Source organism: Passer domesticus, chromosome 8 (assembly GCF_036417665.1).
Source record: "Passer domesticus isolate bPasDom1 chromosome 8, bPasDom1.hap1, whole genome shotgun sequence".
Classification (NCBI taxonomy): Eukaryota; Metazoa; Chordata; class Aves; order Passeriformes; family Passeridae; genus Passer; species Passer domesticus.
This window is the reverse complement of record NC_087481.1, coordinates 26,596,594-26,881,100: the sequence shown is the minus strand read 5'-3', so window position 1 is coordinate 26,881,100 and position 284,507 is coordinate 26,596,594. Positions and strand designations below refer to the sequence as shown.

The 284,507-nt window shown below is 48.3% G+C and overlaps 5 protein-coding genes and 7 long non-coding RNA genes across 34 annotated transcripts in view; 6 read left to right on the top strand and 6 right to left on the bottom strand.

Annotated features, from left to right (window-relative positions):
- The window catches only part of LOC135306282 (uncharacterized), a 2,591-nt gene extending 2,081 nt beyond the window's left edge, over positions 1 to 510 (top strand). Inside the window, exon 2 of the long non-coding RNA XR_010367081.1 lies at positions 223 to 510. This is a non-coding gene — a long non-coding RNA (uncharacterized LOC135306282). The remainder of the gene's footprint in view (positions 1 to 222) is intronic.
- PRKG1 (protein kinase cGMP-dependent 1) overlaps positions 1 to 87,639 on the bottom strand; it is a 368,725-nt gene extending 281,086 nt beyond the window's left edge. Inside the window, exons 1-4 of one of the 10 annotated variants that reach the window (XM_064429928.1) lie at positions 34,880 to 34,933; positions 26,596 to 26,708; positions 26,444 to 26,490; positions 22,674 to 22,840 (exon numbers count right to left, since the gene is read on the bottom strand). In XM_064429928.1, coding sequence (XP_064285998.1) covers positions 22,674 to 22,840; positions 26,444 to 26,463 — 187 coding nt within the window. In that variant the 5' untranslated portion in view covers positions 26,464 to 26,490; positions 26,596 to 26,708; positions 34,880 to 34,933. The other 9 variants (XM_064429924.1, XM_064429923.1, XM_064429930.1 and 6 more) reach the window with 9 other exon arrangements.
- Positions 1,796 to 3,750, bottom strand: LOC135306283 (uncharacterized). Its single transcript, XR_010367082.1, has 2 exons — positions 3,271 to 3,750; positions 1,796 to 1,989 (listed from the first exon to the last, which is right to left on the bottom strand). It is a non-coding gene; the product is annotated as an uncharacterized LOC135306283 (long non-coding RNA).
- On the top strand, positions 47,403 to 48,376 carry LOC135306284 (uncharacterized). The gene is made up of 3 exons (XR_010367083.1): positions 47,403 to 47,461; positions 47,995 to 48,121; positions 48,236 to 48,376. It is a non-coding gene; the product is annotated as an uncharacterized LOC135306284 (long non-coding RNA).
- A 22,324-nt stretch (positions 87,640 to 109,963) lies between the features above and the next one.
- On the top strand, positions 109,964 to 139,260 carry A1CF (APOBEC1 complementation factor). 4 transcript variants are annotated; one of them, XM_064429920.1, is made up of 13 exons: positions 109,998 to 110,063; positions 111,741 to 111,812; positions 116,010 to 116,153; positions 118,554 to 118,688; positions 118,885 to 119,015; positions 120,340 to 120,578; positions 124,635 to 124,799; positions 127,979 to 128,076; positions 129,325 to 129,595; positions 131,018 to 131,226; positions 133,298 to 133,434; positions 134,442 to 134,575; positions 136,944 to 139,260. In XM_064429920.1, exons 3-13 carry the CDS (start codon positions 116,055 to 116,057, stop codon positions 137,093 to 137,095), a joined length of 1,770 nt encoding a protein of 589 aa, XP_064285990.1. In that variant the 5' UTR covers positions 109,998 to 110,063; positions 111,741 to 111,812; positions 116,010 to 116,054; the 3' UTR covers positions 137,096 to 139,260. The 4 variants fall into 4 exon arrangements, with proteins under 4 accessions (XP_064285991.1, XP_064285989.1, XP_064285992.1 ...); XM_064429921.1 differs by lacking the exon at positions 111,741 to 111,812 and having other exon boundaries at positions 109,964 to 110,063; positions 131,042 to 131,226; XM_064429919.1 differs by lacking the exon at positions 111,741 to 111,812 and having other exon boundaries at positions 109,964 to 110,063.
- Positions 128,011 to 129,329, bottom strand: LOC135306278 (uncharacterized). The gene is made up of 2 exons (XR_010367076.1): positions 129,011 to 129,329; positions 128,011 to 128,890 (listed from the first exon to the last, which is right to left on the bottom strand). It is a non-coding gene; the product is annotated as an uncharacterized LOC135306278 (long non-coding RNA).
- A 3,573-nt stretch (positions 139,261 to 142,833) lies between the features above and the next one.
- Positions 142,834 to 161,000, bottom strand: ASAH2 (N-acylsphingosine amidohydrolase 2). Of its 2 annotated transcripts, XM_064429917.1 has the most exons (22): positions 160,776 to 161,000; positions 159,932 to 160,002; positions 158,379 to 158,515; positions 156,896 to 156,984; positions 156,394 to 156,543; positions 155,324 to 155,500; positions 154,541 to 154,668; positions 154,067 to 154,144; positions 153,467 to 153,587; positions 152,681 to 152,806; positions 152,299 to 152,385; positions 150,685 to 150,789; positions 150,467 to 150,548; positions 150,051 to 150,166; positions 148,920 to 149,014; positions 148,066 to 148,105; positions 147,155 to 147,250; positions 146,627 to 146,722; positions 145,895 to 146,044; positions 145,060 to 145,119; positions 144,210 to 144,298; positions 142,834 to 143,354 (listed from the first exon to the last, which is right to left on the bottom strand). In XM_064429917.1, the coding sequence occupies exons 3-22, from the start codon at positions 158,503 to 158,505 to the stop codon at positions 143,165 to 143,167; spliced, it is 2,202 nt and encodes a 733-aa protein (XP_064285987.1). In that variant the 5' UTR covers positions 158,506 to 158,515; positions 159,932 to 160,002; positions 160,776 to 161,000; the 3' UTR covers positions 142,834 to 143,164. The 2 variants fall into 2 exon arrangements, with proteins under 2 accessions (XP_064285987.1, XP_064285988.1); XM_064429918.1 differs by lacking the exons at positions 159,932 to 160,002; positions 160,776 to 161,000 and adding an exon at positions 159,274 to 159,412.
- A 4,673-nt stretch (positions 161,001 to 165,673) lies between these two features.
- Positions 165,674 to 257,806, bottom strand: SGMS1 (sphingomyelin synthase 1). Of its 7 annotated transcripts, none has more exons than XM_064429910.1 (8): positions 257,650 to 257,806; positions 231,689 to 231,804; positions 200,920 to 201,153; positions 178,082 to 178,902; positions 174,225 to 174,342; positions 170,823 to 170,976; positions 169,998 to 170,164; positions 165,674 to 167,422 (listed from the first exon to the last, which is right to left on the bottom strand). In XM_064429910.1, exons 4-8 carry the CDS (start codon positions 178,696 to 178,698, stop codon positions 167,243 to 167,245), a joined length of 1,236 nt encoding a protein of 411 aa, XP_064285980.1. In that variant the 5' UTR covers positions 178,699 to 178,902; positions 200,920 to 201,153; positions 231,689 to 231,804; positions 257,650 to 257,806; the 3' UTR covers positions 165,674 to 167,242. The 7 variants fall into 7 exon arrangements, with proteins under 7 accessions (XP_064285980.1, XP_064285981.1, XP_064285985.1 ...); XM_064429911.1 differs by lacking the exon at positions 257,650 to 257,806 and adding an exon at positions 256,944 to 257,006; XM_064429915.1 differs by lacking the exon at positions 200,920 to 201,153.
- On the top strand, positions 182,380 to 183,721 carry LOC135306274 (uncharacterized). The gene is made up of 2 exons (XR_010367075.1): positions 182,380 to 182,530; positions 183,369 to 183,721. It is a non-coding gene; the product is annotated as an uncharacterized LOC135306274 (long non-coding RNA).
- Positions 257,807 to 262,827: 5,021 nt separating the features above from the next.
- Positions 262,828 to 279,360, bottom strand: LOC135306271 (uncharacterized). Of its 3 annotated transcripts, none has more exons than XR_010367069.1 (5): positions 279,067 to 279,360; positions 276,509 to 276,623; positions 268,218 to 268,297; positions 264,626 to 266,796; positions 262,828 to 263,828 (listed from the first exon to the last, which is right to left on the bottom strand). It is a non-coding gene; the product is annotated as an uncharacterized LOC135306271 (long non-coding RNA). The 3 variants fall into 3 exon arrangements; XR_010367070.1 differs by having other exon boundaries at positions 262,828 to 264,766; positions 266,513 to 266,796; positions 279,067 to 279,348; XR_010367071.1 differs by having other exon boundaries at positions 262,828 to 264,763; positions 266,513 to 266,796; positions 279,067 to 279,348.
- LOC135306272 (uncharacterized) lies at positions 264,373 to 269,984 on the top strand. Its single transcript, XR_010367072.1, has 3 exons — positions 264,373 to 264,452; positions 265,827 to 265,921; positions 269,385 to 269,984. It is a non-coding gene; the product is annotated as an uncharacterized LOC135306272 (long non-coding RNA).
- An 884-nt stretch (positions 279,361 to 280,244) lies between the features above and the next one.
- The window catches only part of MINPP1 (multiple inositol-polyphosphate phosphatase 1), a 16,216-nt gene continuing 11,953 nt past the window's right edge, over positions 280,245 to 284,507 (top strand). The window contains exons 1-4 of one of the 2 annotated variants that reach the window (XM_064429906.1): positions 280,245 to 280,820; positions 281,396 to 281,584; positions 282,442 to 282,539; positions 283,849 to 283,982. In XM_064429906.1, the coding sequence (XP_064285976.1) occupies positions 280,280 to 280,820; positions 281,396 to 281,584; positions 282,442 to 282,539; positions 283,849 to 283,982 (962 nt within the window). In that variant the 5' untranslated portion in view covers positions 280,245 to 280,279. The remainder of the gene's footprint in view (positions 280,821 to 281,395; positions 281,585 to 282,441; positions 282,540 to 283,848; positions 283,983 to 284,507) is intronic. The other variant, XM_064429905.1, reaches the window with a different exon arrangement.

The window sequence follows — 284,507 nt, the reverse complement described above, 5'->3', positions numbered from 1 at the left end:
GATCCCTGGCAGTGTCCAAGGCCAGGCTCTTGGAGCAGCCTGGGACAGTGGAAGGTGTCCCTGCCCATGGCAGGGGTGGCACTGGATGGGATTTAAGTCCCCTCCCACCCAAACCATTCTGGGATTCTGTGATCTGCACATCCCAACAGGATGGAGCTCTCTGGCTGCTGCCTGCATTCCAGAGTCAGTGACTCTCTCTCATGTGCCATTTCTTGTGCTCAGCACTCAGGAGGCAGCACAGAGACATCCTGAGGAGCAGAGAATTAGTCCAGCCAAAACTGAGTGCAAGGAAACCTTTCCAGAAAGGACTGATTCAATGAGATGATGAGAAGAGCAGTGCCTGATGACCTGGCACACACACCCCGGGCAAGCAAGAAACAAAAACAACTTTTCCTTTAGAGCTTGGAAACTTAAGGGGTTTTTTGTGCTTCAATATCAAAGACAACAAATTCACAATATGCCCCTGCACAAAGGATACTGGAAAACATTGATTTCAGGATTATTCAATAACCCTTCTCTTCCCTGTTGTTCTGATGAATGAGAATTTGAGCTAATTTGCTGGAGTTAATTATTTATTGTTATGGAACCTTACAGCTCACAGATGGTCACTGTTATTGTAAGAATTGCAGGGGACCTGCAGCATCTTGCTGGGGCCTATCCTGCTTTATTTAAATCCAGAAGAAAACACAACTCTCTGCCAATTCCCCAAAAAAGCCCATTTTCTCTGTATTACCACCGGAGCTATACCATCTTCCCACTGCTGGCTGCTTCCCTTTTTCCACTAAGAGGCATCAAGTGCAGACTGGTTTCAAAGAGAGAGAATTAAACTCCTTTCGTGGAGGAAAATGAACTCTCAGCAAGGAAACCCTGCCGTAACCAATATCACTCAAGGATTGTTCTTGCCTTTTCCAGCAACCATAACCCTCACTCCCAAGGACAGAGAATGTTGCACACTCCAACAAATAAATCTAACATAATAAAGGCATAATTCTGTGCCCCAGATTCCCCTAAAAATCTGAGCCATTGAGCTCATTGGCCCCATCCACCTCGGATTTGAGGCTTGGGCTTTGCCAGGAGGTGGGAAAAAAAAAAAAAAAAAAAAAAAAAAAAAAAAAAACCCACAGAAGGATGAGGAGCACAGCAAACACTGGAGGTCTGTGACCCCTTCCCCAAACAAAAATATCAGCTGCAGGAAAACAGCAGGGCTCTGGTTTCACCCTGCAAGAGGCCAAAGTGCTGTTCCTTCTGTTCCAGGAAGGGAAAAAATGAGTGAGGGAAAGAGCAGAGTTTCTTTGCGAGGTTTTGGAACATTAACCCTGCTAAGACAAGTGCTGGGATGGAGATTCAGGCAGCTGGCTGAGCTTCAGGGGAAGTGGAAATCACTCAGCTTCCCTTAAAACACTCAGTGATACAACATCATGGTGATACTCTTCTTTTAAATAAAACGATTTGGGGGTTTTATATAAAACATTCTGTTTCTTCACACGTAAATCTGATTATCAGCTATTCCAGCAGGAAAAAAAGGAGCAATTAGATTTGGAAAAGTGTAGCCAGCAGTGAATGTGCACACAGAGTGATCCTGGAGTGTAAACAAAGCTGGTTTAAACCATTCTGCTTTATTCTTTTTCATTAGTTTGCAGAGATTATATTCAACTATTTGCTTTTTAATCACATTTGAAAACATTAATTTCCTATCAACAGTCCTGATTTCAAGTGCAAACACTGCTTAATTAGAACTCGTGGGGAAATGATTTTAGGTCTTGTGGAAAATGAGCCTGCTTTCATTTCAGCAGCCCAAAGGTTATTCCATTTATTCCTGGGGAAAATCCAAATGCCAATCCAAAACCAAAAATGCAGGCACTGATTGATGTGCATCAGGGTTCCCTCCAGTTCTCCAGGACAAGGTAACTGGAGAGGTAAACAGGATGTTCCATCCATGGATGTTCCATCCATACTGCATGGAATCACACCTTTCACAAATTCCAGAGCCTAGAAAAAGCAAATCCCCCGCGTAAATAAAATTTACCTATAGGACACCAATCTTAAAGAGGAAAAAAACTGCAGCCACAATACCATAACCAGAACCTGAGGATCTGAAAGCTTTTTAAAAACTCAAGTAAGGATATAGAGTTTCTTTCTGTTCCTTCCTGTGCTTTCTTCTGGTTATGGAATCACAGAATATCCTGCACTGGAAGGGACTCCCAGTGATCATCCAATCCCACTCCTGCACAAACACCCCAACAGCCCCACCCTGGGCATCCATGGAGCAGAGTCCAAAGGTTCCTGGAGCTCTTGCAGCCTCAGGGCTGTGGCCATTCCCTAGGGAGCCTGGGCAGTGCCCATCACCCTCTGGGGGAAGAACTTTTCCCTAATTTCCAAATTAAATCTTCCATGAAAGGGAAAGAAGCTTCTAAGTTGTGAATTACTGAGCTTTGCTTCAGCAGAACCAAGTAGGATACACAGGCTCTAAAAAGAACTTAATAGGACTGTAACAGATAACCTCAGTTGGTGCAGAAGGTGGAGACAGGGAGGAGGTGATTAAATCAACCCACATTTACTTAAGGAAGTCAGATGAGAAGTTATTTAGAATGAAGGGTAACAATACAAGAAGTAATGGGAGCTTTGAGGGAGACATATCCATAAAGTTCCTTCACCAAACAGCCCCTCTGGCCATTGGAGACCCCATTAGTGCTCCTTAACCACCTCAATTACTGACTGCTGGGCTGGATTGCCTGGAAATTCCCAGAGCTGCCCAGCTGGCAAAGCCTGGCATTAACACAGTCACAGGATCCCGGGTGGCCGAGGCTGAGGGAGCTGAGTGGGCAGCTGGTGTCACCTCCCTGCTCCAGCAGGGCCATCCCAGAGCACAGGGCACAGCATGGTGTGCACACAGCTCTGCCACAGCCCCAGGGAGGAGAGCCGCGAGGCTGTGTGGGCAATGTGCTCAGGGCTGGGCACTGCCCAGGGAAGAAGCTGTGCCTCCTGGGCAGGGCAATTGCTGGGCTCAGGCCCTGCCCGTGGCTCTGGTGCCATTGCTGGGCCCCGGAGCAGAGCCTGGGCCCTGCTCTGCCCCTCCTGCAGCCAGGGACAGCCAGGCCTGAGGGCCCCTCTCAGCTGGGGCTCCTCTCCAGCCTGAGCAGCCCCGGCTCCCGCAGCCTTTCCTGGGCAGGGAAGGATGGCAGCAGAGCCTCTTTTGTCTCCCAGGATGTGTTGTAGTCTCGCTTCTCCAAGTAAACCAACATTTCTCCTACAGATTACCAAAATACCCACTTGGAGCATCCAGTGAAGCTTCACTCCTGAGTGAAGCTCTAAGCACCAAAGCAGTGTGGCACAAATGTTTTCACTCAGCACAACCAATATCTTCCCTTGGCTTTCCTCCTCCAAATCTGACAGGATCATAATGGAATGGAACAAAAGAGCTTGTGTCATTCAAACCCTCTGGAACTTAAGAGAAGCAGAGGCTGTTTGACTCAGGTTTGTGTGGGACACAACACTCCACAGACAGAAGAGTGATCCTTGCCCTCAAATTCCTGATTTTCCTTAGGTGGTCCCAGCTGTCCTCAGCACTGGCCATTACTTTGTGCCTTGTCCTGTCATTTCTGGACCCTGGGGTTGTTTGAAGAGCACAAATGAAGGTGCATGAGCACTGCTGACCTTTCTTTGAGTACTCAGAAATGCTGTATTTCTAAGGGTAGGAAACAGCCAGGAAATTTTTTATCTTTTATTCATCTGACTAGCTTTTACTGCAAAAGAATTGGGAAATTGAAAATTAGAAACTTTGGACAGACCTGGGAAAGCAATTCAAATGCAAATACCAGCGGGTTGATGCAAAGACAATGAATCTGAACACATGGACACCAAGTTACAACAAAAAGTTCATTAGAAGAGATGTCAGACCAGACAAAAAACTGAGTAACCTGGTTCAAATCATGATGGCAGAGATTTCAAAAGGCCTGCTTTACAAAATAATCAGGAACTAAATATTTAATGGAAAGCTTCACCAGACACCTGGTGTGAAGTGTAAGACTGGGGCCATGCCCTGGCTCTCCTGGCTTTTATCCCAGTTACAAAACTGTCTCTGTGCCCCACAGAGGGAATTTCTGTGCACCTTTCACTGGGAACACTTCACAGAATTCACCGAGTCACTGGATTGGGCTGGAAGAGACCTCCAAGATCGAGTCCAACCCAGCCCCAACACCTCAACTAAACCCTGGCACCCAGTGCCACATCCAGTCTGTTTTCAACACATCCAGGGATGGTGACTCCACCACCTCCCCAGGCAGACCATTCCAGTTCTTTATCACCCTTTCTGTAAAAAACTTTTTCCTAAAATCCAACGTGTATTTCCCTTGGCACAGCTTGAGACTGTGTCCCCTGGTTCTGTCAGTGCTGCCTGGAGAAGAGCCCAGCCCCAGCTGAGCACAGCCACCTTTCAGGAGCTGCACGGAGTGATAAGGTCACCCCTGAGTCTCCTTTTCTCCAGGCTGAGCACCCCCAGCTCCCTCGGTGTTTCCTCTCAGGGTTTGTGTTCCCAGCCCCTCTCCAGCCCCGTTGCCTCCTCTGGACGCGCTCCAGCGCCTCAACGTCCTTCCCAACCTGAGGGGCCAGAGCTGGACACAGCACTCCAGGTGTGGCCTCACCAGTGCCAGCCACAGGGGCAGAATGACCTCCCTGCTCCTGCTGGCCACACCATTCCTGATCCAGGCCAGGAGCCATTGGGCTTCTTGGCCACCAGGGCACTCTGCTGGCTCATGTTCAGTCACTGTGGACCAGCACCCCCAGGTCCTTTTCTGTCTGGGCACTGTCCAGCATACCTGGACTTCAGGCAGTTAGTAAAGCTCTAATTTCTCTCCAAGTAAGTCTGAATGGGTGAGACTTCCATCAGCACAAGCCTCTGCAGTGCAGCTCTCCAGCTGCTCGGCTCCCCGCTCTCCCCACTCCAGGGTTATCAGTTCCCAAGTGTCCTTGGGGATGAAGATGCTATTTTGGCCTCCATCTCTCCACACTGCCTCATCCATCCTCGCAGAGCTTGATGAGATCATTGCCTTGAGTGCTGTGAGGAGTGAAGAACACACCAATTTCCAGCCACGACTGCTGGCCCTGCATGTTAAGGGCTGGCTGGCTCAGGGGATGTCGGCTGATATGCCCAAGAGCCGCTAGGAACAGCAAGAAGGAAGGAGAAATTGCTCCTTGGATGCCTTGGCCACAAAGTTTGGAAACTCTGAGGTTTCACAAGTACAGTGTGAAATATGATTTAACACAGGAGGTGTTATTCACAGCAGTGAGAGGACGATCCAAAACCCACACTTGTCCCTGGGTGCAGCAAAGGCACCTGGCACAAGTGTCCCAGCACGACTTCGGGTGACAACGCCTGGTTCCATCAGCACTTGGGATAACTCAGAGGGAAGTTAAAATAGAAGTTGGCACAATCAGCATGATCAGAGAGCTCCCTGCTCTGCTCCTGTACAAAAGTGTGGATTTCATTCCTGGCAAAGCCAAGGTTTGCCAAGTGCCCAGCACTGCTAATGAACTCAGCACATTCTGACCGTACTCAGGCTGTTTGCCCCAGATGCATTCCTGACACCCCTCCTTCCAAATTCCAGTCACTTTTTACCAACCTGGTACAGAATGATACAATTAGGAGAAAATCCCAGAATGGTTTGGGTTGAAAGGGATTTCAAAGTCCATCCTGTCCCTAGCCCTGCCATAGGCAGGGACACCTTCCATTATCCCAGGTTACTCCAAGCCCTGTCCAACCTGGCCTTGGACACTTCCAGGGATCCAGAGGCAGTGAGTTCTCCATGTATGGGATGTGCAGCTGTGGTGCCCCAGCCCTTCCCCAGAGCCTAGAGATGCCCAGCACAGCCTGGAGACGCCATCAGGATCTCCAGACAGGACACACATCCAAAGTGCTGCAGGAAATGCCAGCTCCTCCCTTTTTGAGGGATGCTGGGAAGCTGTCTGGCAGGAATGCTGACCTTCTTGCCTCATGTCCAGCTCAGTAGCCAAGTATTTCTCCAAATGATGCTTCCAAAGTCATGGATATTTAAGAGTAATAAAGAAGAAAGGGGATAAGGATTTCACTGTACAAACATTATCTCAGCTTCATCTGCCCTCCTCAAGGACCTCCAGCCAAAGTGATCTCCACAAGGATGAGATGTTTGCCATCTCTCCCCCCAGGCCTGCAGGCAGCTCAGCAGCCTCCCTGCTGGCAGCAAAAATCCACTCAGTTTCAGTTGATACGCAAGACAGGAGCCCGTGGTTTCTGAGAAGCTGAAAATGAGCATCTTCCAGAAAAACAAACCCATAATAAACAGCCCAGAAATGCCTGACTGCTTTATCTCCATCACACACAAGCAAAGCACAGATTTTCTGCTAGATCACATTCAATACACAAATCTATTTAAAAACAACAGCTCATAAACACTCTTGCCACAAGTTTTGGGGGGTTGGTTTTGTTCAGGGCATTTTTTGTTGAAAGGACACAAACCCAGCAATCCTGAACGTCTGAAAGGCTGCAATTGCTGCCAAATCAGAACTGAATCAGCTATTAAACACCTCTACAAATTACCCTGATGTCGGGAAAACAAGCCATGCCCATGTTAGCCAGAAACATTGGAGGCTCTGGGATGAATCACAGCAGTGACGTGGCTGCCATGCTTGAAAGGACACAGTCATGACTTGGGGACGTCACCAGACGGCCCAAAACAATCACCCACCAAGACATTTTTTCTTAGGTGCTCTCCAGAGCTTTTCAGGTGCAAGGCTGGTGTGTGCTGTGATTTATTTTGGGCTGGGAAAGCAGCAGTCTCACCTTACCGGATATTTTATCGACCCATTAAGTAGCAAATTCCTCTTAAATCTTGCTTTTTCTTTGAAGTACCTTCCAAAAAGTAAACAAAGGCTCTTAAAAGGTCACAGACAGGTTTTCTTTCCTACACATGAAAGATGTAGGCATTTTTAAGCCTGCCAATATTTTCAAAGCCTGTATCGCCTCCAAATAGCTGGGAGAAGAGAAAATGTCTTTCTGCACCTGTATTTTCTCCCCCTAAATGAAAGGGTTGTTTCATGACCCACTGAAAATTATGAAACAGATCAAGAATGACAGAAATGTTTTCAGGCTGAGGGAAAAGGGACTCCTGTGGGCAAATGTAATTCATCTGAGGAGGGGATAGCAGACTGAGTCCGAAATAAATGAGGTTCTGAGCGATCTCCCTGAGCTTGGAGCAGCAATCATGTGAAATATTGGTGTATCCAAGCAGATGTTGGCATCTGCTTGTGTGCTGTGGAAAACCAGAAGCTGCATCTCCTCAGGAATTACACTGCAGGTGAGATCCAGCAGATGTAGAGCCATGAGGGAATGGATTGGGAAGGAAGGATGAAGGAGAAAAGCATGACACTGTCAGAGGGGCGTGCCAGCACCCAAATGTCCTACAAACACCACCTGGCCCACACTCCCTCACACAGAAAAGGAATCCAAGATGATGGAGTGCAAGTTCAGAGCAGAAAATGGGATTTCTTTCCAAGCAAATCAGACTTGGAAGTACAACAAAACCTTTAGCCACTGGTCCCTTCTGCCGGGTTCGGTCAGTAAAGGACACCAAACCAAACAGGATGGTTTTTCCTTGGATTACTGATGATTATGGAATTGGCCAATATGGATTCACTTAGGAATATTCAACAAAGGGAGCCACTGCCTAATTGTTGGTGTGCAACCTGCTGGGAACAGCTGCTTTGAATACTGATCACCTGAGCAGATTAATTCGTAATTAATGTCTCCATGGAACCTGAGGGCTTCTAAAAATAAATGTCTCTTCCCAGCCAGGACAATTGGGGTTTGTTTTGCTCCTTTGGAGGTGAAACCCAGCTCTTTAGGAATGTGCTGTGCTTTTCCAGGCTAAGAGTATTGGGGTGACCCACAAAAAAAAATAGAATCCCTCAGATTTCATCATTTTGCCGAATCCCGTCGGACCCTGCCTCGGAGACTCAGCCTCATCCTGCCTGCCAAGGTGATACTGGCTTGTTTACAGCACTGAGTGCTCCTCTTTCACCCTGCTCAGGGTTTACTCCATGGGTTGGGCAGGTTTACAACTCATCCCAAGGCTGGGCATCCACACGGAGCACAGACTCCATCCCCATGCTCCCTCTAAACAGGGAGTTCCTCCTCCTCCAAGCCCTGCCTTCATGTCTGCCCCAAGCAGGTAAAATGACTTTATTAGCATGACCAGTCTGCCGTTCCATTCCTGCCATCAATAAAATCCTTTCTGTCTGTCTGTGCTGCTTTTCCTCAATGGCTTTATCTGTTTGCTGATCGTTTTTCCCCATTCACTGAGACACAAATCCCACAAGCTGTTACTCCATTCCCCAGGTTCCCACAGTGCAGGAATCAATATCTTTTGAAAGACAAACCTAAACTGCCTTTTCCTGAGGCCAGCATTCCCTTCCTCTTCCCTCCCTGGGAGCCTTGGTGGTGTTGGCTGTGAAACAAAACCATTTTTGAGGTTATCAACCTGCACAGGGGAGCTGAGGGGAGAATTCCACACATCCTCTGAAACGGATTCCTCTGGATTGCACAGCAGCCCAAGGAGCTGTTCCCTGGCATGAATAATAGGCCAAACACACCGGGGGCTGTTTTCAACCCACATTTTAGGTTATGGAATTGCTTCTTGCTGAGGTTATTCTTGAAATTAGGAGAGTTTCAGACTGCCTGGGAATGCAAATTCTTAGGGCAGCTTAGCAACAACAGCTCAGGGGGTGACTTGTAACAATGACAGAAGGAAGAAAATTGGAAGGATTAGGAAAAAAAAGCCTCCTGCAAGACCTTTGTTAAAGCTTGTCAACAACAGAATCTGGCTGCTCTTCCCCTGTAAGAATTAGGTTTGACTTTGGTAAAGACCACAAAAAAAACCCTCATTTTGTCAGCTAAAATAATTTCATTTCCACATGCAGTACTTGGGTTATTGTACAGGGAAAGTCCTTAACAAAGCAACCCCTGATCACATAAAGAAATTTGGTATGTTATCTGGAGATCAAGACAAACCACACAGGAAGCGTGGCAAACTGTGATCAGGAAAGCTGCAGGGCAAAAATACAGATCTTTTCAAAGACACAGAGAGATCATTTAGCCAAAGAGAAGAAAGTGCCCAGTGATGGTCGGGCTGGAGGTGGTTCCACCCAGGCTTGCTCCAGGACAGCAGCCTGGCACATTTGGATTTCCAAATGCAGTTAGCCTTGCTAATGGCTCCATTATCAATATTTTTAACTGGCAGAGTCCCTCCACTTAACTTCCCACAGCAAAAACAAGCTGCAAGCACTTCTTATGCTTCAAGAAGTGGCCCCCAGCTCTGGAAAGCACAAAGCTTTAATCTCAAATCCTAAATAATGCACTGAAGGGGGAAAGTTCTGTTAAAAAAGAACACAGTGAACCATTTCTGTCCAAGAGTGTAACAGAAGCACAGTGTTTATATTCCCATTTACCAGGAAGATCCCTTGTGTCCCAGTTGTTTCCTTTTGGTTTTTTATGCTGCCATTAGTCAGCCACAGGGGTGTGGGGCCTGAGGGGTGCAAGTGTTCTCAGTACTCCATCAGCAACTCTCCAGACTCCCTGTGACTGGGACTTTTAGCCCTATCCAATGTGAGCTGGAAGAAAAATCACTCAGCCTCCCTTCTGGATGACTGGAGGCTTTCCCAGCCAGATGTTCTACCTGAACATCCCGTCCCAGCACAGAACAAGCAAGGAAAAAGCTGAGACACTGCTTTAATCACCTTCATTAACAAACCAATCGTTAAAGTTTAATTTCTTCACCAGATAATAAATGTAGGTGCTGTTTTCTCCCAGCACAGACCTGTTTTCAGGCTGCTTTTGTGATGGAAAGCCCTGAGGAAGAGCTGTGGTGTCCATTCCTCCAGGCAGCACCAAAGCACCCTGGCAAACCTTTGTGCCCAGCTCACCACTGGGAACAGGGAAAGGGCAATTCCCTGTTAAAGCACTCAGGGAATTGGACTGAACCACTGGAGCTGTGACACGAGGCAGCAGTGCCTGATTTGGGGAAAATTCAGTCATTTAACACACCAGTTCTCTTTTCTCTGCCTGACTTTGATGTCTTGAAGAACTTGAGCCTCACAAGGAGAAGCAGGGTGTGCTCCCAGCTCCCAGTGTGAGGGGATGATGTCAGAATTCCAAGCAGGCTGGAGGCAGCAGCAGCAGCAATATTCCAGCACATTAGCAATCATCTGCCATGGGGAGAGCTAATTTTTGCCTCATTAGAGCCTGATATGAATCTGTGATGTTGAACAGTTCCGTTTGCAGCTGCTCCCAACCTGTTCTGGCCAGGTTTTTGTGGTAATCACCAGGCTGAACCAGAGCAGGGACGTTGGGAAAGCATTTCTTTCCAAAGAAACATGGTAGCTGTTAATGCACACCAAGAGTGGATGAACCCTTCTGGTTCTTTAAAAGATACCTTTTCCATGCTTCAAATCTTTCCAGGGATCAGGAAGGACATCCAGGGATGAGCAAGCACAAGGTCTCACAGGCCACCAGGGACATATTCCAAATATCCTGCACATAGCAAAGCTGACAGAACAAATGCCATGGAAGGAAATAGCTAAGTCAAATTAACAAAATTACACATTCCCTTAGGAAGGGAATTGTGCTTGAAATGTAAAACTGTCTACATTTCCTAAGGAATTGTCAAATTCATATCCTGTCTTTTACCACTGGGGGGGGAAGGAAAAAAAAAAAAAAAGCTTTTTTTGCTCTTAGGACTTGTTGCCTGTTTGGGTCTGTGGGTGACTCCTAATTCCCAGATGGTGCAAACCCCCTCACCCCTGGCATGTTTCCATTCCCTATTCCCCTTCTCCACAGTACAGAGGAACCTGCTCTGGTGGAAGCTGTCCCTGCCCATGGCAGGAGGAGGAACTGGATGAGCTTTAAAGCCTTGTCCTGGCCTTGGACACTTCCAGGGACTGGTAATCCACAATTTCTCTGGCAACCTGTGCCAGTCAGGACCTCCCCATTATGGGGAAAAACATCCTGAATAAACCCAGGACAACCCAAATCAGGCTGACAGGACTCCGAGAAACCCTAACACTGAAGCTCGTCACTCCCACAGCACTGTCATTGCATTAACTTGTTTATTCTGAGCTTTTAAAAACCGTGATTCTTTCCACTCCTTGTGGAGCTCTTAAAATCACTAATTTGTAATATTGGAGTGAATACTCCCTGATTTCTATTCTGGCATCAGAGCCATTCCTAATGCAGATATCCCACAGTCTGACAGCTGATCTGCATAATGTGGTGAATGTACTTATAACTCATCTCCAGACAGGGAAATAAATCTCCAGCACCTCTTTTTGCTGTGTGCTACAGCACAATGCACAGCTCTGGAAACGCCTCCTGAGTGCCAATTCTGACTTGCAGGGTTCAGAAAATTAAAACTGTATTAGGAAACAGATCATTTTCATCGCTTACTCAGGGGGAACAAAAGCCCAGCAAGAGTTTTTAACCCTTAACCTGTTTAGACATCAGTAACCTTAAGGAATGGGATTTATCCATTCCATGGGGCCTGGAGCTGCTGGAGAGAGCCCAGGGAGGCACCAGGATGAGCAGAGGGATGGAGCAGCTCTGCTGGGAGGAAAGGCTGGGAGAGCTGGGGCTGTTCACCTGGAGAGGAGAAGCTTTGGGGTCACCAAACTGTGGCCTTGCAGGGCCTGAAGGAGATATAAGAGTCATGAAGAGAAACTCTGTACAAGGAATGGAGGGACAGGACACAGGGAATGGCTTCCTACTGCCAGAGGGCAGGGATGGATGGGATATTGGGAAGGAATTGTTCCCTGGCAGGGTGGGCAGGCCCTGGCACAGGGTGCCCAGAGCAGCTGTGGCTGCCCCTGGATCCCTGGCAGTGCCCAAGGCCAGGCTGGACAGGGCTGGGAGCAGCCTGGGACAGTGGAAGGTGGCCCTTTGAGGTCCCTTCCCACACTCCTTCCTGCCTTGGCCCGATCAGCTCTGAACAGTCCTCAGTGGAAGTCCCAAAATCCATATCCCATTCCACACTCCATTGCCTCCCATCAGCTTTCATTTACTGTGAGATTTTATGTGCTGCTTTGGCCCCAGCTCTCATCCTCTTTTTCAGCCTGCCTTGTTGGAGGCCAGAGCACGAAGGCAAGGTTTCACTTACTGCTCATCTTCCTCTGGCAAATAACAACATTAAACAGAGCATGGAGACAGCAGCTCGGTGACAGATGGGGCTGTGCTGGTTTGTGTCACCCAAGGACCTGGCTCGGAATGCTAACACATGGAAATCACCCAGCTGCGGAACTGGGAAGGAAATCTGGGGACAGGAACAGGGATAAAGAGCACCAACCTTGCTTTTTTTGTCAGCAAAATCAGAGGCTTCCCTGGAAGTGTTCAAGGGCAGGTTGGAGCAACCTGGGACAGTGAAGCTGTCTCTGCCCATGGCAGGGAATGAAATGTTCTTTAAGGTCCCTCCCAGCCCAAACCATTCTGGCATCTAGGATTTATTTTGCCAAAGTAAGACAGAAAACTGAGATTAATATTTAAAAGGGAAAGCAGCACAAGAAGCTGTTGGGATTTCTCAGCACTCCGCATTCCCTTGATCTTCCCAACTACCACCCAAAGCTCATGAGGAAACCCAAATGCTTTTTGTTCCAGTCGACACAGCACAAGAGCAGGAAATAAATGATCCTCCCAGCAGCAATGATGAGCAGAATTCTGCAGTGTTAAATATGTTCTGCAGTGTTAAATATGTTCTGCAGTGTTAAATATGTTCAGCCAAGTGGGGTCTGTGAAAAAGGCCTGGTTTTTCCAAGAAGGAAAGCAATGTCCTAGAGAGAGCTGACAAATGATAATAAGCAGAGGCTGCTGGTGGAAAGCAGAAAATAAACTTCCTTTCTTTTCATTCATCATGCAGCAGGTCCACTTGTTCCCTCCAGATGAACATTCCCAAGGACATCTCCTTCTCTTATCTTGTACCAACCAGGAACAAAAACATTCCTTGCTTTACAAAAAAAAAAAAAAAAAAAAGATCTTCCATGGGTTTATTCAGTCCAAATTTGAACACAGGAGCACAGTGTTAAATGGAGATCTCTGGAGCTGGTTCTCATTTCAGGCCACATTGACCAGTTTGCTCTAAAAAAAACTCTAGCCTGGGACCTGATACTTGGGGATTTTCCTCAGCCACTGTGGAATTTTTACCCCGTGGGTTACTACAAACCTCCAGGGATCACCGGAAAACTAAAATTTCAGCGGTGATGTCAGTTTTCCATCTTACTTCTGCCAAATAAATCCTAAACTTTGGGTTGGGAGGAACTTGAAAGCTCGACTCGTTCCACCCCCTGCCATGGGTTACAGGTTTAGGGGCACAAATGGTTCCATAACCCTTAGGAACATTTTTTGCAGGGAGTTCTGCAGTAAATTCCCAAGTTATTCACCATTTTCAGTGGACACAATCCTGTGCCAGGTGCTCTGGGATGACCCTGCTGGAGCAGGGATGTGGCACCAGATGTCCCTTCCACTCTGATTTGTCCCATGATCTTAAGGGCTTGGCCATAGCAGTTCCTCACTCCCCACTGCACATCTTTAATCCACATTACAACTGGACTTCCCTGTTCTGAGGGGAATAACTGCCACAAGAGAACAGGGCAGTAGAACATGGTGTTTTGGGCTGAAAACTCTGGTGGAAAAATACCCTGACTTCAGATTTCACATAGTTATCAACAAAAGCTCCTGCACCTCTCCATCCCCCCAAAAATGTAATGAGAAGAGCTGGGAGCAGAAGAACAACAAGCAACAAAAAATACAATTAACTTCTGGAAGCCTGTGAAGTTCCATGTCACTACCAGTAAAATTTTTTTTAAAAGCCTCACAATCCAGGCATAAAATGACTTCAAGTTACTTCCTACTCCAAGATAAGAGTTTACAGAGTTTCAGCAGTGATAAAGAGTCCCTTGTGGAGCTCCAGAACCACCCCAGAATTATTGCTTTTCCAGATCTGCAGCATCTCAAATCCCGGCTCTGCTGCTATTTAGAATATGAGAAAGCTCCCCCACTGTTATTTCATGTTCTGGTAGCTCCACAAAATAGCTTTTGCAGTCAGAACCGAGAGGCTATGAAAATATTTAGCACAAGGATGGCAAACATCTTATTTTTATTAGTTTTTCCATCTTAAATGCAACGTGTTCTGATTGCATTTAATTATCATCTGTGCCTGGATGTGCGAGGAGCAGCAGCTGCTGGGATACACTGTAATTTCCATTATTTTAGATAAATACAGTGCAAACATTGATCTGACATTTTGATTTGTTTCCTGAGAGCAGAATTCTCATTTTTTCCCCCAAACCCATCTGCCAGGGCTGCAAAGAAGTTGCAGATCAGGACCCCTGCACATCAAAGCACGGGAAAAATCAGAAAACTTTGCCAAATAATGCAATGCAAACATTTCCACCCCCCATCCCAGTTTTATCCTTTTGTTTGGATTTATTCTCAGACCTGTCTCTGTTAAAACTTCTGGGCTGCACAAAGCCTTGGCCAAAAATCCAAAATGCAGAAATCCATGGGAGGTTTTTCCCACCAAAAAAAAAAAGGAGAAGAAACCTCAGTGGAGAAGAAAATGCAGGAAATGTTCCCATGAGCTTTCCCTGAGGTGAAGAGATGTTCAACCAAGGTGAAGTGTTTAAGGAACATTGAAAAGCTCCCTGGAACCAAGAGGAATGGTTTCCCCCATTTCACCCATTCCCGCCTGGAATAGCAATGATGAACTCACTACTCAAAAGCCCTTTGGGATGAGCTCCTACAGGATTCCAGAAGAAGCAGGAGCTGATCCTGATTAGATCACCTCCAGCTCAGGCTATTCTGTATTTGTACAATTCTGACCCAGCCTCCCTCTCCTTCCCCTTCCCAAAATTAGTGATTTTGAGCTCTCTCCCCACAACCAAGAGTAGGAACAAAGGGCACTGAGCTCCCATGGTCTGATTATTTTTGGAGATGAGTTCTCCAAGCAAACAAGGAATCCAAAGCCAGTGGAGCCCACCCAAAGGGAGCCTTCCCTTTACTGGTCCTTTAACAATAGCTTGGATTCTAACGCTGGAATCTTTCTATCTGCACACACAGCCTGAGTTACTGAGCCCTGGAGTTGAAGGGGCACAGCCAAAGGTCAGAATCCAGGCTCTCCCATGTTCACTGCTGAGCTGAAAAATTCTTTTATTTCACATTTCACATGTGGGAGCCGCAACAAAAGGGAGTCATGGAACAGTGGGGGAGACAAGAACGACATTTGTGCCTCCCTTTCCAGCTGCTATTATTAATAAAATGAATGAGGCTTTATCTCCCCAATTTCTTTGGTAAATAAAACCCCCTTCACCACAAAGCAGCCTTCAAATAACTGCTGAGCAGTACAGAAATAAATGGCACATCAGCTATGATCTTATGTGGGGGAAAAATCCATTATAATTACATTTCTCATCCAGCAGGAACTCTTTTGGAAGAGGCTCCACCTATCCACTGTTTTCCCTGGAGAGGAGAAGATGGATATCTGGCTGCCTGGGGATGAAGCAGGTTGTAGGAAAGCATTTACAGAATGATTTATCTGTTTGATAAACTCCGAGTTCTCCTCCCCAGCGATGAATTCTTTCAGCTTTTGCCAAGGCTGCCCCAGTTTTGTGTCAGTACCACACTGCAGAAAGACTCAGAGAGGCTCAGTAATGATTAGAGGAATGGCAAGAGGAGTAAATCACTGTGAATAGGAGCAGATCCCAAAGAAAGCCGAGCATTCACTGGGAAAATGAAAGGAATTCTCAGGTCAGCTCAACACTCAAACTTTTACAGCCCTGCAGAAGAACCTGCCAGCAGGCCCCTCTCATCCAGTTCCAACAGGAATTTGTTCTGGCAGCAGGGCTTGGCTGAGGACAGAGACACCAGACTTCACTCTTTGGGGGATTTCTGTCTGTATAAATCATCAAATACCCTCCAGTCCCTCCTCTCCTCTGCTGGTCCGGCAACACCTTCACATATTTGGGAACTCTGAAGTCATCAGTCCCAGCTTGGATCCCATTTTCTTTTCCTCCCTACCAAATATTGGCTTAGTTAACCAAAGATTGGGTTTTCCTTGCTGAGAAGGGATGACTTCACCATTATTTATGATTGCATTTTAAGTGCTAAGGTTTATTTCTGCAGCTTTAAAAATAACTGCTCTATCCAGAATATCAAACCACATCTGTCACGAGCCCAATCATCCTTTCATATCCCATTTCATCTTACGATCGTTTCATGAAATAAGTACAAGAAATGTTTAATTCTCCATCACTAATATGGGTAAATAATACTCTTGGAAGAGTTAATTATTAAGACACCATAAAATTAAAATAATGAGCTGATAACAGTGGAAGATTTGCATTCCATTGCCTGGGGTATGACAGGAAAACCCAATTTCTCCAAAAGGCAGGAAAGCCATGAAGCCTGCAGAGGAAAAAACCCTGATTTGACTCCTGCCCAACCCTGCAATACCAGGATGATGGAAACAAAAATGAACAGAACAAAAGCAGATGAAAGCATGAAACAGGAGAGCAAAGAAGAAGCTGCTGCCAGAGGGCATTTTCCCAAACCCCATGGGAAGTCCTGGGAAAGGCAGGCCCCTTGGAGAACAATGATTTGTTGGCAGGCTGTGCAGAAATTCCCACATTGCCATAATTTCTAACTGATTCCTTGGCACATTTCTGTCTTGGGGGGAAATGGGGGAGTGTATGCTGTCCCCATTTGTCAGAGCTGGGAACAGTTCTCTTCTGTTCATTGGGCAGTTTTCTTTATCTCTCCCACAGCCAATCCTCCCTCCAGGAGATCTCTTCTGTTCACGGGCCATTAATTATTAATTGTCTTCTGTTCATGGCCAGTGAGTGTCCCTGCACGGCTGATAAAATTCCATCATCCCAGGGGGAGATGGCTCTGCCCAGGGCAGGAGCCAAGCATTCCTACCTGGATACAATCTGAGCCTGGAACAGCACAGCAGCCTTTGCCCCCTGCATTCCCAGAGGAGCAGCTTTCTCCTGCCCTGCATTCTCAGAGGAGCAGCTTTCTCCTGCCCTGCATTCCCACAGGAGCACCAGGCCCATCTCCAGCAGCCCTGGAGCTCCAGAGGAAAACTCCCCCCTTGTGCAGGGTCCCTGCTCCAGCAGAACCACAGCTGGCACTGCAGGAGGGCTGAGCCCCCATGGGACGGGACTGTGCCACCACCCTGACACACAGGGCTCAGCTCCTGCTCTGACTCTGTTTATCTTTTTGTACTATTGCATTTGTATTTTTAATTTTCCTGATAAAGAACTGTTATTCCATATGTTTGCCCGAGAGCCCCTTAATTTCAAAGTTATAATATTTGGGAGGGAGGGGGTTTACATTTTCCATTTCAAGGGAGGTTCCTGTCTTCCTTAGCAGACACCGGTCTTTCAAACCCAGACACTGAGCTCCCCTGGACACTGAGTGAATGCTCCCCAGTCTCCAGAGCCACCACCTGTGCAGTGAGATGCTGTCTTGGACATCTGTTTGGGACAGCATTTCCAGACCCCTCCAGAGGAGGTTTGGAGGCTCAGGCAGGGCCCAAAGCAGCTGCTCTGAGAGGCAGAACAAGTCCTGGAAGCAGAACAGCCTCAACTGTGTTGGAAAAGCCCTGACTGCAATGGATGCTGTTGTTATCACCTTCCACAGTGCCCCTGGGAGATGCAGAGAGGTGGGAAGTAGCAATGTTATCAGGAATATACTTGGAGAAAGCACTCAAAACTGCCTGGTCCCACACCAGAAAGGAAGGAATTTCCAAGAGGACGCCTAGCAAGGACAGGACAAACCATACTGTGAAAAATCCCACTGCAGGGGCTCATCTCCATCTCTCTAGGTGTGATCCCAGAGCATGACCCCAAACACCCCAAGCAGAGTTCAGCCAAATCTGTGCCAGAGCCTGCCCACCCTGCTAGGGAACAATTCCTTCCCAATGTCCCATCCATCCCTGCCCTCTGGCACTGGGAAGCCATTCCCTGTGTCCTGTCCCTCCGTCCCTTGTCCCCAGTCCCTCTCCAGCTCTCCTGGAGCCCCTTCAGGCACTGGAAGGGGCTCTGGGCTCTCCCTGGAGCATTTCCATTCTCCAGGCTGAACAATCTCAGCTCTCCCAACCTTTCCTCCCAGCAGAGCTGCTCCATCCCTCAGATCATTCATGCTCCTTAAATCCAAAACAAGTCCCTGTTCTCCACAATTTGTTCCTTTTAAAGTATCAATCCCACCAAGCCCTTTCCCTGAGAGGAGGAGGATCTGACTCGCGAGCCCCTCCAAGGGAATTAGTCCTGTTAAATCAGATCCACAAAAAGAGAGGAGAGAAGGGTCACAGGGAGGTGACACAAAGGCGTGACAAAGGGATGACTGCACAGAGCACCCCAGAGCCTGAAGTGACCCTGAGGGAAAGCAGGGAACTGCCCAGGTGGGCAAGCCAGCAGGAGGGAAAAGGGAGATGTGGGAAGTCAGTGCCTGAATCCTTGGGCCAGAGGCTGTGCGGGCACTGAGGTGATGCCTGGGGGAACACAGACAACACCCATGTGCCTGCTTTGCTTTAGATTCAACAGGAAAAACCCCAGAGCCTCCCAGAGCAGCATTTCACCCCATGGAAGGACTCCCATTTGTCTCTGTACTTCAAACAGCCCCACAGACCTTGTTTGTGTTCTCTTATCAACCCCCAGCTCCATGTCCCAGCACATCCCACAGTTTGTAGAAACACACTGCTTCCCAAGACTCCCAGAAACCCATATTCCCATGGGAAATCAAAGTTAGATCCTTCCTTTGGGGGAGCTACCAAGAGGGAAGCAAGAGACAAAGTCACCTTTAAAAATAAAATGCAAATCCCCACAGCTGAAGACACAAATAAAAGGAAATTTGAGAGGGAAAATTACTAAAACAGGGGATGGTTCTCAAAAAGCTGCTTCTTCCCTCTCCATGCCTGTAGAAGCAGGAGCACACAGGGGATTTTTCTTCCCTCAGGTTCTCCAGGGGTGTGCAGAGCTGCAGCCTCAGAACTCACATGCAGCACCCACTGAAAACACAAAACCATGAACCACAAAAGAGTTAATCCAAGGAATTCCCCTTTCCCCCTCTGTCACTGAATTATTTCTTCCATGCTTCATGGGAATGGCACCAACCTTAAAGGGAGGACTCTTTACACCTATGACTAAAGTGTCTAAAAAAACTATTATATTCTAAATTTTATTCTAAAAATATCCTTTTATTCACAGGAGAGCCTCAAACCTGGACACTGCCACCTGATTTCTCCACAGGATATTCCTGCCCTAATCCAACCTGACAGCCTGCAGCTGGGTGGCTCAGCCAGAGGAAACATTTGGGGTCAGAGGTGGGATATCACATTTATCCTCATCAGTGTGAGGCAGCACCCACGCACAGCTCCAGCCTGTCAACACCGCCCAGATCTGAGGTGGAGCTCTCTGAAAACACCTCTCCAGGCTGCCACATTTTAAAATGCTTTCAGCAAAATGTTAGGAATGTTGCAAAGTCAGCAAATGCAAACCTGCAAAAGCGCCACTTGGAAAATTCACAGAATCACAGGGTTGGAAGAGACCTCCAAAATCATCAAGTCCAACCCAGCCCCAACACTTCAACTAAACCCTGGCACCCAGTGCCACATCCAGTCTGGTTTTAAACACATCCTGGGAAATGTTTAGGGTTTTTTCCCTTAAAGAAAAAAAAAGGGAGGTAGCAGACTCATCTATGGTTAATTAACAATAACCTTTTTTGGCACTAAAAACCCTCAATTTGAAGACAAATAATCCATTGAGCCCCTCTCAGAGCAGCAAAATTTTCCCAGGAAAGGGAATATATCCAATAAATAAATTTATTTTCCTCTCACAACTGTTTTCCCTGCAGGGCCAAAAGTTCCAGTGCAGAGTAGTTTAAGGCAGAGCATCTCTCATCCCCCTTTTTTCATTCCCAGTCTCACAGCCTGGAGGAATATTTCTGCTGGAGGTGGGCACAGCAGGGATGTTTAATGCTGCCAGAAATTTCAGCCCCTGATGGGTACTTGTCACATCACATATACATTCACTCCCACCTTCAAAGCACAGCTGTAAGGGAAATTTTTTGGTGTTGCTCAAGGTTTAGGGCATCTCTTGACCCATTTCAGTTAATAAGGAAAAGTTGAGGGGGTTTCTTGCTACTTTTTGAACACAAGGGAATCAAGGGCTGTTCTCAGAGGGCTAAAGGAACAGAACAGAGAGGGTGAATCCAGGGAAATAAAGTGTTTTAAAAAATGGGATGTGGTGGGGCCAGCACCTGAAAGCCTGAACCAGAGACCCTCGTATCCCTAGAGGTGGGAATTTGGCCAGCAAGACACAGACTGTGGCTAAAGTCACTCCAGAATACAAACAAAAAACACAACACCAACAGCCTTATTAGACTTATTAAAAGCAAAGAAGCTCTAAATTCAGGATTCTGCTTGCTGAGAAATTTCAACTTCAGCTCCTGACTCAAAGCTCTGTTTTTTTGTCACTACCAGCTCAAAGAAGAGCAAGAGCCTAAGTGAGGAAGGGAAAAGGAATTAATGAAATGAGGGAAGAAGGACAGAATTTATTTGATTTCTGAGAAAACACCTCTCAGTAATACTGAAAGATGGGTCTCTCCAGTAGAGTTTTGCAAAGAACAGAGTTTTTATTTGGGTTGATTGTGTTAATAATTGACACAGAATGATGAACCAAAATGAGCTCTCATAACCTATTTGATAATGTCCTCTCCCATTTCCATGACTTCATCATCACTCATTGCATTATGTCTAAACACAGACTATAAACTCTCCATAATTGGGTTTGCAAAGCATTATGCATATTTAGGGAGCTATCTAAATAATCTTAAATTGAGTTACAAAGCCAAGGGAAGAGCCAAGTCGTGCCCTCACACACACAGGGCTGCCAGGAGAACATGGAAAACCTCAAGTGCCAAAAAACCACAAAATCTGGTTTTGATACACATTGGTTACACACTCATCACCACAAGGCTAAATAATGACCATAAAGATGATAAAATCTATCAGCAGTAAAGGGTGCTCATCCTCAATACCCCAAACCATGCTGGAAACAGTTCTGCCTCTAAATCCCCCCCAAAACCCTCTCCAGGGAGTGGGAAGAGGCTGAGCAGGAAATAAACACACCTTGATTCCAACATGTCCTGTTCTTTGAGGTTTTTTTTCAAGGGATAGCATTGAACACAACATCCCAAGAGCAGCCAGGCAGCAAAAACCCCATGAGCAAACCTCTGCGTGGGGGGAATTTGGGAAACAAGCACAGAACTGCACAGGGCAAATCCTCCACATTTCCACTAGGAAGAAAATACTATTCAAGGATTATTTTAAAGCAGTTTTTTTTTTATCATCAACAGAACAGATTGTTCACCTCAAAGTAGTCTCTGTATTCAGAGGACTGAAAAACTTAAATCTCTCCATGCAAACCTTAAATCTTTCCATGCAAACCTTAAATCTTCCCATGCAGTGCTGGGGGTGGAAACACATAATTCAAAGAAAAACCATTTCAATGTGCAAAATTCAAAACTATGAAAAACCAGAGGAATTAAACCTGTGCCTTGAGAAAGGACTTAACCTTAAAAGGACAGAAGCTTCAAGTTGTTTTGGGAAACCAGTGAGGAGTATTTGCAACTATACAGCATGAGGAATTTGGCAGGAAAGCTTGTTTAAAGGATGGCTTACTGCCTTGGAAAGATTTTTGTTTAAAAGAACAATTTAAGATATTAAAATATAGATGAGCAAGTGAAAAGGTGTTATCTGGCCAAAATGTTTGAGTCCACCAGATAGTTCTGGTGAGGAGCAAGAAGAATTTGATAAGCTTTTATCTATTGTGGCACCAAATCACAGCAGGAAGGAAAACAGGGATATTTCCCTGAGAACTCAAGATCAGCCACTCTGGATGCACACGAGCCTTGATCCAGCTCAGTAACTCTGACAGCTGACATGCACTTCCTTAGCAATAAAAAGCACAAATATACACAAAATATGTTCAGTTTGACACGTGGAGAGCGAGACAACCTGGAAAACAGACAAGACCAAACACAAGGAGCTGGGATTTTGGAAAGGCAGAGCATTGGCAACATCTGCTAGAAGATTTTTACAAAGCTGAATGAGAAACCCCAACACATCCTGGGACACAGCATATGTGCTGGAGCAGAGGTGCTGCTCTTCCTTTGTGCCCAGGATGCACCAAAACCATTTTCCATCCTCCCAAGCACAGCTCCTGTGGAGAACCCCATGTGCTGTGCCCACATTTCCACCTGGGAGGAGGCTGTGAGCACCTTCTCCCTGCTCCACAGCCACTTCCCATCTCCATTCCTTCTGTTAAAATCCTCATTTATCCAGCAAACTGTCACCTCCAAGCACCGAACTCTGCTTAGGGGAGATTTGTTCCAGTGCAGGGTTAACAGCTTTCACCTCCTTTCTTTAGCCAGGCAGGCACACAAATCCAGGCAGAATTTTCCAGGCAAAAGCAGTCCACACAGTTTTTAAGCAACCATATTTAGACAACCTCTTTCTCTGAAACCGTTTTTCCCACGAAAGGTTTTGTCTCCAAGTGTTGAAAAAAAAAAAAAAAAGAATAAATAAGATCTTTCCCAACCCTACCTTCCATGACATAGACCAGGGAACCCACATCTCCCTCCTTGATGATGCAGCTGTCCTTGCCATACTCCACGGGGTACATACAATCCACAATCTCCTGGATCTGGGACAATTCCAGGTTCTTCATGAAGTCATTGTCAAGGATCGCTTCCTTTATTAGCTCCTTGGACCTGGGGCACAAACGAAAAAAAAAAAAAATAAAATCAGAATTTTCCCTAAAAATGTGCAGAGATGTCAAAGAAAAAAAATTACAGAAATGTGAACTTGCAATTGTTTTTTGTAAATAAGCTTTAGACACGTCCAGCATTGCAATAAAAATAGATCTTGTGGAATTGCAAAATCCTCTTTTAGCTACAAGTTTCATGTCTACAGTAACACAGCTACTTAGAATATCGTCCATACACAAAACTGAAAGGAAGCACAAACAAGAAGGTAAGGGATTTATTACTTGGTTTATTACATTTTCTATTAATTACACAAACTGCAGCACACCAAAGGGTGACACTGCATGGATTCTCTGAGTATTTATATTATAATCACTACAAGAAGCATTTGGCACAAAATCCCTAAATCCACTTGTGCAGGTGGACAACTGAGAATGTTAAATCCTGATCTAGACCAAAAGTGAAGCTCCTAAAACACCTCCAGGCTGGACAGCAGCTCCTCAGCCCTTCACTCCTCACCCTGGGGGCTGAACTGTTCCCTGCAGAGCCTGAGCAACCAGGAGGGTTAAGCTGTTGGAAAGATGAATACAAAGCAAAGTTTTCAAAGAAAAACACTTTAATGGGCCGTGTCTTCTCGAAAAAGAGCCAAAGTGGGACTTGGGAGACCCAAACTGTGGGGAATGAATTTGTAGAGAATTCTCAAAGCCTGACAGGTTTACATAGTGTGTGTTTGTACATCTCTGTGCAAACTTTGAGATAAGAAATGCTGACTCAGAAATGCCATGGAATAGGACAGACATTGTTGAGAGAGAGAGAAATTGAACAATTTTCAAAGGAGGGCCTTACAAATAAGACTAGATACTTTGGAGAAATAGAACTATGAAAAATGTATTATAGTGTATTACAATTAAAAAATAGTTAGCTTCTGATTGTAATAACATTAACTATAACACCTGTATTGTCTCACCCTTCTCCTAAGACTGAAAACAGAATAAAAGTTTTTTTTAAAACAGCTCTCAGTTACCCCATCTCTAAATCCAAAAAGAGTTTAATCTGACACCAAACCACCACAGTGTCACGTTCACATTTTCTGAAAAATCCCTTCACCCAGGATTTTTCTCCTGGGAAGCTGAGAAGCCTCAGAGAAAAAGGAAAACAATATTATCTCATTTGCTTCTCCTGTGTTTTGCTTCTTTAGACTGTGGTTGGAGATTGTGAGTTGTTTTGATTCAATAGCCAATGAGTGCCAAGCTGTGTTGGACTCTGGAAAGAGTCACAAGTTTTCATTATTATCTCTTTTGCCTTCTCTAAGTATCCTTTCTGTATTATTTAGTATAGTACAGTTTAGTATTAATATAATATAGTATCATAAAATAATAAATTTGCCTTCTGAAAACATAGAATCAAATTCATCATCCGTTCCTTCCTACCATGAAAATCCCCACAAATAAAATACCAAAGTGCTTGCACAGGGTCAGAGCAGCTCAGGGTTCCACCCACCACGCTGCCGGCTCGGTGATATTTAAGATTCTTTTTATTCCTTTGATAGTTTGGAGGTTATTTCAACACAGCTCATTCCACTGGACACCAGAGGCCACCAGAAGTGACCCTACTGAAGGGCAGGAGGGGACAGGACCAGGCTGCCCAAGGATGTGGCAGTCTCAGGGTGCCACAAAATCATTCCTGGGAATCAGAATCTGCCCTCACACCCATCCCTGGCTGCCTCTCCAGCCCCTCCTGTGTGCAAATAAGGACCCCCAAGTAAACCTGCACCCAGGGCATGCCTTCCTTTCATCAAAGCTGGGGATTTGTGAGGCTGACCAGGCACTGCACAACCCCATTTCCTCCGTTTGCCAGATGCTGTGCTTGATTCAGCTCCTGACTGCTCTCCTGTCAGCCACCCCAAATCCTCCTAACAACGAACTCCTTATTGCTCTTGCCCAACTGGCCACCAGAGAAAGCCTAATTAGAGCTTTTGTGTTCATCATGTCAACCTGCATTCTAATTCCTGGCTTTTATTTCATTCCAAAGCTCCAAATTTATTTCATTTCTCCTTGATGGAGTCAGGATTTCAAGTGGAGTTGCTGCAAAAGTCAAAAGACCCAGAAAGACTGTGGGGAATTCCTGGCCCAAGTCAAACTTCTCTCTGGATGTAGAGATGCTCAGCACAAAACAATGCTCTCCTTGTTGGAACTGAACACAGGAAAGGATTTGAGGAGGAGTTGGGAAATTTGGTCCAAACAACAGCAAAGGAACAGGAAAACTCAGTTGGACTCAATGAGCATAAAGGTCTTTTTCAACCTTTATGATTCTAGTTGGGGGAGAAGCAGCAAAACAGACCCAATGTGAACAAATTTATGGAATTCAAGAGCTTAATATATTATCAATATTCTATTAATAATAATAGAATATTATTTCAGATGTGCAAGAGAACATCTGAACCACCTGATTCAGTCTCTGTCCTCAACACAGGAACAATCACAGCAAGCTCAGGGAGCCCCAGGTCATCCAAACCTTTTAACCACCCCACAAAATACATCATTGTGAAGGAAAACACGTTGGCTGTGCCATCAAGGAAACACAGCTTCATCTCTGCCACATCTGAGCATCCTAAAATTAAATACCCACAAGGAAAGGGCTGGGTAATAACTCAGTCATGCTTGAATGTGAGCAAAATAGGCTTTATTAGTAGGGATAATTGGTTAAGATGAGGCTTGGACTACAAAGCCTGTGAGAAAAGCACCTCCAGCTGCCCTTAAACAGTGCTGGCTGGAGGAACAAAACCACCTCGCAAGGCAGCTGCTTATTTATGAGAGGATTTCATAAAACCCCAGACTGCTTTGGGTTGGAAAAAACCTTAAAAATCATCTCCTTCCACCCCTGCCACCACAGACTAAACCATCCTCCATAGCCTGGGAGCTCCAAACCCTTCCAGCAGGAAATATTCCATCCATCTTTCAGAATAGAGTAAGAAAAAAAAGCAGAGTTTGACACACTTGAAAATAAGTTGGTCCTAAAAATACAACGTCAGAGCTACAAGCAGAGCTCCTCTATTGTTCCCTGTGAGAGAATTTTCATCACTCTTAATAATTCAGAAAAATTATTCATGCACTGTGGCTTGCCAGTCCCACACACTCACACATGCCAGGCTTTCAGCAACTTCCACGTTATTTTATTATTATTATTATTATCTTGGCTCTCCCTGTAATTCACAGGAGCCATTTCAAATAAACAGGCTTTTTTCTGTTGTGTTTATTCTTATGTCCAATCCCAGGTGGGACAAGCCCTCCCAGACCATCAAGTCCAGCCTGTGCCCAATCCCCAACTTGTCACCAGCCCAGAAACACATGAACCTCAGAGCACATGAATGAACCCCTAGTTCCCAATTATTCAAATAAAAATTTATAACAAATTATTCAAATAACAAATGCTTCTCCAAACAACACCATTCCTTAAGCATCACCATTATTTCGATACTGCAGCTATCCCACACATGTGAGTACAGGAATCTACCCAGTAATACAGACTAAAAAATATTTTAAATGGTTAAAAATCACACTCCTGCCACAGCAAGTAAGTGCTTTAAACAAGATACAGCTGTTCCATTACCTCTTATTTTCCAACAGCATTTCTTCTGTGCTTTCTGGTTCAGGTTTCTAATAGGAACAACACAAAACAAAATAACCCACAATATTTGTAAGGCAGCAGGACTGTTTCCAAATGAGCTTGTCTGAAGGAGGAGGATTTCCATGAATATTTACTTAGCCCTGGAGTGGATGTCTCTGCCTTCAGAGGGTCACTCAGAGTAGAAAGCAGTTATTGCCATCTTTCCTCTCCAGAGAAAGCAGCCTGGCACCAAGCCATCCCTGTTTTCCTGAAAGATTAATGACCAAATGTGCTGGAGACTTGATGAAGAGTTTAAAAAGAGGGCACAATCCTCTGTGATACATCCTGTCCCAAATCAGTTTAGGTCCATCACGGTAATTAATAAGGCAACAGGAGGAAGAAGCTAATTGCATTCGAATTTGCAGAAGTCATGCAAAAAGAACCTTAACAAGTTTGCTACAAATACATTTAATGCATAAAAACCTGGTTGTGCTGTCTCTTAGGAGCAAAGCACACAGGGGGTGTCCATCCACCCCTCCCAGTGCTGTACTGGGGTGCTCTGCTCCCCCAGCTCGACCAGAGCCAGTCACCAGCACACCCAACAAGCCAAGGAAATTCAGTTTTTTGTCCCTCTGCACAGAAGCTGTGTTGAGCTGTGGAAAGCCTTATGTTAAAAGGTTTGCAGTGGCCACAAAATGCTGAATTTCAAACCCTGCTATGAACATCCACTGGCACAAAGGCAGGAAATAAATAAAAATTCTGGTTTGTAACAGATGGGAAATAAAAACCCTGAGATGAGCCCCAGCAGGGTGGGGAGCTTAAGAGAGGGGGGATTCTGCCCCTGTGCCCAGCTGAGACCCCACCTGCAGAGCTGCCCCAGCCCTGGGGCCAGCACAGGAGGGACCTGGAGCTGCTGGAGAGAGCCCAGGGAGGCACCAGGATGAGCAGAGGGATGGAGCAGCTCTGCTGGAGGAAAGCCTGGCACAGCTGGGGGAGGAGAAGGCTCCAGGGAGAGCTCAGAGCCCCTGCCTGGGCCTGAAGGGGCTCCAGGAGAGCTGGAGAGAGACTGGGGACAAGGGATGGAGGGACAGGACACAGGGAATGGCTTCCACTGCCAGAGAGCAGGGATGGATGGGGTATTGGGAATTAGGAATTGTTCCCTGGCCAAGTGGGGAGGGGATGGAATTCCCAGAGCAGCTGTGGCTGCCCCTGGATCCCTGGCAGTGCCCAAGGCCAGGCTGGACAGGGCTTGGAGCAGCCTGGGACAGCGGAAGGTGTCCTGTGGCAGGGGTGGCACTGGATGGGATTTAAGGTCCCTTCCAGCCCAATCCTTTCTGGGATGCTTTGCAGTGCCTGCAGTAAAACAGCCAACCCTGCAGCACAGGCTGTTGTTATCCTGACAGCAATTCCCATTTTCCAAGGAACACAAGAAATGCTCGTCCCAGGCTCTTCCCTCAGAGCGAAAACAGCCATGGTCCCCACGCTGGGTTTGTACCTTCTGGCATGTACAATAAATATTAGAACACAAAGTTATTCTTCATCCCTAAAGGGCTCGTTTCAATGTGGAAAAGCCACTTGCTGGCTTTTAAGGAAGGGGAAAATTTAGGAGCAGATGGAAAAGCTTCTGACAGACCCCTCCAGGGATGCTTCCAGAAACAAAAGCCCTCCCACCAGACCCTGTACTGGTGCAGCCCCAGTTTGGAGCCTGCAGGAACCTGAGGGTCAAGGGGAGCTACCCAGGAATCACCTCCCAGGGAATCTGCTGCTGGCAAGAGCTGGTTAAACAGAGGTGGGTCCGGAAAAATATAAGAAATTAAGAGTTCAATTTAAAGACTAGAGACACAATTCTGAATTTTAGGGTGTTTAACACCACAGCTTTGAAGCAAAACCACTTGAAACTACCAGTAAGGAAAATGAAAAGCATGGTTGGACAGGCTGAAAGATGCCTGGAAAAAAAAAAAGGGAATAAAAACACACTTTGGAGTGACAAAATAAGCAAGAGAATTTCTTTAGCTGTTTCCATCTCAAAACTTTGAGCAAAACTTTTCAACATGCCAATACTAATGGGAGGAAGGAGTATTTTTTTCTGATGTTTCCCCCATCAGGAATTAACAACTACTACTAATAACCTAAATCTCCATATTTAGGAGGGAAACACCCACAGGAACTTGACCAAGCAGACAGAGAGAGTTCAAGTTTACAGAAGTAAAAACACAGGGTCCTGGGAGAGGAGAACTTCTTACTTACTCATACAATAAACCCTGCTCAAAGCTACCACAACCAGTGGCACCTTTTTTGGTTGGGTCATCACTGCTGTACAAATACAAATTATTTGTAGAAATTCATGCCCAAAAGCACTGGGTTTTCGGACCTTCCAAATCCCGGCCCAAGGAATTAAGTTGACTTCAGAGATGAAAATTGTGGAAGAAAATGTGCAGCCTCTGCCCCCGAATCTGAGAAGGGATATGAGAGTCCAGCCAATCCCAACAATTGTTTAAAATCCACACCGTGAAATGTTTAAAAGTGTTTACTTCTACAGAATGTGGCCATGGAAAAAGAATTAAAAAAAAAAAACCCTTCCTTAAAAAGGGATAACACAGCCAAGGATTGTGCCTGCTCCAGCTTTCCAGAGACCATACAGCAGGACAGCACAAAGTGTTAGATTTTTTTTTTTAAGCTGTCTCCAGCTGTGTCTCCCTTTCCAAAGGGGGTGCCCAAAAAGCAAAGTTTCCAGCAGGGATGGGGAAGCTTTTTGCTCAAAGCTCACCTTAGTGAGCTTCTAACTCTGTTTTAAGCCTTTGTGCAGTTCAAAGAGTAGGCAACACTAAAACACACACTCAGCTCTGCAATAGAACCCCAGAGTGGTTTGGGTTGGAAGGGACCTTAAAAATCACCTCCTTCCACCCCCTTTGGGCTGTCCCAGACACCTTCCACTGTTCCAGGCTGCTCCAAGCCCTGTCCAAACTGGCCTTGGACACTTTCAGGGATCCAGGGGCAGCCACAGCTTCTGTGCCAGGGCCTCACCACGTTCGCAGGGAAGAGTTTATTCTGTCTATGAAACCTGAATTCCCCCTCTGGCACTCTGAACCCATTCCCTGTGTCCTGGCACTCCAGTTACTGATGCAGGGTCCTTCTCCAGCTCCCCTGTGTCCCTTCAGGCCCTGGAAGGAGCTGTGAGGTCTCCACACACCCTTCCCTTCTCCAGGCTGAGCATTCCCAGCTCTCCCAGCCTGGCTCCACAGGGAAGGTGCTCCAGTCCCCTCAGCAATTTCAGGAGTTGCTCCAACAGTTCCAAACCCTCCTTACATTGAAGTATCTGCAGAACTCATCTCCTGTGGCCTGGCCACACATCCAGAGGTCCCAAACTGGCAGCTGAGGACCACAAAGCCTTCAGTGATACCAAAAAAAAGCATCATCAAGAGACAGCAGTCCAAACCTGTTCCCAGCACTCCTCCCTTCCCAGCATAACCCTTCCCAGGGTTGCTGTCAGCTCCTAGGTTCCCATCTAAGAACCAGAGGTAAGAAGCAGAACTTCCAGGATGATTATTCAATCCCTCAACCACCAGCCTGAAGCCCACACCCTTCAAAGCAGCTGCTTTTGCAAGCAAAGTGAAATTCTTGGTGGCAAGGCAAGGTGGAGGGTCCTCCCTGAGGGCCTCGAGTGCCAAAGCTCCCAGAGCAGGAACAAACCCCCAGCACAGGGCATTCCTGAAGGGTGAAACGCTGGACAATGCCTTCAAATCCCAAAACCTGCAAGGGAACAAATGGATCTCTTCATAACTCACTCTCAGGAGCAGAGCAGGAGAGAAAGCTCAGACCTTTGGGTAAGGTCTGGGGCTTGTTTGAGCTCCAGTACCATTAATAGCTGATAACTGTGCATTAGCTGTTTGTTTTGGCTCTGGATAAAGCCCACTCTGGATGTTCCTTCAAGGGAATTTTAAATATAACTCCAGAGAGCTATTCTTGTCTCAGTAACTGGGAATAGGAGTAGGATTCAAGTCTGGGACCGAGTAACATGAAGGCCTTTAAATACACTTGTGGATTTTCTTTACAAGGCTTCCCATTCCCACAACACACAACCCATCTTCAGCTTTTAGGGGAAATTTCTGAGCAGGATCTTAAGCATCTCCAGTGTAGCTGCTCCTGAAAAGCTGGATGGAAGAATGTTCCTCACAAGAGCCCACTCAAATTTTTAACCAAAATGCCGATTTAAAAAGAGGTTAAGCAACTCTGCCCTGATCTAAACCTGTAAGCCAGGAAAATAGCTTCCACATTTCCAGGTTTTCCTGCACTTCAGTACAACTTAGAGTTGCAGAACCGAGTTGCTCTGCAGAGAATGTTGCTCAGACAGCTCCACTTAGGATTTCTAAATATATCAGTACACTGCTGTTCATTATATCATATTTTGGCATTCGACATTTAAAAAGAAAAATCATTTCAGCAAAAAAAATATTCAAATCCCCTTTCACCTACGCTGAAAATTGTTGTTGGTACAAAAATACTGTAGGCAAGAGTTGGTTAACTTGCATTTTAACATGTCTCACCCCACAGATCTTAATTTACCGCCCTTTTTTAGGCTCCTATTTTCCATCCTACAAAACCCCAGGTTTAGATACCAGAAATGTTGGCAGGCTCAGGCAGGAGAAGAAGTTGGCTCTTGCCAACACAGTTTGCCTCCTCCTGCACTCTCTGACAGCTCTGAGGAACTCCCACATGAGCTGCATTTGGAGAAACCACTACCAAGCCCTCGGAGCAGGATTAAGCAGCTCCTTGATTACCTGAAGTAAACAGCAGAAGCTTTGGGCAGCTAATGAGAGGTGAAAACACAAAATCAGAGAAACATTTGGGCTGGAAAAGATCTCCAAGGCCATGGAGTGCCAGCTGTGCCCAATGCCCACCTTGTCCCCAGCCCAGAGCACTGAGTGCCACCTCCAGCCCTTCCTGGCACACCTCCAGGGATGGGCACTGCAAAGCTCCCTGGGCAAGGCCTGAGCACCCTTTCCATGCAGAAATTATTCCAGAATTTTTCCAGAACATGTAGCAAAGTCATGGTAGAGGGGGATGGGTGTCTCTCAGGGATGCCTGGCCAAAACCAAGCAGACTTCTGAGGGGTGTTAACCCGTGCATTTCTGAGTTTCAGCACTCACATCCAGCACAGCTGTGCCGGAGCCTTCTTGCACCTACAAAAATAGCAGAGAAAACACATGCCCCCATATGTCTCCACACCCAGGAACCCAGAAACAACCCAAATTCCTCCAGAAGGAGCTTGGTGAGCAAGACAGAGTCACAGAGACCCAGACAACACATCCTGAAGGTCATGATGATCCATCTTGGAAAGAACCATGGAGTTGAAAGGCAGGAATTTCTTCATCCATCAAACCATTGTCCATGTGGGCTTCCAGTCCTGGCAGCTCCAAGCAGCGACCCCTGACTGGAGGCAGGCATGAGGAGTGGAGCTAAATGGCAGCTCCAACAGTTGCCCCAAGTTTGTCAGTGCCTTTGGAGGCCTGTGTGGCTCCCTGGGGAAAAATGAAGGTGTGGGCAGTGAGCTGCACCCAGATTCCCTGGAGAAGGGATGTACTGATGGCCACCAGGGAGATGGCTTCACCCTGGTGCAACGGGCAGGAAATCTGCCAAGGGGATGATAACCTAATTTACACAGATGCAGAAATCCAATTAGAGATCCTCTGAGCAGAGACAGCTCACTCTGCTCTCCTGGATTAGAGGCTGAGAACACGTCAGGAGCTCCTCCAAGTGCACCGTGGGCCAGGAGAGATGGATGTGCTCTGCAAAAACACTTTGCTCCTCCCTGACAAAACACATCCACAGGGAATGCTGTCACAGCCAGGGAAATATAGAGCTGCTCCAGTGAAAGTTCAGGAGGGGGATTCACAGGAATTGTGATGGATGGGGAGGGGAGAACAGCGACAGAGATTTCACATCCCTCACTCTGATTCACCCAGCGCTCGTGATGGATGGGACTGTCACCAGGGAAGTTCCATCAGCTCTCTCCAGCCTGGAGAAGTCCCTGGCTGAAATGCCATAGGCGTGTGGCAGCGGAATGCAGACAGTGCTTGGAGCCTCAGTCTTCCAATAAATATTCCCGAGGATTTTAGGGAGAACTATTTCTTCCTACTTCACGAGTCAGCAGGAGGCCTGACATTTGCAGGGAAGCTTTGCGACATAAATATTTGCAAAATGTGTGGCATCATCCAAATAACTCCCCACTGACAAGCACCAAGGAGCAGACAGGGGAGACAGAAGGGCAAGATGTGCCTCCTCCCAGAAGGGTCACTCAGGGATACAGCCATGGGAGCACATCCTGCAGGCTCTGTCTAGCCTGCCAATAAACCAGATTAGAGCTGGACAGGCACCTTGTGGCGAGCAAGATGAACTCTGAGCAGCCACACAACTTGATAACATTTAACTGGAGAAAGAGCAGCAGCAGGAAGCTCAGGAGGTGTCTGAGGAAAAGCAGGGGGATGGGGCTGGGAGCAGGGCAGTGCTGCTGCTGCTTTCCTTCCGCCCAAAGGCAGGTGGGGGAGAGGTTGGCACATCCCAAATATTATTTTCTCATTCCTATTTCTACTGCATGAGCACTGACCGTGACAATGCCACTGAATTTTGAAGAATATGCCAACAACAACTGCTCTGCACAACTCCTAAATCCAGGGAACAACAGGGACAGGAGAAGGGGAAAGGGCCTCAGGCTGGGCCAGGGGAGGCTCAGCTTGGACAGCAGCAGGAATTTCTGCATGGAAAGGGTGCTCAGGCCTTGGCAGGGGCTGCCCAGGGAGCTTTGCAGTGCCCATCCCTGCAGGTGTGCCAGGAAGGGCTGGAGGTGGCACTCAGTGCTGTGGGCGGGGGGGATGCCTCAGGTTTTAGCTTGTGTATTTTTCAGATTCTGTGCTGCTTTAGTGTGTGGGGTTGGGCTTCATATTAGGGGATGGTGAGCTCTCTGCACAGAGCAGGGAGAAAAAACAATTCCTGCTCTAGCTGGGGACCAAGGACAACCAAATTTCAGGCCCAAGAGCACAAACAATGGTGGACTGAAAAGAGAAAAACAAAATTATGGGACTTCATAACCTAAAGCTATAATTGGACAATTAGCTCCAGTATGCAAATGGAGCAGAACTGATCACAGTGACAGACCCCGTCACCGGGTGTCCATTTTGTGACCATTTTGGTTCACCTTGGGTGCAGCCCTGGCTGGGCTCTTGTGCTGCCCAAGGTGGATCCATGGAGGAGATCCTTTCAATAAATCCCTGATTTGTTCTTTAATTCTGTCCACCCTCTGCTCTAGGTCAGCCTTCTCAAGGCATCAGGGGACAAGGTGGGGAACTCAATGACCCTGGAGATCTTTCTCAACCTTGACAACTCTGTGGTACTAAAACAAAACAGGGTTTTGTTCAGAAATGCTCTTGCTCCTCCTGTTGTAGGAGTTCCACTCAGAATCCCCTGGTTCTGATGTTGCCTTTGGCTGTAACCAAAAAAAACCCAAACTCTGAAGCAGGAGGACGCAGCCCTCAGCACTGTCCTCATGGAGGGGAGATCCCACAACCACAGAAGGATGTCCAGCACAGCAGGAATGAGAGCAGCACAAGGCAAACACCTCCAGAAAAACCTTCTTACAAAAAAAAAAAAAAAAAAAAAAAAAAAAAAGCACAACCCCAGGCATGGATAGCTCCAGTTTCAGGGCTTTCAAGGCTTCATAAAATCTTGGATTGTAAAGAACAATCTGTAGGGGGCAATGGGTGGTGGGTTGGGGATTCAGAGAAATTTTCCTAATTCCCATAAACCATATGAGACAAACTCCAGGGATACCTGCAATCATGCAGCCACATGTAAGCACAAGACAGAGAGAACTTAAAGGAAATGTTTTGAACAGTAATTGTGACAAATGTGCTAGGAAAAAGCAGGCACCAAACTCTGATGGAAGGCAAGGAAAAATTAAGAGCTTTGAATTTGAAGGACTTTAGGAAACAGCCCTTTTCTTTGATCAAAGTAACTATCCTCCAGAGGCACTGAATGTTTCCAGGAATTTCAGACTGGAAAGATACTGAAGGGCAACTGTCCTATTTGTGGGAAATGGGAAGATATTTTTGACCAAGTAGTAACCTCACACTGCATGGCATCACTTGTCCTCAGGGAATGCTAATGGGAATGGACATACAGAGGAAAAAGAAGGATGCAGCAACACGAAAGGTGCTGCCCAAGAAAAGCTAAGGAATGGCATGGAGAGTGTGAAATCACAGAACCAGTTGGGCTGGAAAAGCCGTCCAGGATCATCCAGTACAAGCTGTGCCCAATGCCCACCTCATCCCCAGCCCAGAGCACTGAGTGCCTGTCACAGCACATGTCACAGCTGAGACAGCCAGGACACACAGAATATCACAGACAGTATCAGAAAGCTTCACCCCACACACAGTAACATCTTACCGGGTCAGAAGGCTTCAGGGATCTGCTCACACACAGAAACACCATAACAGTTCAGAAGGCTGCAAGCATCTGCCCTTTTCTTCAGCCCAACCTTTTATCCCCTCACGCTGATGCAGCGCACCTGTGTGCCCTCTGCTCTGTGTGATTGGTCAGTGCCCTGGGCACCCCACGGCTCATTAATTGCAATATCAGTCACCTGTCCTGCACAGCTGCAGCCCACTGGGGATGAGGCTCAGCCCCAGCCCCACTCCCAATCACCACACACTCTGTGCCCACAGTGCCACCTCCAGCCCTTCCTGGCACACCTGCAGGGATGGGCACTGCAAAGCTCCCTGGGCAGCCCCTGCCAAGGCCTGAGCACCCTTTCCATGCAGAAATTCCTGCTGCTGTCCAAGCTGAGCCTCCCCTGGCCCAGCCTGAGGCCCTTTCCCCTTCTCCTGTCCCTGTTCCCTGCCAGCACAGCCCAACCCCCCCTGGCTGTCCCCTCCTGGCAGGGAGTTGTGCAGAGCCACAAGGTCCCCCCTGAGCCTCCTTTGCTCCAGGCTGAGCCCCTTCCCAGCTCCCTCACAGGGCTCATGTTCCAGACTCTGAGCAAGTTTTGGAGGTCACTCACTCTGGTCTTTAGGAGGCACTGTGACCTCCTGGAGCCTGGCAAGCCAGAATCCCAGTGTGGGATCTGCTGAGGTATTCCCAAGGGAAGGCTCTCCCCTTTACAAACATGGCCATTCCAAGGAGAATCAGGAGCAGCACTTGTTTCTGAGGACAGGCAGCAACAGGCATTAAGGCACACGGTTCTTCTGCCTCCCTCAGCAAGCCAGCAAAGTCCCAAAATTTACAGTTCAAATGTGCTGCCATGCTGCTGCCCAGGTCCTCAACAGAAAACATTTGGTTCACAGGAAAGCTTCACACAGGGCACCAGAGACAAGAACCAACCACATCTCAAGGCTGAAAACTGTGACAGAAAAAACAAGGCAGAGGAGGGCAGAGAATTAAGTTACCTTTATCTGCATCACATGAGCACATGAGAAAATGAAGTTTGCTCCCATAATGTACTGCTGGGACTGCTCTCCTTCCCTTGCACTACTATCCTGCACTTAACTCTCTCCTTTTCCACCTCCCTCGTGTCTCATCACCTTCCCACACCATCTCCCAACTCCAAAATTCTTGCTCCCATCGCAGCAACTCTGGCTCGTGTTCCTTTTTTCGTCTGAGTGCCTCATTTGACATTCCTAGTGCAGAGCACCATGGATTTCTCTTTCCCTTCCTTCCGCCATCCTCCCAAACGCTTTCTCCCCTCCTGCAGGTTCCTGCCCCTTGCTGCTTCACTGCTCTCATGGGGTAGCTGAGCAAATAGCAGCAAAACAAATGAGAAAGCTGAGCCCCAGGCCAGGAGAAACACTCAGGTAGGAATGGGGCTGCAAGGAGCCAGAAGGACCCCAAGGGTTTAATGTGGCAGAAGAGAAAAGGAAGAAGGAAACAGCAGATTTGCCCTGGATGAGATTTAGGTGGAATATCGGGAAGGAATTGTTCCCTGGCAGGGTGGGCAGGCCCTGGCACAGGGTGCCCAGAGCAGCTGTGGCTGCCTCTGGATCCCTGGCAGTGCCCAAGGCCAGGCTGGACAGGGCTTGGAGCAGCCTGAGACAGTGGAAGGTGTCCCTGCCATGGCAGGGGTGGCACTGGGTGGGCTTTAAGGTCCCTTCCAGCCCAAACCCTTCTGGGATTCCATGACAATGAAGAAAAAAAATCCCACAAAAAAAGCAGAACAGGACATCAGTGCCTCACAAAGAGACAGAAACGGCGTTTCTTCCAATACAGCACATGTGGGTTCCAGGGAAACAGCTCCTTTCCTCTGTCCCAAATGTTTCACAGGACTAGCAAAGAAACCTTGTTCACTTTCTGGAAAGCACTGCTCCAACTCTTCCTCATGTTCTGAGTCTGTTCCATGCTCCGCAGGCTGTGTTGAGGAAATATTTACATGAAGGAATACACAGAAAGAGCTAAAACGAGATGGAGAAAACGTGCCTGCCAAGGAGCAGAGTTATTTCTGTGGAGGAAACAGGAACTACTGGAGGGAACTGAAATAATTCAAATCCAGTTTAATCCCAACAGGCCCAAAAAGTGTCATTTAAAATTTAAGTGCATTTTAAAGATGACATTTATTAAAGTCAAAAGCAGGCACTAGCTGTTTGCATAAATGCTAATATCCCATATATTCAGGAGTGCAGGTGATTGGAAAGATTAGACCAAGCCTGTGTTAAATACTGGAAAATGAAATTAACTGGCACTGGAATTCTTGGAAAACACACCTTCCTTTAGTGAGTTTAAGGAAAAAAAAATCCAGCTTTTCAAGTCAGTGAGAAATCAGCACAACTTTGAGCATTCTTTTTCAAAATCTAAATGCAGCCTGCTCTTCCAAAGAGCAACAGCAGCCAGAGCTGAATGGAAGACTCAAACCCAAAGAAAAGCAGCCAAACCCGGTGTGGGTTGTGTTCACCCTGAGGCCTGCACTTGCACATCTCCTTGTACAGCAGGTTTGAAAGGTCCTTTCTTTTCACTGGAATTCAGTTTATTTACCCTATTGCACCCACAAAGATCCACCTTATCTGAAATGAAACACCTCTCCTCACCTAACAAAGCCTTTCAGCAGCTGTGTTGCACAGGCAGATTTTGGAAAAGTATTTTAACCATGTCCATACGAGACAGTTTCCCTCCAGCAATGAGAACTCTTGGGATTCTCCATTATGGAACACTAAGAACAGGAATCCACCTCTTCCAGCTCAGGGAACTGGGACATTCTGCTTGCTTGGACCCAATTTGTAATGCCAGGACTAGGGAGGATGGCTTCCCACTGCCAGAGGGCAGGGATGGATGGGATATTGGGAATTAGGAATTGTTCCCTGGCAGGGTGGGCAGGCCCTGGCACAGGGTGCCCAGAGCAGCTGTGGCTGCCCCTGGATCCCTGGCAGTGCCCAAGGCCAGGTTGGAGCAGCCTGGGACAGTGGGAGGTGTCCTGGTCCATGGCATGGGGAGGAATTGGATAAGCTTTCAGATCCCTTCCAACCTGAGGAATTCCATGATTTTCCCCATCTATTCCAAGAATAAAATTACCAGGAATTTGATAATCTGTAGCCCCGGTGTCCTTTAGGTGCAGCAGTTCCAAATGAGTGCTAAAAGCAACATTAAGGTTTAAATTTCCTTGTTTTTTCCCTCTCCAGCCTGTGATTCCAGCAGCTGGCAGCTTTCACTTCCCACCACAGCACCACTGAGGCTGGAAAAGCCCTCCAAGACTGAGTCCAACCATCAGCCCCACACACCACATTCACCCAATGTCCCCAAGTGCCACATCCACGCCTTCCTTGGACACCTCCAGGGACAGGGACTCCACCACACCCCCAAGCAGCCCCTTCCAATGCCTGACCACTGTTTCCATGGAGAAGTTTTTCCTTTATCCAATCTAAACCTCCCCCGGCACAGTTTGAGGCCAACTTCACAAGGTGCTCAACCATGCCAGCATTTCTTTCCTCCCAAACTGTAACTCTTGCAGGAGACCTCAGGAATACAAGATTTTCCACCTGCCACTTTCATAGATCTGCTTTTCATTATTTTTTTTTTGGCAGTCATCCCAAAAAGCTGGTATATGTGAAGCTATTCTCTCCAAATCCTACTTGGATAATTTGCCTTCCTGCTCAAGGAATAAAGTCTAACAATTCCTCTCTGTGCTGGTTAATAAATCTGCATGCTGCTTTCAGGGTTTTTTTTTTGTTTTCCAATAGAGAGACAAGGCTGTTCTATTTATAAAGGTCAAGTAAATTGTGTGCAGTCTGTGGAGCCTTAACATCTCTGTGTTATTAAAACAGAATATTTCATTTAAACAGCCCCTTTCAGAGAGAAAAAGAAATTTCTCCCACTAATATCTCTTCCCCCCTCCATTCTGAGTTAAGGTCTGTGCACTCAGAGGAAAATGCAAGTGTTTGTTTGTTCTTCACTTGAATTATTGAACTATTATTTTTTAAACACTCTACAACACTTTTACAGGTTGTTTGGATAAGGCACAGCCATAAATCCTGCTCGGCTGTCATGCTAGGAAAAAGCCTGGCAGAGAGAAAAGCTGCCAGGAACAGCAAAGGGGATTGGGGCTGAGGTGGGTTACACAAGGTTTAAGAGGCTTAACCTGGACAAAAGTGTTGCCTTTGGACAGATCTCTGCCATCTTCCTGTACTGGAATGATGTCCTGGGGCACTGGGACTTCCACATGAATTTCACATCAGGTCAGACAAGGATTCAAGAGCTGCCAGTGCTCAAATCTTCCTCAGTTCTGTGATTAAACCACACTGGTTTAATCTTTATCCGCTTAACAACAATTGCAAATAAACAGGTTTTTAGTGGTCAGAGTGGTGATTACGGTACAGCAAAATGGGGCAGACTGCTTAAATCCAAGGTAGCAGTACCTGTGGAGCTGCTGGCACTGCACAAAGGCCAGGCAGGCCCCCAGGAGCACAGCAAACCAAGGAGCAAACCCAGAAATCCCACCTAAGCTCATCCCAATCACAGCATTCCCAGCTGAACACTGTGCCTTGCACTGAAAGCACAGCACAGGAGACATTCCTCAGCTGGACCTGCACAGGAACCTGAATTCCTGATGGCATTTCGTGCTTGGTGATCTCCACCGTGGGCTGGTGGGTGGCTGAGAGCCGAGGGCTGTCCTGTGTCACCAACCCAACATCAAAGAACTCAGGCACAAACAAAACAGGGCTGAGCAAGGGACCTCCCCAGGCTGGTTATCGTATTCTCCCCCAGAGCAGCTCAGAGAAGTCTGTAAAGGCAGGACAAAGAAGTGCCAGGCAGAATTACTCCCTGTAGGTGCTCCAATTCCATTTTTCTGGACAGATATGCCCAGCACTGCCAGCTGGAAGCTCAGCAGCAGAAACCCCAGGTGACCAGCTCTGCCCCACGACAATCAAGCTGGGCTCCACAAAGATTAACTGCGCTCCCTTTAGATTAACAAAAGAAAAACAAACCCAAAAAACCCCCCACTTAAAGTTTCTAATCTGAACTTTAACTATTCCAAATTCTTCACATCATTAGCACATTTCTAATAGACATAAACCCAATTTTAAAGATTGCTGTGTGGTTTAGTCTCGGGTTACTAGGAAAAGAAAGCCTTAAACAAACCTGTAATTAACCTATAGCTGCATTAATGTTTGTTCTTTAGGTGGAAATTTGAGGAAAGCTTTTCTGCCTGTGAAAATCAATGTCCCTGAAATGAGAACACTGGAATTTTAAGTGTCCTGTTTTCGTTAAAGACCGTGCCTTGCTATTTAATCAGGAATGAAAAGTAATTTCTAATCACCAAGTGCCCGTGCTTATGAAGCAATTACAGTTAAGGCATTCTCTGGGATAGAAAAACTCATCAGCACTAAAAGCCGGACAGATGAAAGCCTGCAGTGATGGGCAGAGCAAACCTTGTGCTGACCACAACTCTCTCCTCCTCAGGTCCAACACCCCAAACTCCCAAACATATCATAAATTAGGAGACAAAAACACATGAACAGCATAAATACAACTGAAGAGGAGAAAATTAAGGAAAAAATGAACTTCCTACTGCTCTCTGGCCACCCCTGAGGCTGCAAGCAGCACTTGAAGCAGGCTGATGAAATCCTCCTTGTCAAAGGCAGCAGAGGAGTGTTGTGATCTGCACACTCCCTCTCCTAATCTGTTCTGGCAAGGCGATTACAGGAGCTGCTTCCTTTAAAAGAAGTCAAATTTATGCACACACGAATAAAGGGCTAACTGTACAATCAGTCCCAAGAGCAGTGCCAGGAAAAGAGCCTGCTGCAAGGGGAAAACGGGATGCAAAATGCAGCATGGAAGGGAAGATGCTGGTTTTTCAGCTCCTGATTTATCGGGATCAAAAAGGCCACAGTGATCATAGAATTCCAGAAGGGTTTGGGTTGGAAGGGACCCATTGGAAGGGTCCCATCCAGTGCCACCCCTGCCATGGGCAGGGACACCTTCCACTGTCCCAGGCTGCTCCGAGCCCCAATGTCCAGCCTGGCCTTGGGCACTTCCAGGGATCCAGGGGCAGCCACAGCTGCTCTGGGCACCCTGTGCCAGGGCCTGCCCACCCTGCCAGGGAACAATTCCTTCCCAATATCCCATCCATCCCTGCCCTCTGGCAGTAGGAAGCCATTCCCTGTGTCCTGTCCCTCCATCCCCTGTCCATAGTCTCTCTCCATCAGGCACTGCAAGGCCACAGTTTGGTCACCCCAAAGCTTCTCCTCTCCAGGTGAGCACCCCCAGCTGTCCCAGCCTTTCCTCCAGCAGAGCTGCTCCATCCCTCTGCTCATCCTGGTGCCTCCCTGGGCTCTCTCCAGCAGCTCCAGGTCCCTCCTGTGCTGGCCCCAGGGCTGGGGCAGCTCTGCAGGTGGGGTCTCAGCTGGGCACAGGGGCAGAATCCCCCCTGCCCTGCTGCCCAGGCTGGGGCTCAGCCCAGGGCACGGGGGGTTCTGGCTCCCAGCTCTCACCCCCAGCACCCCCAGGGCCTTCTCCAGGGCTTCTCCAGCTGCTCATCCCCAGCCTGGATTGATCCTGGGAGTTGCCCTGACCCAGGGGCAGCACCAGCACCTGGCCTGGTTGAACCCAGGGGATTCCCAAGGGCCCCCATGAGGAAGAGTTTGGGGGGTTCAGGGTTTTGTACCTGAGCCAGCCTGTGCAGACAGTGCTAAGGAAGGACAGAGGAGGGAACAAGGCTGGAGATGGGGACTGTGTGCCCAGCACTCACCTTTCCCATGTCCAGCAGGGACAGATGTCCCTCCCCTGCTGCTCCCCATCACTCTTCTTGCAGGGAACAGAAGCCACCAACAGCCAAGACATTTGCAGACAGCCCGAGAAGCAGTTTTGAGGGTGTGAGGGGGAGGGTCAAAAGCAGCAATCTGTTTATTTGGCACCTAAATATAGCCCAGTTAACTCAGCAAACATTTTCTCTCTACTACATTGCTATTTTGTCTGCGTGCAGAGGCTGCAAGGAACCAGCTGCAGCATCACCAGTTGATTACATTCTCTGATGAGGAATTTGCTTTTGTCCCTCAGCAGAAATTTCTGCCACGACGTGCCCCTGACCACTCTCCTGGGTCTTGGGTATGAAAATTCAGTTTTCTGCTAAAGCCCCAGCTTCAGCAGAAGGAGCTTTTCACCTCAGCCTTAGACAAAGGAGCTCAGCTCAGCCATGCCTGGCTGGGAATCAAGCTCCTGATAATCAAACAGGGCACATCAGGTGGCTGCTCTTCCAGGCTGGCCACAGGCTGATTAATTATTTCATTCTACACCAGGTTTATTAAGTTCTCTCATTCCACACCAGGTTAATTAATTCACTCCACACAACCCAGCTGCTGCTAAAAGAGAGGTTTCTCAACCAGCTGCATTCAGAGTGGAGCCTGTGCTCAGAAAAGCCTTCGTGGACAGTAACCAAAAATAAGATTGGGCATTTTGGGATTCTTGTTTAAAAAGCATTATAACCCTTCAGAGCATTTTCAGGGGTTATTTTGCCTTTGTTTTTTTTTTTTTTGTAATAGGACTGCACACCTGGACACCTGTAGCATGTAGAGGAAAACTTTTTCCATTATGAAAATTAGAATGAAATCATAGAACCCCAGAATGGTTTGGGTTGGAAGAGACCTTAAATCCCATCTCATTCCACCCCTGCCATGGCAGGGACACCTTCCACTGTCCCAGGATGCTCCAAGCCCCAATGTCCAGCCTGGCCTTGGGCACTGCCAGGGATCCAGGGGCAGCCACAGCTGCTCTGGGCACCCTGTGCCAGGGCCTGCCCACCCTGCCAGGAAACAATTCCTAATTCCCAATATCCCATCCCTCCCTGCCCTCTGGCAGTGGAAGCCATTCCCTGTGTCCTGTCCCTCCATCCCTTGTCCCCAGTCCCTCTCCAGCTGTTCTGGCACCCTCTGAGGCACTGGAAGGGGCTCTAAGGTCTACCCAGAGCCTCCTTCTCCAGGCTAAATCCCCAGCTCTCCCTGCCTTTCATCCAAGGAGAGGTTTCAAATGATCCATGACTGATTTTTTTTCCAGACTCACTTAAATCCAACCTTGCCTGAAGTTTTACCACACACACAGATCCCTGTCAATGCAGCATCTGATTTACTCTACAGATGAGTCCACAAACAGACAATTAATTTAACTTCTAAAAGCCGTCCCTGCACAACAGATGCTCCTTACAAAGCACAGGCCACGGGCAGAAGGAGAGATCTTCACTCTAAAATAAAGACCAAAACACCAAAATACACATCTACAATTCCTCTGCAGTGCTTTCACGCTAATTTGCTGAGGTGGCTGCCTTTTATCCTCAATGTTTGTATTGCAGCAAAGTGCACTTGAGTCAACAAAGCAATCCCAGAGAAAATGGTGTCAAGGCACCGAGTGGCTGTGGCTGAGCCATCTCAGGCTCCCCAGCCCAAACTGATTTAAAAAAAAAACAACAAAAAACCAGCTTTTAAGTCTTCTGAAACCACTGAGCACAAGATAGGTTTAAAATTAGCAGATATTGGTGGAAGGAAAAAAAAAACCCTGCTGTTGAGCAGTGAGAGATGGCCATGATGGGTCTGAAGCATCAGCAAGGGATGTTCAGGGTCTGCATCCTGCAGTCCTGCCCTGCCCGTCCCTCAGTGTCCAAGGGATTTGATGTCACCTGGTGGTTGCAAACATGTGGAATTTAAGGTGGGAAGGTCCCTCTCATCATTTTACTGGGAAGCCACACGGAGAGAGCCAAGGCAGCTCTAAAGGAGCCACAGAGCAAACAACCTGACAGCCAGGCAGCTTTTTTGTGCATCCTATTCTTCAGAGGAACTGATAAAAATTCCATTAAGAAGCTTGCAATAAGCATGGAATATTATCTCGCCGTGATAGATCAGTTCTTCAGCATGAGCAAAGGCACAAAATATTCCAGCTGCTGACCAAGGAAATCAGGATAGGTAACAGAGCTCAAGGCTCCCCAGGAAGCACCTAAGCCTCAGAAGGCTCCTCCAGCATATATTAAAACTCCAAATCCCTGTGAAGATCCCATTCTGGGTACATTCCACAAGCATCCATATTTTCCACAACGCTTCTGCTTTGCTCCAGTGCCCAAGGCAGCCGTCCCAAGTCACCCTTCCCAATCCTTCACCCTGCCAGCACAGCTTTGCTGAGCTTCACCATTTGGTTGCTACATATTCATGGATTTTCCATCAATAACAACTCTGCCACAATGCTCTGAACGTTGCTCAGCTGTATTTATTAAGCAGAAGCCTCCTTCAAAACCCTGCAGCCAAAATGTTTGTGCCCAGCCAGCTTAAACAAATAATTTGACTCCAGCTTACAACACTTGCCCATCACAGAGCACAGCAAGAATCTTTTGTGGTGAAAAACATGGAAAAAAATACGTGGCTATAGAGTAAGCCTGCCACTGAACAAGTCCTTTATAGCTCACAGCTGGACAAGGAGAAGGTGGAGAGCCACAGTGCTCCAGAGGTGACCTGTGACATGTCCCTGGCTCTGCCCCATCTCCACCAGGTCTCCCACGTGTTTGGCCTCACCAAACAGCCTCAATCCTTAGGGAAGCTTCTCCATCCAAGAATTATCCCAAACAGTGGGATAATTCTTAACCCAGATTTGTACAGCCCAAATGATGCCCTTAGCACCACACCAGTGGGTTCCCATTTGAGTTCTTTTTGGCTTTCAAGTTAAGAAACCATTACAGAAGATTCCCAACACCTGTTTTGTCTGTGCAAGAGTAACAGCACAAACCCAAGAGCTGAGATTTGATTGATGATCTCCCTTTTGGAGCAGCTGTGCCTACCTAGATCACACTAACATCATCCTTGCACAAAGTCCAAAGGGGAAAACTTGGGGATTTATGGGGGAAGGGATCATTTGTTCCCAGCCATGGACAAGGCATGAAGCACCTGGCAGGATGGTTGGGGAGAAAATAACAGTGGTGAAGGTGAACAGAGGGTGAAGCAGGCAGAGGTCAGGTCTGTCACTTCACAGAGCCCAGGTCTGTCACCCCACAGAGAGCCCAGGTCTGTCACCTCACAGAGAGCCCAGGTCTGTCACCTCACAGAGCCCAGGTCGGTCACCTCACAGAGAGCCCAGGTCGGTCACCTCACAGAGCCCAGGTCTGTCACCTCACAGAGAGCCCAGGTCTGTCACCCCCCAGAGAGCCCAGGTCTGTCACCTCACAGAGCCCAGGTCTGTCACCTCACAGAGCCCAGGTCTGTCACCCCACGGAGCCCAGGTCTGTCACCTCACAGAGAGCCCAGGTCTGTCACCTCACAGAGAGCCCAGGTCTGTCACCTCACAGAGCCCAGGTCTGTCACCCCCCAGAGAGCCCAGGTCTGTCACCTCACAGAGCCCAGGTCTGTCACCTCACAGAGTCCAGGTCTGTCACCCCACAGAGCCCAGGTCTGTCACCTCACAGAGCCCAGGTCTGTCACCCCACAGAGCCCAGGTCTGTCACCTCACAGAGCCCAGGTCTGTCACCCCACAGAGAGCCCAGGTCTGTCACCTCACAGAGCCCAGGTCTGTCACCTCACAGAGAGCCCAGGTCTGTCACCTCACAGAGAGCCCAGGTCTGTCACCTCACAGAGCCCAGGTCTGTCACCTCACAGAGCCCAGGTCTGTCACCCCACAGAGCCCAGGTCTGTCACCTCACAGAGCCCAGGTCTGTCACCCCACAGAGAGCCCAGGTCTGTCACCTCACAGAGCCCAGGTCTGTCACCTCACAGAGAGCCCAGGTCTGTCACCTCACAGAGAGCCCAGGTCTGTCACCTCACAGAGCCCAGGTCTGTCACCTCACAGAGAGCCCAGGTCTGTCACCTCACAGAGAGCCCAGGTCTGTCACCTCACAGAGCCCAGGTCTGTCACCTCACAGAGCCCAGGTCTGTCACCCCACAGAGAGCCCAGGTCTGTCACCTCACAGAGCCCAGGTCTGTCACCTCACAGAGAGCCCAGGTCTGTCACCTCACAGAGAGCCCAGGTCTGTCACCTCACAGAGCCCAGGTCTGTCACCTCACAGAGAGCCCAGGTCTGTCACCCCACAGAGAGCCCAGGTCTGTCACCTCACAGAGCCCAGGTCTGTCACCTCACAGAGCCCAGGTCGGTCACCTCACAGAGCCCAGGTCTGTCACCTCACAGAGAGCCCAGGTCGGTCACCTCACAGAGCCCAGGTCTGTCACCCCACGGAGCCCAGGTCTGTCACCTCACAGAGCCCAGGTCTGTCACCTCACAGAGAGCCCAGGTCTGTCACCTCACAGAGAGCCCAGGTCTGTCACCTCACAGAGCCCAGGTCTGTCACCTCACAGAGAGCCCAGGTCTGTCACCTCACAGAGAGCCCAGGTCTGTCACCTCACAGAGCCCAGGTCTGTCACCTCACAGAGCCCAGGTCTGTCACCCCACAGAGAGCCCAGGTCTGTCACCTCACAGAGCCCAGGTCTGTCACCTCACAGAGAGCCCAGGTCTGTCACCTCACAGAGAGCCCAGGTCTGTCACCTCACAGAGCCCAGGTCTGTCACCTCACAGAGAGCCCAGGTCTGTCACCCCACAGAGAGCCCAGGTCTGTCACCTCACAGAGAGCCCAGGTCGGTCACCTCACAGAGCCCAGGTCTGTGACCTCACAGAGCCCAGGTCTGTCACCTCACAGAGAGCCCAGGTCGGTCACCTCACAGAGCCCAGGTCGGTCACCTCACAGAGCCCAGGTCTGTCACCTCACAGAGAGCCCAGGTCGGTCACCTCACAGAGCCCAGGTCTGTCACCCCACGGAGCCCAGGTCTGTCACCTCACAGAGAGCCCAGGTCTGTCACCTCACAGAGAGCCCAGGTCTGTCACCTCACAGAGCCCAGGTCTGTCACCCCCCAGAGAGCCCAGGTCTGTCACCTCACAGAGAGCCCAGGTCTGTCACCTCACAGAGCCCAGGTGTGTCACCCCACAGAGCCCAGGTCTGTCACCTCACAGAGCCCAGGTCTGTCACCTCACAGAGTCCAGGTCTGTCACCCCACAGAGCCCAGGTCTGTCACCTCACAGAGCCCAGGTCTGTCACCCCACAGAGCCCAGGTCTGTCACCTCACAGAGCCCAGGTCTGTCACCTCACAGAGAGCCCAGGTCTGTCACCTCACAGAGCTCAGGTCTGTCACCTCACAGAGAGCCCAGGTCTGTCACCTCACAGAGCCCAGGTCTGTCACCTCACAGAGAGCCCAGGTCTGTCACCTCACAGAGCCCAGGTCTGTCACCTCACAGAGAGCCCAGGTCTGTCACACCACAGAGCCCAGGTCTGTCACCTCACAGAGAGCCCAGGTCTGTCACCCCACAGAGCCCAGGTCTGTCACCTCACAGAGAGCCCAGGTCTGTCACCTCACAGAGAGCCCAGGTCTGTCACCTCACAGAGAGCCCAGGTCTGTCACCTCACAGAGAGCCCAGGTCTGTCACACCACAGAGCCCAGATCTGTCACCTCACAGAGAGCCCAGGTCTGTCACCTCACAGAGAGCCCAGGTCTGTCACCTCACAGAGAGCCCAGGTGTGTCACCCCACAGAGAGCCCAGGTCTGTCACCTCACAGAGCCCCAGGTCACTTTTCCCAGTGCCAGATGCCAACACACAGCTCTGGCACACAGAACACTCCTGTGCTGGCAGTCACTGTGCCCAGGTGTCCCATCTTGCTGGAAACCCCCCTGCAGGCTCAGTAACAAAGCCAGCACGGGAATAGAGGGAGATGAGATGGATACATAACAAAATAAAAATTTTAAAACAAAAGCTAGTCCTCCTTCTTCAAAAATTTAAATAGTATTATATAATGTTAAAAAGATACGCATTCCAGACCACAAATAATTATTCAATTAAAATTAAAAATAATTTCAATATCATTTCTTAATTGAACAATTTATCCTTAACAAACATTATTAAAAAATACAACTTCATATTTAATTTATGAAAATAAAATATTATAAAACTATAATATAAATAAAAATGAATAAACATCTAAACCCAAGCACAAAAAAAGCTATCTCACACATTTAATCCCAACCTTAACAAAAAAACCCACAAAAACTCCACAGTTTCCCTCCTGTGCCTCACAGAGCTCAGATTCCACCAAGAGAACAGAAAGAAATCATGGATCTGATGGGCAAGAGATGTTCTCCCCTTTGTGCAGTCACTGTCTGAACAGTGATTAAATGTGCAAGGAGGTGTAAGGAGCAACAACAGGTACTACACATACATACCCAGTACAACAGGAATTACACACCCCCAGTACAACAGGTATTATACAAACCCCCTGGTTAGTTTGTAGGTATCTGCCCTATTTGTGTCCTTTTCCAGGACTCAGACACGAGCTGTGTACAGAGGCACACACCCAATCCCACATTTCTAATGGATTTATCCCTGGATATTCCCCAGCAGTGACACCTGGCTGTTGTCTGGTCCACGGGCAGGACTGTAATAAAGACAAGCAATGCCAAACACGGAGTCTCTGGAGCTGGGGCAGGGCACGGAGGTGCCCAGGATGCCATTGTGACAACAAAAACTGGTATTTGTGGACACCTGAACAACATGTCCAGATCTATCCAGACACCCTTAGGGATGTACCTGCTCCAGCTGGAAACTTACCCACCAGCCAGTGTCTCCAGGGGTTTACCTGCTGTGGTGTATTTATCCACAGCCACACTTACTCTGAGGTGCTCCTGTTCCTGCATGGCCTTCTCTAGGAGCCACAGGCTCTGCAGGAATGAATCTGCTCCAGGAAGGAACCTGCTCCAGGAAGGAACCTGCTCCAGCATGGATTTACCCACAGCCCCTGCAGGAATCAACCTGCTCCAGGAATCAACCTGCTCCAGCATGGATTTACCCACAGCCCCTGCAGGAATCAACCTGCTCCAGCATGGATTTACCCACAGCCCCTGCAGGAATCAACCTGCTCCAGGAATGAACCTGCTCCAGCATGGATTTGCCCACAGCCCCTGCAGGAATGAAACCCGCTCCAATATGGGTCTTACCCTGCTGTGCCATGAGCTTATCTATGGTCTCCTGATGCCTCAAGGTGTTCCTGCTCTGGGATCTCTCCTCAGGCCCCAATCCCTTTGGAGGTACAGACACTTTGAGATGTTCCTGCTGGAGGTGGAAGCCCAGCACCACCACCCACTCACAGCCCAGCTGGGATGGGGGAGACAGTCAGAAGGGCAAAAGGGAAAAAACTCATGGGTTGATATGAAGAAAGTTCAACAGGTAAAGCAAAAGCCACATTCTGTGTTTTCCATGGGCAGGGGGGTGTTCAGCCATTCCCAGGAATGTGGGGTTCCATCCTGTGCAATCCTCCTTGGGCAGTTGGGATCAGCTGGCTCTGTCCCCTCCCTATTTCTTGTGTAGCCCCTGCCTGCTGGCTGGTGGGGCAGGTGAGGAGCAGAAAAGCCCTTGGCACACCAGAAAAGCTGGACTGGCAGGAAAATCCAGCCTCCTGTGGGATCTTGTGCTGCAGTCACTGGAGGTTCTCTGCCTCCAGATGCGCACAGGAAACAAGGCTGGTTTTTGACAGAGATGCAAAGTCTGGACCCTGCTGGATAGCACAGCTGTGTAGAGGAAGAGCTTTGGGATTGTCGGGGAAGAGAATAAACAGCATCCATGGGAAGAGAGAAAAATCTTGGAATTTTTTGGAATGTCTTCTTGGAACAAGACATCCAGGGAAGTAACAAAGGTCTCAGGATGGTGCTCCACGCCACAGAACACAGGAGCTGCTGAAGGAGGTTCATCTCCCCCAGCTGACCATGCCCACCCTTAAGCTTCACACAACCCTCTACCTTTACTCATTTGGGCAATACTGCAATCTGAAGGCAAAGAGCTGGAGGCTAACTCTGCATTTCCAGAATGCCTGATCTTCCATTTCACCTGCAGGAATTTCTCAGGAGTTTAAGAGGCAGATTTGGAAAGCCTCTATAGCTGAAGCCAGGTATCATTCCCAACAAGCCTTAAGGTACAGCTGAGTGGCACTATTTGCATCACATTTGCTTTATCTACACTTTCCTGAAGTGCTTGGCCACTGCCCTGATGTGCTGCTGGCAGTCCCAGGGCCATTGATTTCCTCTATTCACCAGAAATATCACCCACCAAGAAGGTTATTTTCCTCATTTAGCCTGTGGACTCCAAGAGCAGTAATGAATTCCCCTCAGCCGCCGGATCTCTGCACACAAATGACATCAAATAGGCAGTTTAAATCCTAACAAGCACTGACACAGCCCAGGGACCCACTTCCACTGGGGGCAGGGAACACTGGCTCTCCATTTCCATCACACCCATGTTATTTACTCCTGAATCTCAATGATACTCTGCGGTCACAGAAACCAAAAGCTTTTCCACGTTTGGATTTGAAGGGACCTTAAAAATCACCTCGTTCATGGGCAGTGACACCTTCCACTAGACCAGGATGCCTTCCCACAGTCCTGCTGGTTCTGTACAAAATTGCCTCCTGTCCACTGACATTAAAGCCTGACTGTTTTCCCTCCTAATAAAAGTAAATTTGCATGAATGCAATACTCCCCTACACATGCTAAATACAAGAGTGCACATACATGTCATTACATATATATATATATTTCTATTCACATCCAACACAAAGTGTGTGTGCACTTACGAGACTGCAATTCAATTTTCCATCAAGCCAGGCAGCTCCACTATGATTTCTCCTCTTTGTTCACATCACCCACAGCCACCACCTCAGAGAACATTAAGTAAGCGAATAAAATGAGCTGGCCTGGCCTGGGCACCTTCTAAATTCATGTCAAGCCCAAGTCACAGAGCTGCTGTGCAGCTTTCCTGACACAGCTGGGGTGTTTGACAGGAAACACCTCCAATAAATGTGCTCACAAACCGAATCAAAGAAGAGAATTTGGGGAAAGAATCACTGCTCCAAGCAGGAACTGTTGCAGCCTGACAAGGAGCTTTTTTTCACTGATACCCTACTTCAAGTTTGCTCCTAATGAGCAAGGTCCAAACACAGCCCAAAGACCCCAGACTTCAGAAAGTCTGACAGCCCATTTTCGACTTGGAAAGCAGGCACTGCTGTTGAAGTTTGGCTCTCCCTGCTCAGGCTCTGGTTTCCAAGGAAACCAGTGGCTGCAAGAGCCTTGCAAAACGCCGGTCCTGTGCTCCTGCTCGGAGCACCCTGTGCTGGAGCTTCCCCTGACACCAGCCCTGCCAGGAGGGGCTTTAGCAGCGTTTCCAGAGCCCCTGGATGCAATTCCAGCCGTTCAGGATGTCAGGATGCACAGAACATACCTGAGTGGCTGCACACTTCAACCAAACCACTTTCTGTAGCTGCTGAGAGGAGAAAGGCATTATTGTCATGGTTCAGGCTCCAGTGTAGCAACAAATACTTTTGTTTTTTCCTGTTCTCTCTGCCCTTCAAAACAAAGGCAAGCAACACAAAAGGCGAATGTCAGGCACTTCTCTGCCTGCACGTACCCGCTAGAAACGGCAGAGCAGCAGATGAAAAACATTTACAGAAATATTTAGGCTTCTTCCTGATGCATGTGCAAGGATTTGGGCCCCACGAAAAGGCAAAAGCAAAGACCAGCAGCACGGGCAGCAAGGACTGTCACTGATGGCAGCGAGTGATGTTTAATCCACCTCCAGCTCAGCTTTCCTGGACCCCTTCCCTCAGGAAGATGTTTGTATTCTGTAACTCTTATCATCCTACAGCATCTAGCTCAAGCAGGATAACCACAGAAACTGATATGGAACAATTCACTGTATCCTTTTTAACTCTCGAAAGAAACAAATTTTCCCCTTGACTCCTATTTTCCATCTGGTGCTCAGCAAGTTCAGGACTCACTGAGTCCTCACTCCTTCCAGAGGCAGCTGGCAGGGCTAAATTCCATGCTACTATGTCCATTTCTGTTCAGTTTCAGAACTCTGACCCAGCTTTTTTATTATTATTGTTAATTTGAGAAACATAAGACACATCCTGTGTTTAGGAACATGGGATGCCAAAGTTCAGAAATGCTTTCACAGAGGAGTCTGGAGAGAAGGAATTCGTGTCCGTGGCCTGGGGACCTCATTTTGTGTTGAAGCACTTTAAAACTCTCCACCTACAGCATTCATACAGCTAAGGATGAATGTAAAACAGCTCAGACAAGTACAGGTAATTATTCCAGTGGTACAGATAAAAGGGAAAAAAAGTTAGTTCTGCAGAAAATGAAATTATGGAGCTGTATTACAATTTTAAAAAGAGTCTCTATGTTAATTACCAGCTGTTAGTGTGCTCAGAGCTTCTGTACTTGCTGAACAGTGTTGTTTTGCATACAACCACCGAGAAAATGTCACTGTAGTTTGTGAAAAGAACTACTTTGCTTTAAAACACAGTTTACTGACACCACACTGCTAAAATTAATCTCCAAAAGCAGCAGAAAAACCCAGGGAAGTCTGTGTTGCTTGTTGAACAGAACTAAGAATAAGTGACATTGCGGCGATGTTTTATCTTGCAATTAAACTCATCTCAGCAAGAACCAGTCAGAAGATGACAAAACAACTACGTGGCTTTAATAGCTTTATTGGGAGATTTGTTTTTTACCTTCCTTTGAGTCAAACCCCTCTGGAGCTTACACTCAGCGCAGACATCACCAGCCTGAACAAGCGTGTTGAAAAATGACCCAAAACATTGCTTCAGTAGAGAAAAATCATAGTTCTGTGCTTAACAGCCTAACACCACTCAGCCACCCCTTACTACTGCGAGTAACCCAAACCTCAGAGGGCTGTAATGTATTACACAAGGAGCTGAGCTGTCACAATGTCCCCTTGTCACTTGCCAAGGCATTAAAGCACTGGCAGCGTGAGTCACACGAGTGCACAGAGGGGAGCCCCATCACTGCCACCACCGCCGAGCCAGACCTGTCAAAACACGGCGACATCACGCTCGGCTGCCTCGCTCCACCACTCCCCTTCCCGTGCTCACAGCTCTGCCAGGGAGAGCATCACCCCTCACAGCACAGCCCCAAAATCCTGCCCCTAAACCCTGACCCTTCAGGTGCACCGAAAAACCCCAGTGACATTAATGGATTTTTGTCCATCGAGCATCAGCTTAAACCACGTTCAGATGGATTCGACATTGCAGCACACGAAAGCAACCACAGCATTTAACAGCTCTCACAACAAGTGGTAAATGCAGTTCAATTAATTGCTCGCTGGACACATCAGAGTGGACTGACGGAAAAAAAAAAAAAAAAAGAAGGTTGCAGCACTACACTCATCTCTGCTGACTGCTCGGGGCAAGATGCTTCACCAGAAAGTGACAGGACTCAAGAGGCCACCGCCATCCCAGCCCCTGCCCCACATTCCAGCAATCCATCACTGCAGGAGCGTGCCTCAGTGTCACTGTGGTATTTTATGAAAATCCTTTCACTAGGATTTTCTGCTGAGAAGCCTCAGAAAATAAATGTAGACAATAACTACCTGATGGCTGTGGAACGTGGTCTGGAGGTTGTTCACCAACAGGTGCATCTTGGATTGGTCTCATGTGGATTGTTTTGATTTAATGGCCAATTGCAGTCCAGCTGTATCAGACTGTCTGTCACGAGTTTTTATTATTCATTCCTTTCCTAGCCTTCTGATGTATTCCTTTCTCTATATAGTTTAGTATAGCATTTTTAATATAATATCATAATATAATAAATCAGCCTTCTAAGAAATACAGAGTCAGATTCATCTCTTCCCTTGTCCTGGGACCCATGAACACATCGACACCTCAGTTCCTCCCCCATCACCTCAATCACCAGTTCCCAGTGGTTTCACCATGTATCAACCACCCCCCCAAATTCCTGCAGGAAGAGGAGACAGTGAAGGGAGAGGAGTTTGGGTAATTTCAGGGGTTTTTAGATGAAACTGCAGCATACATAGCACTGATAAACACCAGAAGAGCATTTTGTACCAATATCCTTAATAGAAAGTGCTTTCAAGTATTTCTGGGGGTTTTATGACTATTATGATCACTTAAAATACACCTCTAGCCCCCAGAGGACGTGCACATTCTCCTTCAAAGAACCAATCTGGCCGTTGCAGGGATTTGTTAAACCTCTTGTACGGTTGTTGTACTTTCCCTAAGGCTATGCAACCAAGTATTTTATATTTCTTAAACCAGACCTCTTAAATACAACTCACAGGCTGCTCCTCCCCTCACAAACGAGTCTCTGGGATTTTGGCAGATTCCCCAAAAGTCTGCTAACTCCCCAAACCAAGTTATTTTTCGTTTTACTCAACATTTCTTACAAATGACACAGCACTTTGCTGCTGTCTCTGTTAAAAACAGAGCTCGTACCACCTCAGCCAAGAGATCAGGCCCTTCGCACTCACGAGCTCCACGCTTTATTCTGTGTTCTACTTCTACATTTCTTTTTTTCTCCCTTCTGGAAAGGAAAACATGCTGATTACAGAGCTTCCAAAAAGGCAAACAGCTGTTGCAGATCCCTGAACAAAGCAGCCTGTTAAAATTAAAGTCCTGGGTATTTTCCCATGGCAAGGAGGAGGCAGGGGAAGAGTTGCAGCTTTGCTGGTTGAAAAGGCTTCTCTTTGCTTGGCTGCTCTGTAGAGTTTTAACTGCAAAGGCAGTTGGTACAAACTCGGTCTCCCAGTATTCCCTCGGTGCTGACAGGCTGTTAGCAGCCAGGATATACCCTGCAAGAGGTCAGAGGTGTGGAAAAACAAACACGAGCAGCAACTTGGGAAGATGAAGAGGAGAGAACGATCTGTCACTGCATTTTTTTCTGCTGCGGAAAACCAGCCAGCTTCCTCCCCAGTCTGTGCCCTCTTACTCGGGCACTTCTGGCAAGTTATGTTCTTTGAGAGGGAGAGGGAAGAAAAAAGTCACTTATTTTAAATAACTGGCTTCTAGTTGCTTGAGCAAGGGGACTGATAAATATGCTAATGCCCCACTCCTCTCACTCATAACTCAGAAGAAAATGGCTGAATGGCTGGACGTGTTCCTCCATGGATTTTAGCTCCTCATGTCAGCCCACAAAGTCCTGTTTCACTTTTAAAAACATTGTAGAGGCAAAACAAGCCCAAGCCTCCAACAGCAACTCAAACTCTTACAGCTCTGAAAAAGCAATTTTATTTAACCATATGCATCCTTAACTGGAGGGAGGATGTGTGTGTAAAGGAAGATCCTGCAGATTTAATGGTATTTGTCCACACAAGGAAATTAAATTTGCTTTCACACCTTGAAAACCATTCATAGAATTCCAGAATGGTTTGGTTTGGGTTGGAAGAGATCTTAAAGCCCATCCAGTGCCACCCCTGCCATGGGCAGGGACACCTTCCACTGTCCCAGGCTGCTCCAAGCCCTGTCCAGCCTGGCCTTGGGCACTGCCAGGGATCCAGGGGCAGCCACAGCTGCTCTGGGCACCCTGTGCCAGGGCCTGCCCACCCTGCCAGGGAACAATTCCTTCCCAAAATCCCATCCATCCCTGCCCTCTGCCAGTAGGAAGCCATTCCCTGTGTCCTGTCCCAAGTCCCTCTCCAGCTCTCTTACACTCATTCAGTTTTCAGCCACTCTATAACCCAGACTCTTCTGTGTGCCATCACAGCAGCTTCCACCACCACAGACCCTCAACTATCTACGTGATCCTCATGACAATTCAATTACAACAGATTTTCTGCTGCTATTGATCCTACCAACCTCCAGCCACCTCTGCCAGATCAGGAGAGCAAATCCAGCACCACCTACCTACAAAAAACACCCCCAGAGGCTACTTTAGAGTCATCTTGGTTGGAAAACCCCTCTAAAATCATCGAGTCCAAGCACTGCCAAGGCTACCACTAACCAACATCCCCAAGTGCCACATCCACCTGTCTTTTGACAAAGCCTGGTGGCTTGACAAAACCAAAGGTTGGGTGCCATCATCTCAAGAGTCACTGAGGTTCAGCATGAACAGGGGGGAAAAAACAACCCTTTTGTGCAGATTTTTATTATTCCCAGGTCCTCACCACCTTAACTCTCAGCACCACCATGAGTTATCTTGGCCACTGGGCTTTTAGGGCTGACACAGAGCACTCAACTCCTCCCAGAGCCACGTACACTCCTGAAACCATTACCAAGGATCTTTTCCTGTAATCACAGACTGGTTTGGGTTGGAAGGAACCCTAAAGCTTCTCTCATTCCATCCTCCTGCCTTGGGCAGGGACACCTTCCACTATCCCACTGGAATGCACCACCTGAGCAATTACAACCTGCAGCCACGATCTGACTTCAATATTATAAATAATATTAGGAATATTTGCCACGGATGATCAATATGAAACAACCCCCCAGAGGAGCTGGGCATTACACCAGACTGCAGGGCGGCATTTACACAAGGAGCAATTAAAATTCCAGCTGGAAAACGTTCATCCAAGGCTTTGCCGGGCTTCCTGCATATTCCACTGGACGCGGCAGAGGCTGCGGACTCGCTCTGCTGGAACCTGTGGCTCTTCCCGGAGTTCTGGGAGCTCCACTCGCACTTCAGGAGCGCCGAGGGGGCACCGACACTGACAAGGAAAGTGACACTGACAAGGAAAGCGATACGTGTGGGGCTCTGCATTCCCAGAGGAAATTAACACCGCGGGATGCCTTATCCCACCTCGGATGGTTACCACGCACCCCAGGGATTTCACAGACCGGGCCTCAGCCACCCCCTGCGCCCTCAGCCCACTTTTTTTTGGGGGGTGTTTTACTCGTTTTGGGGCTGGAGGGGAGGCATTTCACGCGCCACCGCCGTTCCTCCCCTGACATCCCTCCGGAACGCGCGGCCAGACGCCTTAAAAGGACAAAATATCTGTGGCGGTGGGAATGGGGGGCGGGAACGGCGATGTGGGAATGGGAGCGTGGCGGGAATGGGGAGCGGCAGGAGGAGCACCCGCGGCCCGGCCCGGCCCGGCCCGGCGGGGTCCGGCCATGGCGGCCGCCCTGAGGGAGGGCAGTTGCCTGGAGACGGCGGGGCCCGCCATGGCGGCGGGAAAGGGCTGAGGCTGCGCGGGGAGCGGGCCGGCCCCGGCACGGCCCCTCAGGGGACACTCCGGCAGGGCCCCCGTGCCCCGGCAGGGCCGCCGTGCCCCGCCACCCCTCCCCGGGAACCATCCCCGTGCCCCGGCACCGCCGCCCGGGCACCGTCCGCGCCGTCCCCGCAGCCCGCCCGGCGCACACGCTGCCCGCTACCGGGATGGCTCCGGGCGTCCGCCAGTGCTCCCGGTTGTCATCCCGAGGAATTCCTCATAGGAGGAAGATGCCGGCCGCGGAGGGGAGGCGGGTTTGCCCATCGACGGGGAGGTTGCGCCCCGGCCCCGCGAGCATCCGCTCATCACCTCTTCCCTCCTCCGTTCTTATCCCTTGAGGAGCGCCGAACCGAAGGCACGGCGATGTACCGGCCGGGAAAAGGCACTGAGCGAGGCAGGGAGGGCTCCGTTTCCCCGTTAAGGCGCTCTAATTTCCCTAACCTGCGGCAGGTGTGAGAGCGGGGCAGCGCATCCCCCGGCGCGCCGGCACCTGAGGGTCCCCGCAACTTTCCCTGTCCCCCGCACGCCCTCGGGCGCACCAGGACACTGCAATAAGCTCCTGCTGCTGCCGAACCCCCTCCCCAAAACACAGCCCCCTCCCGGAGAGCCGGGCACCGCACCCCGCCGGGCTCCAAGTTTCCCAGCTGGGAATGTCTCCCTGCGGGGTCCCGCAGCGAGCCCCGGGGTTCTCCCGCTGCCTTCCCGCAGCGATGCCCAGGACGCCTCCGGTTCAACCCGCCGGCAGCAGCGTTCCCCGCGCTGTCCCCGTCCCCCGGAGGGATGGGGCGGCCGGGACGGGCTGTCCGGGACTCGGGCTCTGCTGGCACCTCGGCGCTCACTCCTGCCGCTCTTCCCCCACCAGCGCTCGCAACTTTCCCACCCCGCGGGGCCACCCGGGGAGGATGCGGGAATGCCGAGCTCCGAGCTCCGGTCCCTGCCCGGCGGGCGGCGGCGAGGCCGGGGATGGAGCGGGGCGAGGGAGAGAGGGGAGGCTGAGCGGCGGGGCGACCCCCTGCTTACTGCGGGCTCTTGGGGTAGAAGGGGAGGGTGACGTGGCTGAGATCCTGGATATCGAAAGCGGTGGGCTCGGCCGAGATCGCCTGGCGCTTGGTCCGCTGCTCGCCCTGCAAGGTGCCGGCGCTTTGCTGCTGCGCCTGCTGCGTGGCGGGCCGGATCACCGAGCGGTACTTGTCCAGCTCGTTCTGCAGCTTCTGGATCAGTTCGTCCTTCTGGTCCAACTCCAGCTCCAGCTCGTCGATGAGCGCATCCCGCTGCCGCAGCTCCTCGATCTTCTCCTGCAGCGCGTACTGTAAATCCCGCAAAGTGCCCATGGTCCTGCCGCCGCGCTCGCCCCTCGCCGCTCCGGGCAACTTTCCCCGCCCGGGGCCGCCTCGCCGCGCTCGGGCCACCCCGGCCCCCGCCGCCCCCCTGGGCTCGGCCCGGCCCCGCGGGGCCGCCGCCGCAGCCGGACCCCCGGCACGGCGCTCCGGAGCCGGGGTGTTGTCAGGGGCGATGTGGATCCGCCTGCGTCAGGCCGGGCTGGCGAGGCAGCCGAGACACACACACACACACATGCACCCGCGGCGGCGAGCGGGGAGGGAGGGGAGGCGGCGGCGGGAGGGAGGGAGGCAGGGGCGGCGGGGAGGATGCACATGCTCGCCCCGCTCCCTCCCGCCGGCCCCGCCGCGCCCCGCGCCGCCCACGCCCCGCGGGCTGCCCGGCAGGGAGGGGGCCGGCCCGGAGCAGCTCCCGGTGCCTGCCCTCCCAGCCTTTCTGCTGGGGGCCAGCACACGGGTCCGAGCCGTGCTGCTCGCCCTCCCTCCTTCTGCTCCGCTTCTCCTTGAAGAACTTGTGCCCCCTTTACTTTGCCTTTAAAGAGCTGGGTTTTGTTGTCTTCTCCGAGTGGAAGCACAAGCCAGCGTCTGGCATGGCTCCTCCTCAAGCCTCAGCAAGCTCCGGGCTCCAAAAACCCAGATTTTTCACGGGAATATCGGTCAAGTCTGTCTGCACTGGAAAAGCCTGGAGGCAGGGCATCTGGCTTTCAGAACACTGAAAAAAAAACCGCCTTAACTTAAAATCTGGGAGATTTTCTGCCTGGCCCAAATATCCATGTGAAAGCCCAAGTTTCTGCTGTACCAAACTGATCAGACTTCCCCAGAGTGCAGGGTTTTCTTTCATGCGCTCAGGTTTTCTGTGTGGCCCTACCTCTGCTATGCAGCCCACGGGGCTGCAGCACAGAAATAACAAAATCAAATAAATGTGTCACAGTGGCCAAGTCCTCGGTGCCAAATGATTCTGGGTTCTTCCATTTGCCAGGCGCTGAAGGGCCAGCAATGCCCACCCTGAGAGCACAGCTCCAGCCGTGGCTCTCTGGGGAAGAAACAAGGGGCTCTGGGCTCTTTTGGGGGCTCCTGGAAAAAATCATCCAGCCTGGAAGAGCCAGTGGTGAAAGCCTCAGAGCGCAGGAACCTCACCAAAGATTCTGCAGCACTGGGGCACTGGCAGGGTTTCATGCTCAGAGGTTTTCAGCAGCTGTTTCTGTTCCCTCTTGGAAGTTTGATTGGAGGAGGAGGAGGAGGATGCAGCCCTGAGTGTGTTTTTTGGAGGTGGGTGGCACCTACGTGTTTGTGTCTAGAACTCCCACACCAGGCATGAGCTGGGAGTGCCAGACATCCAGCCCCTAAGTATGGGGCTGAGCTTCTTTGGTCTTGCCTTTTTTTTTTCCCCTTGTTACACACTGGTTCCAGCTTTCAACCTGCAGCTGGTCTTTATAAAATAAATTTATAAAAGATGAGGAATTAGAACTGCTCCCTGCTCCACACTGTTGCTGGAAAGGGCCTGGCCTCTGCTCACAGACATTGAGGCTTTGCAGGTTTTTCATGCATTTGATCTGCATTTTTTGAGATGCATGTGAAAAGGGGGGAAAAAATCTGGGCAAAATTCTTTAGTTTTCAGTCCCCTTGATACATTTGTGCCAGGCACAAAGCAAAGTCCCCCAGTTGTTTCCACAGGTTTAAGTCCAGACAGCATTTTTTACTGTCTATTCCCCCTATTTCCATCTCACATAACTCACTGGGAACAAAAGTACCAGATATCTGCTGAACATTTCCATTTTAAAGACAACAGGCATTAAACAGATGCATTCCTGCTGCCTACAAACTGGGAATCAGTGATAAATAAAATATTTTAACAGCATTCAGCCAACACGCTGTAAGTTTTATTGCTTTTCTCCCTGCAGAAGTGAAATCTGCAGGAGGGAGAGGTGATACAGTTACCTGAAGCCCACCAGGATTCAAAAGAATCAAGGCCCTGGGGAAAATTGGTGCATAATTTCTCAGTGACAAGCAGTAAAATAACATGTGAAAGGGGCACGACCCAGGACTGAGACAACAGTGCCCCAGAACAGAAAGGATTCACAGAAAACCATGAGAAATTATGGCACATAAAGCTGTCAAGGAATTTAGCTGAGTGTACCTAAAATATATATTTATTTCCAGGTAGGAAGCAGATTTTCATTATGCCCCTGGGAGTCTCAATAGAGGTTTTTATGGCCCAGGTTTAGATTTGGGACCATAACCAGCAGCTGTCAAGCCCAAGGCCAGTGTTCCCTGGTTTAAAGATGAGGCCAAAGGAGCCCAAAGGGCTTCACAAGCCAACAGCAGAGCTCTGCCATGGGGAGACAGACTGCAGTTGCCTCTTCCTGGCTATTCCTGCTCTCCCAAAGAAACCAGAACACGGAAACCACGAGGCCAGCACAGATCTCAGGGATCCCATGGCACCACCCCGCTCCAATAAAAATAAATCCTCTGGTCCCATTCCTTTAAATTAAAGCTCCCAATAAAATAAATAAATAAATCTCAGGCTCAACAGAGCAGCTGCTTTGTCTGCTTGATCCAGGGAATGGAAAGAAACAGCTTTGGGGAGAAGAATGGCAGGAATGCACCGGCTGGCTTGGTGTTGGGTGAAGCTGCTCACAGCTTAAGGAAACCTTCGGCTATGAACTTCCCAGAGCTTTATCCTGCTCCCTCCACTGCCAGAATGTGCCTGGATGTCGAGTGGGAAGCCAAAAAAAGAGCATCTGCAGAGATCTGCCCCAGAGCATGGCACACCAGGGCTGGCTGGTGGGAATCACACGGAGCAGGGATGTTTCTCCTCTCTGCTGCACTCACAGTATTTCCTCTCTGCACAGCTCCGGGGTTTTGATACCTTCTGCTTCTGAACCTTTTCAGGGATCATCTGTCACCAAATGCACCCACTCAGCTGCCATTTTTCAAGCTGAGACTGTATTTGAACACTGCCTATCCTGCAAACACCTCCCGGATTCCCAAGACAAGGCTGAGGGAGCTGGCACGATCCCTGACAGGAAAATGTCACCTTGCTCCAGCCGGCCAGGACAGCAGGGACAGAGAGGCTGGACATGCACCACTGACCACATACATAAACATCTTCCTCCTCCTGGACGTGGTGTTTGTTCTCTGCCTAATCCACTCTACTCTTTTCCCAAAAGATCTGCAGGAGCAGATCAGCCCATGGCAGAAAGTTGAAACAGCTGGATTTTGTGCTGCTTTGTGCAGGTTTGGGAAGGTCTGTGACCTGCAGGGCTCTGCCCTGCACTGGCACATAACCAAATTCCTTCCCTAGCTGCACAGTCACAGCAGCACCTTTATGATGAGAAGGAAGTACAAAAATAGAGGAAAATGTCGAGGGAGGCAGCACAGCAGCTGAACCCTTGCAAAAAGCACCTCAAGGCGTGGTCACACCTGGGACTCGCCACATCTCATCCATGGGATGCCACCTGCTACTCCACCACATCCCCAAAATCCACGGAGTCCCCAAGGCAGAGGAAGGAGTGCCACCTACTGAAGCACAGGCACACCCGGCTCCTCCCTAAGGCACATCTGGCCATTCCTTTTGCCCTGAAGCACCTCTGGCAGCTCCTTCTGAGGTCACAGGGCCCTACAGATTTATAGGGGGCACCTGGGAACTAATTCAGCCCCCAGGAATGGGGATGTAGCTGAAATTACTGTGTCAAAGCAGCCTTGCCAAGATCAAGGAGAAGGAATTGAACATCTGGGGAGTGCTTCAGCCTCTTTTCTCTAGGAAAACAAGACCTATTTTTTCATGACACTGGATGTTCTTCCTCCCTATTTTGATCCTTTCCAGAGCCTCTAAAACAAAACGGAAAGCCATTTGTTCCTGCCCACAAAGGGGTGGAGGTGTCCAGCTCTGAGCACTGCCATTCAAACCCCATTGATTCCTGCATGGTGGAAGTCAAAGCAGCACCTGAACTGGATTATCCTGATGACTTTCCTTTAGGGCATCAGTTCTTTCCACGCTCAGTAAGAAACATTGAGAAGTGTGAAGAGCATGCAGCCATTCCAGGAAATCCTCTCAGGATGAATTTGGGGTAGAGAGCATGAGAAGGAAAAGAAAAATACCACAAGGCTTATTAATGGAACAAAAAATTGCTCGCTGCAGAAGAAGCTGAAGGAAAAAATAACAATGTGCTGTTCTGCAGTTATAATGCATTTAGCTTTTTATATCACATTAGGGACACACAGAACACCAAAATGAATGTTTGTGCCATGCAAAGCTGAAGGAGGAGACATTGGGAGCATGGAATAGCAGAGTATTCTCCAGGAACACAGTGGTTTCAAGCACATGTCTCATCACATGGAAGATTTAAATTCTCCTTTGTGGGCTCTTTGCCTGGAAGGAAGACATGGATGGCACAAGGCACCTCCTGTCAGTACAAGGTGAGAGATCTGCCTCCCCTCATTGTTTTTGCAGGCTGGAGCAAAGCCTGGGCTGTGCTTCCTGCTGGGTGGGCTGCAGAGCTGAAACAACACGAGAATCACCCATCTCATTACAAGCTCTACAGAAAAATGGCACCAGAAAATCATTCTCAGTAGCCACAAGTTCAACAAACCTTTCAAAGCTTGTTCCTTCCATCAGAACAACCAAAACCATCCCTCTGACTTCTTCTCCCCACTGACAAGACCCTATTGCCACCATCTCTGGCCACACATCTACAGAAACCTCTGGCCCCCAAAAGCAGGAAGATTTTCTCCCATGACCACACAGAAAATTGGATTTTCAGCAGCTCGCCCTTCCAGCTGGGTGCACATGGTGGCTGTGTGTCCCCTTCAGGGTTATGGGAATGCTGTGGGATTCCTGGGAGCATTTCTCACATCCTCAGCCACAATGACTTCCTTGGGGCCAGGCTTTCTCCAGGAAGGACCACACACATGATCCCAGCCCCTCCTGTAGGAACCAGTGCCACAATCCTGATCCCTGCTGGCCAGACACACCTCAAGTGACTGGTTCATTTTCCCCACATTCCAAAAAAGGCTGGACTGCCCAGCAAGATCAGACACGGGCAGAGCTTAAACACTTCTTCCTCTGGGCTGATTTAAGCCAGAAACCAGTTCTAAACAATTCAGCTGCCTTAAGAAGTCTCCTTAGGCTCGGATTAAGCAGAAATTTCTTCTGTAAGCTGCCAAAATAAACACTCAGTGCTCTTTGTAGTTACCACAATCAGACACTGGCCATGCCCTGCTTCTTCCAGCAGTCCCAGGGCACTGACTATGTAGAGCAAAAAGCAGTATTTAGACAAGGCAGACCCTGGAAATGCAGATTTCCATTTGCTTTCAGCCATAAGCAACCAGCAAATGAACCCAGGGACCAATTAAATGAAATACAGGGAAGCAGATTTAGTCGTGGAGCCACAGGATCCAGGATGCAACGGAGGTGAAGTCTGTAAAAAACATCAACTCAGTTGATGTTGCTGGGAAAACAGGTTCATTCTGCTCCCACACACATCTCTGCTGGACTGGGGGAAGCGGGAACAGTTGAAGGAAGGTGGGAGCCATGTGCTGGGTCTGGTTTCCACAGGGATAGCCAGGCCAGCTTCCTTCCACTTCTCATCAGCCAGAGCTGCACGGTGGGGACAGCCTGTGCTCAGTGACCCTGTGACATTCACTGCCCCCCACACATTCCTCCTTGGAGTGCATATTTTCTACACCTTCTCCATGTGAAATCACCTCTGGGCTTCCAAATCATCTGGGACTCCAACAAGCAACAACCACTCCCAGGGCACCCTTGGAACCACAGAAGGGTTTGGGGTCAAAGGGACCTTAAATCTCAGCTCATTCCACCCCCTGCCATGTCAGGGACACCTTCCCCTGTCCCAGGCTGCTCCAAGCCCTGTCCAGCCTGGCCTTGGGCACTGCCAGGGATCCAGGGGCAGCCCCAGCTGCTCTGGGCACCCTGTGCCAGGGCCTGCCCACCCTGCCAGGGAACAATTCCTAATTCCCAAAATCCCATCCATTCCTGCCCTCTGGCAGTGGAAGCCATTCCCTGTGTCCCTCTGTCCCTTGTACAGAGTCTCTCTCCGTGTTTCCTGTAGCTCCTTCAGGCACTGGAAGACCACAGTGAGGTCACCCCAAAGCTTCTCCTCTCCAGGCTCAACAATCCCAACTCTGCCAGAGCACTGGTCTTTGTCAGATGCTGCAAAAAACTTGGGCTCACCAAAAAAGAGATTTCTTCCATAAGACAGCTGCAATTCTTCTCTGTTTCCCTTTAAAACACAACACCACGACAGCTGAACTCCTCAGTTTCAGCTTTTCCCCTCTCTGACCTGCACCTCGCTCATTGTTTTAGTCACGGTGCTCTGGCTGCAAGAGGTGGAAAGCAAAACCCTCAGGAAGGTGAGAACAGCAAGAAGCTCATTCTCCACCCCCCTGCCCCAAATTATATTAATTGCTAGCAGCTCATTTCTCCAGCCTCATTTTGAGGCTGTTTGATGCCAGTCCTTCACTTTGGGGGTTTCACAGTGACAAACCTCTCAGCAGCCCTGAGCATTTGCAATTCTGGGTGCTCCCTCTGCTCACCCCTTCAGACCCTGCAGTTTTCTTATCTCTCCTCACCAGTAATGCTCCACTCACCTCCCATAATTGCCTTGGTCTGTTGGGTTGATTTATCCAGCCTTCAAAACAATTCATTTATATTTGAAATTGGATTAGAAATAAACACAAATTCCGCTCCCCCGATATGAAAGTAGCCAGTGTGTTGCCATTATTTCATGATGCACTGAGAACAAGTGCCCTGCCTCTTTACACAATCCGTTTAATTCCCCTGCTCATTAAAAAATATCATTTGGCTGTTTCAGGTATTTATAATAATAAACACAAACCACAGATTTTAAATCTGGGGTTTACATGCCTGGAGAGCAGGCTGGTGTTCCTTTAAGTTACACTGAGATTTGCCTTCCTTTTTAAAAACAGATTTGTGGCAGAAATTATCCTGAGGTCTTGGACATTTCCATGTCCTGAGCAACTAGAAATATTTCATTGGAGCACCAGACTTATTTAGGGATCTACAGGTGTTTATGGCCACAATTCCAGCCATGCTAAACCCTTTGTCTCTGAAAACATTTCCCAAAAGCTCTGCCCAGAGGAGCTGAGCCCTGTGATCATTTAAGGCTCAGAACCAATGGCTGCACCCCACAGAGGGCCAGGCTTGTTACAGCACCAAGGAAATATCCATGAATCACCCAGGCACAGTCTGCAAACAGGGCTCACATCAGGCCTCACAAAGGTTTTACAGCGCTCCACTGACTTCTGCAGCGATTTCTTATTTATGCTTGGGGGAACTCCATCAGGTTGGGCTCTCAGAGTGTGTAAAATGTTTATATTCACCGTTTTCTCTGTCAGTGTTTGCAGGGACTGATTGCTCTACTCATCAGAGCATTAGAGACCAGCACTCGCCTGATTTCCTCAGCACCGCCAACATCTCTCAGCTGAGTGCCCTGGGTGAGTCAGGGGTGGGCAGAGCTTTTATCCTCTCCTTTCTTCCACTGCTGGTGCAGATCAGCTGCCAAACCCCTGGCTGAGCTGCAGGGCTCCCTCCTGGCTGGTGCTGCTCCACCTCCTCACCTGCCCTGGTGTTCCTCACTCCAGTTCCATTCCCAGCTGCTTTTGCTCTGACTTTAACCCCTCTGCATGGCAGAGAATTCAAACATGCCAGCAAAGTTCACCCATGCACCTCTTCCCCCCAGCTCCCAGTCTTTGGTTTGCATGGAAAACAGCACAGTTGTCACTTCTGGGGAATTGTGATACCAACTACTGGGAGCTTCCTTAAAGCTAAGGGGAAAAATCTTCTGGAAGTGATGCTGCTGCAAAGGCAAAGTGTTCTGGGTCTGCTTCTCTGTGGTTGGGAAAGAGATTCCTGCTGGTATTGATCTTTTATATGACCACAGAAGGGTTTGGGTCCAAAGGGACCTGAAAGCTCATCCAGTGCAACCCTCTGCCATGGCAGGGACACCTTCCACCATCCCAGGCTGCTCCAAGCCCTGTCCAGCCTGGCCTTGGGCACTGCCAGGGATCCAGGGGCAGCCACAGCTGCTCTGGGCACCCTGTGCCAGGGCCTGCCCAACCTGCCAGGGAACAATTCCTTCCCAATATCCCATCCATCCTTCCAATGTCCAGGATTGGACCTGGCAGGCAGAGCTAAGCCCTGTCCCACCATGCCCAGTGGGAAGCCAGTCCTGTCCCTCCATCCCTTGTCCCAAGTCCCTCCCTCTCTTTCCTGTAGCCCCTTCAGGCCCTGCAAGGCCACAATTTGGTCACCCCAAAGCTTCTCCTCTCCAGGTGAACTCCCCCAGCTGTGCCAGCCTTTCCTCCAGCAGAGCTGCTCCATCCCTCTGCTCATCCTGGTGCCTCCCTGGGCTCTCTCCAGCAGCTCCAGGTCCCTCTTGTGCTGGCCCCAGGTGATTTCTCTGCAAGAACCCTTTGTGCTGCAGCTTTATCTCCCCTGCTTTCCTCGAGCAACCTGGCCCAGGCAACAGGGCCCTTTCCCTCATCCCAGGTTTCTGCAATCCCAACACACAAAGCCCCACGTCCAAATCCATCTCCAGAGTCCTTGGCAGAAGAGGAAGGATCAATATCAGGCACAAACCCTGCATAGGCAGCAGGAGAACAACACATTCCAGACCCCTGCAGCCTGAGCAGGAGAGCAGACTCACAGCCTGCTTCCAAACTTTGGGAAATGGATTTGGAGAAAAATTTTTAAAGCTTGACAGAAGGCTTACGTAGTGTGCATCTGTATGTAAACTTTGAGATAAGAAATGTTGACTTAGAAATGCCATGGAATAGAACAGGCATTGTTGAGAGAGAAATAGAACTAAAACAATGTTTTAAAAGGTAGCTTTGTAAAAAAAGACTAGATATTTTAGAGAAATAAAATTATGAAAGATGTAGTAATTTTTACAGGGGCAATTTTAGATGATTGGTTTTGAAGTTTATTATTATTTGTCCTATGGTGTGGTTAAAGTTGATAGGTTAAAAAACTATTATAATGTATTGTAATTAAGAACTAGTTGCCTTCTGATTGCTTCCAAACCACCCCTGCTCCTTTCCACACACACAAAATTCACTTTGTTTTTGCTTTGCACCCGCTGTTCCTTTTTTTCCTGTTGCTTCCCAGGCAGGGCAATCAGCAAAGAGAGTTGGCAGCTTTGGGCATGCCGCGGCTCCCGTGCCACCTCCGCTCCCTTACATGGCCCGCAGCTCGGGCAGGCACAGCATTCCCCGCATTCTTCCCTTTTTCCCTGCTTTTTATCCCCGTTTCCCTCGGCAGGAGACAACACAAACACAAGGAGTAAGGCCGCCCTCTGCTGCCCTGCGCCAAACATTGGGAAAGCGGCAACACAAGAAAAATCCCAACAAAACACAACAGCTACCGAGCAAAAAACATCCCCAAAGCGACCAAAATGCAACATAGAAATAAAAAAATAGTAATTTGATTTTTAAAAAATAGCAATACTATTGCTCAAGCCCAGCTTTAATACAGTAATTTATTGGGTTTCTCTGCAAGGGGCTACCACAAGTTTTTAATCAAGTTTTTTTGACTTACCCACTACAACTCTCCAAAAAGTGAACACGTGGCATCTTAAGGAGCTTATTTAGATAAAAATGGGCATTTATAAACCCACAGCACTGCCTTAGGTCCCTTACAGCAATCAAAGTCACAGCCTTATTTCTGGTTAATATTCATTTTGCCCAATAAACAAATGATTTCAGAGCTGTAACAGCTCTGCCTGCAGACACCACATTTTGGGTAGGTTTTCTTTTCCATTCCTGTGGTAGGGTAAATCATACCAGACTTAAATATTGCCATCTCTTTGCTCCCCCTTAAAGAGAGGCAAAAGATTGATCTGGTGTGAGCTGCAAGCAATGATTTGATGCAGTAATGGACATTAAAGCATTGATTTGCACCCACTCCTGGCTCAACTCCCAACCACTCTGAGTGTGCACACAAAATTCAGGACACACAGACCCAAACCATCCCTATTGTTTAGTATTAATGACCAATCTGAACAAAATGAAGGGTGTTTATTTCCTCTATACATGCCACAGCTTTGTCTCATTTCTTTGCATTTTAAATTATTCCATTTTCAGAAGTCTGGCTCTTTTTACTCTCCATTTATATTCTCTTGTAAACTCCCAGAAAAGTCAATTAAATTTAAATAGCTCATGCTAATACCACAAATATTTCACTGCAATTGCAGCTAATCCGTCACCTCCCCAGAACCTCACAACAAACCCTGACTTCCCAAACTGCTCAGATGTACAGATAAAATCAAGTTTTGCGAGCGAACTCTGATTTTAAAAACCATGAATGCAATTTCCAAGCAGGATCAGTATTGATTGGGCAGCAGAACAGCAAATGCTGAGCATGGAGGGGTAAATTATGGGAGAAAAATCAATCCAGGAGCCCTACCAGGATAGGGAATTTAGGTAAATGTGGTTTTTTTATCCCTCAAGCTTCTCTATATTTTTTGTAGGAGACACCCAGGACAGGTGGTAAATAAAGTTTGCAAAAGGCAAATCAAACCCAAGCAGATTAAGTGATTCAGGAAAATATATAAGTCCTCAAACCCAATAAATTCCAATATTCAATCCAATAAATCACTCAGGTGAAACCTCCCAGTACCCAATTCTTTATTAGCATAAAATCCCTACGAGGAGGTGAATTTGGAGGTGGGAACCCCAAATCCAAATTCCAGCCTATGGATAAACCACATTTTGCCAGCTCAACTCTTCCAAAAGAAGGTAAAACTATGGATTTTATCCCCTCACTCCTCCCATTTAAAGGTTTCACCAAATCTCCCACAGCTGGAGCAGGTTTGGAGCTCTTCAGTGGAGAATTCACCTCACCTGGGTAATTCCTTGATGAGAGGTAAAGCTCAGGTAAACCTGAGAGGTAAACCCATTCCATGTCAGCTTGGGAAAAATCTCAGGCATTCCTTAAACTTCTCTCCCATGAACGCAATTCCAGAAGGGTTATTCCAGTTCTTCACAGTGCAACCCTAAGTAATGTTTATTATCAACCCAAGATTTTTTTTACCAGAAAAGCCTTTGAACTTGAACTCAGGTTTTTCTGGCCACTGAATGGCAAGTGATGTGTTTGCAAAATTAAGCTTTCCACTTGTAGGGCATTATTAGGACTCATTTCATTATGTTAATGGGTTTTAAATTTTTGTTTCTTTAATTTTTCTTCCTCTTCAGCAACACACAGGAAATAAAAAGAAGAGACTGGCATATCACACTGCTAAGTCTGCAGAAACATCTTCAAGTTCTTGCAGAGAGCAGTGATTAAAGCTTTAAAAAATGTACCTGATCCCCCCTGAAGGAAAAGAGGGCTGCTGGAACATAAATCCACCTGAATTAGAGCACAGCTCGTCTGCTGATCATTGAAACCACATGGTTTAACCCATCTCTTGGATCTGCAGCTTTAGTTTGTTTCATTTTATCTCATTTCTGTGCCTGAAAAATCACAGCAGCCCGAAGGATGAACTTAATTGCACCTCCAGTGAGCTGCATGGGTTAATTACCATAATTACTCATTCCTAGCCTGGTCAGCTCCCTGCATTCATCTGCTGCACACCCAGGCTGAATAATTCAGCAGGTATTAATTATTTATGGCCTGGAGCTCTTCAGAAGGCAGTCGGTGCCAGGATTGGACCTGGCAGGCAGAGCCAAGCCCTGCCCCACCGTGCCCAGCTCAGCTTTATCCCGGGACTCACAGCAGGGAAAATGGGCTGGGGTTGCATTTAGCCACCAAAAAAATGATTTTAAACCTCCCCACGTCCAGTACTTGATTTATCAGGGATGACAGTGACAGCAAAGCAATCTGGGGAGGGGAAAAAATCACCTTTTCCTTTTGGATCCTTGATGGAATGTGCTGGAAAGGAGAACAGTGCCAGGCACAGGCATTGCTCCCCTACAATCTCTGCCATGATTTGCTCTCCTGCCTGGGTGGGTGCTTGGTTTAGGTAGGGAAGGACCCTACAGCCACAAAATGGGCATTGGGACCTCCAAAAAACAGGGGTGGCACCTGTGCCCAGCCCAGAAAAGCCAGGCTGGAGCTCTCCTCCTGCTGGGAAGAGCCTCTCCACCTCCATCCCCTGCTTTGGTGGGGCCTCAGGGAAGACAACACAAACCCAGAGGGTGGGTGGGAATGGATGTGTAAAGAACTTTTAATAGAAAGTTTATAGGGTTTCGTATATTTGTGTGTAAACACGGGGATGAGGTGTGTTGATTTAGGGAAGTTGTGGGATAGAGATAACATTGCTGAGAGAGATTGAGTGAGAAACAAGTTTAAAACTATAGTTTTGTAAGAAGATCAAATATTTTAGAAAATTTAAATTGTGAAAGATGTATTTTAGTACGATTATGTAAAAAAATAGAAGTCATTAGTGTTAGAAGTAATAGTGATATTTGTGGTAAAAGGTAATAAGCTAAAAATACTTATAAAGGAATAAGTTAGCTTTTGATAGAATGGTGTTAAGTTTTATACCTTTTTTGTTTTACCATTTTTTGAGAAATAATAGAAGAAAATCTTTTAAATCACCTCTCAGTTGCTTCATCTTTAGAATAGAATAGAGATAACATTGCTGAGAGATTGAGCTAGAAATAAATTTTAATAAGTTTTAAAATATAGTTTTGTAAGAAGAGTAAATATTTTAGAAATTTAAAATTGTGAAATATGTATTTAGTAAGATTATGTAAAAATAGAAGTGATTGGTGTTAGAAGTAATAGTGATATTGTGTGGTAAAAGTTAATAAGCTGAAGTATATTTATAAAGAAATAAGTCAGCTTTTAATAGAATGGAGTTAAGTTTTGTATCTTTTGTGTTTGACCTTTTATTGAGACAAATACTAGAATAAAATCCTTTAAAACACCTCAGTTCCTTCATCTTTAGAATAGAAGAGAGATAACATTGCTGAGAGAGAGATTGAGCTAGAAATGTTTTAATAAGTTTTAAAACAAAGTTTTGTAAAAAGATTAAAGATTTTAGAAAATTAAAACTGTGAAAGATGTATTTTAGCAAGATTATGTAAAAAAATAGAAGTGATTAGTGTTAGAATCAATAGTGGTTTTGTAAAGTACAAGTTAATAAGCAAAAAATATTTATAAAGTATTGGATATTTGTAACTAAGAAATAAGTTAGCTTTTGATAGAATGGTGTTAAGTTTTGTATCTTTTGTTTTACCATTCATTGACACTAATAATAAAAGAAAATCTTTTCAATCACCTCTCAGTTGCTTCATCTTTAGAATAGAATAGAGGTAACATTGTTGACAGAGAGACTGACTAGAAATAACTTTCAACGAGTTTCAAAACATAGCCTTGCAAAAAGACTAAGTATTTCAGAAAATTAACTTGAAAGATACATTGTAGCAAGGTCATGTTAAAAAAGTGTTAGAAGCAATAGCAACATTATGTAGCAAAAGTTAATGAGGTAAATAAACATTTGTAAAGTATTGTAACCAGGAAATGGGTTAGCTTCTGATGGAGCGGTGTTAAGTTTAACATCTCTGGTGTCTCGCTATTCATCCAGACCAGTAACAGAATAAAATCTTTTAAAACACCTCTCAGTTGCCCCATAAAAACCAAAAACCCAACAAGGGTGAAGTTTCCCCAGTGTGTGAGCAGGAAACCATGAACTCAAAGGACAAGATACAGCCAGAGGCCAAGGTAACTCCAAGAAGGAGTTACCACTGTAACTCCTGGTGGCTGAGGCTGAACTGCTTTTTTGGAGAGCTAAAATCCCCCCTGTGGCACAGGATGCGGCTGGAGAAGGTAAACAAATACCTGGGAGCTGATATTTGTCAAGGGCAGAGGGGCTTATAAAAAAAAACAGAATAAAAATCTTATTTTACATCATATTAACATTAGAATTTATTAAATGCTCAGTGTTAAGTGGCATTTTTGGAGGAGCAGCAAAAGGCTTTACAACAACTGGAAGATGGGTGAATCCATTTTTCCATGTGAAAAATGAGGCACCTATTTTGAACAAGGACAAATATCCAGGTGCACAAAATCCCTGGGAAAGGCTCACCCACGTCTCCACCTGCAGCAGTGCCCATCACCACCCCAGCTGAGCAGATTTATGCTCTAAAACCCCCAAACCACCCGGATTTTTCCTCCCCAAGCGTGTTTATCCTCAAATCTCCTCTGCAGCCTCTGCTGCCACCCCCTGTCCCCTCCATCCCCAAAGAGCTGTGCCAAAATATTTCCAGCGCCAAGCCCTGGACGCCAGCACACAGGAGTGGCTTCTCCCCACCTTCCCCCTGGGTTTGGGGGTTTGGCAGCCTCCCCCCAGGCACCCTTCGTGATCAAAAGCCCAGAGAGGGAACAGGGCAGCCTTTCAGGCTCCCCCAGGCGGGGCCAGCCCCGGCTCCATGGGCAGCTCCTGGAGGGTGCTGTGGTTACCCACAGGGCAGCAGCGCCGTGCACAGCCCTCATTCCAACCTTCTGCAGAGACATCTCTGCTCTGTGAGGCCCTTCACCGGGGCACAGGGTGGGGAGGCTGAGCTGAAAGCGTTTTTTCATTCCCAGGAAAGCCAGGGGGCTCTGCAGCTTTTCCCTCCCTCTATTCCCTGGCATCGGTTTTTTGGGAGCTTTATTTAATCACTTCCCAGAATTAAACTAAGGGCTGTCCCCCTGCTGGACTGTGCTTTTTTCTGACTCAGAGATGGGACAACTGAGAGGTGTTTTAAAAACTTTTATTCTGTTTTCAGTCTCATGAGAAGGGTAACACAATATAGATGTCATAATTCACGCTATCATGTTGTATTGGTGGGGAGGAATGATGAATCTGACTCCATGTTCTCAGAAGGCTAATTCATTATTTTATGATACTGTATTATATTAAAGAATACTATACTAAAGAATGCAGAAAGGATACTTACAGGAGGCTAAAGAGATAATAATGAAAACTCATTACACTCTCCAGAGTCCTGACACAGCTTGGCCAATAAGTCAAAACAATTCACAGCAGAAACCAGTGAAACAATCACCTGTTGGATAAACAATCTCCAACCACATTCCAAAGCAGCAAAACACAGGAGAAGCAATGAGATAATATTGTTTTCCTTTTTCTCTGAAGCTTCTCAGCTTCCCAGGAGAAAAATCCTGGGTGAAGGGATTTTTCAGAAAATATGAATGTGACACTGTCACAGTCAGAAGCCAACTATTTCCTAATTACAATACACTATAAGCATTTTTTAGCTTATTAGGTTTTGCCACACTACATTGTAAATGCTTTAAAACTAATAATCTAAAATTACACCTTGTGGGTCTTACTACAATACATTTTTCATAGTCCTATTTCTCCAAAATATCTACTCTTTTTTACAAAACTATCCTTTAAAACTTATTTCTAATTCTATTTCTCTCTTAACAACATCTATCTTATTCTGTAAGATTTCTAAGTCAATATTTCTTATCTCAAAATTTATATACAAATACACACTATGTGAACCTTCTGTCAAACCTTAAGAATTTTCTACAGATCTATTTCTCACAGTACCCTGCATTTTGTCAGGGTTTTACCCCAAGATATGGCTCTGTCACTGCCTTAAGCATCAAATATTTCCAGCCATGTGGAAGATAAAGCTGAAATAATCCAAGGGTTAAAACCACACTTTTCTCCCAGATCTCCTTTCCCTCCCAGAAGCCATGGGCAGGAAGGAGGTGGCAAAAATCCATCTATCAGCTCAGCCTTACACTGAATTTCCATTAATGCCCTGACCAGACCCAATCCAGCCCTGGTTCTCCCACATGGTATCAAACCCTTTCTTTTCTTGCACCACCAGCTCTTTTAAACTGAAAAATTAGGGAGAGGTTGGCATTGGGAAAAAAAAAAAGCAGGAGATATAGCCCAGGTTTGAGAGTTCTTTTACCTCCTCTTTAGGAGGAGCAGAAAAAGGCTTTACAAGAACTGGAAGATGGGTGAATCCATATGAAAAATGAAGCACCTATTTTGAACAAGGACAAATATCCAGGTGCACAAAATCTCTGGGAAAGGCTCACCCACATCTCCTGCATCAGGCTGGGGTTGGGGTTCATGATCCACAGAGAGTCCTGAAGGTTGGAAAACCCCTCTTTGATGAAGTCCAACCATTCCCCAGCACTGCCAAGGTCACATCTAACCCACATCCCCAGCTGCCACATCCACAGTCTTGGAACACTCACAGAATCACAGTCACTGGGATGGGCTGGAAGAGACCTCCAAGATCATTGAGTCCAACCCAGCCCCAACACCTCAACTGAACCCTGGCACCCAGTGCCACATCCAGTCTGTTTTAAACACAGCCAGGGATGGTGACTCCACCCTTCCCTGGGCAGGCCATTCCAGAATTTTATCAGCCTTTCTGTAAAAAACTTTTTTCTAATATCCAATCAATATTTCCCTTGGCACAGCTTGAGGCTGTGTCCCCTGGTTCTGTCAGTGCTGCCTGGAGAAGAGCCCAGCCCCAGCTGAGCACAGCCACCTTTCAGGAGCTGTACAGAGTGATAAGGTCACCCCTGAGTCTCCTTTTCTCCAGGCTGAGCACCCCCAGCTCCCTCAGGGGTTCCTCTCAGGGTTTGTGTTCCCAGCCCCTCTCCAGCCCCGTTGCCTCCTCTGGACGCGCTCCAGCGCCTCAACGTCCTTCCCAACCTGAGGGGCCAGAGCTGGACACAGCACTCCAGGTGTGGCCCCACCAGTGCCAGCCACAGGGGCAGAATGATCTGCTCCTGCTGGCCACACCATTCCTGACCCAGGCCAGGAGCCATTGGGCTTCTTGGCCACCAGGGCACACTCCCAGGGCTGTGACTCCCCCACTTCCCTGAGCAAGCCCCTTCCAAGGCCTGAGCACCCTTTTGGTGAAGGAATTTCCACTGATATCCCATTAAAACCCCCTCTGGAGCAACCTAAGGCCATTTCCTCATCCTGTCCCTGTTCCCCAGGAGCAGAGCCTGAACCCCCTGGCTGCCCCTCCTGTCAGGGGGTTGTGGAGAGCAATAAAATTCCACACAGGACTTGATCCTACAGGGAAGATGCCAAAGCTCCAAGTCCCAAAAAACCTGCGCCACTCCTCATTTCCAGCCTGATCTTTTCCCTGCGGTGCTCCTGAATGAGAAGCCCACTTAAAAAGACAAATCTGTGTTTAACCTCCTGGACACTTTTATTGGTTGGAGACCAGTAAATTCTCATTTCTTGGAGTCTCCAGGCCTGCTTTATCAGCCTGATAACCACAGTCACTACCCTGGGTATGGCTAGGGATGTGTACAAGCGGAAAGCAGATTTGGGAAGGTAAAAGTGAGCGAGGACCTCGAGGTTTTAAAGATCAGCCAGTAATGAGATGACATTTCCTGTGTCCAGGAACATTTGTCTGTAATGAAAGCGATGCCTGAGCACATCAAACTGGGCTGTAATTATCCCATTATCCTCGTGTCAGGTCTGAAGGCTAAACTGAGATAATGTCAGTGGAAAACGCTTCCCCCACACTGGGGAATCATTCCCTCCATGGTTTCATTAGGGGAGTACCAGGCTCAAGCAGCTTTTGCTGTGAGCAGGAGCAGCTTGAAACAGCATCTCAGCTTTTCCCTCAAATCCCGCTCCTTAAATCTGCCCCTTAGGATGAGGATTTGGGAGAGAAATGCTTGGGATGGGACCAGCAGAGAGAAAAGGGCAGAAGAAACCTCACCAGAACATCCTCAGCAAGAGACTTGGGGCAATCCTGGTGTTCTCCAGGCCAAAAACCATCCCTGTTCACAGGGCCAGGCAGCTCAGACTGAGAAAATAAAATAAAATAAAATAAAATAAAATAAAATAAAATAAAATAAAATAAAATAAAATAAAATAAAATAAAATAAATAATTTTGTATAATTAAATGGAAGTGTTAGCACAGCTTGGCCAAGGCAGCATGGGCTGGAAAGAGAAACCTCCAGAAAAATTAAAGCAGACAGCAATGCCAATCCATAGGACCCTATGGAAAACAGATCTCCTGGAATGAGCTTTATTAAAGCACCTCCAAAACTGGGCTGAAAAAAGCATTTGCAGCAGTGCAATGCAATTAAAAGGCTGCTGTGAAGAGGCTGAGTCACAAACTCGAGCTCCCTGGGAGCATCTCCAGCTCCGGGGGATTTTATCCTGGCACAGGAAGGGTTAAAAGTGAGGGAAAAGCGCTTGGGAGAAGCGTGGGAAGGACAGCAAACAGCCAGGGCAGGATGAGCAGCTGGGCCGGGAGGCTGAGACAGATCCAGGCTGGAAATGTGGAAGGGATACTGAAAGCAGAGCAATTAGCGCAATTAATCAACCCTGCAGCTCGCGGGGCAGGGCTTGGAGCCGGGATTTTATTAATGACAGAAATGCATCAGTGGAAAAAAAAACCTCCACGGAGGGCAAGGGAGCATCTGCAAACAGGGCTGGATAATCTCTGAGTTTGGGATTGAAGGAACTTGAGATGGTAGTTTGTGTTTGGATTTAGGTGTTTGCTGGTTTTTATTAGTGAAACAGCTTTATAACTGTGAGTTTGGTAGTCTTTCATTAGCAAGGCACAAAATGGCTAACTATTTCTTGTTATAAGGTCTTTTAAGACTAAACTATCTAATTGAGAAAGGACACTGATTATTTTCTTTTTTAGCTTAGTAACTGATCTTTTGAAGCTTGCAGTGTGGACTTTTCTGTCTAATTACAAAGCATCACTCAAACTTATGAAGAAGAAGGCAAAGAAGAATAACTTGCTTTTATCTTAAAATTTCTATCTTGCTTCATATTTATTTTTGTATTCTAAAACCTTAAACTCTAAGTTTTCTACTTTGTGATATTACACACTTCTAACTAACTCCACACTTGTAATCTCAGTGCTAATAATTAATTTTTGGAAGTCTTCTCTACAGCTTTAGGTCAGTTGTGGTGTTCTCTTGTGGGTCTGTGCCTTTAAGCACAGAAAGTTTAACATTTTTAGCGTCCAGGATTCCAACACTGGATGAGCAAAGCTGACTTCCTGAGATTCCCACTCAGGAGCTGGAGCACTTCCCATTCCTCCTCTGCCTCCCAGCATCCCCCAGCCCCACAAATGCAATTTTAAATCCCCTTCCCCAGTCAGGGTTACACAGCAGGCTGGAATAGGGATGCAGGGATTTATCAGCTCCCTGTTCTCCCTCACAATGTGAACACCACGAGCACAACACCCACGCAAGGAGCTGCTGCTTCCAGTTCCCAGGGAATCACAGGCTGGGAGCAGGGTCAGGAGAGGAGTCACTGTGGGGGAAACCAGCTCCAGGGGACTTTTCCATGTGCTGCCTGAGCTGGAGACATCACAGAAACGCTGGCTGGGGAGCTTTGTGACATCATTCCATAGGAAGTTTCCCATTTCGTTGAAAGCTTTTAAAAGAGAGTTGATTTTTAGCTGCTGGATGTCACTGCGGTATTTTCTGAAAAATCCCTTCGCCAGGATTTCTTCTCTTGGGAAGTTGAGAAACCTCAAAGAAAAATGTAAATAATAATTATTTGATTTGTTTCTCCTGTTTTGCTGCTTTGGAATGTGGTAGGTGATTGTTTGATTGGTTCCATGTGAATTGTTTTTGCTTAATGACCAATCACAGCCAGGTATGTCAGACTCTGAGGAGTTTTTATTATTCATTCTTTTCTACCTTTCTGATGTATCCTTTCTCTATAGTTTAGTATAGCATTCTTTTACTATAATATCATAATATAATAAATCAGTCTTCTGAGAAAATGCAGTCAGATTCATCTCTTCCCTCGTCCTGGGACCCTCACAAACACCACAACTGGATATTTGGCAGCAAAACAAAGGAGAAGGCTCCCAAACAGAAATCCACCAGCTCAACATAAAAGATGGGAATCAGCTGTACCTGTTTTTAATCTCAGAGTAGAAATTACAATTTAAGGGGTCAACCCAGTAAAAAAGGTGCAACGAGCAGCAGCAGCAGGAACTGGGAGTGTGAGACACAACTGTCCCAAAATCAAATGGTCCCTGCCACTGATGCTTTAGGATGGATTTGACTGCACAGACTTGGGAGAGATTAATCAGACCCCAAAAGTTCCCTAAAACCAGCCTTCAGCTGATCCACAGCACCACTTCCTTTTTTGCTTTTCTGCCTCCAAACATACGGAATAATGGAACAAAAAATTTAATATTCATAATACCCCACCAGCTCAACCTATATTTTTCCAGCATGTTCCCACAGAAGAACAAGTTCCTGGCTGAAGTTGCCACGAGCATTCTCCTATCAAAAGATAAAACACTTTGAAATTCTTTTTTTCAAGGTGATTATTTTAGAGGGAGGGATAAATTTCAATCCAGCTTCAAGTCTCTCTGCCCCAGCAGTGCTGAGGAATGTGGGGGAAAAGATTTAAAATGTCAGGGTTTCTGCAAGGGAGACCAACTGCTCTGGTGTGTGCTTCCCAAAAGGCATTGCAGCCTTTTCCCTGGATGGGACATGGGATAATAAACCTGCAGATCAAAGGGAGAAACGTGCTCCTGGCAGGGAGAGCCCAGCCTTGCACTGTGGGATCAAAGGGAAGGCAGAGATTTCACCCTTTACTTGACATGGATTTCATAAAGCAGAATGAAAATCAGTGGGGGGAGAAAGAAGAAAAACCAACCCACAACCACCACCTTTCATGCTGCTTTCAGTTTAGGATTTTATTTTTTTAAAATATTGAACAGCTCTTTTCTGAACTACAGAGCAGACAGAAATAAAGTAGCTGAGGAGGGGGCTGCTGTCTGCTGATAAAATACCCTCTCAGTGTCTTTCCATGAAAATTTTCCCTCTAAGAGCTGATTTGGTTTTTTTTTTTTTTTCCTGCCTCCATACAGGCTGAAATGGCCTCAGAAATGCCCCCAAGGCTTTGTGAAAAGGGTAAACATCAAATGCAGAAAAAGCAGAATCCCTGACTGGCTTGGGTGGGCTGGAAGATGGGAAGCAAAACCAGCTTGGAGATGCAGCCCTGGTATTTAAATAAATATAAAAAAATAATATTTTATATAAATTTTCCCAGATGAAGCAACTTCCTGGTGTTTTTCCCACCTTCCCAGAGAATTCCTTCCCAGATTTTCTCCACTATACCTTTCCAAACCTTCAGAACCTTTCTGTATTTCTACAAACACAGATTTATTTTCTTTTGAATGTCAAAAAAACCCCCATGGGCTGGAGCAAGAGGGGACACTGGATGTATTTATTCCTTCCAGCTTCTTGATTTTTTTTAAAGATCCATTTTTAGGAAGTGTAGCAACTCCCCAGGTGTCTCTCCCTGCTTCTTTCCCTGCCCCACAGTCACTCTGGGATTCCTTACAAACAGCCAAGCTGGAAGCCACCTTTGGGATGCATTTTGAAGGGACTGCTTCCTGCTACCCCCACCAATTCCAGGCTTTAAAAGCTGAATTTTGGCTTAATAATTGCAAGCACCAAAATTCTGTCTCACTCAGGGGATTTGGGTGTAGTTCTTTGGGGTCTCAAGGAATTATTCCTAGTTTTCCTTCCCACCTCCACACACCACAGGAAAAATAATACAGAGCACAGCTCATCAGAAATTGATGGATTAAAGAGTTTTGTTGACAATACAGTGCAGATACATAAATAGAAAGTGGAATTCCCAGATATAGGATCTGATCCCCTACTACGAACAGCTCAATATATTTTTTAAATTTTTTTTAAGCAGAATTATTATACTAATTGGTCACTTAAAATCCTGGTGATGATTTTTACCTGGGAGGATTTTGTAGAAACTCCCAAGAAAGATGCAAATGAAAACAACTCAAAATTCCAAATTTGCTGTGCTTGCTGCAATCAATCAATCAATCAACCACAGCCTCCTTTAGTGCAAACTTCATGCCAGAAACCCCAAATATTAAGATATTTCTCCTGAACCTGTTTATCACCTGCACAGTTTCCTTCTGGGTATTTTACGTTAAATAATTCTTTGTTTTCCCCCCCTGTAGCTGCTGTTTGAGTTTTCATCACCCCACTGGCCTGTCATTATTTTAGTGCCAAGAGGTGGATGTTTTCATTCCATTTTACACCTTAAAATGTATCAAAACCAGGAATCACCAAGAAAATCACAGCCAAATCTATTTACACTCCTTTGAGTCAAAGAGAAGAGATTTGATCCCATTACTGGAAAGCTTTTTCCCTCTCCTGTACCAATTCCCACAACGCTCAGGCTCAGCACCCAGCATGAATTAAATCCCAAAAATTGAATTTTGAATTTAAAATTATCTCAATCCTTTATCCTTGTGGATCCCCAGGATCATCCCAGCTCCTGCCGCCACCCGTGGGCCTGAGCTCTGCCTCCCTCCCTCCTTTTTTAGCATCTTCTGCCTCATTTGTGACTACAGGGTTTTATTACTAATGGAACAAAAATGCTCTGAGAACACCCATGAGCAGGACACAGAAAAAAAAATCTATTTGAAAAAAAAGCAATCCTCATCTTTTCCACTCAGGAGGTCACAGCAGAGGGGAAAGCCCTTCAGGAAGCCCCTTGCCAAAGCTCTGTCAGAGATTTTCCAGGACCTCCAGCAGCTCCACAACCAAGTGGAAACTTTGGGAAGGATTTTTCCTGAAGTTTCTCGTTAGGAAAGAGGCACTCAGGGTTTTATTTTTGTCCTTTCTATCCCATTTTCCTCTGATAAGATTTCATCATCCAGGGGGATTTTTTTTTTTTTTTTAATTTTTTTTTTTTTTTTTCTGGAGAATTACCTTTTCCATTCTGAGGGACGATTGTGATAAAAATGACAGAACAATTCTGACAAAAGTGACACAAAAATCCTGAAGAAAAGGATACAACAATTCTGAAGAAAGTCACTTTAAAAAGCCTGACAGAAATTATAAAGAAGCCAAATGAGTGAGGCCAAGCGTTTTTACACCACCACATCCACGTGCCACTTTTAAAACTGCAGCAGCAAGAGGGACACAGGACCCTTTTTCTCCTCCAAACCAAGAGATGTCCACAAGTAGAAAAACAACAAAATCCCAGCTCCCAGCCCCTTGTATTTTTATAAATCCACTCACACCAAAGATCCAGCAGGGAAAAGCAGTTTCTGGTGGCCTTGCCTGGGAGCACAGCTGAGGTTTAGAGCCCACATGCAACCAGGTTTTCAGGGATTGGGAAGCAGAGCTCCAGGCAGAGGGAAGGTGGGGGACATGGAGATCTGGCAGCTGCCCTGAAATCTCTGGGCCTGTGGTTTGGTGCCCCAAGGGAGGCTCCAAAAACCTCCCGACTTGAGGCATTTAAAAATAGGCTGAAGGAAGAATTTGGGATGACGCCGCTGGGACAGAGCCTGCGTCAGCCAGGGATGGGCACTGCCCCATTCCCTTGGCACGAGTGTGCCCTTCCTCAGGGCAGACCTCAGAAACACACTGCAAAGATTCCAAGTCTTCTTCCCAAACCGTGCAGAAAAATGATCATTTTTATAATTTAAAAAAAAAAAAATCCTGCCATCTTGCGCTTCCTTTCTTCACCAGGACCAGGGATCACGTCAAATAATCAATTTTTATTTTTTAAGTTTTGCATGTTTATATATAAATGAATCCTTTTTTTTTTTTTTTCATTTCAGATGTTTGCATATAAATGAATACCTGTTTTGTACTATTTTTGGAAGGGCAAGCTGAGTTTAGCTGCTCTTGCTGTGCTGCTCTGGCCCACGAGGAAGCACCAAAGGGATAGGATGGAAAAGGTGGATTGGGTGACCAGGGCTGCTGGTGACAGACAGACAGACAGACGCCAGGATGTACCCAGTGGAAAGGCACCATTTGATGCCTTTTGGGAGCCAAATTTCTCCCCATCCTGGCTCAATTTTCAGGTCTCCTGTAAACCAAAGGGAAGCGATGCCCAGGGAAAGGGGGGGAGCAGTGAGTTCAGCCCATTAAAAATTAAAAGACAGGAAATTATTTCCATTGATTAACCATAAACATTTGCTTCTCTCCCTCTCTAAAACCCTTCTGTGCTTATTTGTCTGACCTTGGGCTTCTCGGGGGGTTGATGTCACACCTCTGCCTGCAGTGACAACTCACTTTGTCCCCCCCCGTCTTCACTCCACTGCTTCATGCCACAAGTTGCTCCATCCTCATAAGCAGAGAGGACCAAGCAAAGAGTCCATCTCCCACTTTCATTGGGAATATTTTGGAATATTTTCCAGCTCTCCCCAGATTTAAGCAATCCTCTGTCAAACTTCCCTCTGTATTTCTCTCCCTTGAAGCAGCCACGCTCTCCCAACACAACGAGCAATGAGGTCAGTGTTAATTCCTCCTCTGCCAATATAATTCCAGCTAATAAAATCCTTCTGATCTTTGGTGAGGATCACCCAGGGATGAAGCATCCGAGGAATTTGCTGTTGCAGCACATGAGGAGCGGATGGGACCGGATTGGGGACGGGTAAATGAGGAAGAGAGGCGTTTTTAGAGTCGTAATTAATGGCAAAATCACTGCTGTCCTTCCTCTGAGCTTTGCAAAGCCATGCTGATCCTTACAGAGAGAAACCAGCAGCCACAGGCCCAGCAAAAGCTCCCTGTTTGAACGACTTCAGACCCAGCTGCTGAGTGGTGTCACACATTGCACGGGGACAGTCCCAAACTGCCCTTCCTCAGCTTAAAGGCTGAAGTGTCACACACAGGCAGCAGGTCACACACTGGTCTCCCACCAGTAAAAAAAAAAATGAGGCAAAAGCTCCTTTTCCAGGCTGGCCAGGCCCTGAGGGAGGGTGGTTCCAGGTAGTGGGGAAGCAGCTGGGTTGTTTTTCACGGGCAGGCTGAGCGCAGGATCGATATCGCTTTAGTGGCTGGCAGCTGATGAGATCATGGCTAAATTAACGCAGCTCACTTCCCAGAAAGGGGCTGAGAGGGGAAGGACACGGCTCCAGGGAGGGGGAAGCTCCCCCTTGCCATGCTCAGGGGATTGGAGACCATCCACAGAGCAGCTCCAGGGGTGGAGGAGATGTGAGACAGAAGTGTTACGGGGGGGAATAGTGATGGAGAATTACAGGGCTGTGCAGGACATCTCTGCTTCAGCCTGGGACAGCCCCAGTACAGCTTTGAAGGTGAGTTTTGGACTGGAGACCTCCCAGGCTGCCCAGTTTTTACCCCAGGCATGGCTGGTCCTGGTCTGAGCAATACCCAAACCCCAGAGATGGACTGATCCTGCCATGGCCATCAGCAAACATCAGCTTATCCCAATCATGAGCAATCCCTTTATGCTTTTGCAGCATCAAGTCAAGAGGGTCCACTCCAACCCTCCATCCCCAGTACCACCCAAAGCCTTTAATCCTGAGTTTAAACACCTTGGGTGAACACATGCCCTCAGCAAAATATCCCCCACCACCTCAGGGAAGGTGGAAGCAGGAGAAACAAGGATTCATGCCTGATTTTACCTGGAAAACCACAGGCAGGAGGACTGGTCCAGGACTGGGAGGCTGAAACCACAATATACCCCAATACCTCGCCTAAAATGTTAGACCCCACTGCCATCTTGTGGCAAATGCTTCCTGAAATAAAGTTTAAAAGGGGGAAAATCCACTAAAAAGTTGCAGAAAAAGTTAGGGAGCCAAGAAGGATGGGTAAATTACCAGGAGCAGAGTGGGGAAACTCATCTGTCTTAAATGATGAGCCTACAGCACTGTGTCAGACTGAAACAGGCATGGAAATACCCAGGAATGGCACTGTCTGAGCTGGATTTGGAGAGTTCAGGGTATAACCACACACCAAACGTGGAATTGCCTGCAGGGCCAGGGCTTCAGGAAAGATTCAGTCAGAGTTCCAAAAGTATTCCAGAGTTCCCAAAGTCATTTCACGCTGCCCTGGTTTGAAGGAGGCTTCTCACCCCAAATAAGCAGGATTTAGCTGGAATTAGACATTGCACCTCAGAATTAAGGCAGGCAGCAGCTGGAATTTCCTGGGAGGATGATCTGGAGATGGGCTCAGGGCTCAGGTGGATTGCTCCCAGGACACAGAGCACCTCTGCGTGCAGGGACAGGCAGGGCTGATCCAGCTCTTAGTCCTGGCTTTGCCACACCTCAGCATTTACTTTTTTGCATCATTGATCATCTGCAGTGCTTTTGCTTAGCAACTGGGCATCACTTTAGCAAAGTGCCTGGATTGCTGCATTATCCCTGGATGGCTCCCATCCTGCCAGGAAAAACAGGGACAAACAGGTTTTCCTTCTTTGTGTTGCCATAAGGGGCTGGCAGGTGCTGGATCAGACAGCCCCGAGGCCTTGTGTGATCCGAAACACTCACTGGCTGTGGGAGAAAGTGAATCAAAACTCACTGACCATAAATAAATTAAGGAATCATTTACAAGAAGTGCAGCTCCGCTCTCAACTCGAATCTCTGCTGGCAGGAACAGATCAAGGAATAAGAGGAAGGAATTATTTTGAAGACAGGCACAGAAAGCGGCTAGTTTGAAAGAAAATCTAATTTACAGATTGGATATAGATACATGGATAGCTCTATGCACCTGGCCAGCTACACAGCAATGCTTTCTGCCATTAAAATGTATATTTCCATGTTTTCAGAAGGAACAACAGCATAAAAACACACTTTCAGACCAAAGATAACACATCCTCACCACCTTTCTATTTACACATCCCTATTCTTTGGATCTCTGCAAGCCTTTTCAACTCTGCCATTGCTGCATGTGACAGGGGTGCATTACAAGAGGCACAGCATATTTAATCCAACTCCATTCTCCACTTTCAGCTGGGATTTATCCCTGTTTGAGTTCCTGTTGTCCCATAGTTTGCTGTTTTCAACTCCTTGACAGTTTTACGTGACGGTGTACGTTACAGATAATAAACAAATCCAATTATATTGTAAATAACTACATCTTCAGGGATGGAAAACTCCTTGGAGATTGATCCCAGGTAAAACGGTTTCTTTTTTGGCATTCAACTGAAAACAGGTGGGCCTGAACATCCCCCTGGGGGTTTTCTGCTCTGGAAGTTGTCTGTGGGTTTTGGAAAAGAGGTGTTCCCCATCCTCAGCCTGCCAGGGACGAGGGATGGAGAGCTGGGAGCTGCTGCTGTCGCTGGAGCACAGGCAGGAGGCTCTTGGAGGTGCATGAGCTCCCCATAAATAAATCAGCCAAGTGCTGTCAGCAGTGCTGAGATGCCAGAGGCAGAGAAAGCCCCGGGGACACCGAGGGGAGCTGGCACCAGAGCCATCCCTGCCTCCAGCCAGCAAGGGGAGCGGGGAGAGCTCGTCATGCCCTTGGCACTGCTCTGTGGCACAGCCCCGTGCTCCCTGACCCCAGCCCAGCACCCTGGAGCCGGATCAAGGACCCACACACTGCCCTTTGAAAAAGCACCTCCATCTAGCCCGTGGTGGGGAGGGATTTGGGGGGAAAACAGGGAGAAAAGGGAGGTTGTGGGTGCAGCGTGCTCAGCACACCACGGAGCCGCCCGCCGCTCTCCCAGCAACGAGACGGGAGAAGAATTAAGCAGAATTAAAGGAAGAATTAAGAATTAAAACCCAAAAGCAATCCCAGACCGGCTTGGTTACCATTGTCATGGCTACCACGAGCGAGGCTGAGGCATGGGGGATGCCAGGGGACGGAGTTCCAGCCTGGAACTGTCCGCAGGCCCCACCAGGAGTTTTTTCCTGCCTGCTGAAACATCATCTGAGGATGACGGGAATGATGCAGGATGGGCCAAACGACCTTCACTGCATCACATGGACACAGCTTTTCCTGCAGCTGGCCTGCCAGCCCAAACTGGGAAAAGCACGGGAAAGCCTCAGGCCAGGACTAAACCTCGCTGGAGCCGTGAGCAGGTTTAACAACTTCTCAATAAGTGATTACTCAGGGTGGGGACACTGGGTCCTGCCCTCACCACAGGTGCCAGGTCACTGTCACCTTCCCGAGGCTCAGGATGATCAGTGCCTCAAAAAAATCAACAGCAAAAGGAAAAGTTGGACGCGGTTTCTCCTCCATCCACAACACCTGGCCTCTGCCTTGGTGCACAGGGATGTGCTGCCCCAGGGAAGGACAAACGGACACGGTCAGCTCCCTGGGCACAGCAGTTTGCTTTATTAAATCACCAAAGGCAGGGAAAAGAATAACACTGAATTTAAAAAGCCCAAAGCCAAGTGCTCCCTGTTTGAGCAATAACAAGGGGCAGGGCACAGGAGAGGAGGAAAGGGCTGGAGTTAGGTCTGGGCACATTTGGGGAGAGCTCTGGATTCACACCCACACACAGATCCCCACAGGAATGGCTCTGCTGAAACAAATCACTTCTCACAGGGGACACGGGATTGTGCCCTGCTCGAGAAGCACCAGGCACAGCTTCTGCCCAAAGCAGGGTCACACTGTGGTCACACACAACTTCTCCACCACGTCAGCCTCCCCAGCAGCCAGCACAGCACCACGCTCCCCATTTTTCCCACATGTATGGAAGAAGGACAACCCCCGAGACCCCGGCTTGAGTGATGCAGACCCCATGCTCCCCCAAAAAAACCTCTTCGTGGGTGCCTGACAGCGGCATGGGGAAACAGAAACACGGAATTATTAATGTGGAAAAGCCCTTCATGACCAGCGAGTCCCACCGGGATAACGGGAGGCAAAGCACGGCTGGAGCTGCGTTTTTGGGGAGAATGGGGTGGGGAAATGGGGGGGATAGGGGCGAGGGGTACCACCTGCCCGCGGAACGAGGCTGCCGGGGGTGCTGGCGGCTCTCGAGCAGCCACCGAACAACTTCCCGGCCCCGCCGCAAACTTTTCCCAGCGCCGGGGAGGCACCGCCGCCCCCCCGCGCCCCGGCCGAGCATCCCCCGGGAGCCGCGGCGGGCAAGGGAACGGCGAAGCCAGGGAGGGAGGGAGCTCCGGGCTGTCCGATGCCCCGCAGGGCTCCTTCCCGGCGGCTCCGAGCCGCTCCACGCCCCGGGTGCGCTCCGTGCCGGCGATGCCAGGCGGGGGGACGCGGCGTCCCGGCTAACCCGCTGGGGAGCGGGTTTAAAAAAAGGGGTGCCATCCCTACCTCTCGGCCTTGGTGAACTTGCGGAAAGCCTGGCGGAGGTCGTGGAAGGAGCGGTAGGTCTGCGGCTCGGCCGAGATGCCCTGCGCCCGGGTGGTGCGGGGCCCGATGTGCGGGCTGGGGGCCGGCAGCACGGACTGGCATTTGTGCAGCCGCCGCCGCAGCTCCTGGATCTCCTCGTCCTTCTCCCCCAGGCGCCGCTCCAGCTCCTTGATCCGCTCCTCCTTCAGCAGCAGCAGCTTGGTGAAGTCCCCTTCCAGCTCGGTCATTTTGGGGCTGCCGGGCCGGTCCCGCTCGCATGGAGCGGCTCCCGGGGCAGGGGAGCGGCTGCGCCCGCCCGGCTCAGGGCAGCGGCCCCGGCATCGCCCCGCGCCCAGCCCAGCCGGCCCAGGGGCCGGCAGAAACCGCCCCGAAAACAGCGGCCAGCGAGGGAAAAGGCGGCGGGGGGAAAAGGACGAGAAAAGGGGAAAGAGCTCTTGTGCCACTCTGCGAGGCTGGGATCCTGGAAATAGCAACAATTACCATGTGATCGCAGGGTGACGCAGCTCCTTGTAACTGGAGCCGAAGACTTGGGATTCAAACAAGAGCACTTCATAAATATTGAATCGCCTCCCGCTAATGAGCCACGTGGAGCCGCCCCTCGGCCCGCCCGGCCCGGCCCCCGGCAGCTCAGCATCACCGGCAGCGGCTCAGCATCCCCGGCAGCTCCTCAGCATCCCCGGCAGCGCCTCAGCATCCCCGGCAGCGCCTCAGCATCCCCGGCAGCGCCTCAGCATCCCGGCCTGCACCCCCCGGGAGCTCTGCATCCCATTCCTCCCGCCTCGGGAACTCAGCATCCCACCTCTCTCCACGTTCCAGTTTGTGTTACCCTCAGCACTCCCGCGTTGGGTACCCCCACTTTGGCACCTTGCACGCCTCCCCTCCATCCTTCCCTGCCCAGATTGTCCCGTGTACCTCATGGCTGGGGCGCCGCACATCCCACCCAGCATCCCTCCCCGTGCAGGACTCTACACCCCTTCCCACCAGGTTTCCTGGCTCCCTGCCCTCCAGGCCAGCCCCCAGCACATGCCAGCCCATCCTGTGGGACACGCAGCTTTCCAGACAGCCGGTGTCCCTCACCCCAACCTGCACCCCACGCCCTGAGGGAGCAGAGCCCGTCCCCAGGCACAGACACCGGGGCCCTGGTGGCACCTGAGGGGGAGGCAGCCGGAGTGCTCTGCCAGCTTGTCCAGGGAGGGAGGAACTCATCCTTCCTGGACTTATTTGGAAGAGCCCATCACGCACATGAATTTTTAATGCCGGCTGGCAAAGGGCACCATCAGCTCCCCTATCACATTTCCCTCCCAAACCACTCTTGTTTCCAAGGAGGGATTTCAGCAGCCCCTTGCTGCAGGCAAAAAAAAGGGGAGGGGGTTTTTCTCAGCCCACACAGCCAGGCCTTGGGCACTCAGGGCACTCAGAAACCCCTCAGCATCCACATCCCAACCCATGGAATCTTGTGCCACGACTTTAGGGACAGACTCCCTGATCTGCTAGGGCAGGGCAAGGAGAAAGTAAAGCATCTGAGCCGGAGGACAAGATAGATCGGTAGATAGAGTATTAAATTAAGGGTTGAAAAATCAATTAGCAGCGTCTCTGTCTTTTAATGAGGTGGGGGTGGTGGGGTGATTTGCACCCCGTGTCTGTGCCTCCAGCCTTTCACGTGTGGCTGGAAACCTCCGGGCTCGGAGCTGTCCCATCCTCAGACTGGAAGCATCCCTGCGGCCAAGGGGCCAGGCAGTCCTTGCTGGGGTGGGGAGGGGGAACTAATTAACAATTATTAATAATAATTGCGCTTTATTGGCGGGCGGAGAGCGCCACCTCGTGGGCGGCACGGCCGAGCGGAGCCGGGCCGAGATTTCGGCCCTTTTCCTGGGAAAAGGAGAGGGACGGAGGGGGGACGCTCAAACAAAAGGGGACGCCGGGATCCCCACACGCTGCACTCAGGACAAACCCTCCGGGAGCTGCCCTTGCAGCCACAGCGGCACAGCGCGGGGCTGTGCCACAAAGGGGCCGGCTGTGACGCCGGGGCCCCGCGGTGCCACGGGGCCATTGTGACACTGCTGTCCCCAGGCCCGTGCGGCACCGCGGCTGCCGGGGCTGCGGAAGGAGCATGCCGGGCCGGGCCCTCCCGCAGCGCAGGGCACCGCGCTCCGGAGGCCGCAGCTCGCCGGGATAGCTGCCATGGAGATGCCCATGGAGAGGGGCCAGCTCGGCCCTCGGCCGTCCAAGAGGCACCTGCTGAAGGATGGGGCTGAATGGACAGGCGGGGATTGGGCCAGCACTCCATCCCACGCCTCCCGCGTCTCCTTCTCCTCTCGCCTCCAGGTGCAGCTGTCCCAGAGCCCGGCTCCAGCCGCCCGTGGGGACAAGCCCTCACGGCATTCCCGGCTGCGGCAGAGCTCCAGGAGCCGTCCCAGCTCGGCCAAAGCGGGGCGCGGACAGCGCTCCGCCGTGCCCAGCCCCGTGCCGCCGCCGGCCAACGCCGCGGCCCGCGGGCAGTGCCGGCGCCTGAGGAGCTGCGTGGCCTGCTCGGGCAAGGCCACGCCGGACACCGCCTCGACAGTGCCCTCCACGCCCTCCACCCCCGCCCCGATCGAGACAGAAGTGATCGTGGTCCACCAGTTCACCCAGACGGAGCCCGCGGCACCCGAGCTCCGGGGTGGCGTCGAACGCGTGGAGCGAGAGGCGCAGACCGAGAGCCCGGCCCGCGAGCGGCGCGTCTCCCAAGTGCGGCTGTTCATGGACCGCGAGACGCAGACGCAGCCGCCGGCGCTGCCCCCCAGGGCGGCCTCGGGCGAGCCGGAGCCGCCGCGCCGCCGGCAGCGGCTGTCCCTGTTCCGCAGGCTGCTGCGGGCCTGCCGCTGCTCCGGCAGCGCGGCGCGGCCCGGGCGCCTCGGGCCTAAAGCGGCCCAGCACGGCCAGGCCGCGGCGCAGGGACACGCGGCCGGCATCGGGGTGCTGATGGTGATCCAGGAGCACGCCGAGGGCGCCGAGTGGTCTCCGTACTCCTCGTGGCCGTGGCTTGCCGAGAGCAGTCTGTGATCGGCCACGGATCCCCAAATAAAGGATTCCTCGCATAGTGGTACTGCTCTGCTCGTAGGGTCCATCCCTCAGGAATGGCTCCCAACAAGCAGCTGGGAAGCGTGTGGGGGAACAGGGTCCCCCCAGCCTCGGGTCACACCCGAATGCTGGGGACCGACCCCCGCCAGTCACAGCTGGAGAAGACCAGAACCAAAATCATTGGCAAGACAGAGAAAATTCCAGCCCCAAACGGGAGTAACATCTCCCTTCAGCCAAAGGACGGAAGAAGTCATCAAGGAAGGAAAAGACAGTTCCCCTCGGGATCAAACACAGCTGGCTCCTGAGGAGGGATCTCTGCCTGCCTCCTCTAAACCTGCCACTGTAGAACCTGTCCCAGGGGCAGGAACTCAGCCTGGAAGGCAACTCCTGGATTCCTCCTGTCAAAGTGACGTGAATGAGTAAGAGAAAAGCATCAGTAGTGAGAATGAATGTCTGACAAGCAGCCGGATGGAAAGAGAAAGGCTCAGGGTGGAAAATGCCTGGATGGGGCACGTGTGGCTCAGGTAGAGACAGGAAAATGCAGGAACCACCCTCGATCCTCACCTGGTGTCTGCCCTGGGCCTCAGGAGGAGGAAAATGAGGATCCCCCACACCTGGCTGGGAATAGAGCAGAGCAGCTTCAGCTGGCTTTGAGGAAGAGGAGGATGAAGGTGGGCAAATCCCTTGAGGATGGGAAACCTTCATCCCACGCAGGTGTTCAGCACAGTTATTCATCCTGGCATGTTTTGCAGTTGAGGTTTGAATGAAGCTTTAAATTAAGTTAAACAAACACTGATGGTTCAAGATAACCAGGTCTTGGAGTCACAGAGTAGTTGGAGTTGTAGCTGCTTCCTCCGCACTGGAGAGTTCATGGCAGAGTGGCAACTCCCTAGTCTCTATTTTCAAGGCAAGTTAAGATTTTGGAGGTGAGGTTTTTTTAACCTCTCTGGTTAAAGGGAAGGAAGAAAAAGTCTCTTATCAATTCAGTTCCTGATTTTCTATTTGTGTATGTGATTATGGACTTGAGAACCCTTTGCTCTACAGAAAGGAGCAGCTTTAGGTAGTTTGTTCATTTCAAAGGCCAAGTGATCATTTCCTGGTGTGTTTTAGTTACTTTTGAGATGCTTCAAAGCTTCATTTTGGGATTTTTATTGTCATTGGGCAAGTTCTCAGCGTTTTCTTGGTCCTTTGTGTGTGTGTAAGGCAGTGGGCTGGTTATTATTTTTCATCACTGATTTTACAGACTTTATGTTTTTCCCAGGAGAATATTAACTTGTGTAGAAACAAAATTAGGGTGAAGAGTATCTCCATCGAGGGATAAAACAACTCCTCTGGGAATGAGACAGAATGAGTTTGTATTACTCATTTAACAATTTCAGCTGCACAACCATCACTTTCATCCAAGTTTTTTACGTGATAGAAGAACCCTCTTCTAGCAACGTGATTGTCTGTGGCAGTTTTGTGTTCTCTTATCCATGAAATTCTTTATTTTCTGTTTTTAGATGTAATTATGGATGTGAGAGTCCTCTGTCTATTTAAATATAAAGGCTTGTGGCCTTTCTGCCAGGATACCCAGTCAGGAAAGGAGGATCCCCTTTTCTCAGCACCTGAGGCAGTTTCAGATCCTTAGGGACACTCGTGTTTGCCAAGCTGCTGCCATTCCCTAACCTCTGGTTTTCCAGAATGAGGAAAGCAGAGGGATCTCCATCAAGCAGCAGCCACCTGACCACTCCAAAATGCAAGTTTTGTCCTACAAATGCAGCAGAAGAAGGATGCAACTTTTCCCAAAGAGGTTTTTTTAAACCGGCCAAACTTCTTTTAATTGGAACTGTGTAATTCCACATTTTTACCCCAGGAGCACCACTTTTGGTTTGAGTTGTTTCACAGCTCCAGGGGCCAGCAGCACAGAGAGGAAACTTCAAGGATGCTGTGAGTTAGGATAATTTTGTATTTTCTGTGGATTAAACCACCAGCTACGGCCTTGCCTTCAGCCCCCCACTCTGACAGTCTCTCCAGCCCTCACCACCTTACTAGACCCCAACTGGGGACACTGGGCTATGACTCCCTTTTGAGAAGAGCTTTCACTGAAAGGAGATCCAGTCTCTGGAGCAGAGAAGAGCAGAAACAGGTCCCAGGCTGCCTCTCCACCCTGGCACTCTGGGGTTGGAGTGTGTGAGCAACACATGGTCATTATTAATGTCCCAGCTGCCTTGGGCTGCTATGGAGGCACAGAAGGGGAAACACATCGGTAAAACATGCTCAATAATCTACTTTGGGTCTAGATTAAAGGCTACATCGATATATTTTTATATGAAATGTGTGGATGGCACTAAGAACAGCCAGCGACTCGGCTCCGTGAGCTCACTGACAGCTCAGCGAGTCACCAAGGAGCGTCACCATTTCACAACCAGCAACTGCTGCCACTTCAAGGTCAGCTCCTGGGAGGCCAGAATCGCAGAGCAAGAGGCTCTGGAATCCTGTGGGGTGACAGCGTCCCCCGTGTCCCCACACCGAGCCAAAGCCACGCTCCGCATCCATCGGCCCTTCCCGGAGCGCTGCCAGCGCACGGTCCGGCTTCAGCCCGGAGCAACTGCGGCTTCATCTGCAGATAAGCACCGAGATAAAACAGCCGCCAGCGAAGGGCCAGCATGGCCCTGAGGAACCTCTGCAAGGAGACCGAGAGAGCCAGGAGACAGCGGGATGAGGCTGTGTCCCCACCGCGTCCCGCATCCCTGTCCCAACTGGGAGCCTGCGTGCATCCCGCTGTCCTCAGGGCTGGCACACAGGCAGCGCCCGAGGGATGCCCCGGCAAGCAGGAGGGGCGGCTGGAAGCCCAGGGCCAGCAGGAGGGGCGGCTGGAAGCCCAGGGCCAGCAGGAGGGGCGGCTGGAAGCAGAGGCACAGGGACACTGCACACCCCCGAGGCACAGGAGCAGCGACATCCCGGTCCCCTCTGTGCCCACATCCCGCTCCTCCCTCTGTGTGCCCACATCCCGCTCCTCTGTGCCCACCGGGATGCCCGAGAGCCCGGCCAGGAGCAGGGAAACTCAGCAGCTGCTCGGGTCACGCAGTAGGAGATGCAGACTGAGCCCAGAGCAGGACAGCAGGGGAATTTGTGTCTCGCAGTGGATCAGGAGGCACACAGGGAGGTCCCGGAGCTGGCCCCGGCTGAGCTCCGGACAGTCCCGGTTTTCAGGGATAAACCCACCCCAGCGCTAACGCCGTGCTGTTAATTAGGCACTAATTGGTGAGGATGCGATGCTTGGAGCCCGGGCAGCTCCTCCAAGTGCTGGGAAGCGCTTTACAGCGCCCTCATTCTCGGTGCCTTTCATTAGAGCACGTTTTTAGCTTTAAAGTCTCCGCAGCGAGACCCCAGGAGTTTATCCAAGGAAAGGGCACGATTCTATTGTATTTGTGGGGTGCCCCGATGAAGGAAGGAATGATGAATCTGACTCCATGTTTTCAGAAGGCTAATTTATTATTTTATGATACTATATTAAAGAATACTATACTATACTAAAGAATACAGAAAGGATACTTACAGAAGGCTAAAGAGATAATAATGAAAACTCATTAATCTCTCCAGAGAGTAATTGGCCAAAGAGTCAAAATAATTCACATGAAACCAATGAAACAATCACCTGTTGGATAAACAATATCCAACCACATTCCAAAGCAGCAAAACACAGGAGAAGCAAATGAGATAATTATTGTTTTCCTTTTTCTCTGAGGCTTCTCAGCTTCCCAGGAGAAAAATCCTGGGTGAAGGGATTTTTCAGAAAATATGAATGTGACGTAATGCCATCCATAAGGAAGGGGTCCCAGAGTGTCCTGCAGGATTGAGCCCCTCCCAGCAGAGGGTGAACATCCCCAGGCACATTCAGAGGAGGCAAAACACAAAGTGCTGCTGGAAATAACCCTCAGCTTCAGCCAGAGCTCATTCTGCTGGCTCCCCGTGGCTTCTCCATTACGAGGCACTATAGAAAACAGTTTTCAGCCAGCAGATATGTAAAATATGCCAGCTATTGAAGCCAGGAAGGCTCAGCGCCTGCGTTTCTCGTGGCAGCTCGCAGACATTACTCAGGCTGGGGCCGTAATTATCCCGCTGGAAGCCGTGCCAGCTCTCCCCTGGTGTAACTTTAACAGAGTATCAAAGGTGATGCTGGATTTTTATAAAATCAATACCCTGCTTTTTACTCCACCTCTTCAACCCCCACCATTCTCTCTTTCAAGCTCGCTTTTGCAAGCAAAGAGCCTCTCCAGCAGCAGCAGAGTGGACTCGAGGTCACAGCCCTGCCTGAGTTGGAGGAGCTGGAGGAAGGCAGCAATCCCCACCGTGTTAAAAAAGAAATTATTCAGTTTTTGTGACTTACTTCAATAGTGGCAGAAGTCTGAAGCTATATTTCCCCCCCCCCAGTCTCTTAACATCAGCTGAAGTTTCATGGCAGCTTCCCAGGGGATGGAGCTGCCTTATGGACACAGAAGATTTCAGTGGGAAGGCATTTTAAGGCCACAAAAAGGATGGATTAATTTTGTGCTGTTTCCTTCTTCGGTGATCACTTTAGTCCCTATTTCACTGGGTAATTTAATAAACTGTGTCACCTCCTCAGTGTCTAATTTACTAACAGATATGAGCCTTCTCACCACTGAGTAACTTCCTAAATGGGAACAAAGATATTTGTATTAAAAAATCAGCCTTCCCAATCCCTTTGGAGGTGATGCCATTGGGCAGGCAGTGTGCTGAGCTCCTTCTGAGCTTGTCACAGGATTTTTTTGCTGCCACAGGATTTTGTGGGGTTGGCTTGGGGCACGAGCAGTGTGAGGATGTGTGAGCTGTGTGTCCTACACACCCTGCAGCTACTGAAGTGTGCAAGAATCCACTGCTCCTTTGGAGCACAGAAAGCTCCAGGTGATGCAGCTCAGGCATTTCCACAGAACCCCAGAATGGTTTGGGTTGGAAGGGAGACCTTAAAGATCATCCAGTTCTAACCCCACTGGGGAAACTGGGTTGAATTCCCCCTCTGCTGTTAATTATAATCCATCAAACCTTCAAGCACAGTGACACTGCACATGCAGTAAATCAGGGGAAATTATTCCAGTCGCCCAAATCTGGGATTTTTTGCTCCTGAAATTTCAAGAGTTCACAGAGCCCCTCTGCTCTGGAGCCAGCCTGGGAGAGGAGAAGGCTCCAGGGAGAGCTCAGAGCCCTGCCAGGGCCTGAAGGGGCTCCAGGAGAGCTGGAGAGGGACTGGGGACAAGGGATGGAGGGGCAGGACACAGGGAATGGCTTCCACTGCCAGAGGGAAGATGGATGGGATTTTGGGAATTAGGATTTGTTCCCTGGCAGGGTGGGCAGGCCCTGGCACAGGGTGCCCAGAGCAGCTGGGGCTGCCCCTGGATCCCTGGCAGTGCCCAAGGCCAGGCTGGACAGGGCTTGGAGCAGCCTGGGACAGTGGGAGGTGTCCCTGCCCATGGCATGGGATGAGCTTTAAGGTTCCTTCCAACTCAAACCATTCTAGGATTATATAAAATACTGTGATATCCCACATTAAATATTTTTCTTGAAGCAATAACCTGGAAATATCTCCATGTATCTTCCTCTTTCTTTTTGGCTTTTTTTTTTCCCTTCACTGCTGCTTATGACACTGCTCTGGAAATGGTCCCACAGCAATTCTTCCCCCATTAACATAAATTAAAATAATCCCCCGAATGTCGCAAGCAGGATGTCATTTTCCTTAAGGAAAACGAGGAAGCTAAAAATACTCCTTTGGCTACAAGGCTAGCATCACATCCATGCTCTCACCACAACTGCTCCACAGCATCAGAGACTGGTGGGAAAAAAAAAAATCCCCTCCAGTGACTCCCAGGATAGCAGGGATTTCATTCTGATTTTTCCAGCCCAATCCCCCAGACTCCACGTGAGCTCTGGCACGTTTTAAATAAATATTATTAACTCTCCCCTTTGGAGGCACTTCCACAACTGGACACTCCAACCACGGACTGCAAAGTGTTTTCTTTTTAATAAAGAGGGGGGAAAAAAATAAACTGCACAAGTGGGAGCTGTTGGGGCTGCAAAAATCCAGCATCCAAATTTAGACGCTCTCAACATCTACGCCTGAATTCCTGCTGGGTTTTTTCCCCCTGTCTGCTATCCCAGAAGAATTTCCCACTCTGCATTTGTGGTTCTTAAGGCTGTATCCTCCCTCCCACTCAGCACGGGGTGAGTTTTGAAAAATGGTGAATGTGAACAAAAACTGAGAGTTTTGTCACAACTCCATTAAGGAAAAAAAAGGTCACTTTCTGCCAGATTTGTAAGCAGATGATTGCATGTAAATACTTCTTTTTTTGTCATATCCTATCATTTGATCTTATTACAAATCTAAGCAAAGACTTTTCTGAACTTTCTTTGTTTTTTTTTTTTTAAATAGGCAATTATTATTATACATTCTTATACATTTCAATACATTTTATTATACATTTTATAATTATGCATTTATAAACATACAAATATAGTATATGTATATACATATATCTGTATATATAAATACATTTTAATATTACAATTATATTGAAATATAATATATTAAAACAATATGTATTAAAATTATCTTAGATGTATATATAAAATATTTTAAATTATAATTTATATATTATATATGTAATATAAATTATATATTCAAATTATATTAAATATATATTAAAATATAATATACATCTCTTTAAATATAATGTTTAAAATATATATTTAAAATATATATTTAAAATATATATTTAAAATATATCTTAAAAATTTAGGCAGTTGTAAATCAATAATAAAAATGCTTCCACCTTTCAGGAAAACTCATCCCCCAGAGCATTTCCCCTCTGCAGCCATGGAACAAAGCCCTGCCACCCCTTCTGCCCCTGATGGCAGTGGTGGCAGGGGTGACATCCAGCAGCACAGCACAGCTGTGGCAGCCACCTGGCCAGTCACAAATCCATTCAGCCTCCCACTGGCCATTCCCAGACAGAAATACTCTGGAAAATGCTCAGCATCTCATCTGGGACTGACCTAAAAAGCTTTCTGCTCCTCTCTGTCCTGTCCCGTGCCAAAATTGGGTGACAACTGATGGTTATCTTGGGAAGGTGATGTCACTAAAGGCTGCTCCTCCTCAGCACCCTCCAAATTTATTTTGGATCAGCTCCAAGAGCAGCTTGGATGTGATGGGGGTGTTTGGGGCAGTGGGATTTGAGGTAGAGCCCAATTTTCCATCCTTGTGCCTGCCTTTGGATGCAGAGCTTGGAGGTGACGAAACCATCAGCCAGAAACTCTTGATGTGACAAAAGCGGCTCTGGAAAATCAGGAGGGTGACAAAGCAGTGGGAAAAGTCAAATATTGAAAAAGCTCCCATTCCATTTTGCTGTAAAGGGAAGGTTGGGCAGGAGTTAATCCGGAGTGAGCTGGGGCTGGGCCAGCAGCGGCTCCACGGGATCCGTATGGGAATGTCAGCCCTGAGCGACCTCCCCGCTCAGCCGGGAGCTCCAGGGACATTTTCCCACAAGTGGCTCTTGCCCTGTGCTGTTCTGAGCCCACATTCCCCTCAGGAGCCGCGTTCCCAAAGTGGCAGCACGCGCGGTGACACCCCCCAGCAATCCCAGCTGGGAGCACTGGGAAAAAGCTCTGGGAGCACCAGGGCCACCCCCGGGGATGGGGATCCCCCCTGCTCAGGGCGGCTCTTCCAGGGCCCTTCTCACCCATCAGTGAGGTTATTTTTAAACCCCATTCCTCACTGTGCTGCTGCAGCCTGGCTCCTGCTCAGCCCTGTCAGTAACTCCATTATTTGGGTTGTTATTCCTTGGCTCACATCCTGCTTTTCTAGGACACCACACGAACTCCAACTGCTTCACAGGGACGGAGAATATTTGACTTTCCAAGCCTGCCCAGTGCCCTGGGACATCCCCATCACGTGCTAGTCTGTGAAGCCTCCTTGACTTTTACATCTTTATATCAATATTTAGGTGTTGGAGCTGAACTGTTTATTTCGTTTTCTTCCAGCAAAGCTTGCATCCTCCGAGAACATCCTGTAGCTTCCCAGCCTTTATTTGGATTTCCACAGCATTCTAACAACAATAATGTAATTTCCCAGCAGAGCCGTTAACGTCAGGCTCCGTGAGAAATGAATATACTGAATATCAATGTTCTTTTCCTTTGCAATTTTGCCTTGTTTGGCAGCTATTTTTACCTCAATTCCCTTGAGGACTCTCTTCTTTCTAAAAGGATTTTCAGTTTAAGATCCCAAGCAACATTGAGCTTCCATGACTTTTGCTTTTGGAAGCTACTGAGCAGAGAAACCATTCTGAGATGATCCTCAGCTCCAGCAAACTCAGATGTTCAGGTTTAGGTTCCTTTAAAATAGAATTTTCATTATTAAATCCTTCTTTACTAAGGAATGACACCATGTTCTGTTCAATACTGTCTTGGGGGGAGGAGAAATAATGAAAACCCCACAGATTTGCAAAGACACCATGAAAGTTACAGCTTAAAAGTTCAGTCAACATTAATTGCGGCAGTAAAACCTGAATTATTTCAGGTGAAAAATAATTAAATTCATCTCAGCAGGTACAAATCCATCAGGGCTACACACAGGAATTGGGGAATTGTTTGTAGTTTTATTTTTAATCTAGGAAATATTTACAGTGAAAAATGAAGAATTCTTGATGCTTCTGTACTGCTACTGAGACCTCTTGCATATATAGAGCATGAAATTGCTGCAAGCTGGGTTTAGAAACAGTTTTGTCTGTCTTTTGGGGGGGATTTTATTACTTTTTACCTGAAGTCAAAGCTGTATTTATGACCTTTTTTTATACCTTCTGTCACAGCTGAGAGCACCAGCTCCATCAGAAATCCCTGACACCACGGGAGCATCTGCATAACCCAGTGAGCAAAACCAACAAAACCAGCTGCCTTTTGGAGAAATCTAAATTAATATTTCTCCTCTGCTTGGTTTGTTCTGCACTGGAGCATTTTCTGCATCAGCTGCTGCCCATGTTGGAGCCTGGGAACAGCCAGGTAAGCACGCTCTGCTCCCAGGAACCCCCTTATGCACCAGCTCAGGGGCAATTCCAACCACTTTGGAAAGGGAAAGGAGGGAGAATTGCCCTTCAGAGTCCCTGTCTGCCACCCAGGTGAAGAAGAAAGGAAACACCAAGGTGACAGAGCCAGCTGTATTTTTTAGAGCTTTGTTTTCCTGCCTTCCCAAGCTCACTCCCATAGGCAGAGCTGCTCCCAGAGCCTGGTGTTCCTGGAAAAGCTGCTGGCAGCTCACCTGGAGGGGTTTTACAGCCAGCCTTGCTCAAGCTGGGGACAAAACCTCTCCCTGCCCCTCTGCACTGAGGTCAGGACCTGTGAAAAGCAATTTCCAAGATGCACAAAGCAGAGTCCAACCTGGCTTGAGGTCTGTGCCAGGCATTTTTCCTGTTCTAACTGGATTCTTGCCATTTCAAACAGATATTTTTATTTTCCTCCAGCATTAAAAGTTCTGTCACATCTCTCTCAGTTTGAAGCCTGGGAAGCAACACTGGGTTCATCCCATTCCATCTTTTCAGAGTTATTTGAGCAATGCCACAGGTACCAGCCATCCTGCTTGGGAACACAGCATCGCCGTCCAAAGGCGCAAAGCTTGGGCAGCAGGAATTCTCTTCCAAGGCTGGAGAAGCAGCTCTGATTCATCTGTGACCTTCTCACAACAGAATTGGCTTTTGCAGGCCATGAATGGGACAAAACCTTGAGTTTGCTCCATGCAAGTTGGCTCCTCTCCCTTCCAGAGGTCTCTTTGCATATTTTCAATTCTCAATTTTCATGGACACCAATATTAGGAGAGGCCAGCCCAGCTCAGGGAGCCCCATCCCACTCCAAAATCCCAGAGATATTCTGATTGCTTTCTAGTCCAGCTGAATGCATTCCCATTTAAACCTTGCTGCTTGATAAACTGCCAAAAAAAATCTGAGCTCCCAGGGAGCATATTTATTTACAATTCAGAATTTATACATAAATTGCACGGCATCTGAAGGGGTTTTTTTTCCTCCCAAACATACAAATCAGCAATTAAAATATTTAGAATGTGCCATTTCTAGCCAATGCCCAGGGCTGTGTGTTATCTCACAGTTGTAATTTGTTGCTGGGTGTTGGAGAGGCTTCAGCAATTTCCAGCTGCACGAAGCTTGGGGAGAAGTTTGGCTGCTTTCAGAGCAGGGGAAATAAAAGCAGAATATGACCTAAGTGTTGCTAGCAAGGTTTGCCAGGAAGAGTGGACATCTCCTTTGAGATAGCATCAGCAGAAAGCTGGGCTGGAGCTGCCTGACAAGCCACTTTTCCCAGGGGGAAATGACACCTGACACCTTGCCAGAGCTGGAACTTTCTCAAAGAACTGACAGAACATCAGGGCAAGCCCAGGATGGTGGCACTTCCCACAGCAGGGGAGGCCAGGGAGCCCTGGAGGGTGGATGGTGTTTTTGTAGAGTTTAGTTTGTCCAGCAGGACCATCCCAAGGCACCCCATCCACAGCAGGAATCTGATGGGATGGGAAGAGCACTCAGAAAGGAGAAGATGCCTCCAACATCACCCACACCAAGCTGATTTAAAAGAGGGAAGGAATTCCTCCCTGGCAGGGTGGGCAGGCCCTGGCACAGGGTGCCCAGAGCAGCTGTGGCTGCCCCTGGATCCCTGGCAGTGCCCAAGGCCAGGCTGGACAGGGCTTGGAGCAGCCTGGGACAGTGGGAGGTGTCCCTGTCCATGGCAGGGGTGGGATTTAATGTCCCTTCCCACCCAAACTCATCTGGGGTTCTGCTCTGGAGTGGTGGCGTGAGTTTTTATTTAAAGAAACACCATTTTCACCAGACATGGAAACAGTTGAAGGTTCAAGTCTGGCCACAGCTGGAAAGGGTTTGTTTAAAAACAGTCACTCAAAATGAGTGTATTCCCCATCCCTCACTCTGCAGGCAGCTCAGAGGATGGTGGTGGCAGAGCTCCCTTGGAGCAGCAAACTGCAACACACCAAAAAGTGCCAGGGTCCCAGGTTCATTTAAAAAATAATAAAAATAAAATAAACACTTGAAAGGACAAAAGATACCCCTCAGACCTATGCTGAAGTGACACAGGTCTGCTTAAAGTACTATTTTTACTATTTTTCCATTCTTTTCTATTAAATATTGACTCTGTTTGTGGTTAGCAGTCACACATCCCAAACCAAACACCACTGCCCTGCATCACAGACCCTTTTTTGTTCACATTTGGCCTCATGGGGGGAGCTCCAGCTCCACCACCCACCTGAATTTAGGACAGCTTGGCAGCCCCCCTGAACTCCAACAGCAGGATTTTGCTGCCTGGATCCAAACCCAAACCCTCAGGGAAGTTCACGTTTAGCCCAGGCAGAGGGGCCAAGCCTCATGATTTGAGTCTAAACTATTTGTAGCCTCCTGAAGGAGGAATGAGCCTCTGAGCTGGGCTCCAGCAAGCTCCCCTACCCCAAAACCCAGCTCTGCACCAGCCCCTGCCTCGACAACTCCGACCCTTCCAGCTCAAGGCCCCCCATGAGCAAACCCAAACCCAGCCAGCAGACCACCCACCAACCCCCTGGGCACAGGAGGCAGCAAAAAGAACAAGGCTTGGGGAAATATTTTCAGAAACCCAGCCCCTGGCCAGCACTATTTTGGGTTCTGAGCCCTTGGAGGCTGCTGGAGCAGAGGTGTGGAAGTCTCCACCAGGAGCTGTCTGTATTTAGGGTAGGAGGGGCACCTCTGCAATTTGTGTAGGTGAGGAATTCTTCCTGCACCTATGAACCGGAGGAGCTGGCCACCATTCCCAGCTCAGGACTTTCCCAGGAATGCTCAGCATCCTCTGGTTGTTTCTCGAGGTTCTTTGGGTCACAGGAGCCTTTTTAAATTCCTTTTGCAGTTTCCCACAGCCACCCTCCCACATTTCATCCCTAAGGTGGTTTGGGACAGGCCACACATTCCTGCTCTTCTCCAGGCACCTCTGCCTGAGCAAGAACAAAGTCAACCCTCACTTGCTTTTCTTGCCCCAGGGAAAGTCAGGGACAGGGACTTCTGCCAAGGGCATGGAGTGACAGGACAAGGAATGGCTTTAAAGTGACAGAGGGCAGGTCTGTATCAGATATTGGGAAGGAATTGTTCCCTGGCAGGGTGGGGGGCCCTGGCACAGGGTGCCCAGAGCAGCTGTGGCTGCCCCTGGATCCCTGGCAGTGCCCAAGGCCAGGCTGGACAGGGCTTGGAGCAGCCTGGGACAGTGGGAGGTGTCCCTGCCATGGCAGGGGTGGCACTGGGTGGGCTTTAAGATCCTTTCCAACCCAACCCATCCTGTGATTCAATTTCTTAATGAATCCATAAACCAGGGACTTACAAAGCCCACTCAGGACATCAAAGCCTATCCCAGCCACTATTTCTTCCCTGAATCCCTTGTAAAATTTCTGTGCCAGTTTTATCAACTTTGATGCCCAAATGACAGCATGATGTCCCAAGGGCTTTTCTGGCATCCCGCAAGATGATAAAACACACCTGAATCCAATGTGCTGCAGAACCACTTTTCAGAAGGAAGTTATTACACATCAGAAAGGTACAGTGAGTCATGAGCACACAGCCACCCTTAAGGAGTGAAGTGGGAAATATTCCACAGATGCCTGCATCCACCAGGCTGACACAGGAGGTATGAAATGGGCTTTGAATGAAAAGCACAAGTGGAAAAAAGCAAAAGCTACATGGAAGGAAACAAATCACAAACTGTTTGCTCTTACCTCCCCAGCTGGCTAAAGCTCAGAAGAGGTAAAAGACTCAGCTTAGTGGTTAGGACTGGCTTTACAAGTCCCAACCTGCTGCTTGGAAAAATCTCATTTTCCTCCCTGGTCTCCCAGCAGAGGAAAAATCTACAAGGCCCAACAACACCTTTTTAATTTTATTAAAAGCACATTTATAACTAAAAATAAAGCCTCATTACTGTCTGTCTCTCCTGCCCAGACTTGCCCAGTTCTCCATGCAAATTGTTCCCATTTCTCTTATCAGTGTCCTCATATCCCCAGATCAATACCACTTTTCCTACCTCCCCATCTGCCCCCACCCACAAACTGGAGCAGTGGCCTTGACCCCATTTTCTTCACACCTGCACCCAGCCACTGGGGTATTTCCTTCTCCCCAGCAGCTCTCCCTTTCCAGGTAGGATATATTAAATATATCTATTAGGAAATATTAGGATTTATGCTGTAGGCAGCCAGGCAGGCTGGGGCACTCAGAGTTCATGCCACCCTTGTGCAGGGTGTCCTTCCAAAGCAAACAAATACCTGTGAGAGTCCTTGCCTTTCCCATCCCATTTATTTGTACTGAAACAGAAAGAAAAAGGGAAAAAACACAAGGCTTTTCTCCTGCACACACAGAAACCACAAAAAGGTGCTGCAAAATAACCACATCTGGCCTTTAAGTGTAATTATTTGCCTTGGGAGCTTTGGTTTCAGCTCAGAGAGAGGTTTAAGTCTATTATTTTAAGGAGTCCTAACAGCATTAGAGGACTTACTGTCAGTGATTTGTACAGTAAATCCAATTACTGCTTTTCACTTCTGTTCAGTGTAAACCATTACTATCAGAACATTCTGGTTTTTTGATTGCACTTAAAGGAGAAATAAGAGCTGGAAGTGCCCAGGGCCAGGTTGGACAGGGCTTGGAGCAGCCTGGGAGAGTGGAAGGTGTCCCTGCCCATGGAAGAAGATGAGCTTTAGGGTCCTTTCCAACCCAAACCAGTCTGGGGTTCTGTAACATTTTGCAGAAAGGATTTTCGTTTTTTAAGCTGCACGACGGGAATCTTAACACCTGTGGCTTCAAGGTTTGCCTTCATACTTAATGGGAGGACTTTGTTTTATAAATTTACAACTTTATTTCAAAGTACCTGGTATTTTTAGGCCCGCAATGCCCCTGCTTTTCCCTAAGACCAGGTGGAGGTCACAGTCTCAGTATCAAGAAACTGCACGGACAGAAGTCAGGAAGCAGGTTGGGAAATTGCTCAGCAGAACTAAAATATTGGAATGTAACTTCCAATTAAACTTCCCAAGTGTTTGGGTCTGATGATGCCTTTTGAAGAATTTTTTTGCCAAAGGGGAGGCCACCCCAGCAGGGACAGGATTCAAACATTTCTCATGTCAAACACATTTGCAGGAGCACTGTTGCCACCAGCTCAAGTTTGAAATCTCTTTTTTGCAATTATTTTTGGACACGGATTTTAGGAGCCAGTGCTGAGCAGAGAAATGGGGAATGAGGGCATTTCCTGAGCTTGCTGGCTCCCACTTTCCTGTGTTCCTGTGCTGTGATTCTTCAGGCTGGCATTGCACACCCACTATTTATATTGCTGTTATCCAGAGGCATTGGAGAAACACCTGAGACAGAAGGAGCTGTAACCACAGCTTTACAAAAATCATTTCTGGAACAGCAGAGTGTCAATATTTGATCCATATGCCAACATCAGCCTTACACAAACACAGGTCATATCAAACTATCCTAAATCAAAGGAATACTCACAACCACAGATTTATCTTGAAGCCACAGGCACACAAAACTTTTCTAATTAATTCTGTTTTCTTTGGCAGCAGCAGGATCCAGCCCCCTTTGGGCACAACTGCTGCTTCTCTGTGGCACAAACAAACCCAAAATGTCTCAGCCACAACAAGGAAAAACTGGCAAATCTGGAGAGTGCCAATCTTGAGGGAAAGGGTGCAGAAACCCCATTTGTGCCCATTTTTAAAATTTTTTTTTTTGGTCTAGTATCAGTTTTGGAATTAGGACCAAGTGGTTTTCATTTCTCTAAATACCAACACACACAGGCTGTTTACTCCACTATAAATTCCTTTTCAGCCTAGCAGCAGCTCTCTAGCAGGTTATGAGTCAGGCTGCTGAAGCAAAGGATTGTTTTTGGAAAGCATTAAGACTTCAATTGAGTTGTTCCTAATTACAGAGCACAGCGGCATTGCAGCATGCAGATTTATTCAGGGGGAAAGGGAGAACTGTGATGTTTAGAGAGCTATAATGAGCTGCAGTGGTGTTTAACAACCTCTTTCTGTACACACACAAAACCCTCCCCAGTAAGTGACACACATCCCTCTAAATCTGTAGCTAACTTTGGAAAATTCAAAGTTTTCTGGCAACATCCCGTTTCTTGCCCAACTTCCAGCAGTCCCTGCAGTGGGAATGTCACCAAGCACACACCTGGATCACAGCAGGGTCTGTCTGACCAGGGTGTCTCCACCAAGCACAGCAAACACAGCACCCAGGAGACACTCTCAGCATCACCATTTTCATGTTTTTCCATGCCTGGGCTCTGATCCTGCTCCTCCTGACACCAAGGATATTTTTATTTACTTTATTGCTATGTTAAAGGACAGCTGCTGATCCCTAGCAGAGCTTGGCACAGCCAGAGATTTGCCATAAACCCCTTGCTGGACATCCTGGAAAACTTCCTGCAGCACTTCCAGGGAAAGCTGGAGGATCAGGCTCCCATTAGGGGGTTTGTGGCAGTAAATAAATAACACAAAGGGGTAACATCCCCTCAAGTGTCATTTTTCCTGAGCTGGAAGTGCTTTTCCCTAATCCCACTTGGCAGGCTGAGGCAAGCCCTGGAGGAGGCAGCTCACTGCTGCTGTGATTGTGGAGAAGGAAACAATCCTGATCTGCTGCTCTTGGGGCTGCTCCTCAAGAGGCTTTCAAGGAAACATGAGCACAAATCACATCTCCTCTCTTGATCACTTCTCCTCTTCTGAGCAAAATCTGTGGCAGAGAGGGGAAGACAGGGAAGGAAAGCATCACAGCTGCTCTTCCTGGACAACCTCAAAAAATGGTGCTGAAGTTCCAGCCCCTCTGGCATTAGAGGGGCTTTCCATGTCCATGTGTGTTGTCATGCTTCCCTCTGTGTTGGTTTGAAAGCCAGGTGTCTGGTCAGGAAGGCAGGAGCCTCCCTTGAAATTGAAAATGTAAACCCCCTCCCTCTGAATTGTTATAATTTTGAAATTAAGGGGCTCTCAGGCAAGGATATGGGAGTAGGAATAACAGTTCTTTACTAGGAAAATTAAAAATACAGATCCAATAGTACAAAAAGATAAACAGAGTCAGAGGAGGAGCTGAGCCCTGTGGGTCAGGGTGGTGGCACAGTCCCATCCCATGGTGGCTCAGCCTCCTGCAGTGCCAGCTGTGCTTCTGCTGGAGCAGGGATCCTGCACAAGGGGGGAGTTTTCCTCTGGAGCTCCAGGGCTGCTGGAGATGGGCCTGCTCTTCCTCTGGGAATGCAGGGCAGGAGAAAGCTGCTCCTCTGGGAATGCAGGGCAGGAGAAAGCTGCTCCTCTGGGAATGCAGGGCAGAAGAAAGCTGCTCCTCTGGGAATGCAGTGGGCAAAGGCTGCTGTGCTGTTCCGGGCTCAGATTGTATCCAGGTAGGAATGCTCGGCTCCTCCCCTGGGCAGAGCATCTCCCCATGGGATGATGGAATTTTCTCAGCCATGCAGGGACACTCACTGGCCGTGAACAGAAGAGAATTAATAATTAGTGGCCCATTAACAGAAGAGATCTCCTGGAGGGAGAATTGGCTGTGGAAGAGATAAGAAATCTGCCCAGTGAACAGAAGAGAACTGTTCCCAGCTCTGACACCTCCAACCTCAATGGTGATAGAACACACACCACCAGCCCAAGACACCCTCACACCTGTGGGTCAATCCACAGCTGGTTTCTACCCCAAAATGGGGCTTTCCATCCCAAACTGCTCTATTTCCATGCCATGGCCGCCTGCATTTCATCCCCTCTTGCTGACAGATCCTCAGGTCCCATTACCTGCACTCAGGTAACACCTGACATTTCCCCCAGAGAGACTTTTCGTTGCTCTTTTGAGTGCTGATGTGTCACACCTGGTTTTATGGAGCTGGTTTGCTCCTCCCACTGTCACAATTCCAGGGCAAAAACATTTAATTGGTCACAGAATGATTTCAGCTCATTTTCCTCTGCAGTCTGCAGTGCTCAGGGGCACACTGGGGCCTTCAGTCTGAAATCCAGTGTCCCAGTGATCAAACTCCAGCAGTCCCTTAGGACAGGACAGGATGGCGTGCTAAGACAGAAAAATCCCTTAGACAAGGAAAAATCCATTGCCACATCTTGCTAGAATTTGAAATATAGAGGATTCTTAGAAAAAATTTACAAACTTTTGGTTTGTAAATTAAAACATAGAATTAAACATTAAAAGATTTGATCTGAAATTTTAGAAAATACTTCTGAACTTAAGCATTAGAAATGAGAATGTAGATTTATAGTTCAAAATAAAAACATGTTAAACTAAATAGAAGAAAACTTAGAGTTGTAGAATACAGTATTGTAAGTTTGTGTATTATTACAGAATTAACTAAAAAAGTTTATATTGTAACATGAGTCTATAAGATGAAATATTTAAAGATTAAGTCGAAAATATAAATATTTTTGTTTATAGTGTTTTATTAGTTAATAAATTTTCAACGCGTTTTGTAACTAGAAGTCCTGTGACCTTCTGAATCATATAATTTATATTCATATAAAATCATATAACACAAGCTGAATTTTATATAATTCATATAAAATCATATAAGGTGAGTTGAACTCACCTTAAATCTTACCTAAAAGATTTAAAAAATAAATTACATTATCTAAAACAACTCAGAAGTCTCATCTCTAACTCATTCCAAATTCTTTCACAAATCCTCATGGCATCTGCCCCTCGCTCCCAAGCTCTGCCCTGGAGATCAGGAGAAGCAGCAAATCCCAAACTGTGCTCAGGGAGAGGAGCTCTTAACTTCTTGGGAAGGGCTTGTTTGGGGGTTTTATCTTCTCTGAATGTGCCCCAGGACCTGCCCTTGAACCCCTAAATGCTGCAGGAAGGTGGAGAGCAGAGGGCAGACGTTTCCTTGGGAGCAATCCCGTGTTTGGGCTGGGAAACGGGAGCTGCACCCTGGTGAGAAGGGAGGAAGGAGTGAGATGCTGCTCTCCAGGAGGGATCCAGGCCCTGCCACCTCCCCGCTCAGGGACACCTTGTGCTCGTAAAGCTGAGCAAACACAGGGACGGCGCTTTCCCAAACCTGAAGCGTCAGCAGCACCTCATTATAAATGCTTCATTTAACAGGGCTGAGAATGAAGCCCAGGACTGCATCCATGTGCTGGGGGTCAGCTCTGCGGTGGCAAAGCAGGGCTCCAGCTCTGAGCTCAGAGGCAGCCAGAGCAGGATGCAATTCCAGGGATGGATCCCCAGGCTGGGATCCTAAACCTGCACAGCGCACGAGAAAAATGGCTCAGTGGTGGTGCTGCTGGCTTGACTTGAGGAGCATAAAGGGCTTTTCCAAGCTTCACCATCCTATAATTCCATGAAATCTCCCTGCTAAAGTACCTGTGGTACTCCATTTCATCCCTGTGAGGGTCCAGAAGGATTTTAGAAAGAGCCAAACATTCAATTCAGCTGTTGCACCACCAGATGTGACACAAGCACCACTATATGTTGCTTTTTGGTTTGTTTTTATTTTTTTTGTTTTTGTTAAAGTTGGGATTGAAGTGTTTGAGATGACATTTTGTGTTTCGATTTAGGTGTTTATTATTTTTTTATTTATATTATACTTGTATAAGGCGTGAGTTTTTTAGTACTTTATTAATGAGGTATAAAATTGTTTACTATTTTTATAAGGATTTTTAAGGTTGAACTATTTAATTCAGAAATGATACTTGAACTATTTTTATTTTTAACTTATTTGAAGTTTGTAATTTGTACTTTTTTAGCTAATTATATGACATTACTTAAACTTATGAAGAAGGTGAAGAAGAATAATTATTGTTTTAAAACTTTTATTTTGTTTTACATATATTGTTATATTCTAAAACTTCAAACTTTAAGTTTTTTATTTTGTGATATTATATACTCTTATTTATGAGTATATATACTCTTAAATATGAATTTTAAGAATAACATGAAGATTTATCATAATCTCTTAACTTCATAAGATTTATCATAATCTTCATGATATTAATTAATTTTTGAAGCTTTTTCTATGGCCTCAGTCAAATATAGTATTGGGATGCTCAGAGGTTGGAAGCCATCCCTTGCAGGGATTCATGGCTTCTGGATTTATTCACAGATTCTGGATTTATTCTGGATTTTTCTGGGCACAGCAAGACCTCCTCAAAACCTGCCCTGGCTTTCTTTGCGTGGATAACATTTTTGCAGCAATTCCTGCCAACGCACAGCTTTGCTTAGGCCGCCAAGAGGAATTTCTCCACCAAAAGGGATTTCTCCCTCCCGCCATCACCCTCCAGCAAACCCAAACCTCCCGTAAAGCCCAAGAGCGTCACAAGGCTGGGGATGGATCAGGTGGGGAAGGTCTCAGCACGGAGCAAACCCCATCAGCATGACCCCAGCCCTCAAACTGGGATCTGCCTGTGGTGCCCTGCATTTATTTGGGGCAAGCTGGGCCCGGAGGGTGCTGTCTGAGGCAGCTATCTGGTCAAAGGCCTGCGGGGAGCTGGCAGATAGGGCAGGTTAACGTTTAACCCACGGGACTGTAAAGCAGCCCGGGGCTGCTGAACCTTTGGAGTTTGATATGATGATTAGGGAATAACCGCAGTGACACGTCGCAAACTCCCCACAAGCCAGGAGACCTCTTTCCCGGGGGGCCAAATCCAAAATCGCTCAGGTAGGCGGCTGCTCGGAGCTTTGGGGGTGTGGGAGGGAGTGGGTGTGCTGACGGGGGCTGCTGGTGGGGCTGGGAAGGAGCAGCTCCATCGGGAGCCTCCCTGCCCAGCAGTGCCCAGCATCGGACTCGCACCCCGGAGCTGCCCCGCTCCAGCAGGGCTGGGCTGGGGGCCGGGACCCCTGGCCAGCCCCACACAGCCCCACAGCACTGGTGTTGAGGTTGGCATGAGCAGGGTGGGCACAGAAAGGCCCTTGGTGGGGCTCAGTGTGGATTTTACCTGGCAAAGCTGTGGAAAGAGGGGGTTTTGTGCTTCTCCTCCGCGCCTGGAAAGCGAGGCCAGACAAGGCGGACGGGGAGGAGGGATTTTCCCTGCCATAATTCGCTCGGGATTTGTTAAAGCGCAACTTTCTGGGGCTTAATCATTAGAGATCTTTCCAGCCGACTTGGTGTCCCTCCTTCTCTTTGTCAGAGATCAGCCTCACTAGCCGAGGCAATCCCTGCTCCCAAAACCCCCTCAGTTTTCCCTAATCCAGGGCTAGTTTCTGCCCAGCACAGAATGCTCCTCCCAAGCTCTTTCCCTCAGTGGAACAGGAGTTTTGGGTGGGAGCAAGCAGGGAAGGAAGGATGGTTTCAAAGTAGGGATGCAAATAAACACTAGGGAAGGAGGCTGGGCTCAGCATCACTGAGTGGCTTTTGGGGGGCATTTTGTGTGCATTTGGTGGCAGAGCTGCAAAAGCTGTGCCCAGGAGAAAAGGGATTCCAAAGGGAGAAGCTGATGCCCGAGCAAAAGATCTGCTGGATTAGGCATGAAATATCTCCTCCGGGCTCATGTGCTGCAGCACCTTCCTGCTGCTCCAAATTTACCCTGTTTTCCTGCAAATGTCTGTGAGATCCCACTCTGTGTGGAGCCACCAGAGCTGGAAAACAACCCCCCACCCTGGGAAGCCAGGGCACGACAGCCTCATGCCGCGTTGCTCAATCGGACTCCGTCCCCCCGTGTGTCACCCCAGCGAGGAGCTGGGGCAGCTCACAAGGCTGCCCGTTTTGGGGGAGAAAATGAAGCATGCTTGGTGTTTGTGGGTGGATAGAAAGGAATATTTATTGCTTGGAGCCTGGAAGGAGGGGGGAAAATCCCCAAAACATTGATAACCTAGAGGAAAATATTTTCTCTATTGACCTATTTGGGTTATTAGGGCAAAGGGTGAATATCACTGTCCAGTCTTTCCAAAGGTTGTTATTCTTCAGGAGGAGCAGTTGCACTGAGGGGATACCAAACAAAATGGCCTTAATTAGAAGTGTCCAAGTGGCTCAGCACAGTCAGGTCCGTATTGATCCTGTGGGATAAACATGGGTTTGTTATCTCCTTCATGGAAATGGGAACCACTTGCCCTTAGCAAAAATCCTAGCATGGAACACATCCCTTGGCTGAGGAAAGGGACTCCTCCTTTTCCAAATAACCCAAAAGTGAAGCAAAATTTTCCACAATTTTTGGGGTAAAAGCTGCTGGATTCATCTTGCTCCTGGATAGATGGAGCAAAGGCAGAGGATGTGCTGCAGTAGGTGTGAGGGAGCCACGTGTAGAAGCAGTCATGGAGAGGTGGCATCATAAGAGGTTTTCTTCTTGTTGGTGTGGGCTTGCAAGGTATAAAAGGACATTTTCTTGCCTTGGCACTTCAGAATTCCAGCAGAAACCTAAAATAAATGAGAGTGGAGAGAGGAAAACCAGACCCAGTGATACTCTGATAGAAGGTAAAAGCAGAACCTTCCTTTTCTTGATGCTGTGATATAATATATATTAATAAGTTGGTGCTGTTGTCAAAATTTCATCACAAATGAGGATTAAATAGGAAATATGGACAGTTTGCACTTCCAAAGGTGTTAATTTCACTTTAAACTTCTGAACAAAATTCTACTTCCCTCTCTCCTTTTTTTTCCTTTTCTTTCTTGCATGGTGGCCCTTGTTAATGATAATCCATTTTAAGGGCAAATCCCCAAAATTGATTGAATTCCAGAACTATTATTTCTATTAAGTGTGGCTGGGTTGATTCTTTTTTAAAGCAGAGCTGAAAGCACTGCCTGAGTTTGCTGCAGTCATTCACATTTTACATCAACAGCCACGGAAGGGGGGTTTTCCCCTGTGAGGGTGGATTTGCTAATTGATTCCTGGCTCAGGGAACAAAGAAGGAGAGAAAGTAGTCGTGTTTCCTCTGGGTGACAGGAATTCTCCTCCCTTAAAGTAAAAAAAAAAAGTATGCCAGCACACTGGCACTGCTGCAAGGACTGGGGCTGGTGCCTACAATAAGGGGAGGGGGCTGGAATTCCACAAGTTTCAGAAATAAAACATCCCCCCGTGATTGGTATCCTGGAAATCATCTGGATACACTGATGGACGCATGGATGTGGCAGCTGGGGACGTGGTTTGGTGGTGGGTCAATGGTTGGGTTTTTGATGATCTGAGAGGGCTTTCCCAACTTAAATGATTCTGTGATTCCATGAGATGGACCCTTGGGTGGCAGAGGTGGAAAAGTGCCCTGTCCAAAAAAAGAGTTTAGATATTTAACTCAAGGGAGGCAGGAAGGGAGGAAGGAGGGAGAGAAGAAGTGCTTGGAAAACTGCAGGGTGGAAAGCCTGTTTTCCTGGGCTTGGGATTTGTTGGGTTGGGATTTATACCTCAAAGAAAAGAGAGAGAAACCCCACTGATGGGGAAAAGCTCTTCAGCTTATCAGTTACCTGTGAATAACATTGGGCTGGTAATTAGTAGGTGCGAACTGGCTGCTCAGAGCGGGGCTACCAAACCATGCCGGGGTTGTCCACAGCCCGGAGGGTGCAGTCCAGTCTTGGCCTCCTTTGGAATAGGGAGTGGGGCTTGCAGGCTCCTTTGGGATCGGGGTGGGGGCTTGCAGGTTCCTTTGGAACCAGGGGTGGGGGCTTGCAGGGGCTGGTGCTACCCTGGGGTGGGGGTCTCCAGCTGGACCCCACTCCCAGCAGGACCAGCTCCACAGCTCCAGGGGAGTCCATTCCTGAGGAAGGGCATCCTGCTCCTTCCACGGGGCAGGGTTGTTTCCTTGGGGCTTTCTCCAAAGGCAGGAATGTGTGGAAGCACCAGGCATAGATTAAAGCCAGATCTTTGTTAGGAACTCCCCCAGAGCCCGGGCTTGCAGCAGGCTGTGGTTAATACTTCATTGCAACCTTGAATGCTCTTGCTCCCTAATTCCAAGTGAATTGCTTCAGCATATCCTGGAGTGCACCAGTGTCTAGACATGCTGGTCTAGAGCTGAAATCTTTGCAGGATGCCTTACGAGAAGAGCCCAGAAGATCTCGGCTGTCTTATCTAATAAGGCAGAAGGCAGAGAGGGATATTGCTGCCGCTGGAAAGGCATCAGCCAGGGAGATGCTCTGTTCCCATCCATCCGCCAGCCCCGAGGCTTGTGCTCACTGCTCAGCGTGAAATCACCCCCGGGGGGAGAGAGACCTTCCTGGAAATGCCTCCTCCCTGCAGGAGAGGATGCGTGCCCTTAAAGGATCCACGTGCAAGTGCATCCAAAGCAGCAGCCCTGCAGGAATCCAGCCCGGCAGCGCTCAAGTCCAGCTCTCAGGGCTGAGAGAGACCCACCGAGAGCTGCAATTTGATCCCTCGATTCCCTGATGAAGCCAGGATGCTCCAAAAGCAGAATATAAGGGGCCAGATTGCAGTGTGACAGAGCTTTCCCCTACAGGGTGGATATGGGGTGTCTCTGCCCAGGCAGGGGAGGGTGCAAAACCAGTCTGGATTTTAGCTGGGGTTTGTGGGTTTTGGGGTTTTTTGGATTTTTTTTGAACGCTCACTTTCTGCAGCAGCCTGGGAAAGGCTCCAAGTGGTTTTTGCACAGCAGTGTGCTAATCCTGCCCCGTGCCTGCTGAACGCCAGCTCCGGAGGGGGCAGCAGGCACAGACACCACAAACATCAGCAGGGTTTTGTTGCTGCGCTCAGAAGGGCAAAACAAACCCATAACGGGGCTCCAGCTGCTGCAGAAAACACTCATTTGGGAATTAGAGACACGAGAGAGCTGTTGCACTGGATAATCCATGTCCCAGCCTCTGCACGTTGGTAATAATTAAAACACTGGAGAACCTGGGAGCACGGGGAAAATAAAAATAAAATCAGAAGAGCCTGACCAACCTCTGCATTAAATAGATCCAAAATCTGGCATTACAGAGGTGCCTCTGTTTGCAAATGTTGCAGTCACAGTCTCTGGATCGCAGTGTGGCAGAGCCCGAGTGCCACAAGACTGAGATCCTACAAATTACTGGGTTTGTTCCCCGTTTTTGATGCTGGGAATAATCCATTTTCAATTGAAAGCAGCTGTTGAAGACTTCCAGGGCACAAAGGCATAGGAGCACAGGGCAGGGAATGGCCAAAAACAAAGTGGGCTGCCCCAAATATTGGCTCCTCCCTCAGCGAACCGCAAAAGCAGCTGATAAAAAAGAGGTTGGTGCTAAAAGCTGGGGGGAAAAGGCTTTTTCTGTCATTTCTGCAGAATCCTGACACACTCAGAAAATCAGCTGTAACCAGATAGATTGCACTTCTTTACCTGCATTTCTTTACATGCAGTGCTCACCTTGTGTGCACAAAGGGACTGCTTGCAGGGGGATTGTTTAGGGTCTCCTCCCAAAGATCTGGCAGTAGCAGGGGAATTGTTTAGGGTCTCCTCCTGAAAATCTGGCAGTAGCAGGGGGATTGTTTAGGGTCTCCTCCCAAAGATCTGGCAGTAGCAGGGGCATTGTTTAGGGTCTCCTCTAGAAAATCTGGCAGTAGCAGGGGGATTTAGGGTCTCCTCCTGAAAATCTGGCAGTAGCAGGGGGTTTGTTTAGGGTCTCCTCCCAAAATCTGGTGGTAGCTCAGGGTGCAGGCACAGCAATCCACCTTCCTTCCACCTTCCTGCTGCTCTGGATTTCCCTTCTGCCCAGCATCCCCACCAGGGTGCCTCATCCCCCTCACCCCCTCCCAGCCCCTTTTGGCCCTGTTTGCTCTCCAGGCAAGCCTGGCAGCACCACCTTTCCTTGCCTCCACCTTTCTACGACAAAATGCAATTTTAGGCAATAACAACCATGCTGGATGACAAAATTTGGCATTTTCCTGCATGGAGTCCTTGGTGCCACTGGCCTCCAGCTCTGGCTACAAGAACCTGAGGAGGGAACTGGGTTTGTTCTGGCTGCTGTTCAGTGTCAGCCTGAGGCCTCAAGCTCAGCCTTGCACCTACAGATCCTGCTTTTATGCCTGGAGCACAAAAATGGATTTTGGACAAGCTCAAAGCTCAGTATTCAGGAAAAACAGGGAATCACCAGTAGTGAATCCATGTTGTTAATGTCCCTTTCCCAGGGTGTAGCCCAAGTCAGATTCAGATTCCAATTTTATCATGTTTTCAGCCCAAACCAAAAAAATCTTGAATCAGCCATGACCTAAAACTGCAGCTCTGAATCAAAATGTCTGAACCCAAAGTTGCTCCAGCCATGAGCTGAGCTAAGATCTGAAGTTCTCCTGTGGTCTTTATTTTCAAAAATAAGAATAGGCCAAATCTGGGGCTAGGTCCTGTTTCTCATGGAGTGCTGGACGTGGCTGGTACAAGGTTGCCTTCCCAGTGTCAGCACCACACAAGGCCTGAAGGACTCGTTGTTGCGTACTCAGTGCAGGATTAAGCACTTACATATTTTTTCCTCCTGAGGCACCACCAAAAGGCTACAAATTCATTTTGCATCTCTCCAGGATCTGACTGGGTTTAAATGCTGTTTATTTCCATTCAGCAAGGGGGACATTTCTGCTTTTTCCATGGTCTCTGCTGTTCTGTTTTGGTTTTATCTCTGAAATAACTGATTTAGGAAGAGCGACCCTGTAAACTTTCTCAAGAGGGTGGACTTTCTCCTCCCAGCTGTATTAATTGATTTAATTTATCTTAAATTTGATTGCAGTGAGCACCCCTAATTAACCTGATTTTTTGCTGATAATCACTCCCAATGGAATCAAATCACAAATCCGGGGATGGATTGACCGGCACACAGAAAGAAGCCGCCCTCCGTGCGTTAATTCAGCGAACGGGATATAATTTGATCCAGGTAGGAATTCACGGTCCCATCCTTTTGTGCTTCATCCTGAAGCTTCACTGGGGGCGTGAGCAGCCAATCCATGCTCCTGAATCACTCCTTTTTGCTCTGTTTCTCTCTCACATCAGTGCTGACCATCACTGCGTTGTTTTTCACAAAGCAGGGTCTTATTCCTCAAGGAATTCCTTGCTTGATGGGAAATTACAATGAAGGTGGGGGTAGGACAACACAGAGCACTGCTAAGTGTTGGAAAAGGTCAGGATTGGTGTCTCAAAACCAAAGAAAGCCCAGAGAGCAAAGTTTCAGAAGAGGGATGAGGTGGCAAGTCCAGCACGTCACCTTTTGTGCAGATCCTTGCACAGGTACATGGGAGACAGGTGCCTCACCTGCTCCAAGGTTTGTTCCCAGTTTAGGCTCCAAGGTCTCCAAGATCCAAACCTCCCGTGGTTAGGGCAGGTGGAGCCTGGGCATGACCTTCAAACCCACCTGAGAAAGCCTTCCTTGGCTACCATGACCCAAACAAGCTCAGCCTTGGAGAGCACTGGGCACTGCCATGGCCAGCCTGGCATCCTGGAAGAAGGAGCTGGAAACACTGGATTTTAAGCAGGTGGAGGCCGTGAGCCTCACCTTGTTTTGCATGGCACTAGAGGGCACAACAGCCCCAAGCACAACCTGAGATTCCTGGGGAAAAGCACATTCCAGGGCCAGGCCAGCAGCTGGGTTTGGTGCCCTTTCTGCTGTACCTGACCCATAAGATAAGGGACTCCTGTGTATCTTAGATTTGCTGTGGCTTTCTTAGAATCACAGGGGTTGGGAGGTTCCTTAAGCCCATCTCGTTCCTGCCCCGTGCCATGGGCAGGGACACCTTCCACTGGCCCAGGTTAATCCAAACCCTGTCCACCTTGACCTTGGAATTATCCTGGGGTTCAGTTTTTCAGTTTTCCCTACTGTCACATCTGGCAAAGCTCACTCCTACAGCACAGATTTCAGCTCCCAATCCCCCACACACTTCAGCATCTTCTTGCTCTTCTCTCTCCTTTCCTTTTCCATTCCAACCTTGCTATTTTATCTTTTTTCTCTTCCCCTCCTCTCCTAATTTCCCTGTACCTTAGGGATTTTTCTTCCAGCCTGTCTGTGGATGCAGCCAAACATCTTCTTCCTCAGTGCACACCTGGGTCGTTCATCTTTGGCAGGTGGCTGATGTCCACTTTCCCTCCAGCACCTTGTCAAGCAGGGTTTGTTGAGGTGCTGCCTTCCAGCCACAAATGAAGCCACTGCAAATTTAGAGAAGGGTTTATTTCTTGCTGTGCTCCCTCACACACCAGCTCAGACATAAAATCAAATGTCCCCAGGACTCTATCACTGCTGAAAACGTTGGAAAAACAGGAATGAGAGTGGATAATTCAGGTCCTGTTCTAGGCTTGAGAAAATGAAAAGGATTTGTAATATATTCTTGTTTTCTTGTAAGGATCTCTGTTTGTTTACGTTCCTCTTAAATCAGCTGTACAAGGCATTCGCTTTCCTGGAATAATCCCAGAATGGGAAGAGACTAAAGAAATGGTCAGGGAGCCAAAAATGGAAAAATTCCTGAAGCCCCAGCTCCTCTGGGAGTCGGAAATCACTGTAGGGAGAGACAGGAAGGAAGGAAGGAAGGAAGGAAGGAAGGAAGGAAGGAAGGAAGGAAGGAAGGAAGGAAGGAAGGAAGGAAGGAAGGAAGGAAGGAAGGAAGGAAGGAAGGAAGGAAGGAAGGAAGGAAGGAAGGAAGGAAGGAAGGAAGGAAGGAAGGAAGGAAGGAAGGAAGGAAGGAAGGAAGGAAGGAAGGAAGGAAGGAAGGAAGGAAGGAAGGAAGGAAGGAAGGAAGGAAGGAAGGAAGGAAGGAAGGAAGGAAGGAAGGAAGGAAGGAAGGAAGGAAGGAAGGAAGGAAGGAAGGAAGGAAGGAAGGAAGGAAGGAAGGAAGGAAGGAAGGAAGGTTAAAAATAGGGGAGGAGAACAGAGACACACTCATCTAGCAGAAAGAGAGAAAAAGGGAAATACTGACTGGCCTTCACATCTTTGAATATTATTTGGGGCCAAGATTTGCTCTCTGCCAGAAGGACCTCCTGGGTGGGCAGGTGTCATCCTCAGACTGGATGAAAATCAAGACAAGTTATAAATTTGCAAGTGCTCCATTGCCCAGCTCACAGAGATTCCCCTCCAGAGCCAGGAGGATTTCCATTTTCCAAGGAGTTACCTGAGTGTCTGCACTTGGACTTCTGAAGTATCCCAGCCTTGGCAGCAGGACACTGCTGAATTCATGAGGAGCTGAAGGGAAGGAGTGTGTCTGCCTCAAGGGCCATTCCCAGAGACAGGGCTGGTTTGATCCATGTTTAAATGTTGATAGCTGAACCTTTCTTTTCTTCTCCTCCACGGCAGGAAAATGGGCAGAGGAAATATGGGGGGCCACCACCGGGCTGGGATGGCCCTCCACCAGAGAGGGGCTGTGAGATCTTCATTGGGAAGCTGCCCCGAGACCTCTTTGAGGATGAACTTATCCCCCTCTGTGAAAAGGTGAGGCTTGGTGGCAGCTGATCAGTTACTGGTGGTCGGAGCTGCATTTCAGGGCTGAACTGAGCTGATTCCTGGCCAGGCTGGGCAGGACTTGGAGCAGTCTGGTCCATGGAAGGTGTCCCTGCCCATGGAACTTTAAAATTCCAGTCTTCTCTAAATACATCCACCTTGCTGACAAATCTCTCTCACTTGGCAGATTGGCAAAATCTATGAGATGAGGATGATGATGGACTTCAATGGCAACAACAGGGGCTATGCCTTTGTGACCTTCTCCAACAAACAGGAGGCCAAGAATGCAATAAAGACACTCAATAATTATGAAATCAGGTAAGCAGGGAAAAAACACCTTCAAAGAAACTTTAAATTATATGTATCAGTCTATTTTGGCATGTGAGTGATATTTTTCCTGGCAGTCCAGAGCAAAATTATTTAGATCCCTGTGTTTTGAGGGGAAATCTCCTCCTGTCTCCCTGTGCAGTCACTGCTCATTAAAACCAACATCTTTCACAGGAAATTTCTTCTTCGGAAAAAAAAAAAAAAAAAAAGAAAAGAAAACCAACAACAACAACAAAATCTATCAGAATATTGGAAAAAAATGTTCTGTTTTGGATCAAATTAACTTTCCCCTAACCAGCGCTGTTTATTATGTTCCCCTCAGGTTGTTGTTGATTTATTCTATTCACAGTCTCCCTCGTGACAGATTGTGCAGATATGTTCTGGTAGATGGAGCAATTGCAAAAAACGGTGAAATAGGATGGAAACCAATTGGCAAAATAGCGACATTTCCTATGAAGGAAAGGAACAGAAAAAGCCCTCATGTTTGAGGGAACAAAACACCCAGAAATCAACAACAGATGGGCCCAATAATACGTGTTGGTTGGATTTCAACCATACTAAATGTTTTTTGCCAGTTCAAAGTGGGATGAGTTGATGCCTTTGCTTAAAAACCTTTTGGGATAAACCATTCTAGCAATCGTATGGCTTTTCTAATAGAAAAGTGATGGGTTGTGAACTGCTTTGATCAGATCAAGGCACATGGAGGTCTTGGAGATGTCTTTTGTAGCAGAGGTTAGAAGGTCTTGGGGATCAGGCTTCAACCACCTCCACCTCCTCCACTTCCTACCTTGGTTCCAAGGACTCCTCTAAAGAAGTTTTGCACTTCTCCAGGCCTTTAAGAGATACTTGGACCCTGAAAAGGTGAACAAAGGAAGTTTTTATTTTGGGGTCTGCACAAAAGTTGGCATTGGTGAGTCCTCAAATGGTGCCTCTCAATGACAAGGGATTTTCTTCCCCAAAACCTCAGTCATGAGGTGAGTGGGAAGCTACAAGCTACTGGTGACAACACAAGGACCCGGGTTGGGGGAGTGCAGTTGCCTGGTGGCAGCAAGAAGGAGAACCTCAAGTAGGAAAAGCAAAATTTGGCTTTGGTTTCTCCCTGAAATCCTTCATTTCAGCGGTGCTGCGTGACTTTGATGTCAGATTTAGCAGAGTGGCAGCTTTTGCACCGAGCAAGGCCACTGGAATATCCCAAAGAGCAGCTGACACCGAAGCCTTGTGCTTGGCCTTGTGTTTAGGGACAGAAGAGGGGCTTTGCTGTAACCTTCCCCTCTCTTGGCTCCCGGCTCCTGACAAAGCAGCTCCGTCGTTCCAGGAACGGGAGGCTCCTGGGCGTGTGTGCCAGCGTGGACAACTGCCGCCTGTTCGTGGGGGGCATCCCCAAAACCAAGAAGAGGGAGGAGATCCTGGCGGAGATGAAGAAGGTCACGGACGGCGTCGTGGACGTCATCGTCTACCCCAGCGCAGCCGATAAAACCAAAAACAGGGGCTTTGCCTTCGTGGAGTACGAGAGCCACCGGGCAGCAGCCATGGCCAGGAGGAAGCTGCTCCCAGGTCAGCAGGGATGGGCAGGGGTGGCTTTGTCCCTTTTGCACAAGTGTAACAGGAACAGGAGGGAGGCAGTATTGTAGAAAGAGCAAAGAAGGTTTTATTCAAGAGAACCGCGCGGTTTTTATAGAGTGACACGATATTTTATTTGATTGGCTAACTAACAAAAACATCTTCCTCGCACACTGTGCTTGAGAAGAGCAGAAAGACAAAGTAGGAAAACACCACCTGCAGATTGTTTATAGTTAACAATTTATCACATCCTTACAACTCCTTAAAGCTGTTGTGAGGAATGCTTGCTGTTTCTCTCTCTCTTGTCCCATGGCATCCATGTGGCTTCACCTCAGGGGTGTGGTGACATCATCTCCAGGAATCCAAGGAAGTGGATGTGGCTAGGTTTTCTGCCCTCAGAGAGAAGTTTCCTGCTAGAGACACCCAGAGCAGGAGATGTCCCAACACACCATAGGGTGTGGGATTCTCTGCAGCTCCTGCTGCAGCACCGTGCTGATGATCCATGGTCATCCTTCAGGAGCTTGGGTTTATTGGAAATCCAGCCAGATGGGTTTGGCCGTGTGTATCCATGCAGCTCTGCTGTGGGACGTGCTTGGTCCTGTGCTTGTCTTGGGTTAAACAGAAAATAGAGACTCATCTTTGGCCTCTCAGGGAGTGTTGGTTTTTCCAGCTTTTACAGAGATGGGGCAACCGAGAGGGGTTTAAAAAGATTTTATTCCATTATTAGTCTTGATAAAAAGTGAGACATAAGAAATATAAAACCTAACACCATTCCATCAGAAACTAACCTATTTTCTAGTTGCAATACCTAATAAATATTTTTCAAACTATTAGCTGTTTATACACTACTACTAATACTTGTAACACCAATCACCTAATTTTTACCCCTAATAGTCTTACTACAATACGTCTTTCACAGTTCTAATTCTCTAAAATATCTAGTCTTTTTACATATTTTAAAACTTATTAAAACTTGTTTCTAGTTCAGTCTCTCAACAACATCATCTCTATTCCATGACCTTCCTAAGTCAACACACCTTATCTCAGTGTTTACATACAGATGTACAAAACTGTGTAAATGTTCTATCAAGTTTTTAAAATTCTTTACAAATCCATTTCTCACAAGGAGAATCACTCAGGAAATCATCCAAGAGCAGATTCAGGCTGGAGCATGGACTGGAAATAGATATTTGGGGGAAAAAAACAAAAAACAAAAAAAAACTGGAATGAGGAATTGCTCAATTTCATAGAGTACATCTATGAAATTCAGCACTGGGAGACAGCCAAAGACCGTTGTGAAGGAGAGAGAGGTTTAGCAGGTATTAGGTGAAGAAGTCAACATTGAGTGCTTTTGCAGGGATTTCACCAATTTTCTCTTGCTTTCTTATGCTCCTGCACTGCTTTGTTGAACACACTGGCTGCTGGAAGTATCCAGCAAACCTTGGGGTTTGAGATTTGTTCAGAACCACCTTCTTTCACCTGTTTTATACATTAAATACCCTGCGTCACTTCATTTTTTTTCTTATTATGTAAAAAAATGAGCATGATTTTGTCCACTGAATTTGCTTTTCTACAGGGAGATGTGTCACACAGACAATTTTGCCTTTTATTCTGCATTTTCTTCTTCAGTTTAAGCATCTCCCTGATGGTGAGAGCACATTCTGTTCTCCAGCACGACTTTCCCATGGTTTTTATGTGAAAAAGGAAGGCAGAAACAGGCAGAGCACTTGAAATCCTGAGCAAAGACAGCGAGACAGATGGAAGGAACTCAGAGTCCTGAGCAGACATGTGCAATGCATGAGGGGTTTCCAGTTCAGGGACATCTCAGTAAACAATTTAGTTTAATCGTTAAGAATTCCAAAGGCCTGAGAAGGAGCCAGAGTCTTCTGAAGCCTCAAGCATAAGGCAGGAACTGGAAAAAAGTTTCAAGCCAGAGCTGAATGTGTCTCCAGCAGATGTGAGATGGAATATCATTATCAGATGCTTCCTTCAAACTGAACCTCATTGCTTTTTTGAGGGAGCTCTGTAGAGAAAGTGCTCAAAAATTGAGAGTTTTCATTAAAAAATTTAAATTTTCTCCTGTCTCTGGCTAAACAAGAAGGTGGAGATAGACTCATTTTCAGCAAGAGGCACCAAGCTGAGCTCCTTGCTGCAAGTCAACCAGTTCATTATTTCCACCCTTGAACTGAAAACAGCAATTCAGAAAGGGGCACAGAACAGCCTCGCTCCACAAATCCCAGCTCATTCCCGAGGGATTCCAAGGGAACAGCACCTTCCTGTTTAGTTTGATCGTTTACATTGCCAATAAGCCTCCAAATTCTATCCTCACCCTCTCATTTCAGAGCTCCCACCCCCTCTTAAATGGGTTGTCCAAGCAGAGATGCCTTTATAGAGTGTTTTGCAGGATTTTCTTTGTCCTCTCAGCTGCAAATGTGTGGTTTAGGTCACTCAAAGAATCACCAGCAAGGTCTGGGCAAAAGCAGGTTTAATATAAATTTGTGACAGGGTTTGGTAGCAAGAAATATCAGATTAAAGCAATTAAAGAAATATCAGACAAATCAATCAGATTACTCTGATTAATATCAGATTGGGATGATTCATGTGGAGACCAGGGAGGCAAAAAGGTGAGGAGGGGAAAAGTGAAGGATTCCAAGGGTTGAGTCCCAACAGAATAAACCCCTTTGCCAATCTCAGCCTCAGACTGGCTCAACAATTTAGGTCTAAATGGTTTATAATCCATAACAATATCTAATCATGGTTTATTATTCATAGCAGTATCTAATCAACACTAGCAGTTCTTAATAAAGTGACCAATTTAGCACCTCTAAACCAATTCAATAGAATTTTCTGTGAGTTCAACAAAACCATAAATCAGAATTTACTAAAATTTAATGGCAAATCTAAAATGGCAGCCTTGGTAATACGCATGCATGCAGATAGACAGAAATATGGACTTCTGAAAATACCCTGGAGTTCAGTGAAAGTCTCACATCAGGTGCTTTTGAATCCTTTGAATCTGGAGCTGAGCCTCAAGGAGTGGGGACACCAACCCAACTGCAACATCAGCATTCAGCAAAGTGAATTATTTGCTTTTTTCCTTCCCTGCTCCTCATCAGCTCAGTCCAGTGTACACAGAGCCCCTGGGTTTGTCCTCCACACCTGTCACCATGATATTTTCTGAAACATCCCTTTGCCAGGATTTCTTCTCCTGGGAAGTTGAGAAGCCTCAGAGAAAAGTGTAAATAATAATTATCTGATTCTCTTCTCCTGTGTTTGGCTGCTTTGGAACGTGGTCTGGAGATTGTTTACCAACAGGTGCATGTTTCATTGGTTCCATGTGAATTGTTTTAACTTAATGGCCAATCACTGGCCAGCTGTGTCGAGGCTCTGAGGAGTCCCAAGTTATTATTATTCATTCTTGTTAAACCTTCTGATGTATCCTTTTCTCTATAGTTTAGTATAGTTTTAGTATAGCATTCTTTAATAGAATATAGTATCATAATGTAATAAAGCAGCCTTCTCAGAACATGGAGTCAAATTCCTCTCTTCCTCGTCCTGGGGACCCTCACAAAGACCACACACACCCACACCCTGTTTTATGCACCAGGACTTTTTGTGTCCTTCCTTTCTTCTGCTGCAGCTTCCCCCAAACGAATTCAAACATGCACAGAGACATCCTTGCTTTTGCTGTTTCATTCCATCCCACTGCAATGGCAGGATCCCTGTTCTGGTATCGAGGGAATGAAAGTTTGCCAGCCAAAAGGGATTTTTATAAGTGCATTAAAATATTTCCCTTTAGGGAGCGCTCCAGGAAATGCAGGCTTAAAGTGAATTATTCCATATTTTCACTTCTGTCAGTTCTGGAGGCTCCAAAGGTACTTGCAGGAGGCCGTTCCGAGTGTGACCATCTGCCTTTGGAAAGGCAGAGCTAGGAAGGCTTTTTTTGGGTCCTGTCGGTAGAGTTTGGCCTGTTCTGCTGTGAAATAGAGCGTGAGCAGGAGCGAGAGGAAGCAAAGCCCCCCAGCACTGACCATGCCCGTTCCTTTAAAGGAAGGATCCAGCTGTGGGGACACCCCATCGCCGTGGACTGGGCAGAGCCAGAGGTGGAGGTGGATGAGGACACCATGTCTTCAGTGAAGATCCTCTACGTGAGGAACCTCATGCTCTCCACCACCGAGGAGACCATAGAGAAGGAGTTCAACAGCATCAAACCAGGTAGGAGCCCGCTGGTGCTGTGCCTCCTAAACAACTGCTGCAAACGGAAATGTTTCTGCCTTCCTCAAATGCCACAAGGGATAAAAATAGCTGTGTTTTTCTGCTGCGAAATGTTTGTGTGAAATGCCACAAAAATTGTCGTGGGGCTGAAGGCTCCCACCCAAAATGCCATCCCATTAAGGGCTGCTTAATTCCCAGCTGCAGCCACCATGAAGAGGGTGATTGGCAACTGGAAGAAACCCAAAATGCTGCATGGGGTGGCCCTGTGTCATCAAAATGCTTTGGAATCATTTAGTCTTTCTTAAAAAGGGTTGGTGAAGCAACTGGGTGACTTCAGCATTCTTCTGTGGCAAGGGATGGTGATAAAAATAGAGTGATTTAATGCAACTCCTTTTTATCTGATCTATCTAAATTCTGAACTCATTTTCATACATCCCCTCAGTCCTCGTGTAAATTGGTGAATAATTAGTGCCTTCCATTTAATTTAATATTCCTTTGTGGCATATCTTACATGCACTTAGGGTGAGATTTTTCAAAAAAAGCGGGGAGATTAGTTGAGAATAAAAATCCTGCTGGCTTTCAAAGGAGATTTTACTTCTGAGTTGCTCCAGCTTTAGGAAATTCCACCCAAAACCAACAAAGTAAAAATAACCCGTTTCTGCAGCTCTGCAAGCCACACAGTCCATTAGGCATTAGGAACTGATGCTTGGCAATGTGAAATCTCCTTTCATCTCACTCCTGTTAGCTTCCTTCTATTAATTTTTTAAAATACGCTGCAGAGCTTCAGTTTTCTTCCTCTGACTTCTCATTTCATGCCTTTTTCTGGACTAGGCTGCAATGCAAAGGTCTTCATGAGTTTTCCTTGTATCCTTCCTGCATTTCTGGCTCACACTTTTAGCCACCATCGAGCTGTTGCAGAACCCATTTTGCTCCTGAGTTAAATTTATGTTATCCCACTCTCTGAACTGTTTCCTTCTTTTATTTACCCAGTTCTGCTCCCAAGCTTTGAACAAGCTCACACTCCCCAGAAACACATTTGTGGCCGTTTGACACTTTGGTAACAGTCATCTGTTTTGCTCCTAAGAAGTTTTCCACTATAACAACACAAGTTCTGCATCATCTTTCATTTTCCTTTTATCATTTCAGCGTTCAAGTTGGAAATATTTTTTTTAATGGACAGCTTTGATTTTGGTGGCTAAAATCAGGAATGGGTGCATTAAAGCAGCAAAACTTGCAGCTTTGGGGAGAGAAAATTCAGTTTATGTTATAGTGAGATCAAAAAAGGCAGCAAGGATGTGAAATGATTCGTTGCCCTGCTGTGGTTCTCTGCCTCACTCATTGAGCCACATTTCAGCACTACTTAGCTGAAATTACCTTGGATCCAGGGCATTAAGAAGCTGTTTTAACATCAACAAATCATCCAATAGAAAATGATCCAGAGCTTCCCATGACACAGCAATTGCCACATCCCTGAGGGCTCCACAGGCAGGCCCGGGAAGGCTGCTTGTGCTCCTCAAGTTGGGACACAGCACAAGTAGCACCCCTTAAATCTGTGCCAAATTCACAGCCTCATGTCTTTCTGCAGAGCTGTCTCTCTGAAAAGCCTCAGAATCCCAAGGAAATTCCTCCTGCCTGGTGGAGTTCCCAGCAGGAGGATTGTGCTGTCCCCATGTGCTGGAGGGACAATGCTCCCTCTCTAATGTCCCGTGGATGGGCTCTCCATGGAGCTGACCCAAGGGTGGGTATCACGTTGCTTGGCCCAGCAGAGGCAGAAGCAGGGGAGAGCAGAATTTTTGGCTCAGGATTGGTGTCCTGGAATGCTCTCCAGGAGGCAGAAGGGGGATATTCAAAACACAGCGAGTTCATTAAAGCTTCCACTTCTAAACAAAGCATCAGCATATAACTCCCATAAATTCAGGCTTGGAAAATCATCCCCTGTCCCAGAAGGACAGAAAGTGCCACTTTACCATCCCTGTGTCATTCCAAGACGTGCAGCCTGCTTGGGCTGTGGGCTGGGACAGGCTCATTTAGCCCTCTGCAGCTCCTAATGATTCCCCTGAACACCAAAGAAATTTGTTTCCTCCTGCATTTTTCTAAGTAAGTGTTTTTTGTGGCAATATGACATTTCCCTGTGCACCTGTTCAGCTTTAGGAGGTAAGAAGCCAACAGAAGAGTTGTTCAGCATCCCTTAGCCATGTTTCCAAAGGATATTTCTGGGGGTTTTACAGGCTGGCTGATGTGCTTCCCAAGCCACAGGAGCAGAGATGAGGAATTAAAGAAATGGCTGAAGGCTGTGGCCATGGGGGATAGGACTGGTGGGGTTATTTTGGAGACTCCTCAGTGCACAGTATGAGTTCCTGGCAGCAGAGCAGCTGACAAGGGGAAGCTGTTGGGGATGGACTTAGAAAAGAAGAACAAGAAGTCATTTACATTTGAATTACTTTGGATGAATTGGATGTAAGAAAGATTCAGGCTGAAAGAAAGATTTTCCAGCCCAAGCCCCATCCCAGGAGGGCCAACCCTCAGCTGCAGAGCCTGACTTGGGCCATGTCCAGGTGAATTGGGGCATCCAGGGAAGCCCCACTGCCACAGGAAAGGCAATTTCCTGGGTAGAGGATGTTTCTTAGGGAGAGACCTACTGCCTCATCAGGCCCAGCCCATCCCAGTGCCCAGGGCTGCTCTGTCCTGGGCAGGATTGGCTGTTCATTCTTCCTGAGCATCCTGAGCTGGTTGTCAAGGAGAAAAACCTCCTTGTTTTATGGCAAAAGCACCAACTTTCCCCAAGCTGCCTCCAATGCACATACAAAAGCAGGGAGATGGGGATCACATGGGGATGTTCCCACAGCTGGTGTGTGGTCTGTCACAGAAGGGAGACACAAGACCCAAGGTAGTGTCCAACAGAATGGTTTGGACAGGAGAAAACCACTCCAGTTTAATGGGAATCTTACTGGTGTCTGATCCCAAGCACTTCTAGTTTGCCTTGAAATGCTACAACCATTATATATTGATTTTCCTCTGGAATATACATCCAAAGAGGTGAGGGGACACTAACCTCTTGTTCTTCTACCCTTGCTCAGCCTTTGGTCTCCAGGGGCTCATAACCTGACAGAACCACTCTTTCAGATCTCTGTTTTCTGACGAATCCCCACTTCCCAGTAATATTCCAATGTTTTCCACAGGTGCAGTGGAGAGAGTAAAGAAAATTAGAGACTACGCCTTTGTGCACTTTAATAAAAGAGAACACGCAGTGGAGGCCATGAAAGCCTTGAATGGGAAGGTAAAGCTGCTGTAAATGTTAATTCCTGGAGCTTATGGTGCAGTATATTGTACAAAGCCACCTGCTTTATTAGCTCCAAAACCCTCCTGGAGGTGTTATCCCAATTTGCTCTTTGCTGGTTGCTTTTATACTCCTGAATCTGTTTTTCAGCAGCTCTGTTGTACACAAATGATTCATTTTGGCTCCTTGTATTTGTGCTAAGTGTTTGCCCGGCTCTAGCTCACTGCTCAGACAAAAAAAAAAAAAAAACCAACCAGGAAAAGCTGAAAGAAAAACTAGGAAAGGAGGGGTTAGGAACCCCCTGGCTCACACTCACATCCTTGTTCCAGACTGCCAACAAAAACACTGGCAGGGCAGCGTGTGAATGGCAAACTGGGACAAACGAGGTCAGCCCAAACATCTGCTCCGAGTTCAGATGCGGATTTGCAGGGAGGCTGCTGAATTTAGCCCTTCTTGCACTGCATGTAATTCACTGCAAAGCCGGAGCTGTTCCCAAAGAGGTGTTAACCCTGCTCCTATTTTTAGTGCCCCTGCTGTTCTCCACGGAGCACGTGGAATCTCGCTGCCTCACGAGCTGCTTTGCAGGGAAGTGAGGCCTTTTGAAGGCTTTGCTGAAGGAGCCTCTCCCAGCTGGAGCCAGGGCTGGGCACTTTCAGCTTAAGCCTCCACCCATGTGAAGGAGATCCAGGGCTTTTTTTCAGGTTTCCTCCATCTTCCCATCCCATTAGGACGTGGGGGCAGCTCCCCCATAGGTTGGATTTCCATCAAGCACTTTTAACCTCTTCCCCTACTGCCTAAACAGCTGGAACAAAGGCTAGACAGAGTTAAGAGGAATAAAAGGATATTAATTGAAGGGCCTTCACAGGCCACACCCTGGCAGTACCAGAGCCATGGATGGCTCCAAGATGGAAGCAAAAATAGCAAAAGATCTCACATTTTTATAAATTTTGGTTCATTAGCATATTGGAGCTAATTGTCCGATTATAGCCCCAGCCCATGAAGTCCCATCCTTCTTATTTTCTCTCTTTGGTCCACGTTGTTTACACTCTTGGGCCTGAGATCTGGATCTGGCAGTCCTTGGGTCCCCAGCTAGAGAAGGCATTGTTGTGTCTCTCTGTGAAGAGAGCTCACCACCCCCTTATATGAAACCCAGACCCACACACCAGAGCAGCGCAAAAATCAAAAAGAAGCAAAAAGAGAAAAAGAAAGCTAAAACCTCAAGGTATCGTCTCCCCCACGCTCTCCCAGGTGCTGGATGGCTCCCCGATCGAGGTGACCTTGGCCAAGCCGGTGGACAAGGACAGCTACGTGAGGTACACGCGCGGCACGGGCGGCAGGGCCCCAGTGCTGCAGGGGGACTACACCTACACCCTGGGCCACCTCTACGACCCCGCCACCGCCTACCTGGGCGCCCCGGTCTTCTACGCGCCCCAGGCCTACGCGGCCATCCCCAACCTGCACTTCCCCGCCGCCAAGGGGCTCGGCAACAGGAGCATCCTCCGGCCCCCCTCCGTCCGAGGTAATTCCCCACTGGAGTTTTGGATTACTGAAAAACAATTCCCCTCGAGCCCAACATCTCCTCCGGGGGTCGGGCAGCTGCTGCCCAGGCGGGTGTTGGTGACATAGGCTTTGCCCCAGCTCCTGGATGCCGTTTTGTGGTGGAAAACGCAGGGTTTAGGCTCTTGTCTTTCCCAAAAGCAATCTTCCAGCTGAAAAAAAAAAAAAAACCCAAACATTTTCCTGGAAGGAACTTCTAGATTGCCCTCAGTCCAGTGTAAATAACCCACGGATCCTCCTGGTTTTGCCCCAGCAGGGAAGACCAAATAAAGCACTTTTCCTTTCCTCCTTCAGAGCTGGCTCCCACAGCCAGCCACCACCTATGTTTCCTCTTGGCTTTGAAAGTTGCAGGGAAAATTTTGTCAGTCCTGGTGTTTTCTGACCCAAAGCCTTGGAGTTTTCCAAGGAAGTCACATTGCCCTGGTGGGGGGTAGGGAATCAAGCAAGCCGTTCTGTGTTTTGGGAGCTGCAGGCTTCCTTTTGGGGGATTGTTAACTTAGTAATAATTAATTCAACTAATTCAATCATGAATAAAAGAGAGTATTTCTGAAAACTCTTGGGTGACCCTGGCTGGAGCCAAATCAAATCCTCCCACTCATGCACCCCCAAATTAAATGTCAATACAGACATTGTTTGGTCAGTGCAGATGTAAGTTTGGGGCTAGCAAAGAAATAATTCTGTCATATTACCTTCCTTCCAAAGATGATGCCTTGTGTCCCCAAGCCAAGTCCCACAGCAGGCTGGGACTCTGTGTGGCACCCTGGTAGGCCTGGCAAGGACCATGATGGCCAATTTTTGTCCCTTCAGCAGGAAGGAGACAGGGCAGGAGGAACACCCCTTGTTCCTCAAGTTTTTCCCCACACAGGTGAACCAGCTCCTCTAAAGGTTACATTAGAAAAGGAGCAGATGATAACTCCCCACCCATCTCTTACCTCATGGTCTCCCCAGACTCCCAAGCAGGGCTCCCTGAGAAAAAATGGAAGTATAATAGGGCAAAACCAAAGAGGATTTTTTGTCCATATAGGGATGAAATTGTGTAAGCTGTGAATTCTTCAAGGTGAAATTACACTAGTGGGTAACAAAAGATGCCAGCTGTCCCCTCTATGGGTTCCAGCTACAAAGCTGGGTAAAAAGCTGTCATGAAATCAAAACTGACCAGAGATGATGAAAAATGGGCAGAGAGAAGTAGTTTTCCCCCAAACCCCTCACCTATCCAACAAAGGGTGTCAGTGTCGAGCCTGTGTTATCCCACCACTAGGCAGGATGTCCTGCCCACCTGCTTCCCAATCCTCCCAGCAAGTGGGGCTAACTTTTCCATTTCAGCAAGAATCAGGGTCCTTTTTCCCGTGATTTGATTCGGTTTAATGCCTTCTTACATTCCTAGAAATTTACATGAATGTACCTGTAGGGGCTGCGGGCGTCCGAGGCCTGGGAGGCCGCGGCTACCTGGCGTTCCCGGGGCTGGGCCGCGGATACCACCTCAAGGGAGACAAGAGGGGAGAGGAAAAGCTCTACGACCTCCTGCCGGGGATGGAGCTCACCCCCATGAACCACGTCACGCTAAAGCCCCAAGGGATCAAACTCGCCCCTCAGGTACGTGCCCCAAAAAGAGCGTCCATGTCCCAAGGGTTGCGTTGGGAAAACGGGCCCCTCGTTGGATCTGCGCCACGGCCTGGTAAATAAATCCAGTCTTGTGTCTCAAAAGAGATTGAAAAATGAGTGGTACCCATTGCATCTTGCAATATCCACCTGCCTTATGGAATCATGGAATGGTTGGGGTTGGAGAAGACATTTGAGATCACCATGAGTGTCAGGGGAGAGTTGTCATAAATGCCTTAATCCAGTTCTGGCTGTCGTGCCATAAAAGCACTGTGGGCTGAGGAATTCCCACCAACAATGGGTTTGATACATAAAATTCATCACCTAAGGCTTCACCAGGGAACAATGCACATGTGTAGAAAAATAATGCACATTTTCAAATTATTTATGGCAAAAGGACTTTTGACATAATCCAGCCTAGCACATAAACTCTGCCAGCTCAGGGGGGCTTTTGATTTGGTTGTGCATGTTGATGCAGATGGATGAAGAGGGTTGAGGAGAAATCCACAATAAATGCCCTGAGTTTCTCAATGTCCAGCTCAGTAACTCTTTTCCCCTTATATTGTGCAGAGCAACACGAGAAACCAACTTCACCCCGAATTTTAAAGCATGTCTTTGCCTTTTAACACTTCAATTGCCACAGCATCCAGTTTGCCAAAGTTTATGAAAACATGCTTGTTTTCTCCCAGAAAACTGGACAGTGGGGTTTTTCCCTCCTGCAAAAGTCCCCTTAGTCTGTTTTGCCAGCAAATCACAGAGTGACAGAATGGTTTGGCATGGAAGGGATCTTTAGGCTCACCTAGTACCAACTTGTGCCATGCGTAGAGGGCACTTTCCACTAGAGGTGTGAAATCCCTGCCATGGTTCTGCAGGGCCTTAGGGCCTTAGGGTGAAATTCATTTTTATAAAACCAACATATAAAGGAGTTGAAACAGCAGGGAACAAGTGTTGCCACAGTGAAAAAAATGAACTGTTGTAATTGAGAACTGAACTATGTAATGAGGCATTTTACACTGCGAGATGCTAAACTTCAGCTGGACGTGTGGTGGCGAAATTAAAAGCAGCAGTGAGGTTTAAATTTTTCTTTTTAGTTTTAAATCCATTTGAATGTAAGCTGTAAATGAGGTAGACCTCAGCAAGACTTCAGGGTGACCTAATTGTGGCCTTCCAGGCCTGAAGGGGCTGCAAGAAAGATGGAGAGAGACTTTACAATGGCCTGGAGTGCCAGGACACAGGGAATGGCTTCCCACTGCCAGGGGGCAGGGATAGATGGGATATTGGGAGGAAGTTCTTGGCTGTCATGGGGGTGAGGCTCTTTTGCCATAAAACCTCACAGGTTTTTCAGAGAAGCTGTGGCTGCCCCATCCCTGGAAATGCTCAAGGCCAGGTCAGAGCAACCTGGAAGGTGACCAATATCAGCTGGGGCAGCACACAGGCAGTGGGTTAAAAACCCTTGGAATCCCAAGCCAAAGCTGGAGTGTTTCTGGACAGCAATTCCCAATTACCAGGAGACCAGCTGTGCCAAGGCTGAGGGCAACGTGTTTCAGCATTTCAAAAGCTGCAATCGCCTGCTGAAGCCCGTGGAATTAATTGGATGGAAACACAACCTTTTTTCTTTTTAAAAAGAAGCCTATTTGGACTTCTCGTGCTCTGTAACCCACTAAGCCAGGGAGGCAGCAGAGCAGAGAAGATAAATGCAACCCGAGTTTCTTTAGTCCTCTGAAACAGACATCCATGAGACAGAGCTTCTGAGGAGGATTCAAAAAAATCCACACTGAAATAATTCTAATCAGCAATAGGACTCAGATGCCCAACTGAACAGGGAATAATTTCAAGAATTAAACAGATATTAAAGTGTAAAGCATTTAGATGAATCTTACGCTTCAAGGTGGGTGCAGTATTCTGTCTGCCATTTATATTGGATTTTTTGCTAAGCTTTGAGGAAGCTGCCAGGACTCCCTGAAAACCCTGTGCGGGAAGGCTCAGCACAGGGGCTGGAGCTGGGCAAGGAGGCTTCTGCACAGCAATTAACCCCAGCACAAATCCCTATTTTTTTTCCTTCTAGATCTTAGAAGAAATCTGCCAGAAAAACAACTGGGGACAGCCTGTGTACCAGCTTCATTCTGCCATTGGCCAGGATCAAAGACAGCTCTTCCTCTACAAAATCACCATCCCTGCCCTTGCCAGCCAGAACCCCACCATGTACGTCATTAGTGGAAGGTTTCTGAGGCTTAGGCTTTATTTTTTTAAATTATTTTTTACCTAAGAGCTGTCCTCAAAGTCCCAAGCACACAGGTCTCTGTTTCCTTTTATTGTAAAAACATTTACTAAATATATTTTAGAATATTTATTTCATCTATATTTATTAAATATTAATTTAATTTATAATTTTAGATATTTTCAATATTTATTTTATTTATTAAATCTATAATTATTTATAGCTATATGTATCTTTATTTATTAAATCTCTAAATGTTTATATAATTATATATACATATATATGTACAGATGTATATATAATTACGTATTATATATTTGTATTATATATTAATATAATCATATATTCATTTGTATTGTCTATATTAGTATATAATTATATATTAATTATGTATATTTGTATACTATCTATATACAGATATGTATATAATGTGTATATATATATACACATATATATAAAGTACTTTTAAAAAAAATACAGGGAGAAAAACATACACAGAGTGTAATTAACTACTGTGCTTGGTGCTCTCTCTGCTGGTGCAAACATTGCAGAAAGCCAGAGATAATCAGGCTAAAGGGTGATTTTTTTTGTGGGAAAAGAAAGCAAACGATAGCCCTTGTGGGGAAATGAGAGGAATTTGAAGCCACATGCTGATATTTCAGCTCCAAATATGATTGTAAACATTTCTGACCAAAACCACTGTAAAGAAAAACCCAGGCTGGGTATTGTAAAGAAAAAATGCAGTAGGGTTGCTTTTTCTGATGGAGAAAGCACAACAACCTCTGCAAGGTTGTTGTGTCCAGCATGGGAGCCAGGGTGGGATAACCCCAGCGAGGGAGCAGAGTGCTGGGAGGACAGCAGCTCTGGCACTGCAGCAGCCCAGGGAAGCCACGCTTCCATTTGCTGTGCGGGGTGGTGCCAGCTCTAAGTGGATCACAACATCTGGCAGGAGAGGAAAGCAAACCCAGCTAACTTTGTGCTGTGCTCGCAGACACCCCTTCACACCGCCCAAGCTCAGCGCCTACATCGACGAGGCCAAGACCTACGCGGCAGAGTACACCCTGCAGACCCTGGGCATCCCCGTGGAGGGGGCAGAGGTGCCTCCTGCAGCGCCAGCTTTCCCAGGTATGGGCATGTCTCGACAGCAAAAGGCTCCTGGAATGTCATTTCTCCAGGTGGCTCCTTGTGGGTGTGAAGAATGAAGCAGGTTTTGGTCACTGACGACTGGCCTGGTTGTGCTCTCCCACAGTGACTCATGTTGCTTGTGTGTCTGGCATCTTTAACAGAGAATTCCGGACTGCTTTGGGTTAGAAGGGACCCTAAAGATCACATAATTCCACCCCCTGCGATGGGCTGGGACACCTTTCACTTTCCCAGGGTGCTCCAAGCCCTGTCCAGCCTGGCCTTGGACATTTCCAGGGGCAGCCACAGCTGCTCTGGGCACCCTGTGCCAGTTTATTGCCTGTAAAGGATTTTATCTCTATCCCAGAATTGCCCAAATTTCTGTGTCCACACCCCAGAGCAACTCAAGCTGGGGGCACTGGGGTGGGGGCTCTGCTCCAACCCTGGAGCCCCTCAGGTCAGTGTCAAAGCTGGGATTATGTCCAGGGGGGTCAGAGCAGTGTCCAGGGGCAGAGAACCCCAACATCCAGAGGCCCATCCCAGCTCCACACATCCCTTCCACTCCTCCCAGTTTGTGAAAGCCTCCTTCAACTGGGAGCCCCAAAAACAACGCAGAATGCAAAGCTGGCATCCCCAGGGCCCCTCCCTGGCCCTGATGTCACCAGGATGGAGGATATCCTCCTCCCTGCAAGGACACATGGCTGATGAATTCATGGGCTCTCCGTCCTCCCCCAGCACCCCCAGCCCCTTGTGAACCAACACTTGGGATTTCATCTGCCAAAGAAATGACGCAGCCATGAAAACTTGGATCCAATCCCAGCTCTCACACCCCCACAGAAGGTTTTTCTCCCAGTTTCAGAATTCGTAGCTCTTGCAACTGGCCAAAACAGTTTGGAAAATCATGGAAAACACAGGAATTGCATTTGCCGTGCTCGCCAGCATGACAGTAGTTCTGATGGAGAGGCAGCACCAGGTGCCAAGCTGCACATGAGGAATGCATTAGTCAGTACTACTGAGTTGTTTGGAGTGTTTCAAGGATGGATTTAAAAAAAAAATAAAACATCTATCCGGCTTCCTGCCACAGGAGTCCGCAAAAGCCACAGAAAAATCAATTTGTCTGGGCTTGTGCAGCTTCCGCAGCGTGGAAACCAAATGGGCTCTTTATTGAATCCAGCCCCCACTTACTGCTTAATTAGTATCTCTCCTTTTCTTTCATCCACCCTTATTTATTTGTCTTGGGAGCTTGGCAAATGGACATGCACTAAAGCTGCTGCTTGCAGCATACACCGGTCCTTGGTCAGGCAGGGCTTGCTAAAGCTCAGCTCAGGCCATGCCCAGCTCACAGCTCATTTCTCTCCCAATGGTGGCACATGTGCCTTAAGTCCCAGATTTCTCAATTCCTGCTTGAGATGTTGTACCTGGTTTAGCTGGTGCAAAGAAAATACTCTGGAGAGCCACAACATTCAAATTGTAAGGAATTCCTCATGTTTTTCCCCAAAGTTACACCTCCAGTGAGGCAATGTGTGCTCCCTGTTGCCCAATATTTCCATTCCCCCACCAAAAGGACCTTGGCTCTTGCTGACCTGGAGTTGATCCCATTGCCCACGTGGTCAGACACGATCCTGGGAGATGTATTTTGGCAGCAGAGCCTGGGCCAGCAGATCCAGTGGATAACCCAGCTGCTCTTCCCAAGTTTAGGCTTTGTCTTAATTCCTGATTCTTTTATAACAAAACTCTGCGGTCTGCTTGACAAGCTGCTATGGCCTGCCTTCAGAGGAACATGCCCCAAATGATGCTGTTTTCCCAGTGATTCATTCTCAAATAGCAACGCTTACATCTTCCCATGGAAAATCTGGAAGTGTTGAAACCACATTTTCCATTAGAAACCGATGGGAAAAAGAACAAAAAAAAATCCTGTCTACTAAATATTTGCTCCCTGCCATTGCATTGAGAGGTTTCCCTACCATGGCTGTCCTGAACTGTCTGTATTTTGGCTATGAAGGGATCAGAGCTATATTTTCTCCAAGAATCCTGCCCAAATTTCCCCCATTCTGGGTTGTTTCCTTGCCCTCCTCCTGCCATATAGGGTAGACCCATCCAGAGCACCATTAGCTCAGAAATAATCAAAACCTGAGGGAAAAATATTCAACAGAGACTGTTTTTCCAGCACTGTGTTTAACAAATCATGAGTGAGGAAATGCTTTCATTTTTCCCATTAATTATTTAATTTATTTACATTATTCCCACTAACAAACTCACTGCTGCCCAAGCCGTTCCCACTTTAAGCCATCCCATCAAAACCTACTGGGCAATGGTGAGTTTTGGATGGATTCTCATTAATCCACGGGTTTTCCTTCTTTTTTTCCTTCAGGATATACCATTGCTAACGCAGCTGCCACTGTCACAGCCACTCAGCTCAAGCAAGCAGTGACACTGGGACAAGATTTGGCCACATATGCCACCTACGAAGCCTATCCTGCCTTTGCTGTCGCCGCGCGGAGCGACGGCTACGGAGCCTTTTAATTCCCAAATTCCCTCAAACCCAGCACAGGCAGAAAAGGCAAAGGAAAACAATCTCAGTCTGGTAATTCAACACCCTCATGATTTTAAGCTAATCTGTGGCCTAAGGGTCATTTTAGTCGGAGTTTCAGTCTTGTAGATCTTTAGTTTTGTAACGGGATGTTTTGTAGCCGTGGAGGGGAAGGAGAAATTTTTTAAAATGGTGCAAAATCAGATTTTCACACCAGAAAGCAAAAGATCAGCCCAGGAAATGAGAGGTTCTCAGGTGTATATATATATTTTTATATGTATATATATTTATACACCTATTGTGTGTGTGTTTACAAGCAACAACCTGTGCTGAAAACAGTTGGTCCCGTGGCTGTTGTGACAGGGACTGGGGAAGGATGGGGTGGCCCAGCAAACCCCTCCGTGCACCAGGAGTTCTCCTGCATCCACCCCAAAGTTTCCCAGGCCAGGCAGAGCAGAGGTGCCCCTTGGCCACATGAGTTTGCTCTCCCTGCCCCTGATCCCCCCATGCCACCAGCATGGGGCATCTCAAGGCTCTTTGAAATTCTTCTTTGCCAAGGCAAAAAACATTTATTCTAAACATTTTTGCCCAGCCCAAGAGGCTAATTTTTAACAGGTTTCTGTGCTAATTTTATTTTTAAAGCAGGGCACAAGAATTCAGCAGAGCTTTCCCTTTTGCTTTGCTCCCTCCCAGCCATATCCAAAAATCAGCAAATACTGGTGTATTTTTGTGTGCTTCCCACCAAATGGCACATTCACTGAAAAATAGGGAAACTTTTAAGCCTGAGGAGCAGAAAAGTGCTATTCATTAAGGCCAATTCCCTACTTAATTAGAGCACGAGATCTCACAGCCATGGCCCAGTAACAGCAGGCACCTCAACAGGAATATAATTATATCCCAAGAACATTTTCCCAGGTTGGACAGAGCCCTGCCTGGCTTACACATTAAATCAAGGTTGCTGCCTGCTCTGATTCCAGCAAAAATTAATTTAGTGGAAGAGGGATCACGCCAACAGGAAAGGCACCTCTTAATTTGGAGAGCACCAGAGTTGGTGTTGTGTTTGACCCCTTTGGGGATGCTGGGAGCATCCTTTGGTGTACATTTATTTTTGCCATGGAATCGAGGCAGGAGCAATGATGCTATGGAGATATAGGAGGAATCCAGTGCTGGATAACTACAGCAGACACATTAATCCTATATCATAAATCCTACGTGGTGAGGCACACTAAGAAAACTTGAATTTATTCAGTCTAGGACCTAAAGAACCTTTTGGGGAGGAGGAATTTACAGCTGGGTTGATGACACCCAGCAGCTCTGGCCTCAGATTTTTCAGCTGCTTTAGATGCTGTGATGTGGCAGAGTAGAAGCCATTCCAAGGGGAGCTTTTCCTGTGCATCCCCCAAGCTGTGCAAAGCACCAGGGTCTGTGACAAGATGCTGACTGCAGCAACCAAGTGTTTCTTTCCTCTTCTGACTCAATTTCCCCCGGAATGGAACAAACCCCATAAGCTGTACAGTCTGAGATCCCGTTAGACCCCTCCTATTTATGAAGTAGCTCGTTAGGGTGACTCTAAAGGTATTACAAGCCCTCTGTGGCTGCTGCTGGCCACGTTTGGCTTCACAGCAAAGGATAAACCTGGTCACAGAGGGCCAAATAACCGAGAGTGTTATGGATTTCGTGGCTTTTTTTTTTTTTTTCCACTTCTGTATATGTCTTTAAGTGGTGTTTGCCAACGAGGAGCATAGCCAGGAGAGTCTCTCAAACCGTTGGCAGCAAGTGTTTCTCACTTTCCACGTTCAGTAAGTTTAGTCTGCTTTTTCAGCTATTTATATAAAGTTCAGAAAGATGTCAAAGCAAAGGGCAAGAAGCAGTATTAAAAATGTGTGCATGAAGCACTTATTTTTGTACGAGTAGTACAAGGTTTGTATAGAGTTTTAACACTGTGAAGTGTAGTGAAAAATCACAATTTCCATTTACTGGAGGACAATCATGTATGTTTAAAGGGAATGAAGGGGAAAATGGCATCTCAATCATCCGTTACAAATTAGAACTGGGACTAAATTCTGTGAAGCAACTCTGTGATTTTAAAGTAATCCGAGGACATTCAGTGGACTTTGAAATATCATTAAAACTTTTTAAACACAAGCCTCAGTCCTTGTATACATCTGTGGTAAACAGGAGCACACTTTGCTCCAGAGGGATCGATCCCAGGTCACACTGGCCGGGTCACAAGCTGTTCAGGAGTGTTTTCCACTTTGGTGACCCTCACCAAACACACACAGGAGAAAATTGGCAGTTTTTGTACTTCTGCACTTCTAAGTGAAAAATCAAGGGGTTCTTGGCCTCTTTTCCCAGCACTACTTTGGTCAGTAATTATATACCTGCCAGTGCTACAGGAATTGGGTTTGCTGTGGTAATTGTTGCTTACCTGATCCCCGTGGAGATTTTTTGGGGGTTGTATCAATAGTGAGAATACACCAAGCAAAAATAAGGGGTAAATGTGGAGATCTGTAATTTAGGGCAGTGAGGGATTAGCCCCACCTTGAGAAGAGCCTGTTGCCAGGTCACTGATGGGTAAATCTTTTCTAAGATGAGGCCCTGCTCCTTGAAGACCACCATAGCTAAATGACTGAGAAACAGCAATTCCTGGGACAAGGCGTTCTGGGTTTGCACCTTTCCAGAGACATCCTGAACCCAAAAAATGGGAGAAGCTCTGGTACCTTGCTACTGATGACACAAGCCAAGGCCTCCCTGCCACTCCAAAAGAGATTTTGCCAAAACAGCTTGACACTGCTCTTCCAAAGAGGTCAGCTGTACTCCAGGCTCCAGAAGCTCTGCTAATTCTATTATTTTCCCTCATTAGCTTTTCCTGGTGTCCTGCTTTCATTTCCTCCAAAACCAGGGCAATGGAGAATTTGCTGTTGTGCTGTAACCTTTCCCTCCTGGCACAACTGAGATTCCTTCTTTGCTCAGCAGCAGCTGGCTGGTCAGTTTGGGAGAGCAAGGATGGTTTTCCAAGGAATCTCAAACCCCACAGCCCAACTTAAAGAAAACATTATTCCCCATTTGTAAAGATGGGGGTTCCCAGTGGAGAGCAAAACAAAGCCAAAAAACATATCCACCCCCCACCACCAATTCTAAGACAAGTTTGAGGTGAAAGTGATGAGATCAATGCCCAGAAAAACCAGCAGATGGCCTCATCTTTGGCTGCTGGCAAGGCAGGGGGTACAAAAATTGTATTTTCCATCTCCCTTCTCCCAGCCAGTGCTTTCCTGGAGGTCTGTACAACACAGAGCCTCTCATCTGAGGTGCAGAGTGAGAATAAAACATCTCTGAGGGTGGCACAGCTCTGTGTTTGGAGCTGGTCAGACCCTGGAACATTCCCACAGGGAAACTCCCATGCCCTACTGAAAACCCCGTCAGTCCATAGGATAATGTGGCTTTCAAAGGGATCTGCTTTACCTTGGACCTTGCATGGCTCCCTTTTCCCAGCTTGATCTCCCAGGGACCATCTCATCACTCCATCACATACCAACCTGGATTTCCCCTTTTTTGGGGAAATATTTCCCAAACCAAGTGACCTTTGAAGGTGACATCCCAGTGAGGGGTCACCAGTCCCTGCTGGTCACTGACTGTGGCCAGCCTGGCCCTGGTGCTACTCGTGGTGCTCTGATGGGATGGATGTTCCTTTCTTCTTCTTCGTGTGTCTCCCAAAATCTCAGTCTTGGATAAAACTCCATTTCTCAGCTGTCCTTTTCTAAGTGTTGGTGGGTGCTTAGACAGCCCCTGCCCACCAACCCCTGGCCTTTGGGGATGCTTGGGGTGGGCTGCTCTCTCCCTGGACACCTCAAACTCCTCTCCATGACTCGTCCTGACCTGGCTCCAGCTATCCACAAGATTGTGCCCATCCAGATTTGGGATTGCTTAAGGAATAAACATTGGAAGAGTGACATTCCTTGGCCCCCAGCCCCACCTCGTGTATATCTGACCCTGGTTGTGGAGATGTTCAAAACCAGAGAGCTGCAGATAGACTGCACACAAACACCCACTGTGGGATGCTGGAAAAAACCCCCGGACAGCCACAGGATCCAACAAATCCCAAATCCTGCAGAGGATTCTCCCCTGTCCCCCAGGGCCTGGGGTCAGATCCCAAATTAGCATCTCCTAATCCCGCTGGTGAATTGGGAAGGGACGGGATGTGCAGGAGGGAGCCGTGCACAGGAGCTCGGGCTGCCGACACAAGTTTCCCGAGTTGTGGTGGTTTATATCCCACGCCAACAAAAATAAAACAAAGGTGGAATTCTGTCCTTCTCCCGAGCACGTAGCAGGGCACAAATGGCTCCACGTCGAGGGACAGCAGCCCGGGAGAGGGACGAGCAACTGTGAGGAGTAGTGAGTGCTATATTTAACAGCTGGCGAGGTGCCCAAATTCCTGAAAAATTCTTTTTTTTTCTAGGCTTTGGCTCCAGCTTGTTCTCTCGTGTAAAACAGCACTGGCACCTAGTGGCTGCTGGATCCAGGCACAGCATCCCAAAAAAGCGTGTAGGGAAGCAGGGAAGGGCTGCTGATCACTGCCTGAGAACAGCCACCATGCTCTTACAGAGCAAATAAAAGACTCTCCCAGAGAGTTTTCTATGCACAAAATATTATGAAAATCCCCCAAAAATGCTCCCGAAATTCTGCCCACTGGTGACAGCCAAATAAACACGAGGTGTTTCACAAGGGTGCCTGCTCTGGGGCACGAGGGGCTCTCCAGATATCCTAATCCTGGCTTTCAACACTCCCTCTCCCCTGCTTCCTAAAAACTCTCTTTTGGGATCAGATATTCATGAAAATAAATAAATCTTTCAATAGGCAATTCAGCTTGGCTTGCTTAAACATGTCCTAAACATGTGGGGGAAAAAAAAATACTGAAAAAACACCCTGCTGTTAGTGGGGTGGCTGGGGGAGTTATTAGGACAGGACATCAGGAGCATCTCCAGGGATTTGATTCCCAGTGATGTTCTTTCAAAGCTCTCTCTTTTTCCTGACTCAGTATTGCAACTGCTTTGAGCTCCTTCATGTGGGGATCTCTGAGACTGATTGCAGCTGGTTAGAAATGAATAATTCATCCTCTCCTACTGATTTTGAAGAGAGGCAAAATTATCTGATTGATGATTCTCTGAAGAATTAAGGAGCTTGCATACAAAATTGGTACACATTATTGGAGCTTATTAAACATTTACAGTTGTTTAGCTGTCAGGCCCTACAAGAATCCTAAATCCAGACCTGAAATATGTTTTCTTCTCCCTGTGGCCACTTGTAGAGGGCAGAAGAGATTTAGGGACTGTGGAGCTGTCCCCACTTATGGCAGTGCTGGTGGGAGGCAGTTTAGGAGGGACCTGGCACCAGCACTGGGTCAGGGTGGTCATGGCTTTGTCCAGGCAGCTCTGAAACCCTCCTGGGAAGATCCTCTACATTCCTGGTGACTTTTTTATGATGAAACCCTTTCAGACAACAGGTTTGGGCACTGTCCTTGTACCCTGCAATGGTAACAATCCAATGAACTCTTGTGTGGGCTGGAGAGGAACCACAAACCCTTCTGGTGACTCTGAGTGACCTGCTGGCCTTGGGTCCTTCCTGATGCTCCAGCAAAGGAGGCTGAGGTCTGTTCAGGGCAGCCTCACCCACAGCTTGCACTCATAAATTCAGTTCTTACTGATTTCCATCTAATTCCCTCCAGGAGAGCCTATTCACCATCAGTAGGCACAAGTTTAATGAGTAAAGAAGAATTTACATCATCATTACAATAAAAATCAGCTGAAACCTGGCCTGGCCAGGACAGAAACCGCTTGACTGAGGACACATGAGGGAACTCAGCTGCAGGGAAAAGCCAAAACTTCCCAGGAAGTCGAGGTTTGCACATCAAATGAGCACCAGCAGCACCCAAGGGGCAGCAGTGATGTCCAGAACATCACGGAATCATCTGGAGGTGGAGAGAACCCACAAGAACCATCCAAGTCCAACCCCTGCATAGCCCAGACACCAAATCTCCTGCCTGTTCCTTTAGGGAACGGGGTCAGCTATGGAGCTGTGATTTGAAATGCTGAGGATGAGCCCTCAAAGGGGACGCTGATGACACGGAGGAGGGACACCCTCTTCTTGTAGTGCCCGAAGTAGCGGAGCCGGTACACGCCGGGCTCCGTGCCAGCCGGGATGTGCCACTCAATGGTCACGTTGCTCTGGCCACGGGATCCTTTGCTCCAGTAAAACCTGGAAAACAGGCCCAAAACTGCAGTCAGCAAGGAAATCCGCCTTTCATTGGAGCTCACTACATGCCACAAGATAAAATACACTTCTCTGGAGCATCTTTAAGTCCTCCTTGTGCGGGGGCAGAGCTAAACTGAGAAGGAGAATATTCACTTAGATAACAAAATCTATAATTATTGAGCTTCTGGCACCCATTTCCACATCAAAAACCCATTTCTTTTACAGAATCCTTGAGCAAAAGCCTTACTGTTCAACCCCTAAAACTGTACAGAGAATGCTCAGCCTCAAAACCCCACACATCACCTGGGCATGAGGGATTTTTCAGCTGGCTCTGAGGGAGCCCTTCTTGGGAAGCTGATGGAGATTCACCTACAGCCCTGAAAGGTGTGACCAGCCTTGCTGCTTTGTGGATATTTTTCCTAAAGGCTGACATCCCCACCTTTAACTTTTATTTCTTCCAAACTTTTAAAAAATTGTTGTCTGTTTATGCTGCACAACACATCTGGCCAGTTTTCCCTGTGAGTCTCTCCTGTTTTCTTTTTGGCATCTTATTCCTCCCCACATATCCATCCAGAGGGATGGATATAGGCTAGGAGCAAGCTGGACCACAAACCTTCTGTAATTGCTGTCCTTCCTCATCCCTTTCCCAAATTTGCAAGCCTCCATTCCAGACTCTGGAGCCAAGGGGAACACCAGTTTTGCCAAATTAACCCCCCAGTTATGAGCTGATCCTCCCTTGGACAGCATCACCTGCAGGACCAAGACTAAGCTGGGGCTGGGAGCTCTGGAATGAAGCCAGGTTAGACTGGGATGACTCCCTGGATTCTGTGGGACAGGGAGATTGCTCAGGGCACTCACCTGGTGTCCCAGGAGGCGTCGTTCAGCACCACGTGCCAGCTGCTGGAAATGTGGGAGTACCTCTCCACTGTCAGGAAGTTATGTTCAGTCTGGAATAAAAGCACCGGAGTCAGGCAGACACTGAGGGACAGGCAGGTCCCCTCCTTCTGTGGCACTTGAAACTGGATAGGGACTCTGCTTCCTCATGCTTTACTGGCAGATGTGGGAATTACTGGCACAAGTGTTTTATTTTACTGCCAAAGCACAATTTTTAAGCTGGTAAATTATGCAAAGAGCTTATCTGTAGGAAGAGAATGGGCAGTCACAATGTCCATGCAAGGTGAGTGATGGGATGAATTAAGTGCTTTTCTAATTTCCTTTGGTTTGTTAAAATAAAGCAGCAGGGTGGTAGGATAGAAATTAGAGACCAGGTTTGCCCTGGATACCAGCCTCGTCTAACACATACAACTTCAATAATATAAAGAGATCATAAACTCTCTTTATGAAGCCCAAAATTCACTTCAATGCCCCAAAAGCTTTCTGGTGGTGTGAATTCCCAAAGCACACACCTTCCCCTAGTCTCTCAGCAAAGAAAAAATCCTACCTAAATATCCACCAACCCCAAACACCCCAATGCCAGCATCATTCCATCAACCCCAAACACCCCAATTCCAGCATCATTCCACCAACCCCAAACACCCCAATTCCAGCATCATTCCATCAACTCCAAACACCCCAAATCCCAGCATCATTCCATCAACCCCAAACACCCCAATGCCAGCATCATTCCATCAACCCCAAACACCCCAATGCCAGCATCATTCCATCAACCCCAAACACCCCAATGCCAGCATCATTCCATTGCATTTACCGCATTCTCTGCTGAGTTCCTGGGGTTTGCACCCACAAAAGTCACTTTTGCAACTTCTCTCTGGGGGGAAAATTGAGATTTGTGTTAAAGGCTGAGCAGCACATTAAGAGCATCCTTTGAAGAGGCCATTTGATGTATTTAAGGGTGGGTTGGTTTTGGGGTGTTTTATTTTGCTTGGCTTGTTGTTGCTCTTGTTTTAAATCATTTATAATTTGACTTGTTGCAGCAGCAGCAGAGAATTTGTGCTTTGAATTGTTGCTCTGGGCCTTGCCATTCCACTTGTCCTGTTTGCTGGATAAACTCCACCATTGCACATAAAAAAGGGAGGAAATAAGGGAGATTCTTCAGAATGCCTCCCTGCCTTACTGCAGGGAGCAAGGAGACAGCAATGAGGTGAAAGCTTTTGCTCTGAACGTCTTATCTAAACACTGAGCATTGAAAACAGAACCATTTCTGACATTTTGATTTCATTTCATTTACATTCCACGGCAGAGGCATCAAAGGTGACCTGATTCCTGCTTGTAAAAGATCCCTGTAAAATATTTGCCTACTTAATCAACTGCTATTTTGTTTTGAAGCAGAAGGGCAAATCTGCTTTGTGCGGAGTGAAGGCTTTTATTGCTTTTATTTCCCCCTTTATCCACCCATTTTCTTCCCATCCAGCACAGTGGCATGGCCATGGAAATGCTCTGTCCCTGCCTTCTCAGCCGTGCCCACCAGAGAGACGAGACCTGTTTGGTCTGAGGGCACCACAACTCACAGGCTTGTGGGGCGAGGGGGAAGAATTTAAAGGCAATTTCTCCAGCAGGTTTTAGGCATTCCCTGAAGCTCTCACCTCTCGATATTGTGGTCTCACTTCCTCCAGCACATCCCCAAAGGTTTTGTTGGTCGGCGCGTTCTCGGCGCTGAGAGAAGGCAGCAGGGTCAGGTTGGTTACGTTGAAAAGTGGGGGCTCTGGGCCAGGGGAGAGCTCCTGAGTGGCATTCTGGGAGAGGGAAGATGTGCTTGTTAAACATCCACATGGACAGCCAGGATTCCCTGAGGAGCCACAGCTCTGCATCCCAGCCTCTGCTGGCACAGATTGTCGGAATAATAAAGTGAGTGGGAAAGCAAAGCAGAGGATCTCCAGCTGTGCTCTGCCTGCAGGAGCAATCCCTGCAGGACACTTGCTGCCCTGTTGCTGGGGTCTCCTAAACCCAGCCCCAGAACATCCCAGGACATTCCTGCCCATTGCTCCTGCCCGTTCACATGTCACAGTGATAAGGGCACTGCCAGGTACACCAAAAACACAGCAGATTTTTTTTTCCTTTTGGTAGAAAAGCAGCAACTTCAGGCCATGCTGAATGTTTAGAAGCACTGATTTCCTACACTTTGAGCTGCAAAACCCCCAGAATTTCTCAAGTGGTGTCAGGGCCCCATTACAGGAATTATTTTCATACCATTCCTCAAGGTGGATTCTGAAGAGAGAGCACAGCAGTCAGGTGGCCTTGGTGAGGAACAGCCACCACCACTGGCTTAAGATTCAGATGTCCCCAGCAGCCTGTGGCATGTAGGAAATGCTGCTTACCAGAGCAATAGCCTTGGCCAGGCCCCTGAACAGCTGGATGTAAGCAGAAAGGGTGTGTGGCCCATAAATAGTGGAGGCAGCCTCGTATCGTTGAACCTGGAAGGACAAATTTGGGAGAGGAGGGGTGGGAGGGCTCCCGAGTGGTTTGCACATCCCATCCCAGCCAGCTCAAGATGAGCTGTGGGTTATTTACTGCCTTTCTGATAAGGAGACAGCCCCAACAACTTGCCAAAGTATTTCTGCTGCAATTTCAGGCTACTCCTCATTCTCCGACCTGCTGCAAAGAGGGAGGGCCTGTTTGCTCTTCCAGTTTTTACCCTCTTTGCTCTTCCAGTTAGCACAGTTTTACCCTTTTTTAAAGGCTTATGATGCAACTTTCCTTCCCTCCAGCTTTTTGGGGTGGGATTCTTCCAACCTTCTTTCCCAGTTCTCCCTGCCCATTTTTGTGGCAAAGGAAGAGAACTCTAAACACACATCATTTCAAAAAGGTGAACTCAGAGAGATTCAATCCCCAGTTTTAATATTTACCTGGTATTCCTCATAGGTGGTGATGTAGTGGGTGTAGACATTGCACAGACCTGCAATCACAACGTTCATCCCTCGTGTCCCATGGGAATTAAATTCCTAAGGAAGGAAATAAAACCCTTACCTTGAAACAAGTGCTTTATGCACAACTATACTGTTTTTATTATTGTCATTATTATTATTATTATATCAATATTATTATTATTGTTATGTTGGTTTATTATTATTATTATTATTATTGTTGTTGTTGTTGTTGTTATTATTAATTCAGGACAGAATACAAAGTTATGGTGGGAAGGGGGCTGGATGCCCAGGAATGCAAACCTACAAGTGTAATTTACCTTTTTTAAGGTCTCATATTCACTCCCCAAAGTAAAAACAGACAAATGATCTCACATTCCAGTAAATCTAGGGGGGTTATTTTGGAAGCTGATGTCTGTATACTCCTAAAAAAATCAGGGATCTAAGTATGAGAAAGGCCCAGGGAATTGTGGAGACAGGATCTGGGACTGGGATTTTATTTAGGCTGCAGCCAGGATGTGTCAATCAAATGGAAAAAATACTTTTTCCTTTTTTTTCCCCTGCAGTTGTTCTCATGTTGCAGAATCCTGGTAGGGATTAAGGAGCTGAACCCCTCCATCCCAGAGCCAAACTCCTGCTGGCATCAGTTGTGCCTGGATCCCTGTGGAATTGGCTTAATGGACTGAAACCTGATCACTCGGTGTTTTGGGGAGGATATTCATTTCTCCTGCCTGTCAGGAAGCAGATGGAAAATCCATCTGAAGAAAATGGGAGCAGGAAACATCTGTGGGACACGAGCCCCGTGAGCCCAGCTGGGAGGAGAGGAGGGAAAATCCAGGAGGCTCAAGAGGAGTTCCAGATGTGCTGGGCTCCCGGGAACCTCAGCCACTCACCCTTTGAACAGCCTCCCTCAGCCTGCGTCCAGACATGGTCCTGGGGCATGGAGGGAACAAAGTCAGGCTCCAGAATCATGGAATCCCAGAGTCATTGAGGCTGGAAAATCCCTGCCAGCCCATGGAGTCCCAGCTGTGCCCAGTGCCCACCTTGTCCCCAGCCCAGAGCACTGAGTGCCACCTCCAGCCCTTCCTGGCACACCTGCAGGGATGGGCACTGCAAAGCTCCCTGGGCAGCCCCTGCCAAGGCCTGAGCACCCTTTCCATGCAGAAATTCCTGCTGCTGTCCAAGCTGAGCCTCCCCTGGCCCAGCCTGAGGCCCTTTCCCCTTGTCCTGTCCTGAAGTTGTGGAGAGCAGGGATCTAAAGCAGGAATTGCTGGCTGGACTTGCAGCACCCACCAGAAATTCCCACGGCAGCTCCAGCACTGCCCAACATCCCTTAAAAGCCTCTGTGCATAAGTTCAACCAAAACACCTCCAAAAATAAAAACACAACCAAAAATATTTCACACCCATCAGCACAGCCAGGGAGGGGCTGGAGGAGCCCCAGGGCAGGGTAGAAATAAAGGTACTAGAGATAAATCATTATCCTATTTAAATGTGCATCACTGCACCACCACCAGTCAGTGCAATTCATCATTGTGGTGCCAAAAACAGAATCAAAGTTTAAAAATTCCTCAAAACTCCTTTTTGTTACAACCAAAACGATTCATGTGTGCAACTCAGTTGTTCTCAGGGTGAGTCTGGGGACAATTTTGAGCCTACCCCCCTTTCTACCCGCAGGGAGAAGTGTTCCAGGAGGTTTGAGTGAAATCTGGCTGCAGTAAATGCAGCAAAACCCAAGGAATACACACGTGAACTCCCCGGGCACAGCAAGGATTGCCAGGGACCCGATGGCAGCAATCTGCACATCCACGATGTCCGGGTGCCAGGGGTGGGGCCAGTTCATCTGAGGGGGAGGGAAAAGTGCATAGAAATACTCTGGTTTAGCAGGAAAAAAAAAAAAACTGAGGTGTTTTCCTTCCTACAGTCATCAACCAGGCAGACAAATTAATTTTGTGCATTTATTTGTAAATTAAATTAAATTTATTTGTGAGACATGTAAGAAGGTGTTTTACCTTCTTATAATGTCTGACCATAAGAGTCACATAAGGCACAAGTAAATACTACAGGTAAGGCCAAAAAAGCCCTACATAAGGTGTTGCCAGAGGGGCAGCTTTGGCAAAGTGGGTAAAGAAGGTCAGGCTAGCACCTAGACACCCCTCACCTGCAAGAAAAAAGGATGGAATTGGGATTGATTGAGAAAAAAATCCCACTCCAGCAAGCCAAAAAAAGGGGTTTTTTCTGAGAAGCAATTTGCTGGGGGCAAAACATGAATGACAAAAGCTTGTGAAGCACATCAGAAGCAGGAGGCCTGCCAGAGCATCCCTAAAATGTGCAAAAGCCCTAAGAATAAAGTGTAATTTACTCTCAGTAACACCATCCTGCATGGAGGAGGAGGCTGGGAGGAGCTGGGGCCTCTTCTGGGGAGAGCTGAGGTGAGGAGCTGATAGAACACGAAGTGACAGCAGGGAAGCTTTTAACGAGGCTGGTGAAAGGAAGAACAATGAATTTCCTTACCCAGATGGCCTCGTTTAAGTGCTCTGAAAACCTTGGACATGATCCCTCTGCACGGCAGCAGCCTTTGTCTCAGTGCCAAGGGAGCACCAGGTGGAGAAAAGGGGCAGCAATTTCCATTTCGAGTGGTAAAGCAGGATTTGGGGAGTGCTCAGAAAAGGCCAAGCCATGCCCTGAGCATGGGGATGGGCTGGGGTCAGTGGAGCAGCAGCTCTGCAGGGCTGTGCTCCCTCCTCGTTCCTCAGCAATCACAGACACTGCCTGGAGCTCCTGACAAACCCACCAGGGATTGGGATCTGTGATCCCAGCCCAGCCCAGCCATCCCGGCACCCCCCAGGGCAGACACAGCTCTGTGTGTGTGTCCTCACCTCTCCCGTGTTGAAGAGGATGGGCTTGGGTTTGTGGCAGGCTATGGTCTCGTTCGATGGCACTCCCAGCAGCTGGTCCCGGATTTGATCCCAAAACGGGTCCCCTTCCACTGAGCCTTGAGGGGGAAACATCTTTAAACTCTGTTCCTCAGCTGCCCCAGCAGCTCTCAGACACTCCCTGCTCCCAGATAAGGAGGACAAGTGAGCAGGAGAGTCCCAAACCAGCTCTTCCTTCTCCCTATTCCCCATCCCACCCCCTTGCTCTCCTTCCTCCAGGGCATGGCCATATCCTTTTCCCAAATGGCCACAGACAAATCTGTGAGGGGGTTTCCTCCCCCTTCCCAAAAACCATCCCTTTTGGGTGCTGTGAAGTGACTCCAGGGCTGTCAGTCCATCTGGGATCTGCCCCAAATTACCTTGGGTGAAGTTGAAAGCCCCCACTCCATCAATAGTCCCCGCAGCAAAGCTGTGCCCCAGGGCTGGTTTGCAGGTTTTGACCTAAATCAGAAGGGGAGAAGAAAAGGGAAAAGAGACAAACCCCATTTTCCCTCACGGTAGCAGGTGCTGCTGGGGGGGAAAAATGGGACAAACCCCATTTTCCCTCAGGAACAGGGAGGGAAAATGCTGCTCTCACCGTGTGGGTGGCGTTGAGCTCCACGGACACGTTACTCATTTTCACCCACTGGTGGGCTGAGCTCAGGGGTCCTGTCACCTCCTGGGAGGCTTTTTCATACAGCTCCTAAGGTGGAAAAAAATCCTTGTGGGACAAGGGGTCAGGAACAGCCGTCTGGATATTTCCTCATTCCACCTTCCCGGAGCCTCTTCAGGCATAAATGCAAATCTCTAATTCCCAAGTCCCCTTGTTTCTGCCACCCCCGAGCCCTGCAAGCTCTCCCTGTCTCAGGGAGGGAGGACATTTCTCTTTTACAGCTCAAACATGCCCCTGTTTCAGCAGGATGGCAACTCCCTTCCCCTGGTTGCTGCCTCTTGGCATCTCTCACATCTTCGACCAAGCAGGAAAAAAATGTTTTCTGTGAGAAAGAAGCGTTTTGCTCTACTCACTGCCTCAAAGCACTGCTTGTATTTACTGCAGCCCTGACAGCTGAAGGTATTTACTACACACACTCAGCCCCTCAGGGGATGGTTTTCCAGCCTCAGGTTGGTCCATGGGAAGGGTTGCCAGAAGTTATTCTGGTTTAATGACATTCCTGGAAGGAGCTGAGGGCACAGCCAGGAGTCTGAGGTGCTAAAGACAACAGCAGTGGTTTTCCCCTGTGTTTGATGCACACACCAGCGTTCTTGGACTGGGGACAGGCACAGCCAGCCTGGAGTGACTTCAGGGCACAGCCTCGGCAGGGGTGACTAAAGGAAAAGCCACCACCAGCCTCCTGCTGCAGATCCTACAAGATCCTGCCCCTGAAATGCTGCCAAAACCTCTCCTTGCACTCACTGCTCACATCACACAGGAGGGGGACCAGCAAATTGGGTCCAGGGTGGCTTCAGAGCCCACGGGTGACAAAAGGGAGCCCTTAGGGCTGAGCAAATGCAGGGCCAAGCAGAGCAAGGGGAGCGTCCTCTGTGGGGGCTTCAGCCACACATTTCACCTCACATTTGTGTCACTTTGGGAATGTGATGCCAAACTGGCCCCCAAGTGGTGTGTGGTGGTGTCTCTGAGCTCTCCCAGGAGGATTTTTCCCATCATGATGCCTTTGAAATAAATGGGAGGGGGGGGGGGGGGAGGATAAGAGGGGACATCCTCATCATGTCCCAGTGAGGAATATTGAGATCAAAACCCCAAACCAGCATTTTCAAGTGACAACACCTGCAAGGATCTAAATATTGAAATGTGTTGTCCAGTCTAAATTCAGTCAGGTTTCTAATCAGATGAGTTCTACCTGAGGAAATTTTTCACTACCATTAAGATTTCCTACAATGTCTTGAGTAACAAATTCCAGGCTCTGAGTTCCTCTTGATTCCAGCAGACAGAGACATCACCAGCTGATTGCAGAGCTCATTTACCCATTGAAAACAAAATCAAGGAACTTTACCGTAATTTGAAAAAACATTTACCAAAAAACATTGACCAAAGCAGGTACAAGATAGATAGAATATGGAATATAGCAGCTAGAAGATGGAATATGGGTATCCAGAGGGAAGGGATCCACAAGGCTCATCAGGTTGCTCAAATGAGCATGAATTCCTGTCGTAGCAGCACTCACACACACTCAGAAAGCAGAATATCCCTTACCTTTGCTTTCAAGTAGAGGTTTTGCCCTATAATCCTGGTGCTCTCAAACATATCGTTGCCGGGCCCCTTGGCCATGCACATGGCTGCCTGTTGGGAAATTTGTTTGGTGATCAGTGATTATGGAGAGAGAGCATCTGGCACTGCCAGGTGGCTGTCAGGCCGTGGGAACTGAGGGCTTCTTGCAGGCCACATCAAAATTAGCCACGGGGTTACTACACTCAAGTCAAATTTGGGGTGAATGACCAGAAAATCGGGAGACAAAGCGCGGTTAATTCCTGGAAGGGGCACCCAGGAGGGTCCAAAAAGAGGTGATTTTTCACTTTCAGTGCCCTCCCCGTGCGCAGAGGCCCAGCAGAGGTGGGGACAGGCGGGACACACTCACCCCTCCGACGGGACAGCTGCTCTGGGGGTTGTCACACGACTCGCCCGTGTTGGCGCAGAAGGGGCCCCGCGTGTTGGGGGACACGTCTCCCAGGTTGGACGAGGCAAAGGCGGCCACGAAGGAGCCCTGCCAAGGCCGGAGGAGCGTTGCAGTGCCTCGCAGGGAAAGCTGCAAAGCCCCCGTGCAGCCCTCCCCGCAGCTGCTGTGCTCACCAAGCAGGACCCTGGTTCATTCCCAAAGTCGCTGGGAGCTCTGGGGTGGATGGGGTTTGGGCACATCCAAGGGGTAGGGCAGGAAGGGAATTGGATGCACACGATGCCATTTCAGGGGGAGCTTCACACCACCTTGGTGTGCAGACAGTGTTTCCTCCTCCCCCTCTTCCACCTCAGCTCTTGCCCTGCTTCTCAAGTTGCTGATCAGATGTTTATGGGTCATTGGAGCACCTTGCACAGGAGTTTTTTCCCTTGCAGGTGTTCACCATCACTGATTTATGGGGTGAGGACTATTGGAGCTGACTGCAGGGACACTTCCCAGGTTGTTCAAGGCCTGAACGCTTCCAGGGATGGGGCAACCACAACCTCCCCAGATTTTAATCAAAATAAATGTGACTTATTCCTCGAGTCTGAAGAACTGCCACCAATTACTAGTTTAGAAAGTCAAGAACTCACCTTCCAATCTCCCTTCTGAAAAAGGAAATAATTCACAGCATTCACCACAGTCCTTGTGTTCCTGTGTTTGCCCTCCCTGTCCCAGCCCTGTTTCCCCCATTCCTTGGGGTGCTCCCACCTCTCCCGGGAGCTTTCCCTTGTTCTTCTCCTGCTCAAACAGGTAGGAGGCATAGCCCACGTTGTCACTGTTCACCAGGTGGTTGGAGTTGTTCATGCTCACCGGGTGCACGGCAAACCAGCTGAGGAAGGGTTAAAAATTAAATTTAAAAAGTGAAATGGAAAAAGTGAAAATGCTCTGTTCACTCCATGCAGCAGCAATTGACCTGTTCAATCCTATTGAATTTCAATCCTACTGAATTGTCCTATTCCCACTTTGGGGGAATTTTCTTTAGGAGAATATACACAGAGACTTGTGGTGCTCAGGGATCCTAAGAAGATTCCCATCCTGTCCCTTCCTAAGCAGGAGGGCTCATGGCTGTAACAATCCAGGCCTTGAGACCACAAGAATTTGTCACTGTCTTTATCAGGGCCACCAAGAGCTCCTTCAGACCTGAACTGATTCTTGCAGTAACCCATAAACTATATTTTGCAGGGATTTTTATATTCAAAGGAACAAGGAAGAGTCAGTGATGTAAAAAAGGGGAAAAAAGGAACACCTTCATTCCTACAAAAAATAATGAGGGTAGGGAGAAAAACCTGCTGCTCTGGTGGTCAGTACCTGATGAGGCCCAGCTCGTGTCCATTCTCATCCACCATCTTCAGCAGCACCATTTCTTTATCCGTGTTGGATGAATACCTGGATGGAGCAAAGCAGGGAAATCCCATCAGAGTCAGGGCCGTGCTCTGGTGCTCTGGCAGGTTAAATCCCCACTAGGCTGAACAAGGATGTGAAAAGGTCATTCCAGGTACCACCAGCACACTGCAAGGCCTTAGAGGAGCACCTGGACCCAGCTGGGAAGGTGAGGGAAGAGCTGTGGCTGTCACTGCCCTCAGACACTGCTCCTCCAGGGAATGGAGGCAACACAAATTCGTGCACCAGGGACAGCTCTTCAATGCCCTCTGACTCCTTATTTGTTAAATAAATCACAAGGTCGCATCCTAGACTGATTCCTCATGCTTGGAGAGAGCAACTACAGCTTTCAAGCCCTTTTCAAGCAGTTAATTTTTTTTCTCCTGCCTGGGGAGATTTTACCTCTTCCGCTCGGACTCTGGGTTCGCGAGGTAGGAGAAAGGGCTGCGGTTGATCTGGCTGTTTTCTACTGTGCCTCTGTTTATAAAGAGCCTTCCTCTCTTCATGTTCTCATGGGCAATGTCTATGCTCTGCAAAGCAGCAAGACAGGCACTGTCAGTCTGTGAGGGACGTGGGAGGTTATCTGGAAAATCTCTTTCTTTCCCTCCCTGTCCATCCCCAAACCTTTACTGGAATCTGGGGGTGTTTGTTTGGGATTTTTTCCCTAAACTGATCTAAAATTCTCAAAAATTACAACACCATTTTTAAACTACCAACATCTGTCTCTGAAGAAAGGGTTCAAAGCTCCTGCTTTTTGAGCTGCAAACAAGCAAGCCCACTCCAAAACAGGCTGTGCCATGTGGAGTGCTGTAGATGCACTAAACATGCAATCATAGAATATCCTAAGTGGGAAGGGACTCACAAGAATCATCAAAGTCCAACTCTTGGCCCTGCAGATGAGCATCATTTATTCTAGAACTCCATTCAAACTATTACACAGAGATAAGGGGCTTTTTTCCTGGTTTCTTTGATCAATATTTCCAGTATATTTCTTGTTATCTCAAGCCTGTTTCCCACCCTCCATAAGGCTGCATTTCAATTTAAGCATAATTTGGGAAGCTGTTTATGATTATGGTGCTGGATGGATATCCAGTGATTTTTGCAGATACATTAACTTCTAGTACTTCTGGTATTGCCTCCCACAGCTGTGCTGGGCACCAAGACACTGAACTGGGCCACACCGACCTTCACAATGCCATTCACAATGGAGCTGAGGGCTGGCCGGATGAGCCCCTTGCTGGTGATCCAGAAGAGGGTGTACTGGAAGTACCCTGCAGGCCCCGAGTGCGTGTGGGTCCCGCTGAGGATGACGTTGTCCTGCCGGTACAGCTCGCCGTACTTGCTCCGCAGCTGCTTCAGCACCTGAGAGGAGGAGGTGCTCCCAAAAACCCCTTCTTGTGCCCAAAAATACCCCAACCATCCACCTCCTCGCTCTTTCTGCCTGGCACAACAAGGAGGTTGTAGCTGTTGGCTTGGCAGGAGGCTCAAAATAGGAATATCTGGTAAAAGACCTTTATATCCAACCCGAAGAGCATCTCAGATCATCCCAGGAGGATCCACAGCTCTCCAGCACCTCCCTATCATTGTCACTGCTAGAAATGAAGGGATGGGACTATTTTTGGGCTAAGAACCATTTATTGCTGAGACAAACATCAGTCTCAGAGGCTGTGAGATTTTAGAGGAGCGAGCAGTCAGCCATAGCTCAGAGCAGTCGCAAGTTCTTTGTTACAGGGCAATACAGAACTTTCTAACCCCATGGAGAGATCCCACAAGGTTCATTTTGCTTTTCTAACCTTTACTTCAGTGTGGATACTTTTACCTAATGGGCTTCTGTCACACTTAAACACATATGCTTCTGTTATAACTTCTATACAACCCCACCCCTACATTATAAACCCTTCACCATCTCATCAATGCAGTTTCTCACTTAAGGCATATTCTTACTTACAACTATGGAAACATAAGTTTATGGTTTTTCTGCTTAATGTCTGTGTGTTTTATTTTTACATCAATCCGAACTTCTCCCAAGGCTGCAGATCAAACCCTTTGGTGTCTGTGGAAGCTTCTGTTTTTCTGACTCCCACACCTCCTCTGCTGCACTAGAGGCACCGCGATAACGTATTTGTGATTCCAATGAACTCCTGGTAATTCTCCCACTAACAGAAGAGTGAGCAAAGCCCAGCCTCACTTGCTGAGGGGCCCAAAGCTCTTCTCCAGCCCAAGGAAATCCCAAAGGATTGCTTTGCAGCCCGTACCTCCAGCCTCACTCTCTGGGACACCATCCCGATGTCGGCGCTGACGAACACGACGCGCCGGGAGCCCTCGGGCTCTGCCACGATGAAGGCTCGGCTGTAGAGGCGTGAGAGGAGCCCCCCGCCCAGCTGGTCGGGGTTGGCATATCCCATCTGCAAGAGAGGAGCTCCATCATCAATACTGAGCCACTTATTCCTCTGCTTTTCCCAACTAGATTTGCCCGGGGGTCATTCAACAGCTCCGAGCTGCCGCTCTGTCTTGCCACGCATTCCATGGAATGGTTGGGCTTGGAAGGGGCCTTAAAGCCCATCTCATCCCAACCCCCCCTTCCAACTTCCCACCAGCCCACGTTGTTCCAAACCTCAGGGAAATTTCAGCTTATGTTTGAAGCAATGCACATTTGGCAAGGCAGAGGCTGTACACCGGAAATCCTGCCCAAAAACTACTCCCAAAGGATGAAAAATCAGTATTTCACCAACCCCAGGAGGAATTGCCCCAACTCACCAGAGGCACCTGTGCCACAGGCCCTGTGCAGTCAGCTCTGCCAACACCCACCAAGTACTTTGCCTCTTCTGCTGTGTTGCTGGTGCAATCTGTGACAACAACAAACAGCAGATCAGGGGACACAGCGAGCAGAACTGGGGACAACAGAGGCCAAAGGGCTCTGGCTGAGTGCTCTGAGGGGATTTCCAGTGAACTCTCAAGGTGCCGAGGCTGTGAAGACCTCTGGGGTGGCAAAGCAGGCATGAGGATCCACCCAGGGAGCTCTCAGAGGGTCACTGGACGCTGAGGTGGGTGGGGATGCACAGTGAGAGGAACCAGCCCAGCATTCCCAGTTAAACCCTCCAAGCCCACCAGTGCCACGCAGGGGCCAAATCCAAGTGCTGTTTGACACAATTCAGCTCAGCATTGATAAGGAAAAAGGGATGGTGGGTCAAGAGCTGTTGGAAAAGGACTAGGGAAGAGAGGAGGGCACATCCAACACATCCTGTGTCCAGTGCTGGTGTCCTGGTCTTCCCCCAAAAAATCACAGCAGAGCCAGCCGAAGCTCAGAGAAGGGAAAAGCAGTTCTGAGCAGTGATTTCCAGGCAAATGGTGAGGAAAAGGTCTCCCAAAGGAGATCACATCTCACCCCAGGCACCAGGAAGGTGCAGAAATCCTTCCAGGATGGGCAAACCCATGGAAGAAAAGCCACGGATGGCTATCAAATCATAATCAATCAGAAATGTTATCTGCATCTCAGGAAATCCCAGAGCCACAAATCACTGCAGGCTGAGATAACACTGTGGGAAAATATGAAATATTTCTGTGTGCTTGCCCTGTTCCCACAGCCCTCCCCAGGCAGCTGCTTTGGGATCAGGGGATGCTCCATGTTCCCAGCCTGGCCTTTTCTGGGCTGTCACTTAAAACACAGGAGAAGGGAAACACACTGGCCACAGACTGATGCCATTTCTGTCATTTAAAATGACACCAGCCAAACGGGCCACCCCTTTAGAACTACCCCTCCTCCTCCTCCTCCCCCAAGACCCCTGACAAGGATGAGAATCATTTGTGCAAAACTGTTATAGCCTAAAACCACAAAGTTTTGAGTTCCAGATGTGAACTACACCCAATCTGAGCCCAAAATCTGGAAGCTGGAAGGTGCCACTGGTGAGATGCTGGGTCCAGCTCCCAACACCCTCATTCCCTGTGCCTGGGGATGGAGTGAGGTTGTGAAACCCGAAATCCTGGGAGTGAGGGGCTCTCAGTGGGCACAGAGAGGGAAGGGAGCATGGAAGGAAGGGATGGATCCCTGCAGCCAGCCTGAGCCCATCCCTGGGGCTGTGCATCCATGCCCAGAGAGCTGCTCCGTGCCCGGGCGAAGGCACCACGTGCAGAGCTGGTGGTGACAGCTCAGCACTGACCCGAGACCTCCACCTGTCCCCCTCTGGTCTAAATCCTGCCCTGGGCACCCCCTGGAGCAGAGGGCTGGCAGAGCTCCACTTGCCATCGGTGTTTTTGGCGAGGAAGTGCAGCACCAGGAGCACCACGGTGAGGGAGATCATCAGCACCAGGCACACGATCAGGATCACCTCCAGCCGGGTGTAGGAGCACCTGGACCTCTTTCCAGGCATGGTGGGGGCACTGTGGGAGCAGAAAGGAGCCCGTGGGACATCCCAGTGTGGGGCACATCCCAGCCAGAGCTCACATCCCACCCTCGGGGAGTGTTTGTGTCCCCCAGCCCGGCACCAGAGACAGCAGCTGTAGTTATGATATTTTACAAAAAATCCTTTGCTGGAATTTTTCCCTCCTGAGGAGCTGGGAGCTCCAGGAAAGAAATTTAAACAATAACAATCTGCTGCTGTGGGATGCAACAGGTGCAGCTGTGATTGGTGCATGTTGGTTGTTTCCAATAAATGGCCAATCACAGATGCAGCTGCATCAGACTCTGAGAGTCACAAAATTTTGTTGTGCATTCTATTCTTGTTCTTTCCAACTTTCTAATAAATCTTTTCTCTCAATTCTTTTAGTATAGTTTTAATGTAGTATTTTAATATAATATATATCATAATATAATATAATATAATATAATATAATATAATATAATATAATATAATATAATATAATATAATATAATATAATATAATATAATATAATATAATATAATATAATATAATATAATATAATATAATATAATGGAGTCAAGCCTCACATCTCCACACATTAAATTCCAGACACAGCAAGCAGCAGCACAGAGAAGGGTAAGAAGTGGAGATTTATAGTTCAGCTTATGACAAAAATGTGTCTCCTGCTGGCAGCAAGCACTCCCTGACACCAGGCCTGACAGGACAGGGAGAGCACCCAAATTCCCAATCCTGTGTCTCCCAAGACACTTTGCTCACCCCTCTGAAGAGATCTGGGAACAAACCCCACAATATTCCACCAGGCTCTCTGAGTGGCTGTAGGAGATGCTGAAGCTCAGAGCGTGGCAGAAGACAGTACTGTCACCATAATAAACACCAATTCAGGGATCTCAGCTTCATGGTCCCTCCCAGCCCACACCAGTCTGTGATTATTCTGTGATTAGAGAGGGAAGAATGAGGCAGAGAATCTGATTTTCCTAGCTGTGACATTTGCCAGCTCTGGTGAAGCTCCTGCCATTCCCTCACAGGGAATGTGCCCTGGAAACAATGAACCTGCAGGAAACAACTGCTGGAATGAGCAGTTATGCTCCTGAAAAGGCTGCAGTGAGAAATGACATCAGCAGAGAGCCAAGTGGTCACTTAGTCTTGCTCCAGGTGACCTCTCTTATCAGCTTCTTTGGCTACAGCACTCGTGGTCAGGGCTGAATTTCACAGAACAAATATTTTAGTGACAACAAATCTGGAGTTCCAGGTTTCCCTCCTGCCCTCTTTGTTCCCTGAGCTGTCCAGAACTACCCCAGCACCAGCCTGAACCACACCAGCATCACACTCACTCACACCCCACTGATTAAACTGCCCCCAAACCACTGGAAGTTGCAAACCCCAATCCTGTGGGATCCCAGGGGAATCTCCTTACCTGGCTGAGTTCCCTGGCCTGTCCCAGCAGCTCCCAGCTCCAAGCTGGAAAGTTCAGGTGGAAAATTCTTGCTGAATAACCCCGTGAGTCAAGCGTGGCACAAGATAAGGAGAAACCAATCAATAATTGAATCCCACGGGAGGTGATGGAAGGCTTTTCCCTGGTGTGTTTCTGTTAAGCTGCAGACAGCATCTCCCCCTCCCAAAATAACCTTTCCAGGACTGCTCTGCTGCTCGAGGAATTTGGGAAGGGGATGTTTTTACTTCCTCTGTCCAGCCTGTGGAATGGTGGCTGGATGTGACTCCTGATTCTCATGGAAGTTCACTGCTCAGGGTCTCCATGCTTTACTAGAAGAGCTTGGAAACACAATTGTACTTTAAGTGTAAAATACTTTTCATTATCAATGCACTTGTATTTAAAAAAACAACTTTATTTGTTAAAACCCAGCTTTTTTTTTCCCACCTGTTTCAAGTCCCAGCTAGGCCTGGATAAATTCCCCAGCTGCTCAAATAGCTTTATCCAAAGGCTTTTGGCACTTTGCTCCTCCCCAAAGGGACGGACCCATCAAATGTTGGTGCAGCAGCAGGAAAGACCCAACCAGCCAAGCCCTTTCCCCTACTGCATTGTGATGGGAATTAAAAGCTGGGAGCACCTCTGGCATTTTGTCTCCCCTCTCAGGGAAGGGAAAAGAGCTTCCATCACCTTTCCCATGGTGCATCCCTGATCCAAGGGTTAACAGTGCAGGCAAGGGCTGCGTCAGCGCTTCAAGGTCACGTTCAGCTCTGCCCTTTGCCTCCAGTGGTTTTTGGACTGGCTGCTGGGGACAAATGACATTTCTTGATACCTTATCTCCTGGCTGTAATTCCCAAGGAACCTGCAGGCCCTGGAAACTGCCCTGTGGGCTGGCAGATCCTCCCAAACACCGCTGTGCTCCTGGGAATGCTGAGTGGGTCCCAAAGCCTTGGGGGGACCTGGAGGGGACAGACAAAACCATGGAGCAGCTGAGCTGCTGGCACAGGGATGAGCCAGGAACAGGCTGGGCAGGAGCAAGAGCTCTTCCTGCAGGTGGAGCATCAGGAAAAGCTGATTAAGAGGTTGAGTTTTAAGGAATTGTTCTTGTGATGGAGAGTGCTGCCAGCCTCACCCCACAAAATGCCAACAGCTGAGGAGCAGTTGTGACCACCTGTGGCTGGGGGTGGAGGGGGAAATGAAGATTGGTCCAAGGAAGAAAGCTCAACTCATGCCCTGGGGAATATTCCAGGTTGTTTTCCCGTTGAGGTTCTGGGGGCCCACAGCTCCCCACCTCCCCCAGGTGATGTGGCTGTGTCCAGGCCCAGAACTGCAGAAGCAAGGAGCTTTTTGGTGCAGAAAAGGCACTTTCTGGGCTGCAAAGACCTCAGCTTAAGAGCTAAGGGCCTGGTAAATCCCTCTGAATTGCCTGTGGCAATGTGAGGAAGGTGAAAATTCCCACAGACCATCCTCCTTCCCAAGACCAGGAGTCCTCCAGCTTCTCCCCCGGTGCCATTTTGTGCCAAAAGGAGTCTAAAGAAAGTGATGTTCTCTTTACAATCTTCATCCTGCTGGAAAAAAAAAAAGGTTCCTCCCCATCACTGCTACCACAGGACTGCTCTCTGTGACCTCCCCGGGGGCTGCAAACAGCCCAGGGCCTGCACCCTCAGCAGGAGGAGTGTGGGATCTCCAAACCCCCTGGGATGAAGGGATGCCCTGAAGGAGTCAGGCAAGGCTGACACAAGGGAAACCACTCGACACAGATGGCCAAATGTGCCTTTCTTCCCCCTAGGAACCTTCTGCTTCCAGATCATTAAGGAAGAGGTTTCAAACTACCTCTAGGCAGGAAAAATAAAATTAATTAAGAAAATTGGCTTTGAAGTATGAACCCATGAAGAATTTACTTCCCTTTCCTCATTTTTCAGTTCCTCATCCCTCCCAAGACCAGATCATTTCAGAGAAGTGGCACTTTCCTACAGCACCCAAATTTCACTTTAAAACCAGCATTTCCTGGTCCCTTGGAGAGCTCCCTTTCTGTAAACCATCCAAGCTGGGACTGGCTAAAACAAAAACGAAACTCTTCTCTTAAAAATGCTCAGGCCACAATGTCCTCTGTTAACTTTTTGAAACAAAAACTCTTCTGATGGGCAATGCAGACATTGAAAATTAATTTTAATTTTTTTTTTTTAATTAGAAGGCCTGGAAGTATTTCTAAAACTGGCTGCATCAAGCCCCCTTGTTCTAGGGGGGGAAAAAAAAATCCCTTTTTTCCTGAGAAACCACTGTGATGATGGGCAATTCCCCAGTGCCAGGGCTTCACCCTGCAGGACAGAAACCTCGATTCCAGCCTGTTTGCTACACCCTGGCCAGTCCTGAGCAGAAAATTGGAACAACCATCACCTCAGCTCGAGCAGGGGGCTGGTGCAGAGCTGAGATGTTCCCAGAGCCTGAGATGCTGGGTGTGAGAGCCCTCACAGCAATGAAGAGGCCTCTTACATAATGTTGTTTATTTAACAGAAAATGGCCAAAGTCCTTTCTGCTGGGGCTCAGGGTGGCAGGAGATAAAAGTGTTTGCACAGAGCTGGCAGCAAGAACCCTGCCAGGCTTTGGCCAGGACACACCAGGGCTGATTTATGTGAAAATCCAACACCAGGTGGATTTTCTTCCCTGGTCAAAACACACATCCCTACTCCAAGCAGCAGCTGGGAGTGCAGCACTTCTTTGTGGTGGCAAAAGGTGACTTTCCTGCTGGAAAACACAGACGTGGAGGGTTTAGGAAGGGCAGGTTCAATGGAAAGGTAGCAAAATTGGAGTTTGTGAACTCAAAATCCTGCACAGGTCACTGAGTGACAGCTGAGCTGAAGGGATACCTGGCAAATATAATTAAAATGTTGTCCTGGGGTGCCTTGCCTTGCCCCAAGAGCAAGAAATCTCCTGTCCTTCTGAAAACTAAGTCATTGTGGCTTTTTGCTGATAATAATTTATGGCCAGGCATGTAAACACCCCAAAATTCTCCAGATTATATGCCTTAAATCTATCCAGGGGTTAAAGCTTCACCACAAATAGAGAATATTTTGCCATCCCTCGTCAGAAGCTGCAGCAGCAGCCCCAGGGACAGGGCATTCCCAGGGATGTGGGAGAGCCCAGGGAAGCATCACTCCCAGGGAGAGCCAAGCAGCACATGCCAGGGCAAAAAGCTCTGGCACAAACCTGGGAAAACCTCAAAAACAGCAATGCAGACATGGGTAGATCCAAATTCAATCCCATGAAGGGATTTTTGGGAAAAAATTATCATAAAAAATGAGTAAGGTGGGCTGCTCTGTTTCCACCCATGCCAGCAGGGCTGAGCTGCTGCTGCTGCTGCAAGCCAAATTCTGGGAGTCCTGACTGCTCCCAAACTTTGCAACACCTCCTCCTTCCATCATCTTGGAATCACAGATCATCCTGATATGGGAGAGAACCCCAGGGACCATCAAAATCCAGCTCCTGGTCCTGCAGAGTGCCTGAGAGTGGTGTCCAAACGTTTATTGATTTAAACAAAGGGTGCCATGCCCAAATCCTGGCTCTCTCTGGCATTCCCTGCCCAACCTGCAGCACACGTGGGCAGCCAGGGGCAGGAGAAGCATGGAGAGGATGCAAAAACAAACCACAGATCCTTCTGGCAAACATTTGTGGCCAGCAGCTGATGAGCAGGATGGGAGAAGCTGCCACACCAGGAATTTGTGGCTTCTCTTTGGGCAGTGCTCTGATCCGCTGGCACCAGGAAGAGAGTGAGCACCAAGCTGTGTCCTGAGGGAAAGCAGGAGGGGGAAACTGATGGGATTGATCTTTCCAGAGCACAGGAAAGCAGAGGGATCACTGCCCTTGCTTTCATGCTCCTCCACCACCTCCCATCCCTGTATTTATGGGTGTCAAACCTTGCCCATGCTCCTGTATCCAGGAAGAGAGTGAGCACCAAGCTGTGTCCTGAGGAAAATCAGGAGGGGGAAACTGATGGGATTGCCTTTTCCAGGGCACAGGAAAGCAGAGGGATCACTGCCCTTGCTCTTGTGCTCCTCCACCACCTCCCATCCCTGTATTCATGGGTGTCAAACCTTCTCCAAGCTCCTGTATCCTGATGGATCTTGGCAACATCAGTGCCCACGCTCCTGGCAGAGATCCTGGTGTGTGCCCAGCTCCTTCTCTACCTTGCACCTTCCTTTTCCAGCCTTTTCTGGTGCAGACCCCTCCTCCCACTTTCAGCCTCCTGGCACCTGCACTGGCCTGCCCAGGTTTGCCCCTGCACACCCAAACCTGGCTCTGCCTGTCCTCAAAGACACCCTCAGTGCCCAGCTGGATGGTCCCAGCTGGGATATCCACAAGTTCTGTGGGATTGGGGCAGCACAACGCCAGATTCCAGCTTTTACAGCCTCTCAGTTTGCTGTGTTCACCTCTCTGATGGGCACCAAGCAGAGAGGAGCAGCAGGAGCTGGGAGGGAGAGGCAACAGTGCACCAGTGCCCAGGGCAGGGAATCCCTGAGGTGGTTCAGCCCCTAACTGGGACAAGATTGTCCCTGGAAGTCACCCCAGGAACACAAAGTGATGGCACAGGAGCCCCAGCAGCCCTGTCTGCCTTCCCCAGACAGCAGAGCTGAGGGATGGCTGCAGGTGGATCTTACCTGAGGTTTGGGGGGGAACACAGAGAAAATCTGGGATTCTGTCCATCAGCACCATGCCCTGACCCCGAGCCACGTCCCATCCCCCCAGCCAAGGCAGCACAAGCTCCACAGCCTGGACTGAGGCAATGCACAGCAGTTCTGCCCCAAACCCACCCCGGGCCCTCCTCCAGAGCCAGCAGCCCCATTCCCAGCTCCCTTCCCGAGGCAGCAGCAGGCCCTGCCCGAGCACAGATGGGGCCGTGAGGAGCCAGAGCCATGCAGAAAGTCAGACACCACAAGGCAGGATTGAGCAGATTCCATTTAATGTCATGTGCATATATATCCATACATTTACTTATGTCAATGGTTCGGATGTGCGTGATGCCAGGTCTTGAAAAATCTACTCGGGTTATGTCTGGGAGCACCAACTCTCTCAAAAATCAGCGCAAAAACCAGCTGGGCTGGGCTTGGGCTGTTGAAAAACCGACTTTTAGCCCCAAAAAGCCGTGGACTGAAGGCAGAGCAGGCAGAGCTGAGCCCTGAATTCCCACCCAGCTCTGCAAATGCTGTTGCAAAGGGCTTGGCAAAGCAATCCCTCCCTCCCAGGGAGACAGAACTGAGCTGCCCCTGGTCAGAGCAGCAGGAACAGCACCCCACCAGCTCTCCAGGGTTTTGGCCAAGGCTGAGGAACAGGACAGATAAAACATCCCCAACAAAAAAAAAGAAAAAAAAAAAAAAAAAAAAAAGAAAATAAGGAAAAAAATGTCACTTTCACCACCACGGACGCACAGAAATTGGCTTCTCTTCTCTTTTTCTCTTTTTTTTCTGGTGTCCAGGGGCCAGCACTGGCAGCTCCTGGGGGAAGGGATGCCCACCCTGCTCTGTGCTGCATCCCAGCAGGTGCAGGGTAGATTTTTCAAGGCCTGGAGATGGCTCCCAGGAAGGCTCCTCCCGCCCGCTCGGCATCGATTGCATAGCATTTATTTCACATAAGGCACTGTTTTGCCCAACAGCAATTCCACAGCAATGCAGTTTCCATACAGTCCTCATAGGATGGCCTACAGTGCAATAACATCAACTTAAAGGCAAGGTTTGGAAGAATAAACCCAGCTTTAAATTGCAACTGAATATTAAGAAGATAAGGGAAACTACATTTTTCAAAAGCCTTTTTTATTTTCCTTCACCATTGTTGTTTTACAATACAAATATCACCTTGTGAATACACAAAAAACCTACAGAAGATAACTCTGCTTCACGTAAAATACAGAATGGATATATATATATATATTTATATATATATTTTTCTCTTCTTCATTCTTTTCTTTTTTTTTTATAAAAACTATTTTTGTTCTGCACATTGGCAAGTTTAGGATAGGAGACTTCCCCAAACATACAGTATGTATGGTAGGAGTGGAAACTTAGAATTACATGCAGTTTCTGCACAAATATTTTAAAGAAATAGATTATCTTTGTTGTTTTTCAACAACACTCCGACAAGGGGATGGAGAAACCATTCATAGTTCACTCAGTGATCATTTGTAAAATTCTTAAAAAACAGGAATTCATGGCTGTTTTGCTTTTTAAAACCCAGCTACCAAGTAGACAATAAAGTGATACTTTTTTAGCTTGACCTGCCCACAATGTGTGAGCAAGGCCGGACCCTTTTTTATTTGGTGGGGTGGGAGGTTTTTCCCTACACGTGGCAATTTCAACATTATAAGCAAATTTCCAGTTTAATTTAGCTATAAATGCAAAAATTAGTAATTATACAGTATATATAATTCTGCTTTCATGGAATACTTTATTTTAAATAAAAACATTTAAGACTGCCTACTGACCATACAATCAAGACAAGAAAGGCACTAGAAACATAGACAAATCTCTCTCTCTCCCAAGAAGCATTTTCTTTAAATTTTTTTAACTCTCTATTCTCTGACATGTAAAAATCTTTTTAAATTTAATTTTTTTTTTCATACACATTTTGAAAAATAAAGTTAGGAAATACTTAGAAAATCACTTTACATTTTTTCTCTCTTTTTTTTTGTTTTTTTTTTCTTTTTTTTTTCTTTTTTTTTTCTTTTTTTTTGCACTTTTTTGACACAGTCAGTCACTGCAGAATCTACAAAATCAGGATTTACCAAACCTTTCTGTGTCTATCATCTTATTCGTAGCATGGTGCAACAGGTAGAAAGATTTCTTGATTTCACCCAAGGCAGATATTTAGAAACCTTCATATAGTCATTTGCTAGAAAATGGCTTACAGCCCAATCTTTGGGGCAAGAGATATGAAAAGTATGTTTTCCCAAGAAAATAATATGCTTTGTTCCCAGACGTGACTGGAAAGACCAGAACTTATGATATAAAAGCTTTTCATCTATGTTGTCGCATCATATACAAAGGAACATGGTGATGGGCAAATGCAAATCCCAACTCTATCAACAAGAAATGTATAACAGTGCATGATCAGTTAAATTCTCTTTATTGTTGTCCAACGCAGATCCTTTGGAGAGAAAAAAAGATCACAGTGCTTACCAGGTAACTGAACGGGTCAGGTCCAGGGAGCTGCTAAAGAAAGGGTTAGGGAGCGGTGGGTTTTTGTTTATGGCATCTTCTCTTGGAGTTGTGAGCACTTGGGACAGGTCCTTTCGGGGCTCTGGGGACACTGTTACGTGTCACTCACCAGGCGGCTGTACTTGACCTGCCGGCCCCGCGCCAGCGCCGGACACCGCAGGGGCCAGTGGTAGGAGCGAGGTACAATCCCTTGGACATTCTTCTCAAAGTACTGGAAGGGCTTGTACCACCACACCCTTGCAAGGAGGTTCGTTTGGGAAGCTTCTTTTAGCACCTGCAGGGGGAGGAGGGCAAAAAGAGGAGGTCCTTTATTCGCACCACTTCGCTCGCCACCGCTCCTCCGTGCTCTCCTGCTGCTCCCAAAATCTCACCTCCCCGACAGATCCCAGCCTCCCTGCACACACCAAACCTGCTCAGCCCTGCCTACAGGACCCCAGCTGTTTGATGGGCCCACAGGAAAGGAATGAGTGGCCCAAGGATGGGTGTCTGCTCTCCTTCGGGGATGAAAATGCCATCCCAAAGCAGGATGTTCTGTAAGGGTGTCCCAGGTTGCTCTGTAAGTGCCTCTGAAATCCCATGGGGCTCAGGAACCACTTTGGGGCCTGGCTGTGTGCCTGTGGAGCTGTGGGAATACATCACACAGGACTCCATTTTCTTCATGGAGGAAAAAGCCCATTCTTTATTCACATAACTCCTTTTTATAGTTTTACAGACCTCCTGTGTGACTCCAATTGGTCAGTAGCTTTCTTACTTATTTCTTAGTAACAAGTTGTTTTTCTGTATTGACTGGTCACTAAAACTCTCAGTGTGTATGTGCAGGAAAAGTTGTTTGTGAGAGATAGTTTCCATTTTTCTATCTGACTGTGTAAAAACAGTTTATACAGGTGCTGGTTGTTCTTTACCCAGTGATGGATTGTTATGTTAAGGAACTGCTCACCCCAGGATGCTTTCACGTGGGAACTTGCAAAGGGCTAGCTTGATTTTGAAGAAATGACAGGCCAGCCAGAGCAGGCTTGGTTTTATAAGGCTTTTCTTTATAATTTCTTTATCTTACTGCAACATGGAGCCATGAGCAGGGCACGTCCCAACCCATCTGGAGATCAGAACCCTGCCCTGCCCTCCACATGCTCCCAGACTGCTCCCACCTAGCTTTTGCTCCTCTCAGCCATGAGCAAGTCCCAGCCCACAGACCAACCACATCCAACCCCCCTGCTGCCCATTATCCATGCCAGAGCCAGGGATCCCAGTATCCACCCCCCAAAGAGAACACAGGGGCACAGGGCTTCTACACTGAGCTTCATCTCCATGTCAAGCTCAGCTGTCAAATAAATCCACTGTTGCTTTTAATTTTAAGGCCAGGCACAAGCCCCAGCATGAGGAAGGAGAGAGCAGCACACCAGTGTGTGCTCAGGGAAGGAGCCAGGGACTGGCATTTCCCAACATCCTGGCAGCTCAGGGCAGCAGAGCTGAGCCACCTCCCCAGGCACATCAGGCAGCAGAACAGGAACATTTCCACACCAAAGCTCTGCTGAAGCAATTCCTCAGCAGGACTGGGGGCACTCCTGACTCCAGCACTTCCAGCTTGGAAGTACCACTGCTCTGAGAGCCCAGGAGCAGAGTGAAAGTGTGGAATCCTCTGGATTGTGTGTAGAATCCTCAGCTCTCGTGTGACAAGAGCTGCAGAGCGTGAGCACAGAACACAGCACCTCCCAAGCTGACTGAACATCAAAGGGCACCCAATCTGCAATTAGGCACTTGGCTAGAAATGCACCACAAGGCCTGGCTGTGGTGTATTGCTCCAGGCAGCACCACACCAGTGGAATAATGAGGTGGGACCTACAAGGCCTTCAGGGGGCTGGAGCCAGATGACCTTTAAGGCCCCTTCCAGCCTATGATAATTCTGTGATCTGCACTGTCACAAAATAAACTCATCTTCTACCATTGTAGGAGGTCTTTAATACACACAATTAACAGCATTTGCCACAGATAAGCAAAATATCTTTGACCGTGAGCACAGAAAATATTTGGGCACCAATATGCTGCTATGGACATAAAAATGTCTCTTAACTCCCTCGTCCACTATCTGTGGCAAAAACTTGTGCATTTCCTCTCAGAGAATCATAGAATATCCTGAGCTGGAAGGGACCCACAGAGATCACTGATCCAGCCTCTGCTCCTGCCCAGACACCCCATCAATCCCACCCTGGGCATCCCTGGAGCAGTGTCCAAGCTCTCCTGCAGCTCTGGCAGCCTCAGGGCTGTGCCCATTCCCTGGGGAGCCTGGGCAGTGCCAGCACCCTCTGGGGCAAGAACCTTTCCTGATCTCCAGCCTGACCCTGCCCTGCACAGCAGAGGTTTCACTTCCCTCAGCACTGTCAGCTCCTCCCTGACTGTTCCAGTTCACCAGCCAGGAGAGCTCTCCACCCCCTGGAAACACTTTCAAACACCAGTTCCTTTTTAGCTGAGGCCTCCTCCTGTACCTCGAGAGACCTGTGGCACAAGCCACAGAACACAGGAAAACCCCAGCTGGCCTCAAGAACCAAACTAAACAAAATCAAGGCAAAAGAATCTAAATGGTTTGTTGTTCTGTCACAAACGTGACCACCTGGCCCAAATTCAGAAGACTTCAAAAAACTGAAGTTACCCAGGGGTGGGAGAGCCCTGCCTGCCTTTGGGAAGCCCTTCCCATATTTTTGTGGCCAAGAACCCAATGAATGATGCCTCTTTCTCCCCTGCAAACCCAACAGCTGGGAGGAAGAGAGGGACTCTCCACAGGACATGGGTGAGCCTGGATATTCTCACCCCCCCCAGGCTAGAGCAGGAGCATCCAAGGAGTGGGAGGAACTCACTTGCTGGTTGGCCATTGTGTGGTACCACCAGAATAGCCTTGTAGTGATGTAGTAAGCCACCACCACGTCCACAGTGTAGTGGTCATGAGCAAGGAGGATGCAGAACATCCCCACCATGCTGAGCGCCCAGCAGAGCCAGTGGTACCACCAGAGTCGCCGTGGGGAATCTGCAAGGAAGCACAAGCAGGGGTTACTCTCCCAAGGGGAAGCTTATCAGCACTACTGCTGTGATTAGCAGAGGTCATGGACTGCAATCCTGGCTGCCACAGAGATGCCCGTGCTGAGATTAAGAGCAGGAATGCTGAGATCACAAAATAAGTGTCACTCGCTTAAGGTGTAATTTAAAATTGTACTCAGGGGTAGTGAGATCCTTGGAAATGAGAAAGGTTAGGAGATCTTTCCTAATATAGGAAGATATAATATACCCTGGGCTGTCAAGTCAACCTGCTTGTGTTTAGATTGGATTTTGGGAAGGAATTGTTCCCTGGCAGCGTGGGGAGAGGCTGGAATGGAATTCCCAGAGCAGCTGTGGCTGCCCCTGGATCCCTGGCAGTGCCCAAGGCCAGGCTGGACAGGGCTTGGAGCAGCCTGGGACAGTGGAAGGTGTCCCTGCCTTGACAGGGGGTGGGAATGGCTTTTAGGTCCCTCCCAACCCAAACCCTTACAACCCCTCTGGTGAAGGATTTTCCCCTAATACCCAATGTGAGGCCATTTCCTCTCACCATGGACCACGCAGGCATTTTAACTGGAATTGTGCTCCTGAGCACAACAGAAACCCCTCAGGTGGGAAGGAAGCACCCAGCAGGAGGGCAGCAGGGCACTCACACTCTTTGATGAACAGGTAGGTGAGGGTGAGGATGACGGTGTGGCCGCTGTACAGGTAGTCCCCACACATGTTGTGGGAGCCCGTGATGGACAAGCCTCCGCCAGCAATCAACTTCATTATCCTTCGCAGGTGAGATTCCCAGTCTCCAAAGAGCTGGTGGGACAGCAAAACACAAAGCACAGTTAAATATCACAGCTCAAAGCAATGGTTTTAAGCAGCAATTTGGCCTTTCAGCTCTCTGTTGTATTTGCAGGGACTCCCGTGGCAGGGAGGAATGATGAATCTGACTCCATGTTTCAGAAGGATAATTTATTACTTTATGATACTATATTATATTAAAGAATACTATACTAACTATATTAAAGAATACAAAAAGGATACCTACTAACTGCTCAAAAGCTAATAATGAAAACTGGTGACTCTCTTCAGAGTCCTGACACAGCTTGGCCCCAACTGGCCAGAGAGTCAAACAACTCCCAGCAGAATCCAATGAAACAATCACCTGTGGGTAAACAATCTCCAAACACATTCCATGTGAGCACAACACAGGAGAAACAAATGAGATAAGAATTGTTTTCCTTTTTCTCTGAGGCTTCTCAGCTTCCCAGGAGGAAAATCCTGGGCAAAGGGATTTTTCAGAGAATGTGAATGCCACAGTTCTCCTCCCCTTCTGCTTTGATCCACAAGATCAATCAGCAGATAAATAAATCCTCAGCCTTTCCCAAAAGCTGGCAGCACATTTCCAGCAGGAAGAAGACTGGAAATGAGACACGAGTGTTTTGATGCTTGGCACCTCTTGTAGCTGGCGCTCAGGTGAGATTTTCCTTCTGTTCAGGAGGCAGCACACTCTAAAATAAATGAGGTTTTATTTAGTTCATGTTGCTGGTAACAGCACAGGCCCTACTGGTGATCATCCAACAGAAACCAGGAGGAACTGCCCAGACTGAACAGGCAGCTGCCAAAGCCAGGACCTGATGAACACAAGAGCATCTCAGTCCAAACCCCAAAGCCTTGGAAAAGTCTGCTAGATTGTTTCTTTCTGCTTCCCACTCCAACAGAAACGTGTGTGCTGTCTGTCAGAGCACAGGGCCAGACTTGTGCTTTGAATCCACAGCAGCCCAAACAGGGATCTCCCTCCACAATCTCCCAGTCTCCAGATTGGCTCTGACCCACCCCCAACCACTGGCTCACAGAGCATTCCTGGAAAAGCTTCAGCTTGCCCAAGGAAAGCCAAATCCAAGGAAACCAATTCCTTCCCCGAGGACACTCTGCTCCCTCTCCCAAGGTGGCACTGCCCAACACTTCTGCTGCTCTCAGCTCTTAGCCAAGGCCAAATATTAAACAAATCCACAAAAAATGTATGCCATGGGACAACCAGGATGTGTGGAGACCTCTGGCACCCATCAGGAAGCAGGGACTAATGGATCAATGCACACCTGTGCTGCATCCTCACCTCATTTTATGGTGTTTGAAAATCCGTGGAAAGCACTGAACTGTCAGAAGGAAACACAGACTCCCCCCCAGGCTGGCCATTATGTTTTTATTTTAAAGCTTGGCCCTGCTTTAAGAAGTGGAAATTAATAATTTCTGACAGACTGGAGCATGTTCTTTGCAGGAATTAAACATTTCCTGCTAACAGTTGCTCACAAACACTAAACTGCTCCCCAAAGCCCACTTTTCACAATCACATAGAACTCAGTAAGGTGTTGAGAGGTTATTCTTTTCCCACCAGTACATTTAGGGCTTTCAAGAAAACTCCTTAATCTTATCAGGGCCCTCAGCTTGTCTCTTCTTGAGTAATGAGAAGGATTTGCCAACACCATAAATTCTCCAAATTCCCCAAACAGGCAGATTTATTCACTTCAGCCCATAAATACCTGTGTTCTCTCTTTTTTAATTTCCTAGCAGCAGGCTGTTCAAGTACAGTGCTGAATCCTCTCCCACCCACTTCTCTTTCCAAAATCCCTCCAAAAACCACAAAGGTTCTGCCTTGGCTGGAATTCCCTGAGGAACCAAAGCTTTGTTTGGATGTGCCAATCCTCACCAAAACAACGACAGCACAGGTAAAGTCCAATCAGGATTTTACCACCTGTACCTCAGCACGTGGATCAAGTCCAATGAGGATTTTACTACCTGGACCTCAGTGGTTTTACAACCTGCCAGCTGATTTATGGCTGTGCTTCTGCCCTTTCTCCTGCTTCAGCTGCGTCACTGCACAACCAGCCCCAGGAATTGCAGAAAGGACCAGGATTCCAGCAATGCTGGAGTGACCAGGGCTGGATGCAACACCACCAGCTCTGTCCCATCTCCACCCTGAGCACGTGAATTACCCTGCCAGGCTGACCACAAGGGTCAACACCTCTGTCCCAGTAGCCTGGTTTCAGCCATGGCTTTCACAAGCCTGATTTATCTCTTGGGAGGAGGTGAGAAGTCCTTGTGCTAACAGAATTGCAAAAATATGTGCAGCAGACAGCCTTAGGAAAGTCCCTCTGGGCCATTTTCAACCACGAATCATTTCTGGTTTTGACACACTGAGGTGTGTATTTATTTAGAAATCAGTGACTCACACATGGCAAAGGTTGCACGTTGCTTCAACAGCTTCAGTGGGGACAGGAACATGCTGATCATGCAAATTAGTTGAAAATGCCACAGAATTTGGGTAGCTCAGTGCTTTGAAAAGGGTGGGAATCCCTGCATTGCCCCACAGCACCTCCACTGAGAGGGCAGCCAGTGACCTGCAGAAAGGTGTCCCTGTCACACCAAACCAGTGCTCTCAAATTAAAATTATAGAGGGGTTTGTGCTGGTTTGGGCTTGAAGTTCAGCTCATTCCACCCCTGCCATGGGCAGGGACACCTTCCTCTGTCCCAGGCTGCTCCAAGCCCTGTCCAGCCTGGCCTTGGGCACTGCCAGGGATCCAGGGGCAGCCACAGCTGCTCTGGGCACCCTGTGCCAGGGCCTGCCCACCCTCACAGGGAACAATTCCTTCCCAAAATCCCATCCATCCCTGCCCTCTGTTAGTTTGAACCCATTTCCCTGTGTCCTGTCCCTCCAGTTCCTGTTGCAGGGTCCCTCTCCAGCTCCTCTGTTTCCCTTCAGGCCCTGGAAGGAGCTGTGAGGTCTCCACACACCCTTCCCTTCTCCAGGCTGAGCATTCCCAGCTCTCCCACAGAGAGAAGATGCTCCAGGCCCCTCAGCATCTCCATGGCCTCCTCTGGACCTGCTCCAACAGTTCCATGCCCTCCTTATGCTGGGGGCACCAGAACTGTGCACAGAATTTCAGGTGGACTCTCACCTGAGCAGGGCACAGGGGCAGAATCCCCTCCCTTAGAAACACTTACTGAGAAAGCAGTTTTGGGAAGAGCAGGATGAGGGGGAAACAGGCAGATAAGGAGGAATTTACCTTTGGAGAACACTTGAAATGCATTCCAGGTACTGGGAGTGTAGTCACGTACATGGTAATACACCGGTACAGGTATAGTGTGCCAACAATACAGAAAAATCTTCTGCTAATTATAGACCTGGCAGGGAGAAAAAACAGGCACAAATAAGGAGGTGCTCAAGGCAAAAAAAATCCACAAAGGTAAATAAAACAAAGCAGCAGCTGGTTTCTCCTGATGCTTTGGAAACTCGTGACATTATTGGCTTACACCTGGGAATGCTGAACTGCTCCACAAATATTCCCACGCCTTCCAGGCCAGGAACAGGAGCAACACAACTCACGCTGCCTTTGAAGGTGAATATGGAAAATAAAAGGATTAGGATGCAAAAGCCTGTGCAGATTGGGTGCTAAAGACATTAAAGGGGATTTCACACCCCACCATTAGCTGTGGCCAGTCACTGATTTCCCATTCGAGGCAGGGGATAAAGTTACAGGATTTTCACTGTGAGATGAAAAGGAGTACGTTTATTTCAGCTGACACACAATTCAGTGATTACAAAGGATCTCCTGTATAACCCAGAGGAGTGAGAGAACACATCTTTCCTGAGCAGCATTATAAAGGAAGCAGTTCACATCAGCAAGGAAAGCTCCCAAATAAAAATGCAGAGCTGCCCTGGCTGCAGGACAGGCTGTTTGCAGGGAAGTCACAGCTGCAGAGACATGGATTAGTGAGGGCTGATGCTCACAGATGCAGATCTGGGGTACTGTGAGGTGCTTCTGCAAAACCAGCACGAGCACCTGGGGTAAAGGGTGGGCTCAGGAGGGACAGGCAGCCCCAGAACTGCCCCACTGGGGTAACACCTACAAACACCTCCAAAAAAAACAATTAAACCTCTCCTGGCACATCCACCAGGACAGGAGCAACCTCTGGATGGATCCTTCAGAGAGATCACTGCCAGGGTTACAGAGACTGGGGGTGAATCCAATTATAGCAGTCACCCTTTGTGTGCCAGGGCTACAGACCCTGTGGATTTGGTATTCACTTTAAATCACTGCTCTTTGCACTTATGGCCACTTCAAGCTGCAGGTTCTGGCATTCCCAGAATCCAAGAACAGTCTGGATTGGAAGAAACCTTCAAGATAATCTCATTCCACCCCCTGCCATGGCAGGGACACCTTCCACTGTCCCAGGCTGCTCCAAGCCCTGTCCAGCCTGGCCTTGGGCACTGCCAGGGATCCAGGGGCAGCCACAGCTGCTCTGGGCACCCTGTGCCAGGGCCTGCCCACCCTGCCAGGGAACAATTCCTTCCCAATATCCCATCCATTCCTGCCCTCTGGCAGTGGGAAGCCATTCCCTGTGTCCTGTCCCTCCAGGCCCTTCCAAAGAGTCTTTCTCCTTCTTTCTTGGAGGTTCCCTTCAGGCACTGGAATTCAGTTGTTACTATTTTGCTCACTTAAAAAAAATTAATATTCCTATCAAGCTGAGCTCTTTCAAATTCAACACTGGCCACCTTTTAAATTGTTCGGTGCTTTTGGCATGGTTACTAAACTGGAGTGCTCCACTCTTGGAGGAGTATGAGTCTGCAGTGCCACATCAGTAACACCTTGAGTGCCTTGATTTATCAGGAAAAATTCAACTCTTGCAGGCCAAACACATTTTGAAGTGGAGTACTCCCTGCTGTAACACAGTATTCCAGACTTTTTTCTTCGCTCTCCTGGTGTAAACATGGTCAAAGCTGTGAGTTAAGAATGATAATTATTAATCTTTTCCCACAAACTGAAATTTAAGTGTGGAGGGCACCACTCCAGTAGAGCAGGGGTTCTCCTCTGCAGAATTTTTCCTCTCATATCTCACCCTTGTGGCTTTTAGAACCAGACATGAACCTGCTTTTTTCTTTTTAACATAAAGGCAAACAGGGGGTTGGGGATTAAAGGCTGAGCAACACTGTATTCTGAGAGCCCAAAGAAGCATTTCTTTGAGCACTGAATTTATTTTTTTAATTAAAACTACCACTTGATTTTGCTGGATTTGGCATATTTTAACTTGGGAAAATCTGAGAGAGCTCTGCACTGTAATATAAAGTAAAACTAAATGTAAAAAGCCTCGTATTTGCCTTTCCCCAGGAGGATTTGTGTGAGTGTGAGACCCAGAGCCAGCCAGGAGGTACAACCTCCACACATATTCCTGGCCCAGAGAGCTCCATCCCAGCCCTGCAGACCTCAGCAGGGAGCACGCTGCTCCTTCAGCCCCGTGAGCCAAACACATGGCCAATCCTGGCACTGTGCTTCTCCCACAGCAGCTGGGAATGCTTCCCAGGGAAGTTCATCTGCCTCAGCAGCTTCCTTGGGCTCTGGAGTGCCCAGCCAGACCTGCTCCTGCCTTCTGGAGAGACATCAGCCCAATCCCATGCCATGGACAGCATCAGAACCATGGAATCACACAATGTTTGTCTTGGAAAGGACCTTAAAGCCCTTCCAGTTCTACCCCTGGACACCTTCCACTATCCCAGGTTGTTCCAAGCCTTGTCCAACCTGGCCCTGGACACCTCCAGGGATGAGGAAGCAGAAGTGAGGAAGGCCCACGTGGCCCAATGCCCTCTCTTTATTCCTGAATTAGGTTTCAAAGGGAGGGGATAACCCCACCACGAAAGGGATTCAGCTTTTCTGTAGCACTGAGTCACCACCCCTATGGTGTGCCCCATGCAAAACCACAAGAACAAGGTTCTCCAGACAAAGGCACCTCGCTGGGCTCCTGGTCCTGCCAGCACCTCTCCTGCTCTTCCCTTTCTGCTGCTCAGCCACAGCTTGGGCCTCTGGGACCTTGATCCCTCTGCTCAGGGACAGAAAAGAGGGATTTTGGTCCTTGAAACATTCCATGATCAGTGCACAGACTGACCAAGCTCTGGGACTCCCTGGCATCTTCCCCTAATACCAGAAAAGGCCCTTCAAAGGGGACTTCCATGGAAGAGGGTTGGAATGGGATGATCTTTATGGTCCCTTCCAGCCCCAAACATTCTGTGATTCTATAACATAAATAAAAACAAACACCCCAAAGCAAATGGGGACACAGCAGGGGGGGAGCCTTCACATCTCCCAGTGACACCAATACCTGTACGTGACCATAAACTCAACCCACATCTCACAGCTCCAAAATCTCCAAGGATTCTGCTGTTCCTCACCTACAGGCTCTGCTCAGCTCCACCACAGGGTGTCTGATCCCTGGAATGGCCCTATTAACCCCACATCTCCTTCTTGAGGGCAACCCCACAGCACCCTCCTCTAGCTGTTTCCCTTGGGTTTAAAATCATGGAATATGCAGAGCTGGAAGGGACCCACAAGAATCACTGACCCAGCTCCTGTCCCTGCACAGATACCCCAATAATCCCACCATGTTCATCCTGGGAGCACTGCACAAATGCTCCTGGAGCCCTGGCAGCCTTGGGGTCGTGCCCATTGCCTGGGGAGCCTGGGCAGTGCCCAGCACCTCTGGGGGAAGAACCTTTCCCTGATACCCAAGCCAAACCCCCACTGGCACAGCTCCAGCCATTCCCTTGGGTCCAGGTTCACAAGAGCATGAGTTGTGCTCCCTCAGAACAAACAGGGAGTTCAGAACGTCATTTCATCCAATCCATGGCTTTTCACCCACGAAAAAGGTTTGAGTTAACCATGCAGGCAAACATGAGCAGGGGAGTTGCTCAGTTTCTCAGGGAACATGTGGAGCTCTGCCTTCTGCACAAGCAGCTCACACAGTGTGCTACCTCACCTTTGAAAACTGAGATAAGAAGATCACAAGAAGCTTTATTTTGTTTGGGTGCAAACCAGCATCTGCCCTCCAAAAGCCATCAGAAGCACTCAAGTTTTGAAAAGGTTTTACTTACTTGTATTTTAAGAGCAGCCACTGAACAAACCACAGTCCTACAAGGATCATGCCGTTGATTTCACAAATAGAAAAAGCCCATTGCACCCGATCAAAGCGATCAAAAAATGCATCTGGGAGGGGAGGCTGCACCTCCTTGGGAGGCACTCGTTCATGAACCACCGAGATAGTCACCGTGGTGAAGACGAAACAAAAAAGTGCATAAATAAAAGCCAGGAAAGTCTTGCCCCACTCCATGGGATACTGCGAGCGCTCCGGCTCCGGCATGGGGATCTTGATCATCTCCTTCTTGAACCCGTTGGGGACCCCATTGAGCTTGAGCGCGGCGCCGAAGCCGTTCTGGCGCGCGGCGTCGCCGGCGCGCACGTGCCCGTTGGCGTGGCCGTTCTTGTGAGCCTCCATGTGGTGAGCCATCTTCAGCCCCTCGATCATGTTCAACAGCCGCTGCCCGCTGTCGGAAGACACCCGGCACAGAGGGGATTTCTTGAAATCCTCCTCCGTCAGGTTGATGAGGTCCCGCCCGGTGAAGTTCTTCAGGGGCTCACAGTACTCCGGCACGGCATTGTCCGTCAGCCAGCTGGTCACCTCCTCGGGTGACCACAGCACCACTTCTTTCATCTCGCCAGGGACGGTGGCACATGGGCTTTAAAAGAGTGGGCAGCAGTCACTGCGGCTCCAGCGTGGCGGGAAGCTCCTCCTTGGCTTCATCCTGTCCCTGGAATGGGTTTGGCCAGAGGGAGAGCCCGTCCCTGCCCAGCCGACACCAGCGTGCGGCCAGCATAGGAAACGCTCTACTTCATCTTCGTGCTGGCATGCTTCTTCCTGGGGAGGGGGACAAAAACACAGAAGCAGGCATTAACATGGCATTTAGCTTGAGGTTCATGGCCAAAGCCAAAATTCCTGCACCAAACCAGCTGTGATCAGGAAGGACAAGAGACTCTGGAGGGAAAGAGCAGCACATTTGAGCTGTCCTTCCCGAGCTCGCTGTTGGCTTCTTAACAGATTTAACACCACTTTGCAGCTGTGGGAAGCTTCCCTCCTGCTCTGTATTTGTTACATTTTCCATTTCAATCCTCTGGCCCAGGAGCAGCACCCAAACTCCTCTTCCAGTCATCATACTCATGGATGTAAGGAGCTACAGAGCAAATGTTTGGTATTACTTGTGGTAGAAACCTCTTCTACCCCTTACAGGCTGGTACCTTCATGGAACGTGTGGCACCAGTGATTGAATACAAAACCTGTTTTTCATTCTGCAAGGCAAAAATCATAAAGTCACAAAATCCCAGACTGGTTTGGGTTGGAAGGGACCTTAAAGCTCATCCCATTCCACCCCCTATCATGGGCAGGGACACCTTCCACTAGACCAGCTTGCTCCAAGTCCCATCCAACCCACCCTAGAACTCCTCCAGGTGCCACATATAGTCATCAAAACTAAAAAAAATTATATAGGTAAGCATGGATCTACTCTCTAGGACAAAAGAGCAGCAGGAAAATCAATAATCAAGCAGATTAGCCTGAAAATAAACTGAAGCATTTAGGTTTGCAAGTATTCAGCAGCTCTGTGAGGTAAATTCAACTGTTACCAGTGTATACTGCTCCAATTCAAAGAAATGTTGCCTACCAGATAAAAAAAAAGAAGGAACCAGGAGAAATGTTTCATTTAAAAAAAAAAAAAAAAAAAAAGAAGAGGAACTAGGTAAGAAACTTCTATACTCAATGAATTGCAGAAATAGCTTAGAAAAGCTGATTGCCTCAAGTACAAAAGTTACAAGCACACACAAGTTACTTGCTTGGAATCTCCTCCTGAATTCCTGAATTTTTGAGACATGTACAACAAACAAGGTAGTGATGGCACAGACCTCCATGAGCAAATCCTCAGGTCTGAGGTGTTTAGTCAACAAAAAACCAAAAGTGCTCCTCCCCAGAGCAAGGAGAGGAAAGCAGTGGAAGCCCCACCATCCCACAGACCACGTGCTCTGCTGCAGCTCATAAACATGAAGTGAGAAGGTAACAGCACAGGGAAAAAAAACCACTTCATACTTTCAGAAGTCAAACCAAGCCTTTATCAGCTGTAAGAATATTTTTAGCCTCTTACCAAGCTCCCAAGTGTTTGTGTTTCATCAAAGGGAGCAAAGTTGTGGCTGAGGAAAACTAAAATAATTTACCCTACTGGCATGATTTGAGCTGAAGTGGCTCAGAACAGATACAGAGCTTTACTCCTATGCAAACACAACCACACTGCACATCAATTCATTTTCTGACCTGTTACCTCTAAGCTCAGCAAGAAACACAAGGTGCAGTTTTTAATTTGTTTTTCCATGGAAGGAACTGTGATGGTAGAGAAAAGAAAAAGCCTTGGATGGAAGGACTGGCAGTACTTTGGACAGGCCACCTCTCACTTGCTGGACACCAGAAATGTGCACACATTTAAATCCATGGAGCAAGCAGGGGTGAAGATGACTCATCCACTTTGTGCATATCTGTGTTGTTTTAAAGCAGAAATGAGGATACAGCTCTATTTGCTTCCTTTTCTTTCAATACTGAGAAAGGCTTTCAAGCCACAGATTGCTTCATTATTCAAGTTGTGTTTAGCAAATCAGTATTTAGTTACAGAGCTCTGAACATGGAAAAAGGGTGGCCTGAATTATGCATGGTAACCCACATTAGAAGCTCCTACAAGGCCAGGACTGAGCAGCAGCTCAGCTCCACCTGCCCATCTCCATGTGCTCATTTCAAATCCCAGCTCTGGCAGCACAAATTCCCAACAGACAATCCTAACAGACTTCTTGTTGTTGCCCAGGATGGTGCCTCACAATGATAAAGACAAGTTATTTATTTTTAATGCTGTTCTCCCACCCGAGCTCTGGGCCTGCAGCAGCCATCCCACCTGGTTTTGGGGTTCTCTGAGCACTCTGGGCACCATGAGGTGAGCCAGTATTAACTAAACCTTTTCAGTTTTCAACACTGGAGTGCCTAAATCCCAGATTCCCAAATCCCTGAAACTGATAGAGCAGCTTCCTGTCCATCCTGACAACATTTTTAAGGATTCGGAATCCCAAAGACACAGCTCAAGAGTCTGTAGCCAACCTCCAAACTACATTTCCACTGCCAGGGAAGGCCTAGATTGGATACTGGGAAAAACTTCTCCATGGAAAAGGTTGTCCAGCCCTGGAATAGGCTGCCCAGGGCAGTGGCAGAGTCACCATCCCTGCCTGGAGGGATTTAAAACATTTGTAGATGTGGCACTTGGGGACATGGGTTAGTGGTGGCCTTGGGAGGCTGGGGGAATGGTTGGACTTGATGAGCTTAGAGGGCTTTTCCAACCTAAACCATTCCCTGATTACATTCCAGCAGGTTCTAAGATGAGCTCCAGATGGAAAAATCTGTTGCCAGCTGCAAATAGCACTTGGATACTGGCACAAGAGTCCCAACATGCTGGTGTGACCCCAGAATACCTGGCCTGGCAGCCTGACAAAAACCAACAAATGTGTGCCTTGCAGTAAAACTGCAGGTTTGGGCAATATTGCTGGAAAATACCATCAGTTCCAAAATGTGCTCTCACACCACCAGTGTAAATCACTACCAAGCAGCTTTTGTAAAAGCAGAGTAAATGATAAGGAGGAAAGGTAATCCTCTACCAAGGACACAGGCCATGGAGATGAGTTGTTTTCACTGAGAGTTAAAATGAGGAAAACCAACTAAAATTTTTAACACCGCTTCTTGTTCAAGCCTGTTTTCACAGCCTGTCTAATGGGGGAGGAATAGGCAAAAAAGCTTCTTTACTCACACCTTTCCAGCTTGTCACATTAAAAATTCCTCATTCCCTATGGTGCATCCATGAAAGCTTGATGGGGTGTGGTTTGCAGAAACTATGGGGGACTCACAGCTCTCACTGACCCCTTCCCTTCCACAAAAGGTCTTCTCCTCCCCACACAAGCTGAAGACAGAAGGTGGGGACCAGTGTCAGCTGCAGCCAGGCCACATGCCCACGAGGATGAGGCACACAAACCTCCCCAGCTCTGACACAGGTTCTTTAGCCTGGCTGGCTAAAAATTCCCTCCATCTGCAGCAGAGCTGCCTCATTAAGGAGCCTGAACCTGACAAGGAATTATAAATAACAATGTGATTATCATAACAATACCAAGTGCACTGTGATAATGATGCTGTGGAAAACCAGCACCTCAAAATACCCACACAAGAGTGAGCAGGATGAAGCAACCTCATCAAGGGCTCCAGGTGGAACTTCCTCGTGTTTACAGGACCTTTGTTCCCCGTTGCCAGCAAACACTGAAGTGCTAACTCAAAACACGGGGAGTAATTGCCACCACCACTTCCATCTACACCTTGGCCATGGCCACATCAGAGGGTTAAACAGGTATTCGGGGTGCACTGTTACAACCCTGCTATCAAGACCTGTTCTTCTCAGATCAGCTGGGCATAAAGAGCAAAGGTGGGAGCATCAACCTTTGTGATTAAAGAACAAGAAAATCAGCCATGAAATCATCAGCTGATTAGAATCTAAGAATCATGGAATGATCTGGCTTGGGAGGGACCTTAGAGCCCATTAAGTGTCATCCCTACCATGGGCAGGGACACCTTCCACTGTCCCAGGCTGCTCCAAGGCCCAAAGTCCAACCTGGCCTTGGGCACTGCCAGGGATCCAGGGGCAGCCACAGCTGCTCTGGGCACCCTGTGCCAGGGCCTGCCCACCCTCACAGGGAACAATTCCTTCCCAAAATCCCATCCATCCCTGCCCTCTGGCAGTGGAAGCCATTCCCTGTGTCCTGTCCCTCCATCCCTTGTCCCCAGTCCCTCTCCAGCTCTCCTGGAGCCCCTTCAGGCCCTGGCAGGGGCTCTGAGCTCTCCCTGGAGCCTTCTCCTCTCCAGGTGAGCACCCCCAGCTCTCCCAGCCTGGCTCCAGAGGGGCTCCAGCCCTTGGAGCATCTCTGAACCTGCTCTAATATCTTCACATCTTTCCCAAGCTGAGGACAAGGCCCAGGTCTGGGTCTCCTTGAAGAAGAAACTGTTCATTCTCACAATTAACACTGATGAGACAAAACCACATCCACTTAAACCAGTAAAAAACCACCTCCCCTACCCGTTTGTTCATCTTGAAACTCCTCCTGAAGTACTTTGAAACCCAACCAAAGCAAAGAAAAGCTAAGCCTTCCGAAATCAAACTGTGCCCTGCTCGTGTTTGTGCTTTTACTCTCTAAGCTTTGCTGCCAGGGCAACAGTCACTATAGAAATCAGTCAAATAATAAGCTAATTCAGCAACTCGTCACCAGGAGCCAGGAAATCCTTTCAGAGGCGGTGGTGTGCTGCACTTGCAACCCTCAGCATCCTTCCAGACAGCCCAGAAAAGCTGAGAGGATTCGACCCTCCGTGAAAAAATGAGAGTCTAAATGAGAGAGGCTCATAAGCACAGCTGGAAGGTACAATAATGGTGGTTTGGCCCTTGGAAACCAAACTCTGAGGTTCACACTGATAATGTGTGCACACAGACAAGCAGAGAAACCCAGGTGCTGCAAGGACTGAAGATTGAATACTTTATAACCCAGCCCACTGGTGAATTCCCTATGAATGATGAGCTGGAGTCACACAGACACCAAGTACCCCGAATAAAAGCTGGAAGCTCTTTGTCCTGTGTTTTTAGAGCACAAAACAAACTGTTCACAGCAGCAGGGCCTGAGTCACTGCTAGAGTCACCTCCTCTCCAGGCACTTCATCATGGCCAACAATAACACTCTGACACCTCAATAACTGGACATCCTGTACTTGACAAGCACCTCTGCACACAATTTGCAAGGGAAGGGAGCTGCCTGCCACAAATTATGTGCTGGATAGCCCTAACAAGCTCTCAAGCAGCGTTTCCCTCCCTCCAGGACAGGCTTGCCTCCGAACCTGCATCACCCCTTCTGCACCACTAACAAGCAAGAAACTGCTGGCAGTGTAAAACAGGCCAGTAAAGCTAGGTTTGGGCTGGAAATGCAAGTATATGCAAATATAAAATAGCTGTAAGTAACACTGAGGCACAGGTGGGCTCGCAAGTTGCACAGAGAGGTTTCCAAGGTCAGCCTCAGATGGAAAACATTGGCCTGCGGACAGGAAGTCAGAGCAAGTAGAGCTACTACTATGAAAAGAGAGGCTGGGATGAAAATGCAAAGCAACACCCACATCCCCTGAACAACCACTTACACAGCTTCAGAGGGAGAAAAAGCCCTGCCTGAATACTACATCAATCCCTGAGCAGCCTGCTTTTTTTCTAATTTACTTGATGGCAAGAAGAAAAAGAAACCCTCATCATATATTTTCTATCCTAATTAGACTTAAAAAAAATACCCAGAAATTAAAATCCTCTCATGGGTGTAACAGCTCGGAACACAAGCCCAGAGGTGAGCATGGAGGATTTAAAACCCAAAGTACTTGCAGCACATTTGGATAACCAAACAGGTCCCACCTCCAGATGGGAACACCACCAGGGAGTATTTCCCTCCATGAGACTCCACCAGAGCTTGGAGCAGCCTGGTCTTAGTGGAGGTGTCCCTGCCCATGGCAGAAACTGAAACTGGATGATCTTTAAGGCCCCTTCCAACACAAACAATTCCCTAATTCTGTGATTTATAGCCCTACACCTCAGCTTTCTTCCTCTCCCATCTTCCTGGTGCTTGGCAGCAGTTATGAAAAGCAGCAAACACTCAGGAGGAGGCCTCAGCTGACCAGTGGTACCACCCCAGGAGCAGCTCCTAAGCAGGGCTTTTATTTTCCCAGGACAGAAATCCTGCTTCCAATGACCCTGGAATGGAAAGGATGGAGCAGGGAGGAGGGCAGGGAAGGTTTAAGTTGCAATTATTTCAGGCTGGAAAGTTGCCCCAAGTCAGGGAGGCAGAGCCAGGCACCAGGGCCAGAGCCCTTCTGCCCATTCCAGGGGTAACCCAAGCACCCATCGCATTTTGTATCCATTCCACAATCCTAATGTCCCAATCCTAAAAAAATGCAACGTCTGCAATGGCAGTGGGACCAATATTGCTTTATTTTTGAACAGCTGCAATAGGAAATCCACACTCCCCACCCCAAATGCAAAGGGAGGGTGTGAAAATATTAATAGAACATCACAAATCTTTAAAAATTAGTTTAGACTGGATATTAGTAAAAAAAAATTCTCCCCTGTGAGAGTGGGCAGGCCCTGGCACAGGGTGCCCAGAGAAGCTGTGGCTGCCCCTGGATCTCTGGAAGTGCCCAAGACCAGGCTGGAAGGGGAGCACCTGTACAAGTTTATTGCAATTTTTGGGGTGCCCCAATGAAGGAAGGAAATGATTAATCTAACTCCATGTTCTCAGAAAGCTAATTTATTATTTTATGATACTATATTATATTAAAGAATACTAAATGATACTGTACTAAGGAATACAGAAAGGAAACTTACAGAAGGCTAAAGAGATAATAATAAAAAACTCATGACCCTCTCCAGAGCCAGACACAGCTTGACCTTGATTGGCCAGTAAGTCAAAACAATTCCCATGAAACCAATGAAACAATCACCTGTTAGATAAACAATTTCCAACTACATTCCAAAGCAGCAAAACACAGGAGAAGCAAATGCAAATGAGGTAAGAATTGTTTTCCTTTTTCTCTGAGGCTTCTCAGCTTCCCAGGAGAAAAATCCTGGGCAAAGGGATTTTTCAGAAAATGCGAATGCCAGACAAGGTCCCTGCCCATGGCAGGAAGTGGAACAAGATGAGCTTTTAAGACCCTTCCAAGCCAAACCATTCTGTGATTTTCTGAATTACCTGCTTAGACACCAGGACTGTCAATGTTTCAGCAGCTTCCTACAGCAGAACCAACCCACCCAGCACCCCCCAAACCACCCACGGCCCTTGGGCACCACGCCACGCTCAACCCTTGCCCACGTGGGATGTGGACAGCAGCAGCCCTGAGTGGCTGTGGGCTCTGTGCTCAGCAGAGCAGGCTCTGGCTGCTGTCCCCAGCAGAGCTGAGCACTCATCCCCGGGATGCCTGGGGATCTGGGTCAGGCAGAGCCAGGGCAGGGCTGGAAATAGAGCCCCGTGTCCTCGTGCAACCCCGCAGACAATCCGGCACTGAGAGCGCTCAGCGATGCTCCTGACACTACCCAGCCTCCCCAGACTGACACACACACTACAAAACACCTTCAAAGGAACACAGATGAAACACTGAAAAGGCAGGAAGAGTGGGGTTTTTTCTCCCTACAAGGCAGGGCAAAAGGATGGAAGCAGGAAAATGAGGAGAGACTAAACATTTGTGACATGCTTCACATTTTAATTCAATTAGTGCAGGTGTTTTGAGGTTTTTGTGAGGGTTTTTTACCTCCAGTGACTGCCTAAAAGCCACTTATTATTAGAAAGTCAGATTTGTTGGAAACCTCTGGGAATCTAAGTGGCAGCATGAATTTAAAAATTAAAAAATCATGGGAACAGAAAGGGAAGTTGTGCCCAAGGAAACTGAGAGCAGTCTTATGACTGATGGTAACGTGGCTCTGAAATGCAGACTCCAGCATAATTTGCCAAACCAGCCATGCAGATTAGGAAAAGAAACCTGGCAGAAATCACAGAGAAAACAGATCCTCTCTGAAGACTTAAATCAGTTACTTGACATATTTTTTTAATATTAGGGTTTGTTACTGGCCATGTATGAGACAGTAGCCAGACCACAACAGTTGCTCCCTCCCAAGTGCCTTTGCCAGGGCTGTAACAAAAGCAAAAGAAAACTAAATTTACACTCTACGATTCCCAGCCTAGAATAATATTTCCATATTTCATTAGCAATATAAATATTTTATTTCAAACATCCTACTTTTGAAGTCCCAACACATCAGACCCACATCAAAGACTCCAAGCCTCCAGAGTTGAAATGTGAATATCTTCATGCACAATGTTGTTCTCTGCACTTCAGCTGTTACTTTTCATAAACCCACCCAAAAAGACACACCATCAACATGATTCATTTTCAATGCCATTCTTCTTGGAAAACAAAACAATCCCTGGGTTTGTCTTTATTAATTTAGTTTCATGTAACACCGAGTGTTCCTTGGTCTGAAAGACAAAACACCACACGTATTCAAGATTACTCCTGGTATAAATAGTCTGAATTTTTGAACACAGAGTCCTCTTTCCAGCAATGCCTGCTCAGAGTTGCACCAAAAATCAAATAAGTCCTTCAAGACATGTATCTGCAGGAAGGAGAAGAAGGCTCTTATTGCATAGTTGGTCTAGAAAAATCATAAACACAGGAAAGGGAAGAAAAAGGAAGAAATCCCAAACCATCTTGACTGCCAACAAATTATGGGCGTACAGCCTGCATGGCGGGGATGTGTCTGACTAGAGCCAAATCTCTTGACATTGCAGATGAACTGTCCTGGCATCTTCCTTTTTGTGGTTATGCTGCAAGCAGGAAAAACCCTCTCAGTTTATTTGCCAAATCCCAGAACCTTTCTTTACTCTCCATCACAGGAAGCCAAATCCTTCTGTTTGCAGTGCAGATCTTCCTCTTGGCCTTGATAGCAAACCCAGTGTGGCTGGGGACAAAAATCCTCCCCTTCCCAGCCCGGCCAGCCAGCACCTCCTTCTTCAACAGCCACAAGGAAGGTGCCAAACAATTCAGAGCAGCTCTGGTCCCTGCTCCAAGGGTCTCTGGCTTTTGCCTTTTATAGGCAATTTCATCATTGCTGCTCAGTGTTTTGGGCACTGAATGCCACACTTTGATCATTCAACAAGCTCCAAATGTCAGAATTTGGGCTCCAGAAACCCAAGCTATTCCTTGCCCAGGGCCTTGCCCACAGCTTTATCTGTGTGTCAGACTATTCCTACTCATTCCATACTCATTCCATCCACTGCTCCTACTCAGCTGCTCCCAATCCGTGTCAGATGTGACACTGCTCCCATCGAAGATCTGTGACACCAGCAAATCCTGCTCAAATCTTGCTGCTGACAAGTGGGCACTGAACCCAAAGAACAGGAATACACAAACATCCTCCCTGAAACATTAAGCATTCCTTACAGTTTTAACTGATAGATGATTGAAGATCACAAAACAACACTGAAAACACGCTACCTTCCACAGTGACAGCAATGGTGACAGTACCACCAGGTACACGTCAAACAACTGCCAGACCACAAGCAGAGTCACGTGAGCTCTTTACAGTGTGTTCAAAGGCTGCAAAATATGTTTCACATATTCCCCTCAGCTCAAAAGTTATGATCAATTAGGTTCACAAAGAAGGAGAAATAAAGGAAGATGAAAAACTCAGATCTTGCCATCTAACTGTTCTGAAATTATTAATATTTCAACAACTACCTGAAAGCCTCAGAAGTAAATTCCTCCTGCAGACACATCCAATTGCTTCTAAATTCCTTTTCTAGTGGCACAGTTGAGGCACAGGGACGTGCCTGTGTCATGCTGCCCTAACACCTTTACAGAGATGTCCATCAGCCACCTGGCTACAGACAATCCCAGGCAACATCTCTGGAACTGTGACTCTCAGCTATCCTTTCTTCTGCAGGCAGTCACTCCACTACCTGGCACACTGAACAGGAAAGACTGGATGGCTGGGTAACAGACCCACAGGCTGAACTGGTAGGATTTGAACACATCAATTAAATCAGTTCCAAAGGTAACCCGTAATTCCAGCCAAACAAGGGAATCTCAGCCAGAGGTACCGGGTAAGTGTGAGCAGCTTGTGCTCCTACCATGGAAATTAAGCTGTGTTTAAAAATAGAATCCCAGGATGGTTTGGGTTGGAAGGGACCTTAAAGCCCATCCAGTCTCACCCCTGCCACGGCAGGGACACCTTCCACTGTCCCAGGCTGCTCCAAGCCCTGTCCAGCCTGGCCTTGGGCACTGCCAGGGATCCAGGGGCAGCCACAGCTGTGCCAGGGCCTGCCCACCCTGCCAGGGAAGAATTTTTTTCCTGATATCCAATCTAAGCCTGCTCTCTGTCAGTTTGAAATTGAACAATATTTCACCTTCCGAAGTCCCCCACCTGGGGAATGCTGTCATCCACCACTCACCCACAACCCATAAAACTGTTGCAAAGCAACCCAAAACTGAGTGCAAAGCTCAGCCAGCACTTTGTCCACCCTTCACAGCCAGAAATAACTAAAAAAAATTCTATCAGATGCCTCCTGAATTGGTGGGCATGTGATCCCTCCCCTCCTGCCACAGAACGGATGAAGGGGTGTCCAACTGCCGGCACAGCCTTGAGCAAATTTTCCTTATCAATCTAAATATCTTCTTTTAACTAAAAGAAGGCAAGGCAAAACTTACAGTACAGACTGGAAGATGCCCTCCTGCAGATGTGTTTCCTTTTGTTATAAGTAACAAATACAGTTATTGTTTTTCTAATTTATGTATTAACTTTTGTTTTGCAAGTTATTATTGACCACAAAAATCCTGACATAGTACCATTTGTAATTACTGCTTTTGATACAGTATAATCTGTCAGTTTATGTATGCACCATATAGCTTTTATAAGTACTTGTGCCATATATATTATCTTAGACTGTAGCATAATGTTGAAATTATTTTTTCATGTAACTAACTCAGAAGATGGTGTAAAACAATTAGGCAATTTCCCATATTCAGGGACTATCTTATCTGAAAGACAAAATAATAGAAACAGAAACCAGAGCACCCAAAAAAGGAAGAATTTATTGACCCTCATTATCAGGGAATGAAAATACAACAGGATGGAACCACAAAAAAAATATATTGGTTTCATCTATAATATGGCATGAAGACAAGTCAAAGGTTAAAACTCAGAAGAATGTTTGAATGTGTTTAAACCCTTAGTGTAACAGTACCCCCTATCATGTAACAGTATACAGAGAACATGGTTTAAGTTAACTGTGTGCAAATAGCCAAGCATCCCAGCACTTGGATTTCTCTCTTTTATCCCTTAATAAACGTTAATAAACATTTTCAACAGTGAGCTGTGTTTCTCACACTCTCACGAGGCTGTGCATCAGTGCAGCTCCCTGCAGGGCACCTGCCACACGCTGCTCCCAGCAAACACAGCAAACACAGCCCACTGCTTAGATAATCTCAGTTTGTTCAGGCACTCAAAAGCCACATCCACCCTTGGAAAAACAATTAATAAAAGTCAGCATTCCGTCCTGGGAAGCGGACACGGGAATTAACCATTTAATTAATGAAGGGACGCCTGTGGCTTCAGGAGGATCACTGCAAAAGCAAGCCTGGCTTTCACAGCTGCTGTTACACAAACAGTTAAATGCAACAAGGACCAGCCCTGCATCTTACAGCACTCAGAACTGCAGGAACCTCGTGGCTCTGTTCTTCTTCCAGAAAGAGGAACCCAAACAAACCAACCTCCGTCCCTTCTGTGGCAAAGTATTGCATGACCAAGCAGCTCCAGACGCATCTGGCTTAAGGATCTTTAATTATTTGTTGTTGTTAAGTGTGAACAGATGAGAGGGAGGGAGAGGAGGAAAGATTTCAATCTGCAGTCACGTGCATGTGTGTAAGCAGGTGGGTGAAGCTCAGATTAGCAAGGTATTAAGGAGAGCAAGGCAGGGATGCCAAGGAGGTGCTGCCTGAAAATAGCCCCACTCTGACCTATCTCCTCTCCCAGATGGATCAGGAGATCCATGGCCACAGAGCCAGGGCTCTGTGACTGCTGGGAAGGATGGGAGACTGCAAAAGTACTGGAAAATGCTGCTGAGGCTGAAGATAAAAGGGGAATGGCCAAGTAGATAATGAAGCAGCAGTCTGAAGTCTTGAACAGAGTCCCCTCTTTCCAGCAATACCTGCTCAGAGTTGCACCAAAAATCATAATTCTCTTCAAGACATGCATGTACAGGAAGGAGAGGAAGGCTCTTACTGCACAGTTGGTCTAGTAAAATCAGAAGCAGATGCAGGAGAGTGTGCTGCTCCTTTCCATCTCCCTGCAGCACAGCCACACAAGAGCTTGCTGGGAACCAGCCCTTCCCATAGGTAAATACTCAGGAGACACATTTCCTGGGGATGCCCAGAAGGATCCACTATGCCTGCTGCCTGTGAGTAAGCAAACAAAAAGGGGAATGACAATTCTGCTAATGTTTCTGATGAGCAGGGGCTCCTCTGAGCAGGAGGGGTGAGCCAAGATGTGCTGGTACTGCAGGAATTCATCTGGGTTTAGACTGGATGCTGGGAAGGGATTGTTCCCTGTGAGAGTGGGGAGGCCCAGGGTGCAGCAGGCTGGGACAGTGAAAGGTGTCCTTGCCCATGGCAGGGCTTGGGATGAGAGGATTTCCAAGCAGAACCATGGTGGGCTTGTGTCATCTGACAAGGAGCCCTTGGGAGCAGGACACTAGGAAAAGCCCACGGAGGCACCTGGTGACAGGCACACCTCTGTAACTCCCCAGAATTCCCTCCAGGCCTGGGAAATGCATATGGGCCTCCTGAATATCTCAGGAGTACAAAACAGATAAGGGCAACCTTGCCACAGCTGCTGCTTTACCCAGCCAGCCCACAACCAGACTTGCTCTACAGGACTGTCCTTGAGCTGTGCACTGGTATGCAACTTTTAGATTAATCTCCCAGACCTTCTAAACCTCATAAAATATGACATTTCAGTAAGAGGTTATTAAAAAAGGGAAAAAAATCTTCCTGCAAGCCACACAAGAACTGTTGAAATTACAGGTGGGAAAAATACAAGTGGTATTCTGGAAACAAGATCAAGTACTATGAGTGTTCACACCAAAACATGCTAAAGAGTCACAGAAGTTGGAGTTTGGAGGTTGTTCAGGTCTTTTTGTTTTGTTTGTGTGGTTTTAAGAGGTAAGGGTGGGGCTACTAGATATAGCACAGGATATAAATACACATGAGATTCTCTTTTAAAAGCAAATATATCATTATCTGTCCTTGGGCATTGCAAAAGCTTTTCACTGGGTCTGAAAATAACCTAAATCCACAAATATTTCATGTGGGTGAGGGGACAGAAGTACAGTGGCAGAGATCCTGCTGAAATATGCAGCTCACCCTGTGTGGCACCACAACAGCACTGACAACAAGGGTCTAATTCTAGGTTTGATTTCACATCAGCAGTGAAACAATGTGAGGTCTGGAACTTATTTGATCCTCAGACAAACTTGTGCCGGTCTGAATCAGTCTGAAATGTAATACATGCCACAAATAGGACCATGTAAATTCAGATTTAATGGGGACACAGTTGAGCTCAGCCCAGAAAAGCCAGCAGCTCCTGGACAGCACAAGGAGACCACGTTCCTGCCTGGTTTTGGGATTTCTTACCCTCCCCAAACACGATTTGCAGGAGACAGGTTGCCAGCAGCAAGGCTTCAGGCTCTCCTTCCTTTCTGGAGGAGCAAGAAGGAAGGATGAATATTCAGAAAGCTCTTGAGAAGCAGTGGAACAGCCCCTGGGGAGCAGAGCAGACACAGTGCCAGCCCAAAATTCAGGAAACCTGGAGCTCCTTAGCCCACTAAAAGCCACTTTTTGCCAAGTAACCAATTTCCTTACACTCTCCATTAAATAAAACATGAAGGGCAGGCAGAGACATAAAATATGAATGCACCCACGTCCAAAAGCAACAGGCCCTGTTATGGTAGATGCTGCATAAATCATTGAGGACAAGGGGACTTGTGTCCCCTAAGGGAGGGCACAGAATTTGGGGTCAGTCAGCAGGCAAGGGAGTTTGATATTTAAAAATGTTGCATCTATGCTCGCCTTTGTGCCTAAAAATAGAAGAACCCACTTTAGTTCATGTATTATTTAGTCAGGCCAGATGGGTGAAAGGCAGAATCAAGCCTCAAGACAAACATCAGATGATTTTGGTGTGGGCCTCCACCAAACACAGCACTTGGAATGGGATGGCACAGCACAGAACCCCAGAATGGTGTGGAACTGATAAAACCCATCCTGCCGTGGCCAGGGACACCTTCCACTATCCCAGGCTGCTCCAAATGTCCAACCTTGGACACTTCCAGGGATCCAGGGGCAGCCCCAGCTGCTCTGGGCACCCTGTGCCAGGGCCTGCCCACCCACAGGGATCCTCACTGGGAATTCAGCCAGAATGACCAAAATGCTCCTTTCTGTCTGATTTCCCTGCCTGGGGCCACAACGGTATTTATAAACTGCACTGTTGAAACTCACTGCTGTATGTTTTCCAGAGCTTTGCCACACAAACACAACATCTTTACAATTTCAAGTGTTAGCAGTTACAAGTGTTGCTCTGGCAAATTTCTCTAGGGAGGAGTAATAGCTACTTTATGGAAAACTTGCCCCCAGTCACTGCCATCTCCTTTTTCTTGAGATTTTTTATTTCAGGCAGTCGACTGACAAATAACACTGCTGCTTACAATGCACAACACCTTGCCTTTTTTGTGTTTGTACAATTTGATTGAAAAGGCACAGCAGCTTTCAGACAGCTGGTGGCAGACAACAACCTCCAAGTTCAGTCATGACAACCCTGTAGGTAGCTGAAAAACCACTTTCCACTGTGAAAATGTGACTCAAAGTATTTTTGGGCTACCTTTTTACTACTCTGTATTTACAAAGTGGACTTGAGGTGATCTTGCAGGCAGATGGATGAGCTCAGGATGAAGACTGTTCTCAGCTAAGTGAATTCTCTAGTATCAGGATGTGCAAAGCTCCAAGCCAGTGGGGCTCAGGTCTTTCAGGGACTTCACACTGCTCTTTCCTACCTTACAGGATTACAAAGCTCAGCAGGTCCCCACTGAAGATCCAGAAATTGCCAAGTCTGCCCTAACACTCAACTTGTGGACGCCTCCTCCTCTGATTATTCAAAGGTTCAACAGAACTGAAAGTAATCTTCATGCACAAAGTTATTTCTGAGTACAAATTCACAGAATCCCAGAACAGTTTGGGTTGGGAGGGACCTTAAAGCCCATGCAGTTCCACCCCCTGCCATGGGCAGGGACACCTCTCACTGTCCCAGGCTGCACCAACATGGCCTGGGACACTTCCAGGGACCCAGGGGCAGCCACACAGATTCTCTCTGCAGCTTCTGCTCCCCTGTTTTCAAAGCTATTTTTTAGGCAGACTCCCTCTCTGCTTCAAAGCTCTGCATGGCAGAGCATGGAGGCAAACTGTATTATGCAGGAATTTCACAAAATCAGGGAAATCACAAAGAAAAATCAGGAGCATTCATCTCAAACTGAGAGCTAGACAAGAACTAGCAGGAGTGTTTGCACTAGTTTTTTTCTTCCTTATTTTCCTTTCCATCTCGGTAGAGTCTGTTCTTCCTTCTCTCCTCTCCTCCATCCTTTGAGGTTCCTCCCAGCCCCACATGTCAGACCCTTTCCAGCCCAGAGGCACAATCCAGATGAAAAATCACCAGGATCAGGAGAAAGCGGAGAGGCTGCTAAAATCAGGGAAATGCCAAACCAGCACCAGAAAGAGAGGGTAGGGTATTTTAGATAACTTTGTGGGGTCTCCTCATCCTCCTCCTTGCCCAAAAGAAGGAAAATCAGTGTGAAAGGATCTCAAGAAGTGTAAATAAATGATGACCCTGTTCATCAATGAGCTCAGGCTGCAATGAAATGAAAGCCACAGCAGGCTCTGCAATCACTCACAATAAACCCCTCCAACAGGATCACTCCTGCACTGATGGCTCAATTATGCCTGGGCAGAACGTTACACAACATTAAACATTAACAAAAGTCTGAGCCTGTGTCACTTTTCTTCCAGATAAATCCAAATCACTAACCCAGTGCTCTTAAGCAAGTAACCCAGAATTACCAGATCAATTCTTTTCCCACCTTTCCCTTCACATCTGATAAAAGCCAAGCCACCACAGAGAGAGAAAAATGTTTGCAAATAGTCCCTGTGCTAAACAGTTATACTGTCATAATTTAAAATACATGTGGTTTGGGAGAGAGGTGCTGATGTAAATTTAGTAGCTCAGAAATTAAACCAGGGGCAAACTCTTCTGGGCCATGAGGCTTCACTCTCACCTCCCCAGAAGGACTTCTTCCCTCCCCTAAAATCCTGTTCCCAGCAAACAGTTGCACCACTTCTGTTCCCAGAAGCTGCAAGGAGATCCGTGAAGGCAAACACAGCAGAAAGCTGCTTTCATTTCTGACGTGGCTTGTGCAATAATTCCACTTTTCATAACTCCACCAGAACTACAGGTCCCCTCACCACCTGAATCATCTGTCCTCTCTCTGTGTGCAATTGTATTAAAATAAACTAAAGCTTCTCAAGGTTTGCCCAACAGATCACAGGATGGCAGGGTGGCTGAGGCTGAGGGAGCTGAGTGGGCAGCTGGTGTCACCTCCCTGCTCCAGCAGGGCCATCCCAGAGCACAGGGCACAGCATGGTGTGCACACAGCTCTGCCACAGCCCCAGGGAGGAGAGCCCCCAGGCTGTGTGGGCAATGTGCTCAGGGCTGGGCACTGCCCAGGGAAGAAGCTGTGCCTCCTGGGCAGGGCAGTTGCTGGGCTCAGGCCCTGCCCGTGGCTCTGGTGCCATTGCTGGGCCCCGGAGCAGAGCCTGGGCCCTGCTCTGCCCCTCCTGCAGCCAGGGACAGCCAGGCCTGAGGGCCCCTCTCAGCTGGGGCTCCTCTCCAGCCTGAGCAGCCCCGGCTCCCGCAGCCTTTCCTGGGCACCCAGAGGCTCCAGGCCCTTGCTCAGCTCCAGCAGCTCCTGGCCCTGCTGTGCTCAGCAGCCAGAGCTGGACACAGCACTGCAGAGGTGCCTGCAGGGCTGCCCCCAGGGCCACCATCCCTCCCTGAGCTGCTGCCAATGCTCTGCTGCTGCCCAGGCTGCCATTGGCCTCCTTGGGCCCAGGACACTCTGCTGGCCCGGGGACAGCTCGGTGTCCCCCAGGACACTCTGCTGGCCCGGGGACAGCTCGGTGTCCCCCAGGACACTCTGCTGGCCCGGGGACAGCTCGGTGTCCCCCAGGTCCTTCCCCACAGGGCTGCTGCAGCAGCTCCTCCCCAGCCTGTGCTGTTGGTGGGGTTGTTCTTTGCTGCTTTAAGCTCAGTACAACATCCAAACACACTGAGAGAGCTGAACAATGCCAGGATTTAGGTGGGGTGTGACTGGTTTAGAACAGACAAACCAATGTCCCCAGAGCAAAGCAGGTGGCTGAGATGAAAAGGAAAAATTTCAAAACACCAAAGGAGTTAGAAATAATATGGAAAAAACCCAGAAAGGTGGGAAGATGAAGGAACTGAAATCAAAGTTACACCAAAACTCACTTGCTCGTGGTCTTCCAACTAAATTCTTCTCATCCTTGATGCTTAATACCCAAGAATCCCAAAGCATCAGCTCCTCCAATACCAATAAATTGAAGTCAAATGTGTTCAAGTTCCTTGTTTTAAAGAATAAATCAAGTATTACAGCATCCATACTATTAGTGGTGAAAAACCTGCTTGACTGGTGAAGTGATCTTTTAAATCTACAAGGAAACAGTCCTATATCTATCACTGAGACCAATGAATTTTTACTCCTGGTTATGAAAAGCAGCCCAGTAATTCCTGAGAAATCATGCTGAAGTGTTACGAAACTTAACTGAGTAAAAATACCTGCTTGTCTTCCAGTTTCTTTTTCAGAGGTTGAAGTGTAACTTAAATTCTTAAATTCACTTTTTTTAAAGGTAGAACAATTCCAGGTAAAGGTAAACTGATACCGAATTCCACCTTGTATTCACAGCTTCTCAAAAACAATAAATGCTGTCTGTCTTCAAAGTATTTGCCCAGGAAACGTGACAGGTTTCCTGAACTAAGTGTTAGATAAACATTCTTTCACTATGATAAATAACTGCTGCAGTCCCTTCACCACATCCTTTGCAGGGAATGCTTGGTACAGGATGCATCCTGGGTTTTAGGATCTATCTAGGATATCTGAAATGCCCCTGGATATTTCTTTCTCAACACTGTACAGGCTGGGTCACTGTGTATCAGTGTGTGGCTGGGAGTGCTACAACCACAGAGCTGAACCAAGGAGAACTCTAACTGTTCTAAAGGCTGATAAAGAGGTTAAAAATTAAAGAAAGGAAATAAAAATAAATATAGATAAATAAAAAAGCAGCAGGAAACAAACTTTTCACAAAGAAAATAAATGGTTTTCCTAACTGGATTTTAGGAATTCAGTTGTTTTGGAAAGACAACAGAAAATATATCAAAAGGACCAGTGATAACCACAAGGAACAGAGATAAACACTGAAGGCTGGTGACAAAACACTGTGCAGTGAACACTTCCTAAAAGCAACTTCAAAAGTCCATGGTTTCCAAAGCAGAAGTTATTTCTCCTTGGCTTGTCTGTTGATTCTTTCTCCTGACACTTCACACACTTATTGCAAAATAAAGTCTCTTCTGAGAGTGTCATATTACACATTCACATTCAGTGAAATCACACCCTCAGTATTTTTGGGTTTTGCTTTTTTTTCCCCCCCAAGTAGAACTCTCCTCATAAAACAGTAGAATAAGAAAAATTCAAAGAGCAGAGTAAATCTCTTTAAATCTTTGTCCTTAACTCGGGCAGACTAACCCAGCTGAGCTCAGACCCAGCCTTTCCAATGGGAGCCTTCACCTGAATTCCAGTGCCTGCACACCTGGGACTGTGTCACCTGTGCCAGCAGAGCTCAACAAGCTTTTCTCAGAGGCATCCCCCTCCTGTGTCTGGGTAATTCCACGGTGGAAAACCTGCTCTTTTGCTGGTTTTATGCAGGAAAAGCTGCTCTCTTTTCCTACTTTTCTGCAGGCAAGGGGCATGAGCAAGTCCTTCCCCTTTCGGTGGCAGCAGCGAGTTGTGAGAGCAGCCCGGCTGGATGCTGAAACCATACCTCACATTTCCTAATCCGCCTTTCTATTTTTAACCAGAGTCATTTCCCCCATCTCCTCTGCCATGCAGACAGCTGCAGAAAGCAGCTGGAGACAACAGAGTGCTCCATCAGGGCAGATTTCCTGGCAAAAAACCATCCTCAGGCCAGAGGAGAGTGCAAAAAGGGACATTCCCAAGGTGTGCTCCTTCTCCTTGTCCCTTGTGGCCACAACAGCTCTGAGTGCACACAGAGTGTGGCAACCTGGTTACCCAAAGGACTGTGGCTCACCTGAACTGGCTGAGATCCCATCAGCACCTCTTGTCCCTAAAATCTCAAAGGAGAAAGGCTCCAGCAAGGATCCAGAGCATGGATCTGCTCCTGTCCAGGACAGGGAGGAGGGACCATCCCGCCCTCTGTAAGGCATCACCACCTGACACAGCACTTGGGAACATTTGCTGGGGTGTCCCCAGCACAGAGAGCTCCTTCCACAGGCTCACACCTCGTGGGGAAAGGTCTGGAGTCACCTTCTCCTCCAGGTTTGGATATCTCCTCCCCCAGGCACTTGGCGTCAGGTGTCAGACACACAGCAACCCCTGAGTTCTCTCCTCACGTGGGAGAACAGCTTTAAAAAGCTCGGCTTTAAAAAGCTAATGTGCAGCCAGGCTGTAAAGTTAACCAAGCAAAAAGGGCACTTTCCTGAGCAGCAGGAGCTTTCCCAGGCAGCTGGAAAGCCAGGCACACAGAGCACAGGCTATGCAGGGTGCTGAGCCGTGCCAAACTCGGGCACACAGCACTCGGGGCATGGGCTAGCACTGAAAGTGAGGTCCAGCTTTCTGAGCTGTGCCCTCCAATTGTACCCATTTTCTCCCTGGAGCTGCCTGAAAATGCCCTGGTAGGATCAGGCAGACCTTTGGCAGAAGACAGCCAGGCTGAGAGTTTGGCACTTAAAACAGAACCGGCTTGGGGGAGGAAAGGCACAACTCCAACACCGACTCAGGGAGCTTAGAGGAGTTTAGCTGGAAGTTTTGAGTCATGCTTTTGGACATGGGCAGCTAGAACAGCTTAAGCCCTCCTGAACCCTTTTTCTTTTGTTCAGGCAACGGCTGCAAACATCACAAATGGAGCTACTTCTGCTGTTGTCCATGTGCTACAGATTTTCCATGCCTTAAGTTACTCGCACAAAACAGACTCTCTGCCAACACGATCGATCAAAATGTAAAGTGAATGCAGACAGGACTGTACAGACTCTAAGTATTAAATGCTTCAGAGAAGCCCATCACTTACATGCCTACAGAAACAAAAGTCAACCAAAACAGAAATCTGGTGTGGAATTAAGCACAGCAAGACCCACAGCAAATCTTCCCAGCTCAAACGGATTTGAATTACAGGATGCCAGGAAACTAAGCTGCTGAGCAAAAACACTCCATCAGCCATAAACCCACGTGAAATTACATTTCATTAATGAATGACAGTGTTTACAAGTAAGTAAATGCTGTGTTTCCCCTCTGCCTTAGCTGGAGCTGCTCTCTTAGGAAAAAGACCGCAGGGTGAGCAGGTCCTCTCCCATCATTAATCCACTGGACTACAGCACTTTGTTAACAGGCACAGAAACCACAGCAGCAGCAAACACCCACGTGTGAAACCAAGATCTGCAAGTAATTTAATTTCTTACTTTCTGGAAAAGAGGAGTTTCAGGAGTAGGAAACCTCTTTAGCATCTTTTACAGGCACCAGGCCTGTGGGTTAATGATTTACTTGACAGTGCTGTTAAGCAGATTAGATAAGAGTGGTTTTGTTATGGTCTGTTTTCCTGCCTTTGTCTGTATAACCAAATCAACTGGCAAATGAAGAAGGCAGGGTATTACCTGACAGAGCAGGAAGAAATTAATGCTCCTCTCACCTTGCTCACACCATCTTGCCATAAAAACACATTTTTTATACAAACACACATGCCCATCTATACACACACAGCCTAAAAACCAACACTTGGAGTAGCTCTTCTCTGTGTGTACACTTGTGTGTTCATATACAAAAATATATGTATAAAAAACACACACAGATAAGCCACTGCAGGCAGTCTGGTTTAGTTTCTTCCCCATAAGTCAAGTAAAAAAAAAAAAAACCCTTGACTCATCACTCTAAATCTATTAGAAAGCTTCCAGATTAAAGCACTGAGTTCCAAAGAGGTTTAGGACGAGCAGCAAAGGCGGCCGTGCCCAAAACGCACAAACAGGATCACATCCCCTGGAAAGACTCCGCAGCGGATCCAGGGTGCAGCTCACAGATAAAGTTCTGTTCCCCCAGTGCCCTCCGAGAGGGTTTCTGTGTTCTCCCAGTGACTCACGGGCTGCTCACACCCAGGGCCACCCTGCTGTACAGCCGCAGCTGTGGGGCAGCGGTGACACCGTGACAGGCACAGGCACAGCCGCTCTGCGACATCACACAAAGTCTAAAACACCTTCGTGCTCCTGCTCCTCCACACGAACACCCCAAACAACTGCCCTGGGGATATGCAGCAGCAGTCAAGGGGGAGGTCAGGCATGGGGAGAGCTGCCCGAGGTGCCAAAGGGGACAGCAGATTGTCCCTGGCTTTTAGTTTGTGCGGGCAACGCCGGTGCCACGCTGTGTAACTCTGGTTATCTCCCACAGCTGTGCTGCAAACAAACCTACAAACCCAGAGACCAGGGGGAGATGGAATCTCCTGCTGTGCCCCAGCAGGAGACGAAGCTGCCTGATGGAAACGCAGCCCTGACTCAACCTGGGGGACAAGCCACCGGCAGGTCACTGCTGTCCCACATGCTGGCAGCTTGGCTGGTTTCTAGGAAAAAACACCCCAAACTAAAAACTAAGATTAAAACCAAGCAGCGAACAACAGCAAAGTAACCACAAGCTTAAGCGCCACTTTCAAAAAAGCCACCCAAGCAAAAAGCCAGGCAACTCCCCAGGGCTGTGCTGCAGACCTGACTGTAAACTCCCCAAATGCAGCCCCGGCCGCCCGGCAGCAGCCAAGCACCCCTTTACACTCAAACGGGACCATCCGCAGAGGAAAGCTACTCACTGCTGGAAACGAGGCGGCAGCAAACGCGGCTTGTCCCCTTCCAGCCGCAGCCAGGCGCGCCGCTCCCGGCAGCAGGACGGGGACACGGCGGCGGCGCGGCCACTCCCGGAGCGCGCCCGCGCCTCCTCCGCCAGCCCCGACTTCCTCCGCCTGCAAAGTTGCCTTTCAACTTCCCCCGGGCTGGGCTTCTTCAGTGCTCCTCTCCCGGCTGCTCGCTAGCCCGGCGGGAAGCGCCTGCGGGGGGAAATGGGGAGAGGTGAGCGGAGATCCAGAGGGGATGGAGCGACAGCGCTGCCGCCGCTCCTCCCGCGGGCGCGCCAGTGCGTCAGCACCGGGAGAGGAGGGGACGGAGCGCCCGCCACAGCAGGAACAGCGGCGGCAGCAGCAGCAGCAGCAGGAGGCCGGGAGTGCCAGCCCGGCCGCGGGTGGTGCAACAGTTCCCGGCAGTGCTGCTCTGCCGGCAAACAGCACCTAAAACACGAGGAAATGGGTACATCCCCCAAGCTCAGTCTGGTGATTCCTACTGCACGCGCGGAACGCCTTCATTAAGCGTCACTTCTGAAAGCTGAAAAAGTCACTGCAGGGAGGAAGGATTCCTTTTAGCAGTATATATGAGTACCAGATGTTAAGTCCTACCCTAGAAATAAAAAAAAAAAAACCTCCACCAAATAGAAAAGTCGTGTTCCATCACACTAACACGAAGCAAAACAACCAATTCCCCAAGCTTTCCATGAATTTTTTGGCTCCGTGCCACTGTTGCCACCAGCAGCAGAGTCCCTGGCCAGGCAGCATCACCACCCCCCAGGGCTGGCATCCAGCCTGTATCCCAAAGGCCACAGCAAGGACTGGAAGCACACCGGCCCTCCTGCCCGCGGATCCAGCGGGAAAGGCCGGTGAAAGCATCCCAGGTGAGAGGGAGCAGAGGATGCCTGCTGGCCGCTGCCTCAGGACAGCGGGGAGTTGCTGTAATTCCCTACAAAACCACAACACAGAGCAGGCTGAGTCATGTCGGGAAGACTGATGGGATGAGCAGCGCTGGCAGTGTTTTCCAGCAGAGCACGGACTCTCCCGAGCCTGCTGGATCCAGCAGAGACACTGTCCAGGAGTGAAGTCAGAGGCGCAGGAAGCAGCCTGCTTCCACTCCACAGATGAAATTATGTGGAAACTGAAAAATAGGCACCGGCAGTAACAAATAGCAGCATCAAGTTTTCTGAGCTCCATCCCGAGAGAGGAAGCCTGTTGCCAGGAATACTGAGGAATCTGCAGAGCCACGCTGAACAAGCACAGGGTGGAAAAAGAATTTTCAGAAGCTGCACACAGAAATCCTTCTACACTCATCCTAACATACAGAAAACAAGTATTTTAAAGGAGTAGCTGCTTTGGGGTTTTTTAACAGATCCACGCCCCTGAGCACAGCCCAGCAGTGCTTTTTCCTAACACACAGACAGCCAAGTATCCAGTGGAACAATGTGCTCATGATCAGCTCCTCCACAAAGTTTAGACACCTCAAAACAGCCCATGGTCAAGTTCAACTCAGCCCATTTTATTTAAAATCTGAGAAGACATGGAATGAGGCACCAGTGAGCTCTGGTTTTTTTGGGGTTTTTTTTCTGTTTTTTTTTTTTTTTTTTCCTTTCTTTAGTCTTAGGCAGTCTTTTAGTAACTGGGCTCTGTAACACTCAACAGATCTTATCTGCCCAACCTGGCCCCCTTTCCAGGAGGGCTTCTGGAGTGAAAACAGTAATTGCTCACTACCTAAAGATTCCTTAGCCTTAATTCGGTCGGTACCAATCCTGCAAATCCCTCCCACTGAGAATATATATAAGGAATCTACAGCTTAATTAGAAGCTGCCACAGGCCAAGGACTCCTTGTTATGCTGACGACACTCATGTCTGCTTTGGGCCCTCACACCTCTCAGGACAGCAGAAGTCACCTGGTGAGGCCAGCGGCCAAGTCAGTACCTCCCTCCAGACAATAAATATGTTCATATTTGACAGAAATGCTCTTGTGTTCCTCCAGCAGATCTTATCTCGGTGATATTTTTTCCCCCATGATCCAGGCCTGTGTGAGTTCAGTGACCTCAAGGCACGTAACAAAGGCAGCCCTGTGTTCCCACGAGTCAGGTGGGGCCAGAAGGGAGAAGAGAAGACAGCTGAACGAGTATTACAGGTAATTAAAAGTCAGCTTTGAGAACACCTTTTCAACCACGGTGCATTTAAATACTGCATGTGTCCAGACAGATACAACATAACACCCTGTAAAGCCCTAAACAAAGAAAAAGAAACACAGTGAACTCTTCCACTGGATGTGCAAAGGAGGGTGTTTTTTTCTCCTACACAGTCCAGCCAGGACATATTTAGCCTAAGGGCTGTAAGAGAGGACAGCCGAGCTGATGACATAATTTTCTTTCTATAGGACTGAATATCTGGGAGTACTGCCCTCAGTTCAGTGGCTGTTGCTGTTTCACCTCTACCTTCCCCCATCCTGCTTCAACAGGAGAGTGACAATCAGCCAGAAATGCCTGAAGAATAGAGATGGCCACAGAGATGTTTCTTCTTTCCCACCAGAACATGAGCCATGTGACACAAACCAGATTTGAGGCTGACTGCTGGCACCGAGGAGAAAGGGTTGCTACCCCAGTGCTCCAGTGCTGATTTTCTTGATCTTTCAAGCACCACATGCATTTGGAATGTCCTTCCAAAGGCCTGGGGAAAGGCCTTCCTTGTCTCGACAGCTTAAATCTGCCTAAATATCAAAACCAGTCAGCTTATGTTGAGCTCCCTTTTTCCCTACCCATCAGAAAAGAACTGTGTATTAGCAGGTGAAATCCAGCACTGAGGGTGGTAATGAAAGTCTTGAGCAAGTAAGAAGAAACTGCTCAGAATCCCAGGGTCCCTGAGGCTGGAAAATCCCTGCCAGCCCATGGAGCCCCAGCTGTGCCCAGTGCCCACCTTATCCCCAGCCCAGAGCACTGAGTGCCACCTCCAGCCCTTCCTGGCACACCTGCAGGGATGGGCACTGCAAAGCTCCCTGGGCAGCCCCTGCCAAGGCCTGAGCACCCTTTCCATGCAGAAATTCCTGCTGCTGTCCAAGCTGAGCCTCCCCTGGCCCAGCCTGAGGCCCTTTCCCCTTCTCCTGTCCCTGTTCCCTGGCAGCACAGCCCGACCCCCCCTGGCTGTCCCCTCCTGGCAGGGAGTTGTGCAGAGCCACAAGGTCCCCCCTGAGCCTCCTTTGCTCCAGGCTGAGCCCCTTTCCAGCTCCCTCAGCCCCTCCTGGGGCTCCAGCCCCTTCCCAGCTCCATTCCCTGCCCTGGCCATGCTCCAGCCCCTCCATGTCCTTCCTGGACTGGGGACCCAGAACTGGACACAGCCCTGGAGGTCCCTGAGCAGGGCCAGCCCAGCGCTGTGACTGTGTGATGTGTTCAAAGGGCTTCACACCAGCAATGTAAATTTATACATCCACCTCACAAATCCCAAAAAACCTTCAAAGCTTTTTTTTTTTGCCTGTCTGTTCAAGTAACTTGTCCAGGTCACTGACACATCAGAAAAAATGTGCTACAGGAGAATTATAAAGCTACCCTGACCTTAAAAGTGTTTGCATTAAAACACTTAGAGAAGTAATGTGAAACTTTATTATTACACATGTAATTAAATAATAATTATTATTTCATCTCTGTTACAGCATTAAAAGCCATTACAACTTCTTATGTGGAACACTGCTTTTGAAACTAAGAATATTGACATTAGTAGGGTTCTGAGAGAAACTAAAAAATATGAAACAGCAGAGTTTAAAATCTCTGAAGTGCTATCAGAACAACTTCCAGAAGCAGCAGGTGAAGTGCTTAGGTGTGTTTGCTATCACAAAGGGAGATTCCAGAGCGCTGATGTGCTCATCAGTTCCAGCAATGAAGTTTCCCGGGAGGAATGCTGTGTCATGTAACGTGTGACTCACAGAGCAACGTCCGCAGGAAACCACTCTTCTCTCCCTTCCTATAAAAAGCTCAGCCTTGCCTGCAAGTTGAACTGAGTTCCCTGAGCAGAATTCCTCCAATTTCAGCATCATGTGCACCAGCACGTATGCAAGAGCTAAGGTGTATTTTAAACCCTGGCAGCAAACCAGAATCCTCTGGAAAACAAGCTGGAAGCTCCTCCTGCTCCTGGTTGAGCAGGGACTTCAGAAACACCTCGTGCTGCTGTGTTTGGACACGTGGTTGTCCTTTGCCCTCGGAGCAGTTTAGCAACCAGTTTGGGATGCTCTGCCTGGCTGAGCTGATTCCAGGCACTCCCAGTCCACTCCAACCCTACAAATGCCCACCCATGGGGCTGCACTCACTGGGACAGCTCTGAGGCATCACACACCTCCTTGTGCACACACTGTCACCCTAAAAGGGATGTCAGGAGCAGCAGTGGGATCCCAAACCCCTAGAGCTCCACCAGGATACGGGAACTCACGGTGAAGTGTCTCCACTCTGTGCCACCCATCATCCAAGCAGCTCCTGGAGTTCTCATCTAATCTAAATGGATATAAATCCTCACTCTGCTCATCATGTCTGCTTCCCAGGTGCCCAGCCTTCTGCTCTTTTTCATTCAAGGCTGTGGTTGACCTTTAGATCCTTGGAGAAAACATGGACCTTCCCAAGGGTGGCTCTGCAGAGCTGAACATCCAGCACCTCTCCAGGAAAAACACTCTGGAATGGCAATTCTATCCAGGGCATGTGCAATCACATACCCAGGTCAAACAAAGCAAGAATTTAATACCACTGAGGTCCCTTTTGGGCCTGGAAGAGTGAAGCTTTCCATAAAAGAAGAAAAATAGAAACAAGACACCCTTTACTTGTGTAAAGGCTGTCTCACTCAACAATAAGGACGTTTTTCACAGGCAGGGTATCATTCCCACGTGACTGCATCCCACATCCAGCACTTCCAGCTTGGGAAGTGCCACTCCTATTCCCTGATCCACTTATTCTGCCCTCCCAGAAGTCTCATCACCCAGGTGTGTTAAAAACCTCCAGTTAAAAAAGCCACCGCCTCAAAATTCCAATTTGCTTCTGTCTCTTCCAAACCCAAAATTTCAACCCAGAGGCCTCTGTTACAGATAGTTTCCTCACCAAATAGTGTAATGGGACACAGATTGGTGTCCCACTGATTTTTCCATCGAAAGGGTTTGCTGTTTTTCCCACACCTTGGGATAAGGCTGCTGGTTTGTATACCAGCAGTTTGGAACTATCAAATTCTCTGGCTTCTTCAAGGCCATAGACACCATCAAGCAAAATAAACATTTCAAAACAACAAACCCCAAGCAACCAAAAATAAACCCAGCCACAACCCCAAAAACAAAGCAAGAATTAATACAGGATGATGTTTGGTGCTAAAGTTCAACAGCAGGGCTCGTGGGTGTGGAGGGGGCTTTTTCCTGTTAAAGATAAATCAACCCTGTCTCCACATCCTGAGCGTTTGCTTGCACGCCACACCGAGCACCAAGCAGTGAGAAATCCACTCCTTGGGGCTCTTCAGCAAGGTGTCTGTTCTCCCAAACACCTAACCTACACCTGCTGCTCCTGCCAGGAGCATCTCCCTCCCAGCCAGGCAGCCGACCCAGAACTGGGACACTCCACTCCAAGAGTGAGAAGATAAAACACCCATTTACCAATTCATCCCAGGATCCAGTTCCCATCTCCCTGGGGAGCTGGCAGTCAATATCCAAAGGTTAAACGGCCCTGACATCCCTACCTATCCAATACCTTTTTCATTAATAAGCAAGATGTGGATTAATACTCAAATACACCCTTGCTCTGCCCCAAGGGCAAAGGGAACAAGTCATCAGGAGCGATAAGGAGCTGTTTGTGAGGGCTGCAGGGTGTTGTATTCCCTGTATCCTGTGTCAGGGCTCTACACAGGGCTGAGCTGTGCAATTCCATCATTCCAGCTCTCATCCTCCTCCTTGTGACTTCCCCAGCCACAAGTTCACCTGGGTTCTCAGGATGACCTTAATTAAGAGCTGGCAAGAACAGATTATGCTCAGGAAGCCAGAGCCATTAATCTCAAAGGCTTAAAAGGTTTACAGGGGAAGTGTGTTTATATGTCCCCTTATCTCATCCTACAAAAAAGGGACTAGGCAGCAATGCCACCACAAGCAAAGGCTGCTTTTGGTGTCACTCAGATAAAATCTAACTGTACTTTTATCTCCACCGATGATCAAAATGCAATAAAAATTTGGCCTGCTAGACCTTATTTTTATAACCTTGACCTCTAGTCCAATTTATTCTTAAAAGATGCTCAAGCATAAGCTCTGTGTAAGCATGAAAAATAACAGCCTGGTCCTTCTACCAGGACCTTTAAAATTCTGCTTTCTGGGATGTATGTCCTAAGAAATCAGCACTCAATGAAATCCCAACTCACATTTCTCACAAGGACACTTCTACAAGCACCTGAATTATGTGTCTCTCACTACAATTCCAAACAGAAACTTGAACAGGGACCTGAAGGAACTTCATCCTCCTCCCACCAAAGCCAAGTCTCAGCATCTTTGACCACAAAAGGCACAAAATCATGGAATGGTTTGGATTGGAAGGGACCTTAAAGCTCAGCTCATTCCACCCCTGCCATGGGCAGGGACACCTTCCACTGTCCCAGGCTGCTCCAAGCCCTGTCCAGCCTGGCCTTGGGCACTGCCAGGGATCCAGGGGCAGCCACAGCTGCTCTGGGCATCCTGCTCTGTCTGGGCTTCATCATGTGCTGGAATTTGAAATGTAAGGAACTATGGGTTCGTAAATTAAAGTTTAGGATTAAATATAGGATTTGATTTGAGATCTTGGGAAAGGCTTTTGAACTGAAGTATTAGAAGTGTAAGTGTAGATTCATAGTTTAAAGTAGAAACATGTTTAATTTTTAAAAAGTTAGAGTTTTAGAATTTAAAATATTAAAAAATAAAGCAGATACAAAAGTAAATAAAGATATTAAAATATGGAACTGTAAGTTTCTGTGTTATAACATAATTAACTAAAAAAACTTACACTATAACATAAATCCCTAAGACAAAACATTTAAAAATTAAGTCAAAAACGTAAATATCCTTATTAACAATGTTTTATTAGTAAATAAGTATCCTTATTTGCAGCGTTTTATTAGTTTTTTTAAGGAGTAAACTCCTTAAAAAGTCTTGTAACTAACAGTCTTGTGACCTCCTAAACCATACTCTAACAATATGAACCAAACACACCCTTCCTACCTATAAAAAAGATTAAAAAAAAAAACCAGATAATCAAAAACAACTCAAAAGTCTCATTCAAAACTCCTTTAAAAATCCCCATAATCACACACTAACTAAACTAAACTTCTATTCCCAACACAAACATATTATGCTGCAGCATACACAGAGCAGCTAAATCAAGCCATGGCCAAATACCTTTCCCCTGGCATTCATCATGAGTATTTTGGCTGGCATTTACTGTGCTGCCACTTGCATTTCTGTTCTTGACACCAGCCACAACACACAGATCATGTTCCTGTTTTCAAACCCCACAACACCAAAAGCCCCTCTCCAGGAGCACAGACAAGGGGGTTCACTCTGCTTGGTGTTAGGGCAGGTCCAGAGGAGGCCTTGGAGATGCTCTGAGGGCTGGAGCCCCTCTGGAGCCAGGCTGGGAGGGATGGGGGTGCTCACCTGGAGAGGAGAAGGCTCCAGGGAGAGCTCAGAGCCCCTGCCAGGGCCTGAAGGGGCTCCAGGAGAGCTGGAGAGGGACTGGGGACAAGGCATGGAGGGACAGGACACAGGGAATGGCTTCCACTGCCAGAGGGCAGGGATGGATGGGACATTGGGAATTAGGAATTGTTCCCTGGCAGGGTGGGCAGGCCCTGGCACAGGGTGCCCAGAGCAGCTGTGGCTGCCCCTGGATCCCTGGAAGTGCTCAATGTTGGACATTGGGGCTTGGAGCAGCCTGGGATAGTGAAAGGTGTCCCTGCCATGGCACTGGATGAACTTTAAGGTCTCTTCCAACCCAAACCATTCCATGATTTCATGATTCTGTGATACCCTGCTGCCTCCTGGTCATTCCCAGTGGATTACCCAAGGTTATCACAGAGCTGATTCCACAGGAGTTACTTGGGGTAGGTGTGTATCTCAAACTGGGGACACCCCCATCCCTGCCATGCCCTCAGTCAAAGAAACCCCTGATATTTTTTAATGACCTATAACTACTCCCAAAGGCTGACCTCACTTGGGTGCTATTCTGCTGCACCCACGATTTCCTAGAACAAGAATAGCTCCATTTCTCCTCCATCCACACCAAAGAGCTCCAATCCAGAACATTTCCACAGAACTTCCACGTCTGTTGTGTTTCCTAAAAATCACTGTCAGAGGTTTTACCCCTGCAATTACAGGGCACAAAAATGCAGTTTGGTTAGGAGTTAAAAATATCTAATAGGGAGTAAAACAGTGAAGGTAAATACTTCAACTTTCTAGAGAGGCAGACTCGCTCTCTTGGCTGTTTATTTATGCTGGACTGTTACATTTGCGGAGGGATTGGCACTTCTGCAAAAAAAAAGCAGGGCTCAAACATGCTCAGCTTCATACTGAGCACTTCAAAACCTTTGAGTGTTACTTTCTGCTTCTTCTACAGCTCTCAAGCAGCAAATGCAGCTTCAGATGTCAGAAAACCTGGGCTTAAGCAAAAGTAATTGCTCTTATTTTGCAAACTACCCTACAAACACAACACAGACAATTCAGTTTATACCTTTATAAAACTATCACCTAAATTCCTTATTTTAGATTCAGACCGAGCACAATAATAATAGAAAGGCTTGGGAAGTTTCAGAGCCAGGGCTCTGAAGGGCTTAGAAAGCTACTGACGAGCCAAAATTCAGTTTCACTGTAAGGAAATCACTTCCACAGTGCAATCACAATATTTGGGGAGCAGGGGGCAGAAGGAAAAGCCCCTGTGCATCACCCGAGGAGGGGGGACAGCAAGGGAGCTCTGATGCTGTGCATGCAAGCAGCTGATGTAGACAAGTCTTGCTGGATTATTAAAGAGCCATTGTCCTGAGCCTGGAGGCTTTCAGCAACTCATTTCACAGCTCCTCTCTGAAAACCACCCCAGAGTTTCACGCCTCCGCCCCCCGGAATGAGAAGTTCACGGGTTTTGGGGGTGGATGTCACCGCATTAGTCAAACAGAAAAAGGCGTTTACCTTGCCAGGCTTCCTGTCCTTCCCAGGTGATCATTTCCTCTGAGTCCCCAGGCCTCCCTTCTCCCCAGCAGGAGAAGAAAGGAAAGCTTTCTCCTGCAGCTTTGAACGCTTTCTCCTGCAGCTTTGCTTTCAGTTTGCCTCAGACAGACGGAGAGATTTCTTCCAAAGTAAACACTCCTGCAACGTCACCGCGGATATAAATAGGCAGAGGAGAAGGAGGGAGAAGCACAGCCCTTCTGGAGAGACTGGAAACACGCAAGTAGGGGAGAATATCAGACAGAAATAAAGCCTTTCTTTTCCTAAAGCTACACTCACAGCCTCGACTCGGACACCACAGCCGGGCTGAACGAGCCAAGAGAAATATTGCATGCATCCAGCCAGCCAGAGAGGGAGGTTCTCACATATGCCGGGTTCTGCCAGGAGCTGTGCTATTTCTGCTGCCACCCTGCAGCTCACACACACGGCTGCACGGCCAAACAAACACCAGCAAAGCCACCTGCACCCACCCACCGAGGTGGGCACGCAGGAGAGCCTGAGGGCTCATGGGGACACTGCCCAGAGAAGCTGGGGCTGCCCCTGGATCCCTGGAAGTGTCCATGGCCAGGCTGGATGGGGCATGGAACACCCTGGGATAGTGGATCTCATCCATCTCATCTCTCTCCCCTGCCCCTGGGAGTGGATCTCATCCTTACACAGAGGCATGAACTGGTCAGGAATGTGAAGGTCTGGGCACCTCTGGCTGCACTGACCATGGAGTTCAGAGCCCTCAAAGGAATCTGGGAACACTGATCCTGCAGGTGATCCAGGAGGAATCTCAGGAACACTGATCCTTCAAGGGCAGGTGATCCAGGAGGAATCTGGGAACACTGATGGGGCAGAGGTGAGGCTAAGAGAGCCAAAACACATCTGGAACTGAATCTGGCAAGGGAAGTGATGGGTGCAAGTGAGGCCAACCTTGGGGAACTGCAGGCCCCTGAGGCCAAAGGGGAAATCCAGACAAGGAAGACTTATCCTTAGTGGAAGAGGATCAGGTTAGGCACAGTAGGCTGGACATATTCATCCCATGGGGCCTGATGGGATGGATGCACAACTGCTGAGAGAGCTGGCTGCTGTCACTGTGAGGCCACATTTGATGAACTTTGGAAACCACCTCCAGTTACCTGAAGGACAAGAGGGTGATCAGGAGTAGTCAGCCTGGACACACGAAGGGAAAAAATCCTGCTTCACCAGCCTGACCTCCTCCTAGCACGAAACAATCTCAGTGGATGAAGGGAGTGCAGAGGATGCTGTCTGCTTGGCTTTGGCAAGGCTTTCAACACTGGCTCTTCTCACACCCTCGGATGAGCTGGCAAAGGATGGAGCAGCCAGGAGGGCAGGGAGGTGGGTGGAAAAGTGGCCAAATGGGCAGGCCCAGCAGGGAGAGGTCAGTGCCACAAAGTCCAGCTGGAGGACAGACACTTCCCACAGGTTGATATGAGAGCCAAAATCATTTGACCTCTTGTAATGACCTGGAGGATGCACAGTGTGCCCTCAGCACTTTGCTGGTGACACAATAACTGGGGTGAGTGGCCGGTACACCAGAGGGTCACGCTGCCACCTGGATCAACTCTAAAAGGCTGGAGCAAAGGGCAGGCAGCAGCCTCACGGTGCTCAAACAAAGGAAAGGCAGAGTCCTTCCATCACCTGGGGGGGGAGTGACTCCAGCAGCCAGCACAGGCTGGGAACAGCTCTGCCAAGCAGGACCTGTGGGTTTGGATGACAGCAAGCTCCCAGGAGCCAGCAAAACACCCTCCCAGCAAAAAAAGCCACCAGCTGCATCACAAGAGTGACCCTTCCCCTCTACTCAGCACAGGTGACACCATTCCTGAAGTGCTGGGCCCAGTTCTGCACTCCTCAGTGGGAAAGAGACGTGGAGAGTCTGGCAAATGGCCCTGGACAAGCAGCTCTGGTGACCCTGCTTGACAAGGTGACCTTCCAGAGGTCCATGTTCAGCTGGAAGCCTTCAGCCAGGTCCCTCTCACAGCCTGGATACCATCTGTGATACCCCCAGGAATTGAGAAGCAGCACCTCAGCCCTGTGTAAGGCACAGTGTCACAGCGCTGACAGGTCACACCCAGCCCAGCAGGAGCACCTGACATGTGCCCTATCTCACTCCTGAGGGCAACATTCAGTTCCCAGCCCTTGCTAACTCACCTTGGCCATGGTTTGACTGCACTTCTGCTTTCTCAATGTGACACTGGGGTCAGAGACTGGCAATGTGAACAGACCAGGCAGGAGGTGTTTCATCACTCCCATTCCATAAAGGTCCCTTACAGTCTCCATCTCCCTTGAGTTTTGCTTTCCTTTTGCCTTTTTTTCCCCTCAAACATCACCACTGGGATGAATGCTTTAAAAAAGCCGTCAGCCCCACAAATGCTCTGTTACACCTCTAAAATCCAGAGGATGATTATCCTCTATTATAAGAAAGCAAGAAGAGTCAGACATGGATATCATTTAGGTTTACAAGCCAAAATCTTCATTAACTTAGCAGGTAACTACTTCTTGCTGGTGTAAAAGAACAGAAATACTAAAGATTATTATTTGAAGGCCAAGAGATAAATTAAAGTTGTAATTTCTTTAAATCTCCAGTATTTCCTGTTCCCACAGCTGGAGGTAAAAAGAGGCCAAGTGAGAGCCATCAGCAATGCAGGGAAGTACAAGACTGATCTTACCTATCAATATTTCACCCTAAAAAGGAGGGACAGGGAAGACTCCATTCAATATCCAGGTTTTTGTCCAAAGCTCCCAATAAAACATGTTTCTCTGTAACTGTCAGTGCATTTGCCTTGCCTGCTTCTCAGTTTAACACACCTCCTCCTCCTTCTCCTCTCTTTGCAAATACTCTAGGGGCTGAGCAGAGATAGGGAGAGCCCAGCTGGGCCCTGCTGTGGTGGCAGCTGGCACAGCTGGGGCCAGGGCACTCGAGGTCTCTTCACATAGCAAAAAATAAAAACAAGGCACCAGTGCAGTTTTAAACTGACTCCCTGCAAGCATTGGCTCACAGGGATTTAAGGCCATGGAGGGTTCTGGCTTCTTGCCATGGGTGTTGTCCCTGTGTTAGCCTGGTGTCACCAAAGCCAGATGCCTCACATTACAAAGGACTGCTGGGGTCAGCTGGCCCAGTCCCTGCCCCAAGCAGGTGCATTTTCTGGCAGGGTCTATGGCCCTAAGCCATACCATGGTTCCATCCAGGAGCTTGGGAAGGTTTTTATGGATTGTTCCAGTCATGGCTACCCAGCTGGATTCTAGTGTAACACGAGAAGTTGGGCTGGGAAGTGTCTGAGAGCAGCCCTGGGGGTGCTGGGGGTGAGAGCTGGGAGCCAGAACCCCCCGTGCCCTGGGCTGAGCCCCAGCGTGGGCAGCAGGGCAGGGGGGATTCTGCCCCTGTGCCCAGCTGAGACCCCACCTGCACAGCTGCCCCAGCCCTGGGGCCAGCACAGGAGGGACCTGGAGCTGCTGGAGAGAGCCCAGGGAGGCACCAGGATGAGCAGAGGGATGGAGCAGCTCTGCTGGCAGGAAAGGCTGGCACAGCTGGGGGTGCTCACCTGGAGAGGAGAAGCTTTGGGGTGACAAATTGTGGCCTGAAGGAGCTGATGGGAAAGATGGAGAGAGACTCTACAAAGGCCTGGAGTGGCAGGACAAGAGGGAATGGCCTCCCAATGCCAGAGGGCAGGGATGGATGGGATATTGGGAATTAGGAATTGTTCCCTGGCAGGGTGGGCAGGCCCTGGCACAGGTGCCCAGAGCAGCTGTGGCTGCCCCTGGATCCCTGGCAGTGCCCAAGGCCAGGCTGAACATTGGGCCTTGGAGCAGCCTGGGACAGTGGAAGGTGTCCCTGCCCATGGCAGGGGTGGAATGAGCTGAGCTTTAGGGTCCCTTCTAACTCTTCTGGGATTCCATGAGTAGGTGCACCAAGAGGCAGCCCCAAAACAACAGACACTCCCAGCAAAGATCTGCACAGGGGCTCAGATTCTCAGCTCACAGTTTCGTCTTTAAAATTCCTGTAGCTGTGAACATAAAGACCAGACCAGCATCTCCAACCATCACAGCAGCTCCTCTTGGGAAGGCTGAGGACTTGCCTTACACTTGTGGCACTCAGGGCACAAAACAAATCCCATTTATACAGGACTTTTCTCTTGGGCAGCACGAGCTACTGTTTCATACTGAATTAAACCCCATAAAGCAGAACCAACTAAACACAGAAAGAACTACTCTGGACTTGAAGGGAAAAGAGAAGCTGCTAATTACAGCCCAACTCAGCTCCTCCCTGCCAGCAAAGGATCGCCAGCCCTGTCTCTGTGTTACCCTGCTGGAGGAGGGTCCCAGCTGGAGGGTACCAGGAGGCTGTAGCTGGCATTGAAACCCAGAACAAAGCAAACCAAGGGGGAATCAGGGATGCTGCATGTCCTGCACTTTGCTGAGATCCACCCCAAGGATCCTGGGATGCTGCTGGCAGAGAAAGGAACAATTGGCCAAAGTTTCAGGGAACCAGAGAATTAAAAACACAGGCACACACACATGAAGAGAAATAATTCTATATGGAAATTGCACACCAATCCAGAGGCAGCCAGGACTCCATCCTGCCCCAAATAAGCAGATCTGGAGCCTGGGTATCACCTGAGGCAGCTACATACCCAAGAACTATTTTTAGAGTGGTCCTCAAAAAAGCACGGAACTGAAGCACAGGGAACATCCCTACACCCAAACTGAGAGCATGGATGGGGACCAACCATAAAACCAACACAGCACAGCCAGGTTTCCATCACAGACTCACCCAAGAGGAACCCCAGCAGAGCTGAGGATCATTCATCTGGTGACAAAAGGAACACTGCTCCTTCCCCAAACACACCATGTAACAGGGCAGTGTGACAGAGATGCACACAGCAGCTCTCCCTCATGCCCAGGAAATGCTGCAGGACTGTGTGTGGTCAATATGTTACAAATTCAGGAAGATTTTGGCACAAAAGACCTCCATTATTCATTAAACACTTGCAATCCCAAGATATTCCCCCTCTAAGTTACTGCCCTTGCTTAGTTGCTCTTGCTGTTATTAATGTGACCCTTTGTTTATACAGCAAAAGGCTGGTTTTGGTACACTACTAAATAAAGGAAAATTCAAGCTTCCACATCCATCATGAAGCTCTAAAATAAAACAAAACAGGAAAAAACTCACTTTTGTCTTCAGCATCCCAAAATGGACCAGGCTTTCCAGGGCTTTCAGTGCTAAATGAAAGCTGACCGTAGAAAATTCCCTTGTACATGTTTATTATTCTAATTTTAACCTCTGGACATTTTTAGGGCCAATAAAAAAACAAGATCAAAACCCAAGAGAGCAAATAATCCACACAGGGATTCTCTCCTGCCTGTGCTGGTTCAAAAGTCATTCTGAGATTTGGAGGATATTTTTATTTTTAAACCTCTGTTTAATTTCTGGTACTGGAAGCATTAAATCCCACTACAATGTCAGATCAAAACAAGTCTCTTAGAAAGGAAGGGACAAGGATTCCCATGGGAAACAACACTGTCCAATATAAACACCCCACAGAACCCACTGGGCAGCAGAAACCCCTTTTTCATTTGTCTTTTCAAGGTGAAAGGAACTCAAGGAACACAGAGATACCTTGTGCCAATACACTCTGGGTGAGCACTTCCCCAGGCTCTGCTGGATCCTGAGAGCACTTTCATCCATCCAAACTCTCCAGAAGTGTTCAAAACATTTCTCTCAAGCCTTAATTGCACCTTTATGCATCCAAACCAGATAAACAATCACAGTTCCACAATCATTTTTGTGCCCAGACCCACTCCTTTGGCTTCTACCAGGGGAACAGACCACAAAACCCTTGTGGGTTTGGGACCAAGAGTGAGATTTTGGACAAGAGAGAGAGCAGCCAGACACTGTGTCACCTGCAGGGGCTCATCACAGTGGCACAGGGACCACAACTAGCCCAAAATCTCCTGGCACAAGCACAAATGCAGCTCTCCAGGACAGCAGCTCTGTTTTTCTCTATTCTCCTGCCCACAAAGGTGCAACCAGACACCCTGCAGTGTGTTTTGGAGAGTTACTAAGAGGAGAAAAACAAACAACCAAACAACAAAAGCCAAAATTGGGCTGCTGGGGTGAGCAGCTGCCTGCAGGGATAAACTCCACTTGCAGACAGCACCGTGCTGGTGCCAAAAGGCTTTCCCCAGTAATTCTGACCTTATTCCTTGGCCAGCCTCATCCAAAAAAAGCAGTGAGAAGCACTATTCCTGTGTCTCACAATTCTGGCCCTCCTGGCTGTATTATAGCCTACAGTCTTCTTCCATTTTATCATCAATCCAAGTAACAAATCCATAATTTAGCTGGTTTGGCTCCCTGTCCAGCCTACAAGCTCACCACAGACTGATGAGACTCCCATAAGCTGAAAAATGCACTTTCCTATAGCTTTGGTGGCCAGTGGCCCCACAGTTTGATCTGCTGCTTGTTTTGTTCCACCTTCTATGGGACCTGGCATTTCCTGTCAAATACAAGCTGAATTCCCTTATTCCAAATTTATTCCACAATGCACATGAAGGCAAAGTGGAGATGCCCCTGCCCTCGACCTACAGATGAGAAAAGGCACTGCTCTCTGGGGGCATCATCCCTCCTGCCTGTCCAGAGACATCCCCTGGAGACCTCACTTTGTATCTGTGCTGCCCTAAACCCTTGTCCTCCCTCTGTGTCAGAGCTGCAATTTGATTCCTGAGCTCCCAGTTGGGCTTGTTTGGAGGGTTCTCCTCCTCCTTGTTTATTTTAATCCATAAACCTACACACCCATAGCTCCAAAAATAAGAAGTCACAGCAGAAAAAGGCCTCCAACACAGCAAAAAAAACCCAAAAAACTGAAGCACATCATCAATACAAAAGCACTTCCAAACATAGATATTCAAAACCTCAACAGCACCAAGCAAGAGCAATAATGAAATCTTAAAATGAGCCCAGGTCAATGGACAGGACGCCAGTGAAGTGACCTGTGTGACAAGTTACAGCTGTTTGTTAGGGAAAAAAGTGTCACACAACTGCTCTCAACACTTCTGATTCAGCTCCTCCCTTTAGTTCCAGATCCCTGGATTAACTGAGCTGGCCACACATCACAGTTCTCCCCCATCTCCAGCTTTTCTGTCCCTGCAACCTCTGTCTCACACCACATTTCTAAGACTTCTCAGCAGTGTCACAGCAGTACTTTGCATATGGTAACATGGAGGAAACAGCTTCTTGTTAACCATTCCAAGGGCAAGAACCAGCAGGAAAAGGCCATTGCAGGCAGCTTATGAAACACTGACAACAAGAGGAGCAGGCAATCCTGGAGGTGAAAGGCACCAGCCAGCCAGGCTTTTGTTGGGGAAAAGGAAGAAACCTGATATCAAGACAGCTCAAAGTTTTTAAATCTTACCTAGATGAAGGTAATTATCTCCTTATTAAATATTCCACACTTATTTACAATGGTTACAGTGGCAAATCTCTGGATTCAGGGTAACCATCCTCTGACATGCACCCAAACTGCAGAATCATGGAATGGGTTTGGGCTGGAAGAGACCTTAACCTCCCAACCCCCTGCCATGCAAGCGATCAGTAAATAAATAACAGGCCAAGGACTTTTCCTAAGCAATTTATGCTGAAATCATCATGGACTGCGCAGAAGACACAGGGAAAAAAATTAAAAGTATGAGTTAATAGAGTCTTGCTGCTTCCTGCTGCACACAGGCTTGTTTTTTTCCTGCAATTACAGAAGAGGGATTTTTTTTTTCCAGCACCACTTTCAGCTGCCACAAGCAGGCTATTGTTTGGATTTAGCCAGGCAGCAGCAGTCCCCATGCAAACCCAGGGCAGCAGGATGGACTGCCTGGAACTGAGAGGGAACAGAAGGGAATTCAGTCCTGTGAGGATGAGAAGAGAGATTTGTTCTAAATACCTGCTTGGAGCAAAGCCAGAGGAAGCACATCAAAGAAGTCCTGGGATACTTCCCAACATCCAGGTGCCCTCGGGGATGTTGTGCATCAGGTGACAGCTCAGCAGCCTCTTCCCAGCACACATCTCCCAGCTCGTGCCCCAAATCCAGGCAGCCCCAAACTGCTCAGACTACATCTCTGCCTCCTCCCCCGCACACCACGGCATCCTCTCCCATTCAAGAAGTGATTCCCCAGCCCTTGGACACACCAGAATGAGTCATCTGGGTGCACTGGTGCCTTCACTCTGAAAACTCCTGCTCGTCCCTGGCGGAGCACTGAAATGCTGTGAGCTCACTTGTAGCTGTGGCAACAGGAATGCAAATGCTGCCACACTGAAAAACTTCACCACCGACTCCTCCACTACACGGGGACTATGTGTGAGCAAAGCCAGTTTTTTCTTCTTCCTCCCTGAGGATAAATTGGGTTTGTGAAAGCTGTGCCCTAAAGCAAAAATCCAATCAGCAGGGCAGAGTTAAACCAGACACACGTTGCTTTAGTGCACACAGAAAACAGGCACAGAAGAGTTTGGAAACAGGGTACAAAACCAGGTTTGAGGTCTCTCACTGCAAGGGCTCTGCTCACTCTCTACACCTGGTGAGGAGCTACTCCATTTGCAGCCTCCAGTTTCAGGCTGAGCGAGTCATACCATGGCTGGTTCAATACAATAAAGTTACAGAGAGAGAGGAGAAAATGGCTTTCAGTTAATTGTTCCCTGTCAGGGTGGGCAGGCCCTGGCACAGGGTGCCCAGAGCAGCTGTGGCTGCCCCTGGATCCCTGGCAGTGCCCAAGGCCAGGCTGGACAGGGCTGGGAGCAGCCTGGGACAGGGGAAGGGGTCCCTGCCATGGCAGGGATGGAATGAGATGGGCTTTAAGGTCCCTTCCAACCCAAGCCATTCTGGGATTCTATAATTAAATGATCCATTTTTCAAAAGAAATCAGAAGTCTAAAAAATATCAGCATATCTGGATGCAAAACCACGAGCTTTTCTTCGGGGATAAGTAGGATATTTCTAACAAAAATGCAGGCAGTAACTGCATACAGCAACCAGTGGTTATAAACAACTGATGGGAGTGGTGAAGAAAGGGGGGGGGGGGTGAAAAAGCAAGCCTCACCTAACAAGTTTTCAGCAGCAAAACCTGTGTGAACTGCAAGACCTGAATTGCAAATTTAGCTTTGGTGAGAATTGTACCTCACTCGCAGGACATCTACCTGTGGTTTGCAGAAACTTCTCAGACAAGTGTCAGTATCCTGAATGGCAAACAAAGAGTAAACTCCCACCGATGCTTGCTGCATGTTGAGAAGTTTGGGTGGGGAACTGGGAGATCTCTGGGCTTGGTGCGGGCTGGTGTTGGTTTGGAGCCTTGTGTTTTGTGGTGCTCTTTGTTCCCCTTTCAATTTGGGTTACCGAGTGCAAATGTTTGCAGGAGTGAAAACCCTGCAACCTCAGCTTCACCTGTGAGTGAGCAGAGCCAGTGTAATCCCACAGGCAGGTTATTCGATCTGGGAGCAGAGCAAAGGAGCTAAAAGCAGAGGAAAAGCAGAGTTACCATGGGATACCGGGATGCGTCACTTCTCTTGGCTCTCCTGGCGCCACGTGACACCTCAGCCACCAGATGGGATAGGGAAAAAAAAATGGAAAAAGGTCCCTAGATTATAGCAAAGTTTAGGCTTTAAAATCTACTGCTTATGGCTACACAAATAGAGGCAACAATATTTATCTATAAACCAAACTATCTGTCTATAAATCTATTGCCAGAGAGCAGTAAATACACGCTTTCCCTTCCAGCAGTCGTCACCATCTACACTTTTCAGCTCCCTACAGTAAATTTAGTCCAGGCACATGCAGAAATAACACCCTTGCCATCTCACAGAGAACTATCAGTTGCCTTTCAGAGGAGGCAAAGCAGGTCAGTAGTTTCTACCTCGCTCATAAATACAGAAGCAGCCACTTGACAGCAACAGACACGAGCAGTCAGAGTTCAAGAGAGATCAGAAGAGGGATTAATCACTTGGAATTTACACTCCAAGTTATCACACAGGTCACCAAGCCCATGCCTTGGGCTGGAGCCCACTGAACCAGGAGTTTCTTTCCATTTTCTAGGTTTGGCTGTTGAGCATGTGTGTGCAGCATGTCAGAGACCCCACACTTGGGTTTCTACCCCACTCAGACCAGGACCAATTCTCAAACAGCTCCTGCTCCAAATCTTTCTTCTCTGCACAAAATCCTAGAGTAGTCCAGTGTTTGAGGATTTCTCCCCTCCTTTTACAGCAGCCAGTTTCTTTCTAGCAGATCAAAACAGCTCTGATTCAAAGGACATTATTCCAACTCCATCCTCCTCCACCTCCCAAAGCCTCCTAACACCCACACGCTGCTGAACGTCAAAATCTCCAGGGAAATTCAGTCCTTGCAGATGGCAGCCAAGCATCCCCCTGGGTGCAGTAAAAAGCTCTGTGCGTGTGAGGAACCTCTGCCCTCCCTGGGAGAAGGTGCATTCCCAGCCTTCCTGCTCTACCCAAACATTGCATCGGGCTGGGAATGGAGTGTGCAGGGAGCTGCTGGGGCCCATCTGCCTCCAGTGCAGCAGGGTAACCTGAGCATCACCCCAGCAGCAGCTGGCACGCTGCCACCCCAACCCACCCGCTCCCAGCACGCTCCAGACTGCAGAATTTTGGGAAAGGAACACAGCCCAGTCAGCCAAGACAGCTGCTGCTATCATCTGCTCCTAAACACCAGCTTTTATCACCTGAATCACTTGCTATTCCTGCTTGCCTGTTTCCCATTACCTACCAGAAGTAGGAAATAGTCTGGAAGCCAAGAAATCCCACATTTCATCTGCTACTCCAGGTTGTAGCCCCTGTGTTACACAGCTACACAACAGCTGGGTGTTATTTCTGACCTGCTTACAAAAGGAAGTTTCATGTTTCTACAAAAAGTTTAACACAGACAGTGATACCTTTTACAACAAGGGGAATGCAGGTCCTGCACCTGGGCAGGAACAACCCTGAGCACCAGCACAGGCTGGGGAGGAGAAAAGCAATGGGAATATGGATGATTTAAACCTACAGGAACAGCACAAAGTTATAACAAACATATTTTATGTTTTAGCATGAGAACAGCAGCTGCTTTTAAGGCTGTTTTATTGCACTTGCAGGAGGAGATTTTTTAATGCTCTTTTATTCTAAAAACTGCTGAGTTTGTTCATTTGACACTGTGGGCTGTCCTGAAAAGCAAGGGAGTTATTTGCTCTGTGGGGAAGGACCTGGGGGACACCGAGCTGTCCCCGGGCCAGCAGAGTGTCCGGGGGACACCGAGCTGTCCCCGGGCCAGCAGAGTGTCCTGGGGGACACCGAGCTGTCCCCGGGCCAGCAGAGTGTCCTGGGCCCAAGGAGGCCAATGGCAGCCTGGGCAGCAGCAGAGCATTGGCAGCAGCTCAGGGAGGGATGGTGGCCCTGGGGGCAGCCCTGCAGGCACCTCTGCAGTGCTGTGTCCAGCTCTGGCTGCTGAGCACAGCAGGGCCAGCAGCTGCTGGAGCTGAGCAAGGGCCTGGAGCCTCTGGGTGCCCAGGAAAGGCTGCGGGAGCCGGGGCTGCTCAGGCTGGAGAGGAGCCCCAGCTGAGAGGGGCCCTCAGGCCTGGCTGTCCCTGGCTGCAGGAGGGGCAGAGCAGGGCCCAGGCTCTGCTCCGGGGCCCAGCAATGGCACCAGAGCCACGGGCAGGGCCTGAGCCCAGCAATTGCTCTGCCCAGGAGGCACAGCTTCTTCCCTGGGCAGTGCCCAGCCCTGAGCACACTGCCCACACAGCCTGGGGGCTCTCCTCCCTGGGGCTGTGGCAGAGCTGTGTGCACACCATGCTGTGCCCTGTGCTCTGGGATGGCCCTGCTGGAGCAGGGAGGTGACACCAGCTGCCCACTCAGCTCCCTCAGCCTCAGCCACCCTGGGATTCCTCCCAGCTCTGCTTTAATAACTGTTCCCTGAGCCAGGAGACACTGTTTTCAATGGCTTTTAATAGGATGGGTTTTACCCAGCCTCCTTGCAACCTCTCACCTTCCAGTAACATCCTGGCCACCAGGAATAACACAGCAGAACTGTGCACCAAAAGAAAAACTTTCCCTTTTATAAGCTTGGTCCTTCCTTCCTTGTTGTTTTGGTTTTTTGAGTGAGGAAGGCCTGGGTACAGTCATCTTTGGAAGATGCAAAGCTCCCAATCTGCTTAACATTCCTCTCCTCACTTCCTCCCCTCACAATCATTTCTGCTCCACGCTAGAGACAAAGTTTATTTATCTCCTTTTATACAACAGCTGTTCCATGCCTTTGATCACCTTCATCATCCTTTGCTGAACCTTTTTCTTCTTGGAGATGGAGGATTCAGGACATGGAGAATCATGGAGAAAAGATGATTTCTAAAATTATTTTTACAGTAGCTTGTTCTGCTATCTACTCCTTCCCTAATAATATTTATTCATTTACTACTTTGACTTTGCAGCTATTTGCAGTGAAAAAACCTCCAAATTCAGGAAAAAAGCCTCCCAAGAGCAGAACAAAACCCAGAACTAATAATGTTTTTGCATTCAGCCAGTGTTGCAGAAAACAAGCATTAGGCTTCAGAGAGAGGAAAGAGCCTGAACAATGCAGTAACCTCTCAATACCTTGAAACAAAGGCTTCCAAAACTTTTCTTAAACCAGAGCAGCGGAGCAAGGAATTAACCACATCCCTGGCTGTGCATGTGTCTTCCCTCCACTCAGCTGAAGATGGTTTTTGGTAAGAAAACATCAAATAAATACATATACACAAACCTAGGTCACCTATATTTATTATTTCCTCATGCAGCACCAGCAAAGTGACCCCTGAGGAGCTGCACAGAAAATGACCTGGATTTTTATGAGTAACCAATTGCTGCTCTCCAGCCTCTCTGACCTTGCAGCACACACCTGATTCCTGCTCAACACACCTGGGTTTCCTCTTTTCATGTGCACAGTCCCCACAGTTCTGTGTCATTAATATTCACATTACACGCAGGGGCAGAGCTGTAGCCTCAAACTCCTGCTGGGACACAGATTTTTAATTTTTTTTTCCCCTGTTTTCAGCATCTCAAACTCACAGGATGACAACACAGGATTGCTTTGAAGGATCCGTTTTCACCCCACCTCAAATTACCACAGAGAAGCAGACCCTGGCTGAGTATCAGAATTCTCCAGATAAAACTAAACAACCAGTGCATCAACATGGAAACAATGAGTGGGTTTTTGTAAACAAACAGAGAAGAGCTTCAGATTTAGCATGACTTTTACAAGGATGGTGCCTCTTGCACAAGCAAGAAGCAGGACTCTAAACAAAAACTTGCAGTTTTATTAAGCTTACTTATTTAAGCTTTTAGACTTGCTTTTTGCAAGGCTGTGGCGTAAAAATAAAGCTGCTCCTTGGGGCAATTTGTGAGGTACCTCTACTGCACAGTTTTGGATGCTGGAACAGAAAGGAAGGATGAGAACAGGGATTCACTGAAATGACCATCTAAAACCCCTCCTTGAGAAGAAAGAGAATAAACAGGTCCACAAAAACAGACTCTCTTAGATATTCTGATCCCTCAGGTTTTAGCTTTTATATTTTTCAGATTCTGTGCTGCTTTGGTGTGTAGTTCTGAGTTTCACATTAAGGGACGGTGAGCTCTCTGCACAGAGCACGGAGACAAAACAATTCCTGCTCCAGCTGGGGACCAAGGACCAATGATCCAGATCTCAGGCCCAAGAGCACAAACAGCGTGGGCTGAAGAGAGAAAAACAAGCAGGATGGGACTGCATGGGCTGGAGCTGGAATTGGACAATTAACTCCAATATGCAAATGGAGCAGAACTGATCAAAGTGAGAGACCCCATGACCAGCTGTCCATTTTGTGACCATTTTGGTTCATCCTGGGTGCAGCCCTGGCTGGGCTCTTGTGCTGCCCAAGGCGCATCCATGGAGGAGATCCTTTTAATAAATCCCTGCTTTATTCTTTAACTCTGTCCAGCCTCTGCTCTAGGTCAGCCTTCTCAAGGCATCAATTCCACCTGGAATTTCAGGAGGAATTTCTGCATGGAAAGGGTGCTCAGGCCTTGGCAGGGGCTGCCCAGGGAGCTTTGCAGTGCCCATCCCTGCAGGTGTGCCAGGAAGGGCTGGAGGTGGCACTCAGTGCTCTGGGCTGGGGACAAGGTGGGCATGGGGCACAGGGGGGACTGGATGATCCCAGAGGTCTTTCCAACTCTAATGATTTTATGAGTCTATGAATTTCAGGTTTCAAAAGAGTTCTCTCTTGCAAAATTCAAACCACTTATCTGTGGGCTGTGAAACAGCATTCCTCTGCTGGGGGCCACTCTTCAGGCAGTCAGGTTGTTACGTGCTGTGTCCCATTCTTTTTCTAGGATGTCACCTCTCTGCATCCCATTTTCCCTCTGTACAGGGACACCTTCCTGCCCTGCCCATGTCCTCAGGGGTTCTGAGCACAGAACTCATGTGCTGGCTTTGAGCAATCCTCACAAAGCACCAGCACAACCTTGGTGCTGAGTATTACTGGAGTGTAAGAAAAATCATTTAGAGAAACAGCAGCTACAAGAGAGCTCCTTGCTTTATCTCCTCTGTAAACAGCTTTTAAACTGCCAGCTGCAGCTAGGAGCTGGAGACAGAAGAGACATCCCTGCAGCTGCTGACAGGTAAGTTTATTGGAGCTTCAGCACAAGCATTTAAAGATGAAAGAGCACAACGAGGGTGCTGAAAGACAACTGACAGCTTGAGGAGTACGCACTGGTTTTCAAATTGTTTCTGTGATGTAGGGTAATGCTTGTGATCACAGCATTCACCGGGAATTAGATCATCCATTTAGCAGCAAGTTTGCCTGATCAACTGTCTGGGGACTTCAAACAGATCAGCAAAACTGCAGAGCTGGAGACACTGTCTTGGTATTCAGCTGCCTTCCCTGAGAAGCTTCACAGAGACCAAAACACAGGCGGAGAAACCACAGCAAAACATCGAGAGCAAGCTGAGGGCTGCCCCTGAATTTGGGAAGCAGCACCAGGGCAGGGCAGTCCTGCTGGCACAGAGCACCAGGGCCTGGGGCAGGGGCAGCACAAGGAGCTGCCCCAGCTCACCTGGATCAGCACCAGCACCCACAAAATACCTGGAGCCACCCGTTAACATATCCTAATAATGGCACAGCCTTTGTGCAAAGCCTGTCCCTCACCTCTCTGCCCTCCTACATGTGCTGCACACAGCTCAGGGAGCTCCCCAGGCTGCAGCAGCTTGCCAAGAAACTCTTAGCAAAGCTTGGGGAATTTAGTGATGTGTCAGTGCCTGGAAATGGCTGTGAGGATGCTCCACAATGCAGGGAAGGGCAGGGAGGAACCTGGAGACGGGAGCATGCTCTGGACAGGAGGACATTTAAACCTGCCTGGATGTAGCAGGGATGCACACATCATCTGAACAGCTGGGACAGTCACACAGGACTCTGGTGACAGAGCAGACATCCTGTGCTGGCACTACAAAATCCCTCAGTATGTTCATATCAAATATTTCGCTCACCCTTTGCTGTGTATTTATCCATGCACAGCAAAATAAGTGAGATGTAACTTTTTGTCTTCTCAAGTAGTACATGAAAATCTGTCAAAACAGCTGCTGCCAGCCTTGCAACTGCTCCCTGGGAATGGGGACAGCAGAGGCAGGGCAGCACAGGCCAGGACAAAAACCCTTCCACTTCCATGCATCTTGCAATCACAGATAAAAACATTTAAGGAGTGAACTGAAACAAAGCATCTTGTGCAAGAATCCCAATACCTGTATTATCTGCTAAACAATAAAACTGCAAAAACGTGGAGTCATTTTAAACCAGTGCATCTGTCATTAAGATAATGACCAAATGAGTCAGTGCTTATCCAGTAAGAGAGATTTAAAAGAATCACAGAAAGGTTTGGGTGGGAAGGGACCTTAAATCCCATCTCATTCCACCCCCTGCCATGGCAGGGACACCTTCCACTGTCCCAGGCTGCTCCAAGCCCCAGTGTCCAGCCTGGCCTTGGGCACTGCCAGGGATCCAGGGGCAGCCACAGCTGCTCTGGGCACCCTGTGCCAGGGCCTGCCCACCCTGTCAGGGACCAATATCCCATCCATCCCTGCCCTCTGGCACAGGGAAGCCATTCCCTCTGTCACTCCATCCGTTGTAAAGAGTGCCTCTCCATCTTGTTGGCTCCTTCAGGCCACAATTTGGTCACCCCAAAGCTTCTCCTCTCCAGGTGAACACCCCCAGCTGTGCCAGCCTTTCCTCCAGCAGAGCTGCTCCATCCCTCTGCTCATCCTGGTGCCTCCCTGGGCTCTCTCCAGCAGCTCCAGGTCCCTCCTGTGCTGGCCCCAGGGCTGGGGCAGCTGTGCAGGTGGGGTCTCAGCTGTGCACAGAGGGTTTAAATCAACACAGGAGCAGAACCTGTTCCATCCATCCAAGAACTGAGGGAAAACAACTGATTAACACCCCAGCTTTCCCAAAAGGCACAAACCCAGGGCTGCTGTCCTCAGCCTGGGGCTCCTGGGCTGCAGAGCAAGAGGCACCTTAAATCTCTCAGCGTGGTTTGAACACAGCTCTGCTGATTGCAAAGAAAGCAAAACAAGATTACAGCTCAGCGAGACAGCGTGCCCCTCGTGAATCCAAATAAACAAGACATTTTGAACTATTTCCAGCATGACTTCAGCACAAAATAACATTTGCACATCAGTGTAATAGCTGATGTTTTAACTGCTTGCTAAGGGAGCAGTCACGCACTGCAGCCCTGAGTTCAGTGGTGGCTGCTCAGCCTTCAAAGGAAGCAAAAAGAGCTGCAAAAGAGCAGTGCTGCACTTGAAAGCCTTTCAGAAAGCACTAAATGTATTTGTGTTCACTCCTGAACCCAAGGAGAACACGGCCTGCCCTGTCCCCACATGTCTTGGGTGGATGAGGCTCTTGAAAGGAGCTGGGATGGCAGCAGCCATCAAATCCCAGCTGAAACCTCGTGGGTTCCAGAGCCAGGGAGGAAAGGGAGCCAAAGCCAAGGGGCACAAGTCCAGAGGATGCAACAGAGGAGGGAAAACCCATTTTCCCTTTGAACCTGTGCAAGGACCGGTGACACGCCCTCACGGGAAATCCCATTACTGGGGCCCTAAGCCATGAATCAATCCCGGAGTCATTCAGAGCCAGCCCCAGGACAAAGGAACAGTCAGATGCTAATTCAGGCCACAAAGCTGGAGAGGGAACGTTCTCTCTTTGGATTAAGGATTAATCATCAGCAAGTACAACCTATTTTCATTAACTGCAGCCATTTCCTGCTAGCACATCCTTTCCATTTTCCTGGAAACACGGGAGTAGCTACATGTCTGAAGGCAAATAAATTAGGAGACAATAAGGAAATTATCCACAGCACCCAGAACAAGCCAAGCCTGAATATTCCCATTGAATAAAGCAGCTAAAATATCTACCAAAACCCAACGTGGTGATCCAACAAATTGAACACAAGGTATATAAAATCTCTGCTCCAAAATTCCATTAAACCTTTAGTTTTGCAAGAGGCAAAGATGTCACTGCTTGGAGAGGCTGTGGATGCCCCGTGCCTGGAAGTGTCCAAGGCCAGGTTGGATGGGGCCTGGAGCAACCTGGGATGGTGGAAGCTGTCCCTGTTTGTACCAAAACCACCCAGGCACATCCTGCAGCATCCTCTTAACATCCCCACTTCTCTGGGATAGTTCTGATGAATGCATCTCAAGCTCTGTCAGGGAAAATATAGGCTGGATATTAGGAAGAAGTTTTTCACAAGAAAGAATGATAAAATATTGGAATGGCCTGCCCGGGGAGGTGGTGGAGTCACCATCCCTGGATGTGTTCAAAAAAAGACTCGATGTGGCACCATGGTTTAGTTAAGGTGTTTAGGGCATGGGTTGGATTTGATGATCTTGAAGATCTCTTCCAACCAAGTGATTCTGTGAAAAGCTGGGAGGAATCATCAAACCATTTAGGTTGGAAAAGACCTCCAAGACCACTGAGTCCAACCTCCTCAGTCAGCAGCAGCTTCAAGCTCAGGCTTGCAGGAGAACAAACCAAAGATGTCACTAAAAAAACCCCCACAATGTTACAATCAAAGTGTGGCCTACAGAGGACACAGAAAAACTCCACATGATTCATAAATTCCCCGCAAGGTGCTTTTACATGCACAGGACAACACCCAGGAAACAGCCACCACTTCTAACAAAGATTATTTGAAATTCACAGGGTGGTGAGTTTTTGTGGTTGATGGTTTTTTGAGTTGGGGTTAATGGATTTTTGTGGGATTTTTTTTGGTGGTGATATTTTGTTCATTTTCTATTTAAACATCTGCTCTAGTCACCTGTTGGCCACTTAACTGGGAGATCTCACCTCTGAGTGTTTTGCACTGGAATTTGCTGTTAACCATTCCAAGTCCTTGCTGCATTCACACACAATTCTATTCCTGAGCAAACAACTTAAGCAGGAATATTTTCAAAAGACTGCACATAAGCACATATGCTCTCTTCCCATGGAGCTAAATTTGGTAGGTATAAGCATACCTGGCTGTAACAAGCTGAAACAAAAATCCCTGAGACACAGAAACAGAGTTCCAGGCATAAACCCCTGCTTTCCACTGCTCTAAATAGTCCCTGTTACACTGTGATTACACAGCAAGCAGTGTTTGCTTTGCTCTCTGAGCCCAGGGTTTCTCCTTCACAGCCACTGAAATTCAAGTTTAAAACAGAATTCAGCAAGCAGCTCTGTCAAGCACATTCCATGCCAGGCTGGAGGATGAGTATATTTATATAACAAAAGGCTTCCTGGATTATTTTAAGGCTCAAGTTCTGCAAAGGGAACAATTGATGAAAGGGATGTTTTTCCTTTGTTTAAAAAAATAATACTCATACCAAGAAGGAAAAAAAAGCCATTGAAGAGATAGCAGTGCCTTGATATTCCACTGTGAGATCCCTGGATCACAGCAGAGTCATCCACATGCTCTCTGACCCCACGAGTACAGAACCTGTGCTGTCACAGAGTGAGATAAATACAGCAAAAACCAGAGGTCACAGACACCAAGGCAGCTGCAAGTGCATATCTGCACATAAATGATGAGCTGTGCCACAGAATCACAGAATTATTTTAGGTGGGAAAATCCCTGCCAGCCCATGGAATCCACCCTGTGCCCAGTGCCCACCCTGTCCCCAGCCCAGAGCACTGAGTGCCACCTCCAGCCCTTCCTGGCACACCTCCAGGGATGGGCACTGCAAAGCTCCCTGGGCAGCCCCTGCCAAGGCCTGAAATTGAATTCCAAAAAGGAATGACAGAACTGGGATTGTGGGTGTGTAGTTTGAATAGAAGTGTGTAATATCACATGGTGGGAAACTTAAGAGTTTAAATTTTTAGAGTATAGTAATATATATAAACAAGATGGATGTTTTAGGGCAGAGGCTGATCCTTCTTCTTCTTTGTGGGTTTGGGTGGTTTTGTGTAATTGGATAAAAAAGTTTTGCAGGATTGGATAAAAAAGCATTGAAGGCCATGGGTGGTTGGTTATTGGGTTAAAAGTAAAAATAATTTAGGTGTCATTTCTTAATTGGATAATTTATCCTTAAAAGGCCTTGTAGAGAGAGATGGAGCTCCATTTTTAGTTTGTTAGAGTGAAGTGCTGTAGAACTCACAGTTTGTGAGGCTGTAACATAGATAAGAACTAAATCACCCTTTCCATGCAGAAATTCCTGCTGCTGTCCAAGCTGAGCCTCCCCTGGCCCAGCCTGAGGCCCTTTCCCCTTCTCCTGTCCCTGTTCCCTGGCAGCACAGCCCGACCCCCCCTGGCTGTCCCCTCCTGGCAGGGAGTTGTGCAGAGCCACAAGGTCCCCCCTGAGCCTCCTTTGCTCCAGGCTGAGCCCCTTCCCAGCTCCCTCAGCCCCTCCTGGGGCTCCAGCCCCTTCCCAGCTCCATTCCCTTCCCTGGCCACGCTCCAGCCCCTCCATGTCCTTCCTGGAGTGGGGACCCAGAACTGGACACAGCCCTGGAGGTCCCTGAGCAGGGCCAGCCCAGGGGACAGTCACTGCTCTGGGCAAAGGAACAACCCAACATCACAGATCCAGCCACACCTGGTTTGAATCCTTTCCCTTCAGCACAGAGCAGAGCAGCCTCCTCTGCACCTCTTGATGTTCAACCCCGATTAAAGCTGCATTAAACTTTAAGTAATAGATGCCTGCATTATTCATGAGTGCTCTGTAGTGGATGCAGAGCAAACAGAAGCTGAATCAATGCAGTGACAGGAGCTTCAGGTGTCTGCTCAAAGTGTCTCCTGCTCCCAACACTGATGTACTTGAAGAAGGGTGGGGAAAGTAGGAATTTTTCACTACTGCTGTAAACAAGCCTTGGTATTACAGTTTGTCCAGAACAGTGACACAGAGGCAGCTTTCAGAGAGCAACAACTGCAAAAAACCTGCTCATCATCCCTCTGACCTGTGACACACAAAAATATAATTTCCCTCTATTACAGCAGCCTTGGTGTTTAGTCACAGCATTTTTCTCTGGATTTCTGGTGGTATTTCTTAGAGATTCTGTGGAAAAGCCACTGAATATCTTAATTCCACAGCCTTTGAGATCCAGAGAGATGCAGTATTGGGACAGCCAGAGGAGAGGGGCTAAACCCAAATTTGCCAAAGACAAACGTGCTCAGGACACCTGCAGGGAGAATTCAGCTGGATTAGGAAGAATCACAACTGAAAGGTGTTTTTCTGCTCTGTCTCCCACAACAGCCTCTCACAATCAGCCAGTTAAGGTGCACTAATATTTAAGAATATTTTCAGGAAAAAGGCAAAAGGTTTCCCAACTAGGAATGGAGGCATGAGAGACTTGGCTCACTCAAGGTTCTGGACACTGGGGCTGCACACAAACAAATAACAGCTTTTAGAACACTCTTCCTCAGAATCTTTACACCCAAAACTCCACTTTTATTTTCTGATTCTCACTACACCTCCCCTCTACCTCTTCAATCAGTCATGGAGCTTTCCAGCACGGATCAAACTCCACAAAACCATGACAAATCTTATGAGATGCCTTTCAGCAAATCCTCACACAGCTTCAAAGGATTACTGAAAGACAAAAACACAACTACAAGCAGCAATAAAGGGCATAGACCCTGTTTATTGTCTCTTTGCAGGTCATTTATCTATGCCAAAGCCAGAGCTGGGAACAGAACACAGGTATTCCAGCCCCATTCTGGCTGTCTACACAATATATCACCAGTTTCCATAGCCAAAAGGGCAAAGATTTCCCTACAAGCAAAGTTCTGGAAGCATTTATCCACAATCTACATCTTCAAGTTCTGCTCTTAGTCGTCCTTCCCTGGAAGCAGGCAGAAGGAACTGATCTAAGGGATCTTTCAGTTGTCTTTCCCTAAGATTTTACAATATAATAATACTGGAGTTAGACAGTTTGTGAAACATCCAAAAACAAGAACGTGCCCCAATTCAGGTCACAGTAAACAAGGTACTGAATGAACACATCACTCCAAAACACACATGTCTGGAAATGCATAATGCAAGATGCACTGACCTACCTGAAACTGCTTTTCTAGCCAGAGCACTCGATGCATCAGGTTAGAAACTCATTTGGAAGAGGAGAGTGGAAGCTCAGACCTGCTGCTGGCAGCTTCTCACGTAGTCATGAGAGTCACTGTTAACAAAACAGCAAAGAAATAAAAATAAGGACATTTAAGAGGTGGAGCTAACAGGAAGCCTTCATTAAAGCATCAGGAGGTGTTTCAGTGTGAAGATGACCTCAAGGTCTAACAAGAGTTTGGATATAGAGGGAAGGCCATGCTAACACAAAATCATGGAATGGGTTGGGTTGGAAGGGACCTCAAAGCTCATCTCATTCCATCCCTGCCATGAGAGGGACACTTTCCACTATCCCAGGGTACTCCAAGCTCCATCCAACCTGGCCTTGGGCACTTCCAGGGATGGAGCAGCTGCACTTTAAAAACAGTACTTCCCACAGGACACAGAAAGAGAGAATGTCCTTGTGTGCAGACAGGCCTAGATGAGGTTTGGAGGATATCATGGGGACAGCCAAAGGTGATACAGAGACTCCATCCTCAGAAGGCATGAAAAGACATTTTGTTATTAGAAATCTACAGTTCTCATAGAAACAATGATGGACCTAAGACCTGACTGGCCTTTAGGAATCTTCTCTCACACTATTGATGAGCTATGAATAGCACACTCTGGAAAACCATATCTATAAATAATGAAAGAGAGATAACAATTGTTTGAATTCTTCCCTCTAAGTTTCCCACAGCTTCCCAGGATTTTCCTAGGAGAACCATATGAAATTACTACAGGAGGAGACCACCACCCCCACAACAACGTGGCTTTCGTGGCTTTCCCAGTGCCACAAACAGGCTGCTGACCACCCTGCTACACCCAGAGCACCTTTTCTGAACTACAAGAGCAATCCAGAAAACTCGTGGGATACACATTGCCACGTGGAGCCCCAAGTAAAGAAATTAACCTCAATGTTTTCCCTGAAGGGAGCTGCTGAAGTGACACTGGCTCTGAACTCTGCATCACACAAGGTATGATGAGGGGGAGCAAAGGAGGAAGGCTTTTCTGACAGTCTCCAAGATAAGCAGGATCATTTAGGAGAGAGAGGAAGAAGTAAAGAGAAGCAAACCCAAAATGCTCGTGGCCAAAATCCTCAGGTGCCAGCATGCAGGGACCAGGTTTCTCCCCACCCCTGTGCCCCCCTCTGCCAGCAGCAACACTCAAACCACTCATCCTGCCCTGGGAAGCAAACACACTCTTCATCCCATCCCTCCAGCCTCCGAGGGAGGAAAAACCAGGGTGGGGATTTGGAATAGAATCAGCCCTGTGCTGCACAGGGCTCTTCCAACTCAGCTTTCAGATAAAGGAAAAGCAGAGGTCTCCCTGCTCCATTCACATTAGTTAGTGCAATTCATACATTTCCACTCAAATACAAGTTGGAGAGGAAGGGGGGATAAATAAATCCAACTCTGTTTGTTGAAGCAGCACCAAACCCAAGGAGTTGTCTGCCAGGAAACAAGCAGATGGTAGCCTGGTAACTAATTTCTTGAGACTCCTTTTTAGCTACATTTAGGATTGCTTGGAAATTTGCTTTTGAGTTTTCACACTGCCTCACCTTCAGTGAGTGCAGCGGGGAGGGGGACACCAGGTACCTCCACCTGCAGGCCAGAAGATCCTTCTGTGCCACAGGCTGGAAGAGACTCTGTCCAGATGGACAACCAGAGCCATGGAAAAACCAGTGAAAGCCATGCCAGCCTCCTGCCCTGCCTGCTGCAGGATCATGAGAGGTGTCACCCATGCCAGGAAGGCCCTGTTTCCATGAGTAACTGGCCATTATCTCACAAGAGCAGCCCTCCCAAACTCAGCACACTCGCTTATCTGCAGAGTTTGCCGAGCCCCCAAAAGCCAGCCCGGGAGGAAGGCAGCCAGGGCCAGCTCCACACCCTGCCTGCCCCCTCTTCCAGCCATGACAGCTCTCATGGATCCCAGAGCCCAGACACAAACACACGTTTTTGATGAGCAAGCTGTGAATCAGCAGCATTTGCTGTGAGAATCCCGAGCTGCTCCCTCTGCAGCCTCTCCCTCTGCTCTCCATGGAGCCTGCAAGGACACGTTCCTGCCACATCCAGAATTCTTTCTGGGCTGGTGAAAGGACAGGAGGAGCAATTCACAGCGACAGTTTGGGTACTAGCAGCTCTGCTGGCAGCAGGACTGCGTGGCAAGGTCTGATTAGAGCTCTGTGCTGTGTGTCCTGTGGCACACACAGCACTGCCCAACTCCAACACTGCTAATACAGAAAACACAAGGTGTGCCTTCCCCAAATCAATGAGCCTGGATGCCAAACTCCTCCCTCCTCTGAGGGACACCCTTCTGCTGGCAGAGCACTGGCTGCTGCTCTGCTGGGGGATGAGCTGCTGGTTCAGGGCCCTGTTTCCCTAAACTCACTATCCCTGTGGAAACGGTGCAGCTCCTGGAGTTGCTAAGTGATGCTCAGCTGGGGAATATCTGCACATAAATGACAAGCTGTGCCACAGAATCACAGAATTATTTAGGCTGGAAAAGCATCCTGCCCGATGCTATTTACAGAAATGCTGATAAAGTTCTGGAATGGCCTGCCCAGGGAGGTGGTGGAGTCACCATCCCTGGATGTGGCACTGGATGCCAGGGTTTAGTTGAGGTACTGGGGCTGGGTTGGACTCTATGCTCTTTAAGGTCTCTTCCAACCCAGTGATTCTGTGAATTTCAGCATCTAAGGTGACCATGCTCAGCTCTGGCTGTGCCACCCCTTGCTCTGACAGCCACAGTGTTTCCTTTATGCAGGAGTGTCACATTCGTATTTTCTGAAAAATCCCTTTGCCCAGGATTTTTCTCCTGGGAAGCTGAGAAGCCTCAGAGAAAAAGGAAAACAATTTTATCTCATTTACTTCTCCTGTGGTTTGCTGCTTTGGAATGTGGTTGGAGATTGTTTATCCAACAGGTGATTGTTTCATTGGTTTCATGTGAATTGTTTTGACTCTTCGGCCAATTACGGCCAAGCTGTGTTGGACTCTGGAGAGAGTCACGAGTTTCATTATTATCTTTTCAGCATTCTATAAGCATCCTTTCTGTATTCTTTAATATAGTTTAGTATAGTATTCTTTAACATAATATAGTATCATTAATAAATCAGCCTTCTGAGAACATGGAGTCAGATGCATCATTCCTTCCTTCACTGGGGCACCCTGCAAATGCAGTACAGGAGCACCTGAGAGGAAATTTGGGAGGTTTTGATGCTGTGAAGATCAGTGAGTGAAGTTAGCACCAGCCTCGTTCTCTGTGTCACAGCACAGCTCAGAACCACCAGGCACAACAGGACCCAAACCTCTGCAGAGCTCTGCTGGCTCATTCCCAGGAGATTCCCCATTTTCCAGCACAGTGTCCCAGCACAGCCTGCTCCAGGCTCAGAGTGCGAGCTCCATCCCTGACTGATGCATCTGGAGATGTCACAGCCAGTGGAGAGCTGCAGGATTCCCAGAGAAAGGACGTGATTCCTCTTCCTAATGTTCAGATGTTTCCCAGGTGACTGCTACCATCCTTATTATCCATGTGGAATTACAAGCAAAGTAGGATTTAGGAGTTAAGTGGCCACATCTGAGTGCTGAGGGCCACTTTTGTAGACATTGCACAACTCCTCGTGCTGTTCATCAGCAAAGCTCTGGAGTTGAGGATTCTCCTGTGACTTCTCCTTCCCACTTCCCACATCCACACAAGCAGCACCATGGCATAAAGAGCAAGAGCAGGCCCTTGTCTTATTTTCTAATTCCATTTAATCAGCAGGGATCAGGAATGTCTGTGAGGGCTGGATTAACCAGCTGAAGAATGCTGCTTGGAGAAGGCACCCCCATGATTAGAGCAGCATCTTCATTTCACACCCTGGCACAGGGTATTTCCACCTTTCACTGCCTTTTTTTTTTTTTTTTGCACCATTTCAGCAGTACTGAAGTACTCTTTAAAATACTCTGGAGAAATTCAGCCTAAATAGATCACTGACATAAGTTCACCAACCCAGTTCGCTTGTGGATTGAAGAAATCAAATTAATTGATTTAGAGACAACGTAAGGGATTTTGAGAGGATGTTTAGCTGATGTCTAAGATGTCATTTTAATCCTCCTCACAGTTAATTCTTTGAGTGTAGGGAGCCAGTAAAATTTGTGGTGCAGCCCTTACACAGAAAAACATCTCCACAGGCGTGCTAATCAGGGAACTATTTTGCAAATTGTTCCTAATCTACAGTTGCTTGTCTCTGCTCTCTTCCTGCAGAGACAATAAAATCATCCAGCTAATAGCAATGTGAAAGGGAAGGAATGATCCTCATTTGGTTTAAGTAGACAGATCTGCACTAGGGAACCACTAAATAGTGCAGTGATGAACTCAGGGAGGCAGCCCAGAAACATCCCTTCCATCTTTTGGGCATGGAAAGCTGCCAGGAGACCTGCCAGCACGATGAAAACTCATTCCCAGTGTCCCAAAAAGTGAAAAAAAAATTGGTACTGCAATTGACAACAACATAATTATGTGAATTAGTAGGATTTGTTGATGGGATTTCTTTTTTCTTAGTTCTTGCAGTATCATGGTGACCTGAATACACCCGACCTCTGCAGCAGGAGACTCTTTCCCTGTTTCCAAAATAATCATTCCTGTTCCCAGACCTCCTCCCCAACCTTATTGTTGCTCAAACTTCCAAAAAACACCTTCCAAGGCACATTCCTCTCCACAAACCTGGCCCCAGTGCTGCTATGACCCTTCTCATCCCTTAGGGAGCCAAGTGCCCCACAGGGATGCCTGGACACTGAGAAGTGACTTGGTACACACACTGACATTTTCAACTGTCCCCAAAGGGTGAGATGCTCAGATTCACCCAAAAATATTTTGAAAGGGAAAGATTGGTTAATTCTAAGAAAGCAAGTTATGGCTAGGTCAGAAAACATTAATAACATGAAACACAGTGTAACTACTCACTGCTGAGGCCTTGTCAGGGTGTTCACAGCCAGACCCACCAAGATAAAAATCCAGGGTCTGATAATTTAGACCTGTTAGGGATAAGGAATTCAGGGAATTATCAGAATTTTGGACTGCATGACATCAGAGAAGTTTCCTGATGTCCACCACCAACAGGAACCACTTCATATTGCTTATTATACAGCTTTATTTTCCCAATCAAACTTTGTTGGCATCTCATGAATCATCTTCCGTGACTGGTACCTATTCTGGTTTTGCAGGAGGATGGGATGAAAGCTGAGGACTCCATGACAGGCCTGGTCTACATGCTCCTGCTAAAGAGATGGAGACAGAAATAGTTCACCTTGGCCTGTAGATAATGTCAGAATTCCCACTGTACTTAAATCCATGACTTCACAGCCAAAAGCCTCCCTGTCAAGATATCCACTGATTCAAAAATGAGCCACAGCAGTTTCAACTTAGCTCTTCCCATTTTGCAAGAGCCTTGAAACAACAGCACCTCAGACATACCCCACCTTCCAACAGGTGACAGCTGAGACTCAGCCATTGCAAAGAGAGGAATCACAAGAATTCCTTCAGAAAAAGGCTCCTCAAGGATCAGAGCTGAGAAACCATGAGATCTCTAAGTTTTTAACACCAGAACAATTCCTAGGAGGATGAGGCTTGATGGCCTGGGAAGGAGGAGAGAGACCAGGCTGGCTGCTGCTGCTTCCCTGCAGGTCCCAAAGGGACCACGGGCAGAGCAGAGACCACAAGGAAGGAGCAGGGCAGCAGCCCAGCTCTGCTGGCTGCTCTTCCAGCCCCAGCAGGGTTAAGAGCTTTAGTGCACACTCCGGGGAACGGGATCCTGAGCTGGTGACTCCCTGAATGTCTCCTTTGTGAGCCACCCCAGGCACAGAGCTCACTCCAAGGACAAGTGGAGCACGGCCAATTCCACAATTCCACGAGGATTCTGTGGCTCTCCTGGGCAGGGAGGCCATGGGATACTTCTCAAGACAGCTAAAAACAACCTGCTCCATGAAGAACCCTTAGAACTCCACTGAAGTGGGAAAAAACACATAAACACATTCTGCTCAAGTGGCAAACACCTCACAATGAGCCCAAGCAGTTTGCCCCAAGTTACTGCAGCAATTAAAAGATCTTCTGAGTATTAAAAATGTACTTCTGGCACTTAAATTTATAAAGGAGGCTTCTTTGAGCTCTTAAAATATCATTCCATATTGTGGGTCTCATCTAAAGTGAGGATTTGCACGATAATTGTATTGATATCAGCCCAGCAAACTTCCAGGCATGCAGCTATCCCTTGTTAACCTTTGCAATTCACCCTTCCTGCCCAGGAAAACTCCATCAAAGAAAGGCTGAAAAATGGGAAAAGGGAAAGTATGGCCCCCACGGCACCTCTGTGAAGGAGTCAGCACACCCAAGAGCAGGGATGACTTTTTGCAGATTCCCTTTGGTGCTGCAAACACTCAATGAAAAGTCAGGGTTTCGCCTCCGCTGTTACAGCCCTCAAAGTCACTCACCCCAAGCTTTAGGGGTTTTTATTTCCTTTACAGCCTCATGCAACAGAAATACCACAAACAAGCAAAAGCACAGAGAAGAAGCAAAAAAAAGCCACCACCCAAACCCTAACCCTCAAAGCTGCTGAGCCATAGCACTTAAACCAACATTTAAGAGCGGCTCAACTGCCCCAACCAGACAAGGCTCTGCCCGAGGCTTTGGCTACTTTCAGCTCCAGGAGCTTCCTGAGCACGGATTTAGGAACCTTTTGGGAAATTCCTCATCCTAAGAGCTGCTCAGCTTCCCTCCACTCCCTGCAACTTGATCCCACTGAAACTCTTGGTATCCACAACACTTTCTGGCAAGGAGTCTGACATGTCCCTAAGAGAGGAGTCTGTATGCCACTGCCCACTCCTTGGGATTCCAGTCCCTGCCTCATCCCACCTTTCCCACTCACAGGAGTGCAAAGAAATCCTTTTTTTCTGGATTTGGCCATGCAGCTATGTTTAAATTACTGCCTAGCAAGCTGGGAGGGTTTGCTCTCTCACAGACAGCAGGTTGGGAAAAACTCTTCCCCTCTGAAAGTAGGAGAGACTTTGGAAGTTCTTTACTGTAAAACAGCAAATACCAGAAATGTGCTGCTCCTCTGGAAGCAAAGCAGACTTTATCCCAGCAGGTTCCTAAGATGCCACATTATGATTTTCCAGCACATTTCCAGCTGCTCCTTATTTACCCAGCAATATCCAGTGGAAATTTGGGGGAGAAAAGCTGACTGCAGACTATTCCATAAACAAAAAATAATCTGGTTATGGACGCCAATAATTTTTCATACAAGAAATGGTTTGGAATGTGATATGCCAATCAAAATTAACATTTAAATGTGACATGTTTCCCCACTCCATCCCACTCCTGGCCATCAACTCTGTGAGAGGTCCTTGTTCCCACTGCACTTTTCCCCATGGCTGCATTCCACTCCGGGGGTAAAGGTTGCCTGTAAGCACTTTAAACAGTATGTGAAAAGCTTTGTTTATCCAAAAATATTTTAGCTCTGAGAAACATTAAAGCAAGATGTAGATTTCAGCATTTGCACAGCAAAGAACTGCAACTCCTACAGATATTGCCAGAAACTTTTTTCCTTAAGGCTTTCCAGCTATGAGGGACTATTTTGCTAAAGCAAAGCTACAAACAAAAATATCATCTCTTAGTAATGGACTGCAAAGGGTTGTCACAGGAAGGTTGAGGATGAAGCAAGGCTGTCATTTCTGTCTTGCTCACTTTTTCAGAGCAGATAATTGATCAAACAGTAGGAAAAACCTGAAGGTGCAGCAGGGAAACCCAAAATTTATGGGGTCTTCCCCAGTAAGCAGCTCTAGAAAACCCCTATCAAGAAAAAGGGAATTTCCCTGCAGCCTGGCCCACAATTTCCCTTACAGGAGTGAAATCCAGCCAGCCTACAGATCACCTGCTGTCCTCCAGCCCTGAAACACTCATACCCACCTTAAAACACAGCTTTGCCCCAAGCACTCAGCAAGGCTGCTGTTTAAAACAAGAGGAATCAACCACAGTGGTCACCAGAGGCAAAAGCAGCACAGTCAAACAACAATCACAATTCAGCTGATCCCAGTTATCCCAGGGGAACAGGACTGCAGGACAGGAACATTTAGAATGTTATTGCCTAAAAGCAGCTCGTTTTCCAGCTCAAAGCTCTTCTCATTTAAAGGCTGCTGTAGACATGATCCCTGCTTCAGCAGAGGAAATAAAATGTGCTGGACCCTGCTGCCAAGGCCAGGGAATTCCTTGGGAGAGGGCAGGGGACAGTTATCTCCCACTCCACTGGTTCTGGAGCAGTTATCAATTAGTGCATTTTCCTGGGCTGAATCCTTATCTATCTCCACAGGCTCACCATCCCAGAGCTCCACGTCCATGTTTTTCTTGGGATAAAATCTGGTTGTTTTCCCCCTGCCAGGGAATTCCCAACCAGCAGCTGGTTCTGCATCAGTTGCTTACATCCATAAACTACCTAATTAATCAAAGGACTTACCTCTTGCTGCTGCAAAAGTAGAATTAACTAAGTATAAACAGAAAAAAAACCCCACACAGACCTTCACTTACTCCTACTGTCTTCCAAGCTGGAATTTGCCTGGTGTGATTTTTCGCAGACTTTATTTCTCTTTTTTTCCTTATACCTGGGAGAAAAATAGTTACACCAGGCATGCTAAGTGCCAAAATTAGCTGGCTTGCCTAAATGCAACACACCAACCCAGCTGCAGCACTTCCTGAGGTACAGACTACACAATCAGCAAGTGACACAAGATCCTCAATGCTTAGTTTAAAAGAAAAAAGGAGGGGAAAGAACTGTTTTACACCTCTGAGAGCACTGGAGGGGCAGAAAGGCAGGCTGTCACACACCAAAAGGCTCACTCAGCACCACCACCACCTTTATAAAGGAGATTCCTCTCCCTCTTTGTCCAAAGACACTTTCCAAACCTCTGGGGAGAGGATGCCTAATTCTGAACCACACAGAAGTCATCGTGCAAGAGGCACCAGAGCTGGGGCAGCTGCCAGCTCAAACAGAGATTTCAGTCCTTGCTGCCAAAGCACAAAGAGCAACAGGCAAAGCTGGCCTGTGCCCATGAATTCAATGTCAACACTAAAGCAGACAAAGAGGTTGGAATACAAAAGTCACCTTCAGGCCTCACTGTCCACTCCATTTCTTCTCCAGACACCTGTGAAATGACACAGCTGTCCCAGTCAGGCCAGTGAAGTCACCAGTGTGGCACAGCAGAGCAAACCCCACCACAGTGCCCTTTCTGTGGTTCCAACTGGTGCCAGAGCAGTTTATGGCCACCTCACCTGAGACCTCCCAAGCCACTGCAGAGCACGACAGCACAGCAAATAAATCTCTTCCCTTCCTTTTCAGAGATCTACAAGGGTGTCGGAACCCAGGGCATCTCTCTGGATGCCCTGGATGTCTCAAAGCCCTGGCAGGGGCTCGGAGACCCTGGCAGGAAGCCAAAGACACCTGGAAATTTGATCTTAATTCATAGAGCAAATTGCCAACCTTATGTGAAGAATTACAGGCCACAAAAGTTTAAGTAGCCCAGTAGTAGCAATCACAGGGTGAAGGGAAAAACTTTGGAGCACTGTACAGGGGGGTTTTGAACCTTGTACAGGGGGGTTTGGAATTCTGTACGTGGGGGTCAGGGGTTCTAAGATGGAGGGATTTGGGCGTGCCCTGTCCTTCTTCTTTCTTCTCCTTGGCATCCATGTTCAGGATGATGTTGGCATGTGTGGATTGGTTCATGGTGAAGGTGCACTTGCCAACAAGGGTGAAAAGTATTAGAAATAGAAGGTAAATAATATCTAATACGTAGTTTTCACTATAAAAGAGACAACTGCCCTGTGGGTGGGAGAGAGTGCCCTTGGCTGTCTTGCTGATCAGACCTCGGCTGGACAGACAGAAAAACTTTGTAGATAAGGAACAATAAACTCAACTGAAGACCAAAAGCAAGAGTCCAGACTCCTTCTTTGAAAGCACGGCCTGCCCAGAACCACCTTTTCCCCTGCTGGGGCAGAGACAAGTGACAGCCGACCCCAGCACAAGGGTTATCCTCACCTCAGGGAAACTAACAACCTCTGTGCCTTCTCCAGATCCTGTTTTTTTTCTATTTGGGGTCTGGATTAACAGCTGGCCAGAGAGCAGAGCTCAGCCCCAGCTGGGGGGGACAGCCTGCACTGCTCAGCCCCAGCTGGAGCTCCCTGACCAGCAGAAAGTCTCTCAGCACAGGGCACACACGCAGCAATAAAACCTGAAATCAGTGATGCTGTCTCATTTCCCACTCCTCTGCACAACACAATTCATTTTTAGGTCATAACTCCTGATGCAGGACGGAAAGAAAGGACGGGCACAGGCACAACAGCTGCAAGCAAACTTGGAAACACCAAGAATAAGACATTTCCATTTCATGCTTTGTTAAAACAGCTACACCTTCACCTCACACTGAGTATTTCTGGAGCCAAGATTTGTACTGGCACATGGATGTCACCTTCTCACGTGGCTTCCCAGCAGGCACAAGCTGCTTACAGAGCCTGTCACCATCCTGGAACCTGTGCCAGGGGAGGGTCAGGTTGGACATCAGAAGGAATTTCTTCTTGGAAAGGGTGGGCAGGGAGGTCACTCAGTGCTCTGGGCAGGGGACAAGGTGGGAATGGAGCACAGCTTGGACTCCATGGGTTGGGAGGTGTTTTCCAACCTAAATGCATGTGGGAGCCTTGTGAACCACAGCAAATGCTGCTTTTTTGTCTCTTGCTTCACAGGGAAAGAACAGGATTGAACAAGCTGGGTCAGGTCTGGGGGAGGAATATTGAGCAGGTGACTCCTGAGCAAGGAAATGTCTGCTATGAGAACCCAGAAGTCAGTGAAACTCCTTTCCAAGTCACCTGAACCAAAAGCACCAACCAAACCCACATCAGAGCAAGAGTTCCACAGGGAGACCTGGCCAGCAAGTCCTGCACAAAGCTGGAAAACAGAGCTAAGGAAAAATCAGCAAACTGGCCATCACCAAGCACACCTCCTCCTGAAGCAGCTCTCCTGCTGGAGAGCCCATTTTCACCTCAGCCAGCCAGCCGGGAAGGGATGCACACCTAGAAATGCCTTCACCAGCTGAAGCTCTGCTGCGGCTCCTTCCTCCCCTCTCTCACAGTGAGATTTCTATTTCTTAAACGTATCAAGCACGTCTCACAAACCTCTCACAGCCACTTAAAGCCAGGGGTTAAGTGCAGCTCAAGTGAGGCAACATTTCTGCTGTTACACTGAAATTGTCTTACATGTTGCTTTTTCTGTCGGTGCCACAGGCATCAGAGGGAAGCAGGGGGGAGCTGGAAGGCAGCAAGTGCAGGTACAGGCACGGGAAACCAACTCCAGGGTGGCTCTGCACAGGTGACATGGCTGGGAGGGCTTTATCCTCCCAAATCCCACAAACAGAGCCTGTTCCCTGCCTGTCCAGAGGCAGGGGATGTGCTCTCCAGGTTCTGGGAGGGCTTTATTTCCCAAATCCCACAAACAGAGCCTGTTCCCTGGCTGTCCAGCGGCAGGGGATGTGCTCTCCAGGTGCTGGGAGGGCTTTATTCTCCCAAACCCCACAAACAGAGCCTGTTCCCTGTCTGTCCAGAGGCAGGGGATGTGCTCTCCAGGTGCTGGATTCTCCCAAATCCCACAAACAGAGCCTGTTCCCTGGCTGTCCAGAGGCAGGGGATGTGCTCTCCAGGTGCTTTATCCTCCCAAATCCCACAAACAGAGCCTGTTCCCTGGCTGTCCAGAGGCAGGGGATGTGCTCTCCAGGTGCTGGGAGTGCTTTATTCCCTCGTGGCAGGTGAGCAGCAAAGCTCCTGCCAAGGCATCGTGGTCAGGGAGGGACCACAGACCTCAAACTCCCAGGGAGGCTTTGCCCTCAGCTGCCCCACACATCAAATTCAGCAGGAACATTTCTCTCCCGACACTGACTCGAGTCTCCTGGGAAAAGAGATTCTTCTGGCCACTGCAAAGAAGGCATAAATGAGCCACCTGCACACCAGGAATTCAAGCTGGGTTTGCACTCCACTCATTTGCTGCAGGTAAAGTTACAAGATGACACCAGTGACAATCAGCTGTGTGCTTAATTAGCCTCTAAGAGTAGCAATTGCACTGTGCTAACCATCCATTCATCCCCAGATTGATAAAAAAGGCCTCTAAACCTCAAGAAGAGATTTTAAACAGGCTTAACACCAACATTAACAAGTGGCAGATGACTTGCTGGAGTTGAGAGGTCATCCCTGTGGGAGAACAGCACAATGTGTCCATAAATAAACTAACTCTACAAAACAAGTACAGCTGAGCCCTAAGGAAGCAAAATAAATTAAACAAATTGAAACTTCCAGCTACAGAAGTTATGACAACTTTCAGAGGTTCCCAGTTTGCAGCAGAAATTTGTTTCATGTGCTCCAAGTTTTTTACCCTGTCTTGGCCTCAAAGCTATCAACTTGGAGAAGGAATTGAACTTGGAAAAGGTATTTTCTGGACAACACACCCCTGCTAGGCTACAGTAATTGCTTTTTAATCTTGCTTCTTCCAGATATTGCTGCAACAATCCTCCTGTGCAGGTAAACAAATGGTAAGGATGGTCATTTCCCAGGACTGATGGGTACACAGGTAGAAATTCCATATTAAAAAAAATATATCCTTTCAGAGTTAGCTTTGGAGAGCACTCTGTTAGCTGAGGCTCTGCTTTCCTCATGGAAAAAACCCTTTGGGACAGGGAAACCTGGCCACGCACTGTCAGCATGAGATCTGGCACCTGGCAAAGTCCTACTGGCTATTCTTGCAGGGGCATTTGGCTGGAATTCCACGGCTTTTCCTGGAATTCCACAGCTTTCCTGGAATTCCCCCCACTCCCCAGCACACACACTTTCACTTTGAGCAGAAGCAGATTGTGATTTACCTCTGACCCCTTCAGTCCCATCCATTCCCCCTCAGCATCCCCCTATTCCCACCCCAAAGTTTTCATACTTGGTTTTGCAGTGGTTTTGGTATTTCTGCAGGAGCTGCCTTCCCCTTTTTCTCCTGAAAGTTTCTGTGGTAAATTTTGACACCCAGTTACCAAACTGTGGCTTTTGAAAAGACACACAAGCTCCCTGAAGAAACCAAAAGACTGGATTGGAACAGGGGGCAGGGAATTCCCTGCTGTGGCTTGCTCCTGTTAAAAATACCCAGCTGGGAGTCCGAAGGCTGCACCTGCACACATGTGAGGGATTAATAATATCTTCCAAACAAGTTTGTGAACAAGGAAAATACAACTGGCTTTTGCACTACTTCCCTTTTTGAGAGGCCATTTCCTGCAAAGCATCCTTTACTCAAGTTTTCCATCAGCTTTGTAAATGCCAAAAAACCTCTTCCAGCTTCAGCAGTTCATCAGATGATTTATGAAAGGTGCAAAAGCACTACATTGGCAGGAAAGAGAAAAACTGAGCTCCACAAGTGTATCTGCAAATTTGACCTGAACAAAGCAACATATTTTCACTACAAATTAACAGAAAATAATTTTTTCTGAGTGGAAAATTGAGCTAAATCTTCCATAAGATGGGAAAGTGCTGCTGGAGCTGCAGACAAATCCTGTGCTCAGAAGCAAGGAGCAGAAAAGTAAAAAAGACCTTGCCTGGAGAATGCACAGATGCCTTGTTCAAAAGGATAAGAGGAACATAACCCCAAGAGGAGCACTGCATAAAACCACCAAAGCCATGACAATAAACAAACCCGTTTGAAAATGGTTGTTTGTCCCCATTTCTGTGCAACAGCCCAAACCAGGGATTGATTGTCTGCTTTCAGTTCCCAATGTAAGCAAGAAATTTAAGCTCCCTCTTCCTCAGAAATATCAGCAGTACAAGATATCCCATTTCTCAGCTAAAGAAACTTTTCTATTGCAGATTTGACGAGCCAGCTGGCCTCATGTCTGGCAAAAATGCAGTTTCTGGATCCACCTCTCCAAAACTGGACACACCTCAGCATCAGGAATCTGTTCCATCCCTCTAAGAGCCATCTGCAATGTCTTGGGGCTCTGGCCAAGCAATTAATTCCTCCTAATTGCTGGAATGCGACCACCCCCAGCTGGAACTGCAGCCAGCTCTCCCTCCCTGCCCTGCCCTTGGGGGATGCTGATCCCTGACTCCAGCTTCAGGCACTCTGCAGGGAAAAGCAGACCTTGGAAATGGGATCTTGGATGCACTTCTGGAGGTGAACGTGCAGGAGGATGTCCTGCAGGACAAGCAGGACCTGGCACAGTGACACCGGGGAGGGAGCAGCTCTGGGATGTCTCCAGTTCCATCCTGGCTCACCAGAGCCAGCTTGGGGAGAAGCCAGACCCGTCCCCTGACGGCCTGCAGGATGGGGATCCTCCCTCCTGCCCCGTGCAGCTCTGCTCAGTGCTTTGGTTCTTAAATGAAGGGGAAGGAAATGTGGCAGAGCATCCTCCCAATCCCACAGCCACACTGGGAGGGGTCTAATCCCCTCCATCCCACTCCTTAAGGGATGTCCCAGTCCCCACAATCCTAAACTCTGAGTCGTGTCCCAATCCCCCCAACCCATACTTGGAGGGGTGTCCCAATCCCCACAATCCTAAACTTTCAGGGGTGTTCCTGTCCCCCACAACCCAAACTGGGAGGGGTCCAATCCCCACCATCCCACACCTTAAGGGGTGTCCTTGTCCCCCACAATCCTAAACTTGGAGGGTGTCTCTGTCCTCCACAACCCACACCTGGAGGGAGTGTGCCAGTCCCCACAACCCACAACTGGAGGGGTGTCCCAATCCCCTGAAACCAAATTTTTGAAAGGTGTTCCAGCCCCCACAATCCTAAAATTTGAGGGGTGTACCTGTCCTCTACAACCCACACTTTGAGTGGCGTCCCAATCCCCACAACCCACTTGGAAGGGGTGTCCCTGTCCCCCACAATCCTAAACTTTGAGGGTGTCACAGTCCCCAAAACCCACACTTGGAAGGGTGTCCCAGTTTCCCTGGAAGAGTGTTCCCATCCCCATAATCCTGCACTTGGAAGGATGTCCCAATCTCCACAATCCTGCATTTTGAGGGGTGTCCCAATGCCCACAGTCCTGCACTTGGAATTTTGCTCAACAAACTGAGAGGGGAAAGGATGAAAAACAACTTGGATGACACAACCCAGCTGCAGAAAGGGGAGCTGAAGTTCCAGAAGCAGGAGAAGGTTCTGCCCTCATCAAATACAGCCACAGATCTTCCTACATAGGATTTAAGATGGACTGACACACATTGCAAAAGCAGCTTAATTAAGGAAAATATAAAATATCCTCCATAAACTGTAACACAAAATAAAAATCAACACAGCCCCTAAATTTCTGATGCTGACCTTACCAAGCCAGGCTTTGTTTTCTTCTTCAGCACATTAAAAATCCAGTTTATGCTTCAATGACTGAATCAGCAGTTGTTACAAACTATCTACATCACTTTCATCCCCTCCCTGAAGTTTCTAGGAAATTCATTACATCTGCACATGAGAGGAGAATCCAAGTTTGAACAATATTCCTGCATTCTGAGCACAGGGAACAGCACACACAAACAGGGGGGCTGACCTGCCAAAGGCAGCTGCTGCTGGAACGCCAAATTCCTCTCCCCAAAAACCCCAAATGCAGCGCAGGGGTCCCACAGCAAGGCAGGACTTGGGGCTCACAGGACAGGGTCTGTGGAGATGGGAATGGAGAGGGGGAGGTGGGAGTGGACACCAGGAGGTGGCAGGGGACACGAGGAGGTGGCAGGGGACACGAGGAGGTGGCAGGGGACACCAAGATATGGGAATGGACACCAGGAGGTGGAAATGGACACCAGGACAGAGGAATGGACACTAGGACATGGGAATGGACACGAGGAGGTGGCAGTGGACACAAGAAGGTGGGAATGGACACTAGGACGTGGCAGTGGACACGAAGAGGTGGCAGTGGACAAAGGACATGGGAATGGACACCAGGAGGTGGCAGTGGACACCTGGAGGTGAGAATGGACCCGAGGAGGTGTCAGTGGACACCAGGACGTGGCAGTGGACACCAGGAGGTGAGAATGGACCCTAGGATGTGGGAGTGGACACCAGGACGTGGCAGTGGACACGAAAAGGTGGCAGTGGACAAAGGACATGGGAATGGACACCAGGATGTGGGAGTGGACACCTGGAGGTGGCAGTGAGCAGCCCAGTCCAGGAAAGGCACAAGGACTGCTCCCAGAGGTGATTCCCAAGCGTGGATTTTATCTGCATTTCTGAGCCTTGCACAAACCCCCCTCACTCCGGTGCCAAGAGGCAACAGCAGAAGTGTTAAGCCAAACTTGGGAATATTTGCAAAGTCACACTGAGAACACTTGTATTAAACGCTGTGCTTAAAACCGTGTGGCTTTGCTGCACATGAATACTTCCATGGAGGAATTATTTAAGTACACAGCTCTGTAAGCACCTAAGAAAGTGTCCAGATAAGGAATAGCTCTGCTCCTTCTCCTTCTCTTCCCACGTGTCTGAGGCACTGCAGGAACGGTGCTGCCCTCACCCTGCCACTGTAAATCATAGCAATAAAAACCCCAATTAAAACCAAAAAGGTACTTTGCTCAAGACAATCGGGCAGGACAATCTGTCTTCTAAGGGCCTGACTTGAACACTTCATTTTTAAAAAGTCCAGCCCAAATAAAATAAGTAGGTTATTAAGCACTCAGCAGTCCCTTCACATAAATGTCCATTGAGTAATTCACTGTTTTTATGAAAAAGGAAATGTTTTTAAAGCAGACCAGGAAAGGAAACAAATCCTCAGAACCAGAAGATAATACTGCCTCCAGAGAAGCCACTACAGAAACCATTCCTCTTTTTATTTATTTTAATTCTTCACCCACTTTCAAGGCTATAAAGACAGCAGCATCATCATGTGCAGCTCTCCAAATTCTTCTCCTGTCACTTTGCAGTGTCTGTGGAAACACAAGGACTTTTCCTCCCTTCCAGGTGAAGTTTGTGGGGCCTCTTCCATGACCACCAACACCACAAAGACAAAAGGATGCAAGAACCACCATTTTTCCTTCAAGTATTGCTCCAGCATACCCAAATCCAGCAATCCCAGGCAAAGAGACTCCACAACAGCTGAGTACTTTTTCCCCACAGTGAGTAGCACTAACTGAGCAGGGAAGAGTCTGGTGTGCAAATGTTACACTGCAACACACCCCACAAGCTGCACTGGGCCCTATCCCAACTCCCCTGATTTAGGACAGTCTGGGAAGCAAGCGTGAGCATTTCCAGCTGTCTGCACACATCCTGTCACTGCGCTGCCTGCTCACCACCAGCAAGTGTCCTCCAGTTATTTCCAAAAGCAAGACCCACTCCAGCTCAGCCTACTGCAGACCCTCAGCTGCCTCTTGTTTTTAAATAAAAATAAAACTCAACAATACCTCAGTCCCAAACACAAAGTTCGCAGGCACAGCTGACAGTCACTGCAGAAGTTATTCCAGTTTAGGGGTGCAGAAAATGTCATTAATGCTTTGCATGCCCCAGACCTGAAAGAAGCCCGTTACTGATATTCCCTGTGCTGCTGTTTCCCTCAGTGCTGTTATTTCCCTCTTGATAAGGAAAACCACAGAGCCTGTCTCCAAAACCTCGTGGAACACCCTTTAACACTGGAAATTGGGAAGAAAAGGAGGGAAGAAAAGACTGCTCTTTAACAGTCATCAATTTAATCAGCGCAGAAAGCTCACCTGGAACAGATGTAGGCCAACCTTGGGTTTCTCTGAGATTGAAAGGTGAACCTGAAAGCAGAGGTTTGGTGATAGGAATCAGAGGTTACAGCTCTGAGGTGTGCTCTCCTCCCCTGGGTGCCAGGGTGGGAAGCCTTGCCTGCCACAAGCCACCCTGCCACCACAACCACTCCTCACCGAGGAACACACCAGTGTTCCAGGCTGGGAAATTCAACAGGCTCCTCTCCAGTGAGCACAGAACCACGGAATGGCTCCATCCTGGCTTGGAAGGGACCTTCAAGCTCTCCTCTGATGAGTTCTGCACATGCAGTGAGCCCAGAGTTTGGAACCTGCACCTTGCAAAGGTTGGGATCTCCGTGTCCCCACAGCTGCCTGTGTCAGGAACACACATCCAAGATCAGGGTGTCTCTGCATGAATACAAGGTTCCCACCCCATAATACTCATGGTAAAAAGTGCAGCAAGACAGAGGCAGGCAAGGCTTTATCCACGTCACAATTTCTGGGAAGCTCAGAGCAGAAGGGCCAAGAGCTCCCTGGGTTATTATCCCATGCCTGGGTGATTATCCAATCTTCAAATAAACACAAGTCATTAATTTATTAGCATGACATCACATCCTGCAGGCTGAATTTCAACACACACCCACAACAGTGGAACCACGTGAAGAAATACAGCATTCCCTAGGATTTCTAATCTGCTTTCCAACCTTTTACCTTGCAAAGACCTAAATGGATGTCCTGGACATGGAAACAACACCCCCAGGGAGTTAATAAACACAAGTCAAGTGAAGTCAAGCAACATTTTGTAGCATGGACAATTACTTCAAATATTTGCTCATATCCAGCTACAAATGGGCAGCATTAAAACACAATTACAGTGTGAGAGTGATTACAAAGTTATGAGGTTAAAGGACATTGTTTGCATTAAGTACAAGAAGTCTAACAGGAAGAATCATAAAAGGATTTCAGACTGGCAGCCACTCAATAAAGTGGCCAAGGAAAGTTCCCTGCAGACGGTTATAAATGATGCTGCTCAATTCACTTGTGCCCTGATGGACCACAAGTTAAGGAGCAGCAGTCAGAAATTAAGATAGCTAAGGAGTAGTTCATTAAGAACATCAACTCAGCTGGCCAGGCACAGAGGAGAAAACAGCTAATGGCCTTTAGTGCATCAATCTGGGGCACCTGGATCCAATATCAGCTGGGTCTCAGGTTCCTCCCTCTCCTCCCCTGGCACTGACTCAAGCTTGCAGGGTATCTCCTCACACCAGCTGGGAATCCCTGTCCCCAAAGCAGCCCATCTCCTTCTTTGGACATTTTCAAACCCCAGTGGGACCCCGAGAAACCTGACATTTCTTTGGGGTTAGGCCTGCTCAGAGGAGGAAGTAATACAGATTTGCCTGTGGTTTGTGATTGTCATGTCCACAAGTATCCTCCCAGCCACTTACACTTCCTGAACCCATGCCTGAACTCTTGACATTCCCCCTCAAAACCATTAGAAATCTTGGATACAAGACACGTGGCTGGATGGGTCTGTGTCTTCTCAGCACAGACACTCATTTTCCTGCAAGCAAAGGAATTCTGAACAAACCATCAGAACTCAAATAATCCCCTTCTGATAAATGTGCTTAGGGCCCTGGGTTTGTTTTTAAAATGGCCTTTGATAACCAATATATTTATGTTTTGAAAGGGAGAAAAAATGAATTAGGAAATTGCACAGGCACAAAAAACAAAGGCAATATCTGACAAAGAGTTTTGTTAATTTGTGGGTAATTGCTCATTACTGCAAAATAAGGTTTTTGCAGTGTTTCATGGAGAGCAGATAAGAACCCCCAGCCCATTACTGAGTATTGCTTTTGGCAAGGGCCAGCTTCTCCCAGGGTGCAGAGCCTCCATAAAACCACAATTCCATTAAATACGGATCCTGACATCCCAAAAGCACCCAGGAAAGGGAACAACATGTTCTGTGGAGTCATTCAGCAGGGATCTTCACGTGCTTGCACTCACCCTTCCCTGTCCACCCCACTGCCCCTGCTGAGCACCCCAAACTCCAGCACTTCAGAACATGGGTGCTCCTCTCCCTTCCTCTAAGGCTGGTTTACTTTCTTATTCCACTAAAAATGTATTACCCAGACACTCAACATCCCACAGGCCACTGGCACCCCCTGCAAGGGACAAAGCTCACCCACAAGTGCTGGATTTTCCCTCCCAGTTACAGCAAGTGGGGTTTGAGCCCTGGCGCATCACAGAATCCCAGATTGGTTTGGGTTGGAAGGGACCTTAAAACCCAACCTGTTCCACCCCCTGCCATGGCAGGGACACCTTCCACTGTCCCAGGCTGCTCCAAGCTCTGGCCCTGTGCACTTCCAGGGATGGGGCAGCCGGGGTTTTTGTGGAGGACAGCCTGGAGTGCTCCCTCTGGGAGCAGCTCACCACTCACATGGCCAAGCAGGTACTCCAGCAGCAATCGCTCCCAAGGCACTTTCAAGGTCTTTTTCATCACCCTAACAGCAGAGCCATTTTTAAGCCTTTCAAATAGCTTTAAATTAACTTCCCTGAGAAACTTTTCCAGAGCAATATAACCTGGCAGTGTAAAACTCCAGGCAGGGACACACAGAAGACAAAGAGCAGAGCTGAGAGAGGAGGAGACATTGGATTTTGATGGAGCTGTTTCATTACTATGTAGATTCACAGCATTCCTGCAGTTACTGAAGCACTACCCCAGCCCTCCTAGCAAGCAAAAATCCATATTGTGTACAAATAGGGCTTTTACAGCTTTGGCACAGTGCTTGACTGCAGAGTCAAACTTTTCCAATGCCTGATAAGATTTTACTTGAAAGTGGCAGGAGAGCTCATGCCAGGAGCCCGTATGAAATGCCAGCTCAGTGGCAGAAGGTCAAAGCCTGGTATCACGAGATTTAATGGAAGTGTTTCCAGACAAACTTCTTAAAAGCACTGTGCTATCTAGGGAGGCACAGATTTACACACCTGGAAAGCCAAGGACCAATCCTTAGGAGTCTTTTCCAATCCAGGGTTATTTCCTTAACACTTTACCTCACAAAAAGCACAGCAGTATGGTCTCCTTTTCTGTGCCTATCCAACCCTTGGGTATTTGGCTGAAGTTAAGAATAAAGAAGTGTTTAAAGCCACAGTTTTTGTTTTACAGAAAAAAAAATTTAAAAATCCCACAGAAAACATCAACCAAACAAAAAATACCCCAGTCCCTCCCAAAACAAGAAATTCTCAGGTGAAGAAGTTGGTAATGTCCTAAATAAAAACCCCCAGAAGACAGACAATTGAGTTTAAAGACCTACAGCCCAAACAATTAACCTTTCTCCAGCACTGCCTAAAACTATGGCTGGAGAAGCAGAAATTTAAATTGCACTGAAAGGCTCTATAATCTTTACCATTTTTACAGAAGTATTTAAGGTTAAGTTGCTGTCAACAATGACCCTGAGCAGACGTCAAGCATTAAGACTTTCAACACAGTGGATTTTGCCAGCTGTCACCAGGCTGTGATGTACAAAGGGACACTAAAACCCCATCAAACCCTGATCTGCCTGCTCAGGGTGTCCCCTTCCATCTACACAAATGCACTGTTGGATTCACTCACTCTTAAGAGCAGATTTGTAAGTGCTCCTCCACTCTCCCATTAAAGCATTTCAATTGTCTGCCTCTGCCATTTTAACAAATTCAAGTATAAGACTTTAAATTCAATTAGAACAAATCTCAGTGCTCCCAACATTAAATTTGCAAGTGACATTTAGTGGCATTCAACACACACGGAGCTAAGCTAATACACTAATGGACCAGCAAGGGAAATTGTAAAACACTCCCAATTGCAATGCTCTTTTTTAGTAAAGGAAATTAAAGGAGTAGGCTGCAGTGGACAGGAGGAGATGGCAGCTATGAAAAATCCTTCTTAAGCCAAGGCTGCAAAAGCTCTCCTCTCCAGATCCACCTGCTCAGAAAGGGGCACTTTTAAGGCTTTTTCAGTCCTTCAGACAGGATTTGCCCTGGTTTTACTCCAGTTTCTTCCTACTTTTTCTGATGAAGGCTTAGACAACACAGCCCCACTGTGTGCTGTATCCTTGGGATAAAATTCCCAAGCCTTGTCCCACATCCTTATCACACAGCTGATAAGGATGTGACAGTGCCCATAGCACCCCAAAAAGCCAGTCCAGCAAAGCCACCTGAGGAATTCTGCTACCACACCTGTGCCTCACCCAGCTTGCTAAGGAAGCTGCCAGATTTCCTGCACTAGAAAAACACAAAGCTATTGGACTTCAGAAATTCCTTTTTTGTTTCCCAACTGGTAATATGCTTTGTTTTAGTTCTATTTAAACAGAAAAAGCTACCTTCAAGCAGCTTCAAAATCAGGGAAACAGAAGGCAGACTAGGCTGGGAAGCCAGAGAGAAAAAGTTTTGGAGTCATGGCTCTAAGCAGAGGGAGATTTATTTTGTTGTGCATTTAAATCTAAGCAAATTACCAAATCAGGCAAAACCTAGGGAAGATGCTTTCCCAGTCAGGATTGATTAGTGGTTTTCTTTGATTATGGATGAGTAATTGGACAGCAGAGCAGGACTGCAGCAGCACACGAAGGAAACATCAACAGGACATCTGTCCCAGTCTAAAGTTGCTCCCCTGATTTGGATGAGTCAACTGTAAAGCCCAGCAACTGCATTTCTTTAAGAAACACGTTACAGTCTCCAAAATTAAGTTTTTTCTTTACAGCTCTTGATCAAGGACTATCAGAACAAAGCCCATGGGTTACTTTGTATAATCTGGGGGGTTTTTTCTCCTTTCAACTACAACACCGTGTCTGATAAGACCAGAAACATACAGACAAATATTTCAGAGATGCTTAAATGCAGAATCCCAGAATGGTTTGGGCTGGAAAGCACCTCAAAGACCCTCTCTTTCCACCCCACTGCCATGACAAGGACACCTTCCACCAAGCCGCACTACACAGTTACACCTGGCAGCTTATTAGGATGGATGTTCTTACAATCCATGAAAAGGCAAAGCAACCTGCACCAGACACTGCCTCTGCTAAGCAGATTTTCAAAATAATAAAATATGACTGGGATGAAATCATCTCAAAAAGCTGGTAGGTTTCACACATTCCTCAGCCTTCTGCATCTTCCCCAGCATTTTGGGGAAGGAGGGGGACAGGATTTAATAATTAATGATGTCACAGCACACACTTTGGGAATTCAAGCTGTATGAAATGCTGGAGATTCCATGCAGAACACCAGCCCTTCCAGAGGGCTCCTGCCCCTCTTTGTGTGCCGGTGCCCTGGGCCCAAAAAGCCTCCAATGACACCAGAAATCCTTTGGAAAGCACTGCCAGTACCTGGGAGCTCAGTTCGTGACCATCAGATCCAAGAAACCTCTAAAATCCTCAGGTTTTTGAGCTCCTTTTAAGCTCACCTCCCCTTCAGAGGGTTTGATGTGCTGCACTTGAATCACGACCGAAATAGCATCAGGTGCTCTGCCCCACTTCAGCAAAGAACAGCCTGCACCTGCCTGGCTGGGCAGCCTCAGAAATCCCTCCTGCCCCACACGGGGCCCTGCAGACCACCCCAGGGAACAGGGACCTCGTGCCATGCCCAGCAAGAGCAGCCTTCAGGCCTGTGTGCAACACCCCTTCACTTTCTGATGATCTTTATGGATTTATTCTATTACTCAAACAAGCCCTCTCCACAACAAGGGTCTGGATTATTTCTGAGCAATTTTTTTTTTTTCCTCTCACAGGATGTCCTGCTGCCCCAATTAAAAAGCCTTTAATTCCACAACCATTCCTTACGGCCAGGCTGAAATTGCTTTTAAATCTGAGTAAGTCCCAGGCCACCCATATTTAGTGCACCAATTAACCAACGTTGAGTGATGCACAGAGGCAGCAAACAGAAGAAGGAAGAACTTTTAATTCACCATCACCCACAGTGCACGGGTCCAGTTCAAGGGAACTCAAGAATTAACTTATTAAAAGTAGCACCTATTCAATCTTGATGAGCGAAACACTGAGATCCATGGAAAACAACAAATCACTGCCTTTTAACCACTAACTCTGAGCAGTCAAATAACATCCATAACACCTCCAAGTCCCGAAAATCATCCACCTACTTGGATTTATTAAATTTGTGTCACATTAGAAGCTAATTAACATGAGAGACGCTGTTCCCAGGTTGATAATGTGGAAGGAGAAAGAAGCGTAATAATTTGGAAATCACCATTTGTTGCAGAGATCACAAACACAGTCTAAAGGCATCAGAGCTGAATTTAGTTCTGCTCCACATGCCCAAAAACTCAGAAAAATCACAGCAATCTCTCTGGATTTAGAGGGGGTTTATTACCCACTTTGTAAAAGTCTGCCACCAACCAGGGTGACTGCCCTCTCTTTCCAAACTCCACACAACTTCACAGAGCTGGAGCGATTTTAACACCCACAAAACACTACATGAAACAAACCAGAATGCAACTCCAATACAGCACCCACTCCCCAAAAAAACACAGCCAAGCCCGAACCCGCCAAGATCCACGGCACCACCTCCACTGCCTTCAGCCAGGTGTTTTGCACGGGTTCTGCGTTTTGCACTGCTTCACAGCTGGGCGTGGAAGCAACAAAAAAGCATTTTCAGCCATGTGGACCTGGGAGAAGGGAGTCTGAAGGCATCACTCCAAATGCTGCTGTCACACCAGGCTGCACCATCAGCCAAAGTGACACGAGGACGTTCATCGACATCCCGGTGCTGCTCTGCTGGGAGAGGCTGCCTGCATCAGCAAGCTTCAGCAGCACCATGTCAATATGGCAGAGCTCCCATTTTTTACAAATAATAATCTTTTTCTCTCTCTCCCCATCCTCTCTCCGTGTATTTATGGTGCCTTGAAGGCACCGAGGCACTCTTTAATGAGGTTTTCACACAAGACAGAATAAATTAGAAACCTTGATCAAAACAGGGCCTCCAGCAGGAACACAGTACAAAGACAGCCCCATGCTTTATACACCGTGAAAAATCCAAATACTGCAGCCGGGCAATCAGCAAGCCATTCCACGAGCAAACAGGGAGCAAACAGGGTGCCCGTGATGGAGAGGTCTCTCCTTTTCACCCGCACTCTGCCTCCCAGCCTGGTCGTCCCCAAGAGGGGGACAAAGCCGTCACCCCACAAACCTCAGCCCCAGCGAGGCAGCACGGCCCCCATGTCACCACGATGGGATGGGATGGGATGGGATGGGATGGGATGGGATGGGATGGGATGGGATGGGATGGGATGGAGCTGCTCCCACTCACAGCAGATGCCTCCAGTTTCCCCTGGAGCAGGGAGCATCCTGCCTTTGCATCCCAGCAAGCAGAGGGTCTGGAGCCCCGAGGCTGAGGGGAGCGGGCTCACCCCACACTGCCACCCGAGCTGAGGGGACCAGATGTCCCCGCAGAGCCTCCGGGGCGGGGAGGAACCAGACCCGCCACTCCAGCACCCTGGGCAGGAGGGACAGACCTGGCCGGGCTGCGTGGAACAGAGCTGGAACGGGGCTGAGGCAGCCCCTCGAGCTGGGGGTGCAGGGCTGCCCCAGCACCACCCGCAACCGCCCCAGCTCGGGCTCCCGGAGCTCCCGGGACCCCCACGAGCGCGGGGACCCGCAGCTCCCGGCCCCGAAGCGGGCACGCAGAGCTCCCCGGGGCACAGCACCGAGCTCCCGAGGGCGGCCGCGGCCCCGAGCGGGGCTCCCGGGGCTGCCGAGGGCTCCCATGGCCGCAGCCCCGAGCGGGGCTCTCAGAGCTGCTTTGGGCTCCCATGGCCGCAGCCCCGAGCGGGGCTCCCAGAGCTGCTTTGGGCTCCCGCGGCCGCAGCCCCGAGCTGCGCGCCCAGCCTGCCCAGCCTGCCCAGACCGCACCTTGCCGGTGCGCCCGGGGCCGCGGGGCCCAGATCGGCCCGCGCCGCGGGGCCGGAGCGCTGTCACACCCCCGAGCGGAGCAGCCCGAAGCCCCCCCGGAGCCCCCGGTGCTGCGGGGGCCGCAGCTCTCCTCGCATCCCCCGGGGCTGCGGGGGTCGCTGCCGGGATGAGGAGCCGGAGCGCCCCGCGGCACGTCCCTGCTGGGGCGGCGGCGGCGGCCGCGTCCCCGCTGTCACCGCCGGGGTCCCGTCCCGCCGCCACCCCCGGGCCTGCGCTGAGCCGGAGGCCGCTGGCTCGCCGCTCACTCACCGTGCGGAGCCGCGGCTCGCTGCGGGCCGGGCGGGTGCGGCGGGCGGGCGGCTCCCGGGCGGTGCGGCGGCTCCAGCCCGCTCGCCGTGTCCCGTTTCCAGTACCCCGCTCCCGTTCCCGTGTCCCGAGCGGCGGCCGCGGGCGGGGCGGGGGCACCGCGCGCCACGTGACCGCCGTGTCATCCCGGCCGCCATCTTGTGCCCGTCCCTCCGCGCCTGGACATCCCGACCCCATCCCATCCCATTCCCGGAGGGATCCACAGCACCCCCCTGCCCTGCACAGCTTGGGATGCACAGGCCCAGCCCGCTGCTCGCTGTGTTTTGATCCCAGGATCACTGAGGCTGGAAAAGCCCTCCAAGTCCCAGCTGTGCCCAATGCCCACCTTGTCCCCAGCCCAGAGCACTGAGTGCCACCTCCAGCCCTTCCTGGCACACCTGCAGGGATGGGCACTGCAAAGCTCCCTGGGCAGCCCCTGCCAAGGCCTGAGCACCCTTTCCATGCAGAAATTCCTGCTGCTGTCCAAGCTGAGCCTCCCCTGGCCCAGCCTGAGGCCCTTTCCCCGTCTCCTGTCCCTGTTCCCTGGCAGCACAGCCCGACCCCCCTGGCTGTCCCCTCCTGGCAGGGAGTTGTGCAGAGCCACAAGGTCCCCCCTGAGCCTCCTTTGCTCCAGGCTGAGCCCCTTCCCAGCTCCCTCAGCCCCTCCTGGGGCTCCAGCCCCTTCCCAGCTCCGTTCCCTTCCCTGGCCACGCTCCAGCCCCTCCACGGCTCTCTGGCTGGAGCACCCAGAACTGGACACAGCCCTCAAGGGTGGTCTCAAAGAAGCCATCCTGGACCCTTCTGAGCATATGTAGTGCTCCCAAAATATTAAATTCTGCCATCAGTAGCTTGCTCGGAGCAGCTGAGGTGTAGCAGGGCGTGAGTTCTCCTAAATCCATCTGGCAGCTTTGCAGTAGCTAAAGGAAACCTGCAGGAAAGATGGAGAGGAACCTTTTAGAAGAGCATTCTCCCCAGGACAAGGGGGAATGGCTTCCCACTGCCACAGGGCAGGGTTAGATGGGATACTGGGGAGAATTCCCTTGTGGTGCTGGACTGGGGTGAACACGTCCTGTCCCAGCATCCCCAAAAGCAGAGTGCAGGGTGTTGGAGCAAACTCTGCTATCTGCCTTTATTTCCCTCTGCAGGAGCTCTACTGGCCATTGGGCTTCAGTTCTCTGTCAGCTCTGGAGATGTGAGAAGTGAGCTGTTACTAATAAAATCTCAGTTAAAATAAACTCACGGGACAATTTAGCTTAGGGGCAAACCCTGGGTGTCACCGTCCCCTGGTAGAAAGAGGCTCAATTTTGTTCTGTGAGCACTAACACCCATTTCAGACCTTGTGCTTCATAAATTGTGACTTCTAACACAAAACTGGTGTTTTTTTCCATGCCAAAAGGTCAAAATCCTTTCCTGGTGCCCACAGAGGAGTTCCTGCGTGTGGTTCCCTGCAGGGTTGTTCCCCAGCGTGGGAAGATCTGCAAGGTCTGATTAAAACTTTTCCCGTATTTCAGGCATTTTTCCAGCCAGGAGATTGTGGAGATAGCAGAGCCACACATCCAGCTCCCCCTGTCCCAGGCATGGGAGGATGACAACACACACGGGAGGGACTGGATGTACCGGTGTGTTTCAGGTGAGCAAGAGACGTGTTTTGCTGATCTTGGCACGTAAACAAAACAAAATCTGAAAGAAACCCTCGTGACTTATCCCAATCAACAAGCCATTGCAGACATTACCCAAGCAAAATTCAGAATTAAGCTTGAATAAATAGTAATTTATGCACTGGGACAGGGGAAACACAACGGTGTCCTGGGCCTCTGTAAAGAGCTGTCAGATCCTGCACTTTCTAAAAACAGAGTTGAGCCATTCTGAGACAAATTCTTTGTATAATAAAATGCAAATTTAGAGTCAGTTTGGAAGTTATTTAAAGTCTGCTGTGACCTGCAGCTCCTCACAGATTTTCATCAGTGCCAGTGAAGAGTGAACAAGTTTTGTGTGACCTCAGGATCCAGGCAAAGCTTTCACCCTGTGCAACTGTTTGGTAGTTAGGAGAGGAAATGCAGATGGAAGAGAATGGCTTTGGAGAAGGGTTCTGGAGAAATCCAGGAGAGTGGTGCTGGGGACACCAGACACCAACAGCTTTGATTCTCTCACCGCTGAGGATGGATTTATTTGTGAGTAGATCTAATACTGGCAGCTCTGTTCTGGTTTTTCCCAGGCTGATCAGGCTGGCTTGCATGAGGAAGAGGAAACCAGGAAGAGTTTAGGAATGGGGAAGGCTTTTGGGGGTGCTGGTCCATCTCCCTTGGGGCGGTGGAGCCTTTGGAGGGCCTGGCAATCCCAATTCCAATTTATCTTTCCATTTGCTCCCCTTGTGCAATGCTGTCAAGGCAGGGGGGTTAAGGGGGTTCCTGCTTTTCAGCAGGGCGCTGTTTCCTTCCCGACTATGGTTTCTTGCCATCCCATCTCACAATGCTCTAACAGGATTAATGTTGTTGACACTTCCCTGTACAATAAATCCCCCCTTTCCGGGGTTGTTCCCACAGGATGGGCGTTTTCCGGCGGATAATACCAACCTGAAGCCTGTGCAAATTGGTTCCCTGGGAGCCTGACCTCCCTGTTGGGAATGACAAAGGGCCATCCAAGAGGCTTTAGGAATAGCTGTCCTGAGCTGCTGCCTGGGCTTAATCCTGCTGAGCCACTGAAAACAACATTTCCTGCCTGGCTACAAGCAGCCCCAAGTGTGGGGGACATTCCAAGAGTGTGCCATCACCAAGGGCAGGTTGGATGGGGCTTGGAGCCCTGGAAGGTGTCCCTGCCCATGGATAAATTCAGCTGGAGTTTTGAATAAATTCATTAATCAGAATCAATGTGAATGGATCAACAGTGAAATGCTAATAGGTCACAGTCATTAGGCATTGATCAATAATCCATAAATCAATGGTGTTCCAATGGAAGAGATCATTTTATTTAGAAAGGTATGTTGATTGTTAGCACACTAACACATTATTAATGAACTAATATTAAACTAGCTTCAGTAAAATTTCAATTACCTTCATCTTACCTCACTCACCATGGGTCCTTCTTTGAGGGCAGCAACGAACCTGTACTCATCATTTATGCCACCACTTGATGACATCATTTCCCCACTGATGGTATTTATGACATCATTTCTGTGGGTTGCATCATTCATTTAGTGCCTTTATCCATGACACCATTTACACCAAACAGCACCACCAGCTCAGTGTCTTTGAGATGTCATTTTGGGATCATTTTGACCCCATATGACGTCATTAACTCAGCATCTTTACACCAAACCCTGATGTTTGATGGGGTTGTACTGACTGTGATGGTTTTAAAAGCCTTAGAAATAGAAACAGCCAGAGAGGTCGTTGCTCCAAATGTGTAGAGTCCCACAGGGCTTTGTCCCTGTCCCCTGATGGTAGCAAGGGCTGTTCAGAATAAGGCAGCAGAACAAAAAAATCAGAATTAAATACACGGTGAATGGAGTCGAGCAAAGAGCACAGTGAATCCACATGCTGTGGCTTTAAGGAACTGCAGGGCAGGGCTGTTAGCTGCAGTATAAATGGGAAAAGAGACCAAAATCCCTGTGTTCCAAAGGATGCAGGAGATTCCGATTCAGCTACTTTGTTATTCAAGCAGTGATTAATGGCGAGGTGGCGTCATCCTCTCTGATCAGGGATATTAAGCAGTGATGGGTTGCAGACAAACAGCATTATAAATGCAAGATTGTTTCAGATCATTAGGAAAATACGTAAACTCATTTCTTTAATTAATCTGGCTTTAATGGCTGATTGCTTCTGATTAAAATAGCACATGTCTGGGGGAAATTGGAAGTCAAAGGAGAAACTCTGAACGGAGGGAGGGCAAAAACATTTCCCCATTTAAACAGAAGAGAGAAAAACGAAGTGTGGAAGATGCTAAAAGAAGGAAAACATGACAATTCCAAGGGGAAAGCAAGCCAGCAGTTCTCCATATGGGACTGGTGGGTTTTCCAGAGGCACAGGCTGTCACTGCCTTGCCAGAACATCCCTCTGGACGTGGAGTGTCCTGGATGGGCTGGGCACTGCTCTCCCCAGGATCCTGGGGACTGGATGTGTCCCTGGGCTTCAGGACTAGAAACAGGGCAGCAGCATTCCGTGCCTTTGGTGGATCCATACAGCATTTCCTTTAGCGCCACGCCAGGCATTTCCCGTGAGACAATGAAAGGGTGACAGAGGATCCCAAAAAATGGCTCTGGGATAAAACCTGCAGCTCCCACTGAGCTGGAGATGATGAGTAGCCGTGGGGCTGGCAGCGGGATGGAGTTGACGATTCCAGGTGTCCTGCTGCAGGACAGTTGACTTGATGTCAAGTTGATATCAAGTTGATATCCCTGCTCCTGGCCCCTCCAGCAAGCGACGCTTCTCCAGCATCCCGGGAAGTTATTCTGCTCCCTCTTTCCCTTGTTGCTAACAGCCTTGGCTTCTCCTCTTGGGGGAAGAAGGCAGTTTCCAGAAAGTGCTGTATTTCCTGAGAATGGTGGCTCCCAGGCTCATCACACCCCCCTCACCCCCTTTCCTCCCCCGTCTCTGGCTCCTCTCCTGTCCCAAGGGGCGAGCGCCTGCTCCCGACCAGGCTTGTCAAAACCCGCCAGGCGTTCCCGGGCTGGCAGCGCTCCTCAGCACCCGGTCACGGAGCAGGGTGTTCTGACAACCAGCAGGTTGTTTGCAGGCCTCTTGTTGAGTCAACAAGGAGGGCACGGTGCCACCCTCTCCATGTCGGAGGGTCACAGGTGGTACGAGGTGACAGGGACAGCAGCAGCTCCACGGGGCCATTATCTCTGTGCTCCTGCTGTGGCAGGAGTTTGGATCTGATTTGCTTTGAAATTCCTACTGAAACAGTGCCTCACGTGCTGCAGCCCTTTGGTTTTTCCCACGATGCCAGTGCTGCTCGTCCCAAAAGCTTTCACCCCCCCTTTACATGAGCTGTGAATAAATAAACGTAGAAGTGGATGTGGATCGATGCAGTGCTGCATGTCACAGCGTGCCTGTTTCCTTGGAAAACCTGTGCTTATCCCCAAAAGGGTTTTCCAGACACACCAGCAGGGCTCAGCTGAGCCTGGACCCGAGCCGGCACTGCTGCATCCTCCTCCCTGCAGACGGAGCCTGCGTGCTCGGGCAGGTCCAGCAGCCCAAAAGGCATTCATTATGGAGTCATTAAAACTCAGTTACCTCTCCAGGCAGGAGTTGGCAGAGAAAGCCTTGCTCTGGGAAATCAGCAGCACCAAGGTGGGATTTTAGCAGTGCTGTGGCTCTGCAGTGACTCAGGGAAGCCTGATTAGCTCCAGTTTTCAAGAGAGATTACCTTGCGGATGCTCCCTGCATTCATTCTGCCTGCAGGTTTATTCTGCAAGCAACATGCTGAAATCCTGGAAAAATGGGAGGGAATGGCTCTGCCAGCACTCAGGACTGAGCTTACAGCATGGCAGAGGCTGGGAAGAGGCAGATTTCTTGAGGCAAGGGGCTAAGAGTGAACTTGTAAGAATAAGAATTGTTTCCTTGGGTCTGGCTGGGGCTTCCCGTCATGCAGCTGCGCCCCACCGAGCAGAGCCCATCCCAAATGTCCCCAGGATGTCTGTGAGGAGAAGGAGAGGCCATTGGATCCCCCTTTGCCTCTCCTTGCTTTCCCTGGCTGCCACCCACCCCTGCCAGGCTGTCCCCAGGCTTGCTTTGCTTTGGAGATGCCTTGGACCCCAAACTTGTCCCAGTGCCCAGCCATGGCCTCCCCAGTGCAGAACAGGAGGAAATGCCCCCCCTTAACCTGATGTCAAGTTGACAAACAGGATGATGCCTCCAGATCATCTTCAAGTCACCTCCTTTGGAGACCCAGGAAAACCTGGCTGTCCCCCTGTGCCAGGCCACTGAGCTCCAGACCGTGTCACCTCCACGGTGCCCAAGGGGCAGGAACAAAAGGGTACCTGGAGGCTCCCAGTGAAGCTCTCTGTGGTTTTCTGCTGAGCTCAGAGATGTTGCAGTCACCAGTGGCAGCTCTCCTTCCTGCTCAGTCCTGGGATCCCATCCTGGAGTTTTTTCATATCACACTCTCTATTTGTTCTTCTCCTCATGTGATTTTGGGAGCTGCCACTGCCAAAAAAAGGTTTGGGTATTCTGTGATCCTGTTGAGCTGGCACCCGGGGAGGGCACGAGTTTCATTCCCAAGCTGGATTTTCTCTGTTTTCCCTGTAGGGGCAGCAGTTGCCTTTGAAGCCAGCCCAAAGGAAGAAAAAGATCTGTATTTTAAAAACGAACTCCTGTTCCCAGCGACTGCAGCTCTGATAACAGGACTAATGCTGGAATGAGCCTCTAAGTGGATTTAGCAGTTACCACGGTGAACTCAGTGCCTAAAGCTGCCCAGTGATTTGTGCCCTGTGTCCCCAAGCCAGCTCCACTCCTCAAATTAGCATAAAGTCTATAAATCAGACTTATAATGATGATAATGATAACAACAATAACAATAATAATAAAATATCTTTTCATTGTCCTGACTGATTGCAGGCAATAGTCTTGCCCTGGAGTGGAGATCTCCAGAGCTCCCTTCCCAACAGTGCTGCTGTCATGCCTCAGGTGAGGGAAATTAAGGATATGTTACTGGGGAAAGATTCTTCCCCCAGAGGGTGCTGGGGTACTGACCAGGCTCCCCAGGGAATGGGCACAGCCCCAAGGCTGCCCGAGCTCCAGAAGTATTTGGACAGCCCTCCCAGGCACAGGGTGAGATGATTTTGGGGTGTCTGTGAGGGTCAGAAGCTGGGCTTGATGATGCCTGTGTGTCCCTTCCAACTCTGGGTATTCTATTATTTTGTCCTTAAAACAGAATAAATCTCTGTCTGGATCCTTATATCCTTTCAAGGAAACATTAGATAAAATGTTGGATATCCTCTTACCAGCTTGATAAATATATAGACTCAAATAAACTTTGAGGGCATCAGGTTCTCCATGTTAGGACAAGCATCAAATGTTTTCCCAGCTTCAGGGCTTCTACAGTTTTCCCTGCAACAGCCTCTGGATACAATAACCTGGTGCTGCTTTTGGGAAGAAAGGAAACAAGGGGAGAAGCTGATGATAAGGTTCTGATTTTGATGGCAAATGTTGTTAACTTGAAGATTTAACAGCCAAGTCCAAGTGGAGCTAGAGGACAGTATTTGAGTGGGATTGCAAAGCAGTATAAGGCATAGAAAACTCAGAATGGCACAACCTCCTCACTCTGCTGAGCCTGGACCCCTTCAGCATGGCCACACCATTTAGAACTGTAAAAAAAATCTCATTTCCACCTCTGCTAAAGACAGAAAAGGCAGCTCAAAGCAACTTGGTGGCTCAGGCATTGCTGGGGCTCCCTCCCTCCCTCGGGTGCCTTTCGGAGGAGAGGATGGCAGAGGGGCTGTGGGAAGGAGGCAGGAGGTGCAGGGCTCCCGTCACATCCAGCGGGAGTTTTGTGCCGAGCACAATCCCATTAGCGGTGTTATTCACGGGTCACGGCCCCGGGGCTGAGGGTTCAATGTGTTTGTTCTGCAAATTGGGCTAATATTGTGAGGAGCATAAAAGAGGATGTGTAGCGTGTGTTTGGCCTCTGTTTGGAGATCACAGCAGAGGATGTTTCCTTGAAATTGTATTAGCACAGATCCAATCTTAGGGTGACTTACAGCCAGGGAAGGCTTCCATGTCATTGGTAACAACCACCATCTTTTTAATGTTTAATAAATCAGAGTAAACAAAGTTTTGCTCTGATTTCTGCTTTTCTCCTCAGTTATCAATCTATAAAATTATTCAATAAATGAGAGTCATGCTGAACACTTAATTGCTTAGCAGTGGGTATTGCAAATAGATTTTACCTTAATTTTAGCTTATCTGGGCTGAAAACTTCTGTTGTTCTGTTCTTTCCCTGGAACTCATCACATACTTTTAAAGCAAGTTTAGGAGTTGTATTAAAAAATAAATTTTGATCTATGAATAACTGCAAAAAATACTGTATTATGTGTTTATTGATGCCTCCAGAGCTTCCCCATGTTTGTGCTGTTAACTTAATCTTTTCTGCTTTGGGAAACCATCACTGGGAGCCCAGAAGGATCTAATGTGTTCTGTTTGCAGGATCCACTTCTTTGGCTGTAAGTACTTGTAGATGGAAGAAAAGAATACTAATTTGTACTCAGCTGTTCCTGGAATTTTGCTCTTGCATGAGAATGGTAACCATTATTGTATTTATCCACTGAAATCCTATTTGCACTTTCTTCTTCTTCCAGATCATAATGTGATTTTACTTTCATGCCATGGAATGATTGTTAGCTGGTATTTTGCTGGGTTTTTTAGATTGGTTTTATCTTTTATGCTTTGTCTCCCCATATTCTAATGAGAGAACCATACAAAATAAGTTGATTTCAATTGGGTACCTGAAGTTATACAAGAGGAACAGTGGAACAGGGGCCTGAATAATGAAGCTCCAGAACAACCTAGGGGTATGAACAAGGTGTAAGATTCATACCACCAAACCCTGTTGTTTGTGCAAAGTAGATGTCAATATGATCACAACATAAATTTGTCAGTATTTTGATTGATAATAATACAATTCTAAATATTAGTTTTGGAATGAGACAGCTGGAACAAAATGAAAGCTGAAGTGCCTCAAGTCAGGCTTTGTCCTGGAGGGTGCTGTGACACCCAGTGACCTGGCAGCCAGCAAAGGGAGAGGCTGCCCTGAGATTTTGGATAAAAATGCAGATTGTGGAGATGGCATCGTGAGAGGTCACCCAAAGCTCAGGTTAACACAGCAGCCTTACCCTAAAACAAGCTGTAAGTGGCTGAAACACCTCTTGTTGGATGGGCTGTGCTGGAGTCCAGATTTGGAGCTGGGGATTGTCACAGGGCTGTATCAAATGCCACTGCCAGTCTGGTGGCTTCACTGTCAGACCTCCTGGCCATCATTCCCTTTGTTGCTCTTGCTTTTCTGGTGGCACTGCTGTTGTCTGTTGCCTCTGTCCTGGCTGGAAACAATTCTTTCTGCAGCAGCAATCTGACTTCCATGACTTCCATGCCCAACCATCACTGGGTGTGATTGTCACCACTGTAGGAACACCATTAGTGTAAGGAGGATTTATTAGACATGATTAATAATAATTTATCTGGTGTCACCCAGTACCCCATGTCCCTCAGAGCTCAGCTTTGTGCACCAGAAGTTGTAAATGTCCTTCAATGCCTGTTTAAATACACAGCAGAATAACCCAGGGCTGATAATAATAGTCCTGAACCAAGCACTAAACCAGGGGAAAGCTGGTTCCAGCTTTTCCAGCTGGTTCCAGCTGTGGTGTGGTATTTTTGATGCAGGAAGGGAGAATAATTCCTGTTGGGTATGTACATGAATGCAGATGTGATTTGGATGGCACGAAGAGGACATTTAGAAATGGAAGAAATGGAAATCTCATTATCCTGACAGTAATTCAGGACTATTACAGGGAAGCTCAGGAGCTCTAATCAGTAACACTGTATTAGCCTGACAGAGTTAATGGTGATAAAGTAAAAGATACTGATTAAAGAACATTTTTCTCCACCTAAGATCTGTCACCTACTGTATCCAAACACATCAGTGGGCCAACATAGGTGGGTTTGCCTCCTGCCTTGATCTGCTTGGCAGCAGCAAAGAAATTCACACATACATATATAGATATATATATGATGTCTGTTATCTTAGAAAGATTATTCTCTGGCTTCTTTCAAACCCCACTTTATTATCTCCATGCCATGGGGGCTGTTGTGCAGGTGTGGTCCCCATAGGAATGGGCATGGGGAGTCAGATGTGGAGGCCCCTATGGAACACAGAGCTGCTGCAGCAGGGCTCTCCCCGTGCCACAGGGCTTCTAGCAGCTTCTCTGGGTGTTTAACAGCCCATGGTTATCTCCAGCTAAAAATAAGGCCTTGGAAGAATTAGCTGGCTTCCCTGAGCAGGGAGAAGTGCTGACTTTCTGTGTCAGTTCAAAGTTATTCCTGGGAATGAATGAGCCCTTGTTCTGACCACATGTGCTGGAATGGGCTCCCTGACTCAGCAGCCAAATGCCAATGTGCATCAGGAGTCAGAGCCTCCAGGAGGAGACCTCTGACCCTGGCTGGTGGGATGAAGCTTTTGCAAAGTGTGTTTTCCTTGGGGAAAATACCTGGGGGCTTAAAATCATAATGGTGAGATAGTTTCAAATGCAACCAGCATTTCTCCTGGTTAAATAAGCTCTGAGGAATAGCTTTGTTCATTAGCAGGAAGATTTATAATGACTGCAAAAGGATATTCAGGTTGCCAGCAGCAGCTTTGGTAGGACCAGAAAAGGCAGGGCAGGATCTTTAAACACACAGCCCATTAAACACACAGACCACAAGTGTTTTGTTCTGTGTCTATTTAAATCAGAGTAAAAATACACCAACAGAGGGAACAGATTGGCTTTTAAAATATTCCATGAGATAAACAACAGCTTTGGCTATGTCCAACCCAATGAATTTTACCTTATGAGAAGTTTAAGTAGTCTCAGAGGTCAGGGGAAATGTTAAGGGTGGCACAAGCTGAGCTGCTTTGTAAACTTGTTCTGCAAAAACAAGCAACACTGGTTACATAGAATCACAGAATGGTTTGCATTGGAAGGGACCTTAAAGCCCATCCAGTGCCACCCCTGCCATGGGCAGGGACACCTTCCACTGTCCCAGGCTGCTCCCAGCCCTGTCCAGCCTGGCCTTGGGCACTGCCAGGGATCCAGGGGCAGCCACAGCTGCTCTGGGCACCCTGTGCCAGGGCCTGCCCACCCTCCCAGGGAAGGATTTCTTCCTAATATCTGATCTACCCTTACACCCCCTTATCCTATCACTCCACTGTTTGTAGTCAGAGGGTCTGCTTCAACCCTGCAGTTCTTCTCAGGCTGAAATTATAGAGAGGCTAAACCAGAGGCTTTATGAAAGGAACAAGTTGCAACCTCTCAGTGGAAAAGGGAATATTTTACAGTTAGTTAGAAGAGCTAAGTGTCACCTCTTTTTTATTTTAATCTTATTCCAACCCCGTGATTTCCCAAAAATAGACTCACTCACCAAGAACATCACATTCATCTTGGTTCAGCTAATGATATTTATACTTTTATATTGGATGGGATTAATTTTCCTATCCTGTTAATGCAGCATGTGATCATTAAATACCTTTACTGCACGCATAGACATATATTTTCTGTGTCAGAAAGGAAAGCAACTGGCATTTTAAATTACTGAGTGATAATTGTAGGTGGCTGTTTTCCATAGTGCTTAAGGAATTCCTTTCATTGTGATAAATGAGTATAAGACTCCCTTTTAACACAGAATCAGTTCACAAGTGAATTTATTCTACAGTCACAGATTGTGGGTCTACTGAAGACCATTTTCCACAAAGGTGCCTGTGTTCATGTAGTGAACATGTGTAACAGCACCTTATGGAGGAGAGGCACTGAAACTTCCCAAATGATGGGTTTGGGTACTAACACCTCGTACAACCAATGCTGCAGCTCACATCCTGCCAAATTTCACTGAGGCTTCTTTCACATCCACAGCTCAAGAAGTGCAGGGAGTGCCCAAGCAAAAAGAGATCCAATGACAAGCAGAGTAAATTATTATCCTGGCATTTTAAGTAAAACGTTTTACAAAATCGATTTGCAGCCCTGCACCATTAACGTATCAACTGCAAAAGTGAATTCCAGCACGGGGAATCTGCCAAAAAGAAGAGATTTTATCCTGACAGGAGTGAAACAAACAGACATTCAATCAGGGTAGATGTCAGGAAAGCCAAGAGAAATAAGAACTCCATTCTATACTGTTTCCCAAGACATAAAAACAGTGATCAAAAGAGAGACCCTGCTGCTTGTGAAACTCTAAAGCTTGAGTTCATGGCTCCTGAATGGACCCGTGCCTTCAACAAAACCACCACAGCCCCTGCAACCTCCCACAGAAAGCAAGAAGAAAACTGCTGGGGTTTGACCATGTTATCAGGCAGCACCTCCCACGTGGAGCTTGTTTCTGTGCACAGAGGTTTGTTTCCTCAGCCACAACAACACAGAAAACTTGAAAACAGAAAAACACTATTTTTCCTGTCAAACAGGAATTTGAGATTACCTGTCAAACGTGAATTTGAGTTACCCTCAAAGGAAGGTGTTTGAGTTTTGCTTCACAGGAAGCTTTCCCATCTCTTCCATTCAGTGTTGCACTGGTCCCTCATCCATGGGCTCCTTTCAGGGAGGTTCCTAAACCCTCCTGGTGTCTGTCCTGGGGCTGCTGGCTTATTGGGCATGGTGGTGTTCCATCAAAGGTTGGAGACCTTGGAGGCCTTTTCCAACCATAATGATTGTGTGATTCCATGGAAGGTGTGCTAGCTCACACCCACCCTGAACCTCTCAGCTGCAGTCTGGGGTCAGGGGTCATCAGTCCCTCCCTGCTGCTACCAGGAAAGGTTTGGCTTTGACCGCTCTGTAACCAAAGACCTGGATCACCAAGGATCCTGAAGAGGGCTAAAACATCCCATTCATTGTCTAATTTTGAGTTTGAATGGATTCTCCATGCACACATAAAGAAAATAAGATGTTTTTCATAGCTTTCTGCTTTCAGCACAGGACTCAAAGTCACTCCCAAATCAGGACATGGCAGCACCATTCCTCCACCCCTGCCGTGTCCAGATCCATGCCCCAAGCACTGTTGCACTGGGCAGCCCTTTTCAAGCCTGTGTAAAGAAGAGTAAATGACTTTACCTTGATTAATGGTAAGGCCAGCCCACAACTCCCTTTTCCTTTATCCACACTCACAGTGTTACTGACATGTGCTGATTCAGAGGGGCAAGCAGACAAAAGTTTTTAATTTGTTACTCCAGTCCTCAATGGGGATGTTAAGGATTTTCCAGACAAAAGACTAAGATTCAGCTAGCCCCAGCTGAATGCCTCTTTCTGTTCATTTGCCTTTTGTGGTGTAACTGCTAACAGTGCTAAAAGAAAGAGCCTGATGACTGCTGTGCTGCTTCATTCCCGTTATTGGAATCTGTGCTCTGAAACACAGGATCAGCTGAGCCCTGGGCAGAGCTGGGAGCACAACAATGTATTTCCTCTGCAAAGCTCTGTTTGCCACCAGCCTTAGCCTGGCTTTGGATGGGGCAAAACCTTTCCAAAAGTATAAATGGATGATATGCTTTGCTTGCAACAATGCCACACAGTCTGGGCAGCATAAAAACTGCACAATATGTAAGAGCCAAAAGCAGAGTGTGAGTGCAGGGAACAGATTTGAGCGTGAGAGTTACCAAGGGTGCCCTCAGTAACTTCACAGACAGCACCAGGCTGTGCTGGAGGGCAGGGAGCTCTGCAGAGGGATCAGGACAGGCTGGATCCATGGGCTGAGGTTCAGCAAGGCCAAGAGCCAGGTCCTGCCCTGGGGTCAGCCCAGGCCCTGCAGCTCCAGGCTGGGCACAGGGGCTGGAAAGGGCCCCTGGGGAAAGGCCCTGGGGGCTGTGCCAGGGCCAGGCAGGAGCCCAGGGGGGCACGAGGCCAAGGGCCCCTGGGCTGTGCCTGTCCCCTGGGCTGGCCCTGCTGAGGGACCTCCAGGGCTGTGCCCAGTTCTGGGCCCTCACAGAGAGCCCTGGAGGGGCTGGAGCGTGGCCAGGGAAGGGAACGGAGCTGGGAAGGGGCTGGAGCCCCAGGAGGGGCTGAGGGAGCTGGGAAGGGGCTGGAGCCTGGAGCAAAGGAGGCTCAGGGGGGACCTTGTGGCTCTGCACAACTCCCTGCCAGGAGGGGACAGCCAGGGGGGGTCGGGCTGTGCTGCCAGGGAACAGGGACAGGACAAGGGGAAAGGGCCTCAGGCTGGGCCAGGGGAGGCTCAGCTTGGACAGCAGCAGGAATTTCTGCATGGAAAGGGTGCTCAGGCCTTGGCAGGGGCTGCCCAGGGAGCTTTGCAGTGCCCATCCCTGCAGGTGTGCCAGGAAGGGCTGGAGGTGGCACTCAGTGCTCTGGGCTGGGGACAAGGTGGGCACTGGGCACAGCTGGGACTCCATGGGCTGGCAGGGATTTACCAGCCCCAGTGACCCTGGGATTCTGTGATTCTGTGATTGTTTGACAGCTGGTATGGACTGCCCTTGCTTCCATAACCATGAGGTACCTTTGGCATGGCTGCAGATATTGGGGAGCACAGAACAAGCACCTGAATTCACTGTAACACTGAAGAGACTGGGAGTTCACTCTCAGTATTTGCTTCTCCTCTTGTAAGAGTGTATTGACAAGTACAGTAATTTCCTTGGCTTCCTAATACATAACTTTCTCTCAGATCTAGAGGAGATGAAAGCTAAACTTCATAAAACAGGGCAGTGAAGAGCAGGCAGAGAAGCAAAATGAGCAGCAGTGAGTTGTTTTTTCCTGAGGAAAAAATAAAGTGACAAAAGTTAACTCCTCCAGATCAGAAAAAAATTTGAACCACATTTAAATTACCTCCAAACTTCTTGAAATAATTCACAATAAACCAGCCTTTTACAACCATTGGCAGATAGAAGTTAACTTGGCCTTAGCTCTTCTAAGGGTAAATGAGGGTGATCAGCATTTTTAAAAAGAAAATAAAAATTCTGAACTGCAATAGAAAACAGAGAAGGAATTGAAAAGCAGTATCACAAGGATAATTTACTGCCTTAGAATTAGGAGAAATGTTACCAGACAACATTTTGTTTCCTGAATCTATTAAAAACCTGCCTTGGTCATGAAGAAAATCTGTCTTAGATGACTGTGGTAATTTTAGAAAGCTGCTGACCAGCTGTGACTGTACATCTGCTGAATAACTTGGCAAACTGCCCCTGTTTCCAGTCCTTTGTCCTGCATGATTTAATAAGATGTGGCTTTGAATGCAGCGTGATACAGTTGGATTAGTTTCATGCCAACTCCTGACACTGAATTTTTCTGAAGCTCTTTCAGAGCTTTTCCAGCCCTGTTTTCCTGCAGGGATGGATGGCACTGGTCAGGGGAAGTCACACTGTTGTTGTTACTATAACATCCCTTTTGTCTTGGGCAAGAGCTGGCTTGTAAAAGAGCGCTGTGGGCTGGAACCTCTGGTTGGAAGCAGAGTAGAACAGGGAACAGGATGGAAACATCCCATCTCACCAAGCACATCCTTCCTCTCTCTGAGATTACTGAATTCGTCCGAGCTCAGCTGGGTCATTTACTGCTGGAAGACTGCCCCAAAGTGTCCCTTTCCAGCAGAGAATCCTCCTGATGTCCCATCCATGTTCACTCATGTCTGGTTTGCAGCCACCTGGGTGCTCTCTCATCAGCAGTGCTTCCCTGCAGCCCTGCCCGTGGGTGGCTGTGGCTGTGGCCACCCACAGTGGGAGTGTTAATCTCTCCCTGTGTCCTGATCATGTCACTTCTGACCTGCCCCAAACTCCTGTTTGCCGTTACGTGGTCGTGCCACACTGAGGGCTCCCAGCTGCCTGGAGATCTGCTGGTCTGTTCAAGCCTTTCTCTTCCTTTGTCCTTCTGAGCTTTGGAGTTTGCAGCAGAAATCCCTGCTTGCTGCAAGAATTTCTCACTGTTGAACTTCATCCTATCTCTGACTTGTTCTCTGTACTGGGGCAATGTCAAGCTTTGTGCTGTCAGTAAATTTCCTTACCATGGTATTGTTTGGGCCATCTGTCTGACAGAACCATACTAAAAATAACTGCATTAATTAATTAATTGATTAATTGCTCTTGCTGGTTCACAGAATTCCAGAATCCCTGAGGCTGGAAAATCCCTGCCAGCCCATGGAGTGCCCAATGCCCACCTTGTCCCCAGCCCAGAGCACTGAGTGCCACCTCCAGCCCTTCCTGGCACACCTGCAGGGATGGGCACTGCAAAGCTCCCTGGGCAGCCCCTGCCAAGGCCTGAGCGCCTTTTCCATGCAGAAATTCCTGCTGCTGTCCAAGCTGAGCCTCCCCTGGCCCAGCCTGAGGCCCTTTCCCCTTCTCCTGTCCCAGTTCTTACATGATTGACTATTCTGAATAGTTCCTTCCTTTTAGCATGCCTGAATCTTTGAGCTTTCTTTGTGCCTGTATTTTGGTGAAAATACAACCAAGAAATTTACCTTTCCATATATAGAGCACAGGTCCACATAGTTCCTGCAGTTTCTGTCCTCCTCTTACTTATGTGGAAAAGGAAACTCTTATTTAAATTTACTTTCACCCTTGGAAAACCCAGTTTGGCTGGGTTTTGAGGCTTTCTGCATTTATCTCTGGGTTTTTGAATCTCCAAGCCATTCCACAGCCTGACTGTTTTGCTGCATGGGGTGATGCTGCTCCAGAACTGGAAGGGCCTGCCATGTTCCAGGAAGGCAACCACATAATTATGGGGTGGCCACGTTAATGATGTTGCCCACACAGGGTGAAGCCACACTGCAAGACCAGAAACTCTGCTTGCAAAGAGGTCAAACCACTTAGGATCCCCAGAGGTTTCTGTGTTTTCTGGAAGAACAGGCCGTGTCACACACATTTAAACAGTGCCATGCCAGAGGGGAGAGCATGTGGAGCACTCTCTCTCCATCAGGACAGCATGGATGAGGTCTGAATTCAGCCCTTTCTGCAGAAAGCAGTAATGATGTCTGTCATTCCTTTTCCAGCTCTCCCATTGCTAACCAAAATGTGGCATCAGCTATGGAAAAACCCATTGTTTCCCTTGTGAGAATAAACTGTCCCTACTCACATGCACAGAAGGCAAAGGGCTGCCCAGAAAAACAGAAAGTGCCTCTGCAAAGCCCACACCTCAAAAGGAGCAGCAAGGACCTGGCAGTGCCTCCACATTAAAGAGGTTTGGCACCCAGGGTACAAAAGTGTGTCCCTGAATCAAGCATCACTCTGCTGACTTTGTACTGGTGAGCTGAGATGTGATGCCAACTGATAGAGAATCAAGAGCCTGGATTTCTGGATGCCTCCATCCCATCCAGCAGCAGCAACAACGCAGCACTGCCTGCCCAGCAAAAGCACCAGCTGCTGCATGTGAGCCAGGGAAGCTCAGGGGGAAGAGGAACACCCTCCTCGTGGGAGGCAAGGTGCACAAGGAACTCCCAGAGGTAAGGTGCTGCCGTGTCACCTCCCAGTGTGAAGGTGTGACCCAAAAGCTCCAAACCCACACCTTCCACCTCCTGTGAGCCTCCATCACACCCCTCCACCTTCCTGCCTCTCTCTAGGCCAGATCAGACTCCCATCAGCTCATGTCTGCCTGGCCCCACTCCTTGTGCCCAGGGCAAGGACAGGGACACCCTCAGGGAGATCTGCTCACCTGGCTGCTGTGTGTGCCTTGGCTGAGCCAAGCCAGTGCCAGCCTGTTCTGTGTCTGCAGGGCTCATCCCCTTGAGAACGATAAATTTGGGGTGTCTGGAGGATGCAGTGCCTTCAGATCTCGTTGGGTTTGGTTTTTGCCCTCATGTTGGAATTCACTTGTTTAGGGAGAATAACTAAAACTGAATGAATTGAGGACATTCAGCTCTGGGCCTCCAGGGTCAATGCAGACCTTGGATGGGAGGTGACACCCAGGGTGTGCCCAAAGCACTGCCATGTGTGTGACTTCCTTGCCACCTCGGCTCTGTGAGGCTCAAAGGCTGACAACAACTAACAACAACAAGTGCTGGTGCTGCTCCTGGATCAACTCCCAGGATCAGTCCAGGGGATGAGCAGCTGGAGCAGCCCTGGAGAAGGCCCTGGGGGTGCTGGGGGTGAGAGCTGGGAGCCAGAACCCCCCCGTGCCCTGGGCTGAGCCCCAGCCTGGGCAGCAGGGCAGGGGGGATTCTGCCCCTGTGCCCAGCTGAGACCCCACCTGCAGAGCTGCCCCAGCTCTGGGGGCAGCACAGGAGGGACCTGGAGCTGCTGGAGAGAGCCCAGGGAGGCACCAGGATGAGCAGAGGAATGGAGCAGCTCTGCTGGAGGAAAGGCTGGCACAGCTGGGGGTGCTCACCTGGAGAGGAGAAGCTTTGGGGTGACCAAATTGTGGCCTGAAGGAGCTGATGGGAAAGATGGAGAGAGACTCTACAAAGGCCTGGAGTGGCAGGACAAGAGGGAATGGCCTCCCAATGCCAGAGGGCAGGGATGGATGGGATATTGGGAATTAGAAATTGTTCCCTGGCAGGGTGGGCAGGCCCTGGCACAGGGTGCCCAGAGCAGCTGTGGCTGCCCCTGGATCCCTGGCAGTGCCCAAGGCCAGGCTGGACAGGGCTTGGAGCAGCCTGGGACAGTGGAAGGTGTCCCTGCCCATGGCAGGGCGTGGAATGAGCTGAGCTTTAAGGTCCCTTCCCACCCAAACCTTTCTGTGATTCTATGATAATTTCCTCTCCTAAAATCATGGCCACTCATCAGATAATAAGGAATGGCTGCCAGCCAGCAGGAAGAGATTCTTGCTTAGAGATCTGTTCCTTGACAGTGAAGGAATGAGGTTGCATGAGAAGGAAAGCAGAACACAGAATTAGGAGCTGACACCTTTCCTCCCTGCACCATGTATTTAATATCTTTGTGTTTAAAAGCATCACACAGAGAGCTGAAACTTGTACAGGTGCAGGCAGTGAGTTCTGTGCTATGGGAATTACCACAATGCCCAGACTGGCAATGGGAGCATTTTCTTCCTTCCTAGAAAGACCACCTAATGCCATACACTCAGCTGGGGACACAGGAAAATTTGTGTTCTCTCTCCTTTCACTGCTAAGGAAATACATTTCCATTAATGGCAATTACAGGCCAGCAAAGCAGTGAGGAGCAGAAGGGTTTATAAGAAAAAAGGTGTTTTCAGAAGAGGTTGGTACATTACCTTTCTCAGTTGCATTTTGAATAGAGCTTGGTTTGGAAATGGATGCACCTCTACAGAAAATCCATAGGTGAAACAGAAACAAGGAAATTATTCAGGACAGGACTATTTGATCGCACTGCAAGAGAACAAAAAAAAAATGCTGCTGTGGAAATGTGAGTCATGAATTAACCACCCTCAGCATCACCAGAACTGAAGATGGAAAGAAAAAAAAAAAACAGTAAAGGAAAACAGAAGAGACAATAATCTGATAGTGTTGCATTTGGAACAGGCACATTTGTAAATGGTTTTTGCCTCCAACTTACATGTAAAGAAGACAAAGGACCAAAAATAGAACACCACAATACTTGTGGAGGGTGAAAATGGCAATGTGGCTGTTGTGTAAATGCTTTGTCCAGAGTTTTGGGATATGACCTACAGGTGTTGTGACGCCTCATGGAATGATATCTTATTGATAAGATTTTTCCTGTTCTAATAGAAATATCCTGTGAAACCATTCAAAATACATATTTCATGGGATACAATAGGCTGTGATGATTTAATGTGACGTGAAAGGAGGAAGGAAGGGATCCCATGTGGGGTAACTGCCCTTGACAACTCAGAACACAGAAATCCCTTTGTGCAAAGGAAACTGGGAACACAAACTAGTTTTTATTTAATTATCTTTTAACTTCACATTTACAGTCTCTGACAGAAAACTCTTTGAGTTCACTTGTTCTCACTCACAGCAGCTCACAGGCACACTATAACATCCAAAAATTAAATTATATGTAATATGCAAAATCCTTTTTCTATTAAAACCAACTACAGATTCCTTACAGTGAATAATTATGCAGAAGATGGAATGGGTATTTTTCTCAGTATATATGTATAAAATACCCTCAATAGGTTTCAAAGCAACACTGTATGTAACAATCATGCTGGTTTTGATACAAAAGATGATATGCTAGAAGTGATTTGTGGGAGATATGTCTAATATAAACTAAATGAGCCACAGGAAAGGGGCCAAATACCCCAGAGTCACTGGGAGACAGCTCAGTCACACTGCCCTGCTCTGACAGAGAGCCCATAACTTTGCCCAGAAGCTTTAAACCACTTACTTATTCCCATATTTTCTTTTCCTTTCCTCTTTCACCACTACAGGCTTTCCCTACCCAGTGGGAGCCTTAGCACACTCTTGCACTAACAATTTCTTTTGGATGTCGAGGAGGTAGGAGACAGGTGAGGTACACACTTTCCAACAGAATTTCACTAGTGGACTAAACAGATCATAAAAAATGTATTTATTCACTGAGAATTCTCAGCTGCAGAAGCAATAGCCTGAATATGCAGGCAGGGAGTAATGTCTGACTCTGAATAACACACAGGTCTCCCCAGGATGTGCTGTGGGCCGAAAGCTCAGATGCCTCTGTTTCCTTAGCTACAGGCTGGTGTCTCTTCAGTAGTGAGGGTTTAGTTGAAAATGGATATAATCAGCATGGGGATGTTTTGCTTATGCCTCTGCCCAAACTGTTTTATAACCTGATGTGTCACCACTGTGCTGCTCAGGCTTTTCCACAGGATGCCTCTTTTTATTCTTTGCTTTTCTAAGCCCCTCTAAGCTTTTCTGGATAGGTCATTACAATGCCATCATTCCATGCTGCCAGCAGTGCCAGCGGGATGTGACTGAGTGTCTGCAGGGAGGGGCAGAGCAGGGCCCAGCAATGGCACCAGAGCCACGGGCAGGGCCTGAGCCCAGCAATTGCCCTGCCCAGGAGGCACAGCTTCTTCCCTGGGCAGTGCCCAGCCCTGAGCACATTGCCCACACAGCCTGGGGGCTCTCCTCCCTGGGGCTGTGGCAGAGCTGTGTGCACACCATGCTGTGCCCTGTGCTCTGGGATGGCCCTGCTGGAGCAGGGAGGTGACACCAGCTGCCCACTCAGCTCCCTCAGCCTCGGCCACCCTGGCATCCTGTGTTTATAACCAATACTGGTGGCTCTGTGGACACAGCTGGAAGCATCCCTGGCTGCAAACTTCATGTTCCCACTTGTTTTCCCACAGCTGCTTAGTCCTACCTGCTCTTGCTGGGAACAAAGAAAAAAAAAGTGAGTTAAAAGGAGTTGAACTCCTCTGAGGAGACTCAGGGGTGTCTTTATCACACCACAACTCCCTGACAGGAGGGCGCAGCCCAGGGGCATAGGGTCTGGTCCCAGGGAACAGGGACAGGAGAAGGGGAAAGGGCCTCAGGCTGGGCCAGGGGAGGCTCAGCTTGGACAGCAGCAGGAATTTCTGCATGGAAAGGGTGCTCAGGCCTTGGCAGGGGCTGCCCAGGGAGCTTTGGAGGTGTCCCAGGAAGGGCTGTCCCACTCAGTGCTCTGGGCTGGGGACAAGGTGGGCATTGGGCACAGTTTGGACTCCATGGGCTGGGAATACTTTTCTCACCTCAATAACCCTGGGATTCTGTGGTGATCTATGTGTGCACCCTCCAAATCGAGAGATTCTATCATGGAAAAACCACATGCCCCATGCTGCTGACTCCTGCAGCAGCCACCTCCAATCCCCTCACAGCATCACTACCTTACCTTGAGTGCCATCCAGCTGTTTTTTTTAGCAAAAAAAAAGAGCCAAAAACACCTGTGAAAGATCCTTCTTGGCTTTGGTCGTTCGTGTTGGAGAACAAAGCAAATTCTGAGGGGAGCGACAGTCCCCAGCAGCATTCCTGGTTTGGGATGAATTCCTGCCATGAAGAAGGAACAAAGAAAAGATTGTACTAACTTTTAAAAAATCTATCTATGCCAGAGCTTCTCTAATGATGGAGATAGTCACATCATAGCTGAAGTTTTCACAGAGCTCTGAGAAACAGAGATTGCTTTAAAGTTTACTTCCACATCCTCACTTACCCCATTCCCAGCACAGCCTAGGCCCAGGGTTTTGACTGAAGTGATCTTAACATTTAGCTAATTTAAATGCTAATTCAACTAGTGTGATGAATAAAACAAGGTAGAAATTTGTTAGCAAGTTTCTGCTGTTGCTTTATGTCAACAGATAGATTCTCTAAAACTGGACTCCAAGGGACGGCAGCACATTGTGTTACCACATGAACAAGGTGCATTTTTGGTAATAGTAAACCTTGGAGCTGATTGCACAACTGCAGAGAAGTAAGAGGAGCAATTTTAAATTTTTCAGAACTAGCACATCTTGGACACTGAGCACCAAGAAGAAGGTTAGGCTGTCCTGAGCCCATTGGCTTCACAGGGTTTGCTCTGATTTTTGCACACAGAGAAAGACAACGTACCTTGTCTCTGTTTCACTACTGCAGTCGATCCCGTTGTTCTGCCTGTACAGAGGAATTAAACCATTCCCCTCGTGTCTGACTGTATATCGATTTTTTTTTGTTGTTTTTACTGAGCTCCGTGAAGTCAGCGAGGCTCCACAGAGGCAAAGCAGATGCCAAAATAGGTCAGGCGGCTCATGGCTCCCCTCAGGGCTCCCGCCGGGGTACGAGTGCCCCGGGCTGGGACGGACGAAGCCGTGAGGGGACGCGTGAAGCCGAGAGGGGTGGGCTGAAGCTGGGATGGAGCGGGTGATGCCGTGAGGAGCCATAAGGAGCTACAGCGAAGCGAGTAAAGCCGTGAACGGGCGAAAGAAGCTGTGAGGGGCAGATGAAGTTGTGAGGGGCGGGCGGAGCCGTGAGGGGACGGGCGGAGCGGAGCTGGGGCGGTCCCTGGGGCAGCCGAAGCCGTGAAGAGGCGGCTCCGCTCCGCCTCTTCCTGCGGCAGCCGCGCACTTGCAGCCATGGCGCCTCGCCGGGAAGCCTGTCTGCTGCTGCTGCTCCTCGTCCTGCCGCCGGCGAGCGCGGGGCTGAGCGCCTACTTCGGCACCAAGTCCCGCTACGAGGAGGTGAACCCGCACCTGGTGAGCGACCCGCTGTCGCTGGGTCCCGGGGCGGGCGGGTCGCTGCCCGCCTCCTGCACTCCGCTGCAGCTCCGCGCCGTGCTCCGCCACGGCACCCGCTACCCCACGGCCGGGCAGATCCGCCGGCTGGGCGAGCTGCACGCCCGGCTGCTCCGCCGGGCCGCGGGGGCCGCCGCCTGCCCCGCCGCCGCCGCGCTGGCCGAGTGGCCCATGTGGTACGAGGAGAGCCTGGACGGGCGGCTGGCGCCGCAGGGCCGGCGCGACATGGAGCAGCTGGCGCGGCGCATGGCCGCCCGCTTCCCCGCGCTCTTCGCCGCCCGCCGCCGCCTGGCGCTGGCCAGCAGCTCCAAGCACCGCTGCCTGCAGAGCGGGGCGGCCTTCCGCCGCGGGCTCGGGCCCTCCCTCGACTTCGGCGGCGACGGTGAGTGCGCGACACCCACCCCCTTCCCCGGGGAGCACTTGGCTGTTCCTGAAGGGCTGAGGCATTCCCAGCTGTCCCAAGGGGATGGGGGACTCCCGTGCCTTCCTGAGGTGCTCTCTGGGGGCCTGCTCCCTGAGGGGGTGAGGGGACCCATGCCCTGAGTGATTCCCGTGTCGTCCCTGAGGGACTGGGGCAGCCCCTGGCATTCCCAGCTCTCCAAAGGGAGACACCTCACACCCTCTTTGTGGGAGCTCCATCCCTCTCCTGAGGGACCCCTGTGCTTTTACTGAGTGCTGGGGAGCCCCAATCCAACTTTGAGGGAGCACCATGACCTCCCTGAGGGTGTGGGGGACTCCTGATGCCTTCCTGGGTGGCTGGAAGAATCCATCCCCGAGGGAGCTCTCAGAGGCATTGGGAATGTACCCTGCTCTCCCTGTGTTTGAGGGGGACCCTGCGCCCCTCCATGGGGACACGGCTGTGGTGGGTGGCGTGTCCCTTGGAGGGTGTTATGGTGGCCATGTGTTGGTGCCTTTGGGGATGGTGATGCTCCCCCTGATGCCCACGTTTGCTTTCAGAGGTGGAGGTTGAAGTTAACGACTCCCTGATGCGGTTCTTTGATCACTGCGCCAAGTTTGTGGTGCTGGTGGAGGAGAATGACACGGCCATGTGCCAGGTGAACGCCTTCAAAGAGGGGCCTGAGATGAAGAAGGTCCTGGAGAAGGTGGCCAGTGCCTTGTGTTTGCCAGTGGAGGAGCTAAATGCAGGTAAGGAATTCCTATTACAGTTGGCTCCGGCTCCAAGGCTGACTGAGAATAACTTCCAAGATGTGTACTTATGCAGAGTAGGTAATTTAAAGTGGCTGTGACTTGGAGATGCAGTCTCTAATTAAGTGCATGAGACTGTAAGTCTGTGTTGGTGTTGCAGTAATGAATGATTGTTGGATAATGGTCAGAAGAAAAAGATGTTTGAAAACATCTTTCCTGTAGATGAAATCAGCTTTTCCTGGTTTTGGAGGGATTTGAATATTTTAACTTTACTTTTGGGAACCCATTACAACTCCAGCACATAAGTGACCTGAGGAAAAGCAGCCCTTTGTGTTAACTCACCTGTCCAGAACAGCAGTGCTGGGTTTGCCTGTGTGGTCAAGTGGTGGGAAAAGCACCCCAAAATAAGTGTTGCTGTTGGGATTGCAGCATCAGGGACATGCTGGGGACAAAGTTCAGCCTGGTGCTGCTTGTACACAACTGCTGATGTGGAGGGGGAGATGTCCAGGACCTCACATCTTCCCTTTATTGACTCTTCTGACTTGTGTGGCTCCATGGGCAGCTGACACCTATTTCACATCAGCAGATGGGCAGCATTTAATGTGGAATGCTCTTGTTTTCCTCTTATAATGATGTAATATCAAGGAGTTGCAGTCCAAAATTTGGATTTTGCACAATAATTCTGTTAAACTGTGTATTTTTGGTGCTTGGTCTTTGTCCTGCCAAATATTTATTGGATTTCGTTGTTTGTATTGCCAAACAGTAATTGCACTCTTTTTAGAGGTAAACTGAGGAGAGGAAGTTGCTGCTTGTGAAGCAGTGGTTTATCTCTTGCTTGTTTGTTGGATTTATTGCAGACCTTGTTCAAGTGGCTTTTCTCACCTGCTCATATGAGCTGGCCATCAAAAATGTGACCTCCCCGTGGTGTTCACTCTTCACTGAAGAAGATGCCAAGGTATGTGGGGCCTGGAGCAACCTGCTCTAGAGGAAAGTGTCCCTGCCTGTGGCAGGAGGTTTGGAATGAGGTGGTGTTAAATGGCCTTCCATCCCAAACCATTCTATAACGTTTTTCACATGGTAGAATCACGTGAGAAATTCACTCCAGGGTGCATCAAATCAGGTTTTCCAGGGCCTCTAAGACTCTGGTTGGTTTTGGGGATTATCAGCTCTCTAAACCAAGACAGAACCCAGATAAATGAGGCAAATGTTTGTTCCTCTTCTTTCAAAATAGTTTGATGTAACTTTTGATGTGCAGTAAGGCTTTCAAGGGAATTTTCACCCCTGGGAAAAGAGGAGAGCTTTGCACAGGTAGGTGTTTGTCTGAAGGGTGGGCAGTTGGGAATAAGTGATCTCCTGTCTGAGAGGATCAGGGTCACCATGGGCTTCTGCTGAGACCTGCCTTCTGCAGTCTGGTTATAAATAACTCAACAGGGAGGTGGGAAATGACTTGGATGCCAGGAATTGTCAGGAAAGGAACAGAGAAGAGGAGAGCACTGTGTGCTCTTGAATAATTCCAAGGCACAGTTCTGTCTGCTTGAGATGTGTGCACGTCTCTGGAACATGAAAACAGACACAGAACAAGCTGGGCTAAAGGTGTGGGATGGATTTTGTGAGAAGAATGATGACAAGCCAAAGGCAAAATCAGAAGTGCTAAAAAAGCAGTGGACAGTGGTTGTCTTGTGATGTGCAAATACCCCTCAGTGGGGTATTTGTATGTCCTCTGAACAGAGAGAAGCTGTGAGAGGGGCAGAGAAAAGAATGATGCACAAAACTCCATGATATCAGAAGGCTAATTAATTACTTTATTATACTATATTACAGAATATTACACTAATAAGAACTATCACTAACTAGAACTCGTGACTGTCTGTAGCCTGACAGTCCACACAGTTTGGACTTGATAAGCTAATTAACATAAATAATCTCTGCTAGAATCAAATTACTAATTTCCTTCAGATAAATAATCTTGTAACACATTCTACAGACACAGGAGCAGTAAATGAGATAACAATTGTTTTATCATTCTTTTCTCAGCTTCTGTCTGTTCAGAGGGCATGTGAATACCACACCTCAGGGGTTTTTTTGTGATTGTTACCAGATGCTGAATTTGGTCACTCTTTGGTCTGATCTCTTGTCTGGTTTTATGCTGAAGTGGTTTGAACTGGAGCCCTGATGTTTGTGGTTGTTTTTATGTCACTGCTGCAGGCTGTGACTTTTTGCTTTCCCTTGGTGCAGCAATAACAAGCTGTGAGCTCTGACTTTAGGTGCTGGAATACCTGAATGACCTGAAGCAATACTGGAAGAGAGGCTATGGCTATGACATCAACAGTCGCTCCAGCTGCATTTTATTCCAGGACATCTTCCAGCACTTGGACAAAGCAGTGGAGGAGAGCAAAAGGTAAATCAAGAGGCTGCAGTGCTTTGGGGGTGAGCTTTCTGTGCTCAGTCCTGAGCTGGATTTCATTGAAAGGAAGTTCAGTACTGAACTTCTGAACATAGCAACCATAGGAGAGCTGGATTTAGGAGAATTTTAACAGTGAGAATACAATTTTTACTGAAGCAGTATTACTTTGAAGAGTATTATTTTTTGCTTTCTTTGATGCTTTTGTGCTCAGCTAAAGTGTTTCCATCTTTTAACTTGCTGACCCACATAGGGGGCTGCTTCCTGATAGTGGTGTTTTCTTCCTGCAGTTTGAGAGGACACAATGAGTTAAAATAATATAGCTTTCTTGTTAAAAATGAATAATTTGTTGCTTAAATGTTAATTTACAGTCTGTGTTCATGTTCTTATGTAAACTGAACAATTAGGAATTAATGGTTAATAATTAGTCTCATTAATTAATACCTTAGCAGATTAGTATGGAAAATTTATAGAAGGAGAGGGCCATAAGATTGTATAATGGAAGGAGAGTGATCAATTTGT

Coding starts and splice junctions, on each gene's coding strand:
- A1CF (XM_064429919.1), top strand. CDS start 116,055: ATGGAATCAAATCACAAATCCGGGGATGGATTGACCGGCACACAGAAA. Junction 116,154..118,553: donor CGGGATATAATTTGATCCAG/GTAGGAATTCAC, acceptor CCTCCACGGCAG/GAAAATGGGCAGAGGAAATA. Junction 134,576..136,943: donor TGCAGCGCCAGCTTTCCCAG/GTATGGGCATGT, acceptor TTTTTCCTTCAG/GATATACCATTGCTAACGCA.
- ASAH2 (XM_064429917.1), bottom strand. CDS start 158,505: ATGCCTGGAAAGAGGTCCAGGTGCTCCTACACCCGGCTGGAGGTGATC. Junction 154,145..154,540: donor CCAGAGTCCGAGCGGAAGAG/GTAAAATCTCCC, acceptor TGCTCCATCCAG/GTATTCATCCAACACGGATA. Junction 148,106..148,919: donor GCTGTGCCCGGGGAGTTCAC/GTGTGTATTCCT, acceptor TCCATGCCCCAG/GACCATGTCTGGACGCAGGC.
- SGMS1 (XM_064429910.1), bottom strand. CDS start 178,698: ATGAAAGAAGTGGTGCTGTGGTCACCCGAGGAGGTGACCAGCTGGCTG. Junction 174,343..178,081: donor TGGCTGCTCTTAAAATACAA/GTAAGTAAAACC, acceptor TCTCCCTGCCAG/GTCTATAATTAGCAGAAGAT. Junction 167,423..169,997: donor ACACAATGGCCAACCAGCAA/GTGAGTTCCTCC, acceptor CTCCCCCTGCAG/GTGCTAAAAGAAGCTTCCCA.